This window comes from Hemicordylus capensis, chromosome 1 (assembly GCF_027244095.1).
Source record: "Hemicordylus capensis ecotype Gifberg chromosome 1, rHemCap1.1.pri, whole genome shotgun sequence".
Lineage (NCBI taxonomy): Eukaryota > Metazoa > Chordata > Lepidosauria > Squamata > Cordylidae > Hemicordylus > Hemicordylus capensis.
In genome coordinates, this window is record NC_069657.1 from 260366639 (window position 1) to 260606831 (window position 240193).

Here is a 240193-nt window from a genome sequence, read left to right on the forward strand (position 1 = left end):
ACAGGCCTGGTTTGGATGATCTCCCACCTGCAGGCCCTGCTCACCATGTGGCGAGGGGCAGGAGCATGTATGCCCTACCCTCCTCCTCGTGTGCTGTTGCATTCCTCTTAATTGTATGGGAGGGACGTCCAAACTAACCCTCCTCACACAATTTAAACACTATTTTAGAGCAGAACTAAATCACAATCAATCCATCGTTTTATTTACGGCCATAAGCCAAACAAAATGAAAACTTTAGACTGTTACCATGCATAAATATACAGCATAAAATAATTGATTGACTGATTGAAAACAAAATCACAGCTCCACCCCATTACATGACACTGGAAGGAGACACGCAGGCTCATGCCCCTCATTGTGTGGTTTGGCAGGGCTGGTGGATAGTATTGCCCAAACTAACCCATAGCTTTACTATCTATAGAAATTAAACCTGTCTCTCAGCCTGAGCCCCATTTCTAATACAAGGTTATTGCAAGGCTTCCTTATGTACATGAAACACTTTGAGCACTTAGGAAAATACATATTTTTTTTTGCCCTATTTTATTTCTGCTTAAACTTCCTTGAGAGATTCAATTCAAGGGTGGGATAAAAATACTATAAATAAAAAAGGCTATTAATTTAAAGTTATTATTACATTATTTTATTATTACTATTTTCTCTTCAGCACATAAACTGAACAAAAAAGTATGACTGAAAGGTGAGGAAAATCTGGCTTGGATTCTTTCAATTTAAAATAGTATTTTCATTGCATAGAATCCTTGTCCCCTAATTATCATTTGGCACAGAAGATGTTTACTCGGAAGTCCCACGGAAGTAAATCTGCCTCATTTCCTAATAAGTGTATTTAGAGCTGCAGCTCAGGAGCTGATGGCCATCGACTTATATTAACTGCCACACAAACTACTGGATAGGACTCCCCTACAGGTGCAATTCCACAGCAGCTGAACTGAAAAGCCAGGCTGGGGCAAGGGGGAGAGAGAAGATCACTAATGGAAGTGCTGCCTTGCTTTTATCATCAGGCAAAGTTGGTGCAGGTGATTAACTGTTTCTGGGCTATTTCCTCCTTCCTTTGAAATCTGCCCTTGAGAAAGCACTCTAATTGCCAAAAAGGAGTTTCCTTCCTTGTCTACCATCAATGTGTGTGTGGTCACATCACACACACACCCACCCACCCACACACCACAGCATTTCAGGAAAGGGAACTCTCGTCAAGCAGCTAGCTTAATGGAAGAGAAAGTAGCCCTTAAACACACACACACCCTTTTCTCCTCAGGGTGATGAATTGTCTTGAGACAATGATTTTCAGCACCTCCTTTCCTCAGTGAGATTATCTTCACTTTCACATATAGTGAAAGATAATCACAGATTATCTTCACTTTCACATATAGCATGCTTGCTATACTGTCAAATCTCTATGCCTGTTTACTTGGAAGCAATTCTCCTCCTATAGTCAATACAAAGTACAAAGATGTACAGGTAAAGATATGCAGTATTTGCATTACAATCTTCAAAACGTGTTTTTATGGTTCCTTTTTTAAAAAGGTTTCCCCAGCTTGCTGTTATGCCCATTCTTTTACTAATTAATGAGAAAGAGATGCTGCAAATTGACTGAAAGGTACCCTGCCCCCACCCCGGCTGCCACCCCACTTCTATTTGTGTAAAGGATGGCTATTCAGTGGTATGGTGAAGCACTCCTGACATGCTCAGAGAGACTGATACTGATTACCAAATTCCAAAACAGGGTTCTGCCAAAGATGGCAGACTCCAGATTTCTAACACCACAGCCTACTCTGTTATACCACAGATCCTTCCTGCCCCCATGGATACATTTTCTAACATACACCTTTTCCCTGAATGCACTTATGTACAGACTATAATCTCTCAAGATGTGCCCTATATTTGCGTGGGGTATGTTCTGTTCACTTCAACTGATAGGCTTAGTTTTTATTTGATTGTAAGAAGCGCTGTAATCTGATCAGGAATATAGGAAGCGGACACACCCTAGAAAGCCCCATCCTTTTTTTTTTTTTAAAAGGGGTGGCACATTTAATTTAAAACGGGATGGAAAGAGATGGACTGCTTCTTCCTAGGTGGTGGTGAACTTGTCTAGGGTGAGACCCGAGGTGGGAGCTGACATGATGGAATTTGCCTCCATGCAAAAAAACAAAAAACCACTCTCTCCATCTTGAAAACTAGTATGTCAGTAAGAAGGGCTCTAGCCTAGCCTTCTCCCAGAAAGCAAGGCTGTCCTCCGGGCAAGTTTTCTACGTGCAGGGATTGGGCTGAGGGTGGCGGTATGCAGGAGTATTCAACCACGTGAGCCCTTACAGTCCAGACACTAGTTAACTAGCGAGGGCTAGTCCTGCAGTGCCAGTGCACACTTCCTTGGGTGTAAGCCCAGCAGACTTCACTGGGACAGTTCTGAAGAAGAGCGCATTGGATTGGGCTGCCAATCTCCCGGCTGCCGCGCGCGGCCCTAGCACCGAGGGATTCAGTCTGTGTCTGTCCAGTCGCATACGCAGGAGACTGCCTGCCTCCTGCCTGCCAGAAAGGTTGTTTGATTATGCGACGTTCCGTCCAGGACGGTTTCCAGACACTAAAGAAGCTTAACTTTATAATCAAGCGCTTAAAACAAAAGTTCTTTCTACAAGCCCTCCCCTATATAGAGGCAGCAAGCATGTGTATTCAGTTACTATTTGCACCTCCACTTTATTTCAGTCGGGGAGAGGGTGTACAGTTGCCTGCCAGAAATACATTTTCCCTTCCCATGCCCTGCAAAAGGGCTCAGCTTGTGGGCCCCCGTCCCCGGATCAGATGAGGATTCTCATTCTCTTGCACACGGAGAACAACCAAGCGTTCTGTGGTGCCTTAAAGACGAGAACGTTAATTGGGGCATAAGCTTTCGATCCCAGAGACAGGCAGCATTCTCAGTTGCGGCATATACAGAACTGGCGGTACAGAGGGAAAGCAAAAGCCGCGAAGTTCAAGAACAACTCCGGTAGCCTCTATATAACATTTCTATGCGAAGCTAATGCCTCTGGAAACTGTAGGAAGGTGGTTTGGGTGGAGACCAGAGGGTTTTTTATTGTTGGTTTTTGTTTTTTCCCCCGAAGAGAACATTTCCATCTAGGTTGATGCCCACTGGTCCGTTGACCAATCCACCAAGAATTATTATTGGCACTAGTAATCACAACAAAAGACCTCTCATTTGCAAGCAACATTGGTGCAATTGACAAAGAGAGTTATTGCCACGCGGATGCATTCTAACTCTAGCGCCCAGCTCGCCTTACGCACCTGCTCGGCTTTGCTCTCACCTTCTGCAAACCTCTCCCCACCCCCGTGACTGTTGCTGCTGACGCTCCTCCTCTTGTCACCCTTCCAAGGAAAAGACAAGCCTCTCCAGGGAGCCTAGGCGGTGCTGCCGCTTCCCTTCCACCCGCCTCCTTAATGCATATTAATAGGAACGCATGCGCTTCCTGCTGCTTCCCCTCCTCCTCCTGTGGCCATGGGCTAGCTAGATGAAACAGTCAGTTCAGTGAGGCTCGTAGAACGGGCGATCGGTTCCCTCCTTCTCTGGCATTTTTTTTGTTTTGTTTTGTTTTCGTGTGTATTTTTTTTTTTTTTTTGGTGTCGTCTATGTGTGTGTCGGGGGGTGGGGCGGGGGGCTCGCTCGGGTTATTGTGTGGCCTTGATCGAGAGGTGGCAAGTGATCTGCAAAGAAAGAGAGAGAGAAAAAAGGGACCAGAATAATAATCGTTAATAATAATAAAAAAAAGAGGGGGGAGGGAGAGGGAGGCCAAGGAGAATAAAAGGAGGCTGGGCTGCTTTGCATTGAAGATCGGGGCGCTATTGAAAAGCTTTTGAAAAGTGGTGTTTGTCTTCCACCCGTGCGTGCTTCGACTGGGGGAGTATATTAGAGCCGGACAGCGGCTGCAAGAGCAGCAGCTTGGGAGCGTCTCTGAGCGAAGGAGGCTGTGCAGGAAAGAGGCATGCTTTTATCAAAGAGACCGCAGCTCACGGAGTTTTCCTTAAGTCTTCTTCTTGCTCTGTTATGTTTGCGAGTCAAGGTACGTTGCAAGTATTCTCCGTCGCCCTCCTTTATTGCTCTCCGTGTCGCTTTTTGTAATAAAGCAAGCTTTTAATTGCATTTATCGCTCCTTCTCTCCATTCCACCGCGTCTTCTTGCTACAGATATATAATCTACAGCTTGCTAGAAGTTTAATTTTTTTTGGGTCTTTTCTTTATACAAGATTCTAAACAGCCTTGTGCTCAACAAACAGCAACCAAGCCTCTCCCCCCCCCCGTCTTTGTAGGAAGACGCTCCTCTCAAATTAAGACTTGAATTGCTGCAGATAACTTGCAGAGGGACGCCCCCCCCCCGCGATTTCTTCCTTTGCAAGCCTGCATTTCTGCCTCTTACTACTCTTTTTCCTTTAGGTGCTCTGCTTTTAACAGACTGGGAATAGTGCTTGAATGACTGATAACTTGCTGAACTGCATCTGGCTTGATTGCATCTCTCTTGATTAAAGTTGTGGGTTTGGGCTGTGTGTGTAAAGTGTTCGCTTACTTCCCTTACTGAAAATACGTTTCTCGTTGAACCCTTGGAATAGGATGACACTTAGTTCCCTCTGGAAATCAATTGTTTTCATTTGTTTAGGAGAAGAAAATGCCTGTTGGGTATCTATCTTCTGTTCTTTACCTGTTGAATTGGGGATTGGTAGGAATCTTTGCTCCCATTTGTGCTCACTTTGTTACTGATTCTTCTTAACGGCCATGTGCTAACACTCTGTTCCTGTCTTCTGGGGGGGACTTCTTAACAGGTGACGCTAACGTCAGGCCAATTCGAGTTTGAGATCTTGTCCATGCAAAATGTAAATGGTGAATTGCAAAACGGAAATTGCTGTGATGGGACCCGAAACCCAGCTGATAGAAAATGCACCAGAGATGAGTGTGATACCTATTTTAAAGTTTGCCTGAAGGAGTATCAGTCCCGGGTTTCTTCTGGGGGCCCTTGTAGCTTTGGATCCGGATCTACCCCTGTCATCGGTGGGAATACCTTCAACTTAAAAGCCAGTCGGAATAACGAAAAGAACCGAATTGTTCTTCCTTTCAGCTTTGCTTGGCCGGTGAGTCAGTAACTTTTAAGGCATCTTGCTGTGGGGGAGGCTGTTCATTCTGTGGGTCGGTTTGTACATGGGAGTTGTCCTCTTTGAGAGAGTCAGGGAGAGAGCGAGAGAGAGCTGTGTCTTCCTCTTACTCCCGGTGTAAAATCTGGCTTTCATGTAAAAACTGTCTTCTCAGTCTAGCCCCAGAGACAGGGAAATCTACAGGAGTAGCAAATGATTGTTTGCAGGCTAGAAATGTGCTGCTTGGTATGCTTCTGACTCGGGAATGGCAGTATTCTAGCTAAATACAATCTTCAATAGCTTGGACAAACCTGTGTGTGTACACATGTCTGTCTTTAAAGTATATGCAAGTCCCTTGAGGATTAAAAAAAGTCACAAGTTCATGCGATTTGTTTTATTTTTCTTTCCAATTAGTTCTCATGCCCAGGCAAAGGGGAGGGGCAGTGCACAGAAATCCCTGGGTGAAATGTTGCTTGCCAGAAAAGGAAATGCTTGGGGAACCCTCTTACTCTGCCTGATGGGATCTCTATACACTCTCTGGTGCTAATGAGAGCGATTGGCTGTTGCTGGTGTCAGCTTCCCTGAGAATCTTGTTAACACACTTTTGAGGCACTCAGTAGCCTCCGGAAGCTAAATAAAGACCAGAGATGAGGCTTAAGTATCTACCTTGCTAGCTTCCCATCCTTTGCCCAGCAGTTCTGAACTAAACACCCCACCTCCTCCCTCTTTCTCCTGTGAGCATTCAGTTTTCCTGGCAAGGCAAAGGCTGCAGAGAGGTGGGACCAAAGGTCCATCTTTGCCAAATCCAGGGTAAGAACTCTGGAACACAAACTTGGTTTTCAAACCATGTGTGTGCTAGGGAATGTTTGGTCCTTAAAGCAGTAGCTGTTGGAGTAGTCCCAAGAGAAGTATTGACTATAAGTGGGCCACGAATCCACAAGTGCACGCAACTATCATCTTGGATTCGGGGTGTATAAACCCCATATATCTATAAAGATGCAGGAGAGTGGACTCCCTGTAGAGCAAGATTATGCTCTCTGTCGTGAGGACAGCATTCTCTTCAACTTTAGCTACATTCAGACATGTGGAATCCATCTAACTTTCCTACCAAGAGTGATGAGAACGGACACTCCAGATGCTTTGAAAGTTGAGAATCTGACTCCTGCTACCTCTTTCACAATTCTCCCCCTCCTTGTCGGAGGAGATGCAACTGTTGTGTGGTTGGCACACAAGACTGCATTTTCTTCTTATTGGCTCTTATTACTGAAGCAGAGCCCATAGAGATTTCAGTGGGAGGGTTTGGGATAGGCGAGTCCTTCCCCTCCACCTCCCCGCCCCCACCCGCCCGCTTTTCCTTCTTGTGGCTTCCAACAATCCAAAGCAGAACACCAGATCTAGCCATATGCTCTTGTGCTGCCTCCTATCTGCCTGTGTAGCAAATATCAGCTTGTGGATCCTCTTGCTCTCCTGTACCCCCTTGCTTCCCCCCCCCCCTCCGGGTGAAACCAAATGCACATATATAAGGAGATAGCATTACAGAGTACAATAGCGGAGTTCACACAAGTATTCTCTGTCTAGAGCTATAAGCCTTGTGGTTGGTTTGTGCTTGAAATGAGATAAGTGTTATCAAATATACCATCAAAGGGATAAAAAAGGTTTTGTAAAAATGTGTGGTATTTGAAGTGCTGCCAATTCCTCTCATGCGTCTGTTATGGATTCTGATGATTTTTTTTTTTAAGTGAGCAGGTTCATCTAGGACACCATGATATATAAGTTTTCTCCTATGTCAAACCTGAAGGATTGTGTAGAAATAATAGCAGTGATTTTGCTTCTGTGAAAGCGAGCAACAGTTGATTCTTTTGATACGCTGAAATTACTTGAGTGAGGCTGTAATCCTACACACTTACCTGTGAGTAAACCCAGTGAACACAGTGCAGCTTGCATAGGATAGGGCTGCCTGAGTGCTTAACAGCATCCCACTTGTTAAATTTCCCCCCTTCTAACTCCTGCCTGCTTTGTTGCCCTGCAAATTAGTCCTCCCAGGGTGAGCTCCTAGTCTTCCCAGGTATTCACTAGTTGTGTTCTGAAGCAGCTGCTTGATTCATGCCTAATCGCTTCTCTTTTTGTCAGACAAAAAGAGCTCCTAACCAGTGGGATGGAGAGACAATGTGCGAACAAAAGAACACTATAGGCAGCTCTAAGTTGGCAGCACATACCTTCAGGAATCTGATTTCAAAATAAAAACTATATATATATTTTAGGATGTGGACACAAGCTGCATTATATATTGCCCTGCAGGTTTTTTCTCTCTCCCCAAATCACCTGACTGGACACAACTAATTTTCATGATGCAACTTTTGCATGTGTTGGCATCTTAGTTTCCCTGTACCTCAAGGACTCTGCAATTCCTCTTGTGCATAATTTTATTAGGCATGACATAGACACCTGGTCATCTGCAGACATGTCCTGGGTTGCAGAATGAGAAAGGTGGTGGTCCATATGCACAATTCAGAACTCAAAACTTGGTGGTTGTCAAAATATAAGCTAAGATGTTGATTTTAGTTTCCTTCATTTCTACCAGATAAATTTTGAAATAGCTTTGCCTTTTTGTGTGTGTTGGGGCATGGTTAGAATGGTCTTTCATTCTTTCTCGTTGGCCCCACACTGAAAATCCCATTACAAGCTAGGGCTACATTAAAATCCAGACTACCCCATCATTGGCAGTTCATAGTAAAGTCTGGGTAAGTCACTAGCTTTATCCTCATCCCCTGTAATGTAGAGGAGGCTTTCCTTGTTTAAAATGTGCCCCATTTTAAGGATTGCCTTCCATCTTCTGTTCCCCTGAAATGTTTTCATAAAAACATTTGGAAAAATACTTGAAACTCGTTGTTGTATGAACTGACATTTTGTCCCCCTCCAAGCAAAACAGAACTTAACTATCTGATTTACTTGAGAAAGTTTAACTTCGATCATAATAATTTAAAAAGCTGGATAAGCCTTGGTTTCAGAGTTTTGTTTTAATAACTTCCTATTGCCTGGGTTTTGATATAACCCTTGTGAGCAATGGTTGTAGAGATGGAGGGCTGTAAATTTCCTTTAAGAGATTGGAGGTTTGAATAGGTTGCTAGGAAACAGGGCAGCAAACCAGCATGAAGGAAATAAAGGAGCCATGCAGAAGGCTGCACCTGCAGTAACGGCTGAAATAATACAAAAAATGCAATTGCATATTTAAAAAGCATGAGCAATTCCTTAGCCAATGAATATTCTAACATTGAGGTAAAATCTCATACTCCAAGCCTAAGGGGTGTGGGTGCATGGTTTTTTTTTTGTTTTTTTTTGCTAGGTTAGTCCATATACATTGGCATGCCCTTGTATCAAGTTGTCTGCCACAATACAAATGGATTAATCTGTTATTCCTCTTAATACCCACCCAGTAAGTCACTTGCCTTGCCTCTCTTAAGTCAGCTTCCTTTAACACTCCCCATCATTAAATAATTTAAAAGTGTATCTCTTTGTGAAAGGGTTTCCCAGCATTCAGGCAACAGTAATAGTGTCGGTCAGATTTGGCTGCTTTTCCATTGTTTATTACCCTGGATCGAAATAGTTCTATTTTCCTGAAAAGCTTAAATGGGGAGCCATGTAGTCCTCGAACTTAGGGCCAAATATGTCAGCTTGCTGAACATCTAATGAGATGCTAAAATGCCTCAATTGTTCCACTGCAAATCACAAAAATACAAGTTTTGAATTTCCTGTGTTTTGTTTACACCCCTGGGCTGGAAAAGTGCTAGAAGCAGCCAGCCACTTAACTGACTAACCATACTTGTCTTTCAGAAGATTTGCTAGGCTGCTTGGGAAGACCTATTTTGTCCAGGGAGCTGTTGCTGAGGAAAACTCAAATCTTGCTGAGTTATACTAGGCTTTTATTTAGAGACAGCTCTTCCAAAAGCCTTTTGTCTGATCTATCAAAGGGTCTCTGACTTGAGGGGGGAAATGCTATCAGATTATCATTGAGCCTGTGAATGCTCACCCATTCAGAATTCGCAAGGCTGGTCAACCCACTTAAAGTAACTTTCTGAAAGTGAAATTTGTGGCCACAACCTTGGAATTAAGGGTGTGTATGGGGGTGGGGGGCCTGCATCCAGTAAAGAGAACAAGCACATCGTGGGAAAAGGTAGCGTGGAATGTGAAAGTGCTAATGGTATTCTTAATGAGAGAGCAAGACTACAGTGGAGCAGATGATTGTTTGCATTAAGAGTTTGAAAAGTAACCAACTCTGCTAGTGTAGGGTTGCAGCTCATTGGGTGAGACTGATAATCCAGAACAGAGTGCAGGTACTTAAGTGACCTGGCTATGATGACATTTTACACCCATTGCCATTAGCTGGAATCTGCATATGTGTCAATTTTCTTGGTATCACATCTTTCCTTCCTCCAAGTTTTAGAACAGCCTGATCTTATGCAGTGCTAGACATGTCTAAGCTCACCGAAACGAAAGGGCTTAGGTGCACCCAGCTCTTCAGTTTGAGTAAACTGCCTTGATTTGTTGTCTTATCCATGGTAATTGGGTAGAAGCTACAGTCCTATGCACACTTAACTTGAGAGTAAATTCTTGATTGGATTCAGAATAAATACTGTTGGATCAGGCTGAAAGACCATAAACCAAGACTTTTTGTTCCACAATAATGTATTCTGGAGTAATAGAGAGAATCTGACACCTTAAGCTTGCTGCTGTGCACTGTAATCAGAATTGTACTCCTTATGTGCAAGTTTAAAAGGTTTACAAGTTCTTACAGTGAATAGACTGGATGGACAGAAGATGGAGTGTGTGTTTGGAAGGGAGGTAGATTAAGGTGCACTTGAGGAATCTAATGGTGTGCCAAAAATGGCATTGTGTGCCCTAAAGTGGTTTAAAAATGCTGAAGTAAATGGGACACAACCCCCTTCCAACTCAGGCTGGTTTTTCTCAAAGTAAATGAGTATGGAGAAACCTCTTGTTCAGGCTTGCTGGATGCGAACCTGACTTTTTGCTTGGCTAGCTACTAGGTATTCTGTCTATTAACCTTGTCACCCTGTTGTAACTGGTGCATTTAATTATCAAAGCAATGCTTTAAACAGGTAGAGAGGCTAAATGCTGAGAATAGCAGATAATTGTGGTGCTGAGGGGTTTAGACTGACCATTGATATCTTGGCCTCCTTTTTAGTGCTCTCATCTGGTGCTGAGGGGGATGGGAGAAGTTAGCCTTGTAACCAGCTGAGGGACTGCTTCTTTTTAATCATTAAAAAAAAAAAAAAGAAGCAAGCCCTTGGAGTCCTCTGCTGCTGAGATCTCTTTGCAAGAGGAAAATGTCTGATTAAAAATGCCACATTTCCTTCTAAAAATGCTCCCCCCCCTTTTGTTTGCTTAAAACATACCAGTTTGGTCATTAGAATAATTGTAGTCCGGCCACCCAGACGGAGGCACTGGTGGCTAATATTAACCAATAACAATAGTGTGGCCATACTGACTGCAATGGGGATTACAGAACATAATGGGGCCTATCCAAAACTAATGCTAATACAGGGTAAGCAACAGGAAGCAGCAGTAGACTCAGCATAGCTTGGCTCCCAGACAAACCAGGGACTTGCTTCACACAATGGCAACTTCAGCACATCATGTATTCACAGGATAGTCATTATTCCAGTAGGCTTGCCAGAACAGTGATCAGCTTGGTTTATTAGAGGCAACGCACACACTGTCCGTGTGGTAAGTTGTGTCCTATCTCTCTCAATCTGCCAAGTTTTGGGGTGGGGGTGGGAAGCATGAGGAGAGAGAAGTTGCCTCTTCCTCATACAAGCAACCACAAAGCAATGCTGTCTTACTGTGACTCGAAGGAACAGCAGCATGGCACGGACCCAATAAGATCTGTTTCTTAAGTATTTTCTCAGCTTGCTGTTGTGACCTTCTTGGAGGTCTTGCTGTGTAGGAGGTAGGGTGGCTGCCTATATACACAACTCCCTAGTTCCATCCACTCTTTCCTCTTTGTTGGTGCAGTGTGAACTTGAACAAAGAAGGGCAAAAAATGTTCAGGATTGCATGTGTGGCTTGGGTTTTTTTTGTTTTGTTTCTGTTTTTGTTCAGAATTGCCGAGGAACCTGGAGGCCTGCCAGTGGCACCATGTTTAACCAGTAACAGTTATCACATCCTTTCCGCCTCTTCTCTCCCCCGCCCCATGTCTGCTGCAAGCAATATGGCCACTGCTGAGCTAGAAAGGCTCTCCTATCCCAGGCGGCTCTGGCTGCTATTGGCTAAGAATCTCTCAGATCGGCTGAAACTGTCGTACAGCCAGAGCCCCATCAGGCCTTTTCTAACCTCCCCCATCGGCACTGAATGAAGAGAGTGAGAAGCGTGCTGTGCCCTCCCCCCCCCCACAAGCTGCGCTCAAGGAGTCCACGTGGGCTGTTGTAAGATGTGTTGGCTCTCTGTAGAGGTTCTTCCTTTCCTGAATGAAGAAGGGAATACCTCTGTGATTTTGGCACACAGCCCTGCCAGGAGACATGGACACGGAGAAGGAAAGGGGCTCCGCTCCAAGTTCTTGTGTGGCTCCTGAGGGCTGGGTTGAACGTGGCTGCAATTTAGCCCTTGCTGCTTGTGACTTGCCAGAGAGGCATGCAAAGTTGAATGAAGTGGGTACTCTGTAGTGCACTTATCAATTAAGCAATTGATGCACCAAGCACGCCTGTCCCCCTCCAGGTAGCACCCGGTAAGGTGGTAGTTTGTGTGCGCACTCAGTGAGTTGTTCCTCCCAGTGAGGGGGGAAATCTTGACATAGCAGCTGCCTCGCCTTTAGCTTCCTTCCCCAGTTGAGTCTTTGGGTGGCAAATCCATTTTTGTCTGGAGGATTTCATTAGAGGGGTGTACATCTCCCCCACCCCACCTCTGTGAATGAGGGGGGAAGAGGAAGCAGTTCCTATGCTTCAAAAAAACTTTCTAGCCAGTCCATTTTCTCAAGGCTGGGGGGGGGGAGAGAGAGAGAGAGAGAGCACACACACACACACGTGTGCTCACACACCTTCTCCATTTGTGGAAAATAAAAGACTTGAACTGCTTCCCTGAAATAAGAAAAGGCCCTGAACAGTACAGTGGAATGAAGGCTGTGTGTCTACCACTATGCATGCAAATAGCAATGGAATGGTACTGTGCTGTCTCCAGCTAGGCTGCTGTGCTCTTTCCACACTCTTGGTAATGTGACCAGATGTTTTAAGTTCCTAACCCTGACTGGAGTCCTTTCAGCCCATAGACATTTGCAGGGATCCAGAAGAGGAAAGTAGGTGTATAAAAAATCTTAAATTATAGAATGGAGCTTTCCTAGAACAAGCCCTGATATTTGCTTGGTAGAAGAATTTTGCTGGTATTTTTCTGGGGTTTTGTGTTAAGGATACTTTGAAGTTCTGGGCCAGGTGTAAAGGTAAAGTGTGCTGTTGAGTCGGTGTTGACTTGTGGCGACCACAGAGCCCTGAGGTTGTCTTTGGTAGAATATAGGAGTGGTTTACCATTGCCATCTCCCGCGCAGTGTGAGATGATGCCTTTCAACATCTTCCTATATCGCTGCTGCCCGAAATAGGTGTTTCCCATAGTCTGGGGAACATACCAGCAAGTATTTGAACTGGCTGCCTCTGGCTTGCTAATCAAGTCATGGCGTAGGCAGCTCAAATTGTGAGTGAGCAACTCTTGTATATTGCTGGAATATCAAGATCTGCCACATGTTCCTGCTGTATCACTTAGCATGGGACAGACTTGAACCCAGGACTTTCAGATAAAATCTGAGTTACAAAGTACTGTAAGGCATTGTGGCTCTTGTTGGGGAAAACAAAAAAAAGGGTGAGGTGCGTGGGAATGAGAACCACAGTCGGCGAGAGTCAGATTCAAGTCCTTGTCTTTCCCAGGCGAATGGAATGCAGCTGGGGCCACAGAGGTATGCACCCATTGTAGAAAGGGGGGGAGTATGTTTCCAAAGGATAACTTGAAAGGCAGGCTTGGCTTCAGGTTTTGAAGGGGGCTGTTCTTAAATGATTTGCTCTCAACTTCCTTTTTTAAAAAAACCTTGTCCATTTGCTAGTTCTGAATTTCCACTTCTAAATTAACTCATTACTTTTTCAAATGGGACACAGCCCAACTCTTGACACTGCCTTTTGGGGTGGCAGAAAGTGCTGCCTCTTCTGAGATCTCTCCTGAGTCATTGACATAGATCCCTGAACCACCTTGAGAGTTCCTGCCTTCTTTATATCTGGTGCTGCAAACTGCTTGCTACCATAGACAGTCATAAGAATCTAAGAACAGCCCTGCTGGATCAGGCTTCAGTCCAGCACTCTGTTTCCCACAGTGGCCCAGCAGGTGCCTCTGAGAAGCCCACAAGCAGGAGATAGGTGAAGGCATGCCCCCTCGCCTGCTGATGCTCCTCTGCAACTGGTATTCAGAGGCATCCTGGCTCTGTACTTGGAGGTAGCCTACAGCCATCAAGACTAGTAGCCATTGATAGACCTGTCCTCCATGAATTTGTCTAAGCCCCTTTTAAAAGCCATCCAAGCTGGTGGCCATTGCCACACCTCATGGCAGAGAATTGCATAGATCTGCTATGGTGGGGTGGGGTGGGTTTACTTCCTTAGAAGAACATAAGACAAGATCACACACTTAAAGTTTTGAACTCCTTAATATATAACTCTTTTTCTTTTTCTTTTTTTCTTTTTGCTTGGGAGGGCACAGTTAGCTCTTGGAGGTAATTTAGGTCCATGAAAATCTAGCAAGCATTTTTTTTCAAGCGAGTGTGAAAGTGCTACCACTTAAATGTTGTCATGCTGTTTATGATGATGAAGATCTTGTAAATGGCTGTTACTTCATGCCGCACAGCATTCATTTTATTCCGCTGCTGCCAATATCTCTTACCACATTTCTGCTTCTACATGCCTGTGTCATGCTCCTCCTGCAGCTAGAATGGCCTGAACGACTGTTTCCAGTTGGGGAAACAGCAGGGCCTCTCCATGGCAGCATCACTCAACGGCTCTGAGAACTTTGAAAGGCTCCCTCTTGCTGGCTGTGAGAGCCATTGGAGGCTGCTTCCCTAGTGTTGGAAATGCCATCCCAGCTGCTGAGACGGTGTGTTCTTGGCGTCCTCCAGTGAAGAGCATCATTGAGAGTTTGGGCAGGGGATAATGGTGTGGAAGAGGAAACATTAGTGGGCTTCTAGCTGAGGGAAAGGAAAGGGCAGCTGCAGTTTGCCACTCTGCTGTTCAGTGTTCCCTCTAACAGGGATTCCCAGATGTTGTTGACTACAGCTCCCATAATCCCCAGCCAAAGGCCATTGCAGCTCAGCTGGGGATATTGGGAGTTGTAGTGGACAACATCTGGGAACCGTGCTGCTGCTCATACACTTTATGCCCTGGGGTAGTTGCTACCTGCTGCAGGGAAGCAGCAGCAAGCACTGCAGTGAAAGGAATAGCAGCAGTGATTTGTCAGCAAATCACTGCTGATCCCAGGCTCGGACTGGCCAACAGGGCATATTCCCGGCGCGCCCTACCCGCGTGGCACCCCTGTGCCCCAACTCCCACCATTAATTACCCATTCTGCTCAAAACCAGATGCCCTCCCCACATACATTCCACCACCCTCTCAGTGCCCCCAGTCCAGGCCTGGCTGACCCTCTTAGTGCACAAGACTTTGACCACACCTTACTAGTATGTGTGGTAGCAGGTCAAGGCCCAGATCTCACTGAGGTTGTAAACCTGTTTATGTCTGAGCCGTATTGCTGCAGGTGCGAACTTCTATGACAGTGCTCCTCCACAGAAAACTGAATGCTTGGGCTGGGTGCAAGTTTAGTTGCCTTTGTGACATGCACATTTGCTGTGTGCCCGGGAACTTTCTGTATGGAAGAGCATCCAGTCGTATGAGCCCCCAATGGCAGCATAAAGAGGTACAGCCCAGATGCAGAGGTTCAGCACAGACGGCAACATGTGGTAACGTGTGTGTGCATTAAGACAGCAATAAGTGTGAAGGTCTATATTGATATGCATTTTGGCACTGAGTAAGCCACAGAAGCCTAAGCTCTTTCTCCACCCCTCCATTCCCACATCTGAACTTCAGGCTAGGAGGCGTTTACTTCATGCAGCCCTCTTGGAGTTTGTCTGGCTAGTCTTCTGCCTTCTGGTCAAGGTTAGTCTTGCAGTGGTTAATTGGGTGTGACTCTCTCATAGTTCATTGTGGACTTGTTGCCTAGTACCTTAGTTTGATGGGATAAGATTCAGGATGTGGAATTTTTGTGTCTGACTGGTGTATTTATTCAAAGATGTGCAAGGGTCAGACATGGGCATGGGAAAAATTAAGCCTCTGTGCTGTATGCACGCATTCCTTGGATATCTTAATTGTTGATCTATAGAGTGGGGATTGATGCACACCTCTTAACCCTCTCGCATTGCAGGAAAACCATACTTGGTGCTTGGAGATATTTTCCTGGTGATTAACCTCTTTAACAGGGACTCGGTGGCCTGCATGTGTTAGGTGTTCTTTTTTTCATTGTAAAGTATTGGTTGTAGAGGACAAGAGAACTTTTGCTAGGCCAAGTGGACGTTTTGTGCATGTTGGTGCAAAGAATGTTCGAGCTTTTGAGTTGACACAGAACTCTTAATTTGAACTGTAATTAAAGATGTTGCCGGACCCGTTCTTTTATTGCTGATGAATGATACCCACTGCCAAAGACAAAAAAAAAAAAAAAAAAAGACTGGTTATTTTATCCAATCTCTGAATGTGACTTTCTTGAACAAACACAAGTGTTCTGGTTTTAAAAAAATAAAGCAACTCTTGCTAGAGCAGAGTCCTGTGCTGTATGGATCATGGTAGCACACAGGTATGTAGTAAGAGTCACACTTACTGCAAAATACTCTGCCTTTCCTTTTCCCCTGGGGTGGGGCGTGCTAGTAAACAATGCTAAGAATGAGCAGGAACTGTTGCTATGCATTAAAACAGAATATCTTCCAAAACGATTATGCAAGTCTGCAATGAAAACATCCTCTTAACTGGAGGTAGCATAAGTGACCATAATTGGCTCTTTGTTTTTGTGTGGTATGCTTCCAGCTTGCTCTAACATGTTGTGGTGGCTCTGTGCCTTGATACAGGCTGAGTGTTGCCGCAATTAATCCAAGGCGGAAGGGTGACTTGACAGGTAAAACTGCCTGCAAGTTAAGCTGAATGTATATTTATGTTTCGGCTCTGGCAGCTTGTGCTTCCAACGTGTGTGGAAGGAGGGTACTTGGGAGTCCTTTTGGATTTCTTTCTATTTTTCTTTTTTTTTTTAAAGCATATCTGCTGTGGTGTGGGGAGAGGGCCTGTAATATGGTGGTAATGAAATCTGAATGCAATGAAAGGTTCGGCCACTCATCGCAAGATGGGGCACGTCTCTGCCTGCCCAGCTTTTGCTTACTTTTCGAAGCATTTTCCCACAGTTATCAGTGAACCAAGTGGAATCCTTGTCTGCTTTCAATATGAAACATATTTAGGCTGCCGTCCAACACTGTGTCTATTTAAAAAAAACACACACACCAAAAAACCTGGTGCTTTTTTTCACTCTGAGGCTGCATGCTGAGCTAAGTCGTGAGAAATGAACTTGCTTTTGACTTTTTTTTTTTTAAGCCAGCCTTATGCCTACACCTTGCAACTGTTTACTTTTCTTTCATGAAAGTTGTTTGTTTCTGGTAAGATTTTAATTCCCTTCTGCCACCCTTGCAAATAGATGGCTATCTTGGGCTAACAATGTCATTAGGCATAAGGCAAACCTAAACCTCATGAGTCAGAACTTTCTTTTTTGTTGCCTGATTAAGAGTCTTAAGTGTAATTTCCCTCCTCCCACGTCCTGCAAAGCTATGGTGACCTAATGCTTACACCTGGCCACCGTAATATTTGGCACTTTCTCCTAAGGCACTGTGGCTTGCAGAGTCATGTGATTGAAAAACCAGGCTTGCTGGTGGATGGGTGTGTGTCTCTGCACACACTTATATTTCTGTCATCATAGTCTTTATGCAATAGCAGGGGTGTGAAGGAGAGATTGCCTTGCCAAGCATGAAAACTTTACATCTTTGAATGCAGGGTTTTGAATAGGACCTTTTGAAAAACATGGGCCACAACTCTGGGAGATTTCAGGGAAGAATAGTAAAGAGCAAAGCACAGGGGTGTAACAAGGCTGGAGTGGGCCCAGAGACAAAATTTTAAAACGGGCCCCTCGCTGATACACACACACACACACACACACTTCACATGTGACTTGCCTCTGGGGGGCCCCTCAAGGCGTGGGGGCCCCCAGGCAGCCGCCTCCCCTTGCCTAATAGTAGTTACACCCCTGGCGAAGCACACTTGTTAGGCTTTCTGTGTAAAGAGGTGATCAGGACTGAATTGGTATAATGAGTTATACTTGCCATTCAGGAATTGTACTAGTCTGTAAAATCACAGTATGAGATGGAAAACCATCTTTGAATATCCTCTGTAGTGTGTTAATGGTTGGTTTGATGGACTGTATAATTGTGCAGGTTTCCTTCACACCGCTTAATTTAAGCGTTTTGAACCACGGAGGGCAGCGTTGGAAGGTATAAGAGCAGAATAGGGCAAATGGAAGAGGGTAGAATTCCTCTAGCAGGCCTGCCCTCCATCCCTGTCAAAGTCAGAGACAAAAAAGTGGTTTAGCTTGAATAATTGAAATTCTTCAAGCCTTCATCTGTTGTGTATGGCAATGGCTACTGGCATTTAGAAGGCCTTCCTGGACAGGTTAATGAGTTCATAAGTGTGCAGTAGCCTGCAGTCCTTTCATTTCTTCTTTCTTCAAATAGGCTTCTTGGGGGTAGCGAGGTTGTACACTCCTCCTCTCCCCCCCCCCACACACTTCTTTTAAGCCTGCTTTGTACGTCTCTCTCCCTCCTCCTCCCCTCCCCCCCTTCCCAGATTCATCCGTTCTTTCCTTAGTTACCTGATACTTGTGGGAGCAGCGATGGCTTCGCGCAGACAAAGCGTTCAAAGGGGTGCTGAAAAGCAGAGTCTCTAGAGATTATGATTCTGAGCCTTGACAGTGCAATCCTAGCAAGCCTCCTGGGCTTTCTGAATAGGAGAGGTTGCTGTTTTGTGAATAGCACCCCATCCCCCACTCCGCTTCCACAGATTTCCCTGTTCTCTGGGCCGCTTTTCCCCTTGCAGCATGCTTAACTTAAAAAACCCACTATGTATGGCATCAACCAGTGGATGTTGAACTTCCTGGTTAAGTATGTTAGATGCATTAGCGATGACAAAGATAAGAGACCTTTCACCTTAAATTGTTCCAGTCAGACTGGATAAAGGTAGCTTAGTCAGACTGGATAAGGTAGCTTAAGCAGCTGCAAGAGGATCACATTTGTCTTGACTGTAATCTATTGCCTATTTATGTTGAAGGGAGCAAACACTCTTAACGAAAACTACTAAGCATCTTCCTTAAGTACCTGTGGCAACAACACTGGACAAGCAAGATGATGATCTACTTTTATTTTATTAAATAATACTAACATATGTATTACTGTTTTACAGAGATCCTACACATTGCTTGTTGAGGCCTGGGATTACAGTAACGACAGTGTTAGTAAGTATGTTCTCTTCTCTCTCTCCCCCCCCCCCATTATGAAAAAAGCAAGTAGCAAAAGGGTTGCACTTCCCTGGTGTTTCTGTATCAAAATGTCATTCATGGGCCCTTTATGGAAAAAGAGTAACCAATAGATGTGGAACAAATCTATTTTAATTCTTTGCCAAGAATAGAATCCTCTGTTCTCAGAACCTTACTTGACACAGATTGATGGCAGATCCTCCTGCAACTTTGGGATTTATACTTCTGGGGATGGCACCATAGCTCAGTGGTACAACCTACGTTTGGTGTGTGGAAGGTCCTAGCATCAACCCCTAGCCTCTCCCAAGTAGTTCTAGGAAATATCTTTCAGAAGCCCTGGAGAACTGCCAGACAATGTAGATAAAACTGACCTAGGTGGAGCAATAGTTTGATTCTGTAGAGGGCAGCTTTATATATTCATATGACTGTTATATTGGCAAATAGATGAAAGGGTTTTCTTTCCATACTTATCCTGGGCTTCCTAGTTGGTGAAGGAATTCATCCATCTAGGCACAGCCCTTGCACTATGCGGTAGGACCCATTAGCAGGCCATGAGCGTGGATTGCTAATAGTGAATGTTAGGGGAAGAACTTTTCAAGTTGGTGTCGGAAGCTGAAATCTGCAGATGGGTCTTGGAGCAACTGAACTGTTAGTGGTCACCTGTGCAAGGATTACAAGGAATTAAAGCTAAGCTCTCCATACCCTTGTAGAGGCCAGAAGGATCATTCAACAGCCTCTAACTTTGACATAAGCACCAGTGGTGCTGTTAGACACCTCGGCATATGAGGAGATGATTTTACCATTGTTTATACAATATGTTGTTTCTCAGAGGGCTTTAAACAGCACAAATCTATTAGGAATGAATGGGGCTTGCGCTGCCCCAAAGAAAAGCAAGTAATGGCTGTGTTTGACAGGGAACTTTGGAACAAGAGTGCATGGAAATGCTCATCTTCCTATGTTATACCAGGAACATAGGAAGTACTGCAGAACCTTTCCTTGGTAAAACTTAAAGGCTGATTCACACAATCATCTCCACCATCTGTTTCATTATACAAAACTCCCCAGAGGATCCTACGGAGGTATTGGGGAAAGGTTAACATTTTGTTTAAAATTGTCTGCTTGCCCATTTCTTTTGTGGGTTGGTTGGTAGGTAGCACACTTCATGCCCTACCACCCAGCCCACTTTGGTGTCCCTAGGAGCTACCCATAGGGAATAATGGGGTGTTTCGAGTTTTCCCATTGTTGCCTATGGCCGAAACAAGCTGTACTCAGAGTGCAATGCATTTTGCAGGCCTGCCTTGAAAAACACTGCAGAAGCACACAGATGCTGCTTGAATGCTCTTTATCAGTGTTAAGTGGTAGGTTGTGAATGTTTGTATTGAATGTTCAGCTTGTGCATGCTGCTGTTATAACAAGCTCCATTCTTAGGATGGAAGCCAAAGTAGTTCAGATGAGTTATATTCTATTAATACACAGCAAGTTTCCTAAAGTATGTTTGTTTGTTTTATTGCATGAAGTGCTTAGAGTACTTTTGTTTTTTAAAAGAGCCCTGAAAACTGAGTAGTGTTATCCCCATGTGTTTCTGATTTTATTATCTATCTTAGTAATTTTTAGTTATCTTTTTTAAAAACTTTGGATTCTCTTGTGGCTTTCTGATACTCTTGAATCCATTTCATTTCCCTCACTTCTTTATTAATGAGATGGAGAGAGTTTGTTTGCAAAGGGCACCAAATGAATTCTTGATGGAGATGGGGTGAATGAGGTCGAATGTCACTCTTAACCACTAAGCTACATCTTAGTGTTGGTCCCCTCTTTGAAACTTATTTAACTGCCTGAAGAAACAGAATATAAAAAGAAAGCTGGTCCTTGACTTGTTGGTAAGAAGAGAAAACACCTTGCACATTTCACAGCCATCCACTGACTTCACCAAACCAGAGAGTGAGAGAAGACCATCCAAATGTTCAATCTGAGAGGACTCATTTGGTGCACTTCATTAAAGATGATGGCTTCACTATTAAAATCGGCCTCCATGATGTTGCATAAATGAGGTTCCAGAGCAGAGTGTATTTTACCCATGTATTGTGATGCATCAGATGCACAGTAATAGTGGGGCATATGCCTAGACCTCCTCACAAACAAACTCTGAAGGAGAGGAAAATACTTTACAGGTGTTGCTGTGTTAACTGTATCAGAAAATGTCTGCATTTGAAAGGAAGCTCTTGTTTGCTGGAGGATCCCAGTTCTTTTCATTCTGAGTCTGCACTATCTCTTCTTTGAATAGAACTCATCTTTATTTCATGAAACAGAATTTCCAAGGCTTCACAAAGAATCCTTTATTTGCTCTAACATTCTGGAAGCAAAGTTGTCTTCCAACAAAAATGTCAAAAAGCATTTTTCTGAACAACATGTTTGACCAAGTTCAGATGTGGACTTGCACATGTTCATGATTAAACTTGCAATAGATTCAACATTGTGTATATTAATTGGATCACATAAGAAACTCCTACAATGAGTACTTCCTAACTTTTTAGCATGTAGCTTATTTGCCCGTTCTAAACTTTTACCATGTCCTACAGCACTTTGACTGTGATTAATAGATTAGAATACAACTTTTCTTGTATTAGTGTAGTGTATTTAAGTGCTTTACCCCATAGAAATACCTCTATGTATTGATTTGTGTGATTACTTTCTCCAAAAGATAAAGGCTTAAAAAGGAAACTTAAAGCATGCTATTTAAAGAGTTAAAACTGTAATAGATATTTAAAGGTCACAAAGTACCAGCCCCCAAACTGAGTCCATACAAAGGTAAATGCTTGCTGAAAGACCATCTATGCAAGTATAAAGTTTCCAATAATGACCAGGTAAATGCCTCTTATACCTTTTAAGGTTTATCAGGGACAACAGCCCACCCCAATGAAGGATGCCATCTTTTTCAGGCTATAGCAGATCTCAAAGGAAAGGGAGGTCCATAATTTTTAGTATTATCTTAACTTTTCCTGTACACTGCCTTGATCACATCCATAAAATGGCAGTCTAAAAATCTAGTAAATAATTGGTTGTCCTGCAATAAATATAATGGCATTCATCTGTCATCTTAATTATCCCATCTTTGGTCATGGTTCTGAAAATTCAGGTGACAGCAAGTGTAGAGCAGCCTTTTAAGGATGGTGCACAAATGTGTGTTGCAAGTCTTTTGCTGCAGATGGAAGTAAAATAAAATGAGTTTGGAGCACCAGAGCATGGTCAAAGGGCACACGATACAGCCACCTTGCTGAAGCCAAGCAGGTCTTGGTGTGGTCAGTGCCTGGATGGGAGAGGTGTGCCATCTTTTGGAGATGAGCCTGTAGCTTGGTGGTGTTGCATCTGCTTTGCATGCAGAAGGTCCGGGCTCAATCCCTGGCGGCATCTCCAGGTAGGGCTGGGAAAGACTTCTGCCTGAAACCTTGGAGAAGCTGTTGCCAGTCAGTGTAGACAGTACTGAGCTAGATGGGCCAAGGGTCCGACTTGATATAAAGCAGTTTCCGGTGTTCACCATTGTCAGAGTTACTCCAGTCCCACCTTCAAACAGCCAGATATCCCAGCAAATCCAATGCTGACTGAAGACTTCCATGCCGGCTCTGCTACCTGCTAGAGAGCTACTGTTGCCTCTTACCTGCCTTTGCCACCTTGGTCTGTGGTTGCAAAGGCCACTGAATGCGTTGACTTCCCCCAGCTAGAGGAAGAGAGAATGGTAGCAGCAAACAATGGCATGAGGAAAGGCATGACTGAGGAGCTGTGGTCAATCTGCTACTGGTATATCTAGCAAGTCAGGTATGGCAGTGGGATTGGAACTTGCCTGAATAATATACTCTGAGCTCCCTTTAGGCCTTGTGTTCCCCCCCAGCCTTTTGATTCTATAGGGCTGCTATAGGCAGAAGTGGACGTGGTAGTACTTTGTCTTGCTTTGTGGTGGGAGTCATTTGTTGGCACATCTTGTCAGTCTCCTCTCTATGCAAATGGTTTAAGGGCTTTGCCTTTGCCTTGGTCAGCATGTATTCCCGACCAAGCTGGAATACTGGCTAACTGTGCATCTTTGCACACTACACAAACATTGTGTTCCATCACATGAGTAAATGGAGTTGTCTGGCCATCATCTATAATGGCTGCCCTGTGGCACAACTTGTTTTGTGGAGTTTTTTTGCTTGCGCAACCATGCAAATGTTCCCCCCACATAATGTTATGCTGAGCGTTGGCCACTGTAGAGAGCTTGGCTCCCTGAGTCAGTTGCATGATTCAGGTGTGAAGTTGGACGTCAATCATATCATGTGGCTTCTTCAAAGTGCATGGAATAGCAGTTGTGATGGTGGCTGCGATATTGTAGGAGTGGCATTTTCCTCTGGAACATGCTGCTCAACCCCTGCTCTTTTAAAGTGAGGGTTGCACATCCTCTAGGAACCATCAGTGCCAAATAGCAAAACTCCTTGAAATGAGGGTCTGCTAACTAGGTAACCAGGCACCTTTTCCTGTGTTGAGCAGAGGAACAGAGATTGTCCCTATTCAACCCAGCATAATAATTCTCCAGTGGCTACTACTGGTTTCTTCTTAAACCGTGAGCCCTCTGGCGATAGAGAACCATCTTCCTATTTTTTCCTATGTAAACTACTTTGAGAACCTTTTTCTGGTAAAAAGCAATGTATAAACAATATGTTGGCATTTCTCCCCAAAGAGAGGCAATACCTCATGAAGATTGGTGGACTTTTGGTATGAGTGGGGTTGGTTTTGCAAGGACTGAGAGCCTATAGGAATTGGGGAGTTGTTAGCCAAGAGGTAACTGTTCTGAACAGGGATATCTTGCTCTCAGATTTTCAACACTCCTGCATTCTTTAGAAAGGCATTTTGAGGATGGCATGCTAGTTGGCCACTATCACATTGATCTTTAGCAGCTTTTAATTTCAGGTGCTCACAAACCCACACATGGAAGACTGCTATGAGAATAATGGGAGGCATATAGCAGCAAAAAAAAACCCCCACAAGTCATAAGATCAGATTTCGGAAAATTGTTCTCTTAAGTTTGCCTTAACCTGGAAACTGGTTTTCAGTGCTGGGTTTCAACCCTTGGAGATATGAAATGATGAGGGTGGTGCACCTATTGTGTTCCTCTGAGCATGTACAGAGTGCCTCTAAAGTACTCCAACAAATTAGTACGTATATATGTTAGGGGAAGAGACTTCCAGTCAACGATTCCAAGTACCTCCATTTAAAAATGATCACCAGAGGGTTCTTTGAGTGGTATACCTGGGAGGGGTCATGGCTCAGTAGTAAAGCATGCCGAAAGTCCCTAGTGCAATCCTGGTGATCTCTGGTAGCTGGTCTGGGAAAGCCCTTTACCCAAGAGGTCTTGAACAGCTGCTGCCAGTCAAAACGCACAACACTGGTCTAGGTGGACCAATAGTCTGACTCTGGATAAAGCAGGTTCGTGTTACTCATTTTAAAAGAACTTGTATCTTCCTCCTTCACAAAAAGCCCCAAGTGGGGTCTGTCTATCTGACTCTTCACTTCTACCACTAGTAAAAACTGTCTTTCATAGTATTAGGTGTGATCATATTTTCATCATTTCTCCAAAAGACTGAATCAGTACTTAGTATTGAATCTGATTCCATTCTAATGTGTTCTGCTTCCTTTTGTAGAACTGTTAAAATTGCATCATGTGATCCGAGATTGTGGAGAGGGGGTTGTATTTCATGCAGTTTCTCTAAACATTGACTTGCAAGTCCACGAATATTGCTGTGGCAGAGTTCAGCCAGTAATACTTCTGAGTATCTGGACCTTAGGATAACTTTCTCCTCCTGCTTCATTCATTTTCTAATTGCGGTGGTTCCTTCTACACTTAATTCAGTGCTAGTGATTCCTGCTTGGATGGTGGGAAGTATAAAAACCACTTTCTCTCTCTAGGCTGGCAGACTTTATCCTTGCACTGTCTGCCGCCATGGGATTGCCAGTCATTAACCTTCCATCTCTGTGGTCTGGTAATGGCAGGTTTGTAGAACTCTGAACTCATTTCCTTCTGGTTAATGTGTGCTGCCAGAGAGGGAGAACATGTGGAAAATCGGATCAGTGTTGGTTCTGAGAGTGTCTGGCTTTTTCCTGCGTAGTGGCTAATAACTGACCAGTAATGCCATGTTCTGGGGGTGTTGCCTGCATGCAAGCCCCCACCCCAGGTGTGATCCCTCTTGGCTCCCCTGGGCCCAGTATTGTATGAAGAAACATCGAAGTGAACAGGCTACAGGTGGATACAGCTAATGGCAGTTTTGGGCGAGATTCCAAAAATGGCTGTGGTAGGCTAAATTTCTAAATACGACCTGGTTTGTGTTGTGCTTCCGAGTATCCTCATCCTGTACCCAGAGTTTTGGATAGAGAGGAGAACCTATCTGGCTTGTATGTGTACATTGCCCCTAGGAGTATCTCTTTGTTAGGGAAAAGAGAGTGTGCAACCAAGATGGGGTTCTTCTGAAGTCTCTTATGGTAGGATCTTAGGATCCTGTCCTCAACATGACTTCTCTACTTGAAAAGTAGACTCCTAGGATATCCTTTCCTTATTTTATGGTTTTCCTTATTTATGCTTATGTCTTAAGCCCATTGAGCAAGGACAAGAGCTCAGTGTCGGAGCACGTGCTTCTAATGCTGGAGGTTTTGGGTTCAGTTCCTGATGTATCCAGTTAAAAGGGCTCCCAGGTAGCCAAGTCTCTTTGTGGTGCCTTGGAGAGTCAGTGCTAGCTAGCGTAGACTATTACTGGGCCAGGTGGACCAGTAGGAGGCAGCTTCATAGGTTCATATGTTTTATCCTGTGTCTCTTAATGCAAGAACCATAACGACTCTTACAGTCTCAGCATTTTCTTGAGTCAGAGATTTGCCTGGAAATGACAGAGAACTGAACCTTGGAGGCTGCCTTATTCCAAGTCAGACCATCGGTCTGTCGCAGGCCTACTCAACTTCGGCCCTCCTACAGATGTTGGCCACCTACAACTACCATAATCCATGGCTATTGGCCACTATGGCTGAGGATTATGGGAGTTGTAGGCCCTAAAAACACCTCGGCAGCCAAAGTTGAGCAGGCCTGCTTTATCTAGTTCAGTACTGTCTACACTGACTGGCAGCAGCACTTCAAGGTTTCAGGCAGGAGTCCTCAGCTGTGCCTGGAGATGTCAGAGATCAAACCTGGGAAGATGCTCTTCCACTGAGCTACAGCCTCATCCCCAAACTGAAATTTCATGACAAAATGTGGTAGAACAGCAGTTTTCAAACTTCTTTTCCTTGTGACTCCATTGAAGGCCACTTATGTCACCCCTGTGACCCAAAAGAATAACTTAACTCTCATAAGAGTTCTTGTAGAATCACAGAGGGACTATGCATGCTATTTAAACTATTCAACATTTAATTGGCACAATTCTTTTTAAAAAATCTTCTGAATTTTCCCCCAAATCATAGCCAAATAAAGACAGTACAAAGGCAGCTTAGACGCTGTAAAGAGTACAAAGGCAGCTTAGACGCTGTAAAGAGTTCATTTTAATTATTAAGGGACCCACTTTCTAATGAACCATCATCCCATACTGGGTCACAACCTGAAACCATCCATCAGCCTTCAGAAGTGGCTTGTCTTGTATCTGCTGGGGTACTTTTGAATCATGGGCCAAGCTTCTTTGACTTGTGTTAAATTTTTAAATGTGAGTAATATTACAAATGCCATCCTCAGCCCTCTTAAACTATACCCCGGCACTATTGCTACCTAGCATGCATGTCTTCCTCTTCTGGATTTTGCACAGTGCCTCCAAGTGTCTCTTGGCTGTTTTATGATAGATTTTCAAGCTGCAGGCAAGTGCTGCTAGCAAGCAGGTCGTAAGGCAGTGTCAGCTCATTGAAGCTGCAAGGCTGGACTACAAAGTGAAATACCACAGATATATACAATGTTCCAAGCAAATGTGAAATATTAGTATTTTATGGTATAACATAGCTGCTTTGGACTGCCTTTAAACGCCAGGAAGAGAGATGCCTTTGCTTTAGAGGAGATGAAGTGTGGAAATCAATGACTGATCAGTTTGCACAGAAGTTTCTTGAATGATTTAAAGCAGGGGGGTCTCCAGCCAGGGGTAATTTGAAACCTCATAGAGGGTCCATGGGGGAAACGCAGAACTCTTCCACCTCCCTGACTCACTTGCATGCTGCAGCATTGGCTCCCTCTCTGGGAGGGGAGGGGAAGGAGTGTCAGGTAGCCTCCCTCCTTCCTCTTCTTGTGACTGGCTGGCTAGATGCTTGGGCTCAGCCTACCCTCACTTGACTGACAGGCTTAGCAATGAAGGAAATGCTGGCTGATTCTCAGCGTCAGCATTGCCTTGGCTGCAAAGCCAATCAGCCAGGCTGAGGAAGGGGTGGGCTGAGCCTCTAGCCAGCCGGTTACTTGGAGAGGAGGAGGGAGAGGCGGGGTCAGTTCAGGGCTGTGGAGCCCTGGCCAGAGGATGGCCAGGAGGAAGGAAGCCACCGAGTATTTGGGGAGTTGGAGTTTGCCTGATTCCAGGGCAGTTCCACTTCCCACCAGCTCTGGCAAGATTTGCTTCTGGGAGTTGCAGTTCTTCTTGGTTGCTTATATGGGGCACCTGAGCTGAAGCTTTGAGACAGAAGAGGTATACTTGTTTTAAAAAAACCAGGCTTGAAGACCCTGGTTTAAAGCGTTGACGGCCTAACTTCTAAAAGGGGTAACTCTTACAGGGTTGGGTTCTGTGTCCTGCATGGCTTGTTTTGGCAGATAAAAAACTAAACTAGGTTACGTATTTATTATTTATTTCACATATTTGTATACCACCCAAAATGCAACTCTCTGGGTGGTCTACAAGAAAACAATAAAAACAAGTAGAAAGGTTTAAAGATTACAACAACTTAAAACAATGTTAAAACTATTAAAAATAATCAAACTATTAAAACACTATCTAATTAAGAGCCTAGGTGAACAAATGCATCTTGACTTTCTTTTTAAAAGTTGTCAGAGATGGGGAGGCTCTTATTTCAGCAGGGAGCCTGTTCCAAAGCCTCAGGGCAGCAATGAAGAAGGCCCATCCCAGAGTAGCCACCAGACCAGCCAGTGGCAACTGCTTATGCAAAACGAAGTGCCAATTGTCCCTGCTCTGCTCGGAAAGAGGGGAGTTTCTTGCTTCTACCTGCCTGTCTAGAAATCTTTGGCACATGTCTGCCAAGTAAATGGGCTGTTGCAACACTGCTACTGTATATGGCCTCAGGGCTTTATAAACATTCTGCAAAAAGGGCACCATATGAATAGATGGATAATCAAAGCCAAGCGCAGAGCATAACAAGTGAAGAACTCTGTTGGTGTTACAAGGGCACCTCCCAGCCCCCTGTCCTCCTCAAATTGCTTGTCCTGGATCTCTTTGGTTTGTGGGGGGGGGGGTGGTGGGTAGTCTCCCCCCCTCCCCCACCACTGAGAGTTTAGGGTGAGAGCTTCCGTAAAGGCTGTGCTTTGGTTGGACTGTTCCCTTTGACTAAAGTCAGTGTATGGCTTTGTGTCCGGGATGGTGGACAGCGCAGGAAGTAAAATGCACAAAAAGTATTCCAAGAGTTCTGAATTAAAATGGCTAATACCACAGAATGAGCATTCTGGCAGGTGGGGACCAGTCTTCTTTTTATTCATAGTGAGTGCCTAAACATCAAGGCAGCTGGCAAAAATATTTTCCCAATTAGCTGCTGCTCTTCCCACAGTCCAAGTAATCCTGTATAAATGGCATTCTTGGTGATTCAACTTCTTGCTATTTGGGTAAATGAGGCTTCCTTTAACTCTTGCCCATCATAAAGAAGATCTTGTCTATCAATGGCCCCTTTGCTTGCATGACCAGCAAGGTGCATGCAGAGTGAAACAGACACGTGCTTGTTGCATGAGCAACAATGCACACACACACTCAACACACTTATGGTTTCCCTACACAAAAGTGATACTCATGCGGGGAATTGGAGTGTGAAGAGTTCTGAAGAGAATCCAAGTCTCCTGTGGTGACTACAGGCTTATCCACCAGGCAGCACTGAACTTCACTCCCACCCACCCAGCTGCAGCATTCTTGCACTTCTGTCTAATGGATGCAAATTTGGGGCAGTATAAAGATATGTTAGACAAGTAAATACATAAAATAATGCTGATTTTTCCTTTAAGATGAATAGCAACTCTGCAATGGAGACCTGGAAGTGGTTCTTTCCTTCTGATGTTTTGTTTGTGTGTTTTTTTTTTAAGATACAGATAGCATTATTGAAAAAGCATCTCACTCTGGTATGATCAACCCAAGCCGCCAGTGGCAGCCCTTGAAGCAAAACGCAGGCGTGGCTCACTTTGAGTATCAGATCCGGGTCACTTGTGATGAACACTATTATGGCTTTGGCTGCAACAAGTTTTGTCGACCAAGAGATGACTTCTTTGGACACTATACCTGTGATCAAAATGGCAACAAAACTTGCCTGGAAGGCTGGATGGGCATTGACTGTAACAAAGGTTTGTGATTCGCATGTGAACTCTCGGGCTGGCATGTTAAATTCTGGAAGACAGAATCATGCTCATCAAGTCTTAACTTGCCTGAAAAGCCACAGTGCTGGCTGTGTTACTAATGGTTGTGATGGGTTTGTCTGTGTTTGCTGCACCCCTGGGCCAGGTGAAGGATCTCTGTTGAGTTTCAGTACATGAAATCACACTTGTTGCATGACTCCTGTGTAGTGGCTCGTGTGACTTGTTTCTGAGCAGGCCATGTGTTGGTATCTGGGGCCAAATGTTTGAGTGCTCAAAGGGGCTGTAATGGAAGAGCAGAGCATGTGCTGTAGATGTGGAAGGTCCCAGGTTCCATGCCTGGCATTTCCCATCCAGACTCTCTGGGCTGGGAAGAACTTCTGCCTGAGATCTGTGATAGCTGCTGCTAGTCAAGAGTAGACCAATGTGCTGGTATCAATGGGCCAGTAGTCTAATTTGAATAAGTTGGCAACTATTCAAGGCAGCAAACTGGCTGCTTTGAAAGGGAAAGCTCCCTTCTTTAATTCAGAAGTAACAACTGATAGACACTTGATGGTGTGTTTGGTCCTGTCAGGTAATGATGCTATCCCTGCACCATAATAAACCTTGCTGTAGGGATTTAAAATGTGGCTTAAGTGCAAAGAGAGGTTTCAGTTATGACGTGCCTCATAGGAAAGAATGAAAATCCCCTTCCTGGGGAAGTATGCAGACTTCCTTAAGTCTTTTCTTCCATGCTGGGAAAAGGTATTGGGAAACCAATAAAGGCTTGAGAACCCCTTTTGTTTTAAGTTATCTGCTTCTATGTTGATACTGAGGCCTTCAGTAGGGATCACACCATGATTCCTTATTTGTAGCTTGCTAAATGTGCTGTCATGAGACATTACCTGTCTCTTTACAGTAGACTTGATAAAAGGGGCCTGTTTAAACCTTGGCTTTGGTAGGATTACGGTATGAGCTGGAGATTAAAATGTTCCCATGAGGGCGAGGGTCCTGGAAAGAGTCTGCACTTTAAAACCCCTTTTTCTAATGTTTCCCATCTTCCCCCCTCCTCTCTCTCTCTGCAGCCATCTGTCGACAGGGTTGTAGCCCCAAACATGGGACTTGCAAAATTCCTGGAGAGTGCAGGTAAACCTACCAGACCTTCCTTTTGCTAAGCAGCCTTAAGTGTTTAACTTGAACATGCAGCTGGTTGTGAGAGGAGTCTCTCTCGTTTGCTCTACATTCTGAGCATCAAGCTCATGTTCTTCATGAACCAGTGTTGGTGTGGTAGAGTGTAAAGGCAGCAGAGGCCTCGCTCTGGAGAGCTTGCTCTGTTTGGAAACGCCAGCACTTATGAACTGAACATGGGGGCAAAGGGACAAATATGCTGAATGTTTCGTAATGAGCTATGGCTAAATTCTTCATAAACTGTGTGTGTTTGTATATGTGAAATCTGCTGATCAAGGCATTTTCCTCTAGTATGTTTAATTACATGACTGCTTTTACCCCTCCCCCTCCCCTCAACTCCCCCCCCCCCATCAATAGGCAGAAGTCAAGCATTCTTTAGAATAGGATTAATGCAGTCTCTTGGTTCCTCTGCTGTTGGGAGCCAGACTTCAGAGTGATGAGAGCTTAATAGCTGGGATGGAATCTGGTCCGTAGATACTGATGAAGGCAGAGTTTTGCCGTCGTCCTTTGAAGTCTCTCTTCTGTTCTGGCCAGCAGACAAGGGGGAAAATGGAGCATGCATATAGCCAAACAACTTAAGGGTTCCTTTTGGAAAGCCAGCCATTATCGCACACTATGTCAGTGTTCCTGATATTAATAGTGGGTTTCCACTCTTCCGCTTGGGATGGGGGTTGCTGGATGTTGGGGAGATGTTGACCTTGTCTTCAAGGCGTGTGTTTCCCTTCTAAGATGAGTAGAGCAGTATAACTTAGTTTCTGGGTCACCCGTCTCCGACATCTGTATCTCCTGCAACAAGGGGTTAGCCACCAATTTTGTTGGGGTGAACAGGACTGAAACCTACCTGCCATAAGCCCCATTCAGTCATTAGACACCTAGGCACATGTACAATGTCCACCACACATACCTGCATTCACTAAAAAATGTATTTGGACACAGACCCTTTTAAATGAACAGAGAAGAAACATGCGGCTATACGTGCATTGAGCATTACAGTACTTCACATGTTCATGTGTACAGATCTGTACATGCATACACTGTAAACAGGTTTTACATGTGTTGAACATAACATGTGAATAAGGCTACAGCACCGTGTCTGTCACAGGGAAGAGCTCAAAACCATCATGAGTCTTTCATTCCCAGCTGGCAGAAGGTGATGAAATTGACCATTACAAGCTAGAGAGCAGCAGTTGGATGTACATGCCATGACCAAACCTGGCTACATTGTTCCACTTCTCTGAATCCAGTTAGAATGTTGGCTGTCCTTGTGTGACAGTGAAGATCCAGAATGGTGGTTTTAGCCTGTTTCTCTAGGACTGAATCTGGAGCTTGGGTGTTGTACATATAAAAAGAAGCACACAAGAGGGGAAAGCACCATGCCCACAAATAGGAAGGAAGGGAATGGTGCAGTAGCAGTTTATTAAAGAGCAGATCCCGGCGTGTTTTGCGAGAAGACTCAAAGTTGGGGCTGCTTCACATATTGGCTGGCATGTTCTGCAGTGTCATGTGGGTGCTGCTGCCCATGCAGCCACAGTTTCCTGCCAGCAGTCTTGTGGAAGAGCACAGAAACTAGTGTGCTCGCACTTCAGGGGTGCTGCTATGTTCTCTGTGCTCTTGCACAAGATCGGTGCTGCTAGGAGCCTGCAGCAGCACAGGTGGCTCGGAACCACACACGTTAGGAACACGTGGGGTAGCATGTTTTGAGGGTACACATAAATACAAGAGACTCTGTGTCTTAAAAAATGTGAAACCTGTTTGAAACAGATGTACTGCACAGGTATGTTATGGGAGCCAGAATTGACTGGGTCTCTCCTTTTTCCATATTGACTTGGCAACAAACCTGAGTTTGCTTTCCCAACCTCTGACAATCTGTGACAAGCCCCTTAGGCAAGGATAGTGTAAAGATCCCACTGTCCCTAATACAGATGAAGCAGCAGCACGTGCATTTCTATGGTGTTATCTATCTAGGAAGCCTTGGACAAAATTGGTTGTATTTATTTGCCCTATTTTAACTGGGCTGGATCCCAAGTAGTCTACGAGCCAAAGCTCCTAAAGAGTTGTACTTCTGTCATCCAGCTCAAAGTGCCTTACAGGGTTTGCCTGCATTCTTTGCTAGCCAGAACAACAGGCTTTGTTTCCAGAGTTCAAGCCTTACTCTGTTGCTCACCTCCCACTCGCTGCCCAGACATGCACTAGTGCCCTTATTTACTTAAGGTGCGACTTTCCCACACTTCTTTTTGCAAAGCCTTCCACCAGTGTAGCTGCCCTTCCTGATACCCCAGCCTCAATTATCTTCTTGGACTCTGAGAAACAAGATTATAATTCTTTTTCCATTAAGTTGGGATGAGTCATAGTCTTGCATTACAAATGCAGCAGAGTTTAAAAATAAAACTCCTCCAAAGCCGCCTACAATCTGAAACAACGCACAGAAGTAGCTCTCCTTTCCTCGTTCATTTTGGAAGCAACTTGGAGCAAAAGAGACGGTCTGATAAAAAGGGAAATGGATTTGGGAATCTGTCAGCCAAGACTGTGTTTCCCTTGAGAATGTGGTTGTGTTTATTATTAATCTGGGAAGGCTTAATAAATTACTCTTCTGCTAAAATTAGCACGACTTAGATTTTCTGAAATTGGCAGTCACTGGCTCTTGGAACGGATCTATCAAGATGGGCCATGCCTTTCCTCTGCAAGTAAAGTCAGGTTGCTGGAGATCTCGTAAAGCGAGTTGGTGTCTTTAAAATGGTTTCGCTCCTTGATGTTTGAGCGGTGCTTGCTGCAGAGGCCACCAATTTGCCTCTTTGACATGCTTTGGTTTGGAGGCCACTTAATGCATGCAGACTTCACAAGAGCAAATCTGATCTTTGGGTCCTTCGTGGCTTCTGTATCCCAAAAGGAAATGTTCTGTCTGGTGTGTTTTTGCTTGCAAAGAAAGCTGGGCTCAAAATATTTTGCTGCCTTCTCTTTATCAGATGCATCAAAACATGCAGAGGCTTTGAACAGGAGGTTCTTTCTCAAAGCTGATATTTTAAAAAAATTAATTAGGGGAGTGGTTTGTCTGAGGTTTTTAGATGGAGAGTTAAAAACTTTCTGCTTTGCTGTGGGTGATTAGCCCTGGACAGATCCTTATCGCTTTTCCCATGACAAAAGATTTGCTGGGCAGAGAGTTGCTTTTTGAAAATCAAAAGCCTGACTGACTTGGATGGAAAAGGTTTATTTTGATAATTTAGGACCAGCTTAGTGAGTAATTGCTGCTGATCACTTGTTCCCAGGTCTGAGTAATAAACTGCACTTTCAGTTAACTCATGCTTTCAGACTCTCTTCTCCCCCAAATAATGTATTTTAAAATAAAATGGCAGTGTCTCAATCTGGAATGTATTCAAATGAGAGATTTCTCATAATACTCTGTGTGGGTGTGTTTGGTGGGGGGCTTCTCAGATATTGGATTCTGCTTGCTTGCTTTGTTTTATTACATCAGACTGGTTTCTTGAGCTACATTAGTACTTTTAAAAACACTCACGAGCATTTGGGCCAAAGTGGAGATGAGATCACCTTGGATCTAGAGTCACTGTGTTCAGCCACATTTGAAAATGTCCGTTCACAGAACTTGTTACTGGCCCACTTCCTTTTTCTTTTGTGTTTAATTCATATACAGCTATATACAAAACGGAAATGTGGGCATACTTGAAGTAACTTATGGCAGACAAATATTTCTGACAACAGGGGTTCTCAAACATGAGCCCCCAGTTATTGCTAGTCTACAATTCTCATCATACCTAGAGTCCACTGGGGCTGGAAATGATGGGAATTGTTGTCCAGCAACATCTAGGGACCCAGTTTTGAGAGGTTCCCTTCTTCCCAGCTCAAGTGCATGAGTCCAGTTGCACAGAAAAGGCAGTTTAGCAGCTTGCCCCGAGCTTCCCTTGGACAACCTCTCTAGTTAGGTGGGGATTTCATGCCCCTGGGCTTGTTTGCCTTTCTGCTGAAGTGTCTCTAAACCGTTGTATTCATGAGGATGCTTGGAGAATCATTGTTCCTCCTGACTCTCGTCTCTTCTCCACCCCTTTATAATCCATTTGTCAAAGCCCAGAGATTGATCTATAGTGTGCTCCCTTCCCTCCGTTTTTTGTTTTTTTTGCAGAATATCTGCTTATTGTCTTCAATGGCACCACACTGGGCCTCCCACAACAGTTATTCTTTTGTGAGAAAGCTGCCTTTAGAGACCTTGGCAAAACTGCTTGTTTACAAGAAACCACCAAATAGTCCTTGAGCGGAACTCTTTTCTTTTTTTTCTTTTAAAGTAAGAATTTCTAGTCACTAGTACTCTTATTTTCAAGAGAATAATTCCAAGCTCTCTTTCTTTGAAGGTGTCAGTATGGATGGCAAGGCCAGTACTGCGATAAGTGCATTCCTCACCCCGGCTGTGTCCATGGCACTTGCAATGAACCATGGCAGTGCCTCTGTGAGACCAACTGGGGTGGCCAGTTCTGCAACAAAGGTATGCTAAAACCATTAGGGAGCCCCGTGTAAAACATGTCCAGTGCTGGTAAACATGATAAAGATTGGGAGGCTGGCCACAGAGGATGTATCCGGGAAATCCTGTTCTTTGCCTTTCTGGTTCTGCTTCCATGTCTCTTCAAGTCCACAGGCAACGTTGGTGTGTGCTGCACTCCTGTCACACAGGCATCTAAAACGCAACCTCTTGCTCATTCTTTGACCATCTGCTGTTGCATTGCAGATCTGAACTATTGTGGGACCCATCCACCTTGTTTGAATGGAGGTACCTGCAGCAATACTGGTCCTGACAAATATCAGTGCTCCTGTCCAGAAGGTTACTCGGGACAGAACTGCGAAATTGGTAAGCGCTTCCTCAGTTCCCAAAGTACCCTTGCACATAGGCACTATGCCCTTTTGGCTGTTCAGCTTGGGATATCCCAGGCTTACTGTAAACGATGGGCAGGGGGCGGCAACAGCATCTTCTAGAGGAGCATCTTCTGAGCAATAATTGCTTGCCTAGAGTTTAACTCATGTTCCCTAATCACTGCACTTTGAGGAGAGAGGAAAATAACCATGGGATGTGATCCTTCGTGTTTTTGACTGATTGTTAAAAAGTACACAGGTGAGCCTTGTCTTTGGATATGCCCTCTGTTTAGTGTGAACATGGACTTGATCTTGGAAATGCTTGCATGGTAACTTGCAGTCTAGCTCTAGATAAAGCATGCTCTCTTAAAGCTGGTATCTAGGGTAATAATGCAGCTCATAGGAGAAGTAGTCGCCATGACAAGCATGTATGAGGTGGCATTTGCAATGTGAGTCAATGGCCTGTTGATCAGGTGGTTTAGCGTTGCAAGTTGTTTCTGATATGGATGTAGTAGCTGTTGATGAGAGCTCAGCACGGTGGTGTGTCTGCCACCAGGTCAAATCCCAGAGCTCTGCTGAAATGAGGCAGGGAGTATAACCAAGAGATCCGTGAGTTGCTCAGATTGCTGGCTCTGGCTAAGCTGAATGGTGGTCTGTTCTTGCTGCAGCGGAGCATGCCTGTCTTTCGGATCCTTGCCACAATGGAGGAAGCTGCCATGAAACCTCGACGGGATTTGAGTGTGTCTGTGCTCCAGGCTGGGCAGCACCAACATGCACACTCAGTAAGTTAACTCGACTCTCCAACTTACAAAGCTCTAAATCTCAGTAGAACACAATGGTTCTTGAGTGCCATGTAGATCTTGATGGTCACTACTGTTAGAATATCTGACTATTTGGGGAGTGATTGACTGCCAGAAATACACTACAACTTTACACTGTGTTTGAGCTCTCCAGAATGAACAGAGCCCTTTATAATGCCACCTCCAGCCTCAAAGGCAGGATGCCTCTGAGTACCAGTTGCAGGGGAGTAACAGCAGGAGGGAGGGCATGCCCTCAACTCCTGCCTGAGGCTTCTAGAGGCATCTGGTGGGCCACTGTGTGAAACAGGATGCTGGACTAGATAGGCATTCTTGGGCCTGATCCAGCAGGGCTGCTGTTATGTTCACATGTTCTTAATGCCAATACAACTCACCACTATCATCGGCAGTTCTGGGTGGCTTTTTTTAAAAATGGAGAGTGCTCCTCCATCCTGTCTAATTCCTTACAGGGCACTTGAGTTAAGATTAATGGTTCTTATCACTGTATAGTCACTAGATAGAAGAGGAACGGAAACTGGGAAATCATGGCTTGGATTTATACCTTGGGGCCCAGCATTGTTTGATGCTTGTTTAATCTTATCTGGTGCCAACAGTATCCTTCAAAGATTGTTGGGTGTAAATGGGGAGCAGGAAATAGACAAGACACTCAGAGTTCCTTGTGCTTAATAATGTTGTCACTGAAGGGCTGGTGGGGTGGGGCTTTTGAAAGCAACTTGAGCTGCAAAACCCACAACCTGGACAGGTTTTGCAGCTCAGGTTGTATGTGGCCATCTGTAGAACACGTGCTTCTGATGATGGCCTACGCTTGGCTCAGATACCACAGGAGTTCAGGTTTGATTCATGAGCAGATTCCATTTTGGGGTTCTCCCTGGTACAACTGCCCCCTTTCCCAACCCAAAACAAGTGGAGAGAGCTTCACGGCCCCTGTAGGCCTCAGGAATGACATCTGGATGTTGCTGTGCATTCTTGCCCCAGCATGGTAGTCCCCATGTTTCCCTACATCAGTGGATGTGGCCACATACGGTCCTTAATCCTAAGGCCTACAGGTGCTGCAATACCTTCCCTGCTGCTGTCCTCCCCATGCCTCAGTAAGATCTTTTTTTGTGTGGCTGGGGCAGAGCCGTGGTGAGGAAGACTGATGATAGGGGTTGAGGACAGGGAGGAGTAGTCCTCGCACACACACCACCACCACCACCACTGGGTTCCATTTGAACTGGGCCTGAGTTTAAACAAGTTTAACTTGGGCCCATTGAGAATGGAGCCAAGAGCAGAACTAGCAAGAAGCAAGCTAATGTGCAATACGCAGAACAGGAATGCCTTCATGACGATCCAAATTCTGTGCTCTTCCGTGGTGGGCAATGTGAAATAGCTTGCCTGGCATCTTCTTGCAGGTCTCCTCAGTTATGAAGGTCCTATCTGTGTGAATGTCCGTGTGTGCTTGAAAGTGTTCTGAATGCGTCAGATTTCAGTTGCGCTCAGTTTTAACAATGTTTGAGCTGCCAGTGGGTGACTGCATGAGAAAGAAATGGAAACTTCAGGCTATAAAAGCTAGAACTCTGCCGCCAGATCCAGCATGGCTCTTGCCCAAAATACATGTGGCTGCTAGCTGTTGGATAGCTGTACTAAAGCAAAATCTCTTTGTAGATATTGATGACTGTTCTCCAAATCCCTGTGGCCATGGAGGGACTTGCCAAGATCTAGTGGATGGCTTTAAATGTGTTTGCCCACCTCAGTGGACTGGTAAAACATGTCAGATAGGTAAGCATGGGCTGGTGAATTGGCCAGTAGAGGCTCAGGTTCTGCAGAGGCCTGTAACTGAGTGCTTCATTCTGAGGATCAACCATACCCAAACCATAGGGGCAGCTTCAGTCCGCCCAGTAAGTTAGGCCTGTAGGTTTGGGGCTGCCCTTGCCCTTCAACAACATGCCCCAAATTGTAGCTGTTGTAGCTCGAGTTGTGTGTTACCATTCATATTTATTTATTTAACATATGTCATCGGCCAACACTTCTGAGCTGCAGGTTCACTTGCATGCTTGATGTCCCCTCGGTCCAGGTGTCTAAAGAGTGGTGATAAGGTTATTTCTCCCCCGCCCCCCACAATCAGTGTATGCTTGTGAGTGATTGGCAGAATAGTTACTGCATGTCACCCACGCACTGAATGGTACAAGCTGTGATCCTGAGCAGAAGGCAGAGGAATCTTGGGGCCTCTCCTCACCTTCATATGCATAAACCACAGAAGAGCACCTACATGTTGCTCTTGTATTTGGATAGCATGATAGCTTGTACATGACATCTGTGAGCCAGTTCAAACATCTGTATGTTCTTATCCTATTTTACGAAGGGAAGAAGGCTCATGAAATTGTGTGTCCCTCCCTCTAATAACCTTTGTGTTTTATAGTCTGCTACAAACCAAATTCATAGCACATGGGAGGGGATCCTGGAGGGCAGAGATTCACAGATGTTGTTGACTATGACTCCCCAAATCCCCAAGCAAAAGCCATTGCAGCTGGGGATTCTGGGAGTTGTAGTCAAGGACATCTGGGAATCCCTGTTAGCGGGAACACTGCTGGAGGGGTATTTTTCTGCTGATCTGCCTGTTGCTTCAAGATGGCGGACAACATCCTCCTGTAACTTGTGCTGACAATTGGATACAAACCAGATTTATACCACTTGGGAGGCGGGTCCTGGGGAAGAGTCACCATATTAAAACAAGTGGAAAGTAGATTCCATTGGTTCTCGGTAGAACTTCTGGTTTCCTCTGCAATGTGTCTTGACCATTCTTGGGAAGCGGTTGCACAGTGAACCTGGTCCCGCAGTAGCCTCAGTCTCTGTCTTCCGGAAGAGATTTATGTAATTGCTGTGACCCTGGGTTTTTCTCTAAAATTCTGCAGCTTGCTTGCCGCCTCTTATTTGCTCTTAGAGGCCAGTGACTCTGTTTTGCCGAAACACCATAACTGGGGGAGAATTGGAAGGCCCTTCAGTCTCTAACATTGCCTTTTTTCATAAAGGTCTTGTTAGTCCATTCTTTAGGTTTAAAGAAACAAAAACGGCCTCTAGTGAATCTATAGCGGGGTGTATTGTGCCCTGCTTACTGTACCTGCCCCTTGAACATTGGGCATTTCAATTTCTCTTTTCAGATGCGAATGAATGTGAGGGTAAACCTTGTCTGAATGCCAACTCCTGCAGGAACCTGATTGGCAGCTACTACTGTGACTGCACTGCTGGCTGGTCTGGCCAGAACTGTGATATAAGTAAGTGTCTCTCTTGCGTGTATGTTCGCTGTGGCTGCTTGGGCTTCCCAAGGCAAAATCTCAGTCTGTGTTGCGTCAGACATGGAGTTTGAGGCTTTGCCTTGGCACTAGCCAGCCAGGGAGGTGGGCAGCAGCTGATGTTTTTAGAAAGGGAGTAGTCAGTCTGGCATGAATAAGAAGCAGTTTTATCAAACCCATTAGTTCACAACCTGGCTATATTCCGATAAGGTGACTCGAAACAATGATGTGAAGTTTCAGCTGAACTCCACTGGAAGAATTGCTGAAGGTTCCCACCCATTATAATAACCTTATCTGGAGGAAAGCATGCAGGAAACTGGACAAAGGGTTTATCTAGCTTGCGTTACGGAGCCACTTGAGTTCTTTCTCTTGGCTTTGAATGCAGGCGTGCTAACTTGGTGTGTATTTTTAATTGCAGATATTGATGACTGTCTTGGGCAATGTCAGAATGGAGGGACTTGTAAGGTAAGTTGCTTGTAGTTCGTGATGTGTATTGTTGTTTGTGAATGGTGGGTTCATATGTAAGCTACCTTGAACGTCTGTTTTGGAAGAGGAAGGATGCTGCTAAGTGTTTAATAGAAAATGGTATAGCAGAGCACCACTTCTTAGGCTCAAAAAACCATGCCACTGGAAGGTATGCAATAGCCCATGCAGCTCACTCTGAGACAGAGTAGCATCCTCCACCAATCTCTATCCGACACTTTCTTTTGATGTTTTAAAGGATCAGATTTCATAACTCTTCCCTCACAAAGATTGTTCAATTACTGCATTGTTTTCCATGGTTAGAGTGTGGGCTCTCCCTCCCCAAACCTAAATCCACCTCTTCCCTGGCAGTTAATAAAATGAACACTCTTCTCTTCTTCCTCTGTCCCATAGACCTGCCACCTTCTGAACTGCCTCTCAGTGCTTTATCATCGACTTGCTTTGTCCCCTGGGCAAATTACAGTCTCTAGCCCAGTGTTCCCAGGTGTAATATTGATGTTGGAGGAAATCGTTACACTTTGAAAACTAAAACAGAAATGCATGCCCTAATTTTGGGAAGGAATCTGAAACTCTCATGCACCTTATACTTCCTATCTCGCCCATCCTTCAAGACGTACCTGCTGTCTTCCCTCCCTGGTCTCATTTTGTCCTCCCAGCAGATCAGTAAGACAGGCTGGGCTAAGAGAAAATGACTCTCCAAAATCACCTGGTGAACTTGTGATGTGGTGGGGACAGTCATATTTGTATTTGAATAACAAAGCATGGGGTGTGCATGTCGTCATCTTGCACATTGAGAGGAGCACAGGTAATGGGGAGGGCTTTGTTCTCCACTCCCAGCCTAGCTCTGATATGAGTACAAAAGATCCAGTACTATTTTTACATCAAGAGGGGTGTACCCTGTGCACCCCTATTGATGTAAAAATCTGACCACGACTTCCTCTAAATGTGAATGTGGCTGTCTCATTGCATCTAGTCTCACCCTGAGTGGGGATTTGAACCCAGTATCTTCCTTTACTTACCTTCTATGTACCATACCAGTCATGCAAAGACTTCAGACTTGTGGGGTTTACTTTGGGTCTTTAATAAAGTTAAGTTGTGCCGTCAAGTTGGTGTCAACTCCTGGTGCCCCCAGAGCCCTGTGGTTGTCTTTGGTAGATACAGGAGAGGTTTACCATTGCCTCCTTCCACATAGTGTGAGGTGATGCCTTTCAGCATCTTCCTATTTCGCTGCTGCCAAATATAGGAGTTCCACATTCTGGGAAACACACCCATTGGTATTCAAATCGGCAACCTCTGACTTGCTAGTCAAGTCACTTCCCTGCTGAGCTATTAGGTGGCTTTAGGTCTTTAATAGAATCCCCAAATTACCACCAGGTGCACAATAGTGGTTGGGGGTGGGGGGGGGGAGCCAGATGCAAAATGGAGGCTTGGGGGCCAAACCCACTACCTGCTGCAACCAATTAGTTACATAGGAATTGCCTGCATGGTGTAGTGGCTAGAGTACTGGACTAGGACCGGGGAGGCTCCGAGTTCAAATCCCCATTCAGCCATGAGACTTGCTGGGTGACTCTGGGCCAGTCACTTCTCTCTCAGCCTAACCTACTCCACAGGGTTGTTGTGAGGAGAAACTTCAGTATGTAGTACATCACTCTGGGCTCCTTGGAGGAAGAGCGGGATATAAAATGTAATTAATTAATTAATTAATTAATTAATTAATATACAAGAGTTCAGATCAGGAATTCCAGCAGCCTCACTGGCAGGGGTATGGAGGGAGTCTTGCTTCTGCTAAACAAATGGGAAACCCTTGCAGATCTACTGCAAATCCCCCAGTGATCTACCATCTGTCCCACCTCTGCACTATTCCAACATACCATATAATACATGTGTGTAAACTTTGTATATAATTCAAGGCTCCTAAAGGGCCAACGTTCATGACACTTCTTTGCACCCTTTCCCCCTTTAGGACTTGGTGAATGGTTATCGATGTGTCTGCCCACCTGGCTTTGCAGGGGATCAATGTGAGAGAGACGTCAATGAATGTGCAAGCAACCCTTGTTTGAATGGAGGTCACTGCCAAGATGAAATCAATGGATTCCAGTGTCTCTGCCCTGCTGGATTCTCAGGAAATGTCTGTCAGGTGGGGGCCAGTGAGATGCAAGCTCCAGACAAGCGCACCTAGCCATGCTGTTTCTGGATCGGTGTGCTGCATGTCTTGCATTCAGCAAGCTGTGCTAAGGACTTCTCCTTCTTCATCATAACCCTTCTCTGTGTATGGGGGAGGGGGAATTGCATTTTGTACACTTTAAATAAGTTGCCAGCACTCTGTGTGTGTCAAAGCCCTGCATGCTGCCTGATAACCTCCTCTTTAGTGAGGTTGGTGAGTATTGCATTGTGTGTGTTGTACACAAGTAATTGAGGCAGCAGATAACAAGGTCAGATTCCATAGTGTTTCCTGCTTGTGGCAGTGAGGAGAGTAATAATAAACCCTTTGTCTTATGCGGTCTCTCTCTGTTCTGTCTTCCCCTTCTTTCCTCCTCCTCCTCCAACCACCACGTAAAGTTGGACATAGATTATTGTGAGCCCAACCCTTGCCAGAATGGGGCCCAGTGCTTCAATTATGAAAGTGATTACTTCTGCAGCAACTGTCCTGAGGATTACGAAGGAAAGAACTGCTCACACCTGAAGGATCACTGCCGCTCTACTCCATGTGAAGGTACCTTTTGAACTCGGCAGCTAACAGAACCATTTGACTACTTACAGCCGTGGGTCACTCTGTCAGCTGGATGTTACAGCAGCTTTGTGGCACCTAAAGCCATAAGACTGTTCTTGGGAGCACCTGCAGCTCCTGAGCAGTGGATGGCTGAGAAGGGAGCCTTCTCTCTCTGTCTATGACCTCTGTAAGCCCCAAAGATGTGGTCGAGCAGAGTCCCTTGCTCATCCTTTCTAATTCCACCCTGGTTATACAGCCAGCATGCTGGAGCTCTCATAACATTTTTCAGTCTTCCAAAATAAAAGTTGTGCTGGGGTAGCCGTGCTGGTCTGTTGCACAAAAGAGTGTCCCAGGGTACCTTCAAGCCTTGACACATTTACGGTCAGTCAGATTTTTATTGCTTTTGGCAGAAGGCCATTGTAGAGCTTACACATTTATTGTGGCTTGAGCTTTGTGGGCCAAAGCCTGCTTTTGTCAGATGCATGACATGATAACCTCAAGTTGTTAGGGATGGGGTGTGTGTGCAGATGCACTGTATGGCTAGAGAGAAGGGGTGAGGGTGTCCTCGCAAAGTAAAGTGGAACAGTAACGAGAGCATTATGCAGAGCACAAATGAAAAGGAGCTGCCTTCAAGAAGTCTGCAAAGTCAGGTTCTGAAACTGGTGTTTTTGTACCTTGGTCCAAAAGGGACTGTGGCTCCTAGACTGATAGACCTAGACTGGTTCCTGCATGAGGCCTTGCACCTCTGACAGGCTTAGGAATGGATACATTCAGCTTTCCGTGCTGCCCACTATATTGTAAACATGTCTTGGCTTTAAATGGACATTTTGGATTTGACCCTCAAACCTAATGAGAGAGAATCTGTCAGGTCACTTAGGAATGAACCAAAGTCATGGCTGTAAACCTCGTGGGGAAGATTCTTCCTTCTCAGGCTGTCACAGCCCCATGTCCTCTCTTCACCCTTAGTGGCCAGAGTCACCCAGTGATTGGCCGTTCCTTGGGCTTTGGTACTTGGCTTGCCAATTTGACTCCTTCAGAGGGGATCTTGGACAATAATGCACTGACTAAGCCTATGCCTTTTCTTAGCCTAACGAGGGTCATTCTGACACTGACAACAGCATGCTAGTAGCATACCTTGCTTGCATCAAAAACCCATTGAAAGTAAACGGAAGCCAGTAATAAGCATAACTTACTTTGTACTTTAATCTAGAGGGGTGGTGGGGGCGGGGGGGACAACTATTAAATAACTTGGAATCTTTCAATCTCTCCTGGATAGGAACTGACTAAATGAGGATGGAATGGGTGGAGTCAGGGCCATTAGAGACTGTAAAGAGGCCTCAAACAAGGCCACAAATATCCTGTTCCCGTGAACTTGGAAATCCTATCCGATTGTGGTATTATTGGAAACTTCCTGTACTTTCTGTTTGTGTGGAGAGAGACTTATTCTACAAACATAGCAACATCCTTTTAATTTTTTTTTTTTAAGAATCCATAAGCCAAACATGGAGCTTCCCATCATTCTCCTGGTGCTGCCAGATTCTATGTGTGATGCTGCATTCTGCTAAATGGTCTGCACCGCATCAGTTGTCCGTGTTTTGTGCCCCTTTTGTACTGTCCCCGAGGTTAGAAAATGCAGGGTGTTTCAAAAGCTTCTTTGTGAAAATGGCTTCTGCTAAGGGATGCCTTGCCGCCTTTTCAAATGTGTTTGGGAACCATGGAGGACTTGGTGCCTCTGCGAGAGCAGCCAGAGCTCATTGGTCTGTCTCCTGCAGTCATTGACAGCTGTACGGTAGCGGTGGCTTCGAACAGCACACCTGAAGGCGTTCGTTACATCTCGTCCAACGTTTGTGGCCCACACGGCAAGTGCAAGAGTCAGGCGGGAGGCAAGTTCACTTGCGAATGCAACAAAGGCTTCACCGGCACCTATTGTCATGAAAGTAAGATTTTTATGATGGGTTTTCTTTGCCCGTTTTTATTGGAACCTGAGTTTATAGCTGCCTGTGTAAATACATCAGAAATAAAAGCCTATTTGTCCTTGGGAGTAAGGGGCTGGCTGCAATTCATAATTATTTTTTACTTGGCTTGGAGTTGTTTCCTCCCTCCCTGAGTGAATGGAGTTCCCTTGGCCTTGGAGCAGTTCATTTTAAGAGATCTCTGCCCTTGAACATGTAACCTTTTTAGAAATAGTAACTTTTTAACATGTTATGTACAAAAGGCCTTTGGAAACATGCAGCAAATTTACACTGGAGTTTTACAACTGGTCTTAAATATGCTTAAAACCTACTGAGCTATCAAGTGTGTTTGCTTTTATGAGCCCGGTCTACTACTTATCCCCCAAGAACAGTAGCTTTGTAGCAGTAGCACATGCAGGTCCTGGGTTCCGTTTCTGGCATCTCTCTGGTAGCAGGGCTGAGGAGCAACCTCTTGCCCAAGACCTGCTGCCAATTGGATAAGACAATACAGGGACAAAGAGACCAGTGGTCTGTACAAGGCAGTTTTGTTTGTTCGTTTGCCTGTCTCCTCCTGCAAATAGAGGTTGAGGCAATCTTCATGAGAAGCGTGTTTGTGTGCGTGCATGTGTGTGTGCATGCGTGTGTGCACGGATATGTTTCTCCTTCCCTTGTGGTTTAAATGCCTCTCATGGCGATATTTGTCTTGTTGCAGACATCAATGACTGTGAGAGCAATCCATGTAAAAACGGTGGGACGTGTATCGATGGCATCAACTCCTACCAATGCATTTGTAGTGATGGGTGGGAAGGCACCTTCTGTGAAGCAAGTAAGCAAACCTTCTTTCTCCAGCTGCACCAAGAGGTGCTTGTGAATGAGGAGGGGAGACTTGTACATTGCTTGTAAGAATTTGCACTTCATCACCCTTCAGGACTCTATCAAAGAGACGTGCTTCAGATAGGCATTTCTTAAGGAAGAAACCATCTGATCAGTCTCTACTTTTCTGGGTCCCGTCCCCCCCAATTTTTCTGTGTCAAATGCTTTGAGAACATTTGTTGGAAAGCAGTATATACACATTCATAGCAGTGTTTCTCGAATCTCAGTTTGAACCAAGAGACTGCCAGCTTGCTGCTTTTTCAGTCTGTGCAATCCTGGAAGCTGCTTGAGTGCTGTACTCCCAAACCTCATCCTTCTTAGCATTGGGTGAGCCTCCAGTTTAATTTGGAATTGGGCTTGGCCAACAAGAACTATCCCCTCACACACACACCCAACTCATTGGGAAATTAGCCTGGCTTATTTGGAGCCCAAGTCAGACACCCAGCCCTCACCCATACACTCTCTTGGCTTGCTCTGCTGCCTGTTTCCACATACTTGGTGTGATTTGAGCCACCACAGTAGCAATAACAAAAATTCATGAGGAAGGGTAGGTCTCCAGTGACTACTGGAATGATGCTACAGCAATGTCCCTGGGAAACATAGCTTTCCAAGGGCATCAGGGTGGATATCAAGCACCTTTTGGAAACTATATGTGCCACACATTTGTGTGAATTGAAGAACATCTTGGGATTTAATTTCATTTGTCTCTCAAAATGTTCTTGCATGGGGTGTAAAAACAGCCCTTCCCTGAGCAGAAGTGGCCTCTCACATGATCTTCCAGGTAGAAGGGCACCTTTAGATCCAACCATCTTTATGGATTGTTGGCCTGTGCTTGCATGCATTGGACAGCCAGCCATGTCCTGGGCCCTGCAGTTGATATGAAACTTGCTGCTGTCATTGGGCCACTTGGCCCATTTCTCTTCCTTTTCGTCAAGCTGCCCTTATATCGGAATTGGAGGGGGAGTGTTGTTCAGTGGCCTAACTTTTTATCCTGTTATATCTGAAGAGTCTCAAACTGCTTATGCTGCAGGGAGGCAAATGTGTGGTAGACCGTGGTTTCTAGTGACTTGAGATCAGAATCTCTAAGTGGTGGGCAATTTTAAGAACTGGAGTAGTCTAATTGATCATGCTGTTTATTCAGTGGTTCTCTTATTAAGAAGGCTTCAAATCCTTATTCTACTACAAATATTAAAACCCCCAGTATACTGTAAAAGTAGAACGTGTCTTCTTAAGAAGACTTTATGGGGGGGGGCGTGAAAGAGAGAATGAAATAATGAAGAGTTCAAATTCAAACGGAGAGCTTGGGGTCCCTGAAATCTCTGCCTTAAATGCTTTTTCTGTGCCTCGGAGCAGAAAAGGGTTTGAACTGCTAGCCTTTGGCCTTGAAACAGTATAATTATGTAATAAGGCCTCCTTTGCTTTCAGCTTAATGGGTATATTTGTTCCAGGGGAACTGGAGTGGTGTTTGTTGGCAAGAACGACTGAAAATGAGAGTGGGGTATAGTGCAGAATAAACATGATAACGTCAGTGGTGGCATTAAGATCTTCAAGCACTTAATCCTGGCCTGAGACTAGAGGCCAAAAAGAGGGATAGAACATTCATATGGATCGAGCAGGCTCTTTCTATGTTTATAACTTCTGCAAATACCTCCTTTAAAAATATTTAAAAAGCTCACTTTCTCTCCGATGCCTTCCAGATATTAATGATTGCAGTAAAAACCCTTGCCACAATGGAGGGACATGTCGAGACTTGGTCAATGATTTCTTTTGTGAATGCAAAAACGGCTGGAAAGGAAAAACCTGCCACTCGCGTGAGTATTTCTTGAGGATGCCCTAATTAGCGATGGCTCATAATTGCCAGGTTCCATCCATGTATGAATTAGACCAGCTTATAATGCTCAGTTGTGTATCAGAGAGTACCATGTCCTGCCCACCCCCCAACCAACCAAGCTCTTATCTGCTTGGAAATACTAACTGAGATCCTGCTTGTGTGGAGCTGGGGTGTTCAGCAAATCAAACCACCCTGAGTCAGCTGTCTTGTAGATGAATGCACAGATGCATGTCTGTGTTTGCTGTGAAACTGCATGAACTGGCACGTAACTTGCAAAGCAGAACCGTAGAACGAGAACAAGTGAGCTGGGGATATGTTGGAATCTAGTGGCTTTGGGGTAGCTGTGTTCTCTGTGGCATCGGTTGTACCTGTGGCATCCAATCAAATGACAGTGCCCAAGGGCCATTGATATAATGTATGTGGCACCATGTGCACCAGCTTTATGAGCTGCAAGAAATGAAGATTCTCAGATTCTCCCCACCCCCCTGCAGAGAGATTGTAAAGACAGAGCCATTTCTCCCAAGGAGTGAGCCTCTTGCTAAACCTTGTGTTTGAACCTCTGCAGGTGACAGCCAGTGCGATGAAGCCACATGCAACAATGGAGGGACATGTTATGATGAAGGAGATGCCTTCAAGTGTATGTGCCCTGCAGGATGGGAAGGAGCCACTTGCAACATAGGTAAGTATGTGAGTGATTCCCTCTCATAATAAGATGTTAGCGATTTTATTCTCGACAACGGAGCAGCAACCTTTTGTCTGTCTTACAGCCAGAAACAGCAGCTGCCTGCCAAACCCCTGTCATAATGGTGGGACTTGTGTGGTTAGCGGAGATTCCTTTACGTGCGTCTGTAAGGAGGGCTGGGAAGGACCTACTTGCACTCAGAGTAAGCGCTTTCTCCCTTCCATATCCGATCCCTCCCAGTGTGTTGTGAGAAAGTGGACTCATCTGGTGGCCCTCTGGGATCTGAGAATTGAAACCAGAAGGGGGAAACTGTTTGATGTGGCCTTTAGCATCACCTGAGTCATTTGGCTTTAATGACATTGTAGGATGGGGCTCTGACCTGGGCATGAGAAAACTGCAAATGAGATAAGTGGATACAGATGTTGTCTTGTTTGTGCTGCTGCTTCCCCCATGGCCATGGTTGGGCTGCTCTTCTCTTCCTCTAGCAGCAGCCGTTGCCGCCCACTTCAGTTCTGTTACTTGCCATCTTGACAAGGATAGTGGGTGTTGTTTTTTTAATTTCCCATGCGAATGTATTACAATCTAGCTCACATGCATTTAGAAGGGGGCTTGTAGCTCCCTGTAGAATGCCACTGGGACTTGGTTGTGTGGAGTATTGCACTTTGCCAAAATTTGTGGGGTTAATATGCATCTCTTCTATCTTTTGTCTTTGCAGATACAAATGATTGCAACCCACACCCTTGGTAAGCAATGCCTGGGAGTCAGTGGGCTTTTGTTGTTTCCATGTGCCCTGAGCATCTTTGTCAGAATGGCACTGCTTATTTCTCTTGAGGATACCTTTGGGTGGAAACTGTATGGGGTGGGGTAAAAAAGAATCACCAACCTTCTTTCCATCATCCTGCATGCTTTCACCATCCATGAGTGTGTCCTGTTCAGCTCCCCCAAACTTCCTTCCTGTCTAGCTCTTTCATGCTACCTTTTCTCCTTCACAAATAGAATTGACTGACTAAATCAAATCAGGGGTTCCCAACCAATGGTACTCCAGAAGCTGCTGAACTACAACTTCTATAACCCCCAGTGACTATTTGTCTAATTAATTTGTATGCTGCCAATTACTAAAGTCTCTAGGCAGTTCACAGCATAAAACCAAGAATTTTTAAAAATCAAGGATTTTAACAGTTAAAACATAAAAACCCTGATTAAAATATCCATAAAACACTGACTAACTGAAAAAGCTTGGCTGAAGAGATGTCTTTAGCTGTTTCCTACAAGCCAACAGGAATGGAGCAGCTCTAATCTCTGCATGAAGTGCATTCCACAATCCTGGGACAACTACAGAGAAAGCACACCTTTTGAATCGCCACCAGACGGGCTGGTGGCACCCTCAGACGAACCTCCCCTGAAGATCTTAATAGACTACAATAAATTGTAGCTGGGGAGTTGTAGTTGAGCAACATCTGGAGTACCACTGGTTGGGAACCCCTAAATTAAATGATTAGCCTACTTTAACAATATCCTCAAATTCTTATTTTAGAAATGAGACCATCTTTTTTTTTAAATGCTACCATGAGTTTGTGAAAGTAGGAGATTCAGAAATGAAGTTCTTCACTGAGTTCAGCATTCTAAGCTCTTTCTCCCCCCCCCCCCCGCCCCCTTCTTCCTCCCACAGCTATAATAGTGGAACGTGTGTGGATGGAGACAACTGGTACCGTTGTGAGTGTGCTCCGGGTTTTGCAGGCCCAGACTGCAGGATAAGTACGTGTTGTACTACTTTGCTCAACTTTGGTCCAACATCACACTTGAACAGGATGTGCAAACAAGAGCTTGCAAAATATAGCCTTCAAGTCTGCTCCTCTGTATTGCTTGGTGACAGACTGTATTGGCACGTGCTTAAATCGAAGAGATTCCTTTGATGATCACTGTTTCAGTGATCAGAGGAAACTGATCACACAAGCCCCGCTGAAATCAATTAGACAAGTTAGTCAGATTTCGGGGAGACTTGAGTGCAGCTGAGCTGTCTCTGGATCAAGATCTTCATCTTTCTGAGGAGAAGCAATCACAAGGGGCTTGGAAAGGCTCCAGCTCTGTGCCCTTTTATTGGAGGGTGAGCTTTCTGTGAAGGGGAAGTGCACAGAATACAATCTCTTCTAATTAGTAATCATTTTTGCCTTCAGACCCGGAGGTGGTGTGCTTGCTTCCCTGTAATTATTACTAAATTACAGGTAAGAGGACACTTGCACTCGTTAAAAAAGAAGTTCATGTTAGTAATAATATTGAAGCTGGATGTTGTGTTGGAAGGAGATCTTGGTGGAGGGGAGGGCCCATAGCTCAGCTGCAGATTCCTGGCATCTCCATTTAAGACCCCAAGTAGCAGGTGCTGGGAAAGGCTCTTGCTGGAGACTGTGGAGAGCTGCTGCCAGTAAGAGTAGACCGTACTCGTCTTGTTGACCTTATGGCCTGTCTCTTGCTAAGGCAGCTGCTTATGTCCAACAACAACTGTGTGTCCTTGTGGTTGGAGATCCTGAAACAGTTATGTAGTCTCATAACCATTCTGACTTCTTCTCTAAATCTTGAGCGTACTCCATAATCAGATGTGATGCCTCCTGGGTAGATCTCTGAGGCTGGTGGCAATGAATCACATGGTCCTTTCCCCACTCTTCCCAACCCAGATATCAATGAATGCCAGTCCACACCCTGTGCTTTTGGAGCCACATGTGTAGATGAAATCAATGGATACCGTTGTATCTGTCCACCTGGTCGCAGTGGTCCAAGATGCCAGGAAGGTAGGTACCAGCAGAATAACTTGTACAGTGCGGGTCTGCACAGCATAAGGCCTGGGGGCCAGATCCAGTCTGTAGAGATGTTTTTGCTGGCCTGCAGATAAGATATCCTGCAGCAACAGCAGGAGCCATGAAGAGCTCTTGGCCGGTTTTGCTGATGAGCAGTAGTGGCTCAGTGCAGTTGGCCAGTTGAAACCAGATGTCCCCCATTCCTCTTAGCCCCTGACTCCCACCCCCTGCCTCCCTCACTTTCATTAACATTTTCAATAATTAAGTTTACCACGATGGATGGATGGATGGATGGATGGATGGATGGAGAGAGAGAGACACACACACACTGTATGTGTATATATATATGAGTGTGTGTGTATACATATATATATACACACACCCCGCTCTTCAACCAAAGTTCTCGAAGCAGTTTTTATATCGAGAAATATATAAATAAGATGGTCTCCTGTCCCCAAAGGACTCACAATCTAAAAGGAAACATAAGGTAGATACCAGCAACAGCCACTGGAGAGATGCTGTGCTGGGGTTGGATAGGGCCAGTTGACCTGCCTGCTTCCCCTTAAGGAAAACCCCTCACCCTGCATTGAAACATTTCGGCGCCTCTGCAAAGAGGCACCGGAATGCTTCAGGCTCCTCCATAATAGTAATGTGCTGAAAATTGACCTCTTTCCCCGCAGAGCAAGTTCTCTTTGGTTCCAGCTTACTGGGGCATCTTAGTTGTGCATCCCTGCTATAGTGGTAGCAATTGCAACTCTGCATGTTTGTTGAAAATACCCTCCTTTGGATAAAACAATTACTGGTGGAAATCGGCAGAACTTCACCTCACATTTGCCATGTGTGGTTTCCAGAACATTGGTGTCCATATTTTCTGTCATTGACTGATGTGAAGAAGCAGAATAGGCAAAAAGGGAAGGAGCACTGTTAAGGATCTATAGAAGTACCAGTGTGTTTCAGTGCTGAAGTTAACGCCATGTGGAAGGCATGTTTCTATTCCCTTCAGCCCCTCCCCCCTCTCCATATAATTTTGAGGTTCAAGTGTCTGATTAAATCTTTTCTCCCTGCCCCGCCTCAGTTTCAGGAAGGCCTTGTATTACCAGTGGGCATATTATTCCAGATGGATCTAAATGGGATGACGAATGCAACAGCTGCCAGTGTTTGAATGGAAAGGTCACCTGTTCCAAGGTATTGTCCTTAACTGACCAGCTACCGTGTTCCTCTTCCTTCTATGCAAAGCGCCAGCGATCTATCAAGTGTTCATTCTATTCTTATAGGTCTGGTGTGGACCAAAGCCTTGCCTGCTGTCCACCAAAGGTCACAGTGAATGTCCTGCAGGCCACACCTGTCACCCTATTAAAGATGACCACTGCTTTGTACGTCCCTGCGATAACATTGGGGAATGTTGGCCTTCAAATCAACAGCCAGTGAAAACGACGTGTAGTTCTGACTCATATTATCAGGACAACTGTGCTAATATCACATTCACTTTTAATAAAGAGATGATGACCCCGGTAAGCAAGCGTTCGTTCTTACGCTCTCCCTCTCCTGTACAACTTTCAAAAGAAGTTGAGCAGCTCAAAGCTAGCGAAGCGTATTGTGAAGTATAATCTGACTTGTGTCAGCCGTCTGGAAGGAACGGTTGAAATATTTAGTTCTTCAGTAAATTTGTCTCCTCTTTTTTTGGCCGGGGGGATGGGTTCTCTAGCGGATCGTGGTGGCCAGTGCTTGATGGGCAGGAGGGGTGGTGAGCAAGGCAACGTGTGTCTAATGCACTAATTTGCCTTGCTACTGCAGCTGCCCCATAGCCACTCAGCTGGCTGAAGCACAGACACACTAGCCATTCCTCGTTTGAGCCGGGTGAGCATTTTGAGGTCCTCTGTTTTACTGGACTCAGCCTTGAAATGGCTGCAGCAGTGGACCTAATGATCATGTTAAAGGCATTGGCTGCTCACTGCCCCACTGCAGATAGGGGACTGTAATCCTTGCATCAACTCTGTGGGGTAGGTTAGGCGAAAACAGGGATTCTCAACGTTGGGTCCCCAGATGTTATTGGACTTCAACTCCCATAATCCCCAACTAAAAGGCCGCTAGGGCTGGGGATTATGGGAGTTGAAGTCCAATAACAGCTGGAGACCCAACATTGGGAATCTCTGGGCTAAAGTACTTCACTAGTCCATGACTTCTTGAGTTCTTTTTTTTTTTTTTTTAAGTGGTCTGAATGCTAGACATGCTTGCAAATGCTTTCTGTTCTGGTACACTCGGGTTACTGATTTGCTGCAACCAGTGGAGAATGCAGTACTTGGCAGCAAACCCGAGTCTACCTATGTAAAGTGTGGAATGGCCTTCATTCTTGCAGAAGCCACTCTGCCTTCCTGCTAAATGGCAAATACAGATAACACAGTTTCTGCCATAATGAAGAGGCAAGATGTCTCAGGTAGTTGCTGCCACGTATAGTGTGAAACACTGTGAATAACCGGTACCCCTCTCAAAAGGGGTTCGTCCCCCAGTCCCAAATTCTCATTGGTGTGTGTTTTTCCTACAGGGTCTTACCACCGAGCATATCTGTAGTGAGTTGAGGAATCTGAGTATCTTGAAGAATGTCTCTGTGGAGTACTCCATCTACATCACCTGTGAACCATCACACCTGGCGAACAATGAAATTCATGTTGCAATTGTAAGTCTGTCTTGTTGAATGGTGAAGCTAATTGCAATTGCAGTTTGTGAGTATAAGGGAGGGAACAAGGAATGCTTCTATTTTTCCATCCTTGCTGCAACTGCTCATCATCCATTCCAGTTGCAGAGGGTGGGTCGAGCCCTGTATTTTGTGCCGATACAGTGAAATTTCCTTTTCAACCTTTTTTTTAAAAAGCCACCTTAAGCATACTAATAGAATTGGGCTATAAATAAAAAGAATCGCTTGTATATGCTGCCTTAAATCATGTGGTGGTCTCCGATACAGTTGGCTTGTGCAGTTAATAGGCTGGATATTGGCACTGGATAATTTATTTAGTTTTATGCAAGTTCAGATTGGTAGAGGCAGAATTTTTCCATATTAGATTTTATTCTGTGCTCTTTTTTCTTTTTCTTTGAGAAGCCATTTTGTTTCTGATGGAAGCAGTGACTTGCATTTGTCTCTAAAACACTGCTCTCCCTAATATTCAATGATATGCCTTTCTCTTCTTAGTCTGCTGAAGATATACAAGAAGAAGAAAACCCAATAAAAGAAATAACTGATAAAATTATCGATCTTGTTAGCAAACGTGATGGGAACAGCACACTTATTGCAGCGGTTGCTGAAGTGCGGGTACAGAGACGGCCGACTAAAAACAAAACTGGTAAGCTTTTTAAAAAATAAAGAGGATTGAATACCATCCTTCCTACCCCCTTTAAGATTTTGCATATCTAATGAGCAATTTCTGAAACAATTGCAGACATAACTACGTGCATGTATACGAAGATGTGCATTCACACTTCAATGAATACTCTGTCTTGTGCTTATAAGCTTCTCAGCTTGTTGAATCTTCCATTGCTTTGGCCTGTGGGTAATAGCTTTGTTATGGGAGCTTGAGGTTTAGATAGAGCTACAAAGAAGAGAAAGGAACATTGGTACTCACCATTAAGGTTTCTTCTTGCTGGTTTTACGGAGGTCACTCATACGAACATAGGAAGCTGCCATATGGGTTATCCCGCCCACTTGCTCCAGAAGGCAGGAAATATGTTCTTGAAGAGACCCTTAACTAGCCCACAAGGGGTGGTCCCTTCCAGTCCATTGAAAAGCCTGAGTCCACACTCACCATCAAAACAAGAGTCGACCAAACAGCACATGCAAGGGAATAGAAAAACAGTTGTCAACATAGACAACCCTATGTATATGAATGCATAATAAACTTACAGAGGAAAACAACCAGAGAGGGTGAAGGAATGATAAGTCTACACCCTCCCCCAGTCCAATCTAGGTGGTAAATTCGAGTCCCAAAACCCCCCGAGTGGGCATAAGTGACCTCTGTAACACCAGCAAGAAGAAACCTTCACACTGAGTACCAATGTTCCTCTCTCTGCTGGTGTAGGAGGTCACTCATCATGGGTAATACCACAGCTCACACCCACAGGAAGGAACAAGCCTGGACCAAAACCTACTACCTCGAGAGTACTTTATGCAAAACCCATCTAACAAACACCACTTTGGAGGAAGCATGCCTGTCCAATTTATAATGATGTGAGAAGGTAGACGGAGCTTACCATGTAGCTGCCCTGCAAACCTCCTCAAGAGAAGCAGCAGAGGAAAAGGCAGTAGAAGTAGAGGCAGATCTAGTAGAATGAGCTGTAATCTCCAGTGGGGGAGTTGTATGTTGTGTTTCATATGCCAAAGTGATACATGATCTAACCCAGTGGCCTAATGTAGCCACCGAGGCCGGCTGCCCCAGCCTCTGGCCCTGAAAGACCAGGAACAAAGAGTCCGACTATCTAATGTCCTTAGTCAGAGGTGCACCTGGGTAATTTTGGAGCTTGGACCTAAAGGCCTTTGGAAGCCCCCCTCCCCTGCAAATTAAGGGCATCATCGTGCTCGGCCAGGTGACCACACCACCTGGGACAGACTAAAGAAGATTTGGGGGCCCCCAAAGGCTGTGGAGGCCCTGGACTTTGGCCCAGAAGTCCAGGGGTAAGAGCACCTCAGTCCTATCAATATATGACCGCAGGGCTCTGTGGACATCTAGCATATGCCACTCCTTCTTCAACCTGTGTTGTGGCTTAGGACAATAAGTATCCTAAGATCTGTGAAAAACTGAGTTGACCTTTGGAATAAATGAAGGGTCTGGAATCAAACGTATTGTATCCTTCGAAAAAATACATAACTCGTCTTTCACTGACAGCGTGCGACCCATCTAACCAAAGTAATCGCCACCAAAAATGCCACCTTCCACGATAGCGTTCGTAATGAGGTCTTGAGTAAAGGTTTGGAGTCTGATGCAATGCACTTAAAACAGCATGTAAGACCCAGGAGGACACAAGAGCAAAAAGCAGAAGGATAAAGTAGCCGAAATAGGATAGAGAGCTAAAGCTATCTGACCAACTGGAGTGAAGGCAGGAAACAAGATTGGAAGGGACCGCCCCTTGTGGGCTAGTTAAGGGTCTCTTCAAGAACATTTCCTGCCTTCTGGAACAAGTGGGTGGGATAACCCATGATGAGCGACCTCCTATACCAGCAGAGAAGATGCAGTTCGTTCTCTTCTTGTGACTGGGAAGAGTTAACGCTTACCAACTTTTGCACACGCTTGCCTTCTGAAAATGAAATACTTAAGCCTGTAAATAGCATTATTCATAGACAAGCAACAGTGAATGGTCCAAATCTTTCTCTAATGCTCATTAAGATATGTCAACAGTCTTGAAGCAAAAAGATAAATTGGGTATAGAGCAGATGATCCTTGATAGGAGGAAAAAGGTGCTTTCATGTTGAAACATGCTGTACATGTTTCGTGTACCTAAAGCTAATGTACTGAGAAAAAGAAAGCATGTCTTGAACTAATTGGACTAGTCTTCCTATTTGTAGGCTTTAACACTTTTTAATTAAAAAGATGCAACTTTGTCCTTTAGAAGTTGATACAAGGTGTCTGTCTTTCTCACCCCCACCCCCCCACCTCCCAAACAAGTAAGCAAAATGCATGACACTGAGGTGTTTAATGAGAGTCCGACTTGCCTTCCAGATTTCTTGGTTCCGTTATTGAGCTCTGTTTTAACAGTGGCTTGGATCTGTTGCCTGGTGACTGCCTTTTACTGGTGCATTCGGAAGCGCCGAAAGCAGAGCAGTCACACGCACACGGCGTCCGACGACAACACCACTAACAACGTACGGGAGCAGCTGAATCAGATCAAGAACCCCATTGAGAAACTTGGCGCCAATGCCGTCCCAATCAAAGACTATGAAAACAAGAACTCCAAAATTGCCAAAATAAGGACACACAATTCTGAGGTGGAGGAAGATGACATGGACAAACACCAGCAGAAAACCCGATTTGCCAAGCAGGCAACATATACGCTGGTAGACAGAGACGAAAAGCCACCCAACGGCACTCCTACCAAACACCCAAACTGGACAAACAAACAAGATAACCGGGACTTGGAAAGTGCACAAAGTTTAAATCGAATGGAATACATTGTATAGCAGACAGCAGGTGCTGCTGTGCAGGGCCTTTACCTATCGATTCAAGGCAACTCAGAGCTTGTAGTTCTTAAAACAGTTGTGTAATATTTGAGTCTAAGGCTATTATTTGCTTAGAATCCCTGTGTTAATTTAAGTTTTGACAAGCTGGCTTACACTGGCAATGATAGTTGCTGTGGTTGGCTGGATGACCCAAGTGCTGCATTTCACATCTACGCAAAACTAGTCAAAAGTACCCCAGTGTCGATTCAGCCACAGCCGATGCATCCCGGAAAAGTTTCGAAAGGTATCGTGTAGCTTTATTTAGCTGGTTTCCTGTAGCAAAAACACTTTTTCTTTCTTCTCTTGAGATGTCATGACTTACACAGTCTTAGGGAAAGAAATACATTTTATTTATTTATTGAATTAGAATTCTTTTGTATATTGGTTTTATGGTGACGTACAACTAGTTCTGTATTTGAAAGTGCCTTTGCAGCTCAGAACCACAGCAACTATCAAAAAAAGTTTATTATTTATTTTTATTGTAATTTTTTCGTTGTTGCGGGGCAGAGGGAGGGATGGGGGACTTCTTGTCAGCAGTTGCTGGTAAAAAAAAATGAAGAATTGAGAGGAAAATGTGTCAAAAGTAGAAGTTTGTATAGTTATGTAAATAATTCTTTTTTTATTAATCACTGTGTATATTTGATTTATTAACTTAATAATCAAGAGCCTTAAATATCATTCCTTTTTTATTTATATGTACGTGTTTAGAGTTGAAGGTTTCTCATAGCATTGTAAGCTTATGGCTTCTTTACTTTTTTGACTATTTCCCCCCCTTGTTTATATGTTGCCTACATGCCAAAACTTAAGGTGTTTTGAAAATCAGTTTTTTATTTTTAACAATAGGATGGGCTTTCATGCCTTGATGCTGGCTTTTTGTACAATGTCAAGTGTTTTTGTTTTTGTTTTTTGAAAACATCTTCCATAGTATCACTTTAAGACTTATTTTGTTAAGTACCAGCTGAGGCAGTTTAGGACTAGATGAGATTTTTTTTTTTTTAATGGCTGCTTTAGACATAGTGGGTGGGGGAAGAAAGGATGACAGGCAGATAATCTGCTACAGAGCAGTTTAAAAGAACACAAAAGAGCTATAACCTTCTGTAGATGAAATGTGAGAGATGTGAGTGGTTGCATGTAATTAAAAATATCGAATTAGTGTGTGAAGTTGGAAGCACCAAAATCTTATTTTGTAAACTCTTGATTTTTCCCCCCACCATGAGTAATACTGAACCACTTATAGATTTGATTTCTTTCCTTTTGTAATCTACTGTATTTAGAAAGTATTCCAATAAGCTAGTTTTTGAATACTTGAACAGTAGAATGTCCAGTAAGATCACTGTGTAGATTTGCCATAGATTCCACTGCCCGCCTTATTTTTTTTTTTAAGTGAGGAAATCAAAGTGCTATTACAAAGTTGGAAGATCAGAAATAAAATTTAAAAAAGGTTTAAAACTTAGTAATCTCGATGGGTCAACCACTGAGATCATGAGGATATCTTGTATGGTAATATTAGTGTTACATGAACATGAAAATACATCTCGGATGTGTTATTCCTGGCAATAAATCTTGAAAAATATTTATTAAATTTTTTTGTATAAAAACGGCGTGAAGATTGAGGTTCATTGAGATGCTTCCAACTTGAATGTCACTCAAAATATTTTTTCTTTTTGCAGCAGTAGCTACTGTCTGGAATAGGAGTAAGCAGTGCAAGGTCTATTGGCCACATTCAGTCCTCTGTGATACTTTCCCGCCATTTGCAGCTACTATCAGGAGATGACTTGCCCTTGGGCTAGTTTTCTACAGTGATGGGCCAGATGTGGACAGTAAGGCTTATGCTACCTACCCCTAATCCAGAATGGGAGCTTCTAGGGCTGTGAACTTGAGTTGGCTGATGTTGGGATATTCCTACTGAAGCTAATGGGGCTACTCCAGCATAAGTGTATTGAAGATACATTTTTGGAAGCAATGGTAGTTTAAAGCCCTATTCCGTTATAATACGTATACTTGTTCTTGTTGGCTGTCTGAGTACTTACTCAGAAGCTTGTACTAAAGACCACAAAATAAATGGAATGGCCCCAGTTCCCTTTTGGTGGCTTTTGGCCTGGTTTCTCATGTACTCCATCAGCTTGATTACTAGTTGTGTCTTTTACCCCATCTTTCTTCCATTATGGGACTCGTTGAGGGACTGACTTGACGCAGCCATACTTAACTTCAGCAGGTTGTGTTCCCTGGGCCTTCAGACCATACCCTGAGACTGTTTATTCCCTCAGCTGCCACCTTAGACAGGAATTCTGGTCTCCAACCAGTTCATATTTATCATGGTAGGAAGCGCCATGAGCCACAGTTACTCATGCATGTGTGTGTGAACATGTGTGCATGCTTCCCCTTCTAAAACCCTCTTTCTGAAACTGGACCTTCACTTGGTATATCTGAATTTTGTACAGCTTTGAGCAAACTACACCATAAGGAAAATGATATCTTTCCAGCTTCACTCTCCATGTTTGATCCTTCTAGACCTGACATGCAAAGAACTCAGAATTGTGTCTGGTAGCGATTTTCATATAGGCTGGAGTTGTGAATTGTAAGAGGCTCTCATTTATGCTGTTTTACAGTTGTTGCACATAATCTGTGACTGTGTGTTAAGCCTGACGCTCAGGATTGAAGGCCAGAGAGAGCGCAAACCATAAGGCCTAAAAGCAGGCTTAACAGCCTTACAATGGTAAGACTGAAACAGTGTGGAAACTTGTAAAGCAAAGAAAGCTGTATGTGAGATGATGAACATCTGCAGGTTACTGAAAATATCATCTTCCTTTTTGCAAGTGTTCACTCGATGCTGTTAAAGTTGCCTTCTGATAACTTTTACACACTACCATCTTTTTGAATATATTTCTGTTGTACTGCTGTTTGACTACTGACATACAGTTTTTCTTTGATGGGCTTTATATGATTATGTGGTGTAGGGTCAACTCAACCTTGATGCTTCCCAAGAGCATAGATCAACACAGGCATAAGCTAAGCAACCCAATTCTTAGTTGAGGTCAAATGGTCGGAGTAGAGAGAAGTTCAGACAGAACTCTGTAGTGATGGTATCTTTACAGTGGTAGCTATCCAGAGTATCTGAACAAATATTCACTATGAACATGAATGGATACAGGTGCACCTTGCAGTCAAGTTACAATCCATACTGGTGGTTGACAGTATGCAGCAAAATGTGGGCAGTACAGAGCCTCCCATGCTGTTGAACAGGGCTGGTGTGCTGATGTGAAATCCATATCCAATGGATATGGTGGCACAGCACTACAGCTTTTAAGTAGCAGCGCACTAGCCTCGTCCCCACACCATCCATGGGCATTGTTTGAGATGCATCCAGCAGTACGGAAGTGTCTGCACTGCCCATGTTTTGCTGTATGGAATGCCAACCACTGTTTCTAAAATGAGCAATATCTGACTCCACGTAATGGGGAGATCTACCTGACCATATCTAAAAGCAATGACTGGGGAAGAGGTGTTCTGAGCCTTTCCCTCCACCTGAAGTTTCTTATAGCCCCACGGGTGGAGGTGGGGGAGAGGAGACAGGCATATTGTGGGTCAAGCCAAGCTAGCTGCTGGGGGGGTGGGCTGTGACTTTACTTGGAGAAATGACCGGCAGAGGACCGTTACATGTGTTCTCCATTATCTTAAGGACAATTCCTGAAGAACAGGAATGAATTCTGTCCAACTTGGTGGCTTTTTCAAAAATATAAATCTACCATGTCAAATGTGGTTTAGCCCTGACTTGGCAGAAGGAGAGTGAGAATTAATCATGATTAATGCAGGACTAACTCGGCTGGACTTGCTCCCATCCTTTCTTGCATGGTCTGTCACTTTCACTGAACTGGCATGCGGCTGAAAATTCCTCTAACTGTTCTGCTTTGTGTGTTGCCTCAGCAACAAGAACTGCCTCCTGTGCAAACTTCTGCACCCTTCAGTGGCACCCTGAAAAATTGGCCTAAGGGAGATGGGCTGATTTGAGTGAATGAACATGCTCCCAAAACAATATAGTTCCCTGTTTCAGCTCGGCTGTAGTGATGGTAATTGTCATTCTGTCTTCAGAATTTGCTACTAGGAAGGTGCTACCTCTGAACATGAAACAGAAGTAGCAGCAGCAGGATGGGCTGAGTGATTTGCTTGCTGCTTGCATAAATAATCCTCATTAGCTACCTAGTTTCAAGGTAGCGGTGACCTTAAGGCCACCCAGTTCCCCCCCCTGTCCAACCCTAATATTCTGCACACAGTATTAGTATTACAGCAACTCATGTAATAAGTTCCAAGATGGTTAGGGGGGAAAGTATTTCTTGGATCAAAACTAGAGAGCTGTCAAACAGATCTGCAAGCAACATTGCTATCCATCCCTTGCACACCTGCTGACAGCAAGCATTTGTGGATGTTACTTTTTTGACCACAAAGAAGTGTCTGCCTTGTACCAAACCTTTCTTAGATGAACCCTACTGTTTTCCCATGGAAACCCTTTTAGGATCAACCACCATAGCCTTGGCTTTGTGTCACCTGCTTTTGTAGACAAATGCTAGCCTCATTCTTTCCCATCAGATTGTATCTGCCCTTGTCAGAAGGCTTGTTCATTTGATGGCTGCCTCCTGCTACAGGTTGAAACAAACCAATTAGATATAATGAGTCCAAACATGGCAGCCAGTAGTGTTTATATGGTGTGAACTGCTGAACTGAGCAGAAGCTGAGCCTCCCCTAAGCTTTCATAAAAGCTCAGGAGCTTCATAAGTCTCCACAAATGGTTCTGCTAAAAGCTAATACATTTTATGTGCACAGTTTCTTTCAATGCAGGGGTTTTCAGACTTGCGTCCCCAGATATTGTTGGACCACCACAATCATCAGAGGACTCAAGTCTATTGGCCAGCTAATATTCATAACCATAAACTCAAATGTTAGAATATCCATGGAATAATGGTGGCTAAGAACAGATGGCTACGGTTGTATTTCTCTGCTGTCTCTCTATGGCGAATGTGTCAAGTAACTCAGCCTGAGTTCCACATCTGCAAGGGGAGTGGAAGAATCGCCTAACATTATCCGGGGGGGGGGGGGGGGAGAGCAAGATAAGGAATGACTTTAAACTGCAATGGCCCCATTACATAACCTTAAGAGAGACTGATATTTCACATATAAGTACGATGAATATTTATATACTGCTTTTCAACAAATGTTCCCAAAGCGGTTTACCTAGATATAAATAAAATGGCTCCCTGTCCCCAAAGGGCTCACAGTCTAAAACACATACATACACACACACACACATACATACATACATACACACACACACACACACACACACACACACACACACACACACACACCCCAAAAGACACCAGCAACAGCCACTGGAGGGATGGTAAGCTGGGGCTGGATATGACCATTTGTTCTCCCCTTGCTAAATAAAGAGAATTGCCACTTTAAAAAGGTGCCTCTCTGCTCAGTTAGCCAGGGATAACTGCTACCAAACTGCCAGAGAAGTGACTTCAAACAAAACAAGACTCTGAAACATGAAACTACTATTGTGGTTAGTCATTGCCACCACTGCAGGAATGAAGAGGAAGGAAGAGAATGTTTCCAATTGAAAACAGAAAATGTGTTTATTTGGGTGGGAATTGTATCTTGTCATTTTTTATAGTATCCTACTTTGGAAGAAGACTCCCAGGGACTTTTGTCAGAGAAGGCCTCACACAGAATAATGAATGTTTGTGCTTTGGATAATGATTCATCCAAGAACTGGGAAAAGTTTGCTTCTAGAATTACTTCATAAACAAAACTTGTTTTCTGTCAACTTTGTTCTTGCAAAATCCAGTCTATTCCTCCCAGCCAAAGCTCACCTATCTAAAAGGGCATGATTTACACTCAAGCCAAATATGACAATCTCACATACACCTTGCACTCATGGTTTATTGAGATTCCTAGCCAATCCGATCCCATCTGTTCTCTGTGGATCTAAGGGTAGAACAAATGGAAAGTATGATGTTGAAATGAAAGAGATCACCCCAAACACTAGCCAACTCTTCCATCCTACTGACATATATTCATGGGGGAGCCACTGAGAAAACCTCTGTGGGTGTGCCTGAGGGCCAGCTTGGAACACACACGGTCGACTCGTAAGAAGGGCACCTTACTTGATTCAAGAGCTCATGACGGGACAGAAGAGCAGACAGGGTTTTTCAAGAATATGGGTCTCAAGTTGTACACATACATCAAATACAGACACTTGAATAGTATGCAGAAAACAGGGATCCCCCTACCCACTCTACCTCAGTTTAGGAGATGTTGCAAACCAGGTGAATTTGTCAAGTAGTCCCCAAGGGCAGTTTCTGAGTTCCATAGGGATTCAGTTTTCCATGCCAGGGCTCAGAAGTAGATTGTGAGTGCAAGTAAATGTAGCAAATGCTTCTGAACGTATGCAAAGTGCAATTTTCTCAACCCTGACTAGCACACAGAACTAGGATTAAGGGTAAAGAATCCAGGCTAAAGTGAACTGCCAGATCAGCTTAGATACACCTCCTCTTGTTAGAAATTAACAGATGCCAGTTCCATTTAGAGTGAGATACAGTATGGTAGGGTGAGCTCGGTACCATTGTTTGGTTTGGGATGAAGCTGGTTTCACACCAAGAACTGATGAATCCCCATTAATCCAAGATGTTCTCATCTCTAGAGAAAGTCCACAGACCTCATCAAATCTTTCCACATTTAATGCAAGCAAAGGTCAGCTGCGGTCGTAAGAAATCTGAAGCAAAATTATTGTTGAGACAATTTAAATTACAGTTCCCCCACAACTTTTCCTACAGTGTCAATCCTAATTAACTCCCAAGCAGAGACTGAGAGAAGGGAATTGGCACGGATTCCCACTGCAGTCTCACGCCAAGGCAGAGGCCACGGGTGCAGGGGAGGCAGGGCAGGGCGCCACAGCAGCCTGTATTCCAGTTTCCCATGATCTGAGGGAGCGTGCTGCCTTAGACAGCAAAGCTCTTGGTGAACTGCGCTCTCCTCTCTGGCCCTTGTGGCAAAGGAAAGCCAGCCACATCCAACAGAAAGCCACACTATCAATCAGACTCTAAAGGTCACGGGCCACACTGGAATCCAATGTGATATTACAGTAAATACCAGGCTGCCACAAAAACATGGAAACTACCAGACCCCATAACTTCTAGTTCCGTTCATGCCCTGATCAAGATGCATGTTCCCCTACCCACCCTCCACAATCACTGGTTGCTGCTAGCAAGGGCACATTGACATAGAACAGTAAAGGCTGAGGTCACCTCCTCCTCCACTGCCACAGGAAGAGCTTCTTCCCTGACATGGGAGGCCCCCTCCTAATTCTACCTCAGCCGCCACAGACAGCTGCACTGTGGGACCAGGTCAGGGGCATAGAAAGGCTGGAGTAGGCCCAGAGACACAATTTTAAAATGCTCGCCCCCCCCCCCCCCACTCACTGAAGCTCAGCTCATGAAGTAAAGAAATCTTAAATGAGGCTGAATTGTGGTAATTTGTAAATTGTGGACAATGCAAGTCATTTCATGGTACTAGAGAAAGACATGCTGTTCTGGTAGCTCCGAGTCTTAACACTCACAGCAATTTCGGAGGATGAATACAACTGAAGGAAGCCCGGGCGGGTGCACGGCTGGGGGAGTCAGTCATGTGACTTGCCTCGGGGGGGCCCCCAGATAACTGTCTCCTCTTGCCCTATTATAGTTATGCCCCTGGACCAGGTTCTTCCAGAAAGGAGAGCCTGTGCACAGCTACATCAGTGGGGACAACTCTGGGAGTAGGCCTCTCTTGCCGTCGCTCACCACGACCAGCAGCAGCACCCCTCCCTCTGCCTTCCACTTTGCTCCTGGTTCCGCCTTGCACCCTCAGAGACATCTTGGCTTGTTTTTCAATAATAATAATAATAATAATTGAAGCCCTAACCCTGATGGAGTGGGGAGGAAGTAACTTTAAGGGGGCCAGAGGTGGTCTGTTGATGCTGTGTGTGCCACACACAGTGCTATTTATAGCACTGTAGTGCACACCCAGAAGCTAGACAAATTAAATCCCCCCAAAGCAGGCTTTATGGGGTGGGGTATGGATGGGAGTGAGCAACAATGGGTTAAGTCTAAGGGAAGGGAAGGCAAAGGGCAGGGAATTACTGAGGCTTAACCAAAACCCACCCCTCCTTTCCTACAATTCTACTAGTACCTAATCCCTCCCTCCCCCAAACTAGGCCCTATTTAACGAACTCGACCAAGGCCGCAGGGTCTCACTTTCTGCGGTCTTCTGCTGCTGGGGGCATCTTTGGCCGAGTCTGCTGATATCTTCGGCTGAGTTTGCCAGGTGCTGCTCTCGGAGGCACAGCAGACACTGGGAGTCAACAGCTGGGCACCAGTCAGGCACCCACCCACCCACCCCCAAATAATTTAGGGGGGAGGGGCAGAACACATCAGCCTACCAAAAAAAAAAATAAATGAATCCACCAAGCACACAACAGCAGCAAGCGTGCAGCATGGGGCTGAGAGAGAGAGAGAGCACCCCAGTTATTAAAGCCACTGGAGGCTTCAAGCAAGAAGAAGGAAAATGCACAGAAGGGGGGGTTCAAAGCAGCACCCAGTTAAAGACACTGGGGCTGCTGGTACAATTAACAAAAATTAGAAAGAAAGAAAGAAAAGTGGTTTGTTAGCACTGCCAAAAAAAAGGGGGGGGGAATAAAAAAGAGAGACAGTCAGATAAGCCAGCAGCCACTCTGTGTCTGTCTCTTTCTCTGCTCATTGGGCCAGGCAGGCTGGCCCAGACCACCACCACCTATCTCGACTCTAAGTGCTAATGCAAACTCTCTCTCTGATCCTTCTCCTCTCCTGAGGCACAAAATGGCTCTCTGACTCTAAGCAGTCCCTTAAACACATTTGAAGAAAATACCTTCTTTTGGCTCCCCCGCCCTCCTGCCTCCCCTCAGGCAATTGGGCCACAGTTGCCCTTGACAACTCTTGATTTGAATGACAACAAGCCAACCAAGAAGCAAGGAGATCTCAAGCCAATCAGCAAAGGAAAAACATGGAGACAAAATGGCGTTTGGATCACTCAAATCAATTCGAGCTTGAATCAGAGTCAGTTTAATTTGAACTTGAATCAGGCTCTTTGTTCTAAGGGCAATTTATTTTATTTATTTATTTTTAACATTTTATATCCCGCTCTTCCTCCAAGGAGCCCAGAGTGGTATACTACATACTTGAGTTTCTCCTCACAACAACCCTGTGAAGTAGGTTAGGCTGAGAGAGAAGTGACTGGCCCAGAGTCACCCAGCAAGTCTCATGGCTGAATGGGGATTTGAACTCAGGTCTCCCCGGTCCTAGTCCAGCACTCTAACCACTACACCACGCTGGCTCTCTTATTTGAGTTTGAATCACCGACTCAGATAGATTTACACATCTCTAATAAACACCAACGGTAATTTGATATTCACTGCAAACCTTTTCTAAAGTAGATTGGATGATGACATGTCAAACTGTGGTTTTTGATGATTCCTCAGAAGCACTGCTATCTCTGGTTAACTCACTGGTTCTGCATACAGAATTGCTATTGTTAAAAACATTTAAATGGGCCTATGAATGAAGCGCATGTCAAAGGCACAGACCCCTTGGATTTATTGAACAACAAAAAATAGAGTGGAGATGGTGGCCTATGTTAAGAAAATTGCTAAAGTTATTAGGGATAAAGGAAAAGTTGCCACCACAACAAACATGCTTTTTTGGGGTGGTTTTTGTTTTTGTTTTCAATGTATTCATTTAAAAACTCTCTGTGTTGCCTTCACCAAGGCCTCAAACAAATGTACAAAAATATTAAAACTGTATTTTTTTTAAAAGGCTGACATCCAGACTAGCACTGTGCTGGTGCAGCAGAGTTTTGCCTAACATCCAGAATAACGCTGTGCTTTCATGCAAGGGGTGGCAGCGGCAGCAGCGATTTCCTGCTATCTATGCCTCTGCTACCCTTCCCACCATGCTATCTGGAAATATGTCACTGCAGGTTGCACGACCCTCAGGGACATATTTTTGGAAGGCACAGTGAACTTCCAAGGGAAGGGGAGATAGTTGAACATCACTCCTCCCCACTCACGTGGCGGTGTAGCATTAGTGTGTGGATGTCAACCAATGAGCACAGAGCCAGAAAGTTGAAAGTCAAATCTCTTCCATTCCATACACACACATATACATGCGCACACACATATTTAAGTCTTAAATTGCATCTCCACATGTATGCATTTCACAGTTCCGATGACTAGTTCTCTGATAACTGTCAGGAGCAGAGTTCCAGCTAGATTTGGAACCAGAAGTGATGGATGACAAAGCAAGCCATGGAGAGGAGATCTGGTCTTGTGGTAGCAAGCATGACTTGTCCCCTTAGCTAAGCAGGGTCTGCTCTGGTTGCATATGAATGGGAAACTTGATGTGTGAGCACTGTAAGATATTTCCCTTAGGGGGTGGGAAGAGCAGAAGGTTCCAATCTCCCTCCCTGGCATCTCCAAGATACGGCTGAGAGAGACTTCTGCCTGCAACCTTGGAGAAGCTGCTGCCAGTCTGTGTAGACAATTCTGAGCTAGATGGACCTATGGTCTGACTCAGTATATGGCAGCTTCCTATGTTCCTAAGCCACACAAAATGGTTCTCAGTCAAAAAGTGAGGGAGACAAGCATTGTGAAATATTTTCAAGAAGCACATTAATGTTGGGGAAGAGATTCTAATTGACTTTATTGACTATGGAAACAGAATGAGAATTCAAGCACGATCTCTCGCTTGCATAAAACTACAGTATTGCACCAAACTTCTCTGACCATCATGTAAAACAGCAGCAACTGGTTATGGGACAAAAGCAATCTCTAATGCTGTCTTCATTAATAGCATTCTAGATATCAACAATTTCCTCCCAGGCTAAGCGATAGTTAAACTTTAATTGCTTTGGTGTGACAAAGCATAGGGCAGAAAAAACCATAAAGGAAGTGGTAAGCAAGCCCAAATGAGTGGGAGATGAAAAGCAGCATTACTGTCTTCAGGGAAGGGGAGCCAGATGAAGATCACTTTCTACCTTCTTGCCCCACCAACCACACTTGTCCACAGATCTCAAGCAGTAGATATTGAATGTGAGCATTCAGATTTTCTACATCTGGCAACCTTCTCAAAACTTTTATTTCTGAAGCTGAAGTCCTTGAACTTTTTTGGTACTGTTCCAGAACTACTTTTTAGATGGGTTATATTTAAGAATACGACAAATATTTATAAACCCCTTTTTAACAAAAGTTCCCTAAGCAGTTCACATAGATAGACAGACAGACAGACAGATAGATAGATAGATAGATAGATAGATAGATAGATAGATAGATAGATAGATAGATCGATATGGTTCTGTGTCCCCAAAGTATTCACAATCTTTAAAAGGAACATAAGAAGGACACCAACAACACTGGATGGATGCAGACAGGGGCGTAACTAAAGGTAGGGCAGGCAGGGCACGTGCCCTGGGCGCCACTTGGTGGAGGGCGCCAAAAAGTGCTGTCACGTGTCACCAAAAAGTGCTTTCACCAAAATCTATTTTTAGCAATAGCATAGGCAGGCTGCAGCACTAGCAGCAGCAGCCACCCACGACCACATGGCACCAGTGGCGCCTCTCTCCCCCAGTGGCGCGTCTCTCCCCCAGCGGCGAGTGCCAGCCTGGGTGCTGCCACCTGCCTAGAGACCCGCTCACAGACCAAAATTTAATTATCTTCTTCTTCTTCCATTCTCTTCTGTTTGGAGTGGCGCCCTCACTGCTTGCCACGAACCTCCTTGTGGCACTCCTCCCTAGTCCCCACCCACCTCCACTCGCGCATGTGCGAGTTTACCTCCCGCTCTCTCGTCGCCTCTCGCACGCACGTGCATTTGTGAGGCGACGACGAGAGAGCGAGAGTGTCTTGCTGCTTGGCTGCGGGGGCTCCCGCAACTTCAGGGCCCAAGAAAGAAACCAGCAACCAGAGAGAGACATCATCTCCAAGGAAGGACCACTTGAATAAAGTGTGCAAAGGAGGACAAGGTGTGTGTGTGTGTGTGGTTTTTTAAAAATTTTATTATAATAATTCAATTGTTTATTTTCATTTAACTGAACTAGCTGGTGGGTGGTGGCGCGGCCAGGGAGTGGGGGGCGGGCAGCAGCAGCGGGTAGACACGGCCAACTGGGTGGAATTTGGAGCCAGAGGTGGCGCCGCAGCAGCGGCGGCATGGCCCACGACGCCGGGCAGGTTGTCGGGCTGGGCTGGCCGGCCGCGGCGGCTCCATCCATGCCATCGTGCTGGCTGTAGCTCCAGGCAGAATGGCCAGATTCCCTCCCCCTGGCCTGACCAGCTGCCCTTTCTCTGGGCATGTGGCACCGCCGCAGGTGCCGCACGCCCAAGCTCACCGTCGCTACCTGGCCAGCCCCGGAGTCATGTCTGGCTGGTGGGAGCAAGCACCAAGGTTGCAAGTCCCCCTATCCTGGATTGCGGCTGCAGCGGTGGAATGGCCGAAAACAGAGCAATGCCGAGGCCTGCCGTCCGGCCCAGCGTCGCTTCCCAACTGCGAGGCACGCCTGCGCAATTCAATCTATTAACTGCACACGGGCCGGACGGCAGGCCTCGGCGTCGCTCTGTTCTCGGCCATTCCGCCGCCGCCACCCACCGCAGCCGCGATCCAGTGGGCGGCTAAACGGGAGGCTAAAGTTGTGTCCAGCGAGTCTGCATAACTGGTGGGATCCTGTCCTTGATTGCAACTTGTAGAGTCTGAATTGGACTTCACAGCCTTCTAATCTCTTGAAGTTGTATGCTTTTCAAAAATAGAGAATTATAGCAGCACTGGCATAACTATAAGCTTGTGTTATCTTCTACACTATCTGAGGTTTTGTTTTTTCATTACATGCTTACTGCAGTTATTTTTAAATGATAAGTCTTCAAAGAAATATTACCATTGTTCATTTCAGTACACTTGAATTGCAAATGTTGTCAGATGTTTTGGGGGGGCGGGGGGCGCAATTTCAGTGCTTGCCCTGGGCGCCGTTTTCCCTAGTTACGCCTCTGGATGCAGATCTGCGGCTGAATAGGGCCACTTGCTCTCCCCCTGCTAAATAAAGAGAATCACCACTTTAAAAAGGTGCTGCTTTGCTCAGTTAGCAGGGGACATATATTTTGTGTCAGTATTTGTATATCTTATTGTTTAAAAATAAATTTACTAATCACCTACATACAATTCCCACCCCCTCAGGATTTGTTTTCATTCAACATGCTGCTAAGCTGTGATATGGGGAGTTCCACGGCTACCTTAATATCCAGAGTTGCCTGGAAGCATGTATTGATGATTTCCCAAATGGATGTTTGCACTGGAAGACTAAAGTTCCATGGAGCCAAACTAAAGTTCACAAGGCACTGACCCTAAACGGAATAAAACCTTAGTTCTCAGACACTCCCTTTGAAGAAATATCTGGACCAACCAGAATAAGGTAACACTCCCTGACTATTGGTGCTTGATGCTCACTTTTACCGAAGTAGTATTGCTCTACATGAAGGTTTCAAGACTCTGACTCCCCTTCCCCCTCCTCCCAGGGCTAAACTCATCAACTCATCAACTCTGCTTCTCCACCAGCGACAACAATGGCAAACCAGTGCCAACACAGGAATAGTGGTGTAAGATGTTTCTGAAGCACCTCTCTTATTAAAAGGCAGGTAGCCATATTGTGTATAGGTTAGGAAGAGCATTTAAGGGCAATCCCTAATTTAACATGGCCTTGGAATGATAAAGGCATGAACCACCATTGCTCGTTAGCTGAATGAAAAAGATGAAGGAGCTATAACATATGGGAAAATCTCATGTCAAAAACAGAACAGCAGCATTGTCGAAATGGGGCAATAACCCCACTTCCTTAGGTACTGATTGGTGGGATTGAAAATCATTGTGGTTTTTACTGTGAACAAAAGGCCATTCTGTTCACAACGCAAATAAGGCCAGAAAGTGCCAGGAATTTAACAGGATTGCATAGTTTAGTCCTAGTTCCACAGGCTACTAGGCTTTGCCCCAGAAGTACTCCTATGAAGACATGGAGTGTTGACACCATCACACAATGAGGCTGTTCACATGTGCAACCTAACCCAGGCTAGGGAAATCCAGCCTGAGTTAGGCTGTGTGTGAGAACCACCAGGATCGGGTCCAATCCTGGTGGGGCAGTACTGCCTAGCCCGACTTTTAATCCTGGCTCTTAGCCGGGGTTAAGGGCTTGAGCGAGCCCTCAACCTGGGCACCGGGATGGTGTGTTCACTGGGGCTACATTCAGCCCCAGTGAATAGAGATCGGCACCTAGAGCGCCCGCCTCCTGGAGAAATCCCCCAGTGCATTGTAGGATATCTGGTGGCTGTCATCCCGGCTGACAGAGCTCTGCACTGTGCCAAGCAGCATGGATTGTCTGGGAGCGTGGTCCATACTCCTCGCAGCAGGCAAGTGCTCATCTGGGGGGAAGATTGAGTTCAACCAGCCTTCCCTTCACCCTCCCAATCATGTGAACAACCTCAGTGGATCTGTTCAGATGACACAGGAACCGGCAAATCATTGGCTTTTGGAGCTCAGTGGTGAGCCTGACTTCTGGTGAGGGAGGGCTGATATGCTGACATTGGTCACGTCATCTGAACCTGCCAATGTCAGCGTATTCTGTCCTGCTTTAATTTCTGAGTCCAACAACTTTAACCGAGATTTGAAACTGATTACAGATGTCAGGTTTAGAACTGCAAGTAGGGAGGAATGTGCTGACACTGGTTGGTTCAGACGACAACCAATGCCAGCATATTACCCCTCCTCCACCAGAAGTCAGGCTCACCACTGAGCTCCGGGAACCAGCAGTTCACCGGTTCCCACATCATCTGAATCCGCCCTATAGGAACATGCCATATACCAAGTCAGACCATTGGTCCATCTAGATCAATGTTGTCTACACAGTCTGGCAGTGGCTTCTCCAAATTTGCAGACAGGACTCTCTCTCAGCCCTATCTTGGAGATGCCAGGGAGGGAATTTGAAACCTTCTGCATGTCCTATGTTATGGCAGGAGCCTTCTGCACATGTGAGAGGAGGTCTATGTGTTGAAGAAACCTCTAGAACCTATCAGGTTCCAGTAAAGATCTTGAGATCTGAAACTGATTCTGGATAGGGTGGGTCTGAAGGTCAGGTGAGCATTTGATGAAAAAGTCAGCTTAGCTGGACCCTTCCCAGACCAAACTGAATCTGCTCATCATTAGATTTAACCTGTAAACAATACCTAGATTGGGTTCTGCATACGTTAAGCACTGGCTACTTCTATATGTCCCACTGCTGTCTTTCAGATTTGTCACAAACTGCTTCTAGGTTTTACAATCAATGTGCCAACTTTGTAAAGAAAGGGGCACTCCGAGAGGGACTTCTGCCTCTGTGCCTCACAATGTTAGATTATTCTTTCTCCTAAGGCTAGGTTTATGTTTTAAACTGCTGGAATTTTAGTAAATATCTTTGCCTGATTTGATAACGTATTATTTTTTAGATCGTAATCTGCCCCAAACCCAAGGGACTGAGTGACCTAGAAATGAAAATAAAAAAGCTGAAACACTAAGTTTCATAAAATAAACAGTAAAATCTCAATGCGGTACAAAGTGTTTCCAGATAATGCTAATGGTTTAATTTACTGATGCGTGCCCATTTCTTAAACTTTATGATGAAAAGTTTGTTAGACATACATGCATTCCATCCTTTTCCATTAAGGTGAAACCTAATTATTTTTCCTGGAAAAAATAAATCAAATATACCTTTGAGCCATAATTCAGACTAGTAAACCATATGTGGTCAGATATTTTCCTTCTGTAACTGCGTGAGTTGAATACTATGTTTTCCCCACTCCTATACAAGTAAAGGACTGGAAATATTTAAGGAACAAATGCTGGGGTGCTCGACTCCCTGCTTGTTCAAACACGCTAAAGGCTCATAAAATAAACAAAGACAGTAACTCTTGACAAATCGGGCAGAGACTCAATCTCTTAATGGAGAAAAAGGATTTGTTTCAAAGTGGGGGAGGGGGGATAGGGTGATTTCCCATAGTCAAGTCATCGCATGCTTGTTTAAAAGACTACCTATTGCATTTCTAACAAATTGTATAAAGAAAATACTTTACTGCATTTAGGGTCATACTAGATGCGACGGCAGGAGATCCATGATTAGATTTCCTGCAGTTTTTTAAAATGAAAAACGTAAACGTGAGATGTAGATCTTCCAAATGGGACAGTAGCACATGTGTTCCTTTCAAAAATGAATGTAGATAGGGGATCCTGAAATGCAAGGTGCAGATATAGGAAGTGTACTACTTTATGTGCATTGAACATAATGAGTTGGGATGGTTGATACTTCATCAGCTAGCCTGACACACACAGCCCCACTCCACGATAAGAACATGAGTTCCCCACGAGCATGCACATCCTTCCCCCCAGGCAGGAACATCCTTCCCTAATTGCATGGGGCAAAAGTATGGTTATTGTGTGGGGTCAAGACAATGGACAAAGTATGGTCTGAACCAGTCTAAAGTGTGAATAACTGTACATATGAACAGATCTCCGAGTGTGAACACTGTACAAAGATTGTATGTACACTCAACATTTGTGAACAGGGCTCTTGTGTTCCCAAATTTTGATTCAATGTCCAAAGTAGGAATTTCAGGGTTGATCATGATGAGAGATCTTCAGGTGACCAAAGAGGAGCTCCACAAGAGATCTGAAGTCTCAGTTCAGATACTCCATTCAGAAGTATGACTCATTTGAAAGCCCTGCTTGTTCTTAATGATTAGTTACAAGTTTATTCATTTATTTTTGCTGAAAAGTACATGGCAACTCAAAAAACAAAACAAAACTGGAATACTGTATTAAAACGAAAACAAATGATCTATTAGTAATTGGGGGTGGGGCGGGGGGGAAATCCAACAACCGACAGTATTCTTGGGACAGACAGAGGTGGCAAACAGTCAGGGCAAAATAACAGTTAGAACCCTGGAGTGGACCATGAAGAATCAAGTTCAAATCCCCTCACTGAGCCATGAAACTCTGTGGTTGGCCCATCATACTCTCACACCCTAACCAACCTTGCAGAGTTGTTGAGAGGATAAAAGGGGATGAACGCCTTGTATGCTGCCCAGAACTCCATGGGAGGGAAGGGTGGGAGAAAAGTAAGTGTGTGTGTGTGTGTGTGTGTGTGTGTGTGTGTGTGTGTGTGTGTGTGTGTGAGAGAGAGAGAGAGAGAGAGAGAGAGAGAGAGAGAGAGAGAGAGAGAGAGAGAGAGAGAGAGAGAGCGCGCGAGCAGGTATTCAACTTCCACAATCAATCGCACTGACTAGCTTTGTGGCTGTGTAGGTTCCAAAGCCTCTTTAAGTCTCCTTTATGCAGTTTTATTTTCTCATAAACATTTTTGCAGCAGAATAAAGAAGCAAATATTAGTCAAATGAATGACAAATCTCATAATAATCCAATAATGGATCTTCCACTTAAAACCAGTTTAAGTGGATTTGAGACACAAACATGCTTTTATTCCTTGCTCTCTGTGTATGTCTTTCTTCCTAACCTGCGAGCTCTAAAGATGTATTTTATCAAGTATACTCTATTTCTTCTAAATGGATCTTGCACATGAAATGTTGTACAATTAAAAAACAGAAATTTAGGGGCAAAAAAAAATACAAAAAGCATGCAAGTTCTTCCTTCCTCTGCCCCATCATAATATACAAAGAAAATTGGGTTGTAAACAACTAGGCAAATAAAGGCTGATAATGCATTTCTGTCAACGTGATGTAGGCTCATCTTCACTGGAAGGCAAAAGCATCTAAATCTGCAACTCTCCCATTGCCTTCTGTGGAGAACTACTCGGGGCTCACTGGGATGCCTCTGGAGTAAAGGATTTCAGGAGCCATGTGCACAATTCAGCATTATGGAAAGTGTGTCCAGTTAAATTTCAATGCCTCTATGTAACTTAATCCCCATTTAACATCTTTAACAAAACCACTGGATCAGAGAAATGTTCATTACTTCCAACTTTTGAGCAAATTCCTCAAGCATATATGTTCATTAGACATGACCTTAGCAGCAGAGGGAGCATTTAATAATGCCATACGTATTTCTAGCACTTTTGATTATGGGATTCATTTTCCATGCTTCCTTTTTTGATTGCTTTCGACCCCTCTTGAATCTCCTGTAGTCTCTCTGCAGGCTTGGCATATATGGAAAAAGCGGCATTAAGGGTTACTCTTTGGTGACTGTGGTTGGTTTTGGTTTGTCGGCACGATGCCTGTATTTCTCATCAAACCAACTCTCAGGGGAAAGGTTTTCTTTAAGTAAGCAACTCTTCATCAGACATGGCTTCTGCCAAGCCTCTTTTAGAAAACATTGTGGGATTTGGTGGGGACCTCTCCAAAAGATGGCCCCGGACAACCAGCACGGCTACACATCTGTGTACCAAGTGATCCTGTCCCAGAGGCATGCTGCTTCTGATCCTGCATGCTTAGAACAGCATTTATGCTGTCTCAGTCACCCTTTGACTCTGGTTTGGATTTGCTAGTGCTGACTCACAGCACCACGGAGGCCTCCTGCACAAAAGTCATGTCTAACCGCTGCTCAGAGTGAAGTTTTTGCTGGCTGCTAGTGTAGCTCGGCTGTCTCCAATCCACATCGTTGTCCAGTTCTGAAACAGGAAGCTCCAATCTGCTCTCAGCTGTATTTATGCAATCCTTTGGCCTACGCTTTGCTTCAGACGGAGCATTGGAAGAAGCTAGCGAGGCGTTCTTCCTACTCTCTGTCTGAGCACAGCGAGCCAAGATATACTTTCATGGTGTCCTCGCTGGGCTGAGGTTGGCTCTCATCAGCGTTCTTCGTTTCTGTCCTCTTCACTCTAATAATAAAGATTTTACTTTTAATAATGCAGAGCTCTTGATTGTTACAGGTCACCCTTTCTACAAATTCTGGGAGGCTACTAAGGCATCACTGTATTACAAGCAGCAATGTCTGCTCATTAAGGATAACATCAAGCAATAACCACCTGCCACAGAGGGAATTGTCAATGAGTTCTGAAGGAGTTCTATTTTGGATCCACAGGAAAGAACGAGATTCTATCCCAAATTTACAGCCCACGATGTGTATCGTGAAATGTTTCACCAACAGAAAAAGGCAAAGGTGTCAAATAAAGCATGAGAAAGACATGTGTACAGAAAGAGAGAACTCCCTTCCAGACTAGTGGGATGGGCGTTTTCCCACAACACTGTAGCATTCTAGCATATTTGGCTTGAAAATATTTGCACGTCATTTCCATGAATACAGAAGGTACTCAACTACAGCTGGTGAACTTGGAACATCAGACCGCACAACGTCAACCCTCCAGCTTTTTGTGGACTACAGCCCTCATTGTCTCTAGCCACAATGGCCAATGGCCAAGAATGATGGCAGCTGGAGTTCAGCATCTGCAGGAGGGCTGAGGTTATATAGCCTTGATCTAACACTTAATTCCTAACCCAGAACTTTAATTGTAGTGATGGGCAAACCTTTTCCCCCTAGGCTGCACTAGAAATAATTGGGGGGAACCATATTAGGTTGTTGAGCACCCTTCAGAGGCTTATGGTAGCTTTTTCTAGGGACTCAAGGAATAAAGCAAGCTACATTTTCCATTATTCCTGGCAGCCCTATTTGCTGGCTTCCACTCAGGCTTGTGGCAACACGCTAGGCCTAAGGAAGGCCCTACCACAAGCCCTCCCCACTGCCACCATGGCCAAGTAAGGGTGTTTTGCTTTTGGGTCTGCTGGTTATTTTCTATATTTCTTTTTTCTCTTCTACCATATCAATATTTTGTTTGATTGAAGGATACCTTGTAGATCTTTTTTGGACCAAAAGGTGTGCTAAACATCTTAAAAATAAACATTGAATTCACACACAGCCACTTTGATACCCACACTTTGCTTCTCTTACTCTATGGGTCGCCCCATCCATTTCATTGGGAGGAGATCTGCATGAGCATCCATGGCTCTGCAGCCTCCCAGCAGTGCATGTACGTTCTGAAAACTTTGTCTTCTCAAACAGATGACTCTCTACAATACGTAGATTAAATATTGGGGAAGAGCCAAGTAAGACCTTGAAAGAAACTTGAATACAAGCTCAACAGTAAAAATACCGAGTCACCCCCTGCACTTCTTGATCCTTCCTTCGCTCCTCCAGTCTTATCTTATACCCTCACTTTATTATTTAGCCATGCAACTGTGAAGGCAAAACCCTTTTTAAGAATGGATATTCACATAATTCTAACAAGATCTTGGAAGACGCCTGGAAGTTATTCACTGGGCATCTGCAGCTGGTTTGTTGTCTAACTCCAAATAAGATGAACTTTCAGTTTTCTCAAGAATATTTCAAACTTATTTCCATGTTTGAAACCTAACGTGGGTTGTGTCAACACTGCCTAACATGTTACTAAAGAAACATTTAGTTAAGGAATTAGATGCTCTTCAAGAGAAAACGAAAAATCCCAAATGACAATAATGGCCAAAGACCTTTCAACAGCATGTACCACATACAGACCTGAACTTTTAACAGGCTAAACTTTTAATTGCAGAGAGAAGAAAGGGGCAGTCTCTAGGAGCTTGCTAGAAGTGAAAGGGTATCAGATTTAAAATGAAGCTAAGGAGAAAATCCTCTGTGCTAACAAGAAACCCCACTATAACCAAATGATATTCAGACTGGATGAACAATTATTTTCGGTTAGCATCACAAACCTATGCAAGGAGCAAGGAAATATGCCTACTGCTTGCTTCAGCCTAAAGATACATTGCAACAGAGGAAGAGCAAGGGAGCAGTCTGAATTATATTCTGCATCCTGGGCATGACTAACTCACAGAAAGAGGATCAAAGTAATATTTATCAGGCAATTCAGCCAAAAATTCAGATTCTTATCAGCAATACAAATTGAAGGCTGACATTGGGAGAAAAGTTGCATTCCCCTCCCCACCCCCATCAAATTCAGACATATTCCTTTGGGAATAATGTTTCGTGTCTGTGTTTAACATAGGGCTTAACGGTTTCCTGTTCTGAATTCTTCAAAATTGATTTACATATCTTGTTGTAGCCCTCAGGTTCAAACTGGGGGCTTCTACCTGGGAAGAGGAGGTCTCTACCTGTAGCACAGCCCTGCAGAAAAAGACCCCCCCTGCCCCCTAAGATGTGACAAAGGGCAAGGATTGTGCATGCAGGCTGCCCTTGTGCTCCTAGGTGGCACATCCCTGGGAGCAGAGAGATGCAGATAGGCTGACTAGAACTGGGACTTAGGGTTGGTGAGGGCTGCTTGCTTCTCTTCAGCCCAGCATAAGCCCTGTGAAACAAGCCAAAGAAAAGTTGAGCAAGCTTACTCCACTCAAATCTGAAACCTTTGTGGAAATTGGAGGCAAGGAAAGCCACCGTAATTGCTCCCCACCGTAAATGGTGGGGAGCTGAGCACATAGGGTACATAAGTAGCTACCTGATCATCAAGCTCAGTATTGTCTTCATCAGGGATTCTCAATGTTGGGTCCCCAGATGTTATTGGACTTCAACTCCCATAATCCCCAACCAAAGGCCACTGGGGCTGAGGATTATGGGAGCTGAAGTCCAATGATATCTGGGGACCCAACATTGAGGATCCCAGGTCTACACTGACTGGCAGTGGTGCTTCAGGGTTTCAGGTAGGTATTTCCCTGAGGATGCCAGGAACTGAACCTAGGATCTTCTGTATGCAAAGCAGATGCTTTTCCACTGAGCTATGGTCCTTTCCTACAGGTATATGCAGGGAAAGGACCAGTAGCCAGCCAACTGACCAATTCACATGCTTGGAGTTAACATGCAGGGCAAGTGAGACAGAGTGAGGCAACCACGGCAGGGAGAGAACGGGAATGAACCACATCTGTGGCTTGGTTTCCACCCCCCCAACATGCCCGTATGGGCTGCTCCTGGTTCATACTATAGGTGCTTTCTCCCATTTGAGCCCTTATCATCTCCCATTGGGCAGAACTGGAGAAAGGAAATATTGAGTGTCAAGCTTCCTACATCTACAGGAAGTACCTAGCGGCGTTCTTCTAATGAAACACACAGTCTTTGCCCAGGCATTTCCAAGAGAGAAGTGTGTAACTTCCAGATTGTTTTACTTCCAAAATACAGCAGTATATTTATTTATTTATTTGAGACATTTAATATACTACCCACTCCGAAGACTCCAGGCGGTGCACAACAAGATGCAAACAGGCAACATTAAAAATTACATTCTAAATTAAAAACTAAAATAACTACCAAACTATGTATAACTATGTCTTTGTCCCAGCAGCCCTGTGTGTGTAATGAAACTACCTCATAACAACCAAGACCAGGGTTCCTTAACCTTGGGCCCCCATATATTGTTGGACTACAACTTCCATCATCCCCAGACATGGCCTTTGTGGCTGAGGATGATGGGAGTTGTAGACCAACATCTGAGGGCCCAAGGTTAAGGAACCCTAACCAAGACTGACCCAAGTCTGCAGAACCCTGGCTCTTTAGATTTCAGAAATTGCAGGTTGTTGGGTTACTTTAAGCATTGCCCCTGCCCCCTTTTTGCTAATTATCTAGCCTGATGAAGAGTTCTGCAAAACTCAAAAGCTTGTATTTAATGCTGTGTGACTTAAATTGGCCTAATAAAAGTATTACCCTACTTTGGGTGTGGAGGAGGAACTTGCGGGTGGGGATCCCTCTTGCAATTGCTTTTTGGAGGACAGGCTGCTGAAACAATCATAAGGAGGGAAGAGACTGGGAGCTGATGAGTCCAGTTTGCCCTTCCCTTCCCGTGGCTGCTTCAGGGATGGAGGCTGAAGAAATTGCTCAAAGGAGTGGGATGAGAATGGCATGCATAAAAAGTGCCAAAGGGAATGATTCCCCCCTCCCCCGAGATCAATTTATTTTCTTTCCACCATCTTTTCCCCTTTCCCACTCAGAAAGAGGAGAAAGAGGCGGCAGCGGAATTATATATATATATATATATTTTAAAAAAGTTTCCTTTGTCCTCCCACTTTGTTCCTCCAGCAACTTCAAGAGTTTTCCAACTTGTCTTTTTATTAGTTTATTGAGCTGATTTTATGAAACCTAACTGCTTCCCAAACATTTGTGTGTATGAGTGCGGTGGGGGAGGTAATGAAAAGACAAACAATGTACGCTCAATATTTTGTTGCAGCCTTGACATGTAGCATCTTTTGTAATCATACTTTAAACGTATAAAAAGCAAGTGGGTGTGCGGGGGGTGGGGGGCGGCTTACATCTTTTTCAGGATGGCTTGCTTCTTCTGTTGAGACAAGGAAGCCTTGAACTTTTCATCTTCAACTGATTCGCCAAAATATAAAGACGTTCCAGGAGACAGGTTTTCTTTCTAACTCAAAAGACAACACAGTTTTAAAGAGAGTTATCCATTAATGCTGCCGTTACCCACATATACAAGTGCTTTTTATTATCGCTACCTTCCCATATGAAGAGCAGCAGATCAGAACTGCTTTTAATCCCATAACACGCAGGGCCACCTTCCCCACAACAATCTTCTTGCTGTACATTTTCCCTCCATTAAACTGCACCACAAAGCAAACAAGGCCAATCATCTCGATTCCAAGCCATCTGAAGAAACAGTTGGCAAATGTGCAATGTCTCTGTGGCTCAAACGACGACAAATGCCAGGAATCTGTAGAGCAGACAGCAGCGTGTTTTGTCAGCTATTATTAAAGAGACTTGGTGGCGCAGCGGTCTTGCTGTTCTGATCCTCCCAAGGAGTCCCATGATTTTCCATATTTACTCCATGGGATACAGCGAGATCTTGTTCATTTATATTACACCCACCCACCCATATTTGACAGATAGATCAGTGATGGTTCTACTCATTATTGCACCAAGAATATAAGGACGAAACATTTTAATTAATACACCCCCCCATATGCTCCTGTGAACGTTACTCCCCACACTGTTGTTATGCCCCCCAGATCTATGCTATCTCTCCTCCACTTTTGAACATCCCAAAGACCTCTTGAAATGGAAGTATTTGAAGAGCAGCCTGTCCCTTATCCCACTATTGCCAAACATATCCAGACAGACATACCAAGGCCGCGAGAGGATATAACTTCAGTCCTTTTTTATGACTCTCCAAACAAACAAAAGTGAATGCAAAGATTAAGGCAACATTTAAACAGTGAGAAACATGAAGGATTTTATACCCAGGAAACTTCCTAGCAGTTTGGCGAAAATCAGTTCCATGGATCCATATTAACTACTACAACTGGAAGAGAGAGGAAAAATGGGCTTATGTTTCTCAAGTAGCAGCCACACTACATGGCAAACTGGTTTTGAAACCTGTGGGACTCCGGCTTCAGAGTCCGTGCCTGGACTGTACCACTTCAGACTGCAGACAGGGGGCTCATACAAGGCTAGCTCATCCATGAAGTGAACTGAGATGGCTTTCTCAGAGAGCAGATCAGTGGTGGGTAGACATGGTCACTGTCTGCCTGGTCCACCTGCTTCTGCTGAAACCCAGCATGTCCGGTTCTAACCTAGCTTTCTCCCTCACAGCTGAATAATGTGAGCTCCCACCTACACTCTGAAGCAGTAGTCTAGACACAGATTTACCACCTCTCGGTCCTTCAAAATTAGTTTTAAACTGCAGACTCCTGTGCCATATCAACAAAGCAACCCAAAATCAAAATCCCAGTGGGCATGCCCTAACTCTTAGGTGTGCCTAAAATAATTATTTAAAATCTAGTAAGGATTCACTCGGCATAGGATAGTTGTGGACAAAAGAGCAGGGTAGGGGTATGGTTCACACATGCTACCTACAAAGAGTTACACACAAGAGCCTACAAAGAATTAGGCACATGCACACCCACCCCACTGCTCTGATTATGTGGAGTATTCAAGTAAAAAGAAAAATGGGTGGGAGACATTCCATACACAGAATGTTTAATTTGCCCCTTCCCAACACGAGTGAGAGTTTTCAGGGACTAGACCAAGAATATAATTTCACTTGTGGCCTAAACCTCTTTTAAAGAGGTGAAAAGGCTGGCGTGTTCAAACTGTTGCCCTCTTGGACTTATTTGCTTGAATATAATATTTTCCCCATTACAAAATAAAAGTGACAGAAAAGGGTTAAAGCTTTGAAAACTCGAAGGAGAAAATGATGTATATGTGAAACACTTCTCGACATGCCCTGTAAGTACAGTAGATTTTCCCCTTGGAGCCACACCCTGTAAGTGCTATATTTTGAGAACTGAACAATTAACATAAGGAATATGAGTCATTCTTTGAACGACTCTGTGGGAACCAGAAAGCCTCTTGCTTTTAGGAGGGATGTAAATTGCCTGAGGCTGGAATAATTCCACAATGGAAGACAAAAAGAAAAGTGTAAGGAAGAGTGGACACTGCATATACCATACAGCAAGTATAACATGAATAATGGCAATGCAAAGGCTTTAACAATCAAGTGAATTGGAAGGGGAAAAGGAAGGAGCGGGGGACCCTTGTTTTGGGAATACTGTTGTTGATTTCCTGTGGGAATGCCAAGGCTTGTGAAAGAAAAAGAAAAGATTAAATCTGTTTTCATTCTGTCCAATAATCCTAAACTCCTTTTTAGCCAGTCAAATAATTAAAGAAAATATTGCAAGTATAAAAAGGACATTGGAGATAGACTTCATATGAACAATGTTTACCACGACAGAGAAAAGCTGAAGAAAAAGTGCAACCAAAACAATCAACATTTCAATCATGTTCCCTGTGGGGAATGGCAAGAGGGTTGTGCCTTCCTTGTTTAGAAAGAAGATGTGTGAGAGAAGGAATGATAGAGGTTTATGAAGTGATGCAGGGTTGTGGACAAAGCTGGGAGCAGAGAGAATTCTCAGTCTCCACTAATACTAGTCCAACTGTGAAATGGATAGGCAGTAGATTTAGATGGCGGGGGGGGGGGATACGTCTTCATCTAACACTTGATTAACTTACAATCAAGTAAGTCTTGATTATCACCATCATCACTACTTGTGATGATGGTCATGGGATCAGATGGCTTTAAAAGAGGATCAAACAAATTCATGCAAGACAGACCTTTCAGTGGTTATTAGCCCCAGTAGCTAAATGGAATATCCAGGTTCAGAGACAGTATACTTGGGCGGCATATTAGATGGGGCAGAAGTAGAGGTGCACCTAGGTAATCTTGGAGTCTGGACCTAAAGGCCTTTGGATGTTCCCCCTCTTCCCTGCAAATTAAGCATCATTATGTTCTGCCGGATGACCACACCATCTGGGTCAGACTAGAGAATCTGGGGGCTCTCAGGGGATGTGGAGGCCCTGGACTTCATCTCCCAAGTCCAGGGGTAAGAGCACCTCTGGGCAGAGGGAAGGGTGAACAGTGAAAGAGGGGTGTTACTACATGGCCCACCTTGTGGGCTTCCCAGAAGCATCTGGCTGGCCACTGATGGAAACAGGATGCTAGGCTAGATGTACCTATTTAAAGTGGTGATTCTCTTTATCTAGAAGTGGAAGAGCAACTGGTCCTATCCACCTCCAGCACAGCATCCCTCCAGTGGCTGTTGATGGCGTCTATCCTATGTTTCTTTCTTAGACTGTGAGGACAGGGAGCCTATGTTTCTTTCTTAGACTGTGAGTACAGGGAGCCAATTCATTAAATTTAATCAATCAATCAATCAATTAATTAATTAATATCTATTTATGTATGTAAACTGCTTTGGGAACTATTGTTGAAAAACAAATAAATATTCGTCATAAATGGCACTCCTGTCTGATACAGCAGAGCTGCTCAAATGGTAAAAAATGTCAAAAGCACCATGAAACAGTGGCATTACTCTTTGTAAAAAAGACTGTGGGGGAATGGCTGGGACTTGAGAGCAACAAATTAAAGGTTATACCCTAACTTTCAGCATAGCGCCGATTTATCAAGGAAGCTCCTTCTAGCATCAGAAGTGTTGTGCTCCTGAAAGAGTCGCATGAGCACCCCACTTCTTCTGCTCCTAGAAGTAGATATCTAGACAAACCAGTGCTCCACAGAAAGTTAGGATGCAAATTGTTTAGACAGACATATTTATATTTGTGTCAGGATCAGGTACATACAGAAATGTGTCCTCATCCCTTCAAATGACAAGCTTCAATAAGCAATATGTATTTTGAACATTTAGAAGTCCAGTTCTGTGATTTCATCATTAGAGGCACCAATGTCAGAGAACAGGGGTCTTTCCAGATTATTGGCTTATAGAACAACAAATACACAGACGGCTCCACAGATCTTTCCTCAAGAAAATACTTACATTCCAGATACAATAAATTATCTCTCTGTCTTTTAGCATGTAAAATGCAACACGTTATTGCGGAAAGCATGCAATTCTTTCCTTCTCTTGCAAGGCTAGTACAACCTGGAATGCTACCAGAGGCACTCTTACCCCTGGACTTCGGGGCTGAAGTCCAGCGCCTCCACACCCCTGGGGTCCCCCAAATCCTCTTTAGTCTGTCCCAGGTGGTATGGTCTCCCAGCAGAGCATGATGATGCTTAATTTGCAGGGGAGGGCGGGCTCCCAAAGCCTTGAGGTCCAGGCTCCAAAATTACCTAAGTGCACCCCTGAATGCTACTCAGAATATGGTTGCACAAGTGTTGTGGGCACCTACTGGAAAGTGTCCATGCCACCACTGATGACAACTCTCACTCCTCATACCGCCTCAGGTATTGTTTCTAACATATGTTGCACTTAGACTACAAGGAAGGGACTGACATGAGAGTGGAAATCGCTTCGTCTCAAGGCCCTGAGAAACCTTTTCTTCGTCTCAAGGCCCTGAGAAAGCACTTTCATTGCTTCCCTTTTACCTCTAGACATTGCCTTGAGACTTTTGCGAGGCAGCTGTCTAAGGGTGTAACTAACAAAATACTTCTCCAGAGGAGTTATAGCCCATTATTAGTGGACTTACAGTTTCCCCAGGTCATGTTTAGGTAGCATAGAACACAGCATAAGTATGAAAGCAACCACCTCACAGATGCATGTTGGTACAGCAAAGCCATTACAATATTTATTACATTTATATACCCTCCCTTTCTTCCAGCATAGAACTCAAGGCAGCATACATGGTGTCCCCAGGCAGTCTCCTATGCAGACACTGAGCAGACCCAGACTTGATTACCTTCAGCAAGGTGATGGTATCCTATGCCCTCAGACCATGCCATGGAACCCAGTATACCCCTGCCTTCCTTGGATCCAGATGGACACTATCTTTTTATTTTATCCAAAATTATTTTAGATTTGGGAGTGGGGTAATGTATGGAGGACAAAGGTGAAAGAAAAAACAGCAGCAAAGTTTGGAAAAGATAACTGGTTGCAAACCATGTTGAGCAGGTGGGTCTGTGGCAAGACTCTATTTAGGGAGCTCTTGCTGTACTTCATGCAAGCACTATGCAAACATGTCCCTAAATTTGGATAACTGATGGTGTTAAATGATGGCTTATTTCATCTGGTAATCGTATTATCAGATAGGGTCTGGTAAATATTATAAATGCTTATAAATATAAAGGAGGGTAGGATGCCTCCTTGTCTCAGGAGGTTATTATTAGACCTTATTTGAAGAAACCTGCATTAGATCCCTCTGAGTCAGCTAATTACACTCCCATGTCCAATCTTCCATGGTTGGCCAAGGTGACTGAGTGGGTGGTGGCCTCTCAGATCCAGACTGTATTATCCAGTTTTGAATACAGATTATCTAAACCCATTTCAAACCAGCTTTCAAGCAGGGTATGGGGTTGAGACTGCCTTGGTCGGCCTGACAGATGATCTCCAATTGGCTATTGACAGAGGGAGAGAGACTCAGCTAATCCTTTTGGATCTCTCAGCGGCTTTTGATTGATACTATCAGCCATGGTGGTCTTCTGGATTGCCTGAGGGAGGTGGGATTGAGTGGCACTGTTTTACAGTGGTTCCATTCCTACCTCTATTGTAGATTCCAGTTGGTTTCACTTGAAAAGCTGCTCTACAAATCGAGAATTAAAGTATGGAGTTCCACAAGGCTCCAAACTTTATTTAACATATTTTTATACCACCCAAAACTTACATCTCTGGGTGGTTTACAACAAAAATAAAAACAACATTGAAATATTAGCTAAAAACAAAAAATTTAAAACATGACAATTTAAAAATTTTAAAACAATATTCTAAAACAACATTAAAACCAATCAAACCAGTATCAGTTAAAAGCCTGGGTGAAAAGGTGCATCTTTAAAGACTTTTTAAAAATTGTCAGAGATGGGGAGGCTCTTATTTCACTAGGGAGCGCATTCCAAAGCCTCGGGACAGCAACGGAGAACGCTCGTCCCTGAGCAGCCACCAGACAAGGCGGTGGCAAATGCAGACGGACCTCTTCTGATGATCTCAATGGGCGGTGGGGTTCATAATGAAGAAGACGTTCTCTTAAATACCCAGGGCCCAAGCTGTTTAGGGCTTTATAGGTTATAACTAACACCTTGTATTTTGCCTGGAAACATATCGGCAACCAGTGTAAATCCTTCAATACGGGAGTAATATGGTCTCTCCTAGATGACCCAGAGACCAGCCGGGCTGCCACATTCTGAAACAACTGTAGTTTCCAGACTACATACAAAGGCAGCCCCACATAGAGCGCATTACAGTAATCCAGTCTGGAGGTTACCAGCAGATGTACCATTGTTTTGAGGTCATCTATCTCAAGAAACTGACGCAGCTGGCGTATCAGCCAAAGCTGATAGAAGGCACCTCTGGCCAATGCCTCAACCTGGGACACCAGGGAGAGACTTGGATCCAGAAGCACCCTCAGACTGCATACCTGTTCCTTCTGGGGAAATGTGACCCCATCCAGAACAGGCAGATCAAAATCATCTCCCGAGTTTCAACCCCGTACAATGAGTACCTCCGGCATTTATAGGTAAGCCTCTGGGCATAGCTGGTGAATTAGCCCAAGCTGATAAAAAGTGCTCCTGGCCCAGTGCCTAAACCTGAAAACCAGAGAAAGTTTTGGATCCAGGAGCACTCCCAAACTACGTACCTGATCTTTCAGGGGGAGTGTAACACCATCTAGAACAGGCAGATCTAAACCATCTCTTGGATCCCGACCCCCCCAGTTAATACCTCTGTCTTATCTGGATTCATTCTGAGTTTGTTATCCCTCATCCAGCCCATTACCAACTCCAGGCAGGCATTTAGGAAGTTATACCATTTTGTGATGAGGTCAATAGCTCTGAGAGTCATCAGCATATTAATAACACCCTGCAGCAAATCTCCTGATGATCTCTCCCAGTGGTTTCATGTAGATGTTAAACAACATCGGAGACAATACAGAGCCCTGAGGGACACCATACAAAAGTTCAGATTTTGAAGAACAACAGTCTCCAAGGGACACTCAGTCATGAACCCTGTCACCTATTAAGATCATCTGGAGAGGTCTGGTTATGGTTGCCACCAGCTCATTTGGTGGTAACTTGGGATCAGGCCTTCTCTGTGGCTGTGCTGCGTCTTTGGAATATGCTGCCTGTCAAAATACAAGCATCTTCTTCTCTGATTGCTTTTAGGAAGACTCTCAAGTCACACCTGTTTTCTCAGGCTTTTAACTGAAATTAATTTTAAATTGTTTAATTGTTTTTATCCCATGAGATTGTTTTAACTTTTTATTCTGTGAAATTGTTTTTACTCTGTTTTATATTTGTTGTGTTTTAAAATGTGTATACAACCTAGAGATGCACATATTGGGCACTATATAAATATAACAAACAAACAAACAAACAAAATGATACTAACCGACCCTGCGCAGAGCATCTGTGTGCTCTTTGGGGCCGGTGGTTAGCTCTCCCCCCCCCCTTCTGCCCCAGTCTCTGCTTCTGGGCCCAGTCACCTCTCCTCCCCACTGCCACTTCTGCATCCCCTTTCTTTCCCCCCTCCTGGGCCTTGCCTCCATGGCCAGGCCGGGCCCATCACCTCTGGCCTCCATGGCCGGGCCGCTGCCATGGCAACCAACCCTCCTGGGTGCGCCTCAGCCAATCAGGCGCGTCCGCCACCCAGCCAATCAGCTGGGCTCTGGGACGCACATTCCAAGGCACACCCAGGAGAATTAATATAACAGATGGAAAGTCAACTAATGGCTAAGATGAAAATGAATGTTATGTTTATGCAGCATAACACAAAAATTGCTACATAGTGGCTCACATTCTGTGCAGCATCAGTAGGGTGGGACAGAGCAGCATACCTACAGAAATGCGGCATTGAAGCTGAGCAGTCAAAAGTGCACAGAGGTAGAGGCAGGAGTGATTTGTCTTATTCCTCCCTCCTTCCAAAAGTACTTTTGTAGCAAGGAAAAAGCAAGGAAAATTGCTCCCATCTCCCCGCATGTTTGGCTCTGTTCCACTCTACTAAAGGTAAAGTGTGCAACCACTCCTGGCAACCACAGAGCCCTGTGGTTTTCTTTTTGGTAGACTACAGGAGGAGTTCACCATTGTCTCCTCCGGAGCAGTATGAGATGATGCCTTTCAGCATCTTCCCTTATCACTGCTGCCTGATAAAGGTGTTTCCCATAGTCTGGGAAACATACCAGTGGGGATTTGAACTGGCAACCTCTGGCTTGCTAGGCAAGTCATTTCGCCGCTGCACCATTAGATGACTTTCCTAATGCTGTGCAAAATGTAAGCCATTGTTAGTGAAGTGCTAGAAGCTCAGGATGCATTTTTACATCTGTCGGGTACAGAATGTATCTTTCAGTGTGCCTAGATGGATTGAAAGGTGGTGGGGTGGTGGTGGTGGTGACACATTATTTTCCAAAATAAGCTGGTTCAATGACTAGGTACTGATTTACCTGCTTAGACTTTACTAAATGAAGGCAGGGTAGTCCTTGTGCCGCCACAGAAAAGGAATTGGTGATATATGTAAACAAAAGCTACATTTATACGCTTTGAGACATATGCAATACATACTCGACATGATCACTCCAAAGTTAATATGTTAATTGAGGGCATGAATCAATCCTGTTTGCATATGGAGACGTCACATGACTCTAGATAGTGGATTCAGAGGGAATATTTGCAGAGAATGGATCTATTGTTCACTGACAACACAGAAGGGGGTAAAGGTCAGTAGTTTTGAGACTCGACAATATTCTCTTAGTGACATGCAAGGAAAATGCAAACCATAGTCATCTTTGGAGTTTTATTCCTTCCTAGAGGATCATTGGTTATGCTTGTATATGTGAAGAACTATCCCAAGTTTTCCTACTTCCAAGAAGATATGCAGAGATTACAATAAAGAAAAGGTAGTGCTAAATTCCTCTTTATTTCTGGTTAAGTAATTTTTAAAAAACAACAACCCTATTTCATTATTTGGTTAAAGAAACACAGGGGAGAACCAAATTGGACCTTCCATTATTAAAGTTTTTTATAGACATATAAAGAACTTCCTCTAACCTTCCTCTAATCCTTGAAAAGCAGGTGCCACCACCTCCAGCGCTGGCTTAGGGCAGAATTAAACATGACAAGCCAACATAGGTTTCCCAGCACAACAATATTAATGCACCTGGGCATCTGCAAAAAATGGGGTGTGGTGGTGGTGCGGATATGCTTAACTCTTCCCGTTCCTACCCATTCTATCCCCACCAGCCATTTCACCCCAGCATGCTCTGAGAAAGAAGCCCAGATTGCAGGGAGAAAGGTCAGGAGGAGGAAATCATTACGTCCTCTTTCTGCCAATTCTCTTTTGCAAATGCCCCCTGCATCCCCATTGACCAGTAAATGTGTGTTTCCCAAGACAATGTGTAGCTCCACTCTAATGTGTAGCTCCACAGTAGCCACACCTGTCTTCAAAGTTACAGGACACATGTGATGCATGCAACTGTGTCACTGCGCCAGCTTATACAAAATCACATGACATCTTTTATGGCCAAACAGTTGTGCACACCCGCAGCCCTCATGGGGGTTCTTGCTGTTTCTGCTTTTGCTAGATTATTTTCACTACTTATTTTATTTATTTTCACATTTATGTCCCGCTCTTCCTCCATGAGCCCAGAGCAGTATACATGGTTATGTTTCTCCTCACAACAACCCTGTGAGGTAGGTTAGGCTGAGAGAGAGTGACTGGCCCTGAGTCACCCAGCGAGTTTCATGGCTGAATGGCCATGACTGTAACTACTACATGACGGTGACCTTCACCTGTTCATTTCAAGTGTGAACATTGTGTCAGCAATGGTGGGAGAGGAAGTTATACCAAGGATACTGGAAACTGAATTTGTTGGAAGATTCAAAGCCTTGCAAGATTGTAACTTCAGTATGCACATTAGATCAGCGGAGCCCCGGGTCTCTTGATAAGTTACATTTCCGTATTAGAGCCATAACTTAAAAAAATACTAAGCTTAAGTCTGTAACCTTTGTATCATAATACATATATAACTGTATCATGTTCTGGTTGCCTGGAGATTTTACAGACAGGGCTTTCCCCCCAAATCCACTCCTGATTGGAGTGTGCCAGTCCACATATTCTCTGGATTTAACCCGACCTCCATGCAGGCTATCAGAGACCAGGCTAGACAGGGCTTTGTTTTTCTCCGAAGGAAGGCTGCGAATTCTGGCTTAGCCCAAGTTATATCCGGGGTTAAAAAATCCTCTATTTCCAGCAGCTTGGGGGGGGGGGCACAACTCAGGGGCTTCTGCTTTCTCCGAAGGCGTTGAAGGAGGTGCTGATGGCTATGTGAATGGTCCATCTAACCCCTCGAATTAAAATGGCTAATCTGCTGCAAAGCAGATTCGCTCTTCAGATACCCCGAGGCGTAGAGCCACGTGTGAAAAACCTCCTGGCATACATATCCTATATGGAAATTTAGCTCAGTTGTAACCCTACCCCTTTCCTTTCCCCTCCTACATTCCCACTTTGACAGGCCAATAAAGGACTTGCTGGCCAAAAGGGGCAGGAAGGGAAGCAATAGCTGTTTAACAATTAGCACTTATCCATCAAGGCCGAAGACCTGACCTGGGGAGAAGCTGACCAACTCATGAACATCCTGTACCAAGACATGGGTGTAGGAGATAAGGACTATAATGAGCAGGGGTGTAGCTATAATTGAGCGAAAGGGTTAAAAAAAAAAAAAAAAACGGGCCCCCAGCTCCTGAGGGCCCTCTAGTTCCATCTCTCCCTATTTTCTTCATTATCTCCCTCACTATGGGGGGTGCCACAGAGAGGGATGAACACGGGCCCCCTCTCCCCTAGCTACGCCCCTGATAATGAGGAACCAATTTAGATGACAAATCAGAGGGCGAGAAAGGAATAACGTTCTCTGAGACCAGAACCTGGAGGGATGGTGTCAGAGTTGGCATAATTACGACCTTGGCAGATGTGAGGGCTGACCCCTGCAAGATCTTCAAAGGCCGAGAAGAATATAAGATCTGTAAGTCCGGTCCAGACCATCAGAAGGCAAGTCCGGAAGATGGGTCTTCACCCTCTCCCATGCTGCAGCGTCCCCACAGTACAGCTTCGTGTACTATAACTTTTCTTCAAACCCCAGCATCTTGGTTGTAGAGTGAACAATGAACTGGCCATTCACTGGTTCCCTGTTCCTTGGTAACAAATGTTCCCCCTTTCCCTTCACCCTTCTCTAACCTCCTCTCCCTTTCCCCTGTTAGACAGCCTTGCATATATTTAGGATAAGCCTCTGCTTGCCAGGACTCTTTTTCTATTGTAACTCTTTGAATTCGATTCCCAGGTAAAAGTACAGAAGACATTCCTGTCTGATTCCTTGTGTCTTCTCACACACCTACTGGTAAAGCCCTCCTTGAAATGGATAGCTGAGAGTATAGAAATACCGTATTTTATGGACTATAAGACTCACTTTTTTCCTCGAAAAATATCTGCCAAAATTCAGGTGCGTCTTATGTGTTTTAACAGTTTAATATGTTAAAACTCTGAAAAACTGGATTAAAATTAAGGTGTGTCTTATAGTCCATAGCGTCTTATAGTCCGTAAAATTCGGTAATAAGAAAGGTCTCTTAGACCAGGAGGGAGAGATACCCTGGTGCATTTGAGTCCCTGGTACAATGTATACTGGAGCACTGGGCACATTGGTACTCTCTTTTCCCTGCTCTAAAGACCAAAGGCCAACGAGAACGTAACAAGACACCATTTCTTGCTAAATCGGTTTCTCTTATCCACCTCATCCCCTCACCTCTATATCTTGAAACAAAAGTTACAGGGATTAAATAACTTAATGTATGTCGCTTTAAAACTGGTGCTAGAAATAAACATCTTTATTTTACAAGGGTAAATTTTAAAATAGCAATAGTTGTGCTGCTAGTTGATCTAATTATGGCAGCATGAACAATAACTTGTTGATGACTTTAAAGGTCAACAGAATATATCCTTGATCTTGCCATTTATACTTAGACTAGTATGTGTTAGCCCGTTGTAATAACGGGCTCTAGTGTGGGGGGGTTGCCTGCTGCCGCCTCACCCGCCTTGGGCGCACTCCTCAGCCTGCCAACTTTGGCCTCGGCCGCACTCTCCGCCTGCCGCTTCTGCTCCTCCCCGCCTTTTTGCCGTGGCGGCCGCCGCCGCCGCCATCAAGGCCAGTCGCCCCGCCGTGGCCACCCCCACCTCGGCCCACCACCTTTGGCCGAGGCCACGGCTCCGCCACCGCCTCGGCCGCACTCTCCGCCCGCCGCTTCTGCTCCTCCCGGTTTCGCTGTGGCGGCGGCCACCGCCATCGAGGCCAATCGCCCCGCCGCAGCCACCGCCACCTCGGCCCGCACTCCTCTTCTCTGGCGGCCTGGTCCAACATGGCTGCCCGTATCTTTTTGGGCCGATCTGCGCATGTGCTCCGCGCATGCCCAGAACAGCCAAAAAAGACACCTGGCACACAGGATCACGGTCTAGGCTTTTATTATATAGGATTACTTGTGTTGGGTTGCCATATTCAACTGGCCTTAGATAAGCACCGCAGTCAGACTAGGGGTGTATCACTGCCAAAACAAATCCTCTCTTTCATACTTTTATTCCAGGAACTACTTAGGTATTGAGACAGTGGTTCAAACTAGCCGTGTCAAGTTCAGCCACATATAAAGCAGTAGGTAGAGTCTAATTTTTTATTTTTGTACCAAAAGCAGAGCCAATCACTCAACTTGCTCCCTACACTCCATTTAAGGAACTTCCCCCTCAAATTTGACTCCGATAGTAGAAACAAGTAGAGCTGGTGAAACAGTACCTGAAACAATAATAGCTCTAGGTATCCCAGGGTTCTAGATTGTGTGGAGGAAGTATCATTGGGTTCAACTCAGCTCTGCTGTCCTCAGACGAACATTGAGCCCAGACATTGTGGGTGTGAATAAAGAGCATGTCAGCATGGGTACATTCCCATGTTCCACCACCCACTTTTGTAATGACTGAATAAGGCTAAAGGGAGAGGAAGTAAGGCAAGAGAGGTATAGTAACTCTCACCCACAACTCCCCTTTTGGAGGTAAAAATTAGACACTACCTCCCACTTTATATGTGAATGGGACAGACAGTTGAATAAACATATAGCTGTCTGTGTCACATCTAGCTTGGCCCTAACAGAGTACAAAGGACAGGAGTACACACTAACTTAATGTTAAAAACTAATTTTTTGAGTTAAGAAAGGGGAAGAACGGGATGGAGAATATGTATACAATAAGGCTATGCACATGAGCAGCAAAACCCAAGCTAGGATTTGACTGCCTGTGTGCACCACTGGAATTGAGCCCAATCCTGGCACTGCCCTCATGGGTAGCCCAGTTTTGAACCCTGGCCTTTACACACAACCCCGGCACTGGGGTCGTGTGTATGCGCAGGCTGCATGCAACCCAAGCATATACAGAGAAAGGGATCTAGAGCACCCATCTAATGGAGCTATCCCCCAATGCACCGCGCTCATCACACGGTGCATTGTTGGATACCTGGAGGCCGGGACACATCATCCCAGCCTTCAGAGATCCACGCTGCTTGATGCAGTGTAGATCGCCAAGGAGCATGAGCCACATTCCCAGCAGCATATGCTCAAGCGTTTGGGGAAAGATGAGTTATACCCTTCCTTCCCTCCCACCTGTCCTCCTGCATGGTTGTGTGAATAGCTTTGATGAGTGACAAACTAAATGAGAGTAATTAAGAGAACCGCTAAAATCTTTCCCCAACATTCAGTGTCTTTAAGCTAGATTTAATGATTTAATTTTTATTCAACACTGAAAATTAATTTTTTATTCAATGTAGGAATATATCTTGTCAGCCTTACTTGAAAGTAAGATGGCAGGTTGATTTATAACACAACAGAAATTGAAGATATGAAGAACACTCTGTGAAAGCAAGGACAGATCAGCATCGTTCATGAAGGCCCTGCTAGAATGCTTAGGGTAACAGGGTTTTGTTTCTGGGACAGTTTGAACAATACCTTGCCAGCCCACATAATTAGGAAAAGGATGCTCCAAAAGCACTTCCATCATGATACCCTCCATGGATGTCCTGATACCCTCCTGTCAGGTCCCTTGAGAGAGCCATTTCTGGAAGGGTGGTATAGAAATCGGATGAATGAATGAATGAATGAATGAATGAAAAGAGAGAGAGAGCTATTCACCTGAATGGCCCCTCTATGTGTGCTCCAAATACGACAAGTATTTGGTTCTTAAAGTGGGGCCATTTGAATGAATAGCCCCCTCCCTGCAACAACCATACATGCTGGGAGGGTACTGTGACATCTGTGGGGGATGTCCTGATGGGTGTGCTCTCAGTGCATCCCCTTCCTAATTCTTTGGATTATTATCTGATCCGGCCCAATATTCTTTGTGCAAATGTGTACTTAATGGAAATCTATACAGGACTATTTTCAACATGCAATCCAAACTCAATCAAAGATTGGAAAGCAAAATCAAGATCAGATTTTACTGCACAGACTGTAATATGAAACAATGAGAGGACTTTAGGGAGAAAAATGCACAGCATTACAGGAAATCTAAACATGTGTGCTTCTAAGTTTCAAGCTATGGATAGCACTGAACCAAACACTAGAGATTAGTAACAGGATCTAATTTCATGGGGATTTCTCTCTCTCTCCACTATCTTGGCATTTTTGAACCACGGGGGTCTTGGTACTATTTTTATTTTGTTTTAATGTTAACTTTATAGAAAACCCACCACTGATCTTTGTAAATTGGATTATGTAAGAAGTACACACTTTCCTTTCTGGTTTGCCCTCCAGGAGTTGTTATCGGAACAAATCATTGGATAATCATTCCAGTCTCAGCTACTGACAGACATCAGTCACGGTCACAGACAGTGAAAAGGTAATTATCACTCACTCAGAAGTTCTTTCCCAAACCACTGTTCCCTTAAAGTAATTTCATTTCATTCAGGAATTATTTAGACTTTCTCAGTCTCTCAGCGACCACCATGATTTTAACGTATCACCAGGGGCGTAGCTAGGAGAGAGGGGGCCCGTATTCATCCTTCTCTCTGGCGGCCCCCCAGAGTGAGGGAGATAATAAAGAAAATAGGGAGGAGTGGAGCTGGAGGGCCCTCAGGAGCTGCTCAATTATAGGGCCCTCAGGAGCTGGGGGCCCGTGTTCTTCGAACCCTCTTGCTCAATTATAGCTATGTCTCTGCGTATCACCATTATCTTAATGTACAAAATCGATTTCTCAGAACATCTAATAAAAACATTTCTTGCTTAATTTTCATCTCTTCAGGGATGCATTTTGCATCCACACCTGCATTTTGTCCACATTTATTTTCAAATCTTTCTCATATTTGTTTTACCTTCATAATAATTCATTTCATACATACACTTAATTTTGACCTTTCTCACATTTGTTGCTATTTCAAGGGCAAGTTTATACAGTCAGCATAATTTAGCAGTAAAGCTTTTTCTTGGATTGTACCATTTTAGGCTGCAGCTGAGGGAGTTGCTTTTCTCACACTACAAAAATCAGCAGGTCAGAAAGAAGGCTACTCTGAATCCTTCTCTCCATCACACTAGCTTTTTATATACAAAGGTTTGTTTTTTGTTTTATTTTGTTTTAAGGTGAGAGAACAAACAAGCAACTCTCATTCACAATGGAGCACACCAGAGAAAGCTCTATATATTTAGCGGGATGAAATAGTAAAGAGAGACCATACCTGGCCGGAACTGAGACCACAACTTAAAATGGACACTGGTTCAAGTTCAATGTTGTATAATAGGAGGAGGAGAAGTGGACAACCAAAGCAGAGGCTTTAGACCCTGCTTTCTCTGAGGAATAATTACCAGCTGCTACTGAGAACAGTTCTCTGTAGCAAACATATATGGCATGAATTCAGTACACTGTTATCTGCTGCCTTTCAACATTGTACAACAGTGTATATCAAATCTGCCTCCATACTGGAATAATGTAAAAGCGACACGTGGGGTTCCATAGTGAGGAGCAGAGAACTTGACATCTAAGTAAGAGTGTGGTCATTGCCTGTATCAAACAACAGGGATTGCATTAGGGATGTGCGAACCGGTTCGGCGGTTCAGATCCGAACCGAACCAGCCCTCAGGTTTGGGCTGCAGGTTCGAATTCGAACCGAACTGGGGGTGGTTCGATTCGGACTGGTTCGGACCGGTTCAGACACTCAAAAATTGGTAGGATGGTAGCTGGCACCCAGGGGTACCTGTAACCCAAACCCCAAAGCAATCGGACACTCGTACGATTTTTTTATGAATTTTTGAAAATTATTTTTATTTTTTTCTCATAGGATATAATGGGACTCGAACCAGGCCATTATTCCTTATTGTGGAGCACCCATGGGTGCCAACAACCATGCAAACCCTGAAGCAATCAGACACCCCTATGATTTTTTATGAATATTTGAAATATTTTTAATTATTTTTCTCATTGAGTATAATGGGACCTGAACAAGTCCATATCCCCTATTGTGGAGCACCTAGGGGCACAAATGCAGGGTGGGTGGTAGACAGACAGGGGTGCCTACCACCCAAAAAATCCCAAGGCAATTGGACACTCCTCTGATTATTGGTGAATTGTTAAATTATTTTTGAATTCCTCATAGAGAATAATTAGGATTGCAGCAAATGTATAGCTTCACGTCGGGGGGAAAGGGGTGTCGTAGAGTGGAGTGTCGTGGGTGGTAGTTCCTAGGGTGGGCAAGGAAGCTATCAGAATTACTTGAAAGGAATTGGGCAAAGGGGTGATTTTTAAGTGATTTTTGAAGTTTACGCGTCTTTAAGGTTTTTCTCCATAAAGAAGCATGGAGGTGTCAGCAAATGTATAGCTTCACGTCGGGGGCAAAGGGGTGGCCTAGAGCCGTGTGGGGTTGGTGGTAGTGCCAGGTAGGGGCAAGGAAGCTACCTGAATTTTTTCAAAGGATTTGGGCAGAGGGCTGATTTTTGGTTAATTGTTGAAGTTTACGCGTCTTCAAGGTTTTTCCTCATAATAAGTTATAATGGAGCTTTCAGCAGCCCCATAAGTGCACTTGGGGGGTGATGGGGTGGCCCAGAGCGAGTGGTGGTGTAGTGCACATAGGGTGCCAACCACCCCCAATGATTTCTAACCCATGGGGTACAGGGTTCTGTTGTTTCTGAGGTACTGAGTGTGGATTCTATGATAGCATATTAGAGTGGATTCATGGTGTTTCATGGAAAATCTCATTTGTGGGCTGCACACATGAATCACCAGTTATTGTGGGCTGCACACATGAATCACTTCTCTACTGTCTTTTGCATAGTTTCCTTGTCTACACCTTCAGCCTTCCACACGAAAACCCTGCTCTTTGTGGTGCCTCCTCCCCTCCCCTCCGCCCATCAGTTTACCACCCCGTTTTCTTTTCTGTCCACCATTACTGCCCACAGACAGTATTCCCTGGGTGTTTGCGCACCTGGAGCAAACAGTGCATGACAAACGATTTAAAATCATGTCATTAGGCTAGTTTTATCCTCATCTTCCTTTTGTTTATTAATGGTCAATCACATCCACATGCATCCAAAGGGGAAGCACCTCCCCCTTTCTAATCCCCCCCCCAAGAAAACCTTGGAAGCTGAGGTGCTTCAGCATTCAAATGCTATCAGGGGGGAAACGCATTGCCTTTTTCTACTTTCCCCTCTGTCGGTGCCTCTGCTTCATTTCAATGGAATTTCATCTAACACTATGGCCATTGCTCTTCCCTCCATTTTCTTCCATTAGAGAGAAACTATAAAAGGGTGCAGGAGCCGAGTCTGGTTGGGCGCTGAAGCATTCTCCCCCACAAAAAGAACAAGGAGCTCTTGCAGTAGGTGGGCTGTGTTGGCGACAGGCCCATCGCTGGGCACTGAAGTGCTCCCTAAACCAAGGAGGGGGGTGGAAATACAAGGAGCATGTTTCTTGAGCCAAGACCGGAAGAGTAATGGCCAGAGAGGGAAAGGTGTGTTGGAAGGTGGAAATAACTCCTTGCCTCCCCTGTCGCCGCCCAGAGAAGGCAATTGCCCCACCTACCCTTCCCTGGAAACCCACTGACATTGTCTACACACTACAATGTGACATGCACAAAAAGGTCCTCGTGTATTCAACACAAGAAAAAAAGGGATTTTTTTTGGTACCACATTTTCCATGGATTTGGGGGCTATGTGCAGTTTTTTTAAAGTGCAGAATGGCACATACATAATTTACACAAGCATCAACATTTCCCATGGAAATCAACAATGTAGTTGTTACAATTTACATCTAGAAAACTTCCCAGTGTATCTTCTTTGGTTATGCTGTTTTACCTTGCCCATCACATATTACAGAGAGCTGCTGCTGCCATAACACCAGCTAATTAAGGCACTTGCTTCACCAAGCCATGCCAACTCTAATTTCCATATTCCCTGAATAATAAAATTCCTCTTCCTGCAACATCCAATTGCTTCACATTTTCTTACATCACCCCATTATGGTTTCTTCCTTCTCTCTTGCGTTCTCTTATGCTCTGTATTAACATGATCTCAGAACTCTTATCTGCCTCTTGGCAACATGAAACATCACCTTTCCCTAAAGTCAAGCTGGTTTCAACCTTCCTGATCTTTAAACAAAGGCAACAGTATCTTCAATGATATTAACAATGGGAGGTGGCATCTATTTGGAAAGATAAACAGCGCATGAAACAAAATGGATCCTTGTGGCACACTACATGTCAAAGACCATTGGTGCAAAAGTAAGCTTCTAACACCTCCGTCTGGAACTGACCTGTCAGAAAAGATCACAGAATGGTCTATCCTTGCCCCGATTCTAGCCAGGCGGTCCAAAAAAGATGCCCTTATTAAAAGATACAGAATGCTGCTGAGATATTCAGAAGAGCCTCACTCCCCTATCCATCTACCAGTGAAGGTCATCCACCAGGGCAACTAGGGCAGTTTCAATCCCAAAACCCAGAGCACATGGCAGATAACATGAATGATAAAACAGGTCACCTTAAAACTTCTTTAGTGAGACATTTAGCTTACAGTTTCACACATACAGTTTACAACTTCCACACACAATTGTGACTTAAATGAACACTGCGAGCCAATGAGCTAGTTTAAAGAATGCTGAAGGTGGTAGGTACATAGAAGATAATTAATTGCATGCACACAAACACACTTCAGGACTGAGGCCATGGGGTGTCAAGTGTCTGAAGTCGATAGACCTAGAAGTTCACTCTTACTGCTCATATCTTTGGACTAGAGAGCTTCTCCACAGGAAATATTTCCAAATCAGAAAGGTTGTAGCCATCAGAATTAAAATGTTTTGCAATAGCTTGTTTAGGTTTCTTTGGTGTGATTGCTAACTTGTGGTTTCTAAATCATGTGCAAAGGTCGGTTGTTGTTTCCCCAATGAACTTAATCTTGCATCCAGGGCACGTGCTTCTATGACATATATTGAGGCTATTCTCACGACCAGAGGCTGGGCAGGCAGGTGGACAGGCGAGGGGGTGGGAGAAGGCTGGGCAAACCTTACCTTCTCCCCAGACAATCTCTGCAGCTGGTGGGAGGTGCACACTGCACTCCCACATGATCTGTGTTGCTGCATGCAGCGCGGATCTCTGGAGCCCAGGACGCTGCATCCTGGCCTCCGCATATCCCACAATGCAACACACTGTGGGATATACCCATGCAAGCATCCTGAGCACACACACACAAGCCCGGCGCCAGGGTTAAGAGTGCACTCGTGCCCTTAACCTCGGTTAAAGGTTGGGCTTTGGAGTCAGGTCAGGCTAGGTGGGAGCACTGGGATCCACGCAGACCCAGGTGCACCACACAAGCAGCCTTACAATGTGGTTGGATTTGCAGGTGATGTTCTTTAATAAAAAAAAGAAGGTTCTACCAGTTATTCTGCTTTTGAATATTACATTATTCACTGGGGAAAATATAATGGTGTTAATTGATAGCTATACAAAAATTATTTTATCTGTAGTATTAGAAAGTATGAGCTTGTGGGAAACGGAAATATCTTCCAACCAAAATGAATCTAGGCAATCTGGTATTTAAATTAAAAAACAATGGTACAATAGGTAGAGTTACCTCATTATATATTAATAAGGCAAAAGAAGCTTTTATAAACACTTATTTAAATTTTCATATTACATCTTTGAAAGACTAACTATGCACCAGAATATTTTCTGGTATAAAGTCTTTTCACATTGGCTCACATACTGCGCAGGGGCCCATGCGCATTTTAATGAAACATATACATAGTTGTATAGGAGTGCTTTTGCGCAAATGCAAAATGGCGCAGAATTGTACTATGCTATGGCCATCAGAAATAATGGCTGTAAGGCTGCACAGCTGCATTTGTGCAATTCTTGCATTTGTGAAAGAGGGCTTGCGTTAAAACAGGCACAAGACACTGCGCAAGAAATGAGCCCGTATTAATATTTTTATTTTTTCTTATATCTAATACATTGACAAGTAAAATGGGTTGCTATAAATGCATATAGCTTTTTGGATGAAGAGAAAGCACATTTAAGCTCCTATACTGAGACCAGGTACATGTGTATATTAAATATATATATTAAGGATACCAATGCATGCACACACCACTAAAAATGTTGGGATGAGGAGGAGAAAGTGCCCACCTGTCTTCTATTTCTGCAGTGAAGAGCCATCTTGGCAAGTGTCAAATGCTGCTATCAGTGCTGGTTGAAGATTCCAGTGTTTCCGGTACATGCAACCAGTGGTAAAAGATAAAGTGTGCTGTTGAATCGGTGCTGACTCCTGGAGACCACAGAGCCCTGTGGTTGTCTTTGGTAGAAACTAGGGAATTTTGGAGCCTGGACCTAAAGTCCTTTGGAGCACCACCACCTCTACACACACACACACACACACACACACACACTTTGGAGTCCCCCCTCTCCAAGTTAAGCATCATCCCACTACATGTACACGCCACACACACACACACACACACACAAACCATGACACATGCAGTATTTTTAACACGTAGGTTCTTGAGGGCAAAACAGCAACTGAACTATACACAGACCAACCTGATCTCCACAAGGGTGTAGGGATGTGCACGGAACTGGTTCTGTGTACTCCCGGGAGGGCGGGGGCTGGAGTTCCTTTAAGGGGCAGGGGAGGTGCTGCCTGCCTGCTAGCCCCCGCCCCTCTGGTGCTCTCACAAAAAGTATGCACAGGACTGCAATGTTCCTTCCTGCACCCCAGTCAGTGTCACAACGGAAGTGGCTGATGCACACATGAATGGAACGCGCACATGCACTGGCCACTTCCATTGAGACCCTGACATGGGCCCAGGGAGGGATGCTGCAGTCCTGCGCACTGCTTTTTACGAAAGCACCGACAGGGTGGGGGGGATTGGAGGGGCAGGCAGGTAGGCAGCACCCCCCACTAAAAGGAACCCCCACCCTCAGAACCAGCTTAGACGACTAGAACGGAGTGCTGAACAGTTCCGTCCTCATCCCTACAAAGGTGCTCCTCCATTCTCCACATGAACATCAAACTCTTCCCCTATGAGAGAGAGGCCATTTTTGCAAATTTTAATTGAAGCTCTTACAAGTGCTTTCTGTCTCCAAGCCCTCCACAATTTGCACAGAACAAAAACAGAAGTTTTATTGAGCGGGGATGGTTTACTTTTTCTTGTCTTACTTGTGCTGTTTTCCACCCCCTTCCACGGCCCCCAGCGATAGAAGGCAAATAGAAATCCCCTCTCCCCAAGCTCAAGCAGGACAGAGCTCAGTAGCAACCCAGCCATCTCAGCTGCGCTACTGAGGAAGCTTTTGGGGGGCACAGCATTCTAAGGTTTTGCTTTGCTCTCTCTCCTTCCATTGCCTCGCAGCAGCCTCTGCTCCCTCTCCCTCTCACAGGCCATGCTGCATGAGTGGGGACACAGGGAGAGATTTGCCCAACCACCGCGGAGGCATGCAGGCAGCGCACACTCGGCTTCCACCTCTGCTCACTCTCACTCTCACAGGCATGCTGAATGGGCGGGGAAGCTGGGAGAGATTCAGCCAATCGCTGCTGAAGCAGGCAGGTGGCCTGCACTTGCAGCAGCAGCCACAGAGGCAGCCCAGCCTGCACTCAGTGCCATTCCCCACTGAACACATGAATGACTGGGCTGTTGGCAGTCCCCGCCAGGCCGCTTGGGGGGTCTCGCGAGTCGAGCACTCAATTGCCCGGCGGTGGCACAGCGCGGCCGACAGCAGCCACCACTAAGGCCCCTGGAAGGACATTTTGGAGCCATCACCCCCCATGGCAGAGGAGAGGACTGGACTTTGGCCTGGAAGTCCGGTCCAAAGAGTGCCAGTGCTTGCAACAACTGGGACCATATTTCTAATGGTGCAGTGGGGAAGCAACCTGCCTAGAGAGCAGGAGGCTGTTGGTTCGAATCCCTGCTGACGTGTTTCCCAGAATGTGGGAAACTCCTATATCAGGCAGCAGCGATACAGGAAGGTGCTGAAAAGCATCAACTCATACTGCACGGGAGATGGCAATGGTAAACCCCTCCTGTACTCTGCCAAGAAAACCACATGGCTCTGTGGTAGCCAGGAGTCGACACCGACTTGATGGCACAACCTTTCCTTTCCTGTACATAACTTTACAATCATGTGCCTTGCACAATCAATGAGGCTTCTGTCTGTAAATTATTAATAAGAATATGTAGTATTCAACTTTTACATTAAACTTGTTCATCACGGAGTTCTGCAGGCAGTACATAACAAAGTCATAAGAAAATGGCTCCCTATCCCCAAAGGACTCACATATCTAAAAATAAACAGAAGGGACACATCAGCAACAGCCACTGGAGGGATGTTGAGCTGGGGTTAGATATTTTACTTTTCAAATTTGTGGACCGCCCCAAACTTCCGTATCTGGACAGTTTACAACAGCGTAAAACAGATTAAAAAAAATAAAACCTTAAAACAATTTAAAACCACAGTCAGATTTAAAAGCTTGGGTAAAAAACAAGTCTTTGGAGACTTTAAAAAAGGTTTTTTATTGCTGTCAGAGCAGGGGAGGCTTAGGGATAGGGACAGTTGCTCTCCCCATGAGGCATGCCAAATACGAGAGTTTCAAAGTTGCTTCAAAAGGTGCCTCTGCCCAATTGAGCTGTCAATGTTTGTACCTTCTGCTAAAGCATTGGCAAATTTTGACAAGTGGCTTTGGGTTTCTCCAAGCATCCATTGAAAGACTATAAAATCTATTGCAATCATATGCCACAATGATTTCAAATCAAAGTACAGATATTTGTTCTATTGAAGTTCCCTAAAGAGTATCCTAAACCACTATTGCAACTGTGTGCTCAATGGAAGTATTGGCAGTTTCTAAACTTGGAGTGAATATCCCAAAGTAGGTGCTACATCATCCTCTGCTTCCATTACTTCTGAATGCTGGTGATTGTCCCATATCCCGTACACTCAGCAACCAAATTTGGCCATGCTGAGTTTGTCACACACTAGCAAGTGCAATTATCTTGAATGCAGTACCTCTGTGAATAGCTAATACTTTGGAACTGGAACAATACATTTCAGATTAAAGTTCAATTTAAAGATAGCCTGAACGTTAATTGAAAAAACAAACCCCTTATTCTAACAGTAGCCAGACCAACAATAAAATGTGTAAAATAAAGACAGATTCTCATCAACTGTAGAATCACTGCACAAACAAAAGCTAAAGGATGAAGTAGAAAGGCAACAAATCTTACTGCAAAACACTTAGGATGAGTGGATGTGCATCCAGGGTGATGTAGGAGAGCTTGTGGCAGACATTTTTTGCTGCAGCGTTCCAGATATGGGGGAGGAAGGATTGGCAAGACATTGTATGTAATTTCTCATCTGAAAGGGACGAGAAAGTAGAGCTGTCCTAGAAGAGATGGAAGAATGGCCATTGCACACTGCAGCCACCAGATCAGGAACAGACTGGAATGGACACCACAAGGGATTCAGACCTCAACCACAGGATTAGGACACCACCTACATTCCTACTCCCTGGAAAACACCTTGGGGAATTACCATTGCCACATACTCAAGCAACATTAGTGTCTTTCAACAGGAAACTGGGTTTTCACTGTCTGCACAATGTTTCTTATGCACACGCTCACAAGACCGACAGACAGCAAATGTCAGCCTAACATGCCAGAGGGTTTTCCTCTGTCTTCTCTAGTGTCAAGGCCACCTCTTCTGAATTACTGACTTGCCAGTTGCTTGGGTTTAATCATTATGAACCTTATGGAATCAATAATTCTAGACTGAAGTGTTCATAAGATAGCATAACTCTGTTAACTTTCATACATCCATCATGTGCAGACACACACAAAGCAGAAGTGAACCTTACCTATTAATATACAAAGCTGCCTTACTGTATACAGAATCAGTTTTTGGTCCATCCAGCTAAGTAATGTCTACTCTGATTCACACTGGCTCTTTGAGTCTTCTTGGGCAGACTGAATGCCTTTCCCAGTGCTGCTATCCGATACCCTTTTGCTAGAGATGCCAGCTATTGAACATCTTGCGTGGTACAATGAGCTACAGCCTGAACTTTGGAGAAGGAGTTCTCAGATAGCTACTACTTTTCTTTTTTTAAGGATTCCATTATGCAATCTCCACTCATAAATATCTAATCTTTCAAAAAGAAGCAAGAAGGTTGCTGTGGAGCACAGAAGATGGTTCAGGAGCAGAGACTGGAACCATCAATTTTGCTCTATATGAAGACATGGGAAAAATAACTTTAACCAAGTTTATGAGAAAAAAGCAGCAACAGAAGACGTTGTATTAGAAGGACTGGACCTAAAAGGTTGGAAAGAGCAACCAGGGTTTGCAGGGCAAGAAAATAAGAGAAGAAACTTGGAGATGAAAAAACATGGAAGGGGGAGGAGGGGAAGCCTTGTGAAACTAAAGAAGGAACAAGAGGAATGGGCTTCAGAGAAAGGAGAAGGGTAAGTGATACAGCACTCATGAAGGTTAGATAGCCAGACATAAGGAGGCTGGGAGAGAGAAGAAGCTGCTTGTCCTTCATTCAGCCACAGTCTCCCACAAGCTCCAAGGTGGAGGCATGAAAGCCCACCTAAGATTCTCCACACTGCAGTGCTCTGGTGGAAGGAAGGAAGGAAGGAGGAAGGAAGGAAGGAAGGAAGGAAGGGTTGCTCTCCATGACAACTGCCATGCACCTCTCTCTTAGCATGCCCTTCTTTTTAAATGTATATTATCACATTCCAAAACTTGCCCACAAGGGCATAAGGGATTGAAAAACACAAAGGATTTAAATAACTTGAACAACACTATGATCTATGTGTAGAAAGTACTATTGGACAGGAAAATATTTTTTGACCTGAGCAGGATTAGTGCAGAATGAAGCTAGTCATTGCAGCCACAGCGAATCCTTGTGGGAAGCTAAACTGATAATCTGTTCTGCTTGGTAGATTTTATTATAATATTTTATCAAGTTGTTTGATACTGATTATCTGTATCTCTGATCTGCATGTTGTTAGCCCCTTTGAGTTTCTGAAGAACAGGGGGACAGAACATTTTAAAATAAAACCTTTAGATATTCTCCATGCCTGGATGCCTAAAACCCCTACAGTGCTGATGTGCTCTTTTTGACTTTGCTGGTTCTACTACCAAGTCCTCATTACTGATAAGAGCTAGGGGAGGTGGAGTAGCTTGCTCTGCTACCTCCCATAAACAGAGTGGAAAATGTGTCTGTGCCCTCTGAATGTAACAGGCTCTACTGACTTGCTTCCTGCATTGGTTAGAAGTGGCAAAACACATCCTACTCTCCTGTCTTTGTTTGGCTTACCTAACAAAACCATACCCAGAGTGCCTTAATTTCTTAACTATTAGCAATGTCAGTGCCAAGATGATGGACAATATCCATTGGGATCAACTCATTAAAAGAGATTGCAGGTAGCATGTGGGCGCGTGAGCCCACTGTTTGCCATCTTCAGCAGTGGGATGGTTGCAGTCTAAAGCCCAAACATCTCCAGCACTAATAAACCTAGATTTTTCCAATGGTTTGAGTCTTTAAAAATCACAGAATGCATATCTAATTATAAAATATAGTAACAGTATTTAGTGTAGCTGAAGTATGTATGACAAAACCATAGGAGGTTAGTTAACATTTATATAAATATAAATACATAAATTTAAAAATGAGGTGGTAAGGTCCCTATTTCTGCACCTTAAAGAACAGTCTGATTTTCAGAAGTGGTCCGCTTCCCAGAAGCTATCATCATCTTCTCTGTGCCTGGGTGTGTAGCTTATGAATTCAGAGAACAATTTTTTACTCCAAGTTTTAAACATCTTGGCCCAAGTATTTATGTAACATTTTCCATCCCAAGCAGATGCCAAGAATCTATGAATGGCAAAGGCCTATACAAAACCACCCACGTTTCTAACCAGTACACAGTAAAATATGCTAGTTGTTAATACTCTTTCATACATACCGGTGCCACACTTTCACTGACCCAAGGAGATGGACTGGATTCAAGTCTTGTGACACAAATCACAAATCGGTCCGGAAATACACGCAACCCTGTGAAGAAAGTGCAGAAATCTCAAATATATCTTTGGACACGTTCAGGTTTAGAGGCTCTCCCTAACAGACAGATCAGTTCAAATTTTTAAACATGCTACTTTCCCCCACTCTGTCCATTTCCATATCACTTTTACTTACTCCCCCTTCGATAGCCTGCATAAGCTCCAAGAAAACATGCTGGTCAAGAGCTGGAGCTGGCAAAATACTAAGCTTTGGTCACATACAAATCACAGGGCAGAGCAAACCCAGTTTCCTAGAATGCAGGAAACTCTTAGACAAATGTTCTGTGTAAAATCCCTCTCAAGAACATAAAGCGGTCCTTTTCTTTGTACTAGTCTGATAATTTCTTAAACATGGTACGGAAACTTGACTCAGAATTGGTTATAATTAGCAAGCAGTTCCCTACATGTTAATAGGAAATTAAACACTATTAAAAGAAATGCTCTGCCTTTTTTTACTCATCTGAAACATGACAACTGGAGTTTTGAGGAGAGACCAAAATAGACAGATCTACAGGAACATGTTTCCAGTGACACAAATGCAGGATGCCCAGTGTTCTTAATCATGGGGAGACTCTCTCCTGAGTACAGCATTTCTCCCTGCAGACAAACACTGTATCCATGGAAAGCAGGGGGTGTGTGGTGAAGGAGTGTGTCGGCCCGAGGCTTGACAGCATGCTCTTGTTGGCACTACAACCTGTGCACAGTGCAACACCTGAAGAGGGCTCGAGTCTCCTACCATTTCAGATTCAGGATCCTCACCTCTCCCTTTCCTTGCATCCCAAAATGTGGCTGCAAGCTTGTAACTCGAAAGAGGCAATTACAGAGAAAATCTGGTACTGAAAATGTCCATTCCCAAAATTGACACTCTTCACCTTCAGGAAAATACCTCCTCCTGGGGAGAGGCAGGTGACTTCTAATTTTATCAAGCAGAAGAGCATCTCCACTCTCCAAGACTGAGCTTGTCAAAACAGAAGCCCTAACCCCTCAGCATGATCTGAAATCAACATGGCAAGTGTCCAAAAGCAAACAGAGGGGAACTTTGAGAATTGGATGGGATATCCATGTGAGACTCTGCCTAAAACCCTCAGCTGGATGGGCAGACTATCCTTAGACCTCTTTCGATAACAGGAATTTATGATCGGCAACATTTGACTTTTCTCGTCACTTAGGCCAGAGAGCAATTTTCACCTTCACCGTGCATAAAATAAAAGCAGTGTCATCCATCAGGGTGGACCTTACAGCTGATGGCCATAGCTCAGGGTGTCAGTTTTCTCTGAAATACCATCTCCCCACTGAGAACTCCCAAGATACAACTTAAGAACCCATCTAACATTCAATTTATATCAAGCCTTCTCCCTAGCATGAGTGGAATTGGGACAGAAGGCTGGCAGCACTAATTTCTGCACTTTTGTAGATTACCTTTGGACATGAGTAACTGATCCAACCCAAGAACAACCTTATCCAGAGTCTGAATGTTGACTCAGAAGTAAATCCCACTAAACTCCATAGAACTTACTCTAAAGTAAGCAGGGATACAATTGTAGCTAAGGTAAGATTTAGCTACAGATAAAACTATAATATTAAAAAATAAAAACTATCTTCTCTCTTTGTAACACTATTTGAAGGAGGATGAAGGAAGAATGTTTATTCAGCTGAGATTACTCAGAACGACATGACCTACATAAAAAATGCAGAGGCACCAACCTTTTAAAAAATTATATTTCAGAAAAGATAATGACCATACAAGCAAAAACATAATTTCAAAACAGAAGGAATTCCAAAGGGACACTCTGATGAAAACATACATACATTTTCTGTTGTGTCAGAATGAATGTGAGCAACATTATTTTTATCATTAATCCTTCAGGATTATAAAACCAAGATAGTGTGCCATGAATTGAATAAAGAGGGGAGTGAGGAAATTAAATATAATGCCCATGTTCACATAATTTATCCATAAACCAAGACAGTTAGGAGTAAATTAAAATGTCAACTTGGTACAAACACTTAATTGCAGTAGGCTGTTGAGTTCCATTTAAGGCTGTATCTTCTAGAAATGCCAGTGAAATTCTCCCAAGCCGAATTCAGAAAAGTTCACTAAAGTTCACTAAAGTTCACCTCGAAGTAGGTGAATTTTACAAGATCCTGAATTCTTTTCTAACTCAAATGAAAATGTGAGTAAAGAAGAAATGCCAGTTTCCTTGGTCTCTAACGTAATGAAGCTCAGTGGTTTTGCTACATTAAATGGGGCAGATTCAGATGTTGCTGGAGCAACAATAAAGGGGTGGGAGAGGAGCCAAATCTTTCACGGTGGACTAGCTGCGGGTTGGCTAACTGGAGGTTGGCCTCCTCTCCTAACCACAGGCTTGCTCCTGCAGCACTGGAATTCAGACTCAGTTTAATGTAATGGAGCAATAGCAATTGGTTAAATCAGCATCACTTGAAAATGGTTTCTTCAGGAGTGGGTGTCAGGGCACACCTGGACTCCAACCCAGGTGACATCTTCGAGGAGGGGAGGAGGAGGAAGAAGAGGAGGAGGACACCTCATTCAAGACCTCAGGTCCTGACAAAAGCCTCCTAGAGCCATTAGACCCTGGGCAGCCAGATCTTGTTTCCTCTTCCTCACTCAGGCCCTCAGAGGAACCCTGGGGACCCAGTGCCACTCCAGCAGGGCTCCTTTCCTATCCCTAGAACCCACTCCAGTCCCCCAGGAGCCAAACTCCAGCTCCGGAAATGGGGTGCTCACTTAGCTATCCAGAGCCTTCCTCCAAATGGGTCTACTCAAAAGGAGGGGAGGCATCCTCAGGGAATTGCTTTGGATTGGGGCCAGCATGAGATATGGGGGTGGGGGTAGGGGTCCTGGTTAGTATATAACCCCTCCATCTGGAACTAGCCTTTGCTGGGTCAACAGCTCCTTCTTTGAGCTCTGCTTCCAGCTGCTGCCTTCCTAGACCCAGGAGTGCACATTATTGAAGGAGGCCCCCTCCACTTCTGAAGTGATATATTTACTATTCCTGTCAGCAGGCTCCACTCAGTTGGCCTTGTCCACCCAGGATAAGCATAGATCCAAACATGTGGTAGGCTTCACAACTCCAACTGCTCTGTGAAATTACTCAAGGCTGAAATTGAGAGCAAAGAAATCCAAACTGGCTTCGAAAACCCTGGCCCAGAATCCCCAACTGTCACAAGCAAGTCTGATCAGATCTGAGCAATCATTGAATCTCTTTATATTGGTCTATGGGCAGAATAAGGTAAAAGGAGACATACAGGCTGTGAAATTAGCAACTATCAACATTAAAAAACAGTAGAATTCACAGGCCAGAAACTGTGAACCATGAAGTTAAAAGGTAGTGATATAAAAGCTGTAAAACTAGAATCTATAAGTCTCTATCTGTAAAAAGCTACAAGACTAAAACAATGACTATAAACTATAATTAAAGTAATAGGATATACTCTGTGCTATCTAAGAAGCTGAGGCAGTAAAAGCAGTAGGACTGAGTAACTGGACAACAGGTATGAGCTATGTCGGGCCTGGTTAGCTTTTGCTGGCGATCAGATCCCAATGAATATTACACACTGCTGTGCAGAACTAGGCAACATGGTATGTTATGTGCGGGTTGCAGTCAGAGAGATGTAGAATTGGCCTGTATGGCCTGGTGACCTAGCAAGTAGTTGGAGGAACAACAACATTTATATACCACTTTCCAACAAAAATTTCAAAAGCAGTTTACATAGAGAGATAATAAATAAATACATAAATAAGATGGATCCCTGTCCCCAAAGGGCTCACAATAAGGATGTTGCGGATGTCTCTGTAAAGTAGGCAGTGTAGGAGGACGTGTCCAGTGGTTTCAACTTGCCGAGCGTCATGGGGCACAGGTATTATTATTATTATTATTATTATTATTATTATTATTATTATTATTATTATTTCGATTTCTATACCGCCCTTCCAAAAATGGCTCAGGGCGGTTTACACAGAGAAATAACAAATAAATAAGATGGCTCCCAAAGGGCTCACATTCTAAAATGAAACATAAGATAGACAACAGCAACAATCACTGGAAGTATTGTGCTGGGGGTGGATAGGGCCAGTTACTCTCCTCCTGCTAAATAAAGAGAATCACCACGGTAAAAGGTGCCTCTTTGCCCAGTTAGCAGGGGCTATTCCGGTAAGGGAATCCTCCTATATCTTCCATCTAAAACAGACGAAGGGAGAGTGTTGCAGTGGGCCAAGGTGAAGGCCCTTCTGTGGTTAGGGGCCTCTAGCTGCATAAGACATGCAGCTTGTCTTACTAAATACTTTAGACTTGCAGTGATGGGGAGGTTGGGAGCCCTGCCTAAATCAGTTTGGTGCTCAGTATCCAGACTAGCTCCAGAGGGGCACAACATTATCAACAATAAGAGGACAAACACAATCACCACAGCAAGCTGTAGATGCCTCACCATTTGGTGGATCCTCCCTTATGTTAAACATGCCAAAGCCACAACACCAAAACAAGAATCATGTTTCCTTTACAAAGCTGGACCAATAGGGCCCAAGCTAAAACAGGCTGTCACTAGGGCCACCTTGCCATTTATTATGGGAGCAGTGTCTGCTCCAGGGCTTTCCCTGGAAATCTTGTCTATCAGTATGTAAATAAATGCAGTAGATTCCTGGATCAGTACAATGCATAAAATTTCACTTGAGTCAATATTGATAAAACAAAACTACAAACAACTGACGAGATTGGGGCACATCAACAATGATCTAAAATGCCAATGAAAAAGACAAAACTAGACTGAAGTATTGAAATACTGGCCTTGCTATCAAAGTTTAACAACTGTGCTAAGGCATTATAACATTATACTAAATTAAAGATTAACATGATACAAACAGGATTTCAGCCTAACTCTGAAAGTTCTGTTATTTCTGGCAGCACATGATTTGATGTCACATCCTCCTAGAGTGGCTTGGGAAAACATGAAAAGAGTTCAGGTCCAATGACATCACCTAGAACTAGTTTTATAGAAGCAGGCTGAACAAAAGCAGTTTCTTGCATACACTTGTACAGCCCCTTGGCAATAGCCCTGACTCACTGGGCAACCTCTGCTGATTCACAATTTAGAGACTCGCTAAAATGCTGAGTCCCATCATTATAGATATGTGATGTGCCCCAGCCAATTACTCCAGTCAAACTTAAAAACAAAAACTTAAAAAATAATTTTTTAAAAGAGTAAATCAACACTCTTTTAAACCACAAATCAGCTACAGCAAGTTAACACCACAAATGTTTGCCCGAATCTGGCAGACAGGCTTTCTCAGCAAAGTCTCTGTGTGTGGATCACCCTTCCAGACTTGTTCCTAGGCATGCACAAGGGTGCTGTGTAGGTGGGTCTGCTGTCCCTTTAAGAGATGTACAAAAGAGGGAATTTCAGCAGGGGCTTATCTTCCCTGGCTTGACAAGTTGTCCTTGCTGAAATACCCTATTCTGTGCAAAGGGACAGGAGATCTGTCCTTTCCTCCCACCTGGTCGCCCTATGCACAGGGGGGAAACAACCCTGGCTTTCGTGACTAGGATGTTGTGGCTTGACCTAGAGGTGCTTGCACGTGAGCATGGCCAGTGCACTTGCAACTGCTCAAAATGATCTTCCTTTCTCCCTCCCCTCCTTAAAAGAGGAACATAAAACTTGGCACTCTGGGAAGCGCCACTCATCTGTTTTGCAAGGGTGATTCCATGTAGCCACCCCTGTCTCCATGCAATGTGGCCAACACCATTAGAGATAGTACGACTCCTTGGATATTCAAGAAGAGGGAAGGGGTTGGTGTGGAAAGGCAAGGGGAGGTCTTCCTGTACAGCACATTTCTGTTTCAGAATACCTCGGGGCTGCTGCTTCTGCTTTGAAAACAAACTTCTGCCTTTACTGAGTTTCTTCAAGATGATAAACAACAACAAAAAGATTGCTTACCACTCTGCTGTTGTCCCCCAATGCACCGCAGATTGACCCATCTTTTGACGAAATAGGCTGCAATGTGAAAGCCATCAGCTGCAACATAAAAACCAGGGCAGATTCACAAGTATCCTGCTACATTCACACAAACAGCTAAGGTTAACAAGATATTTATTGGATTAAAGGCTTCCACAGAAATGTACACAATTAAAAGGCTCCATGCCCTACCAATCTAATCCTAGGCATCAAAGCCAGGCTGAATAATAAACAATATGTACGTATCGTACAGTGCTTTGTAAGTGTCCCTACCAGTTAAGTCAGTATCACTTTCCCAGGAAGAGGCTACATCTTATTAACATGGCAGGGCAAAAGGAGAGAACCAATGCAGCTCTTCCTTGCACATTTGGAAGGCAGCACAGGCCCCACAGCGTATTCTGAGGCAGAGATGGGTTCATGCAGGGCCAGTGTGCCAAAGGAGGACTGGGCATTCACCTGAAGGCAGTTTCTACCCAGTAAACACTTGCAGATGAGAGGCTTGTATGGACAAATCTTATACCTTTACATTTGAGTGAGCACTCCGAACATTTGGGCTCAATGGTGTAATAAAAATATCCCAGGCTCCAGAAAAGAGGGAAGGTACAGGAGATACATGTCAATGCCATTGTTCCTTGGTTCTTGGTTCTCAAAGCACAATATGAGCCCTTCACAAATCAAAACAGGCAGCTGCCCGAGGGAGCAAACCATCCTTCCTAGTCAACATTCCATCTCTCAGATGGGCCAGAAGGCAGCGCACTAACCTGCTCCCTTCGCCAAAACTGTAATGTACCTGAAGACGCTATAACCTCCCTAGTAGGATCTGATGGCACTGTGAGCAAGTGGACAGCCATTTCTCCATAGCATTCTTTTCTTCAGCATTTTTGCTCTGGCCCTCACTCCTGAATGCTTGGAGAGGCTTAACCCACTTTTTGCTTTCAATGTAGACATGACTGCCTTGACAAGAGTTTGGAAACCACTGTTATAAAGTACAGTCCTTTGTGCATGCCTCATTCCACAGCCCTACACAAAGACATTCCGCCACATACCACAACTACTTTATACTTGAATGTCCTCTAAAGATTGAGATACGAAGCATTAAGCTACCATGAAGTGCAATAAAGATTTGGATGCAGACCATTTCCTTTATGGGATAGTTTCCATAAATAGGCAATTACGGCTAGCCATTTCCACAGTGGCACTTACAGCTATAATTAGAAAAATCAGTCACTTCAAGCATTTTATTCAGATACTGTAAACAATCCGTTGTTGTAGAGCAGAATGCCGTCCCATAAGGGGCGTAGCAAGGTTGGAGGGGGCCCAGAGACAAGATTTTAAAATGGGCCCCTTGCTGATATACACACACAAACACACTTCACAATATATCGTGCACTCACACTCACATCCCCATTATGAATACGGTGAATATCTGGTTCACACTGAATCTAGTTTTTTTACTCTCTGCTCCTGCCGATCTCCAAGAGACTCAACATAATTCATAGGGGGTGCAACATGGGCAGGTGGGGAGTCATGTGATGTTCCTCTGGGGGGCCCCGTGAAGCAGTGGGGCCCCAAGACGACTGCCTCCCCTTGCCTAATGGTAGTTACACCCCTGTGTCCCATGGCTATCTTCATATTAATGAAACATACCTTTTTGCAGACAGTTAAGCCTGTCCATGGGGAGTGACGAACTAAGAGCGCCATGCTTCCTGAATGGGCCCTTGTACCACTCAGTTCACACTATTCATATATTGTTGTTGTTATTGTTGCTGTTATTGTTGTTGTTTACACAGTCAGACAGGTGTTATTGACTAGTTTGTTTTATCCAGACATCGAGTCCTTCCCAAGGACCTGGGATGGCTGAATTTTTTTATCAATGTTGTTGCTGTTATTATTATAGATACCGTTGCAAAATATAGGCTGTTCCCAGTAAAGTTGCTTTTTGTAATTGGCTGATGGTGATTTCTGTGGCCGCTATGGTGATGAGGTGCTCTTCAAGGTCTTTTGGAACTGCACCCAGGGCGCCAATTACCACTGGGATTATTTTGGTCTTTTTCTGCTACAGCCTTTCAATTTCAATTTGTAGATCTTTGTATTTGGTGATTTTTTCTATTTCTTTTTCTTCTATTCTGCTATCACGTGATATTGCTATGTCGATTATTTTGACTTGTTTTTCTTTCTTCTCGACTACAGTTATATCTGGTGTATTGTGTGGCAGATGTTTGTCTGTTTGTAGTCTGAAGTCTCATAATATTTCTGCATCTTCATTTTCTACAACGTTTTCAATTTTGTGGTCTCACCAATCTTTGGCTACAGGTAGCTTGTATTTTTTGCAGATGTTCCAGTGTATCATCCCTGCTACTTTGTCATGCCTTTGTTTGTAGTCAGTCTGTGCAATCTTTTTACAACAGCTGATTAGGTGGTCCACTGTTTCATCTGCTTCTTTACAAAGGTGGCACTTGCTGTTTGTTGTTGATTTTTTGACTTTTGCTCTTGTTGCATTTGTTCTTAGTGCCTGTTCTTGTGCAGCCAATATTAAAGCCTTTGTTTCTTTCTTCAAGTTGCCATTCTTAAGCCATTTCCAGGTCTTGATGATGTTTGATTTTCCAGTTATATTGTACAAATATTGACCATGCAGTGGCTTATTTTTTCATTTTTCTGCTAGGTTCTTGACTTGTTCTTTCTTGTAGGCCTGCTTTCTTTCATTGGTGTTGAATAGTTTCTCGTTATTGGCTATATAAAGAATATAGTGCTTATATAGAGTGCTTATATAGACTATAAAGAATATAGTGCTTATATAGAAGCACTATATAAGTGCTTCTTCTTCACTGTCCTTGATATATTCTTCAAGGCCTCTTTTCTCCTCCTCTACTGTTTGATGGACTTGCAGCATTCCTCTTCCACCTGAGCTGCGAGGCAGGTATAGCCTATCTACATCACTGCGGGGGTGCCCAGCATGATTGATGGTCATGATTTTCCTGGTCTTACGATCTAGTGTCTCTAGCTCTGCCTGGGTCCACTCTATTATTCCTGCACTTTATCTGATAATAGGTATAGCCCAGGTTTTTAGGGCTTGTGTGGTGTTCCCGCCATTGAGTTTGGACTTTAGGATTTTTCTAACTCTCCTGATGTATTCACTTCCAATTTTTCTTTTAACTTCAGTGTGTGTGATGTTATCAGCCTGGAGAATGCCCAAGTATTTGTAAGGTTCTTTCTCTTCCAGGTTCTTGATCTTGCTTCCATTGGGCAGTTCTATTCCTTCTGTTTTTGTTATTTTCCCTCTGTTCATTATTAATGCAGCACACTTGTCTAGTTCAAACTCCATTGCTATATTGCTACTGAATATACGGACAGTGTTTAGCAGTGATTCGATTTCTGATTGGAACTTTCCATACAACTTCAGATCATCCATGTACAGCAGATGGTTGATTTGACTTGATGTTTTAGATGTTTGGTATCTGAGGCCTGTTTTGTTTAATATTTGTGAAAGTGGAGTCATGGCAATTACAAAACAATAGAGGGGATAGTGAGTCTCCTTGGAAAATACCTCTTCTAATGCCAACCTGTCCAAGTGTTTCGCCATTGATTGTAAACTGTGTACTCCATATGCTTATTGCTTTTTTTATATAAATATCTGAATGTTTTAGCTGACACCAGTTGTTTCTAAACATTTTAGTATCCATGTATGAGGCAATGAGTCGAAGGCCTTCTTGTAGTCAATCCATGCAACACTTAGATTTGTTTTTCTTCTCTTGCAGTTTTCTAAAATCATTTTGTCAATCAGCAGCTGGTCTTTTGTGCCTCTGGTGTTCGAGCAATTTCCTTTCTGTTCAACTGGAAGCTGTTTGTTAGTTAATAAGTGTTGCATTACTTCATCTGCTATTGTTCCAGTTAATAATCTGAACATGGTTGGCAGGCAGGTTATCGGTCTATAATTACTTGGAATTGCACCTTTTGCTGGGTCTTTCATGATGAGATGAGTTTTCCCAGTTGTTAACCATTGCTCAATATCACCTCCTTGAAAAATGTGATTTAGCTGTTTTGATAGTTGTTTATGAAGGCTTGTTAGGTGTTTAAGCCAAAAGCCATGCAGTTCATCGTCGCCTGGAGCAGTCCAATTTTTAATTTTCTTTGCTCTTTCACTAATTAATTCTGGTGTTATTATTAGATCTTGCATTTGTTGGTTACATTTTTCGACCTCTTTTACTCATCCTGCTTTTTTATTATAATCTATTGGATTGTCCCATACTTTCCCCCAGAATTGCACTGTTTCTTCTTTATTTGGTGTTTCTAAGTTTCTTGCAGTTTCTCCTTCTATGCTTTGGTAGAAACGTTTCTGATTCGACTGGAATTGGAGATTCTGCCTGTGTCTTGTAATTCTGGATTCATATCTGCTAATCTTCTTTGACATTGCTATTATTTGCTGCTTTATTATTTCCAGGACTTCTCTAATTTTCCTTGAATCTAGGTGGTATTTTTGGATCAGATACTGTTTGGTGTTTTCATTCTTCAGCTTCTTGTCTTTCATATCTTTCAATTTACAAGAATCTGATCTAAGCCTGACAATTTTATTTTCTAATCTAATCTTCCATTTAGGTGATGTACTACATCTTTTTTTACAGGTCCACTGATATATATCCGAGTTCTTGTGTTGTTATGGTTGCTGCACTGTACATTAGATGGTTTGTTTCTAGCAAATTATTGGTTGTTATTTCTGCAAGTGCAGCATTTACATCTTTTAATGCCTGAGCAAGTTGTTTTTTGGCAACTGTTTTTAGAGCCAAAAAAGCTTCAGATGTTCATCATGATCATAGCAGTAAAATGCTATTGTCACGCACGCTTATAGATCTAATTTGTACACTAAACGTTTAAAATTTTGGGTAGTCTGTTACAGGAGGGCTAAAAAAAAAATCTCTAGTAAATACACTACATTTCAGTTCGCTTCTATAAAGTGGGAGGAAGGCATATATAAACCTGCACCACAAGAAAGGCCTCCACTGAAAGTTGGAACTCATTCAAATGATACAAATTTCACTTGGAAAAGTGCCTTAGAAATGACAACTACAGACAAAGGGCTTCATCACTACGTTCACACCCTGTGGTTAGAGATTAGAAATAAAAATTAGGCAGCCGCTGATCAGCTGCCTCGCCCTCCATCTTTAGTGTGTTTCATGACTTAACTGAAAAGACCCTGAATACAGAAGACTGACATCAGCAGGAATTTCAGTTCAAAAGGACAAATTCCAGAGGGGTAGCCATGTGAAGCTGCAGCAGCAAACACAACCAAACATCTTGTGGCACCTTAAAGACCAACCAGTTATTGGTGGCATATGCCACTGTCAGCCAGAGTGAGTTTGGGCGGGTACATGAACTGTTCAATAAAGCGACCCACCCTGACGATCACTTTATGCATTTGACAAAGTAAGTTCTGGCTCTTGAAAATGCGTGCCACTATAAATTAGTTAATCTTTAAGATGCAAAACCAAGACTTTTTGAAGTTTAAACTTTCATTTCTTTAGTTAAACAATGGTCCTACATATAAACCCTATTCAGACACAATCTCCCCCTGCTCACACGCAGCAGCAAGCATGCAAAGGGCAAGTGGGAGTGTGATGGCTAGTCATCCCCCCGCCACACATGCCCTTGTGCCCACTGCCCCCAGAGGCTGTGTTCAGCATTAATCTGAAAGGGGCAGAGCTAAAGACAGGGGAGGGCTTCAAATTGCATGGAGACAGGAGAAACCATCACCTTTTTCTAGACAAAGGTTGACCACGCAGCCACTGGGGAGTGTGGTGTCAGGATGTGTGGCTAGCGGGGATGTGCCTATTTCCCCCTCAAGTATTTATTATTTATTTAAAATATGTATACCCCACCCCTCCACTGCACTACTGCTCGGGGCGGCTCACAACAATAAGGTAGACACAGATACAATAAAAAGTAATACAATTAACTAATTTTTGTTAAAGAAGTCCGATTAAAAACCACAATTATTAGATTCAAATTAAAACTGAAAATTATAAACAGCTAAAGAACCTACCAGATATAACAAAACAATAATGGAGCATTAAAAGGCCTCTTTTGAGATTTTTTTTTTAAAAACAGGGAGGGAGCATGGCGAAGCACTGCACTGAACACGATACTTGGTCTGAACAGGGGGACAGTTGCTATGGCAAGTTGTGGTGCTGATATGCGGATTCATACTAGTAAGGAAATCACATGCATCGTCTTTTTTAAAAGGCTGTTAGCTTGACTGTTTACAATCAAGAAAGCCAGGCAGAAAGAAAAAGGTGTTCAGTAGCAAAAAACCAAAACAAAAAACCCACATTTTCCACCCAATAAAGTCCTTTTAAAAATGCAGATGAAGCTCAGTGTTGTAAGTAGTAATGTTTTAGTGCAAGTAAAGTATTTTGAAGGAAGCGGTAATTTAACCTCCTTCCATATACTTCACAATCCCAGGACTCAACGGAAATATCATATACACCCTTTTCTGTTAAACTACCCAGCAACACGTGTTGACTATAGAAGTTACAATCCAGTCAATTTTAGCATCAGTGAGGCTGCCAATAAGAGTCTGTGGTACAGTGTACAGCAGTAGAAAGCTGTCTCCCACGGCTATTAAAGACCATTCACCTGGGAGCCTGGGAAAATGCCTTTAAGCTGCTGAGTTATCTGGAGTAGCCTGGCAGGTGTTCACTTCCCAGCAAAATCTGGCACCTGAATAGCCCTATTACTGAATTCAGCAAGTCTTCTCCAAAACCACAAGACAGGTCTAAGGAGGCCCACTGATCTCCACATGTTTTTGTACCCGACACTCCCATGTTTCAAATCAGAATGCTTTTTTAATGCTCTTTTCAAAAACACTGACCCCTTACAATCAGCTATTTTATTTTTCAGACACCCTGTTCTTTGCTTCTCCGATATGCTTTGAAATGTTATTTTTCTATGCTGCAGGTACTGCAACGCTAATATCTAAAACAGCAGATAAAATGGAAACCATATTTTTTTAAATGAGAAGCACAGTAGAAAAGACAGTGGGTTGGAACAGAAGATCATGAAGGTGCTGAAAGTCATACTTGATTGTTCAATCTGGTGCAATTAAAAAAGGAAGCATAAAATTCCAGTAAAATTTATTAGCCCACAAAGTTTAGAAGTAACCCAAATGGTTAATTTTACTAGTATATTTCATTTTCAGTGCTTTCAATTATATATAATCCCTTAATTATCTTATTCACGCAATATTTCAACACCAAGCTTGGAGCTATAGAAAAATGCTTTCATTCAAATTCTGTTAGTCCTTGTAAAAATTCCAGAGCAAGTCGAACATCCAAGAAATTTCATCTCCATCTCTCCTATCTAGACAGATAGAGAAGATGTAGAAGGTAGATATGTGGAAGAAAGCATGCAATATAATGCATTGATATTATAGATTGCATGGAAGAAAGCATGTCGTTTCACCAGTTTATGAATACTGAGAATGGATTCTGGGGCATGCATCTTCTTCCCCCTCTCTTCAATGCCACATAGGAATGCCTCTGTCACCACTGCCAGGCTTGATAGCATAGTCTGTGAGTGCTGAGCACCCACCCTTAGATGGGTGGGGAGGCATCATATTGTCCTACGTCCCATATGGCTACATGTCTTGGACTGCCCGTTCTCACAAACAGAAGATGAGTTAGTAAAACCTGTTCCTGGACTATACCTCTTCAGATTGCAGGTGGAGATCACATGACTGAATGCTCTTCCATTCCAAATAAATAAATGAAATCCATCTGCAGAGAAAACAAGCATGCCAGGGAGAAGGCTAGGTGGGAACGCTTTCCTCTAACACCTAATTTTCCATCAGGTGAGCTCTCACCTGCAATCAGAAATGGTATAGTCCAGAAACCTGGTTTGCCACCTCATCTGTTGTGGTGAGAACTAGGACTAGAATTTGGAAAGGTAAAGCAAGGAGATTAATTGCCCTAGTTTCCAAGAAGTTAGCCCTGTAATCATATCATCAGAACAGCTACACTGCAGCAACTACAGCGCACAAATTGTTGTTATTTCTCTAGCACCATCATTGTTTACTTTTTACAGAGTGACCTAAGCAAAGCAGGTGGTCCCTGTCCCAAGGAACTTGCATCCTAAATGCTGGCAGTGGGGGAGACAAGAGGAACAGGGGACGAATATGCACAAATGCAAGTTACATGATGTGCTTAGATTTAGGAAGAGGACGGAGGGATTAATTTCCAACTCTCGTCAGAAATACAATTTCAGTGCTGCAATTTGGAGCATGAATAAATGTTATAATTCTAACATATCTTTTATTGCTTAGGTGCCTCAATATTTCCTATTGTCCCATGTATAGGTGCCTGGAATTTGCCCAGCCTCACTTATAATGGTCAAAACCTACTGCTTGCTGTATAACAGAGACAGAAATAACTGAGACAGTTGTGACTTAATATTAGGCTATGTTCTGAGAATTAAGAAGCCCATATACCAACGAAAACATTACAATAGAAATGTAAAAGCAGGTCTTGCAGAGAACTGGCTGCCAGCTGCCACACAATACAAATGGACAACAAATTTCTAAGGCTGCCATTCTACGCACACTTACTTGGATATATGCTCCCCTGAGCTGAGGGGGGCTTACTTTCAAGTACATATGCAAAAAATCAAACAGGCACTGAACTGCTCCAGCTGAAGATATTCTAAAGAACAGATTATGTGAGACGCTGCTCTGACAACATATTCATTTGCATTGGTGCTAGGAGCCTGGCTTCAGTCTGGCAAATTCTACACCCCCAGCCCCACACCCCCTTTCTTGCAGAGTTACGCCATGCCATGGGCTTAAGTGGAAACAGGGAGGGAAACATTATGTGAGACAGGATCCCAGGAGCCACTAAAGCAGTGTAGGCCTGTGTACAGACAAGATCTTACACTTCTGTTTTAGGGAGGTTGGAGGGTTTTCTAATAGGCAGGGATGTTGCTTTAGCTGCACCAGTGAGAAGAACCTCTTACATGCCATGCGTACAGCATGCAGCCGCAGATCAATGGGAGGAAAAACACACTTGAGGGAACCAGGACAGGCTGCAGTTAAATATCATCACTATTCAAATTTTAGGGGGGGGGGAACCACCAATTTTTATCAATTCTGTCAACTTCAACTTTCTTCCCTTGCCATCAGAGGCACTCTTACCCCTGGAACTTGGGGCCCTGGTATGTGGCCTCCAAGGTCCAGGGGGGGCTTCTGCCACCACCCGCCCAGCCACTGCCCCATGGCACAGAAAAATTCAATAATTCTAGCTGCCATGTACGTGGCCAGGGGTGGGGGTGGTGAGCTGCGCAGGCCTCCCCCACCCCCGTGGTGGTGGTGGCAGCAGGCAGAGTGGGAGTGGCTGCTGGGCCTGACCATTCAGCCAGTGGCCCTTGAGAACTGCGAGGCGCTCCAGCGCGCCTGTGCAGTTAGAACAGAATGTCGCAAGCCGCAGTTCTCAAGAACGACCCAACTTGAGAGATCCTCCGTGAATAGGCATGGCCGCTGCTTCCTCTTTTATACCACCTGTCCTGAGAGAAAGAAAGAGGTGTCTTTCCAAGGGTCTGCGGAGAGAGAGAAAGTGAGCTGGGCTGAACGGCCAGGCCCAGCAGCTGTTCCCGCTCCCTCCACTGCCACCACGGGGGTGGGGGAGGCCTGTGACGTTCTTGGCACCACAGTATGGTGTGGCAGGGCAGTGGCAGCATTCTTCTGGGGAGGCCCTCCATGGAAGGCCTTCGAAAAAGGCAGGTTCCCTTTTAAAAAAAACTTTGACTTTTTTTTTACTCGTGGCGAGGGCATCCGTGCTGGCGGGGTGGAGGGGTGGGTGGGGGGACTCCAAAGCTCTTCAGGTCTGGGCACCAAAATTACCTAGGTGTGCCCCTGCTTGCCATGGATCCTCGAACATGCTCACAAGCAACACAGCTATACTACCTTTAGAAACTGTGTACAAATCTAAGATGAAGCCCTTTCTGTTATTCCATCTGTGTCCCATTCGTCTGCAGTTAACATTTAAATAAACTGGAAATGCTTGTGTTATTAAGCATCACATCAGAGTTTAGAGATAAGAAAGCTACACCTCCTTTACAGTGCTTTCCTCCCACTTGTTTTGTTGGTTTTATAGTTCTTTTCCTTCCCTCCCCCCCCCCCCCCACCCCAATCCTCTCCCTTGTCACCATGTCAGGCTACTTCCCTTGCTATTTAAGTCCTGATGCTGGAAAACATCACACATATGCTTAATTTTAGAGGCCAAGATGTTCTAATGCCCTATTAAAAATGCAACAGTGTTTGTTTTCAAAGATCATATCTGACCACAACACAGGAGAAAGACTAATATGCAAGAACTAAAATACATAACTTTAAGTGCTACACAATATCTTGCAGCTTTGTTTTTAACTGAGCGGAATGTTATAACAATAAATGCAAGCATCTTCAAGGAGGCATGTTCTCAGAAGCAGACACAACTCCACACCCTTGTATTATAGTCAGTATATTTTCCACACAAGGCAAAATTCAGTTTATCTTCTAAAGTGAGGAAAGAATAGCCTTCACTACTGTCTTTCCTAGAATACAAACAATATACTGCCTCAGTTTCTCTCTCTCCGCAGACCCTTGAAAGCACACCTCTTTCTTTCTCTCAAGACAGGTGGTATAAAAGAGGAAGCAGCGGCCATGCCTATTCATGGAAGATCTACTACAAGTTGGGTAGTTCTTGTCTCTCTAGCCACACTACAGACATTCAGCAGAACTCTTCTGCCCCACACCCACTGTAGACGGTATTCTTCATGGCAAGGCCCATGAGCCAATGGCAGCTTCCATCAACTTTAAGTGCAGGTCCTCATCTAACTGTTTATTAGGCCTGTGTGAGTTTCAGTTGAAGTCAAGTACTCCATGCAGTCCTCCTGGAACTGCATAGAGGCAACTCTTCCCACTGGGTTGTGGGAAGAGTGCTGTTGGGCACTGTTCACATAGAGATATGAATATCTTCACAGAGAGATATGAATGTTAACAGTATAGAAATGTGAATGATTAAATGAGCAAAGAAATAAAAGAGAACTCATGAGCCCCAGCACCCCTCTTGGAAGGCATGCATGTTGAGAACTGTAGTCCTTTCCAGCACTTTCACCACATACCTCCATGGGAAAAACACTGAAGAGGACTACACATCCCAGTGCTCCATGCATGTCTTCCAAGATGGCACTGGGGCTCAACAGGGCTCCACTTCTCTTTAAAAGGCCTCATTGACACTGGGGGAAATGTAGCACTACATGGAGGTCAGCGCAGTGGAAAATGACTCTCAATTGAAGATTATTCACCAGAACAGCCCCCTGCTTGAAAAATAGTGAAGATCACTGCTCTAAGAGCTCCCTCACATGCTAACCCAAAATATTCCCTGATCTCATGTAATCCTCTCTCAAGCTCATAATACAAAATATTCCTTCCAGATAAACTGGAAAGAAGCAGAGAACTTTGTGTGGGGACTGAGTCTTCTGCAAGAGGAAGGACAGTCATGCTTCTTTTCAAAACAAAAAAAGACTGGACAAACAGGAGCTCCAGGATAGGTGAAAGGAAGTACTGACAATTTGTTGCTTTTTTGGAAAAATAACTGAAATGCCATGTTTAGAAAAGCTCTGGTAGTAGGCAACTGGTAGTTTATGGGCCAAATCCAGCTCACCATCTGGCACACTGTTCATTCATGCTATACCAGTTGCTATTCGTCTACAAACAAACATAACATAATAAAACAAACAAACAAACCCTTTTAGCCTCAGCTAAATTGTTGTAGGTGGTTTCATGTTGTTTAGAAACGTTCTGAACCTCGGCCAGCTAGAAATAAAGGTGTGCATGGACCGTTCACAGCAGTTCAGTCCAAATTTGAACTGAAACGCCGCTCCATGAACCAGTTCAGTCACACCAACTGGCTGGGCCAGTCGAACCAATGAACCAGCTCAAAACTGTTTGAAGCGGTTTGCAATCAAACCGCTTGAACCAGCCCAGTTCATGATGGATTGGTTTGATTGTGACCAGTCTGTGCACACCCTTAGAAGTCTAGGGCAAATCAACAAAGTAGCAAGCAAGTAACAAGTAGTAGGGTAGAACTGAGACCCATGTTCCTGTGCTCGGCCAGTGTGCCTCACCGGGTAATTTAGCTTTCACTCACCAATTACAACACAGGTAGAACACGGTTTTTGATAGTGTGAATGACCTCACGGTCTTCCCCCATTACACCCATGACACCAAAAAATATGGACAACGGTTTTTCAGCAGGCAGAATGATAATGTTGGCCTGGCCCAATGACTGTACTCCCATCTAAGCCAACCTACTGTAAACAAGCAATGAGCACTTCTCATAAACTTTGGCTCTCTCTTTTTAAAATTATTTTATTTTTACATTTTATATCCCTCTCTTCCTCCAAGGAGCCCAGAGTGGTGTACTACATACTTAGGTTTCTCCTCACAACAACCCTGTGAAGTAGGTTAGGCTGAGAGAGAAGTGACTGGCCCAGAGTCACCCAGCTAGTATCATGGCTGAATGGGGATTTGAACCTGGGTCCAGCACTCTAACCACACTCTTCAAGGAGTGCACCCTGTATCTGATGGATACTACAGAATTCAGTACTCAGTGATAACTGAGGCAATTCAGTACTCAAAATGTTATATAAAACACACTACAAATTTATTTTTATAAGAAGCTCCTACCTATCAAAGACAAAGGATTAGCATATTCCATTTGCTTCAACTGGTCATGCCGTTTATGAGCTTTTAGGTACTGCTTCACTCTTGAATCAACTGTGTCTTTTAGTAGCATACAGACTTCCTGGAAAAGAATTCATTTTCAGGTAGATTTAATATATTTTACAATTTTATTTTAAATCAATTTTATTAAAAATATTAAAATTTTATTTTAAATCAAGCACAAGCTCTTCAACTTATTTGTAACATAGCGTTACAATAGTGTTCTTTGAGAGCTTGCATGTCCAAGCAAATAAGAAAAATATCATAGGCTACATTTTAAAGCTTGCTTTGAACGGAAGCTTGAAAGCAATATAACTTATTTTCAAGTAAATTTTATTTATTTTTCACAGACCCGCATTAACTGGACACTGTATATAAATCAAAATAAAGACATTAGATGAGCCACTTTTGGAAGGGCGGTATAGAAATCAAATCAATAAATAGATCTCAGGCTGCTAATCTAAAAAACTAAACACAAGAGAGAAGGGAAGTGGAGGGGGGGAAAGGAAAGGACTAATACCATTAATACCATTAATAACATTAATAATTAATAACCCTATTTCCTCACAGTCAGGTTAAAAAATCCAATAAGATAAAATTTACCATTATTAAAAAAATTATTATTTAATAAATTTAATTTGTTTTAATTTTTAAAATTTACCCCACCCCCCCACCCCAATGGTCATTTTGTGTGCTGCTATGAAATTTAGGAATAGGCAAGACAAGCATAATCCTGCAGCTGGGATGGGTAATGGTGAAGCAAAGAGAAGAGAACAAGCAAGGGACTAGATACTCCTTGTGCTGCAGTAGCACAAATCAGTGGCGGAGGCGATGCAGCAGCAGATGTCTTTTAGAGCATGAATGTCATTAATACTTCGGTATTAATGCCGAATCTGAAATTGGCTCATCAATTCAACACAGCTTATCGTTTTAATCAACAGATTACCAAGAAAACCTCCAATGGTCTAAAGAGAGATAAGACACCAGAGCAGCATGCCAGAACAGATAGTGATCAGGAACAATATATTAACAATTTAAATAAGCCAATGTATTCTAATACTTTTTAGTTATGTGTTTTCAAAGTGCTGATTATTTGGATTTACCTCTTTCTTTTTATTAGGAAACCACGTAGTGTCCTTACTGGAGTCTTGTGGCATAATATGGAAATCCACCAGGACTGCAAACTTCCCACACTTGAGGTGAAGAGAAGAAAGAGAGAGAAAGAGAGAGAATAAAACAGTCTGGTGAAATATCTGAAAACAATTTTACCACTGAAGATGGGAGTTGGCAAAATGACCAAGAGATTTTTCAATCACATTGCATGTATACAATATTTTACATAAACAGAAGTTAGCCTAGGCCTTCAATCCTCCTGCAGATGTTGGCCTACAATTCCCCTCATCCCTGACTATTGGCCACTGTGGCTGAAGATGCTGGGAGTTGTAGTCCAAAAACATCTGGAGTGCCACAGTTGAACAGCCCTGCTCAAGGCAAATGGGAGTTACTGATTTTCAAAGTTAGGTCATGCATGACTGAAGATGCCCTAAGATATAATATAGGCTCATAGGACTTGCCCTCTAAAGATACCAAAAGATCTTTAAGCCTTTACTAAAACCTAATCAATGTAAACATCAACAACGTATTAGCTGGGTTGCAAAGGTTTTAACATTAAAATGTAGCTCAATTAATGACACCCAATTCACACCATCTTTACATTCTAAACAAACTGATGAAGTCTATTTAAAGACCAATATAACTGTGTGACATTTCACAACAAAGTTATCAAACTATTTACATAATGACTAAATATCATTGCTGCCCCACAGAACAGAGTAGTATGGGATAGTAGTTGAAAGATTTTAGACTAGTTCAGACAACACTTCACCCACCAGCCAATAACAGGTGATGAGGACATGTGCACGCCATGAGTGCACACATTCTCTGCCCCATTCTTGACTTTTCCTTAATCATGTCTGGTGGGGAGGGCAGGTGATTTTTCTAAACCACTCCTCTCTACACACAGCTCAAGTGCCAATACTGTTTAAGCCATGTGTAGATGAGTGATAGAGATTTTAAGTCTAAGATCTGGATAAATTTAAATTTTATTCTGACAAACAAATGAGACAATGGAGGTTCAAAAGTTCACAGGAGTTCAGATTTTTCAGAATTGAGACAAGAACCATAAGGATGCCAAGCTGGAAATTTCCTGAAGATGGGTGCTGTCAAAACACATTCAGTTCATATGCAGATAGTCTGGGATTTTTGCTATTGATGACTTTTCAGTGAAGATTTGTTTGTGTTCCATTAATTAATTTGTGCAGAGTAGAAAATGTGTACAACAAGCATTTTATAAGTACTATTTATAGAAAGCTTGTCATATAAACCTTTTACTTTCTGCACAATTTAAGTTTTTGAAAAAATCACATAGGTCTTCACAGTAATAGGCCAATCAAGTTTTAATCAAGCATTCCAGCAGTATACGAGCAGACAAGCTTCATTCATTCTGCCAAGTTGCTCTTCCCCTAATGCATACTCTGTTACTACAAGAAAAACAGCAGTAAACAGAAGGCGGTGATTAGGGATGGATGTTCCCACCTTTATAACCTGGCTGTGTTCTGAAACATTCACATGCATTACTGAGCACAGCCAGCATATATTTTAACCTTTTAATAAGAAACGACTGAAAGGGAAGTAAAGAAATGCTGTCCCTTGCTATCACACTACTCTCCAAGTCAGCCAAAACTCAGATGAAAACAAAGATCCAGAGTCTAAAATGGGGGCAAGGAATAGGAATATTAATGTTGCCAGATGCAATGGATATCCTTTCACTCAACATCTCACAAAACTCACAAAACGTTGGTTGGATTCCCTAATGGGTGCCAGTTCTGTTGCTGGCAGAACTCTTGATCATGATATGAGGTGGGCCCGCCAGCATAAACATCTCACAAGTGCAGGCTAGTTAAGCATTATCAGCTGGAAGAACTATAGGTGTGTTTAAACGGTTATAAAGTTCTCATATCAGTCAGAAAGATTAAACAATATTTTTAGCTAAATCTTAAACGTAATACAGCATACTAGTTAAAGGAAATGCAAAGCAATGCAGCTGTTTCCCTATTACTGCAGGGCAACATATCAGATCAATACATGTGCAGAATTAACAAGACGAACACTGGTTTCGTGAAACATAATTCTTCACATGTTTCCAAGATTAAATATAATATCTCATTTCTTTTTTATATATCCACATAATAGAATAGGATAACATTGCAGCAACTGCCATTAAACGTTTAACGACATTTAAAGTTCCCAGTTCCATTCTGTGCTAAGGACTCGGTAGAGATTTTTCAGGAATGCTTTATCTCATCAAATTAAAAAACATGAAAAGTTTTAGTACAGCAGTCATCTGTAAATTCTTTATTCTCTGGAAGAAAACAGAAGGCAGGCTTTTGATAAACAGATCAAAGCATTCTACTCTTTCAGTGAGTGATACCTATAACACAGGAGACCTGGCAAACTGATTTCACAATGACTCAGTTGTAAGGATGTATTCCACCTATTGATACAATATTTCTAGCATTTGAATTAACTTAAGGACTTTTAAGTGACCTTAAATAATTCTGTACTGGCCCACTCAAGCGCCAAAGAATAGGAAATATGGATGCAGAGGCTACAACAGGACTAGCATATTTATATACCACTTTTAAACAAAAGTGCTCAAAGCAGCTTACAAAGAAACAACAAACAATAAACAAAGAAGATGAACTAGCCAAAAGACTATTTTGGGATCAGTGTATTTGTTCTGTCACTATCAGATTTGCAGATGACAAGAAGTTGGGGGAGGGGAAATAGTTATTATTTCTTGTTTACACAGACAGGTGTTATTGACTGGTTTGTTTTATCCAGACATCAAGTCCTACTCAAAGACCTGGGATGGCTGAATTTTATTATTATTGTTGTTGTTGTTGTTGTTGTTGTTATTGTTATTATAGATTGTTGTTGTTATTATAGATATCATCGCAAAATATAGGCGGTTCCCAGTAAAGCTGCTTTTTGTAATTCACTGATGGTGATTTCTGTGGTCCCTAAGGTGTTGAGGTGCTCTTCAAGTTGTTTTGGATATGCACCTAGGGCGCCAATTACTACTGGGATTATTTTGGGCTTCTACTGCCAAAGACTTTCAATTTCAATTTGTAGATCTTTGAATTTGGTGATTTTTTCTATTTCTTTTTCTTCTATTCTGCTATCACCTGATGTTGCTATGTCGATTATTTTAACTTGTTTTTCTTTCTTCTAGACTACAGGAATATCTGGTGTATTGTGTGGCAAATGTTTGTCTGTTTGTAGTCAAAAGTCCCATAATATTTTTGCATCTTCATTTTCTACAACTTTTTCAATTTTGTGGTCCCACCCAATCTTTGGCTACAGGTAGCTTGTATTTTTTGCAGATGTTCCAGTGTATCATCCCTGCTACCTTGTCACGCCTTTGTTTGTAGTCAGTCTGTGCAATCTTTTTATAACAGCTGATTAGGTGGTCCACTGTTTCATCTGCTTCTTTACAAAGGCAGCACTTGCTGTTTGTTGTTGATTTTTTGACTTTTGCTCTTATTGCATTTGTTCTTAGTGCCTGTTCTTGTGCAGCCAGTATTAAACCCTCTGTTTCTTTCTTCAAGTTGCCATTATTAAGCCATTTCCAGGTCTTGGTGATGTCTGATTTTCCACTTATATTGTACAAATATTGACCATGCAGTGGCTTATTTTTTCATTTTTCTGCTAGGTTCTTGACTTGTTCTTTCTTGTAGGCCTGCTTTCTTTCATTGGTGTTGAATAGTTTCGCGTTATTGATCATTTTAAGTCCATCTTCTTCACTGCCCTTGATATATTCTTCAAGGCCTCTTTTCTCCTCCTCTGCTGTTTGATGGACTTGCAGCATTCCTCTTCCACCTGAGCTGCAAGGCAGGTATAGCCTATCGACATCACTGCGGGGGTGCAGAGCATGATTGATGGTCATGATTTTCCTGGTCTTACGATCCAGCATCTCTAGTTCTGCCTGGGTCCAGTCTATTATTCCTGCAGTGTATCTGATAACAGGTATAGCCCAGGTGTTTATGGCTTGTATGGTGTTCCCGCCATTGAGTTTGGACTTGAGGATTTTTCTAATTCTCCTGATGTATTCACTTCCAATTTTTCTTTTAACTTCAGTGTGTGCGATGTTATCAGCCTGGAGAATGCCCAAGTATTTGTAAGGTTCTTTCTCTTCCAGGTTCTTGATCTTGCTTCCATTGGGCAGTTCTGTTCCTTCTGTATTTGTTATTTTTCCTCTGTTCATTATTAATGCAGCACACTTGTCTAGTCCAAACTCCATTGCTATATCGATACAGAATATACGGACAGTGTTTAGCAGTGATTCAATTTCTGACTGGGACTTTGCATACAACTTCAGATTGTCCATGTACAGCAGATGGTTTATTTTACTTGATGTTTTAGATGTTTGGTATCCGAGGCCTGTTTTGTTTAGTATGCTTGCATGCAAGTTAGGCACATAAGAACAGCCCTGCTGGATCAAGCACAAGGCCTATTTAGTCCAGCACCCAGTTTCACAAAGTGGCCTACCAAATGCCTCTGGGAAGCCCACAGGCAAGAGCTGTGGGCATGCCCTCTCTCTTACTGTTGCTCCCCTGCAACAGGTATTTAGTAGGAGTGTGCAAACCAGTTTGGAACCGAACCAGTTTGACAGTTTGGGATTAAGCTGAACCACCCCCGGTTCGGCTCGACCCTGGACTGAACCTCCCCTGGCTTTTCAGGGGTTCATGGACCAAAAAGTAATAAATAATAATAATAATAATAATAATAATAATAATAATAATAATAGCACCTCAACACCATAGGGGCCACAGAAATCACCATCAGCCAATTACAAAAAGCAGCTTTACTCGGAACAGCCTATATTCTGCGACGATATCTATAACAACTGACAATAAAATTCAGCCATCCCAGGTCCTTGGGAAGGACTCGATGTCTGGATAAAACAAACCAATCAATGACACCTGTCTGACTGTGTAAACAAGAAATAATAATAATAAAATTTCCAACTTACTCCTCCTTGGGGCTTCTCCAAGATGGTGTGCATGCACGTGTGTGTGTGTGTGTGTGTGTGTGTGTGTGTGTGTGTGTGTGTGTCTGTGGAGCTTCATGACCCGCATCATGACCCGCCACGCAGGGGCCATTTGCGCATACACGGTGGCCTCCAAAAAGCCAGGGAAAAGGACCAGAAAAGGCTGAAGACCGTCTGTACCAGGCAATACCTGAAATAATGGATGTCAGCAGGGGGAGGGGAAACCTCAGCGGACACACACACCCCACGCTGCCTCAGAGAAGCCGAGGAGGAAGCCAAGGCGGGGGGTAAGTTGGGGGAATTAATATTTGTTTTAGCATTTTGGTCCATGACAAACCGAACCGGGGGGGGGGGTCGAGGGGGTGCTGGACCAAACTGGCCCAGTTCAGACTAGAACTAAACTGGGCCAGCCGATTCCGTGCACACCCCTAGTATTTAGAGGCATTGCTCCTGAGGCTGGAGTTGGTCTATAGCCACCAGACTAATAGCCATTGATAGACCTGTCCTCCATGAATTTATCTAAACCCCTCCTAAAGCCATCCAGGCTTCTGGCAATCACCACATCCTATGGCAGAGAATTCCACAAGCTGATTATGTATTGTGTGAAAAAGTACTTCCTTTTGTTGGTCCTAAATTTCTGGGCAATCCATTTCATTGAATGACCCCTGATTCTGATGTTATGAGAGAAAGAGAAAAACTTCTCTCTATCCTCTTTCTCCACACCATGCATGATTTTATAGACCTCTATCATGTCTCCTCTCAGTCGTCTTTTTTCTAAACTAAAAGGCCCCAGTCGAATTCTATAATGTCCTTTCTGGGGTATGGTAATCAGAACTGTACGCAGTACTCTAAATGTGGCCGTACCATAGTTTTGTATAAGGGCATTATAATATTAGCAGTTTTATTTTCAACCCCCTTCCTAACGATTCCAAGCATGGAATTGGCCTTTTTCACAGCTGCTGCACATTGACTCGACACTTTCAATGAGCTGTCCACCACAACCCCAAGATCTCTCTCCTGCTCAGTCACTGACAGCTCAGACCCCATTAGAGTATAAATGCAGTTGCGTATAAGTACTTTGGCTAGTACTTTTGCTCAGGGTTCCAAGAGTTGCCCTCTACACACTTCCACAGGCTTCCATTTTAGTGCCAAGCAGCAATTTACACATTGTTCAGACTCAGAGCAGGTCTTTGTGTGATTTTTGCAGTGCTACCTTAAGTGGCGCAGTGGGGAAATGCTTGACTAACAATCCCTGCTGCCACTATATTGGGCAGCAGAGATAAAGGAAGATGCTGAAAGGCATCATCTCATATTGCATGGGAGGAAGCAATGGTAAACTCCTCCTGAACTCTACCAAAGAAAACTACAGGGCTCTGTGGGTGCCAGGAGTCAAAACAGACTTGATGGCATACTTTACCTTAACTTTACCTACGAGCCAGCTCTTGCTTTCTCAAGAAGAACAAATTACTACTTTTCTGGTGAACTGGGGAAAGGGCTGATATTTTTCAGAAAGTAATAGCTGGCTGGCAGGCAGCACTACAAGAATCACATAAGGACCCTGCTCTGTGCCTCAGAGTATGAATGTATGCTAAGAAGACAGAAGCCCAAGGGGGTGTCTGGAGGGTGAGTAAACTCAAGCTTTAGTTGTGTGTAAGTTTCTCACATCATATAGTCTATTGCCATTTGGAAAGAATCATAGTCAGGTTGCAGACATTTCCTAAATCATCATTTCAAAATTGCTGTACTACAGAGAGAACCTCCAGCATGTCATTTACCTGCAACGCTTTTTTCTATTCCGTCCCTCTTTTTCTTCTTCTTCTTTTGAAAAAAGAAGGAAAGGTTCTGTAAAAGTTAAAGCCAGCTCACTACCTTGTGGTTTTCAATTGGTCCTAGTAAATCTATTATGATACTGAGGCTGCTTGGATCTTTTCTAATGGACCAATTCAGTCGCTTTCTTTCTTTTCTTTTTGGTCTGCTTTGGAGAGTTCCCAATAAGAAATCAATACCTTACATTCAACTCTTCCTTCTAAAGTTCTGCTCTGATGAGCTGTGAAATCATTGATGACTGACCACAAATTAGGGTATGAGTGAAACTAGTTTCCTTAGCAACCATCTATTTTCCCCTCCTCAGTTTGGTTAGTTATTAACCAAGGGAAAAGACAAGGAATGGGTCTGTGCAAGGATAAAATTCTGTCAATCAGAGTATGCAGAAAATGAATCGGCAGGGGGGGGGGGGTGACTCTTCATGGAAATGCTGGATCTTGTTCCTTTGTAATCTCTTTTTTTCACCAACATTACATACCCTATATAACAAAACTATGAAAACGTTTATTAATCTCCTCCATGGTTGGAGAACATGCAACTGGCAATGCACTTTCATGCAAGCTTTTGTTAGGAATTCTCAAATTTATCCATTTTAAATTGTATTTTAAAAATTTATAGAGTTTCAGACTTCACAGTTGCAGAGAGAATTATATCAATTGACCCCAGAGGCTCACAACGAGCACTATGCCAAATTTTTCTGAGACTTGATTCTAACTGAGAAAGTTGCCATTTCTCAGGACAGTTTGTGAACCATTCCAATTTTGTGTGCATTATTTTGTACCCGTACACAGCTATTGTCTCCCCAAAACTGCTGCTGATGGGGTGGGAAATTTGTTGTTGCTGTTTCAAGTAAACCTCAGCATCTTCCCTTTGTACTGGGATCTGCACATCTCAATGAAAGTCATGCAGTACAGAGGAATGAAGCCTACACAGGTTGCTCCTCTGCACTGCATTGCTTTCAGTGGGAAACACATTTGGATGCATCTCAGTTATCACCTGCTAACTGAGCAAAGAGGCATCTTTTAAAAGCGGTGATTCTCTTTATTGATCAGGGGGAGAGCAACTGGCCCTATCCAGCCCCAGCACAGCAACCAGTGGCTGTTGCTGGTGTCTCTCTTAGTTTCTTTTTTAGACTGTGAGCCCTCTGGGGACACGGAGCCATCTATCTTCTATCTATCTATATATTTATTTCTCTAAGGCATACCCGTAGCTAAAACAAGACATACCCGTGGCTAATCCAGTGCATGGCAGCTCTCGTGAGAGTTCATGAGTAGAAGCACCATGGTGGTTGGGCAGTGGAGATTCCATATGCAGATAGGGAGGAGGAGTCTGTGAGAGCAGAAGCACCATGGTGATTGGGCAGTGGAGATTCCATATGCAGATATGGAGGAAGTGCCTGTGATGGTTAAGGTCAGTTGGAATGCAACTGTTACTGGTTGGAAGATGTTCTTGATTGTAAAGGAGAGGAAGATAGATAGATAGATAGATAGATAGATAGATAGATAGATAGATAGATAGATAGATGGCAAGGGTCTACGAAGAGAGGGGTCGTGAGGGAGGAAAAAGCCCCTACAAAAGGAGACTGCTATAGTGTGAATTAGATGAGGAAACAAGATGAACAAGATCTGACTCAGGAAGTGGGGGGGGGGAAGAAAGACAGAGGGGCCAAGCGTTAGGAGGAGAGAAAAAGAAAAAGAAGAGGGGGGGAGAGAGAAAGAAGGAAGGGTGAGGGACAGGCCTGAGCCTGTCAGCAGCCTGAGGGGAATGAGCAGCTATGGTGGCGGCGGCAGCAAGGAAGGGCCCAATCAACCACTACTGCTGTTAGGGTTACCAATGGCAGAGAGAGGCAGGCAAGCAAGGGACGGGCCCGGGCCTGTCAGCGGCCTGAGGGGAACAAGCAGCCATGGCAGTGGTGACCACGAGGAAAGGGCTGGTCAACCTCTGCTGCACCTGTGGGGAGGAGAAGGAGTGGGGCTCGGATGAGAGTGGGGAGGTCTCTGGAGATAGGGGGCTGCAGCTTGGCCAATAGGCACCAGGAATGCTGCAGCCGCAACCAAGAGGGGTGAAGGGGATGGAAGCAACGAGATGGTGGAGAAGGAGAAGGAATGCGGCTCAGGTGAGGGTGGAGAGATCTCTGAGGTGAGGGGGGCTGTGGCACGGGGTGAGGGGAGCAATCAAGTATTAGCGTGCAGATGCTTTGTGTGGGTTAAGCTAGTTTTATTTATTTATATCTATTTAAACCACTTTGGGAATTTTTGTTGAAAAGCGGTATATAAATTTTTGTCATATTCATATGTATATCCCAGTGCTTCTCCTGGATGTGTCCCCTTCCAAACAGTTATGTGGACTTCCACAAAGTATGAAACACTGCTAAAAGGGAACATATCTGTGAAATGCACAGCACCCTTATTATGGCTCAGCACTACTCACAACTACGGCAACAAAAGTCTCCAAAATTGATGTTGCCATGTTTCATAACTGGCCCTTTCCACCCTCAGCACAGTACCTCCAGTGACTGTTGCTGGTGTCTATCTTATGTTTCTTTTAGATCATGAGAGCTTTAGGGACAGGGATCCATCTTATTTATTTATTATTTCTCTATGTAAACTGCCCTGAGCCATTTTTGGAAGGGCGGATAGAAATCTAATTAACTAACTAACTAACAATAACTGAAGAGCTATCTATTTTAAATGCTGGGAATCGTTAGTCTCTGAATTGCTGCTGGGGAACTTTTTCTTCTTCTGAGTGCCAAACTATGATGAAATGGAAGCTCTCTCCAAGTATTATCAGGCAACAGCAGCATCTTGAACTGGAAACTTACCTGTCATCTTCCTAGTTAACATGGAGACCCAAAGGGTGCTTGCCTATAGCAAGAAAGAATAACTCCAGTCAACCAATCAGGGTTTTTCCCCACCAGGTAACTGCTGCTTTACTAAGGTGAATAATTAAACCTGCTCAGCCACATAAGGAGTCTGTTTTATAAATAACAATTATAAAACATACATACAAATGGGTCTCGTGACGAAGCAGAAGGCTATGCAGAAGCAAACAAACACTGGCTAGAGCTGTATGGTTATGCAATCTCTTCTCAATTTGCATCAAATATTCCCTTCATGTGAAAAGTGAAACCACTTTATTTCTAAAGTGTAGAATCCACATTAATCTTGTGATCAATTTGTAACAGGCATTTCAAGATTCATGCTATACACAGTGCCAGATTTATCCAGTTCATCATGTAATTGGAGCCTTCTAATACTCCATGTTCATAATACAGGCAAACCTCATTATACACAGAACCACTATTCACAGTTTTGTGTATCTGTGGGTGTCAAATAGACACCCAACCTCCTTATCCATGGATACAAAAGGGTTAAAAACTCACATATCAGCAGTTCCTGGAAGGCTAGAGATTACCACAGAGGTCATTTCCGGCCACCATTTTGTCCGCAGGAGCCATTTTCTGGCTCATTTAGTTAAAAACAACAACATTTTAATGGAAAATAATGGAAAATTTGGGGAGTTTGGCGGACCACTTGGGACTTTTGGGGAGCATTTGGTGAGCATTGCTAGACTCCAGGATACCAGCAGGGCACAGTAGGGCACTTTATCTGGCTCATTATCACAATTTGGTGGTGATTTGGCGGGGGGGTGTTTTTAGTCTGGGAACCTAACCCGCCCCCATAGACTCAAAGCCTATTATCCCGTGGTTTCATTACCCATGATAATCTTTGGGAATGGAACCCCTGTGGATAATGAGGTCCACCTGTATATACTACAAGTCTAATTAAAAACAAAACAATAAATGTTCTATAGAGTGGATTTGGGAAAATGCTATTCCATCATTTCACAAGGTACATGTTTTAACTTGTAAGCCCTCATATCCCTATAATAATTCATATGAGCATATGTCCTGTTTTCTCTCGATAGCTGGAAGAAAATGTAAAAAAACAGAAGCGGTTCTCATTTAGTAAGGATAAAGTACCTGTGAAGAATGTGAAAAACTGCAGCATACATTAGGGTAAAGATTAAAACAGAGAAATTACTTGGTGGATCTGCCATGCTTCTACATCCTACTCACAATGCTCAAGAGCACGTCCAGCTATCTATCTTCTATATATTTATTTTTCTTAGACATACCCATCGCTAACCCCATGTGTGGCAGCTCTCGCAAGAGTTTGGAGAGCTGCCGGAGAGCGACAGGGATGATAGCGACAGGAATAGGCACCCAGCCAGTGGGCTGGGAGTTAACAGCGGCAGGCAGGCAAACCATAGTGCCGGATGGTGGGAGAGCAAGGAGGCAACAGAGGTGGAGGTGGGTGGAGACTGGGAGGAAACTGAGGCGGAGGCGAGCGGGCGGGCGGGCAGAAAACTGTGGTGGAGGTGGGCAGGCAAGGAAGAGGAAGGAAACGGCGAAGAGGGCAGGCAAGAGAAAGTTGCAACAGCAACAGGTGGCGGGGGGAGGAAGGAAATGGCTGGGCGGAGAGAACTAGAAGTGCAGGTGCTCTGCGCCCGACCCAGCTTGTTCCTTTCTAATTTCAGTCCATTTGGCAGATGTGTGATTATCATGTGCAAGCACCAAGTGCTTCTCTAAACAACTAATTGTAGAATTAATCTTTCAGCTCAAAAATAACAACAGGGAAGAACAAGGATATGTTGTCAGTTGCCCAACCTTCTACCAAACACATTTTCATGTTTTCACTGCCAAATCTTCCTGACAAATACAAAAGAAAAAGAGAAGAAGAAAAGCAAGGTGTGCAGAACGCCATAGTCAAAAGGAAAAGCCATAAGATTCTCTTTGGCTGGGCTTTCAGAGACCTGTTGTAAGCAAAGAAGCTGAAATATCTTCATAGTATATCTTTCATAATATCAAATATACACTAGCCATTTTTGACGGTTATGGTGAAAAGGCAAGAGGAAAAAATAAATCAATCAAAAAGAAACAGGAATGCAGGAGTCTGCTATGAACTTGTCCTTTAATGAAGCACAACTGTATCTTCAGTTAGTAAACTCTACATTCAATTATCTGTTAGAGGTTGTTGATTTTTACCCACAATAGGCAAAACAGCAGAGCACTAAGGAATGAGCACACACTCCAGTTACAGAGTAGGTAGCAGAGGATGCAGAGGCGTAACTATAGGGGGGGCAGGGGGGGCACGTGCCCTGGGCGCCATCTTTTCTGGTCACGTGGGGGGCGCCGCCATGACAAAAAATGTGTTTTTTATTTTTTTATTATTTTTTGTTAATACAAATGTTTCCTGCTCAGTGCAGCAGCGCTGCAGCAGTCAAGGGAGCGCGTCGGCGCCCCCTCCCCCATGAGTGGTCCCTTCTGCGCTGCCCGCGCCCCCCCCCCCCATTGCTTTGCTGGTGCCTGGTGGCCAGTCAGTGGCCTGGCTTGGCGGCGGCGGGCGCTTGTGAGGAAAAACCTAAGTATAATGTAGTATGTTGGGGGTGGGGGGGCACGGGGGGGTGCCATTTCAGTGCTTTCCCCGGGCGCCGTTTTCCCTAGTTACGCCTCTGAGAGGATGGTTTGGATATTGCAACTGTTTAGAGAAAACACATGGAGATCCTTGTATGACTAAACCCTAAATATTTATTGGTTAAATACACTTAGATAGGAAAGACCTATCTCTAATCTAAAGGACTACATAGTGGATAGGTAAGGAGAGAGAGAGAGAGAGAGATGTTTCCATCTGCTCTCTAGGAGGAAAGGAAGGATTGTGACTCAGCACAGGAAGTGCTGCAGAGTCAGTTCAGGGGTCATAGAGTAGGGACAGATAGGGAGACCCTGACTCACTGTCTCTACTCCCAATGCCCCTAGTGGTCAATAGGACAGTTGGTGCAAAAGGTCGATGCACTGGAAGTTCATCTCCAACATTATCAATGCAATAAATATCTAAATAATGAGATCACCATCTTTGCAGCTTTTGATGTGCATTTTGATAGTCTCACTAGGGCACTCACCTCAGTCACAGCCTAAAAAGGCTTTCAGAGCTACAGAGGTTCAGGTAAGGTAACAGAGAATGTAAGGTAAGGTACCCACCCTTCAGGTGGGTTTTGAAAGAGTTAATATGCTCAGGCATCTTTGTGTACACTGTCTGGTAAGTGCAGAAAACTGGAAGAAAGTTTATTCTTCTAACTTGTCACTAAAGGATGGCAAGACAGGGAATCGCTTCCTATGAATGGCAGTTAATTCCACAGGAGTCAGTTTCCCAACTTGACTGAGAAAGGGGGGAGGGGGAAGCATCCCACGTGCTTTAGTTCTCTTCTATTTTTCCATTATTTTAAGATGTTACCTACCGCAGCAATCAACCCATTAAGTCATCATGTGCACACCATATTCTAGCATAAAGCATCTGCAGATGTTACATTCCTATGCCAGAATACTTCAATGTGTTAAAAGATATGTTGATTACACAGGCATGAACTTGAAACATTACAAAGTTTCAACTTACATATTTGACCTCATTCACAGTCTCTTATTGAATAATCTTACCCAAATTTGTCAGGGTGTTTCTCACATTTGAATCCCACCTTTCCCACAAGCTGCTCAGAGCAGCACACTTTAGATTTTCACATATTTCAATTTGAGAGAGATAGAAGGTGACCACTTAAAGCATTCCATAACAAGATGACTGCATTGGCTGCTTCTCAGCTTCCTGGATGATCCAAGGTGGCGGCATATAAAATGGCACAGCCTATCATAGGGAGGGTTTCTCATCTGTTGGCTTCATCTGGGAAACCGTACTCCAGCTACCATTCATCTTTGGCTCTCACATCAAGCAGAATTTGAAATGGGGCTTTCTCCATGGTGACTTGTGGAACTCCCCCGCCCCAACAGGCTTTTGTTGATTTACTGTAATGGAATCTGAATGGGAATATTATGGTTTGTTTTGAAGTTCAATTGAACATAGGAGCACAGGAACTTACCTCCTACTGAGTCACAGCATAGACCATCTAGCTCAGTATTGTCTAGACTGACTGACACTCCAGGGTGTCAGAAAAAGGGTGTTTCCCAACCATACCTGAAGATGCCATGGACTGAACCCAGGACCTTCAGCATGCAAAGCAGGTGCACTACCATTGAACTACAGTACCTCCTCTATTCAAAGTTAAAGCCCTAGACGGTTTGGGTTGGGGTATTTAAAAGGCCACTCCCTCCCGCATGATTCTTCCTGCTCTGTTGGATCAGCTGTGGGGCCCTGATTTGTGTCTTCCCTCCATTTGCAGTACACTTGGTGGATCGTGGGGCAAGGCCCTTGTGGTAGTAGTGCCCAGGCTTTGGAAGCACCCCCCTCAGGTGGTTTGTCTAGCTCCCTTTGTTTTCACATTTCAGAAATTAGGGAAGACTGCTCTTTTTGGGTGAGTCTTTAAGATGGATTGATTACTGGACCCTGCATTTTTAGTTCCTGCTGGTGTGATGCTTTCTATTTTAAAAAATATGACTTTTTTCTTTTAAGCCTTGATTGTTTCATCAAAAACCATTGAGTCAAAAAGTAGCACATACATTTATTTAAAAAAACCTGTTTTAAATAGCTACAATATCATATTATCTTGTACCAGTCATTGGCTCTTAGCTTTCCTTCTGCCTTTGGCTAAAGGATGAGATATAAAAACAAGGGCACACTTCATTGATGATGCAGGGGCTTAGCAGCAGAGCGTGCATTGTATTGGGCCAATAGTCAGAACTGAAGTGATGCAAGCCTTACCTGACAATTATTCATCAGATACAACCTGATGAAAAATTTCTCCAATAAAAAGATACAATTCGATACAATGTGATATAGTATCGGATTGGAGGGGTTACCTGAAACCAAGAAGTAGACTTCCTTTCATCTTCTACATGGAAATCAGCTTCTTTTTGGGTAGCTTCACAACACTGGGTCCTTTCCCTGGTGAACTGCTATTTAAAAACGGCCATTCCTTATCATGATAGGAAGCAGCCACACCCACCCACACCCACCCCGCCTCTGCCAATAATGCATTGGGGGAAAGATGCAAGGACATTTCTTCCTTTAGTCAGGATATTTTGGGGCGAGTCTACAGAGGGGAAAGTGGCATTTGAAAGGGAAATTCTTAGTGAATTCCAGTTCTCTGAGCACCCCTGGATGGAATTCCATGTATGGTTAGGCCCTTTCCCCAGAGCAATAGGCAGGGTCAAGCCTAAAATCTCCTCCGGGGGGGAAGGGCCGCTCCACCTTCCCCAGACCAGACTACCAGACTGGAAAAGCAGGGGCACCCCTCACCATCCATGACAAAAAAAGGAACTATTCAAAGAACTCGGTACCTGGAACAAAAACTGAAGAACAATCAGGTTGAGTGACGATGAAGAGAGAGGGTGACAGAGGGAACATCCCCTGGAACCCCTAACTCCTGCCCCCATATAGCTGCGCTTACTCTGAATGTGGGGAGGACGAGCCACTGCAGTCTCCCCAGCAAGATGGCTCTGAGCAGCCTCCCGGGGCAGCGCCAGAATCCATGTTGGACTCAAGGGCCGTGCTGGAGCATGCAGCCCTGGCGAGGAAGAGGTGGCGTGGTGCAGTTTGGCAGGCCGCGCCTGGCCGGGAGAACTGCACGACAAGGCCCAACAGCGAGCAGCCTCGGTGAGCCGTAGTCGGCCACTTGCCAACCCCAAAAGAATACTCCCCTTTTCCTGTGTAAGGCCCCAGCACTAACTATGACTGATCAGTGGGGGCAGGGAAAGAAAAAACAGAGGGGAATCCAAGGGGTTCAGTAAAGCTGGAAAACCCTACCAACCTGCTCGCTAGGAAGGGCCAGTCTTGGTAAGGTGGGGCGCCCACTCCCCCTGGAGGAGTCATCAAGTGTGACCCTGCCTATTGCTGCAAGGGAGGGGCCTAACCATACATTGAATGCCCTCCAGGAACCTCTGAAGAAAGCACTGCCACTGCAAGCAATTTCCACGGAGAAGATGGAAGGGAGCCTGCTTCTTGGTCTCAGATAAGCTCCTCTGATGCATTGAGCTGATTCAATATCTGATGCATCCCCCCAACTGCATTAGTAACACAATGGGATAATATTACTGGTTTCAAATTGGAACCGATTTCAACAATTTCCTTGGTGCACAACCCTGATTTGGACCACTTCTCACAAGACAGATTGGACATTGCGGTCCAGTGCCCAAGTACGTATTTATCATGTCAGTTTATCAGGTCAGTCATGAAGGGCACACATACTTATTCCTTATTTAATATTTCCATATGGTGAACAGCAAAGGATCTACCTTCACCTAAGTATAGTTTTGAAGGGGAAATGATGCAGTTTACTCATCTGAGCCATTTTTGGATGGGCGGTATAGAAATCGAATCAATAAATAATACATAAATAAAACCTGTGCCTCCTTCTTAACTGATACAAGTATTTCACCCGTCAAATAATTACATGTCTCACATCAAGTATCTTCAGGGATCAGTCCAGAGAAGTCTGCAGGGTGGGGGGAAACTCATAATAAGGCAAGGGGACCTAGGCTTAGCTGTGAACCAACTGAGGATCCATCAAATTGGAGCTAATCCCCTCTCTGTGGGGAAGAAGGGAATGCCTCCCTGTAAATTTTCACAGGCTTCTGATTTATAGATAAAATATTCTCAAGAATCCACACATTCCCTTTTACAGAAACATATTACTGACCAAAGGCTACTATTTCCAAACATACTTCCAAAGCAGGATACAAGCTGTTTTGAGAAGCGCATTTCCAAACTTGCCCTTACAGGTTTAATACTTCAAAGCCTTATTTTTAATTTCCATTGGATTGTGTTACTAGGTGGAATATATTTCCCACAGTTTACTATTATAATGTCAAGTGGCTGTGGTAATGGGCAGTAATTAGGAAGACACACACACAGAATGAAGCACACACACACATACAACTGGGAAACATTACATTGATGTAAACCAATTCAATCACCAGTTTTCAAATAAAATAGAAAAAGTAGCTCCATTAAACTTCCTCTTTCCTTTTTATGAACTAACTTGACCATAAAAATCCTAGCAGATCCTGTATTGTCATAAACAGACTCAACCAAAATCGCAGCTATGGAAACTGCAAGATGTTTAGCAAATTCAGTGTCATTTCAAAGAATAGAAAGATAGCAACTTCTAATTCAGAAATGTCACACACACACACCCACAACCCTTTTCTGACTTTCCTGTTTCCTATATCTACCACTTTAAAAATGGTGATGATAGAGGATTTGGAAATGGTTGCTCATTGATTAATAACACAAGGAGATAGATAGATAGATAGATAGATAGATAGATAGATAGATAGATAGATAGATAGATAGATAGATTTTTAAGGCAGATTCGCTGTCATTAACGCATTTCTTCTAGACAATGGGATGTAATCTCCATTAATAAGATGACAAACCTTTATGTGTCTTTACTAATACATGTACAACCCACCTTTCGATTAAACACACACACACACACACACAAGGCAGTGACCAGCATTAAAATAAAACAAATTTAAACCACTTCAGTACTTATAATAGCAGGAAGCTATAGAACAATGACCATAATTTCCAACTCAGGCCAAATATAATGACAGGCCAAAAGCCTGCCAAAAGAGCACTGCCTTAGTCAAGAGTCAGGTGCACATCACTGGGGAGAGAGTTGCATAAACTTGGCACCACCAAAGTTTTCTGTATTCTGTGTGATCACCCAAAGAACTAAGGATGTGCACGAACTGCAGTTTGAACCGCAGTTCAAGCACTTTTTGAGAATGGGGACTGGGAACTTTAAGAAAAAAGGGAGCAGTTCTTTACATGCTCTCTGCCACCCCATGCAGCTTCCTGTGCAGGTCCCAGTGTGGTGCCAGCACTTTTTGGGCAGGGTACCGGGATCCTTAAGAAAAAGGAGTGTGGATGCCATGTGTGTACTGACGTTGCACAGGGGATATTGGGATGTGTGCAGCCCCAGCAGGAAGTCGCATGAGGCAGTGGAGAGAAGGTAAGGACCTGCTCTTTTTCCCCTTAAAGTTCCCATTCCCAAAAAGTGCCTGAACCACAATTTGTGCACATCCCTACAAAGAACTTTGAATGCAACAGACATGTGAGACCTTGACAAAGATATTAAAATGATCTTACAAAAAATACATAATATTGCATGGGTGGGCTCATATGGGACAAGGAAGTCCTTCAAGTATTCAGGGCCCAGACAACTTTAGAGTTTAAAAGGTCTTTGAACTTGGCACCAACCAGCATTTTGAACTGGGCACCGATACAACTTTTATAAAATCAGTATAACATGCTCAAAGCAGTAAGCTCCATTCAAAAATCTGACAGTCACATTATTTAGAAACTGAAGTTTGCAAATGCTTTTCAAAGATAGCCTCAAGGAAATTGATCTACAACAGTCCAGTCAGAATTCTTCCTATGTTACTATGGGGAGGAGCTGTAGCTTGGTGGTCAAGCACCTGCTCTGCATTCAGAAGGTCCCAGGTTCAATCCCAGACATCTCCAGGCAGTATCTGTTGGAAGTTAAGGATTTTGTGCTGTCTCTTGTCTCAGACAGTGGGGGACAGACTAGTGAGTCAGAGGGCTAGAGGGTCAAGACACATCCCTTCTCTACTGCTCTGACACTATCCCTTTGGAATGTAGATTGCTAATCTCAGGGACTTCCTTCCTTCCAGCAACTCACTTCCTGTCTCTCTTCCCTACCTGCCCTACCTTGCAACATGGCAAGCTCCTCTCCCTGCACCATGTGTGCAGAGAAGATGCAGAATCCATCTGCATCCAGCTAGATAGATAGATTAGAGATTCTAACTCCTCACTTTCCTATCTAGAATGGAGTTCCTTAATAAATGCCTTATATATTGATTTGAAACTATGAATTGGCTCCAAGTTACTTTACTCTCAGCATACACGCATGCCAGGGTAGATTCTGCTGTGTTGTGCCTCTGTGCACTCTGCTATAATGAAAAAGGGATTCTCTCACCACAGAGAATTCCCAACAGTATCGACAATGCTGAGTTAGATGGATCAATCGTCTGACAAAGGCAGTTTCCTATGATGTGACTATAGCATGAATTACTGTGGCCAGGTCGTTCCTCCAAAGAACAAGAGCAGCCAGGAAACCAGCCTAAACTAGTAAGATGCACCTTTGGCCATTACCAATATCTGTGAATCTAGGAGCAGTCGAGGAGCATACCCAAGCTGTGAGCCCAAGTCAACAAAGCTATGCTTCTATTCCCAGTGTGGATGAATTTCCAACTTCTATCTTGACTGGTAGTAAGTTTCAATTTCTTCACCCTCATCCAGCCCATTACTTATCTCAGCTACTTTATAGGAGAGAAGGGAAAGAAATGGAACGTTTGTTCTTGAGAAAATAGACTTGATGTTTTGGAACAGCAAAGCAGAAGAAAATATGTATGCCATGCGTACACACTGTGTTAAAATCATCATTCATTCCATGATTATTATGGTGCCTACACCAGTTATTATGTAGCTAAATAAAATTCCTTCTGTAAAGACTTTAAATTAAAAATTATTCAAGCAATATTAATTAATCAGTGCTAATTTTTGCAGCTCCTCTTCATTGTTCTAACAGTCTAAGAAATATTATTGCATGTTAATACAGTTTTCAAAATCATCTTGGAAAATCCACCACCACACAAATAAAGTACTCTCAGAACAAAGACCACAATTGTGTCTCAGGTAAATCTCCAAAAAGAAACTTTCAAACAGTTCCAAGCTGAGAGCACAATAAATACTCTTCAGCAGGAAGTAAGGCATTTTACACGTCTTTTCCAAAAAGTGTAAAATATGGGCTTTTAACAGGAAAAATCCCCTCCCAACACTCATGAATCTTATGCGCCAACAAAAACAATAATGTTTAGCTCTCCATTCCTTTTTATCTATCATCACAGCAAGATTAGAAAATATATATATATAATTTCTGGTTTATACAATCAGTGAATAATTGCTGGCACATTAAATTTAAAATATTACTTTTCTCCCTCCTACTTGATGAAACATAGCTCTGGTCTACATCAGTCTCGGTTCCCAAGTGTCCTTCAACCTTTACTAATCTTTTTTCAGAGGTTCCCACTGTCAAAAGCCTGTTCTTACAGCAAGGAAAGCTATAATAAAGATCATGCTTATGGCTTAGCACATGATTGCCCTTTCGGCTTGTCGTCTCACACAAACACACACACAAAAGATTATTTTTGGTTGTTGTATAATACCCACTGTGGGGATCTGAAAACTCAACACATATTTTATTGAAAAATTAATACTTCATTTCAAATCTTGCTTTTTAATATTTAAGTTAACAGCTGGGAACACTTTTTTAAAAAACCATTTTATATCCTGCTCTTCCTCCAAGGAGCCCAGAGCGGTGTACTACATACTTAAGCTTCTCCTCACAACAACCCTGTGAAGTAGGTTAGGCTGAGAGAGAAGCGAGTCACCCAGCAAGTATCATGGCTGAATAGGGATTTGAACTCAGGTCTCCCTGATCCTAGTCCAGCACTCTAACCACTACACCACGCTGGCTTCATCTAAAGTAGTTATAGGACTCTGAAATTACCTCTGTTCTAGGCAAAGAGGCACCTTTTATGTGGTGGTTCTCCTATATTTAGAAGAGCAATAGCAACTAGTGATGTGCACAGAACCGTGGAGCTGCGGTCCAGCACTGGGGTGGGGGTTCCTTTCAGGGCGGGGGGAGGGTGTACTTACCCCTCCGGCTGCTTTCCCCCCTCTGGCGCACCTTTTTTAGTTAGCAATTGGGGCAGCAGGATACCTCCCTGCCACCCCTTCCCCCGCTCGGCTACAAAAGGCTTCAGGAAGCCTTTTGTGCGTGTGCACGTCACGTCTCTGCAACGTTTCTGCAACATGTGTGGCTGCGCATGCACACAACGTGCCCATGCGCAAAAGGCTTCCTGAAGCCTTTTGCAGCCGAGCGGGGGAAGGGGCGGCAGGGAGGAATCCTGCTGCCCCAATTGCTAACTAAAAAAGGCACATGGAGGGGAAAATTACAGGGGGGGTAAGTACACCCTCCCCCTGCCCTTAAAGGAACCCCCACCCCAGTCTGGCCAAACCCCGAACCGCCCATGTCCGGACCGGTCCGGAGGCCTGTAGAATGGCCTCCGGACCGGTCCGTGCACATCACTAATAGCACCTGTCCCTATTCATAGCATCTTTTCCAGCAGGTGGGTATGTATGTATGTATGTATGTATGTATGTATGTATGTATGTATGTATGCATGCAGTGAACCCCTTTGAGACAGAGAACCATTTTGCCCCAGTTTCTTCTGCTTTTTAACAGTATTTTCTGTTAAAAAGCAGTATATAAAATTGTAGTGATCATACTTCCCTCCCCCTAAAGAGTTAACCAGAAATGAACCCGGTCTTGACTGACAGGCTGGTGAACTTCAGGGCTCAGGCAATCAGCACACCAAGTAGGTGGGACCTAGAGAGTTGTTGCGAGGAAGGAGGACGTTTTTTTGTTAGAAAAAAAGCTAGGCTGGAGGTGCTCAGAGGAGGACATGTGGCCATGGAGGCTGGCTGCAGGAGGATGGCTCTGCAGATTGAAAGACAGGAGAGCAGAAAGCTTGAATTCTCATCTGGAGTTTGGCGAGTACAAGGAAAGGAAGCCCGGGTCTGGGCTTCGGGAAGATTAATTTAGGGAAAAGTTTGTTTAGTCAGACTTTGCATTAGAAACTTATATTTCTTTGGTGTGTGTGCTTTTGCATATTCCTCATATTGCTTTATTATAGTTTACCGGCAACATAATTGAAATAAGAAACACTAGCCTATGACCATCTCACCTAGGGCATTGCAAAAGACTCTATAAATATTTAAACGTGCCTGACAACCTATTTTTGTAATCTACTAAGTATTCTTAACTGTATCTAAGAAAGCTAGAAGGCCTCAGATGGAAGCAGTTTGTAGTAACTGTGTAAAACTGGTTTTTAAAGTCTTTTTTTACAAGCCTCTCTGAGTTGGTTCTTAACTCAGGAAAAGGGGAGGGCAAAGGAGGATTTCCTCTAGCGCAAACACGTCCTCAAACATACAGCACCTATCCGTTTTCTCATCCTGTGTAAGCTTACACTTGAAAGGTGTTTTTTTTTTTGTATTTGACCAATTCCAGTTACAGAGGGACCCAGAGGGAGTATTTGCTCTCTCGTACAAGAGTGTCCATGCTTTGGAAGCAGCATGGGGGCAGGTGCAGGGACTCCCTCTGCATGCACACTGACGGTAGAAGCAGGCACGTTGCAGTACTCAGGCTATCAGCCACTATGGGCAACTGACCTGAAAAAAATTACGACCAACAGATTTTGCAAAGCACTCCAGCTGCAAGCAGTGATGCTGGGGAGCTAATAGTAAAGTGATGGGCAAATTCTCCATCACAGAATATCACCACTTTAAAAAGTGTCTGTATGCTCAGTTAGCAGGAGTCAAAGCACTGATATCTTCCATATCAGGTCCAGCACATATGCACTTCCAGATGACTTCATACATAAGAAGAGCCCTGTGAATCAGACCAAGGGTCTATCTAGTCCAACATCCCGTTTCCAGCACTGTCCAGCCGGATGCCTCCGGGAAGCTCAGGAGCAGAGCATGCAGGCAGTCACTCTCCTCTGTTTTGCCCCCAGCCACTGAAATTCAGAGCAGGACTGTCTTTGAACCTGGAGCTTCCAACATGGTTAATGCCCAACAACAGACCTGTCTTCCAAATATCTGTCTAATCAATTTTAGAATTAGCTAAACAACTCATGGCAGAAATATCTGTCAATTACAATGGGTGACCCCAAGTTCTAATGAAAGAAGCAGAAGAAAAATATCTTACTATCCACTTTCTCTACTGCGTGCATACTTTACAATTCTGTAGCATACTGTCTCAGCTGTCTTTTTTTCCTGAGCTAAATGTCTCCAAACACTCTAACTTTTCTTTGTGGGGAAAGTGCTCCAGCTACTTGACAATTCTAGCTGCCCTTTTCTGTGTCTTTTCCAGCTCTAGTGTGTCCTTACTGAGATGAAGCAATCATAACTGCACACAATATTTCAGACGTGTCCAGGGTTGGCCACAGGATTCAGGAGGCTCTCAGCAAACTGTCCTTCAGGGGCCTCCTCCTACTTGGGTGGGCCCGCATAGTGAGGTCATTCGCACAATCAAAAACTATGTTCTACCAGGTTTGGGAGCTGTGTGTGCTTCTAATTTTTGGTTGTGTGGAAGCAAGGTAGGAGAAAAACCTGGGCAGAAGTAGTTGAGTGGAAGCAAGGTAGGGGAAAACCTGGGTAGCTTTTCCTCCTACCTTGCTTCCACACAATCATTTCTACCCAGCATTTCCTCTTATCTTGCTTCCACACAACTGAAATTGGGAGCACACACATTAAGTTTTTACCAGTTACTGGTTTTTAAAAGTTACTCATGGATAATAAAACCCATCTTCTTATTTTAATAATAAAACCCATCTTCTTATTTCATGATGGCTAAGCTTACTCAGGAGCCTTGGATGAGAGACTGTGAAACGTTTCTTAAGTCCAAGTATAGAGTATTTACTAGTTTGCCTTTATCTAACTGCATTAACAAGTTATGTATCTTTTACACTCTCAAGGTAGCTAACAATCAATAAAAACAAAATAGCTAAAGGAGAACAGCTAATAAAAACCTATGAGCAGAGTAAAACCAGATTCTGCTAATACTTAAAAAGGCCTGGCGAAACAGAAGTGAAGCCTGGTGCTGAAAAGGCATAAGAGGCAGTGCAAGGCAAGCCTCCCTGAGGAGAGCATTCCAGAGATGGGATGCCACATCTAAAAAGGCTCTCTCCATTATCACCACCCACCCCCTGCCTTTCTCTGAGTCAGGGCACTCAGAGAAGGACCTCCAATGAAGATACCTTGGGGAAGGACCGTTCTTCAGGTACCCAGGTCAAATGGCCATGTGCAGTGTTCAAGACAGTCCCAGCAGGGTTTTTCTACATCTCCATTCCCAACCCATGTGCCCCCACCCAGGGACCCTACAGAGCAACATTCAAGGTGGTACAAGAGGTTGCAGCTAGACAGGGGGATTAATCATTTCTCTTCGTGTGTGTGCAGAAGCTCTTTAGAAATATACAAGAGCCTCTGACTCCCAAGCTCTTACTGCATGTGGGGCTACATTCAGGCAGTCATTTGAAGAACTCTTCCTTACATAGAAGTACATACATTTTCACGTGCATTTCCATGATAGCTGGCCTTCAGCATTCAAAGAAGAATTTGATGCATGTTTAAATTATTATCATATGAAATCCACAAAGGCAGTCTCCAAAAAACTTCCTTATTAAGAATATTAATAGACTAGCTTAACCCACGCAGAGCATCTGCGTGCTAGTACTTGATTGCTCCCCTCACCCCCTGCCACAGCCCCGTCACCTCAGAGACCTCTCCACCCTCACCCGAGCCCTGCTCCTCCCCCACAGGAGCAGCAGCAGCGGTTGACCAGGCCTTTCCTTGCTGCTACCACCAGCATGGCCGCTCATTCCCCTCCGGCTGCTGAAAGGCCCAGGCCCATCCCTTGCCTGCCTGCCTGCCTCCACAAATGGCCTCAGTAGCCCCAAACAGCAGCCGTGGTTGACTGGGCCTTTCTTTGCTGCCAATAGGCGCCACCATGGCCACTCATTCCCCTCAGGATGCTGACAGACTCGGGCTGGTCCCTCGCCCTTCCTTCTCTCTCTCTCTCCCTCCCTCTCTCTCTCTCTTCCCCTCCTTTTTTTCTTTCTCTTTCTCCCTTCCTGGGTTGACAGATCTTGTTCATCTTGTTTCCTCATCTAATTCACACAACACCTTCACACCAACACCAACACACCTTCACACCAACACTTCACAACACCTTCACACCTTCTTCTGAAGGTGCTCCCTCACAACCCCTCTCTTCGCAGACCCCTGCCCACTATCGATAGACAGACAGATAGAAAGGAGAGAGAGATTCCTCTCCTCTACAATCAAGAACATCTTCCGACCAGTAACAGTTGCATTCCAACTGTCCTTAACCATCACAGGCTCCTCCTGCTGATCTGCATATGGAATCCCCACTGCCCAATCACCACGGTGCTTCTGCTCATGAACTCTTGTGAGAGCTGCCATGCATGGGATTAGCCACGGGTACGCCTTAGAGAAATAAATAAAAATAAGATAAGATGTGTCTTGTGAGTCCAAACAGCAGACAACAGGAGAAGGAACATGTTGTCATCAATCTAGTAGTTGCCTGAAAGAACTGCATTTCACATCAACCCTCTGCTTAACTGCAACAGTTCAGCAAATGACTCTGTTGTCTTGCATATCCAGAGTGAAAAGGAGAATGGTTTCAGCTTTCAGTTCAGAGCAGGCATTCTCAATGCAAACTACATATTGAAAAGCAAATGGGGGGGGGGGGTGGGGGGAGAAAGAACCATTTATCTTAGTGTATGTAGAAGACAAACGAACACAAAGACAGCTGAGATTTGTCCATCATGTTGTTGTTATGACCAAAAAGGAGAATTATTACTACTGACTCCTCACACAAATAAGTTCTTTCAGTACTGGACATTATTTTGGTCACATCACCTCCAATAGCATGGGACTCCTTATTGCTTTGAAGACAGACAGCTAATGCCAAATTATGAATATGTTCGAAGTTACTTAACTCATTCCAGACATTAATTGCTATGTAAAATCTGCATAAGTAAACAATTTAATTTCATATTATCAAGAGGCTACAGAACTCCAGATGATGCCAAGCAGTGTTGACATAGTTGCACACAGGGCTTTAACATGCTGATCATATTAAGAGCAGTGCACAAGAAATCTTTCCACTTCGTAAGAAGTCAGACTGTTTACATGCTTAAGTGGCTAGGGACTTGGCTGTCTGTGTGTGGTCTATTTTTCTGTATTATAACCTCAAGTATAAAGAGGAGCAGCATGGAAATCATTTTACTTGCAAGTGAGGCCACAATTTGGTTACTAAAATTCTCAAGATACAACTTAAAGGGTGTTCTAAACAAACACACAATGAATAAAAATGATTCAACAGAAGATAAACTACAGTGGAACAGGCAGGCATTCTAACAAGCAATTTCAATATTTTTTGAGGACAGAAGTCAAATTCAGATGCTCTAACAATCCACAAAAGGATGGATAGAGGGCAGAAGTTGACATCTTTACCTACATGGAACAATTATCATCACTACAGCTGAAATTGTTAAGACAATGCATTCTCTATAAGGATTATAATTTTATTTATGGTTAAACTCTACAGAAGGTGATAGAATTGATAAATTTGTACAAATGAATTTTACTTCATATTAGAACAGAAAGGTACAGAATCATTAAGTGATGTGTGCATATATCAGATGGCAAACAGAGCAGAGAAGTGGCATATAATTCCTATTACAAAACATTGAATAATATGAATTTGAATGGTCAGAGCTATGGGACATTTATGGCAAAATAAATAGGGCTAAAATATGTCCTTGTTTCTTTACATGATCAAATGCAATCTTTGTCTAGAATCATGTGCAACCCAAAAGTAAGCTCTATTGTGTTCACTGGGGCTTACTCCCAGGTATGTATGCACTGCAGCCTAAGACACAAACTTGATGTACTACTCCATTTTGCATTTTAACACCACTTCAGATATGTTTTTTTCAGCAGACAATTCAGTTTACAAATGCTCAAATAAATGCATGCAATATTTATCAGCATGCCACCATGGTGACTACTTTCAGAGTTCTGTCAGTTAAGAAAGTGCATACACTTTCTCTGTATAGAATTTGCAGGAAATGCATTTATTCCCTTTCCAGATCATTCTCCATTTTTCAAAAAATGTGCAACTTTGAACAAGGTTAGAAAATAGTAATTGTGAAAGATGGATAGGATGCACTGCAGAAACTTCATATATGACTACTGGAGACTTGTTTTGCCCAAACCTTCTGGGTACAGATATTGGTCAAGCTCCTCCCGCTACCCCATCTGGGCTAAACTCCACCCCACAGAAATGAAGAGACATTTCTAGAACATCATCTTATGCCTAAAAACAAGCATCCATGCCCATGTGATAATCCTACAGAATAAGTCATTTAAGATCCCTCTTTGTCTAAAAGCATGTTTTAGTAACAGTTGTGCATTTCAGAAAAGTGAAATTTTGCTCATTGACTGGCAATGAAAGGATGTCCAGCCACAACCACAGCACCCCCACTTCACACATGAAGTGGGGAGATTTTTGCCAATCTCCCCTTCTCCCAGACATTCTCTTTGCAACCCAGAAATATTCCTTGCAGTTATGCCACCATCAGGGACTATTTCCAGGTTGCACTTGCGGGGGAAGGGGGAAGCGAAAAAAATCTCCCCCTGCATGTGTCCGCACTCTTGAAGCAGGGACATTATCACTGCAGCTGGTCATGCTTTCACTGGACAGATGCAGTATTAAGATGCTAGCCCTTATTTATTTGATTTGATTTATATATCGCCCTTCCAAAAATAGCTCAGGGAAGGTTTACAACAAAATATGAACAATTAATATCAATTTACAATTAAAATCAAAACTCAATTAAACAATTAATCCATTAACATTAAAATAATTTAAAACCAACATTAAAAATTTTAAACCATAAATCTAATTAAATTTCTTTTTAAGCAAAGTCACCACCAAGTCATAGAAATCACCCTGGAATTAAGATTCTTGTGCTGTTTTGGCTTCTTCTCCCCCCCCCCCCACAAAGGAAGCAAATTCAATCTGCCAGAAGTAAAGAACAATCCAAACTCAGTACTAATTGTGGTTAACACCTGTCTGACCTTCACAGACCACATTGTGCCAATGATATGCAAGCATACATTCAGGCTTGTGTGCGTATACACAACTTTATTATTATACCCACTAGAGAAACACAAAGATATTTATATGGCTATCTCAAATTGGTATGTGAAAACCAACTCCTCAAAACAAAATATGTCAGCATTTTGGATTTTTGGATGCATTCTGCACTCTTATCTTAGTTTTGCTGCTGGAATATTACTCTGTGCTTTTAATTGCTTAAGATATAACATCTCTTTTTGGTATATGCCTGGGAAATGTGGTCATCATATCCTGGGAAGTAGGAGGGTTTCCCTATTAAATAAAGTAGTTGCAGGCAGGGGGATATACAGTGGTAGGAGGAATGGAGGAATAAGGCACATAACTCCTGCCCCTCTTTCAGTGCTTCCCTAGCCTCAGTGACCAGAGTTACCTTGCCAGCTTACCATCAGGCCTAGTAGTGAAATTCCTTATTGCCAGGGTGGTCCAAAATTAAACATATGTTATCCACCATTGAATCCTGGGATGAGGGTGCTGACCTAGCTTGCACTATCAAGACCTGGAGGATGAACCTATTGGTCTCTCAGCTACATCTGCCTGAGTTCTCCGTACAACATCAACACAGGCATGAGGGTTGTGTGGTGGATTGCAGTGGTCTATAAGGATCCTCCCTAATGCTCCTGTTCAGACAGGTTCCAGTTGTAAGTACCTGTGCCTGGTGTTGGACATTCAGGACAAATTAGAGCTGTCAGTCCAGTTTGCCTCTCAGATCACACTTTGGACTTGGTCATAGTCAGATACTTCCTGGTGAGGTTTAGACTCGCATGATCACTCCCTCACTGGTTGACAGATTTCTGGGAATTTCCAGTTGGGATGGCTCCTGTTGAAGCTATAGCCACTCCATGGAACACGGAGATGACTTAAGTGGTAAATACAATGGGTCCTAAGGGCTCTCCCCCACTAAGGAGAGCCTGTTCAGCAATTTGGTTTATTGTGCAGCTGGGAGTTATGAAGTAGGTAAGGAGATGGTTTCAATGCAGATGTTCTATGAGAAGCCAACCAATCAGAGATAAGAGCTCATTATTGAGCTTCATCTGGCAATGATGGTGGCAAAGTAGCAATACTTCTCTGCCACCATTGTAACCATGAAGCTGTGCCCAGAGGAGCCCTTTTTAAGTTGTTTGGGGCAATCTTCAACTTGGTCCACAAATAAGGAAGAACCCTCAGAGGCATGCTATGACCTACATGCTTGGTGCTTTAAAGAAAAATTGCTTGCATTTGCCATGAGCTGAATACCAGTAGTTTTGCAGCTCTACAAGTGAGTTCAGAAAGCTGTCTAGTCTGCTGTTGTGGGACAAATTTCAATTGCTACAGCCCAAAGATGTGGACAAGGTCCTTGGTAGAGCAATGCTTATCACTTGTCTGTTCGACTCCTTGCCTTTCACAGCTAACTTCATCTAGCACATGGATATGCAACTTCGGCCCTCCAGCTGTTGTTGGACTACAACTCTCATCATCCCCAGTCACAGTGGCAAAATCAGGGATGACAGAAGTTATAGTCCGTCGATATATTATAGACCATTAAGGTATGGCTTACCAGCCACCAGGATCCATGGAGCCTGGAAACAATAGAGAGCTCTGGCTATAGGGGCTGCCAACTATGGATGTGCCACTCAGCAACACACACTCTATGATCTTGTAGCTGGAGCAGCTTCAGCAGAACTAGACCCCTCCTGCCCCTTCGTGGCCACTCAGAAGGAAGCTGCTGCTGTCATGAGGCTTTCCAGTCTAATGGCAGTGCAAAGCATGCTGAGAAGGTCTGCAAGGCCTTTGGAGGACTCTCTATGCTCTCAGCTCCTGATTTCAGCAATGGACCTGGCTTGCTCATTTGTTTCCTGGGTTTGCTGATTCAAACAGAGATTCTTCTGATCATCTGTTGCTACCAGGGTAGTCAATCTCTAACCCACAACCCACCTCCATATGGTTGTGTAAAAGACCCTAATTATTATGTGGCATTTCTTTCTATATACACTGGATGTATATAGAAAGCTGCTGAGGGACCAGCCAGGAATTTGGAGTGAAGTGTCATCAGCATACTGAAGACACCCAGCTTTATTTCTCCTTTTCATCTGATCCAGGTGAGGCAACGGAAGTGCTGAATCAGTGTCTGGGACTGATAATAGCTTGGATGAGGGCCAATAAAGGTAAAACTCAGTTCTAAAGGTGTCACTGGTGGGTGGTTTATCTGCCCAGGGCTGTGGTCTTTGTCTAGTTTTGGATAGGAGGCACTCCCTCCAAAAGGATCAAGTTCACAGACTGGGAGTACAAGCTGATCCAGCTTTGCTACTGAAGGTCCAAGTGGCATCCACGTCACAGAGCATCTTCTAACAACCTCCACATTAGACAACTGTGATGCACTGGATGTGGAGCTGCCTTTGGAGACAGCTTGAAAGCTTCAGTTCGTCAGCTGTAGATTACTAACTGATACCAGCTGATGGAAAAAATATCTCACTGGCTCTAAAACAGCTCCAACGGTTGCCAGTTGATTTCTGAGCTCAATTCAAAGCACTGGTGCTGATTTTAAAACCTCTCCACAGCTAAGGACGCAGTACCTCCAGAAATGCCTTCCCCCCATGAATCTGCCCATATGCTAAAATCATCATCACAGGCCTTTCTCCAAGTATCCCCACCGTCAGAGGTTTGGTGGGTGGCTACTTGGGAGAGCATTTTGGGTTGTGGCTTCCTGCCTCTGGAATGCCCTCCCCAGGGAGGATTATCTGGCAGGAACCCTCATGTCTTCTCACCACTAGGTGAAAGCCTTCCCCGGGCTTTTTTAGAAATTAGTTTTAACTGTTGCTTTGATTTTTGTTTATTACTATATTACTTTTACTGTTTTATTGTTCCTGATGATGATGTTTTAACTGTCTTAAGGTTTTATATTTTTGTTAATCACTCTAGGGCTTTTTAAAAACTTCAAAGAAGTGTGTGTGTGTGTGTGTGTGTGTGTGTATTTAATTCTCCTAAATGTACCCATCGCTAATCCCATGTGTGGCAGCTCTCGCGAGAGCAGCTGCCTGAGAGACAGCGAGGGGGACAGGGGATAGGAGACAATGGCAGCAGCGGCCGGAGGAGGTGGCAGGCTGGCCTGGCCCTGGCCCTGCCAGAGGAGGAGGCAGTGGTGGGCCGGCCTGGTCCTGGCCTGGCTGCCAGAGGAGGTGGCAGGCCAGGAGGAGGAGCCTGGAGGCGGCAGCGGGCTGGCCTGGCCCTGGCCTGCATGCCAGGAGGAGGGGGTGGGAGGAGGGGGTGGGCCGGTTTTCCATCCGGCCCGCAAGCCATAAAGCTTGGGGTGGGGGGAGAGGAAGCAGACCGGCCAGCCAGCCAGCCTGTCAGAAAGCGCAGGGAGGGGATAAGAAGTGGGCGGTTTCAGAGGCCGGCCAGAAAGCCGTGTGTGTGTGTGTGTGTGTGTGTGTGTGTGTGTGTGTGTGTGCGCGCGCGCGGCGGGGGGGGGACAACTGGGAGGGCCGGAGGCACAGATGCTCTGCGCCCAGCCCAGCTAGTGTGTGTGTGTATGTATGTACAAATAAAACAAAACAAGCTGACACACAAATTGTTGAATAAAACAAACTGACACAAAAACTCCCTCTACCCAGTTATCTGGCCTCCTTGGTTCATTGGCCCATAGTCTTCCACTTCCTATCCAACCCTTTTCTTTCCCAAAGCTGGCCTCATGTTTGTTACCTCCCTGGACCCTAAAGTAAAGTGTGTTGTCAAGTTGGTGTCGACTTGACTAGGTTACTCCTGGTAACCACAGAGCCACGTGGTTGTCGTTGGTAGAATAAAGGAGGGGTAAACCATTGCCATCTCCCGCACAGTATGAGGTGATGCCTTTCAGTATCTTTCTATATCTGTGCTGCCCAATATAGGTGTTTCCCATACATACATTTGAACCGGCAACCTATGGCTTGCTAGGCAAGTCATTTTCCTACTGCACCATTAGGTGGATCTCCATGGACCCTGTTCCCACTGAATTCTCAAACTTCTTGCCTATCCAACAAGATAGAGGCAAGGGAAGACAGGAGAAGAATATGCATTCAGTTCACCCTGAAGACCCCATTACCTGCATGGGTCTGGGAAGAGCCAGAGAGGAGAAGTAGTGCAGCAGATCCAGTAGTGGACCCCGCCCAGAACAGCCGAAGCTTGACGTCAGTGGCAGTCAAGCTGCAAAGAGGGAGGGGGGCAGTGATGCTAACATCGTCCAATGATGTGCAGACATCAGCAGCGCTAGAGGGAGGTGGGGCACCACCTGGGCTGGCCCCGGGGACAGGCCAAGGTGGCAGAAGGGGGAGCAGGCTGAAGGGAAACGAGAACAGGGAATACAGGACACAGTGGGGTTGTAACATGAGGGGGAAACAAGCGCTAGCCTTTATGGCATGGGTGATGGGAAAGGTATGGGTGACAAGAAAGGAAGGAGCACGGGCTGGAAGAGGCTGGGGATTGCTGTGGCAGAGGCCAATGATGAAGCCAGCCAAGCTGGAGGGAGCTTGGGACTTCTGGTGCAGCCAGGCTGTGAGTGCTGAAAAAAGCCCCCATAAGGGTGAAGTAACCCTTTTGGGGTACTCTGAGGCTTTCCTGCCTAAGGCCTCCCCCAGAACAGCCATCCCAACCCAGAATAAAGGAAGGGTTGGACAAGCATCTATTTTTCCTTGAGGACTTCTTTTAAAAATGGAATCATTTATATTATCTCATTTAGCAAACCTCTCCAAGTTTAATTATGACTAGCTATTTGTCACAAGAAATACCAATAAAAACCCTTTAATATTAAAGTTTCGTGTTACCCCGTGAGACAATATTTCCCATTTCACTACGAAGACAAAATGTAACATAATCTTTAAATGATTCAATATATGGAAGAACTGAAGAATGGTAATCTTCGTCTCTGCAAAACCCTGCATAGTTCTGCTCTAAGGAAGTATCTATGTGAACTAGGATAATGTTCCGGTTTCTATAGTAACAGAAACTGGAGTTCCCCAAGCTTGTTATAGAACTATTCTGTGGGCTGAAGAGAGAAGTCTTCTAGACATGTGCTTTTAAAAATTGCAAGCCCTTACTTGCTGAATGGAAATAGTATTTTTCGGTGGAAGCACTTCCAAGTCTAGAGAAAGTTTCGTTCACAACATTCTGAATGACTAATAAAATGCTATCCACTTCTATTACCAGCTGGCGTGATCTGATCTGAAGACACAATAGAGAAAAAAGTAGAAATAAAACCAACAGCAGAAGAATGTAATTGTTTTACCAGTGTGATCAAGATGTTTTAACTTGTATATACAACCAAAAAAACCTTTAAATATGAAAACAACTTTTGCACAGAGTGAACAGTATAAATAAAAGGTGAAAAGCAATGTTCACAATCAAAAGGATGTATTTAATTCAGGGGTGAGATGTAATAAAAAGGTAAGAGTGAACTACACAACACGATCTTACTGCAATCTTCACATGTGCAACACATGAAGATTTGTGCAACAGCATTAGCTAGCAATAATAACTAATAAAAATAGCTGGGAAACATATTGCAGGGAAACAATCTATGTTATTTCAAGTGCTTCTCTTGGTAAAGAACCATAACTAGTGTTCAAAACGACATCAAAGCATTCACGCTTTTATAACAAATGACAGCCTGAGACACAGAGAGGCTGTTCTCACGACCACCAATAACAGGGCTAGAGGCCTGAAGGCCAAGTTAGTACTCCCATGTGAACAGCGCCAAGCCTCTGAACTGTGCTCTCTGAAAGTAGGGTTACCCCATTCCCAGCCCCAGCTCTTAAATGAGGGTTAGCAGGCAGAAAAGCTTGCCCACTGTCTCCAAGTGCTCATGTGGAGCCGTGGAGCTGCTGCTTGAACTCCGACACCAGCCCTCCCCACAGGGCTACCAGAGAGTGTGGATACCAGAGTGAGCTGGGGGCTGCCCTACAAAGCCAGCTCCATGCATCCAAAGCCAAAATACACTTTGTAGAAATCTGCCTGACAACTGATGACATCACCAGCACTGAGCACTTGCTCCAGCATTCTTAAAGTGGCAGGCACCCTGCAAATGGGTTCAAGAGAAAAGAAGAACATAGGAACATAGCAGGTGTGTGTGTAAGAACCAGGAGGCATTTATCTTATCCCTCCTGGTTCTGGGGTGTGGGTGTGTGCGTGCGTGCGTGCGTGCGTGCACGTGCATCCGTGTGCTGGCTCTTACTTAGGGGCAGGCTGGCAGCTGCTGATGTCCCCTTCTCCCTTGCCATCCCTGCCTTGCCAGGAAGGGGTTAACTGATTGCTCCTGGGACCCACCAATCAGGGAGCTGCAAAGCAGGGCTGCAGCTGTCTGTCCTGTGAGCTCACCGCCAAGACCTAACCATCTGCTCACGTGTTTACTGTGAGGTGGGTGAGAGGGTTACAGCAGGGCTGCTGGGGTTACTTTGTCTGCTGATCGTGTGAATACCCTTAGAGACAACATAGTTCCTGGGGTTGGTGAAGCAGAATGCTCATTTCTTTCACATTCTGCCACTCAATTCCATTCCTCTCCTCCCTCTGTGTACTAAGATTGAATGAAACAAGCAATCCACTCACTGTAACCCCCAGCCTCATTGTACACATCCCTCATTTGTGGCTGTGCACAACCCTCACTCACCACAGCTCATCCTCAGAGACTTGTCATAACTTCTGCCCTAGATCACACCATGATGCTATTTCAAAAGGGGGCGTCACCCTATACAAGAACACTCTTCGATGCACACAATATTTGATCACAGACAAACACAGGTGGTCAGTTGACAATACCTTTTCTATCAACAAAAAGTGCTTCACAACTCTATAGATCAATTACTAGAGAACAGGACATTTTTACGCCTCTTGCTTCAACCTGGACATGAATTCTGCTTCCTATAGCAACCAGATATACAAATACAATTAATATTTATATACCGCTTTTCAACAAAAGTTCCCAAAGCAGTTTACATAGATGTAAATAAATAAATACAATGGCTCCCTGTCCCCAAAGGGCTCACAATCCAAAAAAGAAATGTTAAGATAGACACAAGCAACAGCCCCTGGAGGGAAACTGTGCTAGGGATGGACAGGGCCAGTTGCTTGCCCCCTGCTAGATAAAGAGAATCGCCACTTTAAAAAGGTACCTCTTTACTCAGGTGAGGCAAGAAGTTAGGCATAGGCTGCTAGGTGAACAGGCAGGTCTCCTAAAAAGAGAAAACACTAACTCCCTTTTCCAGGGCTACACTTCTGTGCATATGCCTGGGGTAAGATCTGCTGAACTTAATGACGTTTACTTCCAAGGAAACATGCACAGAGGAGAGCAGCTGCCTTCATGTGCTGCACCCCCTCCAAAGCATCTGGTTGGCCACTGTGGAAACAGGATGCTAGACAAGATGGACCTTTGGTATGATCTTGCCAGGCTCTTCTTCTTTATTTATTTGTCAAATTTGTACACTGCCCCAAACTCCCATCTGTGGGCAGTTAACAACAACATAAAACAAGTTAAAACATACACACAAATCTCAAAACAATTAAGGCAAGCTAAAAATTAAAAACAGGCAAAAACCTAAAATTTAAAAAGCTTGGCTGAAGAGGGAGGTTTTCAAGTGCTTTTTAAAAATTGCCAGAGATGGGGAGGATCATATTTCAGTAGGGAGCGCATTCCACAGTCTTGGGGCAGCAACTGAGAAGGCCCGTTGCTGTGTGGCCGCAAGCCAAGCTAGTGGCAACTGGAGACGGACCTCTCCAGACGACCTCAATGGGCATTGGGAATCATAATGAAGACAACGTTCTCTTAAATACCCAGGGCCTAAGCCATTTAGGGCTTTATAGGTTATAACCAGCACATTGTATTTTGCCCGGAAACCTATTGGCAGCCAGTGTAGTTCTATCAACAAAGGAGTACCGTGGTCTCTCCAAGATGACCCAGAGACCAACCTGGCTGCTGCATTCTGTACCAACTGGAGTTTCTAGACTACATACAAAGGCAGCCCCACATAGAGCGCATTGCAGAAGTCAAGTCTGGAGGTTACCAACATATGTACCACTGTTTTGAGGCCATTCATCTCAAGAAATGGGTGCAGCTGGCATATCAGCCAAAGCTGGTAGAAAGCACCTCTGGCCACTGCCTCAACCTGGGACACCAGGAAGAGGTGTGGATCCAGAAGCACTCCTGGACTGTGTACTTGTTCCTTTTGGATAAGTGTGACCTCATCTAGAACAGGCAGATCAAGATCGTCTCTGGAGTTCTGACCCCACACAATATGTACCTCCATCTTAACTGGATTCAGTCTCATTTTATGCTCCCTCATCCAGCCTATTACTGCTTCCAGGCAGGCATTAAGGGAGGTTATGCCATCTCCTGATGATTTTGACATGGAGAAATGGATATGAGTATCATCAGCATACTGATAACACCCTGCACCAAATCCCCTGATGATCTCACCCAGCAGTTTCATGCAGATGTTAAAGAGCATTGGAGACAGTATGGAGCCCTGAGGGACGCCACACATGAGCTCAGATTTTGAAGAGCAACAGTCTCCAATTGACATCATCTGGAATCTGTCCAAGAGGTAGGAGCAGAACCACTGTAAGACAGTGCCTCCCACCCCCAACTCTCTCAGACGTTCCAGAAGGATACTATGGTCAATAATACTGAAAGCCGCCGAGAGATCCAAAAGGAACAACAGAGTCATACTTCCTTTGTCAATTCCCAATTGGAGATCATGCATTAGGCCGACCAAGGCAGGCTCCACCCCATAGCCTTCCCGGAAGCCAGTTTGAAATGGGTCTAGATTATGTTGGATCAAGTAACAGTGTATGCTTTCTTTTCCATCACTGCCCACACCACACAACTACTGCTTCTGCTTTGAATTAACTTTTCTTTTTTGACTATCCTGTATCTTTAGCCAAGCATGGAATTAATTAATTAATTTAACAAGGAAGTTAGTATCTAGTCATGAGTAGTCTCCCTTTCCCCATTATTATGACAGCTTTGCTCAGGCTAAAATAGATGAGGCGTTCTAGCAAACGGCAATCTAGCCTTTCTGCATGTTTGTAACCCAGGGCTGCATAACTTCGGCCCACCAACTGTTTAACACTACAACTCCCATCATCCCCACCACAGTGGCCAATATTCAGGGATGATGGGAGCTGTAATTCAACATCTGCAGGAGGACTGAAGATGTACAGCTGTATTTAAAGGCTGGTTCAGGTCAAGGCTGGTTCAGGTCAAGGAAAAAACACAGAAAGCAGCAGTTTATTATAATGTTATCTTAAATATATCTTTCTATATAAATTAGAATGAAACATTATTCTGCTACAGCAAGTTTCCACTAGAAGTGTAAAGTACCTTATAGTTCTTTAGAACTGACAGCAAGACAAGTGCCTGACAAGTCTCAATGAAACCTGGATGCTGTGGAATGAATGAAAGTTACCTTCTTACTTATAATTAAGGACATTTCAACAAACAATACAAGGAAGATAAATATAGAGGAGGCTTTAAATGTGCCTGTGAAGCTTTTGTTTGGCTTCAATGGATTTCACCGAGAATCAAGAAGACATGGCAATATTTCGCTAGCACAATTTATTTCAGAAATGTTAAAAAAACATTCCCATGGCATTTTCACAGCACAAGTGCGATCTCTCAGCTCCCAGACAGATTTTCAGTTCCTTAATTTATTTTTAACTAACAGGAGTTTATAGCTATCCTCTACCACAATGACATGGCTTGCAAAACAGTTATGTATTAGAGATTAAGTGCATGATCCCTTTGGTTAGACCATCAGTAACCAAGTCAAATACTTCTACAGAGTTACCACACACACATCTAGCATCACCTGACCATTAGTACTGCAAAGGGATTCTCCAGTAGTCATAGGTCAGAACGCTTACTAAGTACAATGACAGAAGCAAAATTTCAAAAAGGCATATGCTGTTGAAATACAGGAACTAGACTGAAAAATTTGCAGAGTCACGGTACAGTCTTAAGGAATTGCAATTTGACACACTGCTCAAGGACATGCTTATTAGAGAAATGAAACTAAACCCACATCCTCACTACGCAATTAGGGGGGAAACACTGCAATGGCAAAAGGCCATGAAATTGCAAGTGTTGAACATTTCCCTTTGGTGTTTAGCCTCTACTCAGCATCACAACTTACCTCAAATTGCTAAGAAATTAGCTTATTGGAATATCACTTGATAGAACATTACTATCACAACATGATCAGTTCATGCTTCACTTTAACCAAACCAATTTTCAGTGTCATACAGACAACCATAGACCGAAGAAGAAAGAGGCGCGCTGCTGCAAGGCACTCTACAACACCCACTCTGCTTGCGGATGTGGTCTGCTCCATGCCTCCTAAGCTCTGTGTGATTGCAGTTGCCACACCACTACCACTGAGAACAATGGGAGCAGCGTGGCAACTGCGTATATGCAATACTTTGTAGGCACAGAGCAACCTACCTCCATAGCAGCACAGCTTTAGAATTCAGAGTGCCTCACACAGCAGTGTGCCTCTCCCTTCAGTCTAGGACTCTCTGTGTGGTATGTCAGTTAATTACTTAAAGAGACTGAACAAGATTTTCTATTTATTCTGCACCACATCACGCAGTTACCAAAGCAATTCCACCTTCTCAAATACTGTAATTTCCACTGTTTTTTTGGTTTAAGAATACAAGCTTTAAAACCCCTTTCTGTCTCAGATTTGTTCTTCTCACCTTCCTGCTTTCAGCATAGACCCACTCCAGCACCATTTGTGGGCAGTCAAATGGAATCCTAGTGGACTACCTTCATCAAAAGCTACTTCCAGAAATATGTAACATTGAAACCCTTCATTATTTGCCTATATGCTATGTCATTATTGTGCATTATTGTTCTTTAAGAAGTAGTTCCAACTACATTTATATATTTGCATTTTAGAGTTACAAGAGAAGCCATGACAAATATGTCACGTTAGATCTGAAATCACATGCGTTATATTGGTGAGGGAGAGACAGAATAGGGCACTGATGAGCAGGAAGAAGGTGAAATGGAGGGTTGGAACAGTTTTGTCAGAACAATCCTCCGAGGCTGTTCTCACACGCAGCCTAACCCAGGCTGCGCTTGAGAACTGCCACCTAGCCCCACTTTCAAACCAGGCTCAAACCAAGGTTAAGGGAGTGGGCAATCCTTTAACCCGAGCTAACCGCTTGTGTGTTCGCTGGGGCTATGTTTAGTGTCAGTGGACATAGAGATGGGGGCCTAGAGCGCTCGTCTCTCAGGGGAATACCGTGCAGCACAGGGTATTGTGGGATTCACGGAGGCTGGGACAGCGAGTCCAGGCCTCAGACCAATCTGTCCTGGTCTGCGCTTCATGGAGCAGGGCTGATTGTGTAGGAGCACACTCCATGCTCCTACCAAGGACCCAATGATCATCTGGGGTGGAAGGCAAGGTTTCGGAAGCCTTCCCCCTGCCTGGCTGCCTGGGGGGTCGTGTTAAGGGCCCCTCTTTGGTTTTTTTTCAGTACAGTATATTATGTTGCTTTCACAAAGTCTCTCTCTGTCTTGGTTTGCTTGTTTTTGTTCTTAGGACATTTTCTCCCCCGCCCCGCCCCCCTTTTTTTAACATAGCCTGTGTCTTCTGTAACTGTTAACACCAACTATCAACTGTTTTTCTTGCTCCTTCCCTTGCTCCTCTTATCCCATTTCTTTCTCTCACTCTCATCTCCCCAATTTCCACTCTTATTGGCTGTGTCCTGTTGACTGACAGAAGGAGAACCACCTCCTTCTGTAACCTTCATCTAAACATTCTGCACCTGCAAAGCATGTGGGCTCTCTGCTTTTGTGGGGCTACTTTTTGATTCTGTAAAGTGGAAAGATCTGGGATCCCCCCCCCGCACGCACACACACAAAAGCAAAAAACCCTAGCATTTTGGGACATGCCTTCTGATCCCTCCCAAATGCCCCTTCCCACTCTTAACAAGAGCTTGTGGAGATACTGTGACTATTCACATGCTCGGTTAGCAGTTAGCAATATATTAGTAGATAGAAATATTGGCAGTGCACCCTTGGCACATAACCAAGTAGCATGGCCAACCAAGCATGCAGTCAGAGCTGAGCTACATTTATCACAGAAGTAACCACATGCAAGCTGGGCTCTGAAGCCTATTGAGAATTTTCCCAAAAGCAGACAGAGAAAGCTGGAAGGGGCCGTAAACCAACACACAGGAAAGCCAGAAGTGCTGGCTGTGTCCCCATGTTGTTTACCTCATTTCCCTTAAGGACTGGGAAGGGATGGAGGTACAACTAGCTGCTAAAGGAGATATAAAACAAGAATAAACAGCTGCTGGAGATATGTAGCCAGCAGTTCCTGCCTCCCTGTGCTTTTTGCCTATGATCTGCCGGCATTCAGGGTAGTTTTAGAACAGAGCCTGCCTAACATTTTTACGCAACAGATGTAATGTGTAACCATACTGGACTCTCAAAGAAGCACCAGCAGTTTAGTGCTTGGGGGAGGGCCTGGCACAGAGGACTGAGCAGTCTTGCCGTGTGGAAGGAATAGGTCCCTTCGTGAATTAGTTCCATGGAGGTAGTTTACAGAAAAGCTGAATCATCGTCAATGTCAACAGACCACTTTGTCACCAATTGTCGATATCATCAGTGTCACCAACACAAGTGACACCAACATCACAGGCGTAAGGTCAACTAAGACAACAAAGAGTCATTGCTAGTGAAAAATAATGGTGGAAGAAAAAACCTTTCAAATTGTTCTTGTAGCTAGTGTGTACTGAACACATTCGTCGCAGGCCTTTAGGACTTGAATGCATGTCTCTTCTAGCAAGAGTGGCTTGGAAGAATGAGTTCAGGTGTCTCCTTCAGAGCCAAAGAATCTCTTGTGATCCCTGTAGGCTCAACTCTCTCTGGTGAGGAAGGGAGCTAGTACGTAAGATCTGGTGACAGCAATTACTGGGTCCCTTTAGGGAAAAGAGACCTGAAAGAGGTCTTTGCTGCAGCAGGAAGTGCCTAAAGTTAAGCCATTTGAGTACTGCACCAAAGTGCTACTTCTTAAAGATGCATATAACGCGAGGTAACTGCGATTCGTCAGCAGCTAAGCTGAATAATGCCACTGGCTGGATGAACAACACCTTCTCTGTAAATAGTTCCCTCGTATGAACTCTCCTCCCACAGCCTAAGTGTAGCAAAGTTGTGTTCAGTCACTGTTTGGAAAAGCTCCTGCTCTTGCAATGCAGCTCAGTCCTGGAATCCCTCGGAATTGAGATTCCCTTTACATGTTACCATAGGTGCATGAGAGTTGCTTGTCCATTATTATTATATTATTATTTACATTTATATCCCACTCTTCCTCCGAGCAGTGTACATGCTTATTTTTATCCTCACAACAACCATGTGAGGTAGGTTAGGCAGAGAGATACATGACTGCCCAGAGTCGCCCAGTGAGTTTCATGGGTGAATGGGGATTAGAACTCAGGTCTTCCCGGCCCTAGTAGTCCAACACTCTAACCACTACACTATGCTGGCTGGCAGGCATTAGTATCTCCTACACAGCTGGGGCCATGTTTGAATGATTCATCTACATAGGCAGTGGTTGACTGCGCAGGTCTTGACAGTGGATTTGGTACCCCACCAGAAGAGAAGTGCCGATTCTATTAGAAACTTAAATGATCCAAAGTATGTGGTTGGTCATTTAAATATTATCCTGGTCATGAGGGAGCCAGTCATGGAAAAGTGACCCCACCACCACCATAGAGACATATAGAGTAAAGGGTCCTTGATGGTCTGGTGATAGTAATGATATCAACAGTTGGTGACACTGTGCTGCTGGTGACACCAACTGTCTCTGAAGGAAACACCTGAACTCATTCTTCCAAGCCACTCTTGCTAGAAGAGACATTCATGTAAGTCCCAAAGGCCTGAGACTAATGTGTCAGTATACACTAGCTACTACAACAATTGGAGAGGTTTTTTCTTTGTTGTCTTAGCTAACCTTTCTCCTAGCTATGCCAGTTGCATGATACATAATGAAATAATTAACCAAGTCTCAGAGATTACTTAAATACATTGATGCTGATATTCCATTCCCACAGGTTTTAAGGGGAACCCAAGTTAACTAATTATAAATCTATTTTTTTTTCCACACACTGAGAAGTATGATAAAGAACAAGTTAAGCCAAGACAGGTGCCAAGACTGGGGCCTCCCCCTTACTTCGGCTCCATAAGGACTGTTTTAGCCTAGAAGACCCAACCATTATTTTAAGACAGATAAACTTCACAAAATCATTAACTGTCAAGTCAGCAAGAAGTCCACTCAAATTATCAATCACTGAAAAGGGATTCTGGCAGCTATGCACTCAGAATGTACATACAATCACACTTGAACGATGGAAACAGCTAAACTAAAAACAACCAAAAGATGCATTCAGCCTTGTAATCAAAGGAGCCAGGCTCGGTCAAAATAGTCTCTATCACAGAATCTTACACACATCCAGACCTACTATTTTGTCAAAGACTTGCAGTTCACTGATATGAATTCAAAAGGTAGATATGCATGCTCTTTGGCAAGTAAACAATTTCTCAGGGGAACCAATAGGGAAGTAAGGGAATGAGCAGATAATCCCAGTTTTATTAGAGTCTACTTTAAAGCCTTCAAGAGAGTGCCCTAAGGAAGTGTGAAGAACTCAAACTTGTTTTGTGGGAGAGCATTTAATATTTCATATTTTAATCACAGCTATCATTTTCATCAGAGATCGCAAGAGCACATTCATTCATTAAGCAACAGTTTATTTGCTTACCAAAAAAAGATAAAGTGAGGCAGGAACATTCCCTCAAGGGGCCTGCAGTGGCAAAAGATAACACACCAGCAGCCACACAAAGCCAAATCTGAAGAACAAAATTAAGGTTGAAAACAACGGGCCAATATTGCCCCGAGCAAAGTCATTTGAGGGGGGAAAGGATACATGAAATTATTTTGATAATTCAATACCAATTGAGATTGTTGAGCCCTTTTAAGTTTTAGGACCAGAGGAAAACATTTTCTCCACATAATAAATAAAAACTTGCAACACAGACCCTAAAAGTTGCAGCTGATGGGTTAAGAATTAAGATAAGATGCTGTCACTTGAGATTTGTTGGTTTGTGATATTTTAAACTGAAATTTAGTTACCATCTGAAATCAATTGAATTGGCAATATTGTTAGCAATAAAAATGCTGTGCCTGTTACATATTTAAAGACTGTTTTACATCCCTCCTCCTGGTATGGGTGGATTCAAACTGCATTATTAAAATGAAGTTTTTCTTTAAAAAGGAAAGGCTTATACTTTAATACAAAGGGTAGTTGAGGTGTAATGTAGGCTGGCTAAATTATGCATAAAGGAGGCTGGCACACTCAATTACTGCTAATGTATAGTTATTTGAAATGGTTCTATAACATTTTAGCAGCATATGCTTTTTTAAAAGGTCTGGTTGGACAATATTCAAAAATAAAGCTGCAGTGCTACCAATGCCTTTGCCTTACATGCAATTATGCCCCGTCCCCTGGCCCTGCTTTCAAATCAATATGGCTCAGGTCCAACTGAGAGAGTTTAGGATTGGCTTGCCACACACGTCTCCTTGCACAGGCGACTTCAATATTTGTTGAACATTGCAACATCTTATGGCATCCCACCGAAGCAGCAACTAGAATTCTTGCATTTAGAGTGTAACAGCATTCCATAAAACACTGTAAGATTGATTTAGTAAAACAATCCTCATTTAAGGTGGCGTTAATTTCAACCAAAGGTTTGTAGACGGCAGTTCAATTTTAGCTCAACTACTCCCTCTACAGAAAATATTGCATCATAACACATCAGGAAAATGTTTGGAGATCCTCTGGGAGTCCTCTAATAAGATACATGTGCTCCAGTGAAGCAAAGCTATTAAGATTGTAGGTGTTCCTCTCTTCCTAAATTACATTTGAAACCACTGAGACATAAAAAGATGAGCAGATAGATTTTCCAGAGTCTTACACACAGTACTTAATGAAAACATTTTGGATAATGTATTACAGAGGATATCGTGTACAAAAAACAAAATCTCTATTTCCATTTGATACCAAACACATCATCATCCAAACTGGCACCGATTTATCTTTTGAAACCTATTACAATGAATAGTTTTGTTTTTCCATGGTCCCTTCACTGTTTTGGCAACAGTAAAATATTCAAAGAGAAGCATTCCTAGTCAACCGTTTTGGAAGTGAAATATATCTGCTTCAAAAGGAGGAGAACAGAGCAAACAGTTCTTCTGAGGAAAAATAAGTAGAATTATAAATATCCATGCCTAGAAACCACTACCTTCCTTCAAAGGCTTACAGCTGGATTTTTACATTTCAGTGAAACGTTATGTAGGCTTCATTTGCTGTTTCATTAATTAGTCCAAGGTATTCACGAACATAATGATGAAATTTGTTCCAATTTCTCCTTCCAAAAAACCCCACCAAAAAAACAAAACTAACCCAAGAATTTGTTTTCATTATAAGAACAGCAAAACTACATATATCTGTATGTTTACTTCTCTTATGCTGCAGAAGCCATGTTGACTACATATTTATTTGTGTGGTAATAATATGGCCTCTAGAGGAAGCCATTGTTTTGCTAAACTATCTTGATGTCACTGTCAAAGCTGAGCGCCAAAATAAATGGAGAGGATGACTATGAATGTCTGAATGTCTGCTTTGTATGACTAGTCCACACAAGATTGCTGATCACCAACCATAACAATTTCTGGACTCCCAATACAGTACAGAAACTTTACCCACTTATTTACTTTGGCATGTGCACGTCTGTTAAGGAAATCAGGAGGATTCAAATTATGAAGCTAATAGCCCTTCTTATTACTGTTGCTCTCATCACATGAGCTGAGTATACTGTGTATGAGTCAGTGGTCTACAGACCACAAAGTGGTTTGGAAGTTCATGGCAGAATTAGCTGTGCACTGCTGGGGACCCAGACTGGCAGCAACATCTATCTCCCTGTGCATTCCTTGGTGGAAATTAAACGCAGTAGTCCATGAACAACACTGAATGTTGACAGAAGCTCACTGGACTGTTATGTTCTCCAGAGAAAGTGGTGGACGCTCACAGTATCAGGACTATGCACAGAAAACATTACTCATTCTAATCGGTCATGCAAAGGTATGTTGTTAGACTAAGCTGGCGGAAGGCTTTTTTGCACTTTAAAGCAACACATACATTTGAGGCCCCTAGACTCTCAATCTGTTAAATCAATTACTAAGCAGTTATAAAGAAATCCAGTCACCCCACCGGAGCTGGGGAGGAGAGATGTCTCACCCTATTAACCCACTCCTCGGGACCTTGTCCCAAAGGATTGCTCAGAGATTATATACATGGTTCAAAACCCTCCGGGCACTCTATAAATGCAACTGGGGAGACATTCACAATCATTTAATGAGGATTAGCTACCCCCATAATACCTTTCAACCACACAGGATAGTGAAAGTGTGATTAAGGAGGAAAAGAGCATTTTCCAAGACCGCCAGCATGAAGTGGAGATACTAATCTATGTCACTGACTGAGAGTACAAAGCCAAGCGATGGGTGTTATTGATCAAGGGTGCAATACTATATGCATAGCGCAGGCTTCTCAGGAGAACATCAAGCTTCTTTCTGTAACAGAATAATTCTACAAGAATCATCAGCTGCACACTTCATGCATCTGGTGAACTAGACCGCCACCTACAAAACCCATGCTGTAATCAACTGTTATCAATGTCAAAGATGCCACAGCACTTTGTCTTATTGCTTTCCTGACAAACATGGCTACTCTTTTTGAAACTTGAAAATAGGGATTTGCACGAATTGAGTTTCATGCACAGGCTGGGCACCGAACCGATTCGGGCAAGCGCCGAACCGGTTCAGTGCTGCTGGTGTGTGTGCGCGGTGGGGGGGGGGAGCAGCAAGCAACACCTTTAAAAGAGAGTACAGCAGGCCCATACCTGCTCTCTACTCCATGCAGCTTCCTGCTGCAGTGGCACCCACCCCACCCCCCACAATGACCCATGCACGGCAGCACCACACACATGGCCTTTCTGTTTAATGAATGCCAAGTAACAGGTGCTCCTGAAGTTACATGGAAATGATGGAAGGAAGTGCTACCACCACCACCACCACCAGCAGCAGCATGCTTCTGAAAGGAAAAGCTAAAAGTGTGCCATTTGCATAAATACAACCCTAACTTTCAACTCAATGGCAGGCTGCAATAATACTGTCTGCCATACCTTTAAAAGTTGCCAAAAAAAAAAGAAAAAAAGATTGAACTACTTTACTAATGGCTGCTTGCAGCTTGACCACCCAAGTTTGGCCCAAGAGTATAATTACTCTCAAGACAACAAAAAACCATGTGTTATCCGATACGAGGTTTGCACAATTGACATGGGAACACTGTACAACAGACTCTTAATTCAAATAATTGAACTTATAATAATTACTCAACCATAGCTTTTTAAAATACATCATCATCTAAAAATGATAAAAACAATAGGTTGAAGAGCTAAAGGTGCCCTTCTGCATGGAAAGTGTGTTCTGCTCACACAACGGCTATTATACACTTTGTGCTTTTCTTTCTGAACTAAAACTAAATCTCCCCACTTGTACAAAAGGAAGACTGATTTTTTTTTCCTGCCTAGATGTGTATTATAGGAGATGGTATTTTCAGGAAGCACAGAGGCTATTCTCATGATGGAGGAGAACCCTGGCTAAGGGAGCCTAGCCCGGTTCTCTCCCATCATGAGAACCACCAAGCTCGCGGGCGAGCCCCGTGGCCATGGTGGCCAACCCACCTAAGAACCCCTCCCCTTAAACCAGGTTAATGGAGCAAGCGCTCCATTAACCTGACTTTCTTGGTTGTGAGACGCTGTGATGCGTCTCTGCACTGCGGCGACTCGCAAGGAGACCCCTGACCGGGAGGCTAAAACAAACCTCAGGGCCTCAGAGGTCTCTCCAGAATGCCCCGCACACTCTCGCAAGGTGTTCTGGGACTTCCAGGGGCCAGGTGGCCCCCAATCCCCCCAGCCCCTACCAACTCCGTGACGGAGCCAGTAATCTGCGGGGCAGCTGATTTGGTGGCCCAGGGCTAAGAGCCTGCTCATCTGCGGGGAGAGCGGGCTAAGCCTATTCTCCCCACAGAAGCCCTCATGGCTTCTTTGTAACTTGTAAACTTTTGAGGCACAAGTTAGCTAACTTGTGAACCGCTTGACCGATGTGAACCAAATTTGCTACAGCTGAATGGACACATAGGGATGCCCCAATGGTGTAGTTTGTGATGATGTCACCCACCCCGATCCAAGATGATGGATGCATAAACCTTTGAGGCACAAGTGCACTAACTTGAGGACTGTCTAACCAATTTGAACCAAATTTGCTACAGCTGAATAGACACACAGGGGCACCTCAATGGTGCAGTTTGTCATGATGACATCCACCCTGATCCAAGATGGTGGACACACGAACATTTGAGGCACAAGAGATCTAACCTTGTGGACCTTGATTTGCACCAAATTTAGTCCATATGTAGAGACAGTGAAAGGAAAGTAGGCTGATTAGTTCTTATTACAACAACTTGTTCAAACTTCTATATCTCAGAAATTTCTCAATGGATCTGCACCAAATTTGGATAGGTAGCAGTGACTGTCACCTAGCTGCTTCTCGACAAAATTTCAGACAGATTGGATGGATGGTTTGAATCTTCTGACTGAGAGAATGTTCAGGGTTTTTAATGGTGGAATACAGCTTTGACATCCCACTGAAACTATACAGCTACAGCACTGCATACAGTATATACTATCACCAGCTTCTTTCTTACAGTGCCCATACTTGTTTCACTGATCTTCAGAGCTTTTTTGCTGCTGCTCTATACATGAACAGCTGACTGGAGCAATGCCAAAATTCCCCATGCTAATCTGCCATTCAACTGGGGTATGTTAGAATCTTAAGGTTGTGCACTTCACTGTAATAAAAGTGTACTAAGCCAATAATCAGTTGCTATTCATGTTCTGGAGAGCAGCTTACCTTAATAACCAATTTGTGTGTGTTCATATCAGTTCTCTTCAATTTCAGGAGGAGCCTAAAGAAAAATGAAAAATAAATTACTATAGGAAAACAGTCAACTTGGAAGCCCAAGCACCAGAAAGCTCACAATCTTGGGGGACAAGCTTTATGTACACGTATGTACATCACCAGTGTTCCCTCTAACAGAGATTCCCAGATGTTGTGGACTACAACTCCCAGAATTCCCAAGCAAAAGCCATTGCAGGTGGGTATTCTGGGAGTTGTAGTCAACAACATATGGGAATCCCCATTAGAGGGAACGCTGTACATCACTCATTTGTCATTACTTGGAAACTCATAGCGAATGGCCAAATTAGTATTTATTTATTTATTCGATTTCTAATTAATTAAAAATTAGCTGTGAGGTGGTAGACATGTGAAGCCTATCCCAACGCTTTGAAAAAAGAAAACCTTTATTGCAGTTGCAAGAGGATCTATATTTGATCAAAGCAGCAGTGAGGGGCTTAATGCTTTCCTCACAAACTGTTTTTCTGATCAGTCCTCCTCCCCCAGCATCTTTCCCAGCCATGGGGAGAAAGAAACAAGGTCCATAAGTATTTCCTCCTGTGGGGACAAAAGTCATTCAGGGGGGGCAATTATTTACAGATGGCTGTTCTGATCAAATTCAAAGTCCTCCCATGACTGTACACACACTACACCTGATCTTAGCCAAAAGGCTGAGAAGCCCATGACTGTATGTTACTTGTATGCTTTGAATACAAGAAGCTGCCTTACACTGCATCACCAGACTGGAAGCAGCTCTCCTGGGTTTTAGGCAGGAGACTTCCCCAGCCCTAACTGGAGATGCCAGAGATGGAACCTGGGACCTTCTACATGCAAGGCAGGTGCCCTACCGCTGAGTTACAACCCCTCCCCATCAGGATGGCATACACTAGGCCAGGGCTACTCAACTTCAGCCCTCCACCTATGTTTGAACTACAGCTCCCAGCATTCCCAGCCACAATGACCAATAGTCAGAGATGATGGGAATTGTAGGCCAACATCCGCAGGAGGGCCGAAGTTGAGTAGTCCTGTACCAGACCTCCTTCTCAGCCTCCTCTGCACCACTAACACTCCCACCTAGAGTAATACAATGATTCTTATGCAATTGTAGCACATTACATTGTGGAGTAATAGCAGGAAAGAGGGCATGTCCTCAACTCCTGCCTGTGGCGTCCAGCGGCATCTGGTGGTCCACTGTGCGAAACAGGATGCTGGACTAGATGGGCATTCTTGGGCCTGATCCAGCAGGGCTGTTCTTATGTTCTTATGCAAAATGTTGGGGTACAGCAAGACAGACAAATCATCATTTGAATTGATGCCCACTATGCAAAGCCATTCCTGGGAGGGAGGCAATCGAGCTGAGCCCCATGCCATAGCCCTGCCATCCCAGCATGGCATCATTGCTCCCTCAGGCACCACACAGCATGCCATTCTGAGTTGCACACTTGTTGGCCATTTGCGTGGTGACACAGCATGGGGCACAGGGAGGAACGTTGCACTTTTGGAGAGAGCAGGAGAAGAGGGGCGGGGGCTGGCAGATAGGCAGCATCTTCCCTGCCTCTTAAAGTTACACACACACACCCCGGTGTTCAAACCAGTTCGGACACTGGTCGGCCCAACTGGTTTGGCGTTCCAGAAAAGGAGTGCTGGACCGGTTTCATGCACTTCCCTACAATGTATGAAAATGTGAAGTGGACTATTTTTATGGTTGTTATTTTTGTTTTTTTTTAAATAGAGAAGACAATCCTAGATTGACTGACTTCCAAACAGTCTATAATACTACATAAGTATTTCGCTTCTCTTCAGACTCCCTAGACACTGCCCCCAAAACGTGCTTCAGGCTAGGGAAAACACACAGGCCACATTCATCAGACAAACCAAAATGCTCTCTACATTCCTCAAGCCATGGGAAAAACAGAGCAGATCCGTTTATTACTTATCTTTGCACTTCGGCACTTAAGACTCTGACATAAGGGATAATGCATAATTAAAAGCAAATGTTTTCTGAATTCAAAGTAAAACAGGACAGGATAAAAGGTTGGTGAGTAAAGCAGTAGAGTAAGGAGCAAGAAGGGAGAGCTCCATGGTCAGGAGGGAGCTTAACTGCCACAATAACTCTTCTGACAGAACTGCTACAGAGAATTTAGGCAAAGACCAATAAATAAAGTTGTACATAGGACCCAACAAGAACATCATGAAATAGGACCTGAAGAAATAGTTCTAAATGACTGAAGAAATTTGTTTAGTCAGGTACAATTCTAGGACAACCAGTGCCAGTGCAAGGGTTGGTGGCACCCCAGGGGAAGCCTGGCTGTTGAGCCCCCACCCCTTTGCCCACAGGAGAGGTCCAGGGGCGTAACTACCATTAGGCAAGGGGAGGCGGCTGCCTGGGGGCCCCCCACGCCTCGAGGGGCCCCCCAGAGGCAAGTCACATGAGGCAAGTCACATGACTATATATTGTGAAGTGTGTGTGTGCATCTGCGAGGGGCCCATTTTAAAATTTTGTCTCTGGGCCCACTCCAGCCTTGTTACGCCCCTGGAGAGGTCCCTCCTGGTGGGTGGGCAGTCCCTGTCACCTGGCCGCCCACTTGCTCTCCTGGCTGCCTCCGCCTGCCGCTCCTGGGCAGCCAGCCGGCCGCAGCACGTTATAATGACAGGAGCGGCAGGTGGAGGCGGTGAGGAGAGCAAGAGGGCAGCCAGGCAGGCAACAGGGATGGGGAACACCCGCTCACTCACCTGCCCACTCCAACGGATGGAATGTCAGTGCCCCTCCCTGCTTGGCCCCCTAGGCAACAACTTAGTTTGCATAGTGGGCAGGCCAGCCCCAAGACAACCCATCGTGAGTGAGTGTGAGTGTAATCCACAGCCCCAGATAAACAGAATATGAAACAGGGAGAAGCAGAGTTATAGTCTGTTGACCCTGTATCCAAAGTCTTGTTTTCTCAACCTGCACCTGGACTGCACCACTTCAGAATGTAGGTGGAGAGGCTCACAGGACTGAATGCTCCTCTACACACACCCATGAATACCCACCGCTGAACATAGAACACTGGCATACCAGGGAGAAAGCTAGGTTACAACTCTCCCCGCTTAACTCTCCCCCATTTCTGCACGCAGGAACCATTTTTGTATGGAGAAAGCTAGCGTGTTGGGGGAAAGAGTTGTAGCCTAGCATTCTCCCTGGCATGCTAGTGTTCTATGTACAGGAGTGTGTGCATGAGAGAGTGTATATATGTATTAAAGGGGCACGAGAGGGCCCCTTTAATTAAATGAGTAGCATAAAAAAGTTACTCCATTATAAGCCTTAAAAGTATATTGCTTATAAATAGAACAACTGTTGAGCTAATAGCTTGAAACATGATGTGTGTGAACTACTTGATGAGGCCTACAAATGTGCCTAATTTCAAGGAGATCTGATCAAAGTTGCCACAGCTTCAGCAAAAGTGGTGGAAACTGACGCTTTGGTGTACAGTACAGATTTCAAATTTTGATAAGAACTAGGCCCAAATAGTATGTGTTTGCCATAGCCCCTTAAGTTAAATATGATTAACTTTGGCTCTGATCTGGCCAAATTCTTACAAAATTGCATACATTTGGGACCCTCAGACAATATTTAAGCCTTTTGCTATGTATCTCCTGCTAGAGATGCAAAATGTCTAGAAATTTTCAAGCCATGAAAACAGGGCTAGACAAATCCCAGGTGCCAGGAAGCCATGTTGTCTAGAAATTTAATTATGGCACCAAAACTGTGATGTTCAGAGGCAGAGTTATTTAATAAAATATTCCTCACAGGCAGACCTGTTTCTGTTCTAAGGGTGTTACATTTAAAGATAATAAAGAGAAGCTCATTTACCCTCTGCTCCACAATGTTTCTCACCAAGTCCAGTAATTTTATCAACTGTCCATTGTCTCGCTCCTAAATATTTTGGCTGGCTCCAAGACCCAAAGAAAATTTGTCAAGGCCTGTATGAGGGAATTCTTTTTTAATTAATGTTGGAAAAAATTGAAATTATATAATACTAATTTCTGTACCATATTTTAAAAGCTGTTTTAAAGTTACATAATGAACAGCGGGGAAATGCTTGACTAACAAGCAGAAGGTTGCCGGTTCAAATCCCCGCTGATACTATGTCAGGCAGCAGCAATATAGGAAGATGCTGAAAGGCATCATCTCAAGCTGCGTGGGAGGAGGCAATGGTAAACCCCTCCTGTATTCTACCAGAGGAAACCACAGGGCTCTGTGGGCGCCAGGAGTCGAAATCGACTTGATGGCACACTTTACCATTAATGAACTATGTACAGCTTAGATTGGCAGATCAGATTTTCCTTTTTAAAACTAGAACTAAGGAATCTATATTTTTAAATGTCTTACATTTAAGACATTTAATATATACTAAACAATAGGAAGTTCCCAACATATAAATGCATTGTGTTCCAAAAATCCGCTTGTAAGTTGCATGTTCATAACTCAGAACACACATTGTTCCCATGAGCAACAATCTGCATGTGTGGGTTGGCATTTGTAAGTAGGGGACTTCCTTAATGTAATATGTTATGGAGCTTTGTTTGTACAAATAGATGTTTGTAAGTCAGACATTTGTAACTCGAGGAGTGCCTGTATATTAAACAGTAATTACAGATCTATGTAGTACCTGTAATATGCGGTTTATGTACTTCTACCTATGCATCTTCCTAGGCTTCCGTTGGGCCACTGTGTGAAACAGGATGCTGGATTACATAAGCCTTGAGCCTGATCCAGCAGAGCTGTCCTTATGTTCTTATCTTAGTGCCAAGAAGGGATGGGAGCAGGAGGAAATGGATTCCAAGCTATCCAGTTTAAATGTTCATGTTTCTCCTGAAACTTCGCTACCCACAACAAGCCTTTTGCAGCATATGCCTCCCTTCACTTTGTTTTAACTCCCTCCACCCAAGCAAGCAGGGCAGCAGGCTGCTTGTTTTCCTGTAGGAGGGTAAAACATGGCTTTTCAGTTCTTTAAGGTGAGAGAATATCTCCAAGATCAACAGGGGCCTAATCAGGGGAACAGAATAACCACGATGCTCCAGAGCAAAGAGGAAGGCTGGCCGAAAGAAAGCAGGCAACAATTCACAAGCAAAGAAGGCCCCTAGGAAAGCTCTAGGTCTGTGTCTGTGCATCCTGTAAGGGGCAAAGGCCAAAATGCCTCTGGGATTTGAGTGTTATCTATAACTCTATACTGTGCAGAATTAGAATTGTATACAGTAATTATTTAATATTTTTCAATGTCTTACATAAAATATTTTTGGAAGAAATTGAAGACCACACTTTTTATACAGGTTTTTGGCCAATGGATGGGCCCCAACTCTCTTTTGAACATGTTTTGTTTTATTTTATCAGGGTTTTTTTTAAATTGAAGCTTTGTTGTTGTTTTTACCTTGTTGTTCACCGTCCTGGGGTCTTAGGACAAGGGCGGCATAAAAATATAAATAATGAATAAAAACATCTTCATATGACATGGTTCTTAGCATTACGAAAGAGCAATGAGCAAGAAGAGGTAGAAATATTTTTAAACCATGCATCATTCTAAGAGACAACCATTTTTCAATTCCTAGACTTGTGTCGGGGGAGGGCAGGGAAACAAAGACAAGTTTCCCTCCGAGCATTCACATAGCTTTATCTTGCACTCCTGTCATGTGTCACAGCATCATAAGACAGCATCATAGCACAGTTTCATGAAAACAAGATTGTTAAAATGTCTGAGAAGAAGACAGTCTCCTACTCTGCTGCACACTAGAGAGCAGCCACGCCATCCAATGGCTGAGTCAAGTTGCCCTCAAGTTCACTAAGAGCTACTCCAATCTTCTTGTTGCTGTGCCCATCAAGTCGGTGTCGACTCCTGGCGACCACAGAGCCCTGTGGTTTTCTTTGGTAGAATACAGGAGGGGGTTTACCATTGCCATCTCCCACGTAGGATGAGATGATGCCTTTCAGCACCTTCCTATATTGCTGCTGCCCAATACAGGAAACATACCAGCGAGGATTCAAACCAGCAACCTCTTGCTCTCTAGGCAAGTCATTTCCCACAGTGCCGTTGGGTGGACTACTCCAATCTTGCTTATGCTCAAATGCACAGAAGTTAATCAAAGGGCTGGAACAACCTACAAAACAATCATGCCCTCTCTCGATCATAAAGCAGATTGATCCTTTATGCTTGTCACAGATCTGTTTGTCACAGATTAAACCACAAATCCAGATCAAGGGGCTTGCAGAACTGAAGCCTTTACATTACTCAAACTAGTGAGTCAAGTCACATGCTAGGGCAGAAGGCGCACACACAACCCCTAACTAAAAGGGTCACACTTCAATTTGACACGGGGGAACAATTTCTTCTCTAATCTGAATGCAGCAACAAGGAGAGGTATTGATCAACAGCCAACTATCAGGTCTCTTCAGAGCACTTTTTCTTCACACCTTGAACATGTTCCACACCTCAAAACCATAAATATTTCACAACTTAACCTCAGAATAATGTTGTTCATGCTGGGGTTTTTACATCATTTCTGAAATGTGATAAGCAATTTATCTATCACCTAAGTGTTCCTACCTCAGGAATTGCCAGCTACATCTTCAGACTTCAAAAACCATCTGCTTTTCTACAACTAAGTTTCACTTGTATTCGTGTTATCACTCCTGTTGCTGTAATTTGTGGCAAAGTGCATTAATTCTAACTGATTAAGAAACAAGGCATCTATTTCTTGAACTGTATGTATGTATTGGTTTATTTCGGCCTATTTCTTGAACTTGCTGAAGGTAGAAATATAAAACCTAGTTTGTAAAAGGAGTGGGGCTATCACCAACAAAGAAATTTTAACTGATAAACCTTATAAGATTTAACAAATTCATTCAAATTAATCAATCTGCATATAAATAAAAATTGTTCTGAAGCAAAAAGCATTCTTTGTTTTTAGAAGATTCACAAGACTACTACTAGAATTTTTTATATACCGCTCTTCAAACAAAGTTCTCAAAGCGGCTTACATACAAAAATAAATAATATACAAATAAGATGGTCCCCTGTCCCCAAAGGGCTCACAATCTAAAAAGAAACATAAACTTGACACCAGAAACAGCCACTGGAAGGATGCTGTGCTGGGGTCGGATAGGGCAAATTGCTCTCCCTCTGCTAAATATAAGAGAATCACCACTTTAAAAGGTGCTTCTTTGCTCAGATAGCAAGGGTTAACAAGAGAGGCACTCCCTGTTGCGTATGAGAGAGAAGAGGGCATGCCTCTTTTTAGATGGTGCTTCCAATCTACAGTTTTTATAAGTACTTGTATTATAAACATTTTTAAAATGTCTAATCAGACAATGTCTGTTGTCTGGTTAGTCAGTTTTTAATTGAATAATTTAACTCAGTCAACTTAATATTGCAATTCCCAAAACAGCAGGCTATATTCTCTGGCATCTATGGTGTAGCTTGTTAGATTTCCACTCTCTAATAGAACTGGCATCCCATCTTTTTATCTAAATAGTGCTTTTCATGCCTACAGCCCCAAGAATTTTATTTTGCCCTCACTATCATCATCCTTCTCAAATGCTCTTTATCCTCTATTAGCACAGGAAGAGGCCTGCTGCCCACAAGAAAACTCATTCCGCACACAGATGAAAACAAGTTGTTCAAGTAAGAACTAATCAGCCTACTTTCCTTTCACTGTCCACCTTAAGTACCGCAGGGGGAAATGCTTGACTAACAAACAGAAGGTTGCCAGTTCAAATCCCAGCTGGTACTATATCAGGCAGCAACAATATAGGAAAGATGCTGAAAGGCATCATCTCATACTGCGCAGGAGGCGGCAATGGTAAACCCCTCCTGTATTATACCAAAGAAAACCACAGTGCTCTGTAGGCACCAGGAGTCAAAATCGACTTGACAGCACACTTTACCTTACCTTACATCTGGATTAAATTTGGTGCAAATTGAGATCCACAAGTTAGACCTCTTGTGCCTCAAATGTTCATGTGTCCACCATCTTGAATCGGGGTGGATGTCATCATGACAAACTGCACCACTGAGGTGTCCCTGTGTGTCACTCACTACAGTTGTTCCAAATTTGGTTCAAATCGGTTAGACAGTCCTCAAGTTAGTGCACTTATGCATCCACCATCTTGGATCGGGGTGGGCGACATCATCATGAACTATACCATTGGGGCATCCCTATGTGCCCATTCAGCTGTAGCAAATTTGGTTCAAATCAGTTAAGCGATGCACAAGTGAGCTCACTTGGGCCTCGAAAGTTTATGGTTCTGCCATCTTGAATCAGGGTGGATGACATAATCACAAACTACACCACTGAGGTGTCCCTGTGTGTCACTCACTACCACTGTACCTGATTTGGTTAAAATTAGTTAGACAGTCCACAAATTAGCCCACTTGTGCCTCAAACATTCATGTGTCCGCCATCTTGGATTGGGGTGGATGACATCATCACAAACTATGCCATTGAGGTGTCCTTATGTGTCCCTATACCTGCAGCAAATTTGATTCAAATCAGTTAAGTGGTTCACAAGTTAGCCCACTTGCACCTCATAAGTTTACACGTCCACCATCTTGAATCGGTGTGCATGACATCATCACAAACTACACCATTGCGGAGTCCCTGTGGGTCACTCACTGCAACTGTACCCAATTTAGTTCAAATGGGTTAGGCAGTCCACAAATTAGCTGCTTGTGCTTCAGATATTCATGTAGCCACCATCTTGAATTGAGGTGGATAACATCATCACACACCATGCCCTATGTGTCCCTACAGCTGTACCCGATTTGGTTCATATTGGTCCAGGTGTTGCAAATTTGATTTGGCGGGGGAGTGGGACACATGGAAGCACACACAGAATGCGGGGTGATGTCATAAGCCTACTGGAAAGTAGGCTAGAAATTAGAGAGAACACTGGTTTCAACAGTTAATTTCCCAGTGGTCTGTGCCATTATCACAGCCTCTTTTCTTAGCTAGAACTGAGAAGTGTGACAAATACGATATGCCTTCCAGAGGACATTTCAGAACATCTTTCATCTATAAATAATGTGTTTTATAAACTGCCTCCCACACCATGCCCAATATAAAAATAAAGAAGTAATTCATGAACCACTCAAGTAAAGCACTTACAGCAGTGCAGGGGGGAAATCCCGCCTGCCTGAAATTAGTCACTGGTGCTTAGGAATTTGATTTGCCCCCACTCCCAGTCCTGTGAAGGGCTGCCACCTAAAGATCTGATGCAAAGACAAAAGCATCATAACACGTGGTACATTATCCGAGACTTCAGGATTATTCACAGGCCACAAGACACTTTTAAGTGATTGCATTCAGAAGTATGGGACTAGGTTCTTAAAAACAAGACTGTAAAGCTGTTGTCATGGGAAAGACCTGATACAAATCTAAGTGCATCAAAGTACAAAAGCAGGAACTGCAAGTCCTTATAAAAACCAATTACTTTGAAACTTTAAATTAAAGCCCTACTTGGAGACAAATGTCATCAGGTTGCCTGTGCTAGAAGCACTTTTTTAAAGAGGCTATCTTCCTATGCTGGCTTAGAAATGTAATTATCCACATGCTTGCTTGGCCTGGGTGAGTAGCAGCATCTCCTCCCTCACAGGACAGGAAAGCAAGATGCTGAACTCCATGGTCCAGAGCTCTTTAATCTAATGGCAGGGTCCTGCCAGTAATAAAGAAGCTACTGTAATATGCTGCGGTGCCACTCCTGAGCAAAGAAAAGATGATACAAATGCTAGGAAGCACAGACATGGTGAGCAATAGGGATGTGCATGGAACCGGCTGGCCCAGTTCATTTAGAGTCCAGTTTGCCCAGCACCCCTTCGAACCCCACCCCACCCCCAGAACGGGCCGCGGCAGTGATGACCGAGGCCAGCAGGGGGAGGGGGAACCTTCGCGGACACACACACAAACACCCCCGCAGCTTAGAGGAAGCCCCCCGAAGGGGCTAAAGATTTTTTTTAAAAAAAATTTAAAAATTGCAAACCCCTCTGAATAGATGAGGGCGGGGTTCGGCTCGAGGCCGGACTGAATAAGGGGTGGTTTGGTCCGACCTCGAGCCTTCGAACTGAACTGGCTCAACACTGAACCTTTGAATGTCAAGCTAGATCCGCACATTCCTAGCGGGCAAGGCTGAAAGAGCAAGGGAGAGCCGAGGAGACAGGTAGGTTTTGTGAATATGCAAGTCTTGTGAGTGCCAACTTATATTTTTAAAAGCTGTGGAGCAGCAGGGAAATAACTTGCCTATATCAGGCAGCAGTGAAATAGGAAGATGCTGAAAGGCATCATCTCACAGATGACGAGATGGCAATGGTAAACCCCTCGTGTATTCTAACAAAGACAACCACAGGGCTCTGTGGTTGCCAAGAGTCGACACCGACTCGATGGTCAACACCAACCCAACTCGATGGCGCAACTTTACTTTACCTATTCACAGAGAAACAGAAAGGAAGGAGCCTTATGAAACTGCTTTGAGGTCCCAAGGCAGTGTTCCTCCGTGGGCTCCCAAGCAACCCCAAAGTGTGGCTCCCTGGCAAATTGTTTATTAGGCCTGTGCAAAGCTTTGGCCAAAGCTGAACACGCCACACTGCCCCCTCCCCACCGTACCATGCAGGAGCAACGGTTCCCACCAGTGCTGTGCTTTTCCTAGTGCTGGGGGAGGGGTTGAGTGAATTGGAGCCTTGTGGAGCCCCAGTGACATCAGGGAAAGGTGCTCAAGAAGCGGTGGGAAATATAGCCGTTCCCAGTACTTTCCCTAGTGGGGCTCAACGGGGCTCCATTTATCTTAAAGCTGCCACCACCCAGGTCAGGAAAAGCACAGCACTGCACAGGGTTCAGTGTGGTGGGAAATGGCTCTCACATTCTATCTATCTATCTATCTGCCAAAGTGGTTCTCACTTGAAAAATAGTGAAGATCACTTTCCCAGGGCAAGTGTATATGAATAAGTGTAACGAGACTCGTTACAAGCCCACAAAGTTCAAGAACACACCCTCACACAGAGCAAGTGCAGACCAGCAGAAGAGCGACCCAGAAGATCTTGATTTAGCCCAGGCACCAATAGGCTTGGACAAACAAATCTATAGAATGGGAATTAACACAAGCTTGTTGAGAATAAAGGTGAGTGGTTTTAAAATACCTAGCACATCTTTTAAAATTTTTATAGAAACGATTAACAGTAATAGTAACAGACACATTGGACCAGGCCCTCATCCTGTAAAATCTCTACCAACCCATAATTTTTGCATTGATGCCTGTGGGAACAGAAAGATAACCTGAGTCAGGCTTTGTTATGTCATCCAGCCCTGTTCTGGTTTCTATCATTAGCAAAGCCCCTCTGATTAGGGGTTTTATGGCACAGTGAGAGCTAGAGCATGTTGCACCGAACGCAAGAGCAATTCCACTGAAATCTGGCCAGAGCAGCACTCCACAGACTTTTTTATGCTTCTGTCTTGAACAGCTAAGAGCATGTTCTCACTCATGCAAGCAACCCAAGAATGGCCTTTGCAACTTCAGACTATGGGGGTGGGAACAACATGATGGAATACTCTCCCACATTTAAAAATGAAATGAGAGAAGGCAAAGCTAGGACAATACTCCCTGATATGCTAGCTTTCTATGTGCAGGGATTTTTATTTTTTATGGAGGAGCATAGCATTTTATGTATCCCCACTTGCAGTCTGAAGTAACACAATCCAGACATGGGTAGAAAATCTCAGGGAGGACTAAGCCCTCGATTTCATCTGGAGACGGGCAGCTGATGGCCTCAGAGCATCCTTGTCTCCCATTAGAGATTAAATTATAGAGCACTTACAGTTCACAAGTTCTTTTTCAGGAGGGAATGACTTATAATTGTGCAACAATTTACAACTTGAACCTGACTGATCATTCGAATGTTCTCAAGTTTGTGTTTACATAAACAGGAGGACCTCATTTCTCACGGATCCGGCATCTGCAGTTTCACGTATCTGTAGTCGGGTAACTGGGACCTGAACTAGGTATATGCGAGGAAAAACTGAGGGAAAGGGGGTTAAATCCATGTATCCATGGAAAGGAGGAAGCCAGAAATTTTTGGCTTCCATTTTGTGAATAGGAGTCCATTTGTAGCTCATTTTGTCAAAAAAACCAATTTTTTTTTGTCTAAAAATCGCCAAAAATAAAAATAAAAAATTTGCAGGGAAAAAAAACCAGATTTGGGTGTTTTTGTGGGGCATTGCTTGAGGCCCCCAGACCATTACAGGGTACTTTATTTCACGTTTCCCCGCCTCCAGGAACCCAACCCCTGCGATTACATTAACTTCAATGGTCTGGTATTCGCAGTTTCCTTATCTGTGGCAGTGTCGGAGAACACCACCCCTGCAATTACTGAAGTTTTCCTGTACCCACCTATCTGAGTTGATGGCACCCTGGCCAGAGGTCAGAAAATTCACCTTAAAAGGCAACAGCATTGGGTCCTCATGATCATCCTTCCATCTATTTTGTAAATGACTTCCTCCTTGCACCACATCCCTTCCCTTCCTTACAATGAGGCGGTTCCCACAATCAGCAGGAACCACCAGATGGGGTCGAGCGGGAAGAGCAGGCTTAGCAGACAATCCTGCATTCTGCCCTGGGCGGCCGGATGGGCTGCCCACACGACTGCCGGCTCCGTTACGGAGCCGCAGGGGGCTTGGGAGTTCGGGGGCTGCGCGGACCCAGGAAGAGCGCGCAGGGCATGCTGGAGGGACCCCCGAGCCAAGAGGCTGCTTTTCAGCCTCCCGGTCGGGGGTCTCCTCGTGAGTTGCCGTGGTGTGGAGCCAGGCCGCGGCAGCACACGATCCGTTCACCCCGATTAGCGGAGCACTCACTCCGCTAACCTGGGCTAAGGGGAGGGGTACTTAAGGCAGTTTGCTGCCGGGAGCCACTTGGCTCCCGTGGCAGCACATGTCCGCCAAAAAGCGGACTAGACTCCCTTAGCCCACCCCCCCCTTTTGATGGTCGTGAGAACCACCTCATTGCCTTGTGTCAAAATGCATAGCCGAGTGGTTAGAGTGTTGGACTAGGACAGGGAAGACCCAAATTGGAATCTCCATTCAACCATGAAACTCACTGGGTGACTCTGGGCCAGTCATGTATCTCTCAGCCTAACCTACCTCACAGGGTTGTTGTGAGGATAAACATAGCCATGTTTGAGCTCCTCAGAGGAAAAGCGGGATAGAAATGTAAAAATAAATAAAAATAAATAAAATTTAAAAGCCTGCAGAGAGGACCAGGTTGACTCCTATCTCCATAAAGTGCTTAGCAGGCTTTATCACTTGACAAACAATGAGTGAGGGAGAATGCGATGCTTCAGTGATAGCTGATGATATGCCTACTGCCTTGGAGACAACAACCTCAAGTCCTTCCATACCCCTCTCCTTTCAGTCAGAAAGAATGGGCATTTCTTTATAAGCCATTTCTTTGAGTTGTCCTTATAATACAACAGCAACATCTAGTGTCCACCAGCATTATTACCATAGAAAGAGAGGGCTTCATTGGAGCTTTGCTGTCCGGGCTTCGATTATTCTCCTCGGCTGCCAGCTTTCAAGATTTCCTCGATTTCTTGGTGAAGGTGGTTGTTTTCTGGAGAGTACTTTGCTTTTGGCTCCACTCCTTAGGTAATCCTGTTCTGGTTCCTTTAATACAACCACTTAGCACAGAGCATTCAAAGTGCTTCACGTGCACCATGATGCCCATATTGCGCTGGGGTGGGGGTAGGAAAGTGAAACGAGAAGGAGGGCAGCTTGCCTAAGGCCCCATGGTGGGTTGATGGCTGAGGTGACATTTGAACCAGGGATTGCTTGATTTGTAGCTTATGTCTTATGACTAGGAGACTGAGCTACCAACCAGGAAGCCCCTGCTTCAAATGTCCCTTCTGCCATTAACCTACCAGGGGCCCTTAGGCAAGCTGCCAGCCTCATCTCCCTCTCACCCCAGTGCATACCAGCAACCTGCCTTACAGGGTGTTTTAAGGATTGTGACAAGCCAGTGTATGTGAGGCTTCTCCAAAAATAATAAATCCTCCTACTCATCAGACTGCAAGCCTAGCACAGACAGAATCTTATAGTCCTCTATTAAGGTGGCCAAAGAGAAAGCATTGCTCCTCTAGTGCCAGACACAATGACCTAACTCCTGTGATTCGTTGGAATGTCTACTGTGCAGCCATCTCAGAGGAATGTTTCAAACGACAAATGTTTCCTTGCTGCTGCCTACTGCTCCTTGCCTTCTTTAGCACTGCATCTCTTGCTGCCATACTGGGAAACTATTTGAAAGATGGACCATACGCTTCTGCTATGCTTCTTCAGTAGCTAAAGCTGGGAGGGGAGGGGAGAGGAAGGGGTTCAAGTCCACAACTTGGACCAGCCGCTTTATTATTGTTATAACCCTTAGAGCAATGTAAGGCAAGTTATATTATCATCCCTATATTGCAGATGCAGGGCCAAGGTTAAAAGAGAGTGGTTCACCGACAGTCACCAAAATGAGTTTATGAAGGGGTGAGATTTGAACCAGGGACTTCCTGATTTATAGTTCAGCCCGGCGTCAGCTTTTTATAAACTTGGCAATGTTCCCACTTTCTTCTTCCTCCGGGAAGTGCACACAATTTTATATTGTGGCATTTTGCTCAGATCTCCAGCTCCTAATGCATCCTCTTGATTGCTCTCCCTGCTCTTGCTGAGAGAGGTGACCTAGGCTTAGGGTCTTGTCTGCTGTTTTGTACCAATTCATCTGCTAGTCTGAGCTCCCAAAAGCCTTGTAAGTCAGCAGTTGGATGCAACTTCAAAAAAGGTCTAATGTGGTTTTAGGCTCTATTCACAGAACCTTAGTTTCCAAGTAATCGTTCCACTTATTCCACATTTGTCACATCAGATATCATCTGGAGTACCAGCACCACACTTTAAGAAGGATGTAACCAGATTGGAATGGGTTCAGCCAAGGAGGGCAACAAAAATGTTTTAGAGGCCTGATAAACAAATCTAAAGCAACTGGGAACATTTCACCGGGAGAAAAGGTGGGACCGGGGTCGGGGGGGACAGGGACACAACACACGGTATTCCTGACATACTTGAAGGGCTGTCACACAGGAGAAGCAGCTGACTTGTTCTCTGCCACTCCAGAGGGCAGGAGTGAATCTAATGGGCTTGAGTTACATTAATTTATTATTATTATTTTTTTATTATGATTTCTTGTTTACACAGTCAGACAGGTGTTATTGACTGGTTTGTTTTATCCAGACATCGAGTCCTTCCCAAGGACCTGGGATGCCAGAATTTTATTGTCAATTGTTATAGATATCGTCACAAAATATAGGCTGTTCCCAGTAAAGCTGCTTTTTGTAATTGGCTGATGGTGATTTCTGTGGCCCCTATGGTGTTGAGGTGCTCTCCAAGGTCTTTTGGAACTGCACCCAGGGTGCCAATGACCACTGGGATTATTTTGGTCTTCTTCTGCCACAGCCTTTCAATTTCAATTTGTAGATCTTTGTCTTTGGTGATTTTTTCTATTTCTTTTTCTTCTATTCTGCTATCCCCTGGTATTGCTATGTCGATTATTATTATTATTATTATTACTACTACATTTTATATCCCGCTCTTCCTCTTCCTACATGAAGAGAAGGCTTTGCTCAGTGTTAGGAGGAACTTCTTACAATGAAACCGGTTACCTAGGACCACAATGAGCTCTTCCTTGCTGGAGGTTTTCAAGCACAGCTGGACAGTCCTCTGTTGGGGGTGCTCTAGTCCTGGAATTCCTGCACTGAGCAGGTTGTTGGGCTAGATGGCGTACATAATCAATTCTATGAGTCTAGCCACTCTTTCTGTTAGCACGTGCCTCCCCCCACCCCGAGAATTCAGAGTGGGGTGAGAAATGCCTTCACCTCTGGGCATATACAGAGTAGGGATGTGCATGAAAATCTTCGGCGCCAACGGGGATAGCACTTTAAGGGCGGGGGAGGGTGTACTCACCCCTCCCGCCGCATTTCCCCCGCCGGCACGCTGTTGATTTTAAGCCCCTCGGGGCGGCAGCATTCCTCCCTGCCGCCCCGTTTCCCCCGTCAGCCAGAAGTCGCCGGAAGTCACAAGCACGCATGCGCCCATTGTGCGTGCGAGCACCCTTCTGCCGTGTGCGTGCGCACGCACGACGGGCACATACGCGCTCACGACTTCCGCCTTCATAATGGCCTCCAAAACGTTTTGGGCACAAGCCTAATACTGAGCATCATTCTTTTAAAATATGGGGGGGGGTCAGGGGCTGGGCTTCATACCTGGGTGCCACACCCATGCAGAATCACATCCCATTATAAAATCCTACACATCCATCCAGGCTGCTGGCACTGATTGTTAAAGGGAAGAAGGATGCCGCAGACCCATGTTCATTCGGCATCATTTATGTCTCTGAGATAAGAGTCTGCTTTACATTACACAGACACAAGTGGAGCATAAGTATTTGCTACTGTAAACATAGAGTAAATGTTTTTTGGGAGATGTGTACCTGAGAGCAGTAGGCACTTGCCAGGAAGTTGGTGGCGTGTAGCTTTCACTTTTTGACACACTAGGGTACCTTGGCTATCACGTAATGTACCTACATGTCCTTGAGTTTTTCTGCACAGGGCTTATCGTGCTTTTACACGCTGAGTCTTGGGGTGCGTTCATATGAGGGCAGGATTCAGTACTGAGAGAGCAAGGTGCTGTTCATATAGCAAGCAGAATTATTCTGGTTTTATCTTTATGAATAGAACTTAACTCAGAATATCTGCATCCAAAAATAGTCGCACTTTCTAAAACGCTTTCCTGGGATACTCCGTCATGTGGTAGAATATGATTCTGATATGTGGAAAGACCCCACAGATAAAGTGAATCAAGAGGCAATGGAGGTGTGATTTACAGAGTGTCTGCTGACAAGATAGCACTCTGAGCAGACTTGTTTCCTGTGCCCTGGAATCAACTTCCATTCATTCATTCCTTTTTCTTCTTTTCATGAATGTAAAAAATTCTTCCTTCCTGAAAACCTTGACTCATTTTTTCAAATTATTATTTTTATGGGTCTTGCACAAGGCTGCCACATACCTCTACAAGGTATTTGAACATAGAGATCAATGGAAAATTGGGGGGGGGAATTGTAAGTTGGGAAAGGCAAATCACGGAGCTCTGAAATCAGGCACAGTTCTAGCACAGTATTTATTTATTTCATTTCTGTACCACCCTTCCAAAAGTGGCTCAAGGCGGCTTACATTAAAATAAAACTAAAATCAATTAACTGTTTAAATTAAAAACTGTAAAAACAACATAAAACCATAATTAAAACATTTAAAACAGTTTAAAAACCCTGGAAGGCCAGGCCAAACAGACAGGTTTTAAGGGCTGTCATGAAGGCCAACAATGAACTATGGATTTCTGCCAGGAGTGCATTCTACAGCCGAGGAGCAGCTACAGAGAAGGCCCGCCTCTGAGTTGCTACCAGATGTGCTGGTGGTAACTGGAGATGGACCTCCTCAGATGACCTTAATGTGCTGTGGAGATCGTGTAGAAGAAGGCGCGCTCTAAGATAACTCGGATCCAAGCTGTTCAGGGTTTTAAAGGTAATAACCAGTACTTTGTATTTTTCCCAGAAACATATTGGCAGCCAGTGCAACTGTTTCAAAACAGGCATAATGTGGTCTCTCCAAGTTGCCCAAGAGACCAATCTGGCTGCTGCATTTTGAACTAACTAAAGTTTCCAAACTACGTACAAAGGCAGCCCCGGGTAGAACGCATTGCAATAGTCAAGCCTGGAGGTTACCAGCTGGTGCACCACTGTTTTGAGGTTGTCCTCTTCAAGGAATGGACGCAGCAGTCCAAAAAGCACTCCTGGCCATTTCCTCCACCTGAGATACCAGGGTGAGGCCTGGGTCCAGGACTCCCAAGCTGCATACCTACTTCTTCTGGGGGAGTGCAACCACATCCAGCACAGCAAGCTCTAACTCATCCCTCAAATTCTGAGCCCCTACAATGAGCATCTTGCTTGGATTCAGTTTCAATTTGTTATTCCTCATCCAGCCCATTAATGCCTGTAGGCAGGCATTTAGGGAATGAATGTCATTTCCTGATGATAAAGTTGATAAGGAGTAGTAGATTTGGGTGTCATCAGCATACTGATAACACCCAGCACCAAATCTTCCGATGACCTCACCAGCGGTTTCATGTAGATATTAAAAAGTATTGGTGACAGAATGGAGCCCTGAGGGACTCCATATAACAGTTCCTGTTTTGAGGAGCAACTGTCACCAAGCTATACCATCTGGAATTTACCTGAGAGATAAGAGCAGAACCACTGCAAAGTAGTGCCTCCTATCCCCAACTCCCCCAGGCGATCAAGAAGGATACCATGGTCAATGGTATCGAACGCCGCCAAGAGATCCAAAAGAACCAGCATAGTCACACTCCCTCTGTCAATTCCCAAGTAAAGGTCATCAATCAGGCCGACCAAGGCTATCTCAATCCCATAGCCAGCTCTAAAGCCAGTTTGAAATGGGTCTAGATAATCAGTTTCCTCCAAAACCGCCTGGAGCTGTTTGAGCACCACCCTCTCAATCAACTTGCCCAACCAAGGGAGACTGGAGACTGGCCTATAACTATCCATCACTAAGGGGATAGCAGGATTTTGTCTATTAAATTTGAAGCCAATGGGTCAATCGATTGATATTTAATGAATTTATAAGCAAGGAAAGTGCTTCACCTTTTTTTTAAATTTCCCCGTTGATCTTGCACAAGCCTGCCACCTGGTGGCATGTGCACCACAAAAGTTCACGTGTCCACCATCTCGAATCAGGGTGGATGGCATCATTACAAATTATGACCTTCGGGTGTCCATAAGTGTCCCTACACCTATAGCAAATTTGGTTCAAGTCGGTTAGGTAGTTCACAAGTTAGCCCAATTGCGCCTCAAATGTTCACATGTCTGCCATCTTGAATTGGGGTGGGTGACATCATCAAACTATGCCGTTGAGGTGTCCCTGTGTGTCACTCTCTACAATTGTACCATATTTGGTTCAAACTGGTTATATAGTCCACAAATTAGCTCCATATGCACCTCAAATGTTTACACATCCGCCATCTGAAATCAGGGTGGATGACAACATCACAAACTATGCCATTAAGCCATCCTTATGTGTCCCTACAGCTGTAGCAAATTTCGTTCAAATCAATTAGGTGGTTCACAAATTAGCCCGCTTGCGTCTCAAACATTTATACATCCACCATACTGAATTGGGGTGAATGACATCATCTCAAACTATGCCACTGAAGTGTCTCTATAAGTCCCTACAACTATACCAGATTTATATTGGTCCAGACATTGCGAAGTTGATAGGGACACACACACACACAGCCAGGTGATCTCATAAGCCTACCGGAAAGTAGGCTAAAAAGCCACCCCAAAAAAGGGAAATACCCCCCATCTAAAAAAATTATTTAAAATAAACTGACTGACCCATTGGCTTCAAATTTAGTACACTGTGCCTGCTTTCAGAGCTCCATGGCTAGCCCTTCTCAACTTTCAATTTTTTATAATTTTCCATTAATCTCTATGTGGCGGGGAGGGGACTTGTAGCATGCTAGAGAGACATGTGGCAGCCTAAATTATTGTTTTTAAATGAACCAAACTTTTATGATTTTAAAAAAAAAAAATAGCAAAGGTTTAAAATAATCTAGGGTCTCCACCACACATGTTCACATACCTGCTCCTTCTCTACCTACACATTTGAATAGGAAAGATGAGGTGGGGCACCCACGTCCTCTGCAACCCCAATGGCCAAAAATGAACCAGAAGGATGGCAGGGAGAGCATGCAGTATGAACTATCCCTTAGGCATGTGCCCGAAACGTTTCGGCACTGGGGCGGTATTCGGTGTTTTGGCACCGGCGGGGGTAGTACTTTAAGGGCAGGGGAGGGTGTACTCACCCCCCCCCCCGCGTTTCCCCCATTGGCGCTCTGTAAATTTCAAGCCCCTCAGGGTGGCAGCGTTCCTCCCTGCCGCCCCGTTCCCGTCAGCCGGAAGTGGCCGGGAGTTGCACACAGCAGACGGGCGCACGGGCGCTCGCAACCTCCGGCCAATTCCGGCCGACGGGGGGAACGGGACGGCAGGGAGGAAGGTTGTCACCCCGAGGGGCTTGAAATTTACAGAGCGCCGGTGGGGGAAATGCGGCGGGGGGGTGAGTACACCCTCCCCCGCCCTTAAAGTACTACCCCCGCTGGTGCCGAAGACCATTCGTGCACATCCCTACTATCCCTGCTAGGAAGAAACTAAGGAACCGTAGCCAAACTTCATAAGATATAGGAATATAAACAGCCCTTGCTTACTCCAAATTATGCCTGGAAATATTTTGTTTCTGTTTATTTCTTCTTTGACTATTCTCATCCTAAGTTGTCCTGAATCTCAGGGACATAGCTACGGGAGAGAGGGGCCCAGGCTCACCCTTCTCCCCCACAGCCCCTCAGAGTAAGAGAGATAATGAATATAATAGGGATGGATGGAGGGGGGGGTGGTCTTTGAACCCATCCATTCAATTATAGCTACACCCCTGGTCCTGATGTTTGTTGACCACTTCCTCCCATATTAAATCTGGCATTCTGGTAAGGCTCCTGGTTTTCTGTGTCGGGACTGCAGTTCTATCTGCAGTAGGAATTTGCAGACAGGAACAGAAACCATAGAGCAAAAAAATAACAGGGAACCTAAAAGTGAAACTGGCAAAAGGATAGAGCAGGAAAGTGGCTCCATTTTCTTTTCCTCCTCTGGAGGGCAGGAGCATTTTGCCTTGCTCTGAGCACGTGTAGTAGGCGAGAGTGGAGTTAAGAGTCCCAAGAAAGAGAGGCTGCCTGCAAGAAAAGCTCCGGTGCACGCTCATTCCCCCCACATTATAAAAGACTCGGAGGTGGAAGGGGGAGATGGCACAGCAGAAACTGCGGCAGACTCACCGCCACTGGGGATTTCTGGTTCTGTTTGGGAATGTTGGTGGATCTGCAGATACCACGCAACGACCGGAAAAAAAAGAAAGGTGTAAGTCGAGGGTTTCCCAAATGGGCGGCAGCCAGGTACAAAGATCGGCCCTCCCCTCACTGAAACACACCTTGCAAAGCAATTAGACACATATGTAGCGGTCCGCTATCAGGAATAAAAATAGAGTAATGGCAGTCCTCATCCTGGAGAGAATCTATCTATGTGGTCCCTAACAGTCGACACCGACTTGACGGCACTCAATCAATCAATCAAAGTCCAGGTTCGGAATGTTTAAGAAAAGAATTCCAAGGCTAGGGGGAAACACCAGCAAACTGGGCAAGGTGGCCGGAGGTGGACTGCTTCGCAACTCACCGGATCAAACCATCCTCAGACTCCGACCCATTACCTCTTCAGGAAGCCCCAAAAGGAGAGGAAACGATGAATGATTTACGCACACAAAGCCGCCGCCGGTTTCCGGTTGTATTTGGAAACGCCTAGAGCGGCGAGAGGATAAATTCTCTTTATGCAAGTCAGCTTTTGGGTTGGCGGGTGCTGGAGTCTAGGGAGGCGATGACGTTACAGTTGCTTAATCTGATTTAGCTGGGTTACATTAGGTGCTGTTGGGAGTCGCTCCCCTTCCAGTCCAGCGCTACCTTCCGATATATGGAGGTAGCCGAGATCATCATCCTGCAGTGTAGTTCCTCGTTAATATCTCCATGCTGCGGTTCAGGGAGAGGGGCAGGGCTGAGGCACAGTGGCTTACGCCAACCCTGCCATGTAGTCCAGGGTAAATCACTCTGCCTCAGTCCTTTCTCCCCGCCCGACCTGCAGCGTGATGACATTAACAAGGGGCTACACTGCAGAGTGGTCCTAAGTCACTCTCTCACACCACCATTCCCCATTCGCCCCCGAGTTGCCGTCTGGACATCATCTATGATCTCTCTCCGCCGCAACCTCCGTCCTCTCCTAATCTGCCATCCGGGGACAGCGTATTCTTCTCGCACAAGAAGCATTTGCAGATCGATTCTTTAGAAACACACACACAGCCGTCATTTGCAGGTCAACTCTTCATACGTTTCCCCTGCCAGAAGGCTTGACTTTGAAAACATGAACTTCTGTCTTTGTCTCTACTTGGGCGGGGGCTGCAGAGACATCGCCGCAACGACAGTCCGTGTTTTTGTACATGGTTTCCTATGAGCAGCTGCCCAGGAAATCTGCAAGCAAAATAACTCCCCCCCGCGATACCGGCTCCCCTCCGCCCACATCAAAATGGCGTGTAATATATAAGCCTCCTACCACAGACGCTAAGAAAGCACGGTGTGATGCTCTTCTGCCCCATTCAAAAATGTCGACCCCTCTTTTATTTATTTTAAACACACATCCGGGTGCTTTGAATAGGGTTGCTATTCTACCTCACGTGATGAGCGACAGCCAATAGCTCTCTATATTTCCACCAGTCGAGCAATTGCTTGCCCGTTTAATTTGGGGACGGGAGACGCAAATTATAATCAGTAATCCAAAAGGAGAGACTAAAAGGTTGATCTCTGCATGTTTACCTAAATGTGAATCCCACTGTATTGAGTGTGGCTTACTCCCAGCTAACTGTGCACTGGATTGTACACTGTGATTGAAAAGACACTTACAGTTAATTAGATTGACTCCTGAGGAGGTATAATTAAGCAGAAATGAAAAACATAGAGATGTAGGATGGTTTAACCCTTGAGGCAAATTCCCATTCCGCCATAAAGATGACAGGGTGCCATTACTAGACCAGTCTGAAATTCAGCCTGAAATACTTGACAGAATAAAATGGTGAAAGTCAATTGGGAGCCCATATACATCACTCTGCTTGGAAGAAGAATAGGATAAAGACATGTAAATTCTAATAATAACTGGGAGACCGTGTACATCACTGTGTTTTGGAAGAAGAATAGGATAAGTATGTAATAATAAAAATTTATTTATTTATTTATTAAAATGATGATTATGATAAAAATGATGCTTTACTGTGAGGCTTACTCTCAGATATGTACACGCTGATTACAGCTTTGCTTCAGAGTAAACATGGTCAAGAACAAATTTTAAAAGGTGAGGAGGAAAACACTCAGGCATTAGTGTGTCTCTTTATGCATTCTTAGTCGACAGTTAATCTGAAGCAAGTGCAACTGGGACTTATACCCAAGTAAACATACACTGAATCACAGCATTTCTACTGTGAGTGGTCATGCAAGAGTATGGTCTAAAAGCCAGAATGGAATGTGACAGACTGGAATGAGCCCTTTTCAGATAAAACAGGGACAATAAAACAAAACAGTGGAATGTGTTAGAACAGGGATTCTCAACTTTTGAGACCCTAGATGTCATTGGACTTCAACTCCCATAATCCCCAACCAAAGGCCACTGGATCTGGGGATTATGGGAGTTGAAGTCGGATAACATCTGGGGACCCAGCATTGAGAATCCCTGTGAGAAGCACATGGAAACAATGTTTTAGACCTGCAATGCTTCCAGCATTATGCTTTTATTTGCCCCATCCCAGCCAGAACCCATCCAGAATGGAATGGGCTGGGATTATAAATAATTATTGGTCGCTCCATAATCACGAGGATCCAGATGCTACTGGAGGAAGAAACAAGGTTGTATGATAACTGCTGTGCCCCAATCTGGACTCTATCCCTGTCTCTTCTGTCTTAAATCCAAGAGCCTATTTCTCTGAACCTCCTTTCTCTGGCTTGCCTAGAAGCTACTTTAATTCGAACACCAACCTAAATTTCCTCTTAGCAATTATATGGTTAATCTTGTAATGTATTTTTAGCAATAGCATTGCTTTTAGTGACTCTCTTATTCCGTTATACCCCTTACCCTCAAATGAAACCTTCTCTGTTTTTGAACATCTCTTTCTCAGTCAGTCATTTTCCTGTAACCAACACTGCATTAAATGTATCTGATGAGGAACTGCTCCACTCTGAGTTAATTTCCCCACACAAAGCTCGAATGCAATTTTTGGTGTGTTTACCAATCTCCCTGGGGCAGTTCCATTAACACTTGAGACTAAATGTCCCCCATCCCTGCGCGAGAGCCTACTGACACTATCTGTCTTTCTCCTGGCCTTTCCCCTCCAACTCTAACTCTCTGCCAACTCACTTTCATTAATTTTAATAATTAATGTCATAATTAATGCACTGAAAATTGACCTTGGCCCCCACACACCAACAGTCATGATTGGGTCTAGCCCACAGGGGTGTTTGAGCTGTGCACCCCTGATCTAACCCAATGGAATGTGTGAATCAGGGGCTATAATTGAGTGGATGGGTTCAAAGAACCCAGGCCCCCAACCTCCAGAGGGCCCCCCAGGCTCAACCCCTTCCTATTTTCTTCATTATCTCTATCACTCTGAGGGGCCGCCAGGGAGAGGGATGAGCACAGGCCCCCTCTCTCCTAGCTATGCCCCTGGTATGAATTTGGTTGGTTTGGTTAACACAGAAGCTGGCACTCTGGGTCATTTTTCCAGCATAAGACTTATTGCTCAGAACGGTACTAAAACCTGAATTTTGTAGGAGGCTTGTGGTTTGCTGCATTACTCCCATCTAGCCCAATAGGATTTGTAAATTTGGCTGATCTGCATAGCTTGAAAACTGGCATTTCAGTCCATTTTTTCAGAATACCGTTTATTGCCCAGGACAGGTACCAGAGAGTATGGATTTTGTAGAAGTTTTGTGGCTTGCTATATCACTCATCTAATCTCATCCAATTAGACTTTTGAATTTGATTTAGCCACACAACTCAGAATTTGATGTTATGAGCCATTATTATTATTATTATTATTATTATTATTATTATTATTATTTAATACTGTCTATTCCTTGGAAGGGTTATCAGGAGATTTTGTGGCAGCTTTGTGTTTTACTACGTTGTTCCCACATAATCCTTTCTGATGCCTATCAGTATAAGGTTTCCTGAGTGGCTCTGGTGGCAAGCAACATTTACTTGAGGAGCAGAAGAACCTGCATGGTGGATCACTTACCTTTGAAGACCTTGGCAGGGGGAAGGAATTACAGCTACCTGGGAAAAGATTCTTTTAATAAAAGGCAAATGTAGAAGAGGTGACTGCAGGGAAGCAGCTGACATATGTTGGAATGTTATTCACAATAGCTCTCAACAGCCCAAAAAAGCACGGTTGGTTTTAGAGGTGTGCATGGAAACACGGAGCTGCGGGTTCCTTTAAGGGCGGGGGGAGGGTTTACTTACCCCTCCCGCCACTTTCCCCCCTCCGGCGCACGTATTTTAGTCAGTAATTGGGACAGCAGGATACCTCCCTGCTGCCCCTTCCCCGACTCGGCCGCAAAAGGCTTCAGGAAGCCTTTTGCGCATGCACATGTTGCGCACGCACTTCATGTCTCTGCGACGTGGGAGTGCGTGTGTGGCCGCGCGCATGTGCACGTTGCGGAGATGTGAAGCACGCGCACGTCGCAGAGACATGAAGCACGTGCACAATGTGCACACACACAAAAGGTTTCCTGAAGCCTTTTGCAGCCAAGCGGGGGAAGGGGCGGCAGGGAGGTATCCTACCGCCCCAATTACTGACTAAAATACGTGCGCTGGAGGGGGGAAGCGGCAGGAGGGGTAAGTAAACCCTCCCCCTGCCCTTAAAGGAACCCCCACCCCAATCCGCCCGAACCCCGAACCGCCCATGTCCGGACCGGTCCGAAGGCCTGTAGAATGGTCTCCGGACCGGTCCGTGCACATCACTAGTTGGTATGCATAGCACTTAGCTAACTATGATCACTATCTTATCACTGAAGCTTGCAGCTGTTGGCAGATAACCCCCACACCTTGAGGATATTTTATGATGGCACTGATTAAAGGAATGTCTCAATGGGGAAGGGAAACCAAGGCCACAAGCCAGACGTCTTAAGAGTGTAAATAGGAAATATAACACTTGTAAGCAAATCGGAACCTTCAGGGTTAAAGTAACACTTTAGCTTGTATGCGATGTGCAGGTGCAAAAGTTGTTTACTCAAGGGTATTAAAAGGGGGGTGCCCTGCCAGACTGGGCAGGCGGCCACACCCAAAGCTTTTGCTAGCACTGAAATAAAGCTGTGTTTGGAACTTGATACTGGTGTCCAGTGAAATACCTAACTAAGAGACAAATAGGATACAGGGAGTAATCTTCCCTTCCAACACACAGGAACAGGAATTATGGTTCTGGGAGGCCAGGACAGGGCTTCCTGGACTGCTCAGGTGGCCAGCCACTCTAATCCATCTGCCTGGGCAGCCAAAGATTGCAGGTTTTTACCAAATTTTGGTGGCAGGTGGGGGAACCCAGCCAGGAAAGACTTTAATGGGTGGCAAAAGCAAATGCAAAAGAGGTGCCTGCAGGGAAATAGCCAGGACAGGGACAGGGAATGGCTCTGGATTGCCAGCTTAGGTGGATGGCTTCCCTAAATCATCTGTCTGGGGAGCTAAAAGCTGCAGGTTCTAGCCCCTGCATAGGTTCTAGCCCCTGCATAGATGGGCCTGAACCTTTTTTTAAAAAATGTGAACGTTCCTGTTATGAATTTTGCCTGTGGCACAGTTGATAAGAATGGCGAGAGAGGGCCCTCTCTGAGTGATACCTTGCCTATGGAATGCCCAGTCCCAGAAGGTCTGTTTGGCCTGCTTAATGTCATTCCATGTCAGAACTGAAGATATTTTTATTCAGCAAGTTTTTGCCCTGCTGGGCAATCTTCCCTTCCAATTAATTGAAAGTTAAATATTGTTTAACTCTGATATGTTTATTTGTTGTTTTTATTTTTGTTGTGAGCCACCCTAAGTGATTGCAGCAGAAGGGTGAAAGGTGCATTATTTTAATAAATGCCTTTTAAAAAAAATTGTGCCATGTGGGAAAGTGTGAATACTTTACATAGACAATTAAGTAGATCACATACAGATTACTGTACTGATTGGAAGCATATAGATTTTGGAGACTGATTAAGTCTTTGGCCAAAGATTGAGGTCATAGGATCTGTGATTACTATTATAGTAACATTCTTAGCTATCTAAAGACCTCCTGTTTTCTTAAGGTTTCTACCTTGCTACTTCTTATGCTTGGAATTTTCTTCAAGGTCTGCTTTACTCTCTTCCTTCATATCCTTCCTCAAAACGTACCTTTTCTGTGAAGCTTTTGGCACAATCCTTTAATCCTCAACCAACCCCTACTAAAACCAAATTTATGTGTAGTGTAGGTGTCTGAAATACTTGCATATTCTTCCCCCACTTATCCTCACCCCCATGACCCCATCTTCCTCTCCTGTAGGCCTGTCTTTTGTTGTTGTTGCTCTGTCAAGCTTTGTGCGGATTGATGACATGATCAGTGCGCATGATGGCACTTTACAAACAAAAAAAACTGGTAGAGCTTGCAATCTAAAAACTGACAGTGGGAGGAGATTGGCAGCAAGGCCATGATTCAGCCGTTCAGCAAACATTGTCTCTCGGGAGAGGGCAACATTGTGGCGTCTGGTTTTACTCCTCCGTAATGCAGTTATAGGATTGAACCTCATTTCATGGTGTTTTGCATTCTGCAGGGCAGCACCAGAAGATTCCCCGCCCCCCACTTGCAAGGCTACAGTGGGGGTGCCGGAGGTGGGGGTGGGAGAAGAACAGAGCTGTACAAAACACGCCATTCCCTACACTGTCTCATCAGTATTGCCCTATGTATGAATACACGTTATTGTACCACAATATTCCTATGTGGGAGGAAATAATATATATATTTAACAGAAGATGGAAAGGCGGAGATTCTTCTAACAATAGTGCTGTTTCTCAGAGTCGTGGGAGGATTAGGGGGCGAACAGCCCTCAGGAGTGCGTTTCGATCGCAACAATCGCTTTCTCGCTCCTTTCCTCTTTTCCTCCTCTGTCTGTTGACGGTTCTCGCTTTAGCTGGAGCAGGTACTACAGCTCCCAGTACGCACCGGGGAAAGGTTGCCTGGCTTAGCCTTGTTACCGTGATGCATTCTGGGATCTGTAGTCACTGCGCTAATGCCATATCCGGGGGAGAGCTACGGAAGCTAAAGGCTCGGAAAGAGCAGGCCTTTATGACTTCAGACTAGCATTTGCGGGCGTGCTTCGCAAGAGAGAGGTACCGGGCTAGAATAGGGCAGATGATCTGTAAAGGAGGATGGGTTTTTCCCTCCATTCGGGGGTTTGAATTGATAGAAGCTTTTGGTCTGGGGGAATGGAGGGAGAGGACGTGGATGTGCACCTTCTAGGGTTTTCTTTGCTGTACCCCAAGTGTTGGAGAGGAGCAGTGCGGGGAAGCAGTTACAAAAAACCTTGTATGCAAAATCCAGGAAGAAAAATTGCAGTTGCAATGGCTTAATTCCAGTTTCCACCACTCCAGACATACTGTTTGAGTCGTTCTTGTGACAGCTTGTAGTCTTATAAACCCAAGGCGATTTTTCTTGTTGGGTCAATTTTTAAGAGGAGTACTATATGGAAGATTTAATTCTTAAAGTAACCTTGGTATTAACTGCTGTTGTGAAGGGTGCAGAATGAAATTGGGGTTCTGGATGTTTCTCACACCATTGCCTCTTATTGTTCCTCTTTCAGTTTGCCCCAACTTCCTGTAACTTCTTAGGTTTGTGACCTTTTTCATCAAAGTGGATGTCAGTAATCGGGGATCATCAAACTGGATGTCAAGGAAGGCCTTTCCCCTTCACTGTTGTTGGTGCTTGATAGGGAGTGTGCTGGTTGTATGATGGTTGCTTTCTTATGGGTACTGAGTGTGCGTTCTTGTGTAACCTAGCATATCATGTACCCAAGAATCCCACTGTTTTTACTCCACATAAAATAATCCAGACAAAACACTCTCCCTTGGTTCTGTTCCCACAATAATGCACATTATTTGTGTGTGATTCTTTTATTGTACTCTTCCTTCAAGAAGTTAACAGTAGTTTATGTGGTCTCCTGCCAGCTCTTTATCCCGGCAACAGCCCTTTGAGGTAGGTTAGACTGAGAGAGTGTGACAGGCTCAAGGTTGCTTAATAAGCTTCATGACAGTCATTTGAACCCAGGCGATCTTGGTCGTAGTTCAACACTACACCACACTGACTCCTAATAGAGAGCCAGCATAGTGTTGTGGTTAGAGTGCTAGACTAGGACCAGGAAGACTCGGGTTCAAATCCCCATTCAGCCATGATACTAGCTGGGTGACTCTGGGCCAGTCACTTCTCTCTCAGCCTAACCTACTTCATAGGGTTGTTGTGAGGAGTACACCATTCTGGGTTCCTTGCAGGAAGAGCAGCATATAAAGGTAAATAAAATACATAAAAAATAATGCATTAGAACATCTATTTCATTCATAAGTATGTCCGGAATGAATGGGGAAAGTTTATTGCCCCTTTATTCTTCCTGACTGTAAGACCTAGTGTTCACTAAGGTAGTATGCCTATGTCTGGCCCATATCACTTCAGAATGCAGTTGGGGCTCCCATGACTGAATGTTCCAGAACACAAGAAAAATCCTTGCACATAGAAAACTCGTATGAGAAGGCTAGGCTAGAATCCTCCTCTTGCAGGGGGGAATTGTTTTGTATGGGGCAACACTCAGTCACATGTATCCCCACATATAGTCTGAAGTGAGTGATACCACTCAGATGCAAGTTCTCCTATGGAGAACTAAGCCTGATAGGGTTATAATTCAGGATTAGTTAGCCCTTCCACTCTAAATGATCTTGAGTAGGTGCTCTGGAGGCATTTCAGACAGCAGGCTTTACTGCGGATTTACCATGAGGCTTTACTTTAAGTTGGGGGCATAATGGATACTCGGACGCAAAAAGAGAATTTTTAAACCCCAGACAGAAATTGGGCTAGGTTCAAATATGGAAGGAAACCCTCAAATTGTGTGAAGTGCTCTCCGAAATATCACACGGACTTCAGGGTAAATCTAGCTGATATGTGAATAGACACACACACACCCTCCCAAAATAAAGTTGCAGTAAAGATGCCATCTGAAAAAGCTCCTGCTCTGTGGCTCTCAAGAGAATCTGTTTCTTTCGCAGTTCACTTGCACTTGAATGTTTAAAATCAGAATAGGTTTGTCATATTTTGTGTGGCATCGAAAATAACTACAAATGCAGTGTGCAGGCCCAGTAGTGAGTCCAGAACAGCTTGTGTTCCAAGCTCAAAACTTGATCTCCTCTCTGGGTGGAGGCTTTAGAGGGTGAAAAATCAGGCTTGACTTATTTTGTGCACCTCCAGTGTAAGTCTAAATCCTTTTGCATGTAACTGTCGTCCCTTGTGCTGTGTGTACAGGACTTGAGTGTAGTTAATGATCATAATGATCACTGAGTTAATGATCTTCCGAGGTCGGTAAAATGAGTACCCAGAATGTTGGGGGCAAAATGCTACATCATTGTAAACCGCTTAGAGAGCTCCGGCTATAGAGCGGTATATAAATGTAAGTGCTATTGCTATATAGCTCTCTGTATTGCATACACGGGTTTTGTGTTTTCGTGTTATGGTTTTAAAAGGGAATTCAACTAAGAAGAGCTACATGTGGATATTTTGATAAGTAGCTTGGCATTTTGAGTGAGCCAGAGGACTTGCCATGTGCAAAACACCATTGCCCCAAAGCAGATCCACTTGCTGAGGCAAATGGGCTTCTACTCAAGTATCATTTGCTGGATCAGGAACATTCCTAAACTGGATGCACATTCAAATGCAGATATTGCCAATCTGCACTGACTTTCAGTAAGGTCAGCATCTGCATGTGCTTCCCCACCCCACTAGCTCTGCTAGTAGAGAGAGTAAAAAAATCCAGTTTTTACACATGGCCAGGTTGGAATGATTTAAATCACTGAATTTATCCATTGTGTAATTCACATTTTTTCCTGAACAAGTGGAAACATACTAATTGCTTGCTATAACAATTGTAACCAATTATTTACATTTACATTTTCTATCCCGCTCTTCCTCAAAGGAGCCCAGAGCATTGTACTACATACTTGAGTTTCTCTTTCACAACAACCCTGTGAAGTAGGTTAGGCTGAGAGAGAAGTGACTGGCCCAGAATCACCCAGCTAGTTTTATGGGTGAATGGGGATTTGAACTCGGGTCTCCCCGGTCCTTGTCCAGCACTCTAACCACTACACCATGCTGGCTCTCTATTTTACAACCAACAAAACCCTTCATGCAACCTGGGACAGGAGCATAATCTAAAAATTGTGAAATCATTGAATTTGTGTTTGGTCTCTCTGTGTACAAGAACACTAAAGATGATCACTTACTCAATGACCAAATGCCCATTTTAAAATTTATTTTTTTTATTTTTTTAATTAATTATTTTTTAATTTAAAAAGTTGTTGACTGACCGCCAGACTGTTACTAAATAGTACTCCTCAGAAGTTACTTTAAAGAATGACTAATTTTTAATAGGACTTCCTCTGGTAACAGTCAAGATGTCAGCCATTGCTTTTTGTCAATGGCATGCAACAAGAGCTAGATCATGTTTCTGAACAGTAATTTCGAGGGAGGAGAAGACTAGGGCAGTTAAAAATTAACTCATGTATGTACTGTCAAGTGGGAGAGGAGCTGAAAATTGAACCTAGTTCTCACTGAAATAGGCAATCTGTGTCTGGGCAGTATAACCAGATTGCAGTTTGCAGCTTGCTTGACTGAATTCTCCTCCATACAAAACAGGTTCCTTGCTCATAGAAAGCTATCCTTGTCTCTGCTACCAGGTTTTTGAGGACAATCCAATCATGTGAGTCGCCTCTTGCAGTCTCAAGTGGCTTAGCCCAGATACAGGTTACCATCTCATGGGAACTAGATCTAAACCCAGGAGTATTGCTTTATTTACTTATAGTTTGATTTCTATACTGCCCTTCATTTTAAAAAAACCTATCCCAAGGCTAGCTATACCCAAAGCTAAAATACAATAAAATCCATAAAAAGCACACTAAAACAATAAAACCTAATTTTAAAACCCTATAAAATACATCACAAAATAGTAGCCATAAGATGCAGAGAGACAAGTAGTTCCTAAGGGGCCAAAGCCTGAACAAACAGCATAGTCTTTACCTGCTTTTTGAAGATGACCAGAGAGGATGGACACCCACTAGGAGTGCATTCCTGTGGTGATGTGATTTTAAATTACTGTTCCTTTAAGGGGTTGAGTATGAGAACCAGCTGAAAGGGATCAGTGTATCTAATGTATAAAAGAGAGCAGAGAGCAATGAGAGAGCGGTTTTGCTTTGGCTTGACTGACTGCCTGCTCAGCTCCTGATGGTTGTATTATCTTAAGAGACTGCTTACAATAACGGACTTTGTGGACCCTGTCTCTTGTGTGTCCTGGATACAGCAATTCCAAAGCCTGGGGGCAATAACGGAGAAGACCGTCCTATGCATGACAGTCAAAGTTTTCTCCAATGAACTTGTTGGACAGGCAGAAATCTTCAGGAACAGGCAGTCAGACAACCAAGACCCAAACCATTACAGATTTTCAATGTGATAACTAACATCTTGAATTGGATTTGGAAACTAATTGGCAGCCAGTACAACTCTTTCAAAATAGGTGTCATATGCTCTGAGTGAGTGCTTCTGGAAAGAACCCTAGCCACTCCATATAATTGTCTATACTTGATTAAGGGGGAGGGACAAATGTCCCCTGAGCTGAGATGACCAACAGCTTGCTCTTCAGTTCTTCCCCTTCTGTCTCTCCAAAGAACAAGGTGACTAGTATAGGGCCCATCTTAACTTTTTTCCTGGAGCCCATTCCAACCTTGGTCTAAACCTCAGCTTGGGCATGATGTGATCTGACCGGTACCGTAATGATCTGAATTCAAGACTAAGCTTTTCCCAAGTTCTTTGATGCTAGAAATAGGAGGGTCATCTTAAATTCAGAGTCCTCTTCCTTTAAGGTAAATACAGATATAACCTGTATTTAACTTCTGTTTTTAAGGGGGTCTTCTTAAATTTGGAGTCCTCTTCCATTCGGGAAAATATGGTCGCATTTTCCAGTGCAGCATTCTGACAGGGCCTCCTTTGTAGCAGCAGAGACCACCCTTGCAAGAGAATGTGGGAGCACTTCACAACTTACAAGCTACTTGACATGATCTCTTACATTTTTAACAGTATTTTTAAACGGGGGCAGGGGACAAGAAGGATAAGCTATGGAATGGTACAACCTCCCCCCGCATATTTGTGGCCCAGGTGGTTATTCATTTCTGAGATGCAGGGATCAGCGTTTCCAGTTATCTGGCATACTAAGCCTACAGTCGCCAGAATAGATGGAAGCAAGTCCTGCCGAAATGAAAAGGATTTATTGCTGTCAAACAGTGGTTAGAACTGAGCTTCAAAAATGTGGATGGTGTGTGTATGTATGTATTTTGTGTTGTTTTTTGCTGAACTGTACTGTTATTGGTATAGAGAGCCTTAAATATTGTTTTTGTAGAACATATTTAAAATTCTTAACTTCTTTATATAGGCAGTTGCCAACACAATATGAGCCTTAAAACCATTTGGAACAACTACAAAGTTTTGATTGTTATGGGAACTGCTCTTGGGCTGATACATTGGGGTTGGTATAACATCAAGTCCAATCCTATTTTCCAACCAAAGAGAGATGACATTGTACCAGAGCCTGGCATTGTGACATACGTGCTGCAACAGGAGAATCAAAATAAAGGAAAATAGCCATACAGTGCTGTAGAATAAGTGTAAGGTAAGTTCCTGTGACAGCAAGAACAAACACTTTAAATCCAAGAGAATCTTAGACAACTTGCTTCAGAATTGTGCTCTTCTCTCCCCACCCCACCCCCACCTTTTATAATCTTCCTTCTTCACCCAGTTTTAAAGGCTGGATTCGCACCATGCATGGCTTAGCTATGTCTCTCAAGGAGTGATGTGGGTTTTTGGAAAATATTGAATTAGAAAGGTTACTGTGGAAAATTTCTTTTATTTGCATGAGGTTCTCCCCCTGCTCCTCCACTTTCCTTTTCTTAGAAAATTTTACTGTGGAAACTTTCCTGACATCCTAAATAGACTGTCTTCTGTTATGGTGTACTAGCTGCAGTGATGTGGGGTGGAACATTTTCTGTGGAAAAATTTGAAAACTTTATTTTGGAAATTTTTCCAACCACACAGGCCTTTTTGAGGTTGGAGCACACAACAGACAAGCAGTTACATCAAGCAGTCGGAGCCTTCCAGGTGGTCCTACGAAGGGCACAGATTTATGGTATTAACTCCTGGGTGTAAATGGCTGGGAGGGACATGATTATAGAGTTTGACTGGCAAGTGGGCAGAGCTGTATGCCTGTTGTCTGCTTGCCTAACACAGGATGATCTTACCTGCAGCAGCAAAAGCTTTGTTTGAGAGCTGATGTAGCATAGTGATTGAGAGAGAGAGAGAGAGAGAGAGAGCTACGAATCAAGATGTCTGGTTTGAATGACCCCACTGCCATAGGCCACTCAGTGTATGGCCTTAGAGCAGGCCTGCTCAACTTTGGCCCTCCTGCAGATGTTGGCCTACAACTCCCATAATCCTTGGCTATTGGTTACTGTGGCTGGGGATTATGGGAGTGTAGTCCAAAAACAGCGGGGGGGGGCTAAGTTGAGCAGGCCTGCCTTAGAGAAACCATTCTCTCTGAGCTTCAGCCCCTCTCCACATCAGCAATATGAAAATTACTAACACTTGCAGGCTCGTTGTGAGCAATGTTCCCTCTAACAGGGATTCCCAGATGTTGTTGACTACAACCCCCAGCATTCCCATCGGAATTATGGTAGTTGTAGTCAACAACATCTGGGAATCTCTGTTAGAGGGAACACTAGTTGTAAGTAAGAACATGTAGAGCACTTTTATTACTCAAAAATCTGTATTTAAAATATTTCTGTATTGCCCCTCTAGTACCCTGCTGCTCGGGGCAGCTTACAGTGAAAACACATCAATAAACAGACAATACATGAGGCTAAATGATGATAAAACAAAAGCAAATCAGCAGCAGGGTAACATAGCAGACAGTATTGACAGTATTGGGCAAGATTAAAACTGAAAACTCAATTGAAACCAATGTTAAAATGCTCTTCTATACAGGAGAGCTTTCCGGTTTGTCTCAAAACTCCTCAAAGGAGGAGACTGACAGAGCACCCTAGGACTATATTTGATTGTTTGCAAAGCTGTGAATAAAGTGGCAGCATTGAATCGGGCTGGAAGCAGGTTTCTGTCTTTGCATGAAATACATCAGGTTTTAATTTACCACCTTTTAAATGTGAAAATTAAATGGCCATGACCCCAGAAAAATGTATTGAGGTCAAGCACTGTTAAAATGGGGCTGGAATCCACAAGGATCCTAGCTTTCATTTCTGAAAATATATTGTTAGCTCATACCATTGCAGAGGCAAATTTTGTATGGGATTGCTTTAAAAATATATATCAATTTTTATATGCTTTTCAGTGCCTGTTTTTATGACTTGTGTGTACCTTTACTTTCCCAGTTGCTTGAATAGATAGATAGGTTTAAACGTTTTTCATTAGCTGAGATTTTCATCGTGCACCTAGAAAAACTGGATCCAGACTCTGATGCACATCCGCAGTGAATGTTATGCAGTGCAGCTGCGATTCACTGGCTGCCTTAGCAGAGCTGTCAATGTAGTCTTCATGTATTATTCATAGTGGCACTGAATCATTAAAGTGGGATTCGTGTATCTATCCACTTTTCAAAATAACATTTTTCTTAACCTGCCTGTCTGCAGCTTCAGTGATTATTGTTGGGTTTTTAAAAACAAACAACAACATTCTGGTTGTGTAAATATTAAAAAAATGTAAGTTGATGATATTTTTCAAATCAAGGTGAAACTCTCCCAACCTTTCAGCTGAATTATTGGAGCAGACTTGAACAATTTATCCTGGAATTTAATTTAACATAGCAAGTCTTGGCCTAAATCACCACCCCGCTGTTCCAAGTAGAATGAGCTATGTAAATTAAACATAATGGGTAGCATCTAGACTTCAGTGGTGCTTAAGCATGACTAACTTAGTCCGGATACTACCCAATGATATAAATCCCTAGTCCAGTAATCTACAGACATTCTTATACGAAGACCAGTGCAGCTCTTGCACCACCCTGCATCCAGTGCTGGTCATAAGGCTTCAGTTATGCAGTATTGGCTAAGGAGCATGCATGGCCAATGGGGCAGATGAAGCAGCAACCCCACCCACAGAAAGATGACCTGATGGGACACGCAGACAAGAAGGCAGATCCGCAAATGGAGAATACTTCCCTGCACAGCAGAGGCTGGTTCTCACAATCCCCACCGGGCTGTGTTTTTGGGAGATTCACGAGCCATGCATGCTCCCGATTTCCAGTCGTACGAACCCGGATGTTTTCTGCGATGCTGGGTTGGCACCACATCAACCCAATATTTAACTTGGATTGGTAACCTAGGCTTGCTGATCCCAGTTATATGTCAGGTTGGCCTAGTGCCAACCAGACGTTGCTGAAAACTTCCAGGTTCTTACATTTGGAAATCAGAAGCACACTCGGCTCACAAATCTCCCAACTTCTGAATCCCCAGCATTGTTTGGATCATGAGAAGCAGCTGCAGGAGCAGCTCCAGGACCTGTAACTGAGCTGACCAGACATGCAGTCTACAAATGGTCCACCTTAGAGAATTCCCACCACTTTCCCACGTCGCTCATGAATTATGAAAGCCACAGACATTGCATGCCCTAACATGATCCCCCATGCCCAGCACATACCGTATTTAGCCAAATACAAGACAACTCTGAATTTAAGATGAGCCCTGAGGTTAAATAAAGGTTATACCTATTATAACCTTTATAAGGTTATACTCTAAAGGAAGAGGACTCTGAATTTAAGATGACCCCCTGATTTCTAACATCAAAGAACCTGGAAAAAACCTAGTCTTGGATTCAGGTAAATACAGTATGGTGCGTTACAAGCCACAGATGGCCCAGCTCCTGTTCTAGGAGGAAGAACCATTTGTCCCTCATGAACCATAAGGTGTTCTGAAGGCTGCAGTCTGACATCAGGAAAGGACTGCACATGGCCAGCGAAATTCACAGATAACTAGGGGGCTGTAGCTCAGAGGTAGAGCACCTGCTTTGCATGCAGAAAGTACCAAGGTCAATCCCTGCCATCTCCAGGTAGGGCTGGGAAAGGTTTGCGTCTGAAACCTTGGATCGCTGCTGCCAGCCAGTGTAGACAAAACTGAGCTATGCGGACCACTGGCCTGACTTGGTATGAGGCATCTTCCTGTGTTCCTCTATGACTGTATAGGATATACAACCACCACATAATCCTACCTGGTGTGTGCAATATATGTTCTGGTCCTTTGTGGATATGCCCTGTTGCTCCACTTTAGATTGGCCTGTGGCTCAGGAGGAATGCAGCTGCACTTCTTGCTTGGGTTTTTGTGGTCAGGCTGGCTCTATTTTGGTGCATGGATTGGTTTCTGGCAACCCCCACTTTGTATCACTTGCACAGGGAGTCCTCAACCTCTGCACTAGCACTGTGACTTATCTTGTACTGGTGAGTGTGGATCATGCTTTCTTCTTTCTTTACCTCTGCTTACTTTATTCTGGTGGCAAATCACTGGATTCCCACCCTGCAAGAATTTAGAATGTATAGCTGAGGACTTTCTTGCTTTCTTATGGGTACCCCATAAGTTTTGATATGTGTAAGACCTGGAAGGAATGGAACAAGAATTAGTTGGTCAAGAAAGCATTCAGGGTGAAGAATTCAGTATTTCTGAGCCTTCCCTTGAGCCTCTGTGAGTTTAGCAGTAATCATCAGCAGTTTTTCTACAGAAGAATGAACTCTTCCATTACAATGAACTGACTTTCTCTTTCTCTTAAAGCAATGTTATGGTCACTGTCAGAATCCTGAAAAACCATTAACATTTGTGCCATTCAGTTGCATTTCCTGACATCTTGCAACTGGAATGTAGATACGACTTCTTTATAAAGGTTCACACAGGCATTTTGGCAGCTCCCTAAACTAAAAAAAAAAGTGTCCCACATTTGGCAGACATCTCTAGTTCAACCTGAGTTATTGGATGCAAGATCACATGACTTATCTCTTGTCAAATACATGATATGACTTCTAAATAAGTGCAAACTGTACTGAAATAATCCTACTGACATGCTTAGTGTGAATTGCCTTTATAAGATGTGAGCCAAGAAAAAGTGTGAAAATTTGAGTCACATGTGCATATACCAAAATATAGGTGAAATGAAACACTGCACGTTGAAATAAAGATGTTTATTTTGGCAGAAACTTGTCACTGCCTGCAGTGGTTAACCCATCCACCCACCCCACCCCTGCTTTCATTTTAAATGCTTTAAAAATGTTTGAATTTCACATTATTCTTTCATAACTGATTATGTATGTGTATGAGTTTTATGGAGGGTGGAATAGACAAACTGAACGTTTTCAACCATTCAGACAGTTTATTTGTATGTTATGCTACAGTCTCATATTTTATATGTATGCTAAGTTAGTTTTATAATTTGCTGACGTACCCTGTTGTATGCTGACAGTTTTCATTGCAAAAAATAGTATCAACAAATGCGTACTGTATCTGTGCTTGCAAATGTAGCTTTATGAAATACTTTTCTTTTTTATTGTAGATATATTTAATTTGAGAATAAAAAATATGAAGAAAATCAGCTGGATTAGAAAGAATTGGCTGCTTGTGGCTGGACTGGCATTTGTTGGTGTCCATATTGGTACTTATCTTATACAGAGAGCAGCCAAGTCTTCTGCGAAGTCAAACTTGGAAATTAAACAAAAAGATCTTGATGAATGACATTGTTTCTGCACTCATCACGTTTATGACACACACAGGACCTGTTAAATATCCAGCAAGTGCTGCACTCTTGGTATGTTTTGTCAGAGACTGCAAAATAACACACCTGTATTGTGTACACTTGTATCTATAGCTCATTAAACGTGTCTTGTAGAAATGGAATTCGTCTAACTCTTGACTGTAATCTTATCCGGAAAGATGTCTCGCATTGATGTTAAAAAGCCTTCATTGAGTACCAGTGAACCTTTCACCAGGGAGACCATTAGCCATATTCTGTCTGCATTCAGTAAAATAGTGAAGTCCTGCTACGGCCCCACAGGTAGGCTTAAACAACTTCACAATGGTATGGGAGGATACGTTCGCACAACATCACAGTCTTCTGCTTTGCTCAGTGGCCTTTCTGTCACCCATCCAGTATTAAAGCTTCTGACAGCCTCTGTACAGAATCATATTGCACGCTTCAGTGACTGTGGCTTATTTACAGCCATTCTTTGTTGCAGCCTGCTTGAAAAATTCCAAGGCATAAATATTGCTTCATGCACTTTCATTAAAATCAGCCAACACCTCTTGAGCCTCTGCATTGACTATCTTGCATCCGAAGTATGTGGCTGTAGAATACCGATGGATTTTAACAGTTCTAAGCTTCCCCTTGATTTAGTCCGCAGTATATTAACCAGCAAACGAGCCTGCATGCTTAGTAGAAAAGAAGCCGATCATATTAGCATGTTGGTTTTAAAGGCCTTTCTGTTCACAATTCCACAGACCGTTGAAACCAAAGCTGTGTTAGGAAAATGTGTTTATATACCCATAAAAGATAAGAGAGTTATGGATTCTACTGTATATCGTGGACTAATGATTGAAATCCCAGAATTCCATTTGACACGAATTCTTCCTGCCAAAAGAGCTACTTCAGACACTATCAAGATGGCACTTTTCTGCATGTCTCTGTCGGGAGACTTGTCTGACACTGGAGAAGGAACCATTGTTGTCCATCATGGAGTTTCTCTAGAAGCAGCAGTCTTAGATCAGTTACTTAATTTAGGCAAGAGACTAGTAAATGATGGCATAGGTCTTATGGTGTGCCAGAAGGTTATTCACCCAGCCTTGAAACAGTACTTGAAGGAGAACCAAGTTGTTGCCATAGAAAGAGCTGGAGTAGCGATGATGGAGCCCCTGAAGCAAATGACAGGTAAGGAATAAGGTTCCGTACTCGACAGCTTCATGATCTTTTCCTAAGGAAGAGCAGTGTCGGAGACTATGAGCACCACTTCTACCCTAATCATTTAATCTGCAAAATTCCATTAAACGTCATGTATTGGATTGTTAATTAGAGTGCAGCATTTGAACAGGATGTATATACGTTAAGGGCTGGATCAGATGGTGCTGTCCCCACCATAGGATTAGGAAAAGAACACTGTTGAAAAGAGTGCACCTATTTGGAAGTCCTCCATGGATGTCCTGACACCAGTGTTCCTTCTAACAGGGATTTCCGAACATGGTTGACAACAACTCCCAGAATTCCCAGCTGCAATGGCTTTTGCTTGGGGATTATGAGAGTTGTAGTCAACAACATCTGGGAATTCCTGTTAGAGGGAACACTGCCTGCCACCCCTATCATTGGTTCCTTTATCATGCGGGGAGAGGCTGTTCATCATGGCCTCATTAAATGCACTCCAAATACTTGTTTAAACAAGTCTCTGCACATCCCCTTCCTAATCACGTAGGCAGTGACAATATCATCTGAACCAGCCCAAAGTTGCCACAGGTAGCTTTTGATTATCCGCCTCAAAAAAGCATAGTTTTTATAGAGTTAAGATGAACCTTTCCCAAGACCTATTTTACTTTTTCTTTAGAATTGGATTCACGAGCAGTCTCTGAGGCAGTAAACCTATGCTTGGGCTATACCATTTCAGAGTGCAGATGGGGCAGGTTGCACAACATTGCTTCTCCATAAGGGGTGGGTGGGGGAAATCCCAGCACATAGAAAGCAAAAACTAGTTGATTGAGGAGGAGGCTGAGTAAGAATACTTCTCTCTGACATTCAGTGATATGAACCCACACTTGCAGGCTGAAGGGGAAATGCAGGATTGTTGCCTTGTGAGAACCAGCTCAGCATATCCCAAATGAAATAAGCCCAACCCACCCTGCTTCTTCAATGGACATAGACTTGCATCTGCCCGGAAGTTGAGGCTTGCTTCCTTCACTGTATCTGCCTGCAGCCGTTCCACCTGGCTGTGGCAGAGGAAGAGGTCGGAGAGCTAGGCCCCTCCCTCAGCCTGGCGGGGACCAGTTGAGAGCTGGGTCCATCTGCAGCCATTCCACCTGTAGCTAGCCTGCCCCCCTCCATCAGAGATATTGAAGAAAGAAGCAGAGATGAAAGTTTCATGTAAATTTTTTTTGTAAGCCACTTTGAGAGTGTGTTTAAGTCAAAAGGTAGGTTTAAAAAAAACCCAACCTGAATAAAGCTAGGTAGTAGAGCCAGGAAGATCTTTGCTGCTGATTTATTGGATATATGCATTCGCCTTACTGCACACTAGGGGAAAAATATTTCTGAAATGCTGAGGGAACAGCTTTGAATATTTTCTGTAATAATCTGTACCAGGACTTGATTAATTACAGGCGCCAGAGAGCCACGGCGCCTAGAAATTTAACCATGGTACCTAGACTAGGATATTCAGAGGTAGAGGTATTTAATAAAAATCTTTTATTCCAGGCAGCCCTGTTTCTGTTCTAAGGATGTTACTTGTAAAGGGGAAGAATACCGAGAAGCCCATTTAGGAACATAGGAAGCTGCCATATAGTGGGTCAGACCATAGGTCCATCTAGCTCAGTACTGTCTACCCAGACTGACAGCGGCTTCTCCATGGTAGGAATCTCTCTCAGCCCTGTCTTGGAGATGCCAGGGAGGCAACTTGGAACCTTCTGCTCTTTCCAGAGCAGCTCCATCCCCTGCAGGGAATATCTTACAGTGCTCGCACATCCAAGTCTCCCGTTTATGTGCAACCCTAACCCTGCTTAGCTAAGGGGTCTTTTTCTCTTTGTCTGTCACTAAACCTGGTCATTTTCTCAAGTGTCCATTGTTTTGTTCCTAGATTCAAAGAAAAATGGTCAAGGTCTGATCTGTGCCATTTAAACTCCCGAGTTTGTTCACAGAACCAGGAGCTTTTGCACACAGGGCTTTTAGTTTGCATCTCCTCCAGAATGGAGGGTGTGCGTTCACATGTCAGCCAGATTTACCCCAAAGTCCCTGCAAGCTATTGGGGAGCGCTTCACACACGATTTGGGTTTTTCACTGCACGTTAGAGTGCAGCTCAATTTATAGGGGAGGGGGATCCACTGTTTGCGTTGGTTTGCGGGGGGGTGGGTGGGTGGGTACGACTTCGAACTTCCAGTAAAGCCTCACAGTAAAGTCTGCTGTCTGAAAATGCTCCTGCAGGCAGAGCTAATGACTGCACTGCAGTACCAAGTACAACCACAGCTGCCTAAAAAACGGCTAGTATCCAACGTTTATAAGGTTGAAATATTAATGTAGACAGTTATTTGCCCACACAGAAACATGTCGCATCATTATTTTTTCCTAATTGAAACAGGATCTTGGCCTATACCTTCTCTTCAGTTTCTGTCTCCTGCTTGCTATGGCAATTTGAAGGACTTGCAGGCACAATGTTTTGCTTCCAAGTGGTTTTTGCATCTAATTCCTATTGACCCAGTTGTCTGCAGCTTGATGCTCTGTAATAGAAATGAAACAGCATGGGATGAACTGAAGGTAGGAGTAATCTCTATAAATATCCACTCTAATGCATGCTCTTGGAGAAAAGTAGTGGTGACATATTATTAAAAGTTTAGTCACTTGCCATCAGCTCTCTGCCAGCCCATCTCTTCTAGAACAACAGGAAAGGGGCACTTGGCAAGCATTTTACACTGATGTCATCCAAAGGATATCTAAGAGACTCTGCTATTGAAAGCCACAACATTGCACTAGAAGTGGAATCTCTTTAGCCAATTCAAATCAGGAACAAAAACCCACTGCAATGGAACTTCTCTTTTCCTCTATAAAGAGTTTACACCATGTCGCCATTTCAAAGTTGTTAGATTGGAACAGGATTCTTAGGCAACATGCTACTAGATTCTAGAGTGGTTTGCTGAAGGGCAAGATGCAAATATGGTAAACTGTTGGGGGGTGGGGGTGGAGGTGGGATTGCACCTAAACTCGGAGCTCCAAATATTCTTTTATTGTCCTGGAGCTTGGTGTTGTTTCATTACTTTTCGTGACAGAAGTCTTTCCTTTCCTTTCCTTTCCTTTCCTAGCTTGCTTGTCAAACTGCAGAGCATGCTTTGCAATTAACCATCAAAGATCCCTGGGTATTGTTAGGCGGTGGCTGTACAGAAACTCATTTGTCCTCGTACATAAGGCACAAGGTAGGCTGAGCTTTGTGAGGGTATTTAAAGCTGCTTAATTCATTTAAATCCACTCAGTTTATAGGAGATTACCAGCGGAGGTGAAACACTGTACTTCGGCTCAAACCGTCTGTTATCTGGAGTTCTAGGAGTCTTTCCTCTGGGTTTGTATTTAACTCCAGAGCAGACTGTGAGCTGGAGTGGAGGAAGGGCATGCAGGTGGAGGCTGCTTAACCCTTTCCTCTTTGGTCCTTTTCCCAGCTCCAATCTGCCCTTCCCAAGCTGCCTTTTCACCCACAGGGTCCCAGTATCTACCCTGCATCCTGCCTCCCACCCCAAGGTGAAAAAGATGCTGGCCTTGGGCCGAAATAAACAAACAAACAGTAAACAGTAAACCCAAGGTGAAAAAGCAGCCTGGTGAGGGCAATTTGGAGCTGAAAATTTTCAAGAAGTAAAAAGGCAGCCTCTCTGCCTGCACTCTTTGACTTGGATGCAGCCTTCCCAGGGCTGGTTTGGGTTTCTAAAAAGAGGAGTCTTTTTAGAATCACAGAACACTGTATAATGTGCTATTTAAGCCTTCTAGTCTTCAGTCTGTCATGAAATAATGAGTGCTTTCACATCGAATGCAATGCAAATGTCTGCCTGTGCTTGTTAAAGGCCTTGGCCTCATTACTTCTGAGTACATTAATCTCTGTTTTACTTGCGTGCTGCAATATTTCTTCAGCATGAAAATTACTAGAGAAAAATTCTTGCCTTGCTGTAAGTTGAAATTTTACAGCCTGATTTTGTCTTCGTAAAGGTTAGACTTCTCTCCCCCTCCCCTCTTTTCACTTTGAATTTTACTTGTCTGATACATATGACACTAGGCTATTAACTTGAGCAATAAAATAATTCTTTGAATCATTGGGGGGGCGGGGGAGTGTCTTAAGCAGAATAAGCCCTGAATGCACTGTTCATAATAGAATGTATTCCTAAATAAAGATAATTAGAATTGCAATTTATTATTTCCCCAGCTAACACATTAATGTTCACTTTAATATTAGATATAATGCTGGGGGCTTCCAAATGTTGCTGAACTACAACTCCCACCACCGCCAACTGTAACAGATTGTGGCTGGGGGTGATGGGAGTTGTAGTTCAGCAACATCTGCAGAGCCACACATTGCCCCTACCCCTGATGGAATCCATTTGTGTCTGCTGTATTGAGGATATCTGTTTTGGATCTTAATCGCCTTTTCCCAGAGTGCTGAGTAAAAATGGCTTTAATATTTGCTCTCCTGTTCTAGAGTTCCAATATGCCAAGTAGCACCTTGGAAAATCTATGCTGCTCTCGGGCAGAGTTCCAGATTGTGGCAGACTCCTTTTGCCTCTCACTAGAGTCTGTCGCTTGCTGCCTAGCACATGGTGATGACATTGAAATTCTCACTGATACCAATTGGGGTCATTTGTGGCCCATTCAGCCTGATGTTTCTTGTACCTTTAGCTGGTCAGACTTGGTTTCAAAGTGTGGGTGTGGCCTCTGCAACAAACGGCAAAACCTCCATTGGCAGCTGCTGCAAAGTCGTACTAGTCCTTTCTCCCCTCAAAGTTGTGTGGATGACTCGTCCGTAACCTCTGCCGACAATCTCATTTTGGACTGTTTTGCTGCAAAAAGGAATGGCCTGCAAGTCGCGGTGGAGACAACGAGTCTGCTTTTGGATCTGTCATATATCATTGAAGACCATAATTAGTTCTCTTTGCATATTCTGGTGGGGTTTCAAGCTGATCTTTCTAGCAAATCTCCTCCGACCCTGAAAAGTCGCTAAAGAAGATTTAGAGTCAGGCGAGATGATGCACCTATTGCATGACTGGGGCCCATGGACTTGATTTTCCTGTGTAAATTAGACATACCGGATGAGGGGGGATCCAAATGTGGGTCTAGGGTGGAAGTATGGGGGCTCTGGTTGTTCCATCCTAGTCTGCATCGGGATTAGAGAGCCCTATGGCTGCTATTTTGTCTCTATAGAAGAGCTTTTTTTCCTAGTGAAAATAGACAACTGGAGCTTTTTATGCAGGGCAAACAGCAGCCCATGGGAGAGGTGGGGGATCAGATTGGGATAACTGTGAGGGAAAGGGCTAAAGCCCCGCTCCCACTGCAGTCCCAATCCAGATTGCATCCCCCCACCCCACATATCCTATTGTTGGAAAATCAGACACATAAGTAGATGTATCCTCTTGTTTTGTTATGAGACCTTCTGAAGTGGCGTGCAATGTCACACACGGGACTCTCACCCCATCCCCATATGCAGAAGCATTTTTCCTGTACACGTGAGCTTCTTTCGATCCCTGCTTCTATAATTCTTAGGAATGGCAAAAGATTATAGTTTCCAGGGATTGAAACTCAAAACCTGTATTTCTAGTCTTTTCATTCATACACCTTTTATAGGTTTTAGTAAGAATGTTGTTATTGGGAAAATACTACATGCTGATAGTCTAGAATACAACAAAATGTGGTAGTAATTATCAAGATGGTTGATGTGATATAAGAGCTGAACAGGGCTCCATAAACTGAGCTGAAGTTACTGAAGCCGCCTGATGAGACTGACAATTGCAGGTACCCAACAGCTTAAACCCATCAAATGAGTTAGTTATGCATGGAAAGTAGGTTGCAGAGTGAAAAACTGAACTTTGTCTCAAATGCAGCATAGAGCATATCTAATTCATCTGAATTATATATTAAAAGGCAAATCAAAAATAAAATTGTGTTTCAAAATAATTATTGTTCATTGGTGGTTTAAATTCTGTTAAAATTGCCAAAGATTCAAAATCTTTTTTGGGGCATAATTCATGATACCAACCTTTAGCTTTTACTGATGTCATTTATGTTACATGGGCTATATTTTGTCAATGAACATACGACTTGCTCTGCAAATACTACTTTCTTTGGAGACCGATAACACAGTGAATTTGTTCTTAATCTTTGATAACGAAACCCAAAAAAGGTTGTTTAAAATATTTTTTTCCCCTAACAGGCCTTTTAAAAATTATGAAAGCAAGTTAAAATAATGCACAGGATTACTTCTTCAGAGACCACTTTCAAACCTGTAGCATTCCTAGATAGCTAATTTTAAATCTAGGAATGCTACAGGTTTAAAACTGGTCTCTGAAGTAGTAATCCTGTGTTTTAACTTCCTTTCATCATTTCCACACAGTAGCCAAAACCTAAGCGCTGTCTGTTTGCTTCTGCCAGATTACTTTATAGGGACTCTTCAGACAGGGCACTATGTCAGACAAACATCCTAATGGGACATGCAGGGCTAGAAGGCGATGCAACTCATTCAACCTTTTGTTGGAATGATGATGTGTCATGTTTTTGTCTGACAAGGTACATAAATATTTTCTCTTCATCAAGAACACACTTCAGATCTCTTCCTTTCATCGTTGCTTAAGTGGAGCTCTACTGCCTTTTATTATTACTCACAAGAAAGCAACTGGTTCTGAAGGCTGAGATAAGCAATCTTGTCTGATGTGTTACATGTTTGCCTTCTCTCTTTGAAGTGATTCCATGAATGCATACATAAGGGAAGCTGCTGTCACAACTGGTTATCCACATGGCTTTTAGAACTGGATCTGTTAGCATTGGCAATCCAGACTTCTTCTCATGGATTCATCTTGAATAAGTCAGGCCTGGTCAACATATGCCAAAGACTGAGGTGGTACAATCCTTCGGCTGCAGGTGGTGGGTGCCATTACTTTCCTGTCTGAAAATGATACTTTTCATTTGTGCAGTATTTTCAAGTGTTAGAAACACTGAACGTAATCATTCACACAAGCCAAAACTGTGTTCTATCCAGGTTTGGGAGTTATGTGTGCTCCCAATTTTTGGTTGTGTGGAAGCAAGTTAAGAGGAAAACCTGGAAAGAAGTGATTGTGTGGAATCAAGGTAGGGGGAAAGCTACCCAGTTTTTGATTGGGTGAATGACTTCAGTGTATATTATCTTGTAATACAGACAGCTGGAAGGTAAGTGAGTAGTTGTGTATTGCAAATGTGGGGTTGGGGGTTGGTTTAAGCCTGAGAGAGACATGGCTTGGCCAAGGCTACCTAATGCATTCATGACAAAAATGAGATTCAAACCAGGGACTTCCTGATTCAAAGCAAAAACAGAACAGAAGGAAGAAAAGGTTCTAGTTGTACTTGTCAACTTTCGGGGAATGTTTCACATACAGGAGCTTTAAAAAATCTGATCCTCCATCTGAAGGCCAAAGTTGTATCGTTTACCTCTCATTTCTGCCTCATTGTGCTACATGGGTGGACCAGGCTCCCGTTTGTACATGATCTGGCCATGTACTACTGTGAAGCAGCTATTTTTTGTCTTCAGGCATAGTCATCCCATTGCCATGGTGAGCAGAGGCACGAAGGTTGTTGTGTATGTGAAACTGAAGAAAAACATGTTTTCTGTCATGTTCCTTATGATAGTCCTCATGCTGCTTGAGGGTAGCCGTCACATGCTATCATTTCAGTTAACAGACAGTACAAACATGACCGGGTTAAAATAACTGGTATCTGCTCATAAAGCAACAAAACATTGGCAACCATTTTCTAGTATTCTGTAACAGTATTAGAAAAGGATAGGGCTACGTTGTTGAAATCTAGAAACTTCCAGGCTGGCTGATGCCTGAAAGGCATGCACACTATGGGAGAGTTCACGCTATTGCCGCCAAATATAGAAGCCAGGAATCTGCATTTCCAGCAAGTGTGCACTCTCAGTCTCTCAGTGCACTCTTTGTCTCATGCAAACCTGCCAACTGGTGGTTCTTGACATATCCACCCAAGATTCCACCACCTGCTCACTTGGAACCAAGATCTGAAGCTTGGCAGAGCAAGTCAGTAGAATCTCAAGCAGACTGGTTGGGAACCACCATTTGGTGGGTTCACACAACACACCTTTGGCCTTGGTGGCAATGATGGATGGATGGATACTTTATTATGGTCTTTGACCCAACAACACAGAGCATAGTATAAGTAGTACAAATTCATAATATCAGCATCTCAAAGCAGCTCAGACCTAACCTTACATGCAGCCACATGGAACTGGCCACACACACTGTTTTGCATAGTGATCAGCTAAAATAAAAGAGGTGTATTCATTATCCATTCTATAAGGCACATTTAATAAGAGAGGTGTGAACAATGGTGTGAAGCCACCTAAGCAGGTGTACAGACAGATACCTCGGATGGTGCAAATAAAGCTTAGGCAACATTATCCAATGGGTTGCACTGCAGAGGAACAGTTTTCCACATTTCTGGCACCAGCTTATAACCTGGTTTGGGGTACATGAGTCTGATCAGGTTACATATCAACATTATGTACATATGTTTGGAAGAAACAATCAATCCAACAGAGTTGATTGTCCTGGGTTGATTGCTTCTTTCAAATACATGAACATAATTTTGTACATTGAACAGCATGCTTCCCCCAGCATGCTTGTTCGATATCAGCTGCAGGAGAGCTTGACTGAGATCATGGCATGGGCAGAGAGAAAGCTTTGTCTGCACTGTGGTAATGAGCTGGATCAGAGGGGCCCGCCCCACAGCTGCCATTTGCCCTGGAGGGGAAAGTTTCCCTTGCATTCCTAAAGTAGCTCTAAATTAGATCTCACTCTATTAGTATTCAGTTCCTGAAAACTGAATAAAATCTTATTAATGAGTAAATATTGTTACCACAAATAAAAGCTTGATTTCTTTGGCTAGAGAAGTGACCATTTCTGTTGGGGCAGGGGGGAATATGCAGGTTATTTACAAAAAGTCATGCTGGAACATCCTAACGAATATTCAATTGGTCACTTCAAAACATAAGAACACAAGAACAGCCCTGATAGATCAGGCCCAAGGTGGGAGGGGGGGAGAGAGGTTTATTCAGTCACTGAACAGCAAAAATTTACAATAAAACAGTACGCATTTTACAAATAATATAACAAAACCTGGCCATGCCAGAGATAATGTCATTATCCACATTAGTTAAAAGATAATTTAAATAAAATTCATCAGACCGGCCAGGCAAATTATCTAACATAGGAGATATAAGTCTTGAAAGGGGTTCACTATACAAATCACAATGAAGGATAACATGTGAGGTGGATTCTACAACCCCTTTACCACATGGGCAAAGTCGTAAAGATATCAGAACTCCCTTGTACGTGCCTTCCAATACTACGGTGGGAAGAACATTTAATCGCACTAGAGTGAGAGCTCGTCTAAATTTAGGAAGAGACACCACATCAAAATACTTAGCAGGTTTAAGACTGATATCTTGACTCCCTAAATATAAGTCGTGCTTGATCCATGCAGCTACTTGTTGAAATTCTATGTCTCAAACACGTTGCTTAACTAACTTACTGGCCTGCTCAATTCCTGCCGTAAACAGATCCTCTACAGAAGGGCCAAAAAAAAAAAATTTACCCAACACTGCTAGTTTCCAACTCAAGTTGAAACCATCCCTCATAACCAAAGAGGCCAAACCCGCCTGTCCAAAAACCAATTTCAACCAGAACCAAAAAATGCAACACCAATATAAAGATTCCAACCTAATAATCCCAACTTCTCTTCTGATAACACCATTAGGAACACAACAAGGTACCTGCAAAAAAATCTGAAAAACTTAGTTTGGATAGCCTCAAGTGAGGCGAAATTAATTGCAGGTCCCAGTTGGGCTCCATATAAAAGTAAAGGTAATACTTTAGCTGTATAGAGTCTCAATGTAGCAGGTATAAAAGCAGCACCATGTGTAAAATGGTAAGATTTGATTTTATTTATAACCAATTGAGCAGACTGCCTGATGGAATTAAAATAGGCATTTCTAGCACCAACAGAGTGAAATGTAATTCCTAAATATTTAAAGGAAATAACCTGCTCAATCTTGTATGTACCAATTATACCGCCTAGCTCGCTTGGCAAACACTAAGACTTTAGTTTTACTATAGTTTATTTCAATAGACTCTTGGTTACAAAAGGATGAGAACAGTCTTAGGGCACGCTTAAGGCCTACAGGTGTCTGTGACATAATAGTCATGTCATCTGCATGTAATAATATGGAGACATGCCTATCGGCTAACTTTGGTGGATGATTAGAAAGAGTGGACAAACAAGTGAACACAGAATTAACATAGATGTTAAACAAAATAGGAGCAAGTATACAGCCCTGGCATACTCCTCTAAAAGTTGGAATTTCTTATGTTAACTGTCCAGTTGGGCCATAACAGACTTTCAAATAAGTATGCTTATGCAGGCCAACAATGAGCTTGAGTAATCTTTCATCTATACCAAGAGCTTCCAGTTTAGACCAGAGTCTTTCTCTAGAAACTGAATCAAATGCAGCTTTAAGATCTATAAATGCTACATAAAGTGCTGAACCTGGGCACCTAGAGTACTTCTCTGCCAGAAATTGAAGGGTAAAAGCATGTTCCGTAGTGGAACGGCCCTCCTGGAAACCTGCCTGCTTGATAGCTAAGATGTTATTGGCATCAATCCAGTCTAGAAGTTTTGTCAGAAGATGCCTTGCATAAATTTTGCGGATAACATTAAGTAAGCTGATGGGATGATAGTTGGCTGGGTCCTCGCGCCTACCTTTTATATAAAGGGGAATTATTATAGCTAGGCCCCAATCACTAGGTATGTTAGCAGTGGTGTCTATATAGGTAAATAACGAAGCTAGAACAGAGACCCACCATTCAAGATTCACTCTGAGAGCCTCAATAGAAATATTATCACAAGCAGGGGCTTTGCCACTACTAAATTTCTGAATAAGGTTTTCAATCTCTGAACAGGAGACTGGGTTCCACCTAAGGGTATCCCCACTTAACTACTCAGCATTATATGTCATAAGATCAGCCTTACGATAAAGCTTTAGAAAATGTTGTTCCCATGTCAGGCCCAAGGCGCATCTAGTCCAGCATCCTGTTTCACACAGTGGCCCACCAGATGCTGCTGGAAGCCTACAGGCAGGAGTTGAGGGCATGCCCTCCCCTCTGCTGTTACTCCCCTGCAACTGATACTCAGAGGCATCCTACCTTTGTGGCTGGAGGTGGCCTATAGCCCTCCAACTAGTAGCTGTTGATAGACCTCTCCTCCATGAAGTTATCCAAACCCCTCTTAAAGCCATCCAGGTTGTTTGCTGTCACCACACCTTGTGGCAGAGAATTCCACTAGTTGATTATGTGTTGTGTGAAAAAGTACCTCCATTTGCTGGCCCTAAATTTCTTGCCTCATAAGGAAGGTGCTCCAGGCCCCTGATCATCTAGTTTGCCCTCTTCTGCACCTTTTCCAGTTCTACAATGTCCTTCTTTAGATGTGGTAACCAGAATTGTACGCAGTACTCCAGGTGTGGCTGCTCCTTAGTTTTGTATAAGGGCATTATAAATTAGCAGTTTTATCTTCAATTCTCTTCCTAATGATCCCTAGCATGGAATTGGCCTTTTGCACAGCTGCCAAACATTGAGTTGACACTTTCAACAAGCTGTCCACCACGAGCCCAAGATCCCGCTCCTGGTCAGTCACTGACAGCTCAGATTCCATCAGTGTATACTTGGAGGGTTTTTGTCCCAATGTGCATCACACTTGCCAACACTGAAGCGCATTTGCCATTTTGTCACCCACTCACCCAGTTTGGAGAGATCCTTTTGGAGCTCCTCATAATCCGTTTTGGATTTCACTACCCACAAGAGTTTGGTATCATCCGCAAATTTGGCCACCTCGCTGCTTACCCCTGCTCCTAGATCATTTATGAATAAATTAAAAAGCACTGGTCCGAGTACAGATCCCTGGGGGACCCCACTTCTTACTTCCCTCCATTGTGAAAACTCTCCATTTATACCCACCCTCTATTTCCTGTCCTTCAACTAATTAGCAATCCACACATGTACTTGTCCCCTTATTCCATGACTGCTAAGTTTCCTCAGGAGTCTTTGATGAGGAACTTCATCAAAAGCTTTTTGTAAGTCCAGGGATACTATGTCAACTGGATCACCTTTATCCTCACACTTGTTGACACTCTCAATGAACTCCAAAAGGTTTGTGAGGCAAGATTTACCTTTGCAGAAGCCATGCTGGTTCTCTCCCAGCAGGGCCTGTTCTTCTATGTCAGAGGTGGGGAACCTTGGCCCTCCAGCTGTTGTTGAACTACAACTCCCAACATCCCCAGCCAATTGTGGCTGGGGATGATGGGAGTTGTAGTTCAACAACAGCTGGAGGGCCAAGGTTCCCCACATCTGTTCTATGTGCTTTACAATTTTATCTTTGAGGATGCTTTCCATAAATTTGCCTGGAACAGACATTAAGCATTTCTGAGAATGCTACCTTGGGGGTCCTGGACTTCAGTACGCTACCTATCAGCCTAAATTTGGCTTCCTGGACCTCCCAACTACATTTCCCCACATCGTTGGTGCCAACATGCATCACGACAGCTGTCTCCTCCCCAGCACTGCCTAAGAGCTTATCTAGATGCCGCGTGATGTCCGCAACCTTCGCACCAGGCAGGCAAGTCACTGTGCGATCAACATGTGGGTCACAAACCTATCTCTCTATACCTCTAATGATCGAATCGCCCACTACAAGGAGGCCCCCATCCCCTGGAGGAGTATCCCCTGTGCGAGAGGATATGGGATCATCTTCCACAGAAGGGGTCCCTTATAAAGGAGCATTTCCCTCTTCCTCAGACTGATGTCCTCCTTTCCCGAGACTTTCATTCTCCCTGAAAGCAGAGGAGCTATCAGCCCTGGAGTGGGATGCCTCTACCACGTCCCTGGTCTCGTCCGCATGCCTCTCTGTCTCTCTGAGTTTCTCCAGATCTGCCACCTTGGTCTCGAGGGAACAAACTTGTTCCCTGAGAGCCAGGAGCTCCTTGCACCGAGCACACACCCATGACTTCTGCCCATGGAGCAAATACTCATACATGTGACACTCTGTGCAATACACTGGGAAGTGCCCCCTCCCCTGCTGACTTTCTATCTTCATAACTAGTTTTGTTGGCTGTTTACAGTATTTAGAGATGTTTTATTAGAAGGATAGGTCTCAGCTGTATTGGTCAGCTATTTAACTGTCCAAACAGCCTTTCTCAAGAATATGAGGGAGGGATCAGTACTTATATGAGGAAGGGATTTGTACTTACCTTCTCTTCTCCACCGGGCTCCTTGTGATCACAGGGACTTGTTCCAGGCTCCCCCGCATACTTCCCGCTAAACTCCTGCAAAACTCCAGTGCCCTGTTTGCTATCCCTGTTGGCAATGCTCTGTTGGTTATGCTCTTGGGCCTTCACCTCTTATGTAGAGAGTAGGCTTCAGACTGAGAAACAGGATGTGGCTCAAAGGAATGTGAGATGACTCCACTCCTTCCAGGCAGGGACAAACAAAAACTGGATGCTACAGGAGTTTGCTAGCCCTGGCAAATAAAAAACACTCAGACTAGGACAAATCCTATAAAGAGAAACTAGCCCCTCAAAATCTCCCCTCCTCCTGTTAGTTAGTTTGAAGGGGGGAAAGGCTTGATGTTGTTCTGTTTAGAAATGTTTGCTCACCTCCTGAAGCTTTCTGCTCTTCCCAGAGGAGGCTTCAAACATGTAGCATGTGGTTGCAACGTGAAGCCAAATAATCCTGTGAAACAGTCTTAAAAAGAAATCAACAGATTGGTGTGAAATGTGTAAAACTCTTAATGCTAGCTTTATTTTTAACCATTGGTGTCTTGAAGGAAGGCAAAATAAATTGAAAGTAACTCTGCTTTAGATCTGCTGTTTTTGAGGAAATAATGGACATTAAGCCATATTAGTAGACCGAGTTTCCATCTTCCGTACCACATCACATGCTTTTGAAATGAAAAACTTGGCACCAGAATGTTTGGTGCCCCATGCTGCAGAACTCCAGAGCCGAAGAAACTTCACCCATCCATTGAAAGTGTTCCTAGGGACAGAGGAAACTTCCCACTACTTCCCACTATCCCTTGAATCGATTTTGGAGGATATAATCCACAAGCCATCAGAGGTACTTATGCTGCTGAGGGCAATATTCCCTGTAACAGATTCCCTGATGTTGTTGACTACAGTCCCCATAATCCTCAGCCAAAGGCCATTGCAACTGGGGATGACAGGAGTTATAGTCAACAACATCTGGGCATCTCTGTTACAGGGACTACTAGCTGGGGGTAGTTTGGAAAAACACACAAGCACTTGAAAATGAGAGGGGTGGCTGTAATGGCCTGGAATGTTTTCTCTACTTTTCTCTTGGGAATATACCAGTGCCGGCTTATGCTGAGCCACAGATTTGGGCCGGCTGTCTCTCTGACCAATATGATGGTCATCCACACTGGCATGCATACAGAGGCAGGACCCTGAGGCTCTGAGATCTCTCTCCAAGTCTCATTCAACATCTGCTGTGATGCAGACAGTTCCTCTGGTCCCCCCCACCACTTCCCCCCTTCCCTCCTCTAAAGTGGAGGCTTGCAATATTTTTGGGAACAGGGCTCATACTCCCTTAACATGTGATAAGGAAATAACCACCATGTTCAGCGCTGTAGCAAACCAAGTTTTCTTTCAGCTACTGCTCTTTGGTATTTCATTAAGGAAAAATCTACTAGTAGGTAATGTAATACTACAGACCAGGAGCAGTGAGTCATCCTCTCAGTTATTTTGGTTGCCTGCTACCTTGTCATCAGCTAGAGAAACTGACAGTATTGTCTTTCTAGCCAGCTGGGACATGGTGCTCATTCACAAAGGTAACATGATTCCCCCCTCATGCCTGTTCAGGTTTCCTGGGGGGGAACGGAATATATGAGCCAGAGGGAAAGTTTCCTGTACCAAGTCCTGTTGAAATGGAAGGGAGCTGTGCCAAGGCCGGTCCTGTTCATTTCAATGAAGTTGTGCATTAGACCTTCCTGTGGAGGTCACTTCCTACTGAGCAATAGGTTTTGCTGTTAATCCGAATTTCGTTACCGTATTTTGAAATCTGTATATTTAAAGGAGTTGTATTCAAATGGCACATAGTTTCACAAGAGCAAAATAAACCAATAATGAAAACAAATAAAACAAAAGTGGGACCATGATGGCATATCCAGGGCTGTAGGGGGCCTGCTGCTGCCGCCCCAGAGACAGACTACTGCTGCCCACCCAGACGCCAGCCACATCTCCTGTTGCGATGTCAGACGCACGTTGGTGCAGAGGTGTGACCAGCACCAGGAAGCGGGGGGGGGGGGACATCCAACATGGCCCCTTGCCTGCTCTCAGCTGGTACTTCACTTGCTGGCTGCTTCTTTGCTCAGGAAAGCACCCAGCAGCCAGTGAAGAAAGCACCAGCTGCTAACATCCAAGGGGCTGTTTCCCTGGCTGCCAGTGCTGCATTGGCATGGCCAGCTCCAGGAAGAGGGGACGTGCGGATTTTGGTCTGCTCCCGGCCAGTGCTTTCCTGGCTGCTTTCTCTCCCTCGTTTGCAGTGAGTGAGGGAAAGCAGCCAGCAGCCAGCAACCAGTGAACGAGGTGCAGCCTGGGAGCAGGTGAGGGACCATGCTTTGTGCTCCTAGCTGGCGGGTGCTTTGTTTGACAGCTGGATGCAGGAGGGGGGGCAAGGGAGTGCCCTTGGGGAGAGGTGAGGAAGTGCTGTGGCAGCCCCCAGACCAGTGTTCCCTATAACAGGGATTCCCAGAGGTTGTTGACTACAACTCCCAGAATCCCCAGCTGCAATGGCATTTACTTGGGGATTATGAGAGTTCTAGTCAACAACATCTGGGAATCCCTCTTAGTGGGAACATGCCCCAGACCCCTGTGACCCAGAGACATTTGTCCCCTATGTCTACACCACTAAGCATATCTGTTTTGCAGGTGACATTCCTGTTGGATTCTGCCAGAGCCATTTAAGCCAGAGTAATAGATTTTGCTGCTAATCTGAATTTTGTTACAGTAGAGGATAGGTAACCTATCTATTCAAAGAAACTATATTCAAGTGGAACTTCACAAAGGCAAAATAACAAAGAATGAAAACAAAAGTGGGACAATGATGGCATATTGATTTTGGCCACTTGCCCCTTGACATTCAACGTGAAAGCATTTCCCAGCTTCTGGGGAGGGGCTGGGGCATATTACCTGACCCTTTGAAGTACAATAAGTGACCTTTCAGGTATGCATGTCATTTCACGAATGCAAAAGATTAAAATTAAACATCTAGCCTGCAGCTTAATGGAATCAAGGAAGACTTTAAAAAGAACCACTGGTTGGTTAAGTCTAGGCCCAAAGGGCTTTTTCTCCTTGTTTCTATGTTGATGATAAATGCCCCACTTGATATGAAGTTCATTTGGAAGGTATATGTCTCTTTAAGGAATGAACCAGCTCTAAGCTGCTTTGCTTGGTTTGATCATACAGCAAGAAGGCTGTAGATGGAATGACAAATCTTTTTCTGCGCACATTTCCAGTTCTCAAGGGAGCTCAAACAGTTCTTCTTGCTAAGCTTCTTCTTCCGCCCTCCCTCCTGATTTTGTTTTCAACCTGCATTACTAGTTCTGAATTACTCATGCAGAGAATCTCTGTGTCTCACACTTCTTTCAGTCTGTATAAAGGATGCAAATGAAAGAAGATTTTGGAGAGCAGAGCTGGTCTTGTGGTAGCACGCATGACTTGTCCCCATAGCTATTAAGGATCTGCCCTGGTTGCATCTGAATGGGAGACTTGATGTGTGAGCACTGCAAGATATTCCCCTCAGGGGATGAAGCCGCTCTGGGAAGAGCAGAAGGCTTCAAGTTCCCTCCCTGGCATCTCCAAGATAGGACAAGATTTTTTTGTTATGGAACCAACAAACTACCAAAGCATACAGTACGTTGCCAAAGCACAATTATATACAAAGTGGTTGTTTGTACATGATATATCTACAAAGATTTACACACAAGAGTTTGGAAACACACAAGTTATGAAGTATATGCAGGTAGTACTGTAACTCGGGGGTGGGGGATTACAAGGCACATCAGGTAATGGGGGGGTTACGTCCGATGTCCATTTCCACAATTTGTCCCATTGCTGTTTAGAAGAGATACTCTTGTCTTTTTGCACATAACCCTCCAAGACAGGGCTGAGAGAGATTCCTGCCTGCAACCTTGGAGAAGCCGCTGCCAGTCTGTGAAGACAATACTGAGCTAGAAAGACAAATGGTCTGACTCAGTATATGGCAGTGTCCTATGTTCCTATGTTCCTACCTGTGGGTGCTGCTTAGCACTGTCGAGCCATGTTGATGAGGCTGCAGCAGCAATGCCCAGGCTTTCTCAGATTATGCCATTCAGAGACAGCAGTGGCAGGAGGAGCACTCCAGGCTCAAGGGTGGGGGGAGGGAGAGGGGTGCCCCAGCATGAGGCGGAGGAGAACATCATGCCCCAACGAGGTGAGGAAAGATGGCAGCAGTGGGTGGTAGAGTGGCACTCATGGTGGCATGGGCCTGGCATTTGCTGCCTCTGTGCCCCTGTACATGCCTGTGGGAACCGCCTCAATCAACCCCATGGAAGGGCCGCTCCCCCCCCCCCGGCCCACCTTCCTGTCCACTGCTTTGGATCATGGTCCGTGCTTGACTCGACTTTGTGTCTGCTTTTGTCCCTTCCTGCCTGGGATTGCTGCCTTGGATCCTAGTCCCCACTCAGTTTAGATCGGCTCTTGCTTCTAGCCCCTTGCTTCTAGCCTGATTTGCCTTCTCTGGAACTAGATTGGACCATGTCCCATCTCCAGCCTCCTCTGACTGACAGCTAGCGTCCCTAGGTTCTTTCACTTGATAGGCTGAAACACTGCTGAGGCGCAACACCATGTGACTAGGTCCACTTGCCCAAACAGCTGCCTTCCATGCCATGTGACAAACCCCTTCAGAAACGGAGGAAACTCCCAAAAGTGTGGGGGGGTGGGGTGGGGGGTGTTCAAAGAAAAAGTCAAGAATTCCACTGAGCATGCCCAGACCCTTAGGCATGACTAAGATAACTCTGTGGATCCCAGCCATACTAGTAAGAACAAAACATTGAGTTTTCCTTTAATAACAGTTTGCCATCCAATATGAGAATGTAAAGTTTAAGGATGACTGTTCATATTTTTTTTTAATGTATGAATTCATTTCTTGTCTTCCTACAAAATTGCTCTGATTTCAAAAGCCTGCAAGAACGACATTATGCTGATCATTTTAGAAAGGGAATATAGGCTCAAAATCGACTTGACTGCAAGTAGGAAATCAGGGGTGTAACTATAATAGGGCAAGGGGAGACAGTTTTCTGGGGGCCCACAGCCTTGGGGGGCCCCCAGAGGCAAGTCACATGATTGACTCCCCCAGCCATGCACCCGCCCGGGCTTCCTTCAGTTGTATTCATCCTCCGAAATTGATGTGAGTGTTAAGACCTGGAGCTACCAGAACAGCATGTCTTTCTCTAGTACCATGAAATAACTTGCATCGTCCACAATTTACAAAACCTTAAAAAAATAGTTTAGGATGATGTTCTATTGTGGCACATAGGGGAGAGATAGATAGATAGATAGATAGATAGATAGATAGATAGATAGATAGATAGATAAAACTTCAGTGAGGGGGGTATTTAAAAATCTTGTCTCTGGACCCACTCCAACCTTGCTACGCCCCTGACTGAAGATGCTGATAATTTCCCACAAAGCCCCCCACCTCCCATATTTAATTTCAACATCCAGCCTAAGTTCCTTGTGAAGTGGAATTTTCCAGCAACCTCAGTGCTAATTTAATTCATTTCATTCTGCATATGCTCAAAAAGGGCTGCAATTATATACGACAAATATGTATATACCGACCACTTTTATATGTCTTGTGTGTTTGTATTCTAGGCTGAAAACCAAATATTTGCACAAAATACTTTCCCCTTGCTAGTGCAAGAGATTAACTCTTGCAAGAAGGTTAGGAGGATTCTGTTGCCATCTGCTTAATCAAAAATGGCTACTAAATGAAGAGCGGGGGGGGGGGAATCAAGAGTGTTCTTTAGATGTGCTTGGTAAACAGCAGATGCCACTCCCGCCTTTCAGCATTTCGAGTAGGAAGATTGTTTGCTCGCCCTCGAGAAGATTTTTTTTTAAATTATTAATATCCTATTAGCATTAGTACATGTTGAGAATTGCTTAATACTCTGTACTGAGTGTACGAGTTTAGCTCCAGCCAGCTCCTTTATAAATCCATTTTTCTGTCTCTCCCCTCCCTGCCACCCCTGTCGTTATTGCTGTGAAATCCTCAGTTTCTTAACTTCATACATTTGGAGCTATGGGAAGGGAAAGGATACTGAGGAAAAGTCATGTCCCTTTGCAAATCTAGCAAGTGACATGGAATAAATTATCATCCTTGATGCATACGGAAAACCTGTATTTAGGGCAACAGGATTCATTGACTATTAGTCAAACACATTCTGATATTGCACATGAATAATTTTCTAGGACAGGAATTCTCAGCCTTGGCTCCTCGGATATTGAACTACCATTATCCCCAGCCTTTGGCCATTGTGACTGGGAATTATTATTTATTTATTTACACAGTCAGACAGGTGTTATTGACTGGTTTGTCCAGACATCGAGTCCTTCCCAAGGACCTGGGATGGCTGAATTTTATTGTCAATGTTGTTGCTGTTATTATAGATATCGTTGCAGAATATAGGCTGTTCCCAGTAAAGTTGCTTTTTGTAATTGGCTGATGGTGATTTCTGTGGCCCCTATGGTGTTGATGTGCTTTTCAAGGTCTTTTGGAACTGCACCCAGGGCGCCAATTACCACTGGGATTATTTTGGTCTTCTTATGCCACAGCCTTTCAATTTCAATTTGTAGATCTTTGTATTTTGTGATTTTTTCTATTTCTTTTTCTTCTATTCTGCTGTCCCCTGGTATTGCTATGTCGATTATTTTAACTGGTTTTTCTTTCTTCTCGGCTACAGTTATATCTGGTGTATTGTGTGGCAGATGTTTGTCTGTTTGTAGTAGTAGTAGTAGTAGTAGTAGTAGTAGTAGTAATTATTATTTCATTTTATATCCCGCTGTTCCTGTAAGGAGCCCAGAGTGGTGTACTAAATACTTAGGTTTCTCCTCACAACTACCCTGTGAAGTAGGTTAGGCTGAGAGAGAAGTGACTGGCCCAGAGTCACCCAGCAAGTTTCATGGCTGAATGGGGATTTGAACCCGTGTCTCCCCGGTCCTAGCCCAGGACTCTAACCACTATACCACGCTGGCTCTGTTATGATAGGAACTGTAGTCCAGCATCTGGGTACCTACAGTTGGGAACCTTTGGCCCCCTTCAGACATAACCCACCCACCCACCCTGCTCTCCCATCCACTTTTGGACATGAAGGAAAGCTGCCTTTCTGCAATCAGAGAGACTGCAGAGAGGGAGAGAAGCTGGCTGTGCAGGCTTCCTTCTTGACAGAAGGACAGCTTGTACAGCCAATCAGGCCTAAGTGAGGGAGGAGCTTCTTCCCTCAACTCTGGCTCTGTGGGGCCAAAACTGCAGTGCGTCCGGATGTAACACTGGCACCACAGAACCAGAGTTGTTGGAATTTGGGGAGGGAAACCATGGGTCCCTTCTCGCCTTCAGCTCTGGTTTCCTGAATTCGGATGTGCATCCATGGAAATCGAAGGTGAAGGGACCTCTGGTTTCCAGTTACATCTGAATTCGGTGTTTGTTCTAGGAAACTGCATCTGGTTACTGCCTGCCCTTTTCCCCTTACAGTTGCTAATCACGGGTATACTTTTTTATACAACAGATGGCTGCAATGAACATAATACTCATTTCCTCCTCTAAAGTGACTGTCAATGCCAGGGTAGTGAGGAGATACTGACTGGGTCAAATATTCTGGGGTTGCAGGGAAGTGGCAACACTTTCCCTCACTTCCTGGCAGGGCAGTGTGAATGATTATCCTATATCACTTGGTAAACGTTTGTCTCAGGTAAAGCAGTGCCATGACCCAATAACCTGAAATAGGCTCTTTAAAAGTCCCCAGGCCCAACCAGATTCTAAAGGTCCATTCTCATAACCATTTTGAGGTGGTTGTCCAGGCGAGAGGTTACCCAACTTCGGGAGCATGGAGTACACTTTGAAGACTAGCGCATCCATTGACAGTGATCACTCCAGGTGCAGCTCTTGATGGTTGCCGTATAGGTGAGGGTGTGCCACATGTGAGCCCAGGTAGGAGCAGTACGCAGGTTCTTCTCATGACCAGACATGTGGGGTAGAAGGCTACTGCTCTCCATCAGCCTCATTGTGATGCTGAGTACAAATGCTGGGTAGCCCAGCCACAACTTAGCAGCCTAGGCTGGAGGGAATGTGCAGGTTTTCACACTCATAGGAATCTGGGTAGCCCTCCTCCTACCCCAGGCCTGCTCAACTTATCCCCCCCCCCCGAGCTGTTTTTGGACTACAACTCCCACAATCCCCAGCCACAGTGGCCAATAGCCAGGGATTATGAGAGTTGTAGGCGAGCATCTGCAGGAGGGCCAAAGTTGAGCAGTCCTGTCCTACCCTCATTTTAGTGGTCATAATAACCAGCCCATATTCTACTGATTCAGATGATCCTGGAATCTGCATCACTTCTGTCTAAAGAACACCTTTGTAATCCATGTGATGGAAGCCCCATAGGAGCTGGATCACATGACTGAAAGTTTATCCATACAAAAAACCCCCAAACCACTCTCTGTGTAGAAAATTAGGTGCCAGGATTCTAGCCAATGTACTGTTTCATATTAACAGTTTTGTGGCGGGGAGGAATACCCAGAAGGAGAGATTACGAAGGGGTTCATATGACCCATTAAGTAAGTAGGAGAGAACTGGAGATTCCTCAGAAGCACGCCCTCTCAATAAGAGCCAGACAGTACTACTACTGCCAATGTCATGACTTCTGAACCAGGAACATAGGAATCTGCCATATACTGAGTCAGATGGTCTATCTAGCTCAGTATTGTCTTCACAGACTGGCAATGGCTTCTCCAAGGTTGCAGGTAGGAATCTCTCTCAGCCCTATCTTGGAGAAGCCAGGGAGGGAACTTGGAACCTTCTGCTCTTCCCAGAGCGGCTCCATCCCCTGAGGGGAATATCTTTCAGTGCTCACACTTCTAGTCTTCCATTCATATGCAACCAAGGTGGACCCTGCTTAGCTAAAAGGACAAGTCATGCTTGCTACCACAAGGCCAACTCTCATTCTTTCAGTATGTTCAACCTGTAATTGTCAGGTGGAGAATGTCATGTTTCTGCCATTACCCAGCGTTTGCCCGACAGCCGAAAGTGACATTTGAAATTTGTTTGAGAATGTTGGGCGAACATCAGGCAGCAGAAGGAACTTGATATTTTCCAACAGACATGGTGGGTTCAGCTGTCACAAAATGAGCTGATCTTATGGCTGGCATTGGGGGCATGTACTCCACAAGCACCTCCTACCTCCTTGCAGTGGGCTATGTGACCCTGGCCTATGTTTTGCCCTGGCCCCAGATTACCTCTTTGCAGCCCTGTAGACTTCTCAGGCATTTGACTCCTCATCCTTCAGTAGCATTTTATAGCTGGTAATTTAAAAAAATCTTATTTACAGCCCTTGACATTTGTCTAAAGAAGAGGAATGACTAGGTAAGGAGAGCAGCAAAGCTGGTGGTAATTACGAGAGAGAGAGAGAGAGAGAGAGAGAGAGAGAGAGAGAGAGAGAGAGAGAGATTAGGAAGTGCAAGAAATAGATTTCTGCAAATAACCAAGGGAAGCAGAGACACAACTGGATTCGGAGCCTCAGGTAAGAGGATTATTTTTGTACAGAGAAAGTAAATGCATTTGCTTTTATCATAATCACATGAAAAATCCCTCTATGGGAAAAAAAAATCTGACTGGTTATTTTTAGAACAGAATGGGAGCTTTAAAAAAAACAACCAAACACCTTGTGGTGAAGATATAAAATGAAAGGTAAAGAATCAATATATTTTACAGTCTGGATTCATAGTGAAACAGAACAAAATCTTGAGGAATTAAATTGGATTATCTGGAGCAGGTTGCGTATATGTATGTACCCTGTTTCCCCAAAAGTAAGACCTACCCCGAAAGTAAGACCTAGCAGTAATTTCTGATGTACCGCTAATTGCCCTAGTGCATTTTTGGGGGCTAAAATTAATATAAGACGCTGTCTTATTTTCGGGGAAACACGGTATATACACACACACATGATGGAGTATATATATGATGAAGTATCTCCCAGCAAATTCCAGTCCAGAAGGAAATGGAGAGTAGTCAGGAATCAGAATGCTCCCCACACCTCCCCTTTTTCACATGGGGAGGGGTCATAGCTCAGTGGTAGTTATGCATGTAAAAGGATTCCAGAGCTAGGAAAGAGGTCTCCTTAAGAGATCATAGAAATCTGCTGCCGGTACTGTTACAAAAAGAGCCTGTTTGGGGGCTCCCCCAAGGAGCACCCCTCTCTATGTGGAACTACGAGCCTCTAGTGACCACTGTTTGCACTCTGGATCTTACGGGACCATGAGATCTCCATTTTGTTTCACCTATAGCTGACTCAAAGGGCATGTCACTTTGGCATGTAGCTTGGGAGATGGAACTCTGAGTCAGGTTCAAAGCACAGGACTGCAGAAGGACCTCTCCATGCTGCCCCCCCGCCCCCGATTACTCACAGGTGGGAAGCTGGAGTAGACGTGATTTAATCAAGAGCTATTCTTTAAAGTATCCATCAAGTATTCTCCCTGTGTTGGCACAACGGATCAGGTCAAGATAGCACCGCCTCAGGAAGGAGCGATAAGAAAATAACTTTGCTAACTAGTATGTTAATGACTGTCTCAAACTGAAGGAAGCTAGCTTGTTTACATTTTAGGCTCCCCCCCACCCTGCCCCCAGATATTCTAAAAGACACAAGAGATCATCTTTGATGGCGTCCATTTCGCTTCTTCCTACGCGGGTCTTTCAGACCTTCCCATCCCTAGCCTTTGTCCAAGAACAAGTCTACTCCTCACTTTTGTATAGGACAATGTTGTGCCCTGTCCTTTGTCCCTTTTGCCCACCTTTGCAAGGTGTAATCAACACAATGCCCTCAGGCAAGAATTTTTGTATAAGAGATCAAGACACCATCAATCCTTATGTCTCCTGGGTCACCAGTGTCTCTTGTGTCACTCGTGGCTCTACCTTAGATTCACCAGGTGGTTCTTCCTCGGATCCACCATCTTTTTTCCTATGTCTTGGCACAGGCACCTCCATTTTGCCCTGCCTTGATTCTTACTCCTGCTTTACCTTTCACCTCCAGACCAGTCATTTTCCTGACCTGGTCTGCGCAGCACTCCTGGCTGCGAGATTCTGCTCCATTTTTGGATTTTCCCTGGCTCCCAAACCTCTGCCTGGTTCCTGGGTGCCCACTCCCACCTTCCTGCTTTCCTCGGAGGAGAAAAGCCTCTTGGTAGCTGTAGGGGGGAGAATGGGAGTTCAGTCCTCAAATAGAAGAGCAAAACCAGTTTGATGAGAAAGCAGCAAAGCAAGAGGTCTTGAGACAGTTCTTTAGTATTGAAGAACTACAAGGATTTATTTAAAGAAAAGGTTACAAACAAATGTGAAAGAGCCTGCAGCTTATTTCAGCTGTGGCTGAAGAGAGAGACCAAAACAAACAGCCATCTCTGGAGAGACAAAATGGAGACTAAAACTGGAAGAACAAAGGGGAGGTGTCCAGCACTTTTATCCAGAACCCTAACCCTCCCTCCACCCACACCCCCACCCAGTGGTCACTATGAGACATTGCAACTGAGACCTGATGCTGCCAGGGTCCTAGCTCCAACAGTAAAGACCGAGCCACAAGAGTTCACAGCATTCCTCTGGGAAGGAGCAAGGTAGCACATAACCTCTATTCTCAAAACTCTACTTCCCTTTCCCCCCATTTCTCCTAAAATCCCAAACTGCCTGTTTCTCTCTTGTCAGCCTTAAGTGAACCTAATTCAGAAACTCAAGACAACTTGTCTCTTCATGAGCTGCAACATAGTCTTTTGTAACCTGTTAGTTTTGCTAGTCTTATTAGTTTAATACCGTTGCTCATTAACCATTATTTTCTCTTCCTGTACTCTGCAAAAAAGCCTTCAATAAACCTCATTTCATTTCGAACTTTAACCTCTCTGTTCAGTGCTTTCTGTAACCAAATCTTTGAACAAATTTATTCTGAAGGTGGGACCGCACCATTTCAAGCTAGCTAATTCCCCCACATCAGGGGTGTAGCTATAATTGAGCAGATATAGGTTAAAATAACCTGGGCTGCCCAGCTCCTGAGTGCCCCCCCCAGGTCCACCCCTCCCTATTTTCTTCATTATCTCCCTCAGAGTAGCCACCAGGGAGAGAGACAAATATGGGGCGTCTCTCTCTTAGCTATGCCCCTGCCCCACATAAGCCTAAAACATGCCAATTCCCCGGGAACAGTTCCATTAACAGTACTGGATAGACTAATGGGCCATCAGACCTCCT

The 240193-nt window shown here is 44.0% G+C and overlaps 3 protein-coding genes and 1 long non-coding RNA gene across 11 annotated transcripts; 3 read left to right on the forward strand and 1 right to left on the reverse strand.

Moving 5' to 3' along the window:
- The first annotated feature begins 2885 nt into the window (after positions 1–2885).
- On the forward strand, positions 2886–59860 carry JAG1 (jagged canonical Notch ligand 1). 2 transcript variants are annotated; one of them, XM_053284683.1, is made up of 26 exons: positions 2886–2998; positions 4821–5126; positions 18692–18743; positions 29029–29283; positions 30357–30417; positions 34818–34948; positions 35189–35308; positions 35979–36092; positions 37773–37886; positions 39266–39379; positions 39816–39862; positions 41844–42017; positions 42440–42593; positions 44363–44527; positions 45255–45368; positions 47113–47226; positions 47812–47925; positions 48014–48130; positions 48644–48671; positions 49598–49683; positions 50598–50711; positions 51793–51902; positions 51992–52228; positions 53260–53391; positions 53902–54052; positions 56420–59860. In XM_053284683.1, the coding sequence occupies exons 2-26, from the start codon at positions 4863–4865 to the stop codon at positions 56875–56877; spliced, it is 3540 nt and encodes a 1179-aa protein (XP_053140658.1). In that variant the 5' UTR covers positions 2886–2998; positions 4821–4862; the 3' UTR covers positions 56878–59860. The 2 variants fall into 2 exon arrangements, with proteins under 2 accessions (XP_053140658.1, XP_053140657.1); XM_053284682.1 differs by lacking the exon at positions 2886–2998 and adding an exon at positions 3483–4067.
- A 13906-nt stretch (positions 59861–73766) lies between these two features.
- SLX4IP (SLX4 interacting protein) lies at positions 73767–196901 on the reverse strand. Of its 6 annotated transcripts, none has more exons than XM_053285796.1 (9): positions 196847–196901; positions 174499–174553; positions 126807–126896; positions 125668–125785; positions 112941–113018; positions 106898–106986; positions 104162–104319; positions 80270–80379; positions 73767–75867 (listed from the first exon to the last, which is right to left on the reverse strand). In XM_053285796.1, the coding sequence occupies exons 2-8, from the start codon at positions 174523–174525 to the stop codon at positions 80277–80279; spliced, it is 663 nt and encodes a 220-aa protein (XP_053141771.1). In that variant the 5' UTR covers positions 174526–174553; positions 196847–196901; the 3' UTR covers positions 73767–75867; positions 80270–80276. The 6 variants fall into 6 exon arrangements, with proteins under 6 accessions (XP_053141771.1, XP_053141770.1, XP_053141772.1 ...); XM_053285795.1 differs by lacking the exon at positions 196847–196901 and adding an exon at positions 195923–196817; XM_053285797.1 differs by lacking the exons at positions 174499–174553; positions 196847–196901 and adding an exon at positions 158520–158564.
- Positions 135305–138619, forward strand: LOC128340543 (uncharacterized). The gene is made up of 3 exons (XR_008313782.1): positions 135305–135755; positions 137567–137657; positions 138259–138619. It is a non-coding gene; the product is annotated as an uncharacterized LOC128340543 (long non-coding RNA).
- Positions 196902–213548: 16647 nt separating the features above from the next.
- On the forward strand, positions 213549–220508 carry MKKS (MKKS centrosomal shuttling protein). Of its 2 annotated transcripts, XM_053284689.1 has the most exons (5): positions 213549–213674; positions 214118–214544; positions 216946–217121; positions 217664–217774; positions 219040–220508. In XM_053284689.1, exons 2-5 carry the CDS (start codon positions 214181–214183, stop codon positions 219481–219483), a joined length of 1095 nt encoding a protein of 364 aa, XP_053140664.1. In that variant the 5' UTR covers positions 213549–213674; positions 214118–214180; the 3' UTR covers positions 219484–220508. The 2 variants fall into 2 exon arrangements, with proteins under 2 accessions (XP_053140664.1, XP_053140663.1); XM_053284688.1 differs by having other exon boundaries at positions 213554–214544.
- The last annotated feature ends 19685 nt before the right edge of the window (positions 220509–240193 follow it).

Excerpts from the sequence above, each read along its gene's own strand:
- JAG1 (XM_053284682.1), top strand. The coding sequence starts at position 3,990 with ATGCTTTTATCAAAGAGACCGCAGCTCACGGAGTTTTCCTTAAGTCTT. Across the intron at positions 5,127-18,691 it reads CTTTCAGCTTTGCTTGGCCG|AGATCCTACACATTGCTTGT; the intron begins GTGAGTCAGTAA and ends ACTGTTTTACAG. Across the intron at positions 48,672-49,597 it reads GATTGCAACCCACACCCTTG|CTATAATAGTGGAACGTGTG; the intron begins GTAAGCAATGCC and ends TTCCTCCCACAG.
- SLX4IP (XM_053285793.1), bottom strand. The coding sequence starts at position 151,587 with ATGTTCTTGATTGTAGAGGAGAGGAATCTCTCTCTCCTTTCTATCTGT. Across the intron at positions 106,987-112,940 it reads TGGGGGACAACAGCAGAGTG|GGTTGCGTGTATTTCCGGAC; the intron begins GTAAGCAATCTT and ends CTTTCTTCACAG. Across the intron at positions 80,380-104,161 it reads CTCATCCTAAGTGTTTTGCA|AAAGAAAACCTGTCTCCTGG; the intron begins GTAAGATTTGTT and ends CTTTTGAGTTAG.
- MKKS (XM_053284688.1), top strand. The coding sequence starts at position 213,554 with ATGTCTCGCATTGATGTTAAAAAGCCTTCATTGAGTACCAGTGAACCT. Across the intron at positions 214,545-216,945 it reads GCCCCTGAAGCAAATGACAG|GATCTTGGCCTATACCTTCT; the intron begins GTAAGGAATAAG and ends TAATTGAAACAG. Across the intron at positions 217,122-217,663 it reads CAGCATGGGATGAACTGAAG|CTTGCTTGTCAAACTGCAGA; the intron begins GTAGGAGTAATC and ends TTCCTTTCCTAG.